At 42.8% G+C, this 288,358-nt stretch overlaps 5 protein-coding genes across 8 annotated transcripts in view; 2 read left to right on the forward strand and 3 right to left on the reverse strand.

The window, feature by feature from the left end:
* Positions 1 to 117,843: 117,843 nt before the first annotated feature.
* XYLB (xylulokinase) lies at positions 117,844 to 205,147 on the reverse strand. Of its 2 annotated transcripts, none has more exons than XM_059818842.1 (19): positions 205,103 to 205,147; positions 203,060 to 203,142; positions 202,102 to 202,171; positions 200,602 to 200,682; positions 198,778 to 198,864; positions 197,444 to 197,572; positions 196,106 to 196,171; positions 193,261 to 193,333; positions 188,444 to 188,562; positions 187,159 to 187,240; positions 186,117 to 186,157; positions 185,583 to 185,698; positions 183,072 to 183,187; positions 180,747 to 180,820; positions 179,275 to 179,371; positions 137,038 to 137,096; positions 133,088 to 133,175; positions 130,742 to 130,836; positions 117,844 to 117,897 (listed from the first exon to the last, which is right to left on the reverse strand). In XM_059818842.1, the coding sequence occupies exons 1-19, from the start codon at positions 205,145 to 205,147 to the stop codon at positions 117,844 to 117,846; spliced, it is 1,575 nt and encodes a 524-aa protein (XP_059674825.1). The 2 variants fall into 2 exon arrangements, with proteins under 2 accessions (XP_059674825.1, XP_059674824.1); XM_059818841.1 differs by lacking the exon at positions 117,844 to 117,897 and adding an exon at positions 122,778 to 122,920.
* Positions 205,148 to 213,342: 8,195 nt separating this feature from the next.
* Positions 213,343 to 218,892, forward strand: C6H9orf152 (chromosome 6 C9orf152 homolog). Its single transcript, XM_009818932.2, has 2 exons — positions 213,343 to 213,571; positions 218,321 to 218,892. Exons 1-2 carry the CDS (start codon positions 213,343 to 213,345, stop codon positions 218,890 to 218,892), a joined length of 801 nt encoding a protein of 266 aa, XP_009817234.2.
* Positions 218,893 to 224,853: 5,961 nt separating this feature from the next.
* On the forward strand, positions 224,854 to 241,276 carry NUB1 (negative regulator of ubiquitin like proteins 1). 3 transcript variants are annotated; one of them, XM_059818681.1, is made up of 16 exons: positions 224,854 to 224,896; positions 227,967 to 228,084; positions 228,172 to 228,333; positions 230,407 to 230,465; positions 231,054 to 231,124; positions 231,992 to 232,174; positions 233,713 to 233,715; positions 233,753 to 233,841; positions 235,257 to 235,363; positions 236,241 to 236,427; positions 236,793 to 236,900; positions 237,068 to 237,220; positions 238,181 to 238,327; positions 238,610 to 238,705; positions 239,464 to 239,656; positions 240,600 to 241,276. In XM_059818681.1, exons 2-16 carry the CDS (start codon positions 227,968 to 227,970, stop codon positions 240,761 to 240,763), a joined length of 1,839 nt encoding a protein of 612 aa, XP_059674664.1. In that variant the 5' UTR covers positions 224,854 to 224,896; position 227,967; the 3' UTR covers positions 240,764 to 241,276. The 3 variants fall into 3 exon arrangements, with proteins under 3 accessions (XP_059674664.1, XP_059674662.1, XP_059674663.1); XM_059818679.1 differs by lacking the exon at positions 233,713 to 233,715; XM_059818680.1 differs by lacking the exons at positions 224,854 to 224,896; positions 233,713 to 233,715 and adding an exon at positions 226,491 to 226,510.
* Positions 241,277 to 244,841: 3,565 nt separating this feature from the next.
* WDR86 (WD repeat domain 86) lies at positions 244,842 to 265,929 on the reverse strand. The gene is made up of 6 exons (XM_009821569.2): positions 265,767 to 265,929; positions 262,862 to 263,003; positions 260,880 to 261,312; positions 252,262 to 252,397; positions 247,120 to 247,223; positions 244,842 to 245,060 (listed from the first exon to the last, which is right to left on the reverse strand). Exons 1-6 carry the CDS (start codon positions 265,927 to 265,929, stop codon positions 244,842 to 244,844), a joined length of 1,197 nt encoding a protein of 398 aa, XP_009819871.1.
* A 19,046-nt stretch (positions 265,930 to 284,975) lies between these two features.
* The window catches only part of CRYGN (crystallin gamma N), an 8,415-nt gene continuing 5,032 nt past the window's right edge, over positions 284,976 to 288,358 (reverse strand). Inside the window, exon 4 of the mRNA XM_059818977.1 lies at positions 284,976 to 285,111. Coding sequence (XP_059674960.1) covers positions 284,976 to 285,111 — 136 coding nt within the window. The remainder of the gene's footprint in view (positions 285,112 to 288,358) is intronic.

The raw sequence follows: 288,358 nt of genomic DNA on the forward strand, positions 1-288,358 counted from the left end.
ATGTTGAGTCATATCTACACATCGCAGCTGACTGAGGCATATATGCAGCTTTACTCCAAATCTCTGCAAATCCATGCAAAGTCCAAACCCATGCAAAGGTCTTGCTGTTAAGAGTTATCTGAAGCCTGGATGAGCTTATAGAACTAGCAGTGCTGTTTAGAGCCCTGGATTTTGCCTGGCAGAGAGAGGACGGTTATGCTGAGGGCTGGTGCTGCTCCAGTATCCCTCCCATAGCCCCCTCCAGAGAGCAGAAAAACTTTCCTGCAGCAGAAGCACCTGCTGGAGAAAGAGTCCTAACTAATAGGGCTGCAAATTAGCAATCCTCCATGAATACATCTTTCAGGATTGAAACATTTGTTGAAAGCTGGACCCCAGCCAGAAACAAGCATTTGGTGAGTGCCTAAATTAAGTTAACGTTTGCAGCCATGATAGACTTGGTCTAAAACACCAGGACACAAGCAGTCAATTGAGTTACAGCATCTTAAACTGGCAAGGTAACTAATTGCTTCTTGTTGTGAGTTAAACACAATAGCTTATGTCTCAGTGAAAAAGGGGTAAGCTAAACTGCAGGTCTCATAACAGAAATAGGCAAAGAATATATACAAGGATAGCTGCACTATCTCAGTTGACAGGTAGGAACTAGATAAGCCCATTACTACTTTTCATGTTCCTGCGTGCTATATCCCTATATATATTATGCAAATCCATGTGAACCTTTCATTTAGAAGCAGTTACATTTCACTGGCATATGCCTTAGTGCAGATGGAGTTGCACAATTATAAAAATGTCCTGTCCCTGATGCCAACGTAGATGGGTCATGGCTCAACCACTCAATAAACTGAGTTCTAGGGTGTCTAGTCCTCCATCAGTCCTCTGGCACTGTGGCCAGAGAACACAAATGCAACCCTAACTAAAAAACCACCACCCCCCAAAAAAACCCCCACAGCCAAACCCAGATTCAAATGTATCTAAAGGTATTCAAGGAAATGATCTAGTCTAGGAAGACTTTATGCCAGATGTGGGTTGTTTCCCCATATTCTTCTACCCAGGTTAGGATCTTTGTCGTCTTGCAGTCAGCAGATGGGCAGCATGAACATCAGATTGCCCACATAGGCTATGGAAATGCAGTTGTGTGCCCAACTCACATCCAGCCACTCATACCAATATAACTGCCTGTGCCCTTCAAAAGCCACACCATTTTTTCTATACAATGAAAATAGTGTGGACATATCAGGTACAATTTAAGTGTCTAAGTATTTGTGGCCATCTGGGCTGTCTTAGCTTACCCTGTCTAGACCTGGCTGCCACTGAAGAGGCACAGGTTTCCAGTGGGTCCCATTTGCCCGACCCATGAGGACGTCTCAGCTACATGAGAGCACCTCAAGTGGCATGAAAAGTTGCCTAAACATTGTATTTAGGAAACTGAACCATGTCCATGGTGATCACTGGTGATGCTGTAAGAGCTACAGTCAGGCGTGCACGTCAGGAGCTGAAATGGGCGGGGGGGGGGTGGGGTGGGGGGGGTTGGTAGCTTTACTGCTATTAGCTATATACACCTTAGACCATCAGACCAGCTGGCATGATGGTGTTTTTTGGTAGATTTTATTTTCTTTTAAATACTTCATTTCACAAATCTGGCAAAGAATGTAGCCATACAAGGAGGTGACTATGTAGTACCACATCAGCCGTAGCCCCCCCAGGAGTGGGGAGAGAAGCTGATGGAGCCAAGGGTGAGCAGCCCTGGAAGAGACATCTGTAACTGCACCCTGAGCCCTCCCAGCCAGGTGGGCTTAACCAGAGATCAGGGCACCTCAAGGTCAGACAGGTTTATCTTACTTCACATTTTGTTTCCCTGTGGTTGTGAATGATCAAGACTCATCCTGATGGTTTTTCTGTAGTCACACTCCTCTCGTTACTTCTAATGGAAATTGAGAGTCAGATTTAATCGTGTGATTCCACGAGCTGGGAATTTAAGAGAAGTGTAAATAAGTTGACAAGGTGGCTATGCTGAACTTGATGTCTCAGCCTTGGACTAGATCTCCACTCCACAAACTTTGTATTCAGGTGTTAACACGAGAACTGAACCAAACACTACTACCAGGACAGCTCGGGCCTGTGGGCTACCGAAAATACCCTTGCCTCATGCCTGAAGGTGCTTGGAGTCCATCAGTTAAATGCAGAGTACCCCCGGTCTTGCAAGCAAAGACTGCATGACTATTTGGGCTTAACTGGAGTCAGGCAGAAGATGCCTCACAGCATCACTCCACAGGAAACATGCTCTCTTTCACCAGAGCTCCCTTTGTACACCATTCTGCTTTCTTCTATGGAGTTTTCCCCTGATTTCTGGACTATTCCTTCAAGACGACATGTCACCAACCAACCACAAAGTGGGGAGGAAACACGTGTTAAGGACAAGAGCTCTAAGATGGCTGTCTAGAGTTTGGCCACCAACTCCTTCATAAGTATCTGAGTAAGTTACCTCGTAATGCCAAGCTTCACGGCTTTCTGGGGGGTCTAAGCAACACCATCAGCCCTCTCGGGCAGGGTAATTGTGAGCCACAGCAGGTGATGAAGTTACACCAGAGATGGTTCATATTGTCTGCTTTACATACACACAAGGGTTAGAAAAGTAACAAATACTCAGGGAGGGTTGTACAGCAAAGGCTGTGGTTCACATGACAAGGTTTCACAGCTCATGGTGCCAGTTCCACTGCAAAACCTCCTGGTGCTTAAACGGTGACGTTCACACTCCCTCTCTGGAGGGGACAGAAGGTAATGGTACTCAGCTGTGACTATGACTATGCCAAATACCATTTGCTCATCCGAGATGAGCACAGATGGTCATATTTCCCTCTGTTTATTTTTGCTGAATGGCCTTTTCAGCCTGCCTAGTCTGTGACCTTCTCCTAAAAATGGGTAGATACGGTTTTGCTGGGATGCTGGGTTTCTTCTTTCTTCAGGAGGCAAAATAGAGGCTCTGCTGGTATCAGCTGCGAGGACATGGGTGGACCACATAGTCTTTGAGTTTTCCATTCATTCCCTCCAGAAATGCAACCGTAGGAGCAACAAAGGCATCCAGGTACACACGTGAAGACTGTGCAACTTGCTCAAGTACAGGTTATGCAGACTGTGAATAACAGGACCCATGAGTTATTGCACTATAATTTAATACATGGCACTTTTCATCTTCAAAGTAAAACTGCAGTCTAATATAAAAAGATATTCTAATCACTACATTTAAATACAAAGGGGAGTGAATCACTAAACAATATTTTAACATGTCAAAGGTAATAAAAAAAGGAATGAGTAATAATCGAACAGCACCTGCCATCTTGGCCACTGATGAAAAGGCAGCCCTGGTGGGGTGTGGTGGCCTCCGAGGAGCTTTCAGACTACAGGGCAGAGAGCTGGTGGAGTCCAAGCATCATGAAAGCTCAGCACTGCCAACCCCAGCAATACCACTGTGCACTGCACACTGCTTGGAGTAAAGTTCTACTCCCCCTTTAATTTTTAGTTAATTTAATAAGCTGTTGGCTTCAGCATGGCAAAGGCAGCATTGAAAAGCATGTCTGCTGTATCTGTTATTGAATAGTTTGAGGCCCTTTGTACCAGGTCATTCATATACATATAACAAGAGGCACAGGAGATCAGTATTCACGTATTGTACAAAGTAGTAAACATGAAGAATGAGAAATAACCCTCGCCTCAAAAAGCCAACAGTCTAAACAGAAAAGAGAAAAGCAGTATCACCTCCATTTTAAAGGAGCAAAGAGGCGCAGAGGGTAGATCTGTGTGATCTCCAAGGGACAAGAATTCCTTTCTTGACTCTTGTCCTTGTCCATGGAGACAGCAAACCCAAACGGATTGCCTCAGCAATCACTGAAGTTGCTTTCTGGAGCCTGCATCCGGCCTACTGGACATGACTGAATGAACTGTCCATGCATATAGCATGGAAATTCAAGGGAACCACAATTAAAAGCATGATTTTTAATCCCAATCAGCTGCTCAAGGTGATCACCAGAGGTCTATGGAAGAGCCACAGAGTGAAACTAATCTCCCAGAGCTCCAACATCCCCCAAAATTCCCCCATTTCAGTAGGATTTCAGAGAGCATAGTACCACATGGAATCTGACCCACCACATGCCAAGACACCCGGTTATACTTTGTACCACTTCAATGGTTCCAGTTCCTTCTTGATCCCTAACTCCCTGCTTGGCAGAAATGAGATGCTGGTTCCAGGCAAAACCTACCTGTTGTGTAAACAATGGCTCTCCAAAGAGATGGCAACAGAGCTATTGACTACAGTCCACATGCTTTGGATGACAACCAGCAGGATGGTCTCCAGCCACGCTGTCTCACTCATTGCATCACGTGTCTGTTTTACATCGATAGGCAGTCTCAGATGATCCCCCCTGGGGGTGTGTTGGCAACGTGAAGTTCTATTGGCTCTGAGACAGTCTGTGAACTTGGGAAGCACAACCTTTAGCACTTTGTTCTGTAGGACAAAGGTGCTCAGATAACGCCCTGACGGGAGCTGTAAAGAGTGATTAAACAGAGTCCTGCAGTGGTTCTGTCTCCACCTCTGGTGGCCACCAGCTCATTGCAAGGGCACCCTGAGGCCAAGCTCATGCCAGATTATCTTGTTTGGACAATATGGAGCCCTACTTCCCATCTCTTTCCACTCTGGAAACAGTCCTTCAGCTCTACTGGGACACCAGTAGCTCAGATAGCTACTTCCAGGGGTGCCTGCAGCTCTGGTTTCCAACTAACTCCTTAGGGTTAGACGGCAGTAAAACCAAAACACTGGTAAGCCACAGGAATTTTCTAACCCCAAACACTTTTACTCCTAAAAAAGCACAGAAAGCAATCAATTATGAAAAACAAACACCCTCTGAGAACATTTCCCCTCAATGCATTCTCACCATTTGTAGGAGGACCTGGCCTAGACCTCCAGTCTGCCAGATTTTCTCAGGAGCTCAGGGGGGAAATTGCTGCCCTTTCCCCAGAGAAGCTGAGTGCCTCAATGATCTCTCCCACCTCTTGTCAAAAGATCAAGCCAAATCACAAAGTACCCCATCTGTGGACTTCTAGAGCCTCCTTAAAAAAATTTCTGCACAAAGCCCATTCAAAGTCAGTCTTCTTCAACAACAACAGACCTAATATTTAGAAGGGGAGGATCCCTCAATGGGTTCTTCTCTCTGGTAGCTCTCCAGAAGTTCTTCCACTCAGTTAGCATAAATGCATTGTGTCCAGGATGGCTCTGACTGTGTATGGTGAGCCAAATATTTAATATTTTTCATTAATATGAAGGTTGTTGTTGATGATGAATATTTAAGCCAATACCCTACAAGGTCAAACTCCATGCTGATTATATTTAGAATCTCAGTTTGCAGTATTCTTGGCCATCTTGCTATACTTAACTTTTTTTTTTTTTTTTTAAACCAATGCATCTCAGAGTCATGCAACATCCCTTCAACCATCTGACACACGTTTGTGGATATGTTTTCTCTACAAAGCAAACTTTGGTCTATTGGGAGCGCTCTGAGCTCACTGGCCAGCTGTAGGATCTCCATGGTTAATGTCACCTGAAGAGCAGGCTGCCAGGAACTGCCATGGGGCTCAGTAACCACAATGTCATTCTGGTGGCAAACACAGCTTACGCTATTACCAACTGAAAATGAACAAATGTTCCACTGTTATACCATGGCAGTCATGGGTATTGCTAAGTGTATTCCTCTCTTGGCGCCCAGGACAAGGTGGAGAGGAGAGGCAATCAGGATGGTTTAACTATTTGAGGTGCATATCTCTTCAGTGGAAACGAGAAGGAAAAAGCGTTGCTCGGTGGCAGTGAGTGGTACAGGTAGCTTTCTCACATTTAGGTGAGTGATTTTATTTTAACAAAGGAGAAATTTTGATCTTTTTGATGAGTGACTCAAATTATTACCAAGGAAAAAGAAAGCGCTGTTCACGTCAGCCAATAGCCTCCTCTGAAAGACCCAGCTGAGATGGATGGTAGCACCAAACAGAAAGCTATCAGCCACTTTACCGATGAGCCTCACAATTATTAACCCTATATAAATAAATAAGAGCTTGACTTCACATAGACTGATCATTGGAAATAGAGATAAAATTGCTCATTCTACAAGCCCCTGCTTAAAAAATAGGTGGGTAAGAGAAGAATTTAAAAAAGATTAATGGATGTTGTCACAACCTTCTCTAATGACAAACAAGGCTGTCAGGCCAGGTCTCTGGCCCAGATCATTCACAGTGTAGCTTAGGTTTGGCTAGGAAAACAAATGCTCACCTGTCATGGCACTGCAGTACTTTCATTCAAGTCCCTGTAAGTGCCACTGATTTAGGCACGGGGAGATATTCTGAGTGGTTTTATCATCAACAGCCAAGTTAACTGTGCTTCTCCCTCTCTTTCCAGGTTGCTGCACAATCATCCCCCTTTCTATAACTGATTACCTCTGTGTCTCTTCCCTGCCAAGAGGATGAAATGCATGGAAGGGAGCATTCCCCTCTTACCCAGCCCTTTCGAAACCGAAGCAGCAGCAGGGACGGATCCAGTCTCGCACAGCTGGAACTGGGGCTGTGTCTACGCCAGAAGCCCATTAGATTAGCAAACATTCCCTTGTGCTTGCTCCATTGGCTCAGCAGGCAGGGAGTTAGCAGGCATCTACTTTCACAGCATGTTTCTAGTTTGGGGGAAAAAAATATCCGCATGTCCCAAGCTATTACATCAAATATAAATGGTGTGAGGGCTTCTGCCATCTTGTTGAGCTCCTCGCTGTTTCCCGCAGCAGACAGACAGAAGGGAGGTTAAGCAAGGATAATGAATGGCTGTAGTGGCAAAAAAATAAAAGAAGTCCATGATTTCCCAGAAGAAAAAATAAATGGTGATACTGTCCCAGTCTCTCCATGTTACTGTTGGCTATTCCAGCACAGAGTGCACATCTTCACAGAAAAATCATAGAAAGTAGGACTGGAAGGGATCTTGACCATTCCCCTGCCCAAAGATGGGGTCAGTTGTATTCTCTTTTTGTAGACAATTTGGTAGGTTACATAGTCCTTAATATCCAGACCAATACAAATGCCATGGCATTGCAGCACTGCCACCAGGTTGAGGAGTAACTTATGTTCTCTATTTCCCTGGAGCTATCTGTAGGCTGTCTACAGACTCAGGTAAGCATTGCTGTACAATTCATGTCTCGGTAAGAGCAACAATGATAAGGACTAGACTATTTTTGTTTATTTTAGGTGTAAAATCGGACTCTAGCATTTCAAAAGACAACCAAAGAAGGTCCAGGTTCACGTAAACAAATATATGCAGGGTCAAGGCACATGAACAGGTTGGCACCTTTTGGGTTGTAACACAACTGAAATCCCTTCAATCTAAAACTTCTCCTGGTAGACCTGCAGGTGTTTCAAGACAATGACCTAGAGGTCATGTCCCCATCTTTTCCCCCTCCTGTGTCCAACAGAGAGTTATTTGGGCACAGAGGAGAGCAGAGATGATGCCATGAGTGCCTTGAAGAGAAGATGTTACCCCAATCTGAGAGCAGTCTGGTAGGGACGCTGTCAGATCTACCTTACCTGTAGATGTGAATCTACAGGTACATTCAAGAAAAGGTCTGGTTTTGCCCCAATATAGATACAGGACAACACATGGTTTATAAGCCTATTGCATCCACTTCTGGGAACCAGGCCTCTAGCACAGGGAGTCACAGTTGAACTACCAGGTTCAATATTTCCTGAGTAGCCAAATACTCCAAACCCACAGGACAATTCCTATATGATTTGTTTGGTGGATACTGCCAAATTCCCCTATTGAGAGACAAGGATTTCACCGAACACACAGCAGACTTTTTACTATTCCATTTACAAAAAGGTACGTTTTTTTAATTGTTTCTTTCTGTGCCACTATTGTGCCTGAATGGATTATATTAAGGGCTTGTGATATATACAAGTACAAATGGGCTTGCTTAAACGGAGCAATACTAATTAAATAATAATGCATCAGTTTGAGTCTCATTTTGTGACATGTCTAGCTGTGTTAAGTGTTCCCCTGCATACATAATTGTCCTCCTTCATTCCAAAAACTTCAATAATTGAGTTTTATTTGCTCAGGAGTAATATACATATATCAGGACCTCTAACGCACCACCCTCCATTCATGCCTTGGAATCTGCCACACCTAAGGTATAAGATGTCTGCAGGAACCCACAAAGATGCTTGTGATCCCAAAGTGTTTTACCTCCCAAGTGGGACTGGTCTTCTTCCCAGAGATATTCATAGTCATCTCATGCTTGAAAATAGGAAATTTGCATTTAGTCTTTGCCTTTGCCACAAACAATTCCTCTCTGTCTTTCTCTTATTTCACAGAATCACAGAATCACTAAGGTTGGAAGAGACCTGTAAGATCATCAAGTCCAACCATCAACCAACACCACCATTTCTTTAGCTGTAAAACAATAATAAGACACATATCTCCCTCCCAGCTCTCTCTTGCCTTCAGCTTACCTTAAGCAGTAAGCCTTTCCAGAAAGAGACTGCTTGCAGGCTGGCTAAAACCAGGAGACTCTAATGTTCACCATGGCCTACAGGTGTGAGCTTCATATGGGTGTACATTGCAGTGTCTCTAAGTAATAAGAGTGTCTTCTGGCTCCACCATTACCTGAGATATAAAGCAAGCTCTACTAAATAGATGTGCAACTTGGTATGGAAATCTCTGGGCTCCTTCCAAGCTGGTCTAGTCTAATCACAGCCAGACTTCATATGCAGATAGGCTCATCAGGTATTTTTTAAACAACAAAAAAATACAACATATCTCATTTTACATTGCCTGATCTTGTTTATTTTCTAAGACAGAACTGATCATTTTATATATATAAACATGATTTCATCAATGCTTCTTAGTCCTGGATAATTATTCTGTGCCTGGAGGGGTTATCAGTTACCCAGTTCGGGTCTCAGTTACAGGTCAGACACCTGCAGACCACCATGCTACTAGCTCATATTTAGATGGCCTTTGAGAGTTGATGCATATTGCTGATCAGCTAATCCAGTCAGGGTAGAATTCATCTTACACCTTCAGAGAAATTGAGTTTCTAATGTCAGCAAGCAGCCTAGGTTTCTCCCCTGCGTGCCTACACACTGCCAGAGGATGGGCAACCTAAAACCAGTATCTAAGCTGGAGGTCTTGTCATTGTATCTGCCCTCACTTTTGGCTGAAGAAGGACCTGGTTAGCTGTCTAGGCTAGGTCGCTAGTTTTCATAAGGCTAAAGTTAGAGTAAGGTCCATCTCACCTACATGACGTCTCGAAGCCCAGACATGGACATGAAGCCCAGATGGCTTCTCTAGGACGGGCTTCCCAACTGCAGTACATGCAGGATGAGAGATGCGTTCATCTCAGGGGGATGTGTGGAGCCAAGAGCTGCCACTGATGGAGGAAATGAGAACACCAAGCTTGGGAACCCCAACCTCATGCTTCCCCAGATTACTCTGTCTGCATTTTGGGAGTCCTTTACTACTGGCAAAAATTATGCAAGAACAGGTTGGCCTCCTGAGACACTGAGGCTAAGGTTCACCTCTCCCACCGCACCTCCCGGGACTTGCTCCAGCTGGAACCCAGAAACACAGAGCACTTCCCAAGGGTGGAAAACAGCAGAGGAAAAGCCCTTCAGACATTTTCTCCAAAACATGGCATCACTGAGCAGCTGTCACTCACCTTCAGATACAGACAAGGTCAGCAGGATTCATCTCCAGAGGCTTGATTTTTGGAAGTGCTGAGCACCACCATCTCCCATAGGGAACATGGCTACTCAGCACCTCCAGAAAACAAGCTCCCAGATGCCAACACATAAAAGGCAAGCGAAAAAGTACCCCATCGCAGCATCAAACATACGTCCCCTGGGCCTGCCCTGATGTCTATTACCATTACAACTCAAGGCTTTGCTCCAGCATTTATCTGACAGAAAGAGCCCATTACCCTGAGGAAATAGTTTCCTCCCCTATTGACATTATCACTTTATTGAGTTTTATATTAGGTGTTTTGAAATATTTACCAGGAGGGTTAGGTATTATTGCATTTTTTAACTAAATAATGTTGAAGGTACAGAGGGAAAGGATAGATCTACAGCTACAGCACCAAATTGCAATGCTGGAGGGCTGGGGTATACCCTGCTCTGCTTCTGCCCTCCTGGGTGTCCCCTGGGCATGGTGCTTAGCCTCTCTTGGCCTGCTTCACCACTTTAATGATGGGATGGAAAGGGAGGGAGTATTTTCCTCTGGGTCTTGGTGTCCGGTGGTGATCTGCTTCATCCCACCACCACTGCCAGCATAGTGCTAAGACAGAGGAGCGGGAACAAGTGTTAGAGAAATTTCAGTTTAGCTGATAATATTTTACAATAATACAATAACAGTCTCTCATAAAACAGTCCCTGCCCCATAAAATTTACAATGTAAAGCAGACATATAAATGAAACAAAATGGGAATAATATAATGATGGAAACACATGGAGCAGGGAAGCTGTTGACCACAGCCGTCCAGCCATGCATGGGCAGAGGTGAGAACTGATCCCAGCCTGGGAATTTGCCATCTCTGTCTGGCACCCGGCAGAAAACCTGCCTCTCCAGCAGCCATTTTCCAGGAACAGTTATCTGTCTATTGACTCTGATGCTTCCATATCCAATATAAGCTTCATCTAGCAGAGAGCTGCTATCAGCCGGAAAGGACTTACTTTCTCCAGGATACCCAAGGTCTATATCCATGGCAATTTCAGTCAGCTGAGTGTAGACAATAGCCACACTTATCTGAAATGCTGCAACACTGGCAGCTAATGCACACTAAGTTAATCACTGGCATATTTGTAGACTGCCAAGTATATAATAGCGCGATAATGAATTTGTATGGCTGGGCCTATAAAAACTTTGCTTTTTATACTCAGGCATTTTAATTGACACAGAAATACATTTTAAAAGAGAAAGCAGGCTTGATGAGGTCAGCTTAAATTCCTTGGTATAATTACCAAGTCCATTGAACACAAATCTGAAATCATTTAGGTTAAGTTAATAACTTATGCCTTTAGTTTATAAGCACCACATTACATTTCAGGCAGCTCAGATCTTGGCTTTGCTAAAGTGGCCTGTCCTTTAATAAATTCCTCCCCACGTTTTTCATGTTATAGTTCTTTTACAATCATGGTTTTCAAATGGCAGCGCAGGTACAGTGTGTTTAAATCACCATAAATTAGAATTTATTTTTTTTTTCTGGCTATAGCACCTTTATTGTAAGTTGTCGACTTTTCTTTCAGCCATAAAGGTTATTACAGGCACAGATCGGAAATGAAAAATACGCCATGTGCCGTCTGCGAATGTCCCGTGCCAGACCCCTCCTGGAGCAGAATCACTTTCAGAGTTTTCCAGGGAAGTTCTATCCAAGTAAGTATTTTTATCAGCTTGATTAGAATGACCTTCACATTTACCATCTCTGTAGACAGACAGATGTATATTTTATATAGCTCTGCAGCATAGGGGTAACTCCATCTACAGGATGGTACTCAGGTAAGATCAGGCTTTCCTGCATCAGACAGGAGTCTTGTTAAAGCTTGTAGGAGGGAAAAAAAATGTCCATCACCCATAGCCCAAGCTGGCGTTAACCACTAGGTCACACATTTCTCAGGAGGTTGGTTACTATCATACGATGGGTAAGAAACTTTCCCTCTGCCTTCTGCCTGTGCTGCCTTTCAGTTACACTCGAGTGACACAGGGGGTCCAAAGTGGCCAAGAAATGGTGATAATAAATAGGAAGGAGCTTGCTGGAAACCCTGTAACAGGAGAAAAGGCTCTGCTTCCGCTAAGTAGCCTGAGGAGAGGCCGCGGGAGATGGTTTTGGAAAACTTGCCTAACCAAAGCACTTACTGTGCAGCTGGCTGTGGGTTTGTCTGGTCATCAAATGGGACATGCCTGCTTCCGACTGAGGGCAGGGGACAGGCAGGGAAAGCATCTCCACAGCCCATGCCGGGATGTGGGAACCATAAGAAGCTCCCTGGGGTGCTGAGAGGCAGCCGCCTCCTTGCACCTCAAATCCCTTCCCCCTGCTCCCTCCTCCCCAGCCTCCCTCTTCTTGTGCAAGTCCATCTTTCCCAAGGATGTCAGAGGATCCCTGAGCACGGTATTAAGATAAGCAGCAAATAATGCCGGGAGGAATTTGCTGAGCCAGCTGGTCTTTTGCACCCTGTAGGATGCACAGACCAAAGAGGCGTCTGCCACACATGTCACACAGATGAAGCCAACTTTGCATTCAACAACTGCACCAAACAAAAGATAAAAGCAGTTTCAGCATAATAGATCATTCAAAGGGGATCCAAATCCACGCTCCCTCCGCTCCCTTTGTACCCTCTCTCCAGGTTGCTTAGCAAAAGCTGATTTTTATTTCCAATTAAAGGATTTCAGAGCAGCTTTTATTTATTATTTATTATTATTATTGTGTGACCACTTTGAGTCACACTGCTTCATTCTAGTTCTTTAATCTAATCAAAAAACTGCAACACACACAATTCCTTCCTGTGAAATGTTCCTGGGTTTTATTTAATGTTTTGCATTGCTACACTCAGGTTTTTGGTGTATTTTTAACTGACTCCAGATTCACGCCTGAATCACCACCAGTCCCACCAGCAAAAAGGAGAGGGGTAGAAGAAGCAAAAAACTCCTCTCTAGCCATGTTCCTGTCATCCGCTTTTGTCAGAGATGTACTGGTATCACAGAGGAGTCTACAGAGCACTGTCATGTTTAATGTGCACAGGCTGACACTAAGACAGCAGCTTGAAATGTAAAGAAACACAAGTACAGTAATTGCAACACCTTGCGGTGGTGCTAAAAATGCCGCCGCTCTCCTGACTGCCAGCCAAGAGGAATTTCCCGGGAGAATGTACAGCGAAACCCTCTTCTCATGGGGCCAGACAAAGTGACATTTCATTACCGAGCAGCAACGGAGAAAATTCTTTTAATTCTGTGCAATGTGAGCGTTCAAATTCCAGCTCCGGGTTTGTGGTGTTTATATAAGGGATGAAATGAGCACTGGAGCACTTGTGGAGTGCTATGGAGATGCTGTTTCCAGAGAAGGGCATTTTTCAGAAGATACCGATGGCAGAGCAACGCCCAAGTCCTACCTAGTGATTCATGTGAGTTTGGTTCTCCAATCTAATCAGAGCATTTGAAATTCCAGTGGTGTTCTCGCACAGGTTATGTATGCATTCACAGGGCTTGCTGTGCTTGAGTAGCTTCTCATTCGAGACTCAAGAAAAGAGTCTGCAAAAATTAGTTAACTCAGCCCCACAGCCATCCAGGTGGATGAAGTAACCCAAAAAGCAGTGTTTTTAATGTTTTGGAGATCAAAGGACTCTGTGGCTGCTACAGACAGTACAGAAACAGCAAAGGCAAGGTGATCTCTGCCCCTGGAGCATCCCTCCGTGTCACCGACAAGAGGCAGCAGGAGGAAGGAGCACGAGGGGGACTGGTGGGCAGAGCGGGTGTCCAAAGAAATGACAGAGATCAGCAAGATGAGAGAGGACGGCTCATTGTTAATCCTGTTGCACAGGACAGACCTTCCGTCTAGCAAGAGGCATAGAGCTGCCTTACATCGAAAAGCAATGTCAGCAATAAAAAAGTGTTAAGAATTGGTCCTGTGCCCTAACCAGTGCCTCGCATGTTGCCACAGGGTATTGCGCTCATTGGAAAGTGCCCTAGTGACTTGGGAGCATCAGTCCCAGGATATTGCCCACACATCCCAAATCACATGGAAGCTTAGCAAAACCCCCACCAGGAGCCTCAGAGAGCAATTCAGCTTGCTGCGCTCCTGTGCCAGACACTAAAACAAGGCCAAAAACCAGACTTGCTCTCATTTGAGATATTTCAAAAGCAAAATCTTACTTAGCTCCCATACCTGCAGTCAGATGAGGAAAAGCATTTTGCATTCAATTGCCTGGATAGGGACTGTGTCATTAATGTTTAAGTGGTGTTCGGTAGGGAGGGGCACTGCCTTGATGGAGGCGTGTAAGGTGCAGTCCCGTGGATGGGGTTTGTAGGTACAAGTCTCAGAGGCTACGGGCACCTACATCTCATTTTAGAAGATGGGCTTAGGTAGGTGGGCTCAGGTTTCAATCGCAATTAGGCTCCAAATATTTCAGAAATATTTTCAGAAATATTTCAGGTGCCAAATTGCATGTTGGGTTTGCTAAATGCCCCTAAAACTCCATCCCTTGCAGTATAAGCTAGGGTGTAAATGAAATAGGCTAACTCACAGAATAAACTGGGATGTAGGGATCAGATACAGGAAAAGGCAGCCACATCCTGGGTGACGTCTGAGCTTGTGCCTGTGCTTTCACCCCACAGCAAACACAAGGCAATTTGGACAGGCTGAATTCTTGGCAAAAGAAAGTCTGGCACCAGCTCTATCTGGGGTGAAATTGGCCACAAGTGTCAGGAGGGAAACAAAACCTGGAACTGAGAAGTGAAAATACAATATTTTCCACAGCTGGAAATGTTCTTTAAGGAAAAAAAAAAAAAGAAATCAACATTTTCTATTTCCATACTTTTCTTCCGCAATCCCTTCGTGATCAGAAGAGAGTGGGCTGAATACGTTGCAGCAGATTATGCTGCCGTTATTTTAGGACCCATCAGAAATACTGTAATTTTCCTGAAGAATCTTGTTATCACCAAATTGCAGCCTAATTTGGCATACTCAGATATTTCTGTAGGTCAGATAAGATTTGAGTAAACATTTGAATCTTTGGCTACATATCTGAACTGTACTTGTCAAGCACAGTTAAAATTACAGTTCATTATACAACAGAGGGTCTCCCTCTGCCTTTTGAAACTCCTATTTCGTATTCTGAAGAGCCGTCCCAAGCCTACGTAACTCATTTCTTTAGAAAAAGATTTCGAGACGTGCATTTACAGACAGCTAGAGTTGTGACAAGGTACAACCACTCATGCCAAGACTACATTTAAGTTTTTGACATTCCATTTCCTTTTTTCTTTAAGGTTCTTAAAGTTCAAAGTGAAGTTTTATTACAGTTCTTATTATGAGCAAATGTTGTGCAAAATCTTCCAAGATCCCAAAAATCCACATGCTAACAGGTGTTTTTAAGGGCCAGAAGGCATCGTTACAATGATCCTTTCATTTGACCTCTTCTATAACCCAGGCCAGATGAACACCTTTGACTCCAACACCTCAAAGCAACATCCACTTTCAAAATTGTTCATTTGTTCTGAGACATATGGAGACGTTTCTCCACCAGCTGCCTGAGAACATGCTAAGGCAGGGAGCAACAACAAGATGGAGAGGCCAACCCCGGGGCAAACTGTCCAGGATCCAGCCACCAATTGAAGTTCAGTATCACAGTGCCTATGAAACTGCAGTGGTTTAAATTCTTTAAAGATAAGTATCCTGGGCTGGGCTTTTTACTGTTCATTTTACAATTCTGTTTATAATTTATATGACACAATCAAATGGAAAACTCAAGAGATAGGAGCTAACAGTGACTTCAGCAGTGGTTTTCAAGGCGAGGCTGTCAGAAAAAGAGACTTGCAAATACAAGTTTTTCCCTATTTAGTTCTTTCCTGTAGATAGGCTTTAGGCACTTAATATTATTCAGTGAAGGACAATGGGCTATATTCCCTATTGAATTTTGCTGTGGTGACTCAGAAAACTGTTGCCCCAAGTATCCACCCTGCTGCTCCACAGGTAATGATGACTCCTCCACATGCTGTCCATCCTTCCCTCTGCTGCTCTGGTTCACACACAGGCATCTTAGCACAAATCCACTTTCCCTGGACAGGAGAGACACTCAAGCATGATGACTTCTGAAATTGCAGCTACAGGGTTTGTCAGAGACCAGGTGTCAGTGATCCATGTTTCACAAAGTCCCTTTTCTGCAGCTAAATAGTATTATCTCCATTCTTTGGGGAGTAGAAGGACAGATGACCACACTGCACAACTCCTACAGTGACCATCCCCTTGCTCCATTCATCATCTCATGACTGCAAGTGTTAAAGACCTGTCCTACCCCAAAAGTGCTGCTGTGGATAGGGGTACTAAGGTGCTTAGCTCTCTTTGAAATCCGTGGGAGAACAGATTATGAGCTACATGGGGCAAGGTATATAGTCTAGCAGATCTATTCACTTAGGATAGAGTCCAAGCCAATAATTTAAATAACAGTGATTAAAAAAGAAAGCCACAAAACACCTTCGTCGCATCTGCATTAAACTCAGGAAGTTTTCTCAGATCTGCCTCAACACGTTATACTTCAGCCCTTTCTATTATCATAGTTACAGCTTGGAGTGGGAACTATTCAACAACTTAATGACCTAAGGCTTGATCCATAGTAAAATAAAGGCATGCAGATATATTCCCCAATCTGTGATAAGCCATGTAGCCAGCAAAAGGTATATCAGATTCCTATCTTAAAGGAATTACTCTTTGCTTGCTTTATAACAAATGGGGCTATGCAGAAAATTCTACAAGGAATGCAGGAAAACCCTGCTTTCTGCATGTTCTTAAAACATAAAAACATATTCATTTAATTAAGAATGAGAAACATTGCCATACTGCACTGAAGGAAAAAATTATAATTCTGAGAGCTGAAAGCCTTCCTGTCTTCTCTTAGGAGACAATCCTTTTACAAAGGTGAGGAATTCATAAAACCCACAGCCGCTTTTGATGTGTTGCATGTCAGAAATCTCAGTTCTTTTCTTGAGAGACTCCATTCACAGCCAGGAGCAGGAATGGGACATGTTTGTTCTAGACAAGAGCCATTTTAGGGAAATTTGGCTGCTTTGGATATTTTGAAGTTGCCAGAAACAGCTCAAAACAAAAACAGTAGGAAACATAGCCAGAGGACATTTTGACAAGTCCTACACACCTTTTTTTTTTTTTTAAATAATTGACCAGGAAGGTCAGATTGCAACACCATAAATCGGGAGTCAACCCACCAAAGTCAACGCAGTTTCACCAGCATTCAGACTCTGCTCGGTAAGGAGGACTCACGGTTACCCTTTTCTGTACTCCATTTACAAGGACTAACAGCCTGTGAATGATGCCAGTCAAAAACATGGTAACAATAAAAGGGTAAAGCCTGGTGACATTTTGTCAGCTAGTCGGTGTAAGCAAACAAACAAAAATACAAAGGGAGGAAAACGGTCTTGGCACAGATGGGCTCTTTTGCGTGTTGCTTTCCACACATAGAGCAATTTAATCTTGAGTCAGCACGAGTTAGCAAAGGAATGACAGGTTGTTACAATTACAAGCTGCTTTGGAAGTATTACTATCAGTGCTGCCGCTATTTATGTTTAGTATTGTTATTGATGCTATTAATACTGCTTGTACAAGCGTTTAATGTTACTGTACCGATGTAAATAACATCTGGATTAACAGTTGAGAGAACAACATGATGCGAAACAGATTGATGGCTGAAGAAGTAGCATTTATTGGGTCACATTTCTGGGTTACATTCCTGCGGATGTTGTGCATTCATACTATAAGAGTCAACGGGAGGCTGTTCTGAATAAGCACCCCAGGACCTGGCTTGCAAAAGAGGACATGATGCTGTGACTGTTTTTTTCTTCTGCCTCTGCAAGGGCAGATTTGTTACCAGATCACAGTGGCAGAACTGACCACAGAAACTCTAAGCCTCCGTCCTTCTAAATTAGCCACAAGGAAGCATTATCCAAGAATTCAAACCAGACCTCACTTGGCATCTTGTTTGTATTATTTGTGGTCTCTGGCTTAACACCACAAGCCACCCTTTGCCCCAAACTCCTTTAATCACAATCATAGCTAGGGGCTCAGCAGAGACCTGAGCCTTACAGTACTGAACACAGAGGAAAAGCTGATACATGCTCCACAGATTGTGTATAGTCTAAATAGATGACAGGAAAAAGGAGACTGCAATCTAACTTCTCTATATAGCAACCCCCCGAGGGACTTGGATAAATGTTCACTTTCACAGGGTTTTCACTGCAATAAACTTTTTGCAGGTCACTGTATGAAGAAACATCCCATTTGAATTAGATACCATTGTGGTGCACCGTTGGAAGCCCCCTCCAAATCTCTGGGGCTCTCCCCACAAGCTGCCTCCCAAGCCGCCCAGCTGCAGCAGCCTGACCTGCCTCCCATGGGATGTGACAGCACAAGCAGAAATGCAGCCTGGTCCCCTCTGAATGGCCTGGGGATGCGCTGGGACACCGGCCACAGAGGATAGGGTTCTGCTGCTTCAATGCAGGCACCTAATGTTATTTTAGGTGCTGTGGTCTGGCCTCCTGCTCCTACCCCAGGAGTGTGCAGGTCTCCCCAAAGTCCTGCATCGTAGCTATGTTTAGGCAACCAACTTCCACTCTAAGGGAAGGACCCAGTGCTCTAGGTTTAAGGATCACTGCATCCTCCATCAGGGTGCCTGGGAGCACATCGACATCAGCATTTTAGTTTGGAGTGTGCATGCATTTTGGAAGTGAACCCTCTTATGGTCCTTGCTTACCACACATTCATTCACATCGTCGTGCAGGCTGAAGGCACATGAAGGGGATTCCTTCTCAATTAAAGGGCCCTGGAAAATGCTTTTTGGGAGCACATCTAGTGAAGTCCTACCACTAATGGGTACTTAGGAGCGATTCTGGGGTAAAATCCAAAAATGCAGTGCTGATTATTGGCACTCTTCAGCAAATGCCTTCTTTCACAGCTCTGCTCCTCCAGCACTGCTCTACAGCGAGAGAGTTTATATTGCCTGTACAGGTTGCTAAAGTCATAGGTCATGTAAAGTAAAGAAAACAGCACCGATCTGAGCTGTTGCTGAGTGAGTACACCTCTAGTCCAGAGCCAAAAGGCTGTCTCTGCCCTGCTCCCCAACCTGCTGACAGGACATAGACACTTCCCTAACACGTACCCCCTGGCCCAGGGGCATCGCCCGTGGGGATGCCACTATGCCAATTTATTTAGGGTTTGTTCAAGGTCAGATGTCCCCAGGAGATCATATTCCCTGAGTTCAGTCAACATCACACCAGGGCTGCCTCTCCCTGCCCCAAGCCACCAAAGTCCCCTTCACCCCAAACAAAGCCCACAGGAGCTGATCCTACTGAACAAAAAGCAAAGGTTGCTTTTTACAGGTAAAGCTCTCCTTCCTGCCTGTGAATTGCAGACTTCAGAGAAAAGCCTTTCCACATGCTGAATCTTGCATTAATATGCTTTCTATTAGTATCTAGATGAGGTTCATCCCTGGCCCGTCACTGTGACAAGGCATGACAGCAGTCCACTGTTTTTGAGCCGTGGTGTGGTTTTGGCTGGTGGGTTCCCATGGTGTCTATGAAGGACCAATAGAGCTAGAAATGGCCTCATTTAGTCAATATTTAAATTACAATTTTAAAAGAAATGAGTAATATGCTAAAAACCCCTGCATGTTAAATACAGTATGCATTAAGAAAAATACGGCTGCTGTATCCAAGTCACTCTTCAAGCAGGTTTCCTCTGATAGCAAGAGAAAAAAATGGACTTTTGCTGCTGAGATTGTAGTAAACAGGGGCTTGTAAAAGTGCATTAAAACTGCTTTGTTCCTTTGGTTTATAAATGGGAAGCGCAGCCCCAGGTAACTGCTCTACGGTCACAGGAAGCCTGTGGGAGCTTGCAAGTGAAGCCAGCTATCTGGAGTTGAAATGCACTGCCTGAAACCGACACATCTCTTCTGATCACTTCAAGTTCCACGAAGCTTCCCCTCCTTTATGTATGGAGCATTTATCCTGGCCATGTTTCTAAGGAATGGAAAACTCCTTTGGAGAGGCTTTTTCAAGCAATTGACATTAAAAGTTAGGTGTCTTAATTTCATACAGCGGACTTGTCCCCATGATCCGAATGTACATGCTAAACCCTTTTATTCTCTGTTGTACATTGATTATATTCACTTCAGTGGCAATAGGTAAAAAAAGTAATTTCCAGCTGCAGTTGCCCAACTTTTATAATATTTTATGTCTATCACTGAAATACACAGAATGACCCACTTAATTTTACTTACAGGCATTTCAATAGCTATCATCATCAGATTGTGTGATCACCTCATCAGAACTAGCCATTAGAGAGGAAAAGTTGCTTCTTAAAATGTGGTGAAGCCTGCAGGAAACACAGAAAGCCACCTTACATATTTCAAAAAGGCCAATTTTTAACTTCTCTGGGTTTTAAACCTGTAACATCAATAGGTAGATTTTACTGACATCAAGGAATAGTACATTCTTGGCCTGAAAAGCAATGGGAGATGAACTGTAAGGTTTTAAACAGACACAAAGCAAGTACTGAGGCAGCCCAATGAAAAATCTAGTCTAGCTTATTGTCTCCCACAGCAGCTGCCATCAGGTGCTTTGGAGAAAAGCAATCAGTACGAGGTAACCGACCCATGCGTATGAGACTAATTCAGCATGTACGAGCTGTGCATTACCAGAGCCCCAGCAATGTAATTCCCTCTGCATGGAATCCCTCTCCCCATCCAGAAGCAATCTGCCTAAGTTTCTTTAAGACCAGGTATTTCATCTGTATTTAAAGGTGACCTTCTTAGTTCTCTGTGGTTTCACTGTGGTTTTCCTGCTTTCAAAGCATTTCTTCTTATTCTTTGAGTTGCTTGTTCTGGTGAAGTATTCGGAGACTGGCGAGACGTGGCTGCATGCCAACGAATTACCCCGTAGAACATCTGGCATTGGCATCAACTAGAGCAATGGGCTGATGCCAGAGCAGACCTATTACCTGGCATCTACACGAGTCTCTTAACCTTTACATGAAGCAGCCGCTACCCGTGGGATAAAGTCGTATCTCAGGCTGCTGTGAAATGTGGTGCATGTGCTCCAGAGTCTGGAGTACAAAGAAAGGACACTTCCCCTTGATAGTGCAGAAAGGAATCCTTGGAAGGAATTTGGGAAGGGCTGTTTGCTGAGACTACTGTGTTAAGAGGAGGATATTAGCCATTGCATTTCATAGGGAAGGACTCAGAGAAGAGGAACAAGTAAGAGTCAGTCCTGGATGATGGTCTTCCTGTGAAACAAAGACTTTTTAAAAATGTGATAAACCTTTTACCTCAGTCCAGTTCCCCACGTTGGTTTTGTTTTATGTCACCCAAAACAATTTCACTAATGTCATGATGTGCCACTGGAGGTATAACTGCTTCACCCATCCTAAGAAAAACCAGCATGAATCCCTCTAATATACATAACATATGTCCCACTTGTGGAATTTGGTCATAAATTAATTTTACTCATTTTTGTATCTATTAGTCCCTGAGCAAAAGAGTTTATCTTGAAAATCCTACATCTATGGCAGCAGAATACTCTGAAACCTGAGTGGAGTGGGTCACAGTTTTCTTTCTGGAATATGAATAGTTTGTGTTCCAGGTGATGCACATATGGCTACTCAAACAACTGCATCAACAGATATCAATTGTCTCCACTTCTTAACCTGTTTTTTCTTTTTTTTTTAAACACCCATGGGCAAGGACAATGAAGGAAGTGAGAAGGCTATTCCAAATCCTCTATTCCACTGATGTCTAGAAACAGATCTTCTGACATAGCATATTTCAATGTCCTTTGTTTAACCTTCCCCCTTGAAAGATCGGAACACTGAGCCTTTGTTTTCTGGTGCTTTGTAGGCTAACCTACAGTTTATGCTTTGATAAATATCCAACGAGCTAAGGAAACATCAAGGCTTTTCCTTAAGATGCATAGTTGCTATTTTGTCTGACATCTTCTATTCTTGTTAGACATTATCATAAGTAATAAGCTTCTGCCTCTGAAGCTCCTGTTTGCTGTTAGTATAGCATGCTAAATTACCCAGTGCTGGTATTTTATCTGTTTTAGCCACTTAAGACTTCATTGGGTCCTTTAGAATTCACACTTCTGACTTCGTCTCAGGAGAGGAGGCAGCAAGTTTCATCTTTACAAAGCAATCACGTCCCTGGGGCTTGACACACACTTAAAAGCAAAAACAGAAACCCAATAGGAGTGATGTTGCCGTGCTCTGGAAGCAGGAGGCTGGTAATGACTATTCTGGCATAACATGAATAAGCTCATGACAAAGTTCCTAGCACAGCCATGTCCATGCATATTATTCCTGATATACAGCAGAATGTATACATTCCTCCAGTCTTAGGCTCAGAAATTCCACCTTGGTGAGTTCATTGGCAGTTAAAGACCCCGTACTCAAGTTAGGACAGTGTTGATACAAGTTGCTACTAAGGCTACCTGCTAGGCAAGGTATGCTTTAACGTAAGTTTGAAAAGCAAAACCATTAATATCTACACTAGTGACATAAAAAAAGACTTTGGAATAGAAATTGGTAGGATAAACCTGTGTAATAACACAGGAGGAGAGGAATGGCTCCTGTAAGGGCTGCTTGCTCTGTGCTCTGTGCTTTGCTTCAGATCTTCACTTTTTGAGATATTGGGTGCACTTTCCGAGACTATAAAGTGCCCTAAGTGCTTGTCCTCTTGAGAGTCTTCCCTTGAGTAACCTTTCCTTTTTGAGGTTAGCCTCACTACTTCACAAGGTCAGCTGAGTTTGGATTATAACTCAGGACAACAGATAGTCCCCGTCAACCCCAAAGTGACCAGGACAAAGAATTCTGTAAACAGCTGTATCTACCTCCTTTCTCCATGGGTAAAGATATGCCATGCATTACCTAGTCTAGAAATCAGAAGACAGTGTCTGCACATCTTAGAGGAGAGATGACAGAACTGTCTTCCAGTAGAAATAGAGGGGCGAATGACCTGCACACCTCCAAGATAAAGCATGGTCCATTCCTGGGAGGAATTTGCATTCCTTGCTGCATATTTGATGAGCCAAACATGTCCTTAGTTGCCTATGAGAGTCTGCCTGTTTGGGTTTGCCATCCTGTCCTTGGGTTTCCATCGAAGATGGTCATCTCAGGTACCCCAGGCTGCTTGGATCACTGCCATCAGGATTCCCCATGCTTGCTAGGTCTTGTTTTGGTCATTATTTGAACATAATAAGGGCTATCGAAGGGCCACAGGACATTGCAGGTCCAAGGGGATGGTTTCATAGTCAGCACGAGCACACTAACAGCTGTGTTGTTATTAAAAGCAACACCACCCATGGTCCCTGTGCCTCCTTGCCCAGCCATCTGACTGCAACCATAGGGTTCACTTGTACATTTTCAGCCAGATCAGAAAGTGGGGCTGACCCTTCACATGGCAGTGCAATTACCAGTGCCAGGGCAAAGGAGGAGGCAAGAAAACATGGCCCAGGATGGTGAAACGGTGCAGATGATACCTCTTTCAGCTAGTAGCACAGTCTTCAACTTAAGCTGCTTGAGAAACCACACCTTTAAAGATGTTGCACTCTGACAGGGCTTTTCTTTCGTATGAGATGTAAGAACAGAAGCCCTGACCTCTTGTGGTCATTAAACACTACAAAACCAGTAAATTGCAATGTTCCTGATTTCTTAATCTTCTGTCTGAGCATTTTCTACTATAAATGGTCACACTCCAATGGTTGGGTATGTTGGATTCCTACCAGTCACATCTTCTTGGGATGGCACAAACAGTAATTATCAGCATTTTGCCAAGCCCTCTGGAAACCTTGTCTGAAAGGTAGTTCAGTCCAACCTACAGTCCAAGCAAACTTCCCTCTACAAACATTAGAGAGCTGCTGGGGGCACATCATCATTTTCCATTTCAGGATTGTTTTACAGACATTTAACAAACCACGTAAGTAATTCATGGCACGTTTGGGACAAGTTAAAGATGAACTTATGCTTAAAAGATTCATACCCGCTTGAGGTGCCTGGGATTGGAACTGAATAAAATACAGTCTCCTGGTTTATTGTACATGGTGAATGATGAATGGTTGTTTTAATGGTAAGGGACTCATTCGGACAGAACGCAAACCAGCAGTGCCAGAGTGTGAGGCTAATACGTATCGAGAAGTTGCTGTGCTCCCTGGGAACAGAAAAATGCTTAAACTGGAAGGCTGCTCCACTTGGGCAGGTGCAGAGAGCAAGGCCAGAAGGCAAAGGGAAGGCTACAAGCACCTGTACCACTCCAAGCAGACATACCCAAAGATTTTCTGATGGGTAAATGCACAAGCTCCTTCCCCCTTTCTATATGCGGATTCCCTCGGCACAAGAAGTGCACAGCTGAAATAGCACAGAGCATCATTTGGAGCATCTTGCTGTGCCTTCTGCAGCCAGAGCAGCATCCTCAGGGTGAGCTCCCATCACAGGCTATTGCTGAGATAATTATTATTTGTGACAAAGTGGAAAACTGTACTCTGTCCCTTCGGGGAGGTGGAATAAGCTGTAATGTGGAAAGCAAACACGTTCTGCATGCACAGGAGCGCTTTGTGTCAGCGCAGTGCACTCACACTGCCTCCTCTCCTCACCCCGCGGCTCTGGAGGGGCTGAAACCCCAAAGAGTAACTGAAGCGGCTCTTCTGCGGTAGGTGACTCCAACCAGGATGTAACAATTCTCACCTCTGCAAATGTGTCATCTGCAGTGACATCCCACTCACACACATTGTGTCAGCAGGTCGTATAAACCCCAAACCCTGCAGAAAACTGAGTGGGCCAAAACAGGAATCAACTAGGGGTTTTGTCAGCATTTACCCTCCTGGTTTCAAGTGCCCTTCAGCTGTTCAGGTTGGTGTTTGTGCAGTGCCACAAAGGGACCTAAGCCAGGATGAGGCTGTACTGTGCTCCAGGAGCAGCAGAAAAAATATTAAAAACACAAAACATGGTGGCACTTAATTTAATTCTGCAAACACTGGAAACAGCCCCAATGATAGTACATTTCATCATAAAGCTATTAGATAACATACGCACATTTTGGAATCATCTAATTTTATATGTTCCTCATTAAAAGTATTTCCTTCCGCATGCTTTTTCTTCCTAAAGAACACAGAGCACATTTATAACTAACTCTCATTTCAGCTGTTTTCCCCGACAATAAGCAAAACATGCTGTGATGTTTCCCCCCGCCAAGCACGCTGGGTGAAGGAGCAGGATGCAGCCACGCACTCGCAGCTCTGCATGATGGAAGTTCCCCTCCATCCCCTGAGCTGCTCATCTTTCCTCGGCACGAGTACCCTCTGCATGTGCACCATCCAGGCTCAGGCAAGGCTGTGCATGCACCCACGGAAATACGCACATGTATTGCCTCTTCCAAGCACTTGTGTTTCTCAGCTGGTTGTTTTCAAGCACGCAAAAAGCCCTCTTTCTTCACAAAAAAGAAAAGGCGTGAGAAAGAAAGAGCCTCCAGAGCCACGGCAGTGGCCTTGCCTGTGTTAACGCTTGATTCCCATCTGGCATTTTTCTGCTGTAGTTCTTGAGGAGTCCCATCTTTTCAGATATCAGGAAACTGAGGCACAGAGATGGGAAAGGATGGAGTAACAGTCACTCGCGTGGGATGGCACCGAGCTCTTCACACAACCACATGCTCTCAAACCTCCAGTGTAGGTGTGGGCAACTGTATTAAAGGTTTACCCATTGCACACGCCAGTGTTATTACAAGCCCCCATGAAGGTGGGCCCTGTCACTGGAGAAACAGGTCCCTTCCTAGGGAAATAAACACAGATCCTCTAAAATCTCTGAATGCAAAAAATACTCTCCTGTGGGGTTTGTTTTTCCTGACCCCAGATAATATTTGGCCAGCACAGATTCCCCCTTAATTTCCCAAAGACCTCTTCCACCGTGGGGGTTCATCACAGGCTTGTATTAAACGTCTATTGACATTTACAAAACCCAGGAAGAGTTTTATGCGTTTGTGAAGGCCACGTGGCTGCCAGTGAGGAACACAACAGCTGACAGGAGCCCTAATTAGTGCCAATTACTTTTCTGATTGAGCTGCCTTGACTCCAAGGGGCACATCATCACTGCAGAGTGAGGTGGGAGATACTACTGGGGCGTCCACATTGGCGTGGACCAACCCTACATCACCAGCCCTGGGACAATGCTGGGCCATGGGAGGCTGTGGGCACCCCAGGACCACATTTTGCACCCCACTGAGAGGTCTTTCAGAGCTCCCCATGTCCTCTGGCCATGCAGAAAGGTCAAAAGAAGGTATCAAACAATCAAGACATGAGTGTTGCAGCTTGCGTCCATGCTCTAAAACAGGCTGAGGTGCTGTAAAGCTTTCCCCAATATTGCAGGAAAAGGTAAATAACCTGTCTGTGAAGCACACATTCAGCTAAGAAAGAGCAGGGTGCGTGTGTGTGTGTGTGCGCGCGCACATGCACAAAGAGGGAGAAAGAACAGAGAAGCAACAAAAACCTCGCCCTGAAAATTAAAGCAAAGTCCTTTTCCTCGGGGGGTACTGTGTCCTGTACTCTGCTGCGGGGGCAGAAGTAGGAATCGAGCTCCGGACAATCAGTGTGCACAGCATGGGAGAGATGCTCCCATGCATCCAAACCTACTCGACCGTTCACTGCGACGTTTTCCTGGCGACAGAAGGGCAGAGCATCAGCATTTCAGCTTCTGCTCTGCAATGCACGGCTCTCACCGGGCTCTCTCGTTCTGAAACATATGATGCACTAATGACGCCACCCAGGGATGACAAGCAGCTTAAGAGCTGGCTCTACCCTCTGGACACCTGGCACATTAAACCATGCAGCAAGCGGCATGTGCTGGCTTGGGAAGAAGCCATTACCACTTTGGACGGCCAGCGGGCCCAACTGTTAATCCAGTGCCTTCATCTTCCGTATTGCTATTAATATCAGAAGGGAAAGGAAAAAAATCCGGGAGGAGGAATTGACTCGGCCGTTGAAGCATGTTATTAGATTACTGATTCAAACCTCAGATGATGAGCCATGATAGGATAGAGTAAAATAACAGTGAATTAAACCGGGGAAAACTCATGCGATGTCTAATCATTATAGAATAACGATATCCATCCCTAAATCAGCTCATGCTTTCTTTCCTAAGACTTAAGGATCAAAACCTGTCATAACATGTAAAAGAAGCCCATACAGCACTCAAACTTGGACACCACTGCTGAGGACCTGCTGCAGCAGGTCAGGGCTGGATCTACCAGCCAGAGCACTGCCAGGGCAGAAGGATCCGTCCATGTGAGAGTTCATCATCAAGGAAGCTCTCCTTGTAGCTCCCAGAGCTGGAAGTGTATTTCCTCCTCATGCATGAAAGTTTATGTCCTTTCCATTGCCCTTATTTTCACAGCCTTAGTTTAGTGCTCAATTATGTGTTGTTGCAAAAGGCTTCCAGAAGGGTTCAAAATCTAGACAGGGGTCAAGAGGAGCTGTTAGAAAGTCCCTCCTCAACACAGAGGAGGGTCACAAGCTTAGATTAGCTTAGACATTGACTTCTAATGTTCCTCACTGGGGGCAGCTAAATCCTTTCTTATTTGCAAAGGAGACCAACACCTCAACACTGCCTGACTTTACCTGCAGAGAGAATTGCCTCCTGCAGAACTTCAGGGCTTCAGAAAAGACGATGAGGAAAAGTCACCAGACCCAACCAGGAGGGGAAGCATGAGGGAGAACAATTCTTAAACTGTTGTCTACATGAAACAGAGCCACAGGGCCCTGGAACATCTCTGTTCCTTAAGCATACAGCTATCCCTCCTCCTCTTCAGCAAACCTCTGGGATCTGCATTCAGTGTGTTTCTGTAGAGCCACCCAGAGACACCGCGCACTGAAGTGATAAAGAGCAAAGGTTGCATATTCATCAGAGGTGGCTTTTGGACTGAGAGTGTAATTGCAAGGACCCCCAGCTTTTATATTTATGTCTTACCTGTGCACAGAGAGGACAAAGCTGCCCCATATGGATGCTCAGGTCATCCACAAAGCAAATCCTCTTATGTCACCAAAGCCATCCATGCTTGTGCAGCTGTCCACAGAAGAAATGTCAACACCTGGTCTCAAACTCTGCCCAAGTACAAGAGGAACATGTGTTGCAGCCTCCAGAACACAGATGAATCATGAGCTATTAGGAGTCCAAAATAAAATTCTACCACATACCATGCAAAAATAAATAAACCAAAGCCCTTTTCTAATTAAATAGATGATGAAAGGGAAAGCTAAGAAGCAGTGCAGCTGGGAACCCTTTGAAATAATTAGATCTACCTACTTGGCTCTAAAGTTTTTTTACTATCAGGAACATCAAGAAGAGTGTCAGCAAGAGACCTTCTCATTTCTTAGGTGAACAGCACTGAAGGATTTAAAATCTATTGAGAGAAGTCTGGGATTCTTTAAGTTCACTGAAGCCAAAGTAATTCACCCTGAATGCAGGCCCTGAAGGTGACTGTGGAGCTTAGAATAAGGATGTCAACATGGTGCTTTCATCGTTTGCTAGTGGAGCTGGTACTGCACATGGAGCTTGCCTTGACCATTTAATTAATAAAGAGACCCACGCAGCTGGAATTAACGTGAACGTTCAAAGCATCAAAAAGTCCAGCAAAGGATCAAGCTGATATTTTCATTTATATATATTAGCTTATTCTGGGCCATTGTTGTGCTCCTCATTCATATGATACAGCAGCCTCTTACTCACACACACCCCCTTACATATTTCCTTTCATTTTACCTCCACAGTGCTTCTGTGTGATGGGGGCTATCACCAATTAACACTGACAATAGGGGCTGGAAGGGAATTTTAGCAAGCACAGCAGGGGGTTTTTTTCTCCCCAAAATTTTTGAGGCAAGGGATTATTTCCCCCCTGCCCTCCTCCCTCCAAAAATGGTGAGCTCCATGCCAATGTTTTTCTCTGATCTATTTCTATTCTTGGTTTTACTCTGTCTCTTTTCCTTTTTTCTTTCATTTAATGCCAAACAAGAGCAAGGACAACCCTTCAAAAATATTTTCAGTGTAGCATATTGAGAGAACTGACTTCAACCCTGACAGGTCAAAACATTCACTCCACAACTCAGCACTCCACAGGGTCCTGTAAATTAGCCTGTGAGAATCCAGCATTTATTGCTACCTCCAGTCAATGTAAACACTGCCTTTCCTCTTCTTCCTATGCTGAGGGGCAAAGGTCTCATTTAATATGATCACAAAATAATATCTGATAATGCATTGGTCTATTTATAGACTCAACAGTTGCTGTCACACTCCTGCAATTCTCAAGCAAGACAGGATTTCTGGTTAAAACAGTCTGCAAACAGGGGTGATAGGGATTTTGAATCGGTGCAGATGGTCTAATCAAACATAAGACCTTGGGCGCAGTGCAGGCATCACTGGATGACATTTTCTACCTTGTATGTTCATGGGAACAGAACCGATAATCTAATTGTCTCTTCTAGCCTTGAATCCTACTGATCTTTGGTACCGTGAGTTCATTGACTATCTTGGCTTTCATGGTTAAGCTCTGTAGATAATCATCATCAAAGCCACAGTGGATCACTATCCCAGATGCTGAGGAAGCATGCGCTTTAATGATCCATGCATCTTTTAGTTAGGTGGTAAAGCAAGTAGAAATTGCTTCATGTGAGTCCCTTGTTCTAGGGAATGTTACTTCTTTAAAATTCATGTCTTCTCTTATTCTCAATTAAACACCCACTGAGGCCATAGCAAAGATTCTTTGTGATGGCCTCAGTGGGTATTTAATACAACTTTACAGAGCAAGAAACTGGTTCCCAACCGATGCCTTATGGAGCAGCTGCCCTTTGGATGAGAAATAAAGCTGAAACTGTAAGCAATTGTGAGCACAGCAGAAACAGACGTTTTCTCAAGAACAGGAGAGCTATCTTTAGTGTCCTCACCAATTTGCTTGAGTTGAGTTCCTCTTGGCTTTTCAGGTGGAGTTTCATTTCTACTGCTCCAAAGCCATTAGCCAAATCCCTACCTCAAGGACACCCCACGTAGGTGCTGCAGTCTGTGTATTCACCAGAGCTGCTACGTACCACCATGGAGGAGTAAAATCATAGTTGGTAACTCTTGTTCAACAGCCTCATTTTGGGAGTCATCCTAAACATTAGGATAGTGGGGGAGTTAGAGAAGAATCCGTTTATTGGGCAAGTAGTTGACAGCAAGAGCTCTAACATGAGTTCTGGGAGAGTTAGGAAAAATGTGGTATCTGTGGTATGTGAGTGCGGTAGCACCTGCCTGTGAGTGGCAGAGGGAGCAATTTAGCATCACTAAAATGGCGGGAATCAAGAAGATCACAGATCAGCTCTGATTTTCTATGAGCTTTGGGCTGCCTCTACAAAGGGATACAGTCCCTGAAGTATTGGTGCTCCCAAATCTAGCTTCCATCAAACCATTCCAGACACAAATGAGGTGCCTGAGGCTCCTGAGACCTGGAGAATAGCTGGAGGAAAAGGAGCAATTCAGAGCAGGATCCAGAGCCACCCTGCTGTGGAGCACCCAGGGACTGGTGGGAACGGACATCAGACCTCTTATCTTTCAGTGGCTTACACTCTGCTGCAGAAAGATGCCTCGCTTGATGCCATGCGCACAACCTCTCCTATGAAAACCTAGGTGGGGTCACTCATCTTTCCCAGCTCTTCCTCAGCAGGAGAGAGGAGGAATGCCAGTTCCTAGAGAGCAGTAAGGACCAATACTGCTTATTATGGGAGATATGCTGCTGTTTATGGAGATGGGGACACATTTTCTTGTCTCCCCAGAGACTGTCCTAAGAACCAAACCACAGGCTCTTTGGGAAGTTTCCATCTCACCTGCTCAACCTCTTCTACTTTACAGAACGGAGTGAGATTCACTTGCTGGTTAGCACACTCCCCTGTGGCGGAGGTGGAGGGGGTCTCTGCCTTCAGGGCTGTCTGTACTTGATATTACAAATACTCAGAAGAAATTGCATAATTCATTCCTGGAGTGAGGGCTGGACATCCACAGAAAGTGTGGCACTGGAGATGCCCTACTTTTAGGCAATCACTGGTGATGTGAAGCCAAGGAAAAGGAAGACCCATGTTTAATGACTTTTTCTGCCTCAAGGAATTCAGACCCACGTCTCCGACCACCCAGAAGAGAGTGCCAGCCATGGTCTAGGGCTAGCACTAAATCATTGGGGACCTAGAGGTGACGATACTCTGAGAGCAGTTGGGGCAACTCACAGAAATATAAATAAAAATTCTTTGAAGGACATTAGAAAAGTCAAAGAGCAAAAAGAAACCAAAAGGGTGAATGTAACATGCCTAACCTACTGACTTAAATTGATAAGCATGCACCAGATGCTTCCAAAATACAGCCAAGATTGAGATGCTTTGTGAACACCAGGTACTAGTGAGAGCAGATTTAACCCCTCACATCAGGCATTAAATTGTCCCCAGCTGCTCGTTCCTTCCACCTCTCCGTGCCTTTGAAGATCTTCCTTGCACAGGCTGTTGTCAGGTCAGAGCCACCACTCAGTTGGACAGCCGAGCCCAGAGAGTTGTGGTGAATGGAGTTCAATCCAGTTGGCGGCCGGTCACAAGTGGAGTCCCCCAGGGCTCAGTTTTGGGGCCGGTCTTGTTTAATATCTTTATTGATGATCTGGATGAGGGGATAGAGTGCTCCCTCAGCAAGTTTGCAGATGACACCAAGTTGGGAGGGAGTGTTGATCTGCTGGAGGGTCGGCAGGTTCTTGAGAGGGATCTGGACAGGCTGGATCGATGGGCCGAGGCCAATTGTATGAGGTTCAACAAGACCAAGTGCCGGGTCCTGCACTTGGGTCACAACAACCCCATGCAACGCTACAGGCTTGGGGACGAGTGGCTGGAAAGCTGCTCTGCAGAAAAGGACCTGGGGGTGTTGATTGACAGCCGTCTGAAGATGAGCCAGCAGTGTGCCCAGGTGGCCAAGAAGGCCAACGGCATCCTGGCCTGTATCAGAAACAGTGTGGCCAGCAGGAGTAGGGAGGGGATCGTGCCCCTGTACTCGGCGCTGGTGAGGCCGCACCTCGAATGCTGTGTTCAGTTTTGGGCCCCTCACTACAAGAAGGACATTGAGGTGCTGGAGCGTGTCCAGAAAAGGGCGACAAAGCTGGTGAGGGGTCTGGAGCACAAGTCTGATGAGGAGCGGCCGAGGGAACTGGGGTTGTTCAGTGTGGAGAAGAGGAGGCTGAGGGGAGACCTTATCGCTCTCTACAACTACCTGAAAGGGGGTTGCAGAGAGGTGGGTGTTGGTCTCTTCTCCCAAGTGACTAGCGACAGGACAAGGGGAAATGGCCTCAAGTTGCGCCAGGGGAGGTTTAGACTGCATATTAGGAAAAGCTTCTTTACTGAGAGAGCGGTCAGACATTGGAACAGGCTGCCCAGGGAGGTGGTGGAGTCACCCTCACTGGAGGTGTTCAAAACCGTGTAGACGTGGCACTTTGGGACATGGTTTAGTGGGCATGGTGGTCTGGCATTAATGGTTGGACTTGATGATCTTATAGGTTTGTTCCAATATTAATGATTCTGTCATTCTGTGATTCTGTGAACTGGAGCCTAATTTAGGTCTTGAGTCACTCGTCCTTCTCTAGGCGGTCAATGGAGAGCATGGAGGTAGGCTTATTCTCTCTCCATAGGGCGTTTATTTGCTCATGGGGAATACTTTCAGGGCAGAAACTGAGGTAAGCATGGAGTTTAGCACACCAGGACCAGGCAGAAGCTTGCTGGGGGGGTGTGGGTTGCAAATTGCAGGGCTGGAATTGAATGCCCCAAATCCAGCTGAAGTTGTCCTCCGGCCTCTGGATAGCACAACGCAGCTCTGCTGTGCCCTGAACATTAAATACCTTGCAACTGTTAGGATGCCTCCCAACAATATCTTTCTAAAGTGGAAAGTCAAGGAAGTTTCTGGATAAAACTCAGTGTTCGATGCCACTGCAGCACCTTTTAGTATAAACCCCATGTCTCTCTGAGACTCCCAGTTAAAACATTTTGGTAGCTCCTCTAGTTGTTCCTCTCTACAGCCTGACAAACATTTCATGCTGGTTGCACGACTTTTGATTGGAAGAAATCCCAGCTTTGTTGACACTGACTTCAGTCAACTTTAGAGGCCCTCTTAACTCTGCTTTTGGGCTTGTCAACGTGCGGCGGACTGAGACACTGCTAGCAGGCAGCTCCTTCTAAAAAACATTATTTGAATCCAAATTGTCTCCCAGGAAATTTTTTTAAAACTTCATATTGTGCAAGTTATTTGCTTGTCACAACAGAAAATCTGGGGTAGTCCTTCATTGTTCACATTTACAGAAGATCATCCCCCCCATTCCTGCCCCACCAACCCCAAATATATCACATCATGATCATTCAAATGGCTTCCACATGGCAATGTACAATCAAACCTAACTTGGTGCTGCGGAATACTAACCATATGTGAAGACAGACGAGCGCAATAGCACTTTGAGATTCTTTATACTTAGGAAAATAACTTCGTAAGGGGCTTCTTTTACCTGAATTATCAGATGCCATTATTGCTCTTTTGCATGTGGAAAGCTTACACTCCCCCTTCTGCCTGTGGTCTCCAGCAGCAAAACATCACCTCTACTTTGACATGGATACTGATATATTTAGTTCTGTTTAATCAATGCACTCCTGGGGTCCTCAACTTAGATCTCTTTAAAAATACTCCACCACTTGCAAAACAACAAAACACCACAGGAAGCAGCCCTTGTACATCCTTCAGATATTTTCCACTTTATTCAAAGGAGAAAGCAGGGAAATAGAATCAAAGAGAGAACTTTGCTCATCATTCAGTAAGTGTAAAACCAAAGACTAGTTTTATTACAACCACTGTTTTACCAGAAGATATTTATCAAGATCTAACTGAAGATGCTGTACTTTATAGAAATTAAAATTATTTACTTGTATTAAAGAAGAACCTCGAGAGCTCAAGAAGGTTAAAGCTCCATGGTACTAGGCTTTGTACTAACAGTGGAAGACATCTAGTTTTTTGAAGAGGTTGTGCTCCAAAAAGTTTAGACCCAACACAGCTGAGAAGAGAAAATAATTCGAGAAGAAAACATTTTATCCAAGAGCTTAGAAAAGTAAAGAATAGAACTGCTTTTGCTGCCACAGCGCTTGGTGCACTGACAGAGCTTGAGGTGGATAACTGGGAGGGAAATCTTTGTCTTTACTCAGTGGCTTAGATTTACCTACTGATTCAGGTAATTAATCCTGAATTTTTAGTTACCAGAATCCAAGTGCAACTGGGCTGGGGATTGGCATGTTGGTACAGAAAACCCACCAAACTCCATCACATGAAAGATCTGTCCTATCACTGAAAGCAGAGGTGGAAGGAGGAGGAGAAAGATTGTACAAAACACATTGTAACCTGGTTCATTCCTCCAGCTTCTGTCCGTCAGCAGCTCAGGGCTATCTGAGCTGGAAGTTGGGTGTGAACCACCATGTCTAATAGCCACCAGTAATGCTATCCTTCATAGCTGTTCAGACCTTTTTAAGTACACTTAAAACATTTGGTCTTTGCGGTATCCGATGGCAACAAGTTCCATAGATTTTTTAGGTGGAAAATACTGCCTTGTTTGTTTCATGTATGTCATCTGATAATTGCATTAGATCCAGTTAGGTCCTTCATTTTGAGAACAGGTGAAAAATTGTTCCCTCTTTGTTTCCTCCTTTCCTTCCCTGATTTTGGTGCCTTCTAATTTGTTCCCTCACAGTCATCTGCTTTCCAAACTGAAAAGGCCCAGGCTGACCAGTCCCACCAGCTCTTCCTTATGATGGAGAACAGGGCACGAACACAAGTTGTCTCCTTCCATGAGTCAGCACCACTTCATCAGTAGCTTCAACTAATGGCTTTAGCTCTGGGCCCACCCAGCCAGGGAGGACGGAGGTCACAGAGGTTAATGTCAACCAGGATGGGGGAGCAGGACAAGAAGAATTAGAAAGAATGCAGAGCTCTGAATAGTGTGTCTGCTTCAGATGCAAAGGCCCTTCAGGTTATTAAACAGGGAAAAAAAGTGATCAAAAAAAAATGTATTTATTGCTTTTATTGTAAGAAACCAAAACTTCAATTTTTTGACCATCATGAATAAACAGAAAATGGGATTGCAGTTTGCAGAGTGTTTTGAAATTTTCTAATTATTTTTCATTAGACAAGGTCTAGAATAAACTGCTGTGGTTTTCCCCACACTTCAATTTCCCTTATGTCAACTTCATTTTTGTCCCCCTTTTTCCCAGCCATTTCAAAAATATCTGAAGATCAAGTGGTTGAAATAGAAAATGAAAAGGAGAGGATGAAAGAGAGAAGAGGCAAAAAGAGAAGAGGGGAAAAAAAGCTTGAAAAGAATTGCTCCAGAATGCAGACAATGGGTATTTTCAGTGCTCATTGGAAAGGTCCCATCAGGTTGTCACCTCAGCTCCCACGGCTGCGCTCAGGGAGCACTTCACTTCCCTTTTTCCCTTTGTTTGCAGCATGTCAGACTCAAAGTACCGTATGGAAATGACTCACATTGCTCTGACTGCAGATTTGGGCCACAACTACTCTTCTCTAAGCCTCATCGGAGACCAGGAAGAAACATCTTTCTATGAGTGCCAGCCATGGTCCCTACCTACAAAGCAAACACCAGATGCTAGAATGATGGGCAAACGTCCAAACAGATAAGCCAATCCTAACTAAAAGAAGTTTTCTCATGAAAAGCTGGAGATTATTAAAATAGAAATGCTTAGCTGGGAAAAAGGGAAAAACCCACCACACTGCCATGCTGTACTCTATCATTATGACATTCAGAAGCACAGTTAAGTTGCCCGATGGCAAGGTTACAGCATAATCTGCGATTAACTTGCCTCACATTGTCAGAGCCCATCGGTCACTTCAGAAAATTCTCATTTCTGCCTCTTGCCCTGTGTATGGCAAAGCATCATGTTGGGAAGCTGTTCCCATCCCAAAGAGCTCTCAAATTTCCAGTTCATCTTAGCAGGACTGTGGGACCCTGGATCCAGGCTGTCCAAAGCTAGCGTCTACCTAGTTCTCCACAGTCCATGGACAACTCTGCAAGGAAAAATGTAGTTTAAAATGTGCAATTTGTTATTTTCTCACCAAAGACAGCTCCCCCGGCTCTCAGAGATCTGTGCTGAAATGGATTTTTTGCTCCAATGGACTCCATTATCTTTTTTCCATGATTTTGCACACCTCTGCCAATGGACGTGTACTTTCACGATAATTATTCAGTATGCAGGGTGTTCTGATGAGTGCTTTCTGTCTCAGGGCATTTCCTTCCTAATTTGGAGTCAGTCAGGGCCTGAAGACATCAGTAAAGGTCTGGGGACAGAAACCAAGGTGTAAGAAAATTGAGTGTAAGGAAAAACTTCTGGGCTACCGAGAACTATGGTGTAATGTTGCAAAAATCTCCATCAGCATCTTCAGATGTTCACGAAGGAACAGTGAGCAACCTAAATGTGCCCGAGTCAGCTGCCGCTCAGAAGAGCCCAGCTTAAACATTAGAACTGCACAGATATTGGGAGTGTTTTTAAAGAGCAAGTATTTTTCACAGGATAAGAACCAAAGCCCTTGAAATACTAAATACTTTTTACAAGCTTCAGGGTGGTGTTATACAGACAAAGGATGATTAAACAATTTACTCTTTAGTGTGATCCAGTGATCAGAGGAGAGGACTGGGAGTCAAGACTTCCCATTTATTCTTCTATTTACCTTTAAAAAAATCCCCGATGCGATCCCTGCTTTCCACAGGCATCAAATACCCTCCAGACTTCAAAGTGCACATGTTCAGCATCTCCACAGCGTGGACCTTCTGTCTCTCTGGACATTAAATTACCCAGTGCCAAAATAGAGTTAATGCTACCGACCTTCTTCAGTAGATTTTGCACCTTTGTTTGCAGAGCAATTTGAGATCCTAAAATTGGCTGCTCGAGAGGTGCAAAAATATTGCGGTGATCCTCCTAAACTAACCCTGTGATAGTTATTATGCAGAGAGCACTGCCAGCCCTGGAGCTGAAAGGGCAAATGTGTCCATAGCCACGACATCAGGCAGCCTGGCGGGCAAGTTCATAACACAATCAGAAATGCTTTTTTAGCATTGTTTTATCCCAAAATCAATAAAGGAACCCTTTCAAAATTACAACTGAAGAAGCACAGTCCTTTGCTCTGTCTCTGTGCACTTACTGCATTCTGTGCCAGCAGAGGCAGAGCCTGTACTCTCGTAAGCCCGTGACAGAAGAACACAGATTTGATTTGGGCCACAAAATGTCCACTCTAATGTATTCTAAAACCAACAGCAAAAGGGTTCTGGTTTCTTCTGTGGGGCACAAAAAGTGGAAAAAAATATCAGCAAGTCAAATGCAGAAATGATGCAGGGAACAGGGCTAGGAGTTGTGTGAGTCGTCTAGAGAAAAGAGATGTGGATGGAGAAGGGAGGGGGACAGACAACAAGAAGTTTTAGACGATTGCTTTTCATTGGCCTAACTAGCAATAAAAACAAATTGGGCAAGCTCCTGAGAATTGCTCTTGCATAATCAATCACAGATAACAGAATTAGGCAGAGGCACTAAGCAAGTGGCAGGATGTTAATTCAAGTTACATTTTTAACAGTCCTGGGTGCATAACTCTCAACAAAGTATTTCCTAGCTGAAGTTTATGCGCTTCTTTTTTTTTTAACCTGTCTTTGCCATGTGGCCACATGCAGAAAACATCTCCAAACTTATTCATTACTTGGGATTCTGCACTGGATTCATAGAATCATCACAGAATCATAGAATTGTTTAGGTTGGAAAAGACCTTTAAGATCATCAAGTCCAACTGTAAACCTAACACTGCTCGGTCCACCACTAAACCATGTCCCTAAGCACCTCATCCACACGTCTTTTAAAAACCACCAGGGATGGCGACTCCACCACCTCCCTGGGCAGCCCCTTCCAGTGCCTGACAGCCCTTTCAGTGAAGAAATTTTTCCTAGTATCCAGTCTAAACCTCCCCTGACGCAACTTGTGGCCATTTCCTCTTGTCCTATCACTTGTCACCTGGGAGAAGAGACCAGCACCCACCTCACCACAACCCCCTTTCAGGTAGCTGTAGAGAACAATAAGGTCTCCCCTCAGCCTCCTCTTCTCCACGCTGAACAACTCCAGATCCCTCAGCCGCTCCTCGTAAGACTTGTTCTCCAGACCCTTCACCAGCTTCGTTGCTCGTCTTTGGACACGCTACAGCACCTCAATGCCTTTTTTCTTGATAAAGTGTTGCTTATCACACACAGCAATCTCCCCAGCAAGACCTTCTGTGTAGCTGTGGGAAGAGTCTTTCTCCTGCCCCTCACTCTCAGGAGGCTTACAGCATCACTAGCTAAAATCCACAGGCATGTGCTAATCTAGTGAAAAAGGGAAAATAAGATGCCTGTAATCTGACTTTATTTAGCTGGGAACTAACACAGAGAGTGCATGGACGTGGCAGCATTAAGAAGCCTTTTGGGGCTGCCAGCACCTGGTACAGGGTTATCGGCACGTTGCGGGACGGGTCTTGGTGCAGGCTGACAAAGCCGGCAGGAGGGGGAATTCGCTTGTCATCCATTGGATTATGCCTGATTTATGGTTTCGCTCATTGACTTCAGAAGTCTCGCAGTGGCAAGCTGCATTGTCTTAACTTTGCATTTGTAGATTATCCACACTGCAGAGTTATAAATCCTTCTGAGCACAGCATGCTTCCAAGGCCTAATTATATTGTCAGCAATAGGGTCTGGAGCGGGTGTGTATGTGCTACAATACTCTGCTGGCCCTGAGTTCAGGAGGCATTCATAGACACATTTTATCAGTCAATTTCATGAGACATTAATTAATGAGATACTTCAATTAGATCATTTCTGTCACTAGGAAGGAATTATTCTTCATGGTCAAGATTACATCATCTTAATTAGTCCCTCTCCAAGTAATTTGCTTCTTTTCAAGCCCTGAAGAAGGGTACATTCATTATAGATAATTAATATTCAAGTTAATTGACTGTACCCTACAATTCATGGAGCCCCTTTGAAACAGATTTTCTAGTTAGGCATCGGGAAGTGCTGTTAAAGTTGCACTGCGCAATCCTATGTAAGGCTTCTCAATCATCCGGGAGACCAAATTATAATTATCAGCCCCAGGCCTGCCTTAGCCACTCCGGTTAACATTCACAATAGGGTGCCCATTCTGAGCAACTATTGTATAGATACAAAAGTTGAGACCAGAAGGTTAGGCTAAATCTCTTGTATTTATGTACACACTATGCAGGGAATGTATTTTTTGTTAGCACACACATTCTTCACAGCAAAATTACTTTGATTTGACTATTTCAGTTTTAAAAGGGAATTTTTATAGCCAGCCAGTCAGGAATAACAGATACCTGAAGCTCAGATGTTTCGTTTGTTTATTTTCTCCGAAGAAAGGTCATGCAATATTAATGTTGTGTCTTTTAATGTTGCAAATAATCCACAGAAACCACGGTATTCCACTCAGAGTAGTAAATTTAATGGAAATGTTCTGTATTTTATACAAATGTTGTTGCATAAATTTTCTTTCCTACTATTTGTACTGAAGTTTTTACATTTGACCTAAGTCAAAACTTGATTTTTCTCTGTTCTGTTTCAGACTATAGCCATGTTCTTATATTTGAAAATGCTGCCTGCTTAAAGTCTCAGAAGCTGGAAACTCAAATACAAGTCAGTGTTTCCAAAAGCAGCTATTTAAAAAAAAAAGTTGATAACACTTACAGGCTAGCAAAATCAGAAGCAGCCACAAGTCTGGAATAAACAGCTACAACTCCCATTGAAGCCAGGGAATTGCACTGGCTGTGCTTGCATCAGGGCTAAATCTGCCTAATTGCAAGTGCAATATTGCTGCTTTTCATTTTTATGCAGATTGCTGAATCCGTCTGATCCAAGCAGAGCTTCTGAGGAAAGGAGATGCAGTCCATACATGTGCAAGTCTTTGTTTTTAAAAACAAAACTTCCCCTTTGACTTGAACTTTAAATAGTAGAGCCAGGCAAATAATGTGGATAACGTCATTGAATATATGCTCAAATTTCGGCGTTTTATAGCTCTTCCTGTCATTGTGCCACATATTAGTTTCCTCTGAATAGCCTTTCAAACAAATTAAATGGCAGGAATGTTAGTGGAAGCAGTGAGATATAAACAAACACTGAATATTCAGAGTGACTATTTTTATTGCCAGCAGAAACCTAATTCTAAGATTAGACTCTCTCCAACTGGGGAGGAGAAATATTAGTATGAGCACAACAGCGTTTGTGCACTGTACTATTACAGGAGTACCGCTAGAAGCTTGCCAGGAGCAGGATGCTGTTGAGTGAGTACACACAAAGTGAGACTTGGGGCAAAGGGAGAGGGGTTTTGGCCAGTATGGTCAATCCGCTGCCTGCATGGCATGGACTGCACAGAGAAAGAAGTCTGCTATCACACTATTCCCACCAGAGTCTATTTGAATAGGTTAGAAGCAGGGATGAACATAGTCTAGGATCTGGATATTTGAATTGAGTAATATTGACATGGAGCTGCTTTGCTTGCATTGCCTTTGCTGCAGATCTCCCAACCTCCTGCAGCCACCCCGTGAACCTCACTGCAGGAGGTGAGCAACAGCCCCAGAGCAGCTGTGCAAGGCAAGGAATAGGGGTGCTTGCAGGGGTCACCCTCTCACCTGAAATAGCTGCCACCTTTTCTTTCCTTTTCTTCTGCAGTGGTGACTTTGCTGGCTCTCTGGGGCTCTGGACTAAACAAAGCTCTTTGCTGAGATGTTACCGATCCAGAACAAGCGACAGAACAGAGCATGACCAGAGAAGGGCGACGAAGCTGGTGAGGGGTCTGGAGCACAAGTCTGATGAGGAGCGGCTGAGGGAACTGGGGTTGTTCAGTGTGGAGAAGAGGAGGCTGAGGGGAGACCTTATCGCCCTTATTTCTTCACGAAAAGGGTTATCAATCATTGGAACAGGCTGCTGTCATGGTTTAAGCCCAACTGGCAACTAAGCACCACCCAGCCTCTCACTCACTCCCCCCCGGTGGGATGGGGGAGAGAATCGGAAGAGTAAAAGAGAGAAAACTCATGGGTTGAGATAAAGACAGTTTAATAGGTAAAGCAAAAGCTGCGCAAGGAAGCAAAGCAAAACAATGAATTCATTCACCACTTCCCATCGGTAGGTGGGTGTTCAGCCACCTCCAGGAAAGCAGGGCTCCATCATGCCTAACGGTTACTTGGGAAGACAAACGCCATTACTCCAAATGTTCCCCCCTTCCTTCTTCCCCCAGCTTTATATGCTGAGCATGAAGTCATATGGTATGGAATATCCCTTTGGTCAGTTGGGGTCAGCTGTCCCGGCTGTGTCCCCTCCCAACTTCTTGCCCACCCCCAGCCTACTCACTGGTGAGGCTGTGTGAGAAGCAGAAAAGGCCTTGACTCTGTGTAAGCACTGCTCAGCAGTAACTAAAACATCCCTGTTATCAACACTGTTTCCAGCACAAATCCAAAACATAGCCCCATACTAGCTACGAAGAAAATTAACTCTACCCCAGCCAAAACCAGCACAGCTGCCCATGGAAGTGATTGAGTCACAATCCCTGGAGGTATTTAAAAGACGTGCAGATGTGGTGCTTAGGGACACGGTTTAGTGGTGGACTTGGCAGTGTTAGGTTTACTGTTGGACTCAATGCTCTTAAAAGTCTTTTCCAATCTAATTGATTCTATGATTCTATGATTCTATGAATAAGACTTCAATGGACAGACCGACACTCAGGACCAAGCTTATGTCTTTTTGGAAATTAAACTTATCCTTGAAGAATAGGATTCCTGTTATTGAGGAGTCACAGGAGATGCTTGCATGATTCATCCATGCAAGTAGAAGATTTTTACTACTGGGACCTCATAGCAAGGAAGACTTCAGACCTGCAAGTGGCTATGGTCATGGCCAGTGCATCTTGGTGGGATGAAGGACCCCACGGTGCCCACTACAGCCGGGGTCTGGGGTTGTGACCCGCACCCACACCCCACAGCTGCCAAGAGCCATCTCACATGTTGGAGAAGACTGTGCTGAGACATTCATAACAGAAGCAGGGAGACATCTCTGCAGTGTTGTTAGCTTTCAGATGTGCAAAGCGCTGAGATACTTCATGACAAGTGCTATGTGAAAACTCAGGAAAAACAGAGAAGTTTTAAAGGAGATGTTCTGCACCTCTCCAGTGTGCCTGGACTTTTAACCTCACTTGCCTCACATTAACTTGACGTGAAGTGGAAATAATAACCAGAGCTCCAGGACAGCTTTTTTGACAACCAGTAAATATGCTAAAAATCCATTTTCATCAGCCTGGAGTTATTTGCAAATCTGGGTCTCTGATTCAGGCAGAGTAAATGGGACCTGCAGCCTCTGCAGTTCAGATTGGCATCTCTCAGCTTATGTTGTTGGAGTTGGTCTGCTTTGAGCAGGTAATCCTCCTTGTAGGCATCCAGGACACCCACTTTAGGAGGTGGTACACTCAAGCCTACCCCTGCTTCTGTGAGTGTTTGATTGCATAAAGTGGAATGGAGCCAAAGAGGAATACTGAGTACATCTCAACCAAGAACAGCTTCTCTCCTAGAAGCTAAAGTCTTCTCCTGGCAGGTGCAGGAGAGGATGCAGGTTTTCTCAGCCTGAAACAATAGCTGGATTTGGGTCTCCTCTGCAAGTCTTCTGAAACATCCACTGCTTTGGAAAGCTGCTGGCCTTTGAGCCCTTTACTTTCTGGACAAATGAACAAACAAAATGCATTCCTCCAGGTTGAAGGGAAAAATTCGAGTCATATAAAATGGTATTTGGGGTTATTTAATTTGGCCAGATAACCTGAAGGAAAACATGATTTGGTTTAATCCAAATGGTATATATTTTATTTTGATTGCCAAAGTGAAAAAAAATGCATTCTTTGAAAGCTTTGGTAATAGCATTTTTCCAATTTCTGCATTTCTGAGAGTCTTGAGCAAGGACCTCTAAAACTGACGGAGGTTCCCAGGTTCCAGTGAAATATGATAAGCAGTAATAAATGGTCTGTGGATGGTATAAAGGGAAATTTGAATCTCAGAACTAACAATGATCAATTTACTACAAGCCTGCGGGAGCTAAAAATCATATAAGGAAACCGTAGAAACACAGCAGCCAGGCAAGCAAACAAGATGAAACTAGGCCAGTCCAAGGATGCAATATTGTTATTTGTTTATGTCTTTTCTGTTAAAGTGAATTAAATGCCCAAGCTGATAAAAGGTTCATCTACCAGTGCTGGAGCTCCTGAGTATCTTATACTATTCCAGCACTAATTACATTTCATAAAGCTACCAAATATACCATAACTAACATTTATTGGCCAATGAAATGTTGCTGTAAGTTAATAATTACAGATACAGGTAGACAATAAAAAGTGGAGCATCAGCCTGGACGCAGGATGGGAGATTAAATGCTTCTGCTTATACTGAATGTTGCTGAGAGGCTAAATTTAAGACCAGAGGTAATACTGCCCCAGAAAAGCCTGCGGGGATAGAGGAGAAAAGAAACATGACTTTGGGGAGTTACACAGGAGAGGGTTATTTACTTCACCCATCTAGAATATGCCCAATGCTATCAGACTATGGATCTTTCTCTGCCTCTGAAAGAAGAGCTCAAATGGACGTCCTAGGACTTCTGCCTCCAGCTGCTTACACCCAAGTAGAACCTCCCACAACCCCAATGACAGGGGATTTCCCATTTAGCTGCAAGCACATAACCCCAAACTCTTTTCAGTGCACTCAGGTCTATACTATGCACAGCACAAACATCTCTTCCCTGCATTCCCAGTGCATCCCTGCCACCTCTGCTGGTTACTTGGGGATGGACGGTCTCCTGTTACTGGGCAGGTTGGGAGTGGGAAGGAGCCCGACCAAAGCAGAGCTGCCATTCCTCCTGTGAACACAAAGCAAGCGTTAGACCTGCTGTAAATTTTGCCATGGGCAAAACCAGCCTTCAGCAATCCCCTACAGAAAGAGAAACCAGGAGGTCACCTTCTCTCCAGTGTTTCACCAGGACAAGGACGAATCTGCTTCTCAAACCTCATTCGGGAAAAAGCCCAGGAGTCAGTGGCTGATTATTGCTATTACTTTTCTTTACCCAAATGAACTGGAAAAAGTCTGGTTAAACCAGAAGGTACGCAGAGGGAGGAATCAGCCTCCTTCTAAGTCTTTTTGTCACTTGGCTGCCAGGTCACATCTTCACTCCCATTGATTCCCATGTAGCCGGTAACCAGATACTGGGGTTTTTTCACCCTACGGTGCTTAGAGCTTTATCTGAGCTGGCCTGCTTGGGTACAGATTCTCCCTCTAAGGCTCTTACTTCCTTATGTAATTAGATTAAAGCAGACTTAAAAGAGCAGTAAGGAGATGAGGAAGGTCAAAAACACCATTAACTATAAATAAATGCTTTGTCACTCTGAGGGCAAAGCACCATCATGGTTCAGGCAAACCTTCACCTGGCTGAAGAGGTAGTGTTGAGCAGGCTGCCGCTCCTTGCAGACATGTCACCATGGTTGGGAGGGGAGGCTGGGAGAAGAGTGAGAGATCTATAGAGTACTGATAGTGTAAGATGATGTTTTCCTGCTCTAGCGCCTTTCTGCAAGCAGAGACAGGATCTCTGAGTAGCAGGCCAGGCTTGATTATCATCATGACCCCCGTGGTCTTAAGGTTTTAATAGAGTAGATGCATGTTCTTGCCAGCTACTATCACTAGAGCACTAACAAATCCCAGCAAAAGGCAACCTGGATTTTCTATGCCTGGAAAGCACAAACTGGTGTAAAGCACCATGACAATGCAGCCCCAAAATTTATGGGCATTTTGAGGCTTCAAAGATCACGCCCATGAGCCTAGTGACACAATTAATTATGTCAGGGAGAAAAAAGATCTCAGGAGAACACAAAGAAAATTAGATTCAAAAATTTTTAGGGAACAGCACTAAAGAATTACAAGGAACAACCTTATTTTCACAAATTTTGTCCACTGTTAGAATAGCAGATTGTTCAGAACTACATCTAGAGCTGTCATGATGATGTTGAAGGGGACACAAAGTGGGATCTGCCTTAAAAAATGAACCATTGCACAGTTATAATTGGACGTATGCATACGCCTGTAGGGAGACGTATTGGGTATATCTACACCATCACTCTGCCTGAAGCTGGGCCCAGGTTTGCTCTGCCATCTGCCTTGTGGGACACACTCTCTACAGAACAACGTGGAAGTCTCCACCCTGTATGTGTGTCTCCCTGGTCAACGGGACAGGTAGGATGCTCCAGACTCAAGACAAAATGAAAACCATGTGTAGGTACTCTGAGGCACAAGTAACTTCCAACTGTGGAGCCATGCAGTTATGGCTGAAGGAGTAATGTAACAGCAGATCCACCAAGTCCTCATCTTACACTGTCTTTCAAGGATTGCAGAGGGCAGTCTTCTCTGCAGTTGCATGTTGTTTTTTCACATTTGTGGTCATGAGGATTGTTCTGTTTCCAACCAACCGCCCTTCCAGAGTCAATGAAGCTACAAGAACTCAGCAATCCTGAAAAAAAGAAAGATGTTGGTCACTGATTTGTATTTCTCTTGCTTATATCATAGACATATTCATACCTGCTTTGTGGGGCAGCTCTGTTATCCACACCCCGTGTGCCCTTTGCCAAGGAGGAGGGGACACAGGGATGCCGAAGGGCTCACCCTGATAGACCATTAGGAGGGTCCCATCCTTTTCATATCCTACCCCACTACTGCTGAGCTAGGCAAAGTCCCTTCAGAGGCTTTCAGCTCTGTACATATTTGAATTCCCAAAGTGACAAGATTTCCCCTCTTAGAGACTGTTCCATGGGCTGAGAGATGTGACAGTACAAAACGTGACCTAATATTCAAACTAAACTGCCCCACCCCCTTAATTTTATCCCATTACTCCTAATTAATCCCCTTTGCAGTAACTGCTCTTCCTCCCTGGCACATGTAATTGCTGATTGTTGCCATAGGGCTAATTCCCTTTCACGTAGGGTTGGCATACATCTATTCTATAGGGGTGTCAAAGCATTTGGGAGGTTAATGTTTGTCTGATTTCAATTCCACGGGGAAAACATTGTAAAACTATCTAGAAGTTGTCCTATTAGCAGTGAGAGAATAAAGATGCCCTGGGCCAGGCACCGTCATGGTGTAAGAGAAAGGGGATCTCCAGTCTACATGTAACCATAGCACCACTCTGGTATATCGGCATTCACTCCTGACCCCTACAATTCACAGGTCATTTCAGTACGGTAAATGATGAAACAAGATGTCAGTCCTTGGGGAATAGCCTCCTGTGGATGTAAGCACATAACTCCCATTAATGTGAACAGGAGTTACGCACATGCATTGAGCTGAGGATGTACTCTCCGGTCTGCAGAGCACACTCGGCCAGTCTGAGTAATCTGTGGTTGATTTTAGTTTTCTCTCCAGAGCTCCAGATGAAGGGGGAATGCATGAGAAAGCTGGTGTACAAGGCATTAGCATCATGGCACAAGTGAAAGAGCACTCAATGGGATTATTAGTGCTTACGCAGCACAAGTAATGGATGGTGTCCTATAGGAATACTTTACATTCAGGAGTCATGAGCCCAGCCATTTTCAGTGTAAATCAGCAGTGGTGGTTAAAGCAAAGGGGAACAAAGGTAAAAGCAGAGAAAGTGCTTTTTTCCTTTCCCTTTTCTTGGTCAGGAGATGTTGTTTCTCTCTCCCTTATTCATTTAACTGTTGGTTGATTGCTGCTTGCATTGCCTGCATGCTCTGGACACTCACACACTTTTCTGTTGACAAACCTTCCCTGCTCTCTTGCTGCCAATCCAGCTCACCATCAGTGCTCCAGCAGGATCTGGTCATCACTTGCACAGAGAAACGAGAGGCCCACATTGCAAAAAGGGAGAACTGCTGGAGATGAATCCTCACCTGCGTGGGATGAGCAGTTGCAGCAGAGGATGATTGATGTATTGAGCCTACACTGGGACACTCAGGAAAATTAATTCATTTTCTGTTCACACTTTAAATTAATTTGGATTATTTAATCCACATTAGGCTCCTTTATGCACACTCTCATTCAGAATTAAAGTGCTGATAATTCAGTTTACAAAGTAAATTAAGCTCCGCCAAATTAACGCTATGTTAAACTTGAATGAGGGTCTATGAAGAGATTTAATGTGGTTTAATTATCCACTTTACATATGAAAAAATGCATAAAATATCACATTAGATGACAAAAACAATCCCTGGAGCAGGAGGGACTGGAAGCCAAAGCTCCTCCTCCCAGAAAAGGGCACTGGATGACAGTCAAATGCCTTCTCCTTGGCTTGGTGGATCTCTGGATTAAATGAGAAAAGTGGAAGCCTTTCAGCAGCTGGAATAGAGGAGGTTAATCCCTCTTCCCTGACCCTCACCATGAATGCAAGATAACTCTCCAGAGACATTGTGGATCAAAGTCTCCTGGCTGCTGAGAAGTGCTCTAGCCATTAGGTGAGACCATTCACCTCTCTATTTAGGACCCTGGTGCTGAATATCTGCTCTATGCATCTCCCAAGGATATGCACATCAGGAGATGAGGGTCTGGAGGACAGAGAAGAGACAAAGTGGCTAAGAAAGCATGGCATTTCAGAAGTGGGCTAAAAAATCTCAGAACCTTTGGCAGGGCTTGTCTTGATTTCCTGAAGGATGGTGGTGATTATAGGGAAATGGAAAACAGCCATTGTAGAGGGAAGGAAAGAAAGAGCAGAAAAGCAATTTAACTTCAATTTCTATAAAAATACGAGCACAAAGGATGAAGCTGTTTGTAAATATCCAAGAGAAACCCAGGAACACTGAGCAACACTCAAGTTTGGATTTTTTTGATCAAATAATTTCTAAACCAATCCGATGCACTTTGGAAGGGTGAATGGAAGAAGAGCGGTAGAGATCATACCTCAACCTCAGCACTTGTATTTTTTCATAACAGGTACAGAAATACAGTTTAGGTGAAACTGTTATTGCAATATGCAAAACTATCTGGGAAAAAATATGTATTAGTACAGTAGTAATCAGCAGCTCACTTGCAAGAAGGAGGTATATATCAAGAAAAATTCTTCAAGGTTCTGACTGGGATGTCACACTATGCAGTATTTTCCTTAACAATCTGGATGACAGCATAACCCTTATGTTTACATATTCACACACACCACCACAGAGGAAGGAGCTACCAGCACGCCAGAAAACACAGGGCTAGAGTTCAAAATCATCCTGGCAAATGATAGAAGTGGTCTGAAAAAATAGGATGCAAATGAGCTTTTGTCCTTAACAAATATCAAGATCAGAGAGGAACAACAACTGCATGACTACAAGCCAGGAACAACAGACCAGGTGGCAGCTCTGCAGAGAAGGACCTGACGGTTAGAGTGGATCGGCAGATAGATGTGAATCAACAGGGTTATGCTGAAAACAGCAAACACCATGCTGAGGCATGCAAAGAGCACCATCATATTTGAGATGTGTGAAGAAAGCCTTCTGCTCTGTTTGCTGCTGGTAAAGGCTTTACTGGAGAACTTTTTCATGTTTTGGCCACATTGTATGTCAGGAGAAGTTAGATTAATGGGAGAGAGAGAAGAGGAGATTTAAATTTAAAAAAAAAAAAAAAAAAAAAACAAACCAGAAAAGAAAACCCAGACCATTACCAGAAAGCCATAAAACATGATTTGTGTAGAACAAGAACAGGGAAGACCATAGAAGAAAATATGGAAAAGTGGCACCGTGGTAGTTTCAAACACATACAAATCAGTTGCAAAGACAAAGGGGATAAACTTTTTCCCATGACGACAGTGGGTAGGAGATAGAATCACAGGCCAGATTGAATTAAAGGAGTTTTAGCTGGGGCAACAGGACAACTTTCCTATTCAGCAAGCGCAGGGCTGATCTCTGACATTATCATCACTGGAGGATTTTAAAAATAAGCTAGAAAAGTTTTTGTTTTAATTGAAAGGACGTAGTGATTGAAGAACACGCTAGATCATTAGTTGGGGTCCCTCACAGTCTTTTTACACCAGATAGTTTTTTAGGTTTGCTCCTATCTTTGGTGGAACAACATGATTTTGGCCAGATCACTACATTCCTCTACTTCTCAATGTTCCTATACGTAAATATACAGAAACAAAATTCTCATCCCTTTCCAGGAAAAAAAAATAGTGTACCTAGAAAATCTGTCTGATTATGGATCCGCTGGGATGGTTCTGACTTCTGAAAACAGGAGCTGATCCACCCTACTGTAGTTGGAGATAATGTAGATCAGGGTCCTCCAACTCATTTTGCATACCTGCAGTAACCATAAAAGAAAGCCTTTCCAGCCTAAACAATTGCCCTTTTTTACCCTTAAAGCCTCATTTCCTGGGAGAAAATGATTGAACGAATGTAGTTCCTATAAAAATTCCACCCATTTGCAGCAAAGCAAGAAAAGTTTCAAGACTGCAGGAGTGTACAGAAGTAACTAAGTGTAGGCATCACTTTAACATTGAACCTGCACCCAACTGCTTCTTGCTCAAAGGACAGAAACGAAATGTGTGTAAACACAATGAAAGGAGGATAGTTTATGTGCCACCCCCATAGTAGCAACCATGAACTCTGGCTGATTTTGCTTATCATCCATTAAGGGAAACTGCTATAGGTCATCTCTGTGATTACCTAACACTCAGGAGAAGCAATAAAGCACAGCTGGAGGTGTCACACTGCAGCAAAAAGTAAAGCAAGCCCAATTCTCATTTTTGTTTTTCACTACATTACTTCAGTTAACATAGTGCGCTGTTAACATTAACTCCTGGCCATATATTGCTTTATAGATAGACAATCAATACTGCAACTGAAATATGATTTTGTTAAAATGTCTAGGGGGCTGTATGCATTTAGCTTTCACACTATTTTCAGAAAATGAGCATCAATATAAAAATAATGAGCCTCATAAAATAAAGCCTAGTTCATGTGGCTGAGCTGGCTTTTAAGAAACGGGGCAGAGATTTATACTAAAGGCATCACAAAGGAAACAGCTTAGAACAACATTCAGCATCTCTTTCAACGCCAATCGAAGGACGTTCAAGGCCAGCACTGAAACGCAGTTTGCCTTTGCTCACTAGGGCATCCACTGGGATGGCAACACTTGGCAGGAGCACTTGAAAACACCAGCAAGAGGAAACTGCAGCAGAGCCTTTGACAGGAATACAAAATCACCTCTTATTCTGAGATCATCATAATGAGTCACATGCCTCATTTTTCAGTCAAGTTGCTTCTGCTTACAAAAGAAGAACTCAAGAAGTTCAGCAGAGCCCTACCTGGTTACTGCAGGGCCAGCAAAGAGGACAAGAAAGCCCATGGGACTGTAAGGGTGCTGCTACCAGCTGCTCCCCCCAAGGTGAACCAGAGAGTTGGACACCAGTAGGCACTTTTCTCTTATTTGCTATTTTTGTTTGGTTTTCCTTGGGAAAAAAATACTGGGGGTTGGATTGAAGTTGAAACAAGAAAAAAAAGGAGCATTTCAGCTCTTTGATAGCCAAGTGATGCAACATGAACCTTCACATGCTGCACCTCAAAAAGTAAGGAGTGTGGTCACGAAAGTGAGTGCCACATGCACAAGACAGTCTATGCTAAACTGTTCTAAGACAGGAGCTATGCATCAAAGCCAAAAGGAATTAGGACACGTACATTGAAAACTACGCCCTCTCCTTCCCATCCCTATACTTCTCAGGATTTCCTACTACTAAATTTTTTAAACCTTGCTGAAACTTTTGTAGTGAATGAAGAGGTGACAGTGTTCCAGAAAGTAATGTTGAAAGGAAAGCCTGTAAAACAACTGAATGACAGTAACCTGAATCAAAGCAGATAGGGGATAGGTGTCTTTAGGATCAGCTCCCTTTTCATTCATCTAAAGCAAGTCTTCCTCTGACCCCTCCAGCTCTTTTCACAGGATGTCTTCGTTCAGAAATGAATGTACCAAAACACTTTCCTAAGCTGTGAACAATCTTCTGTTCATGGCTTTCCCTTTCCACTTAGGGAAAATCACAGTCTGGGATGTCCCCAAGGAGAAGACAATCAAATGTGGAGTTCAGCTGTGACATTTCCAAGTTACACCTTTGATACAACTAACTCTGGCCACGTAGTTGTCATGGGTGTTGGCAGAACAGCAGGAAGCACCACAAGAAGTTCTGCTTAGGATCAGATCTAAATGGGTATCAAGCCATATCAAACTGAGATTAAATACATGCATATATCAAGAATGAGCAGAAGGTACTTTAGATCAGAAGAGCTTGAAGTAAACTGATCATACCTCATATACTGTAGAAGTTCACCTGAGCCTGGCTTTTCTTTTTTGTGTGGGTGGCTGATACGAATTTACGGAAACTTTCATTTGTTTCAAACCCAATAAAACGTGCAGCGGTATTTTAAAAAACAATTAATCATTTTGAGTTTTCAATTAGGGATGTGCATAGACTGAACAACTTACCACCCCAGCCAGGCAGGAGGAGATGATTAAAAAACTTCCCTTTTTGCAGGTGTTGTACAGTACCAGCTGGTTTCTGCTTGCCTCAAGGAAAGTCCTTTCATCTGTCACATGTTGTGTTATGGGTGGATTATGTCATATCAAATCCAATTACCTCATGTCATGTCAGCTCCTGACATAATGCAACAGAACGTACTTATGAGGTGCAGCTCAATGTAGCAGGACACGTCTGAAATGTTTAAAAGCTCCAGCACTGCCTGGACCCATAGGCTGGCTTTGGGTGCTAAAGTGCCTCTTGGCAGCTATCTTGCTTGCGTCCTTTGCAGGAGCAGACTCTGACCTCACTATCCAACCTCTGCATGGACTCAAAAGCTATTCTGAATAATGAAACATCATCTCCAAATCCAGCAAAAGTCCCACTCTGACTTCAAAATTTTCAGTTCACTGTACAGCTCAGGCACAAGGAGAAGCAGCGATGGGTACAGAGATAGAGATGGAGGGAGGCTGCAGAAAGGCTAACGCAAACAGAAGTAAGCACAGAAACATGGACACGCATATCTCCTTCAAAAGACAAACCAAGCAACAGCCCGGAGCCTGACTAAATCTGGGAGGCTGGTCTGTCTGTTTAATATTTGTTTTCATGTTTCCTTTCCTTTTTTCATTTGTCCCGGAAAGGCAAGCTCCCAGGGAAGGAATTTAATCACTATCCTTTCTTATTTAAGAGCGTGTCTGAAAAGAAACTCCTGAGAGGATGACAAGACTGCTATCCTTTCCTGCTGTGAGCACAGGGAACGGGTTCCCTTTAATCCTCAGTCCTGCTACTCCACAACATGTTCTCCACCTGGTGCACAGGCGACTGTGAACGTGAAGCTCTGCCCCTCCATCCTTGCACATGTCTGCCAGCTCAAAACTTACCTTTTTTCCAGCTCTGAAATCAGGCATTCTGCATGTCCTTTCCCCCTACAAAAAGGTGTTAACTAAGCAGTGAACTGTACAGACCTCTGCCTGGTTCCAGTAAGATCTGATTCAATACATATCCTCCACTTTCCCACTTCACCTCCCAGAGCTGGGTCCAGAGTGTAAGTTGCTGCTTCCTTCCTAGCTGGGAGGAGTCACTAGATTCTGGCTAGCCCAGCTGCATTTAGATTTGCACACCACCAGAGTGTGTGGGACATCGGTGATCTTCATGCAAAGACCTAAGGGATCAGCTCATGGCTCAGGGGAGATTGCAATGGTAGGAGAGTAATACTCAATGCAGGAGTAGGCTAGAAAAAGGCATGCACCATTTTGGAGTACTCAAAGGGTACTTTATCCCTCATCCCTTTGGTATTTTCTTTCAATGGTCTTAAATATGTCTTACCTGCTAGGATACTTCTGGTTTGGTCCAAAACCAGAGCTGACCTACTGGCTCCTTCCCTTTGCCCACATCAATTCCCATAAAGTAACTTTTATTCCCATAAAAGTTACTCTGAAAATTATGAAGGTTGTTCTGCTGGTGTAGGGAGCTGAGGAGACAGCCCAGAGATGGGAAATTGTGATGGTTTGCCATCGAGGTTCTCCCTTCCAAGCCAGCAAACTTTGCCATTCCTTACATGCCTTGCACATCTTACAAATTCCCTGGGGCAGGAGATGCAACTTCACTTATTTGTGCAGTATATAACACAACATGGCCCAATAGTTCCTGATTTATTCTGCAACATAAATATTTAGTAGTAATGTTGCAACCTTTTGTTGAGAACAACAGCAGGGTGATGAGGATTTTGGCACAGGATGAGCAAAGCGTCCTGCGAGATTTTCATTATACCCCTGATATTTCAATCACTCTACAAATGGCCAGCTGAAGAAATCTGATCATGTTGAAGATTTGGACCCTTACCAAAGAGATTGAGTCTCCTTCCTATATCGCACATACCTTATATACTCATTTCCTGTTCTGGCTTTTTTACAGCCACCACTAGCACAGCTCCAGAGAGGGAACTTAAGGCCCCCAGCAAGGACTCAACTGTGTTATCAAAGCCATCCTCTAAGTCAATGCCGTTTGGGTTGTGTTGGCCGCAGCTGAGTTGGGCTGAGAACAGCAGAGACGAGAACAATAGTCCAGCCTGGTTAGTAAGTGATGCTACTGTGCAAAGGTTAATAACAAAGCTTCTCCCCACAGGTAGAACAAAGACACCTAAAGTTTCTGCCACCTATAAGTGCCTTGAGGTGTATGTCAGGCCCTATACACCATGCAAGGCAGTTTTATGCCTCTTTATTAAGAAAGAGCTCCTGAAGAGGAACAGTGTAGTCAGGTTAGCATAGACTATACCTGAATTAATTAGTTAAGACACTTTGTACAGGTAATGACCTTCTCAATAGTTCTTCAAGATACCTGTCTCCCACCATTGTCTACACAGGGGCATGAGGAAATAGTCTGAGTGCAGAGGTTCACAAGATTTACGATCCCATAAATCATATCCTCTCTGGCATACATTGGATTTTTGCAGCTTTGGTAGCTTTGGCCAACAGGCTCACAAAACAGAGGACTTTATGGGAGAAGATGAACTGGAGGTGGAGCACACAAGAGGTGGATATATGTTGCGGCAGGTCTAGGGATAATGGTGAGAATACATAAGCTTAGAAGATTTACACATTTGGCCTGATATCCCAAACTCATCTGACCTTGCTAATCTTCTGCATTTCCACTATCACTTATGATAAAGGGGACCATGAATTAGATGGAATAGTTTTACACACCTTTCAGTAGCAAAAGGTACTGTAATTTACGGAGTCTTTTCTTTCTAGTGAAACAGTGAGCAGCAAGACTATGGGGCTTTGACAGGTTCCATATAATATTAAAGCAAACAGTGAGATAATAGAAATCACATTTAACTGCCAATGAAGAAGAGAAAAGCCGAGCAGTTCTTATCTCAGCTTTATTGGTCCCCGCACAATGCTGTTAGCTTTTACTGTTGTTGATGTACCCAATGTCCATTCCCATAATTTGTGCTGTATTACTTATCACCCAAATGAGAACGTGAGAGGAATCTAGGTGCATCTGAAGCACAGAAATTAAAGCAATTGGAGAGAGAGAGCATCAGAGCACACAGGTTCTTGCTGTGGATTAGAGCTGGAGAAAAATCTACTGATACACTTGTGTGGAAGGCAGGGTCCCTTGCACTTGACTTTGGGTATAAATCTAATCTATGCATGTGCTCCCCTTTCAGTGAACAACAAAATTCTATTATAATTTTCACAAAGAGCCTTCAAATACTCACTCATACTCCAAATTCCTGGCCTATCAAGAAAATCATTGAGTTATATCCCAACACACTTTTCAGGCAAGAAGTCTCTAAGGTCCTGCCTTCAAGATGCACTAGGTCATATATCAAAAATCCTCCAGCGAGCACTAAATGAGACACCTCAGAGTCAGAAGCCTGCTGAGAAATGGGACTTGTTAGATTGGGCACAGCACCTCACTAACAGACCCCTGGATGCCAGCCGGATCCCAAAGGTGGTCCAGTTGTTGAATTGCCCTGCACATATCAGGGCATGCTGTTCTGGTCAAAGGTAAAAATAAACCAGGTAAATAGGACAGGCAGAAAAAAAGGAGCAAATATGTCTGAAACAGCAAGACAGCACAGCCCTCTGCTACTGCAGGGTCACAAGTCCCACAAGGGCAACTGGAATAAATTTTGAGCCCTCACATAACAAAACCAATCAAACCCGCCACATCAGAGTGATCAGCAGGATATTTAGAATAAAGACTATCCTGCCCATCTAAGACAGGGCTAATACCTCTCCACAAGGCTCCTTTTAACCTCTACAGCAATTGGCTTAGTTCAAACAGTAATCTTGCTGATGGTCTCCTGAGGTGTCCCAGCTGATGGACTCATTTCCATTTAGATACCAAAGCAGCAAAACAACTATGAACTTCATAATCTTGGTCATCTTCAGCCCAGGGAGCCAGAGACAATTGTGTTTCCGTTCAAGTAAGAAAAACACTTGAAACACCAACATGGATAAAAACACTTAGCTCTTTAAACTCCCAGTCAATGTCCAAAGGCAGCTGTCATGCTTCACACACAATCACTCTGTTTTTAGAAATGATGGGTTGAAAGGTACTGTTTTTATTCCAGGAACAACTGGAAGTGCTGAAGCCTTGAACCAAGCAACCTTTATTTTCATGCATACAGGACATGGAAGAGAAAACAAAGGCTGTAACAGGGTGCACTTGACAGCTCTGGTCATCCCAAGAAGCTCCAATAGCCTCCCATGGCATGGAAGCCTTCCCCCATTCCCACCTTTCCCCGAGCCATGTGCCCAACAGTGTCCTGGAGCAGGTACAGCTTTAATCCCATGGAAAAAGTCATGTGAAACTAAGCAGTGGTTGTAGTCTATGCTATGGACTACTTCTCATGGCATGTCACATCAGCCATTACTAATGAGGTGGCTGAAGACACTTGAAGATTAATTAACTCTGCACTTGGGATCCAGAGGCTCCTGACTTACTAGGGACCCTTCCACCCACAGCCTTCAGCTAAACAGTCCCACTAATATCTCTCTTTCACACACAAATGAGAATTAGAGCAACAATATGACCAGCCCTGAAAGTGGAGCCTGGGCCAGGATTTGAACCCCAGTCATGCTCCTTCAGCACGGGATCCTCCTGTCTGCCTGGATCTCCCTTACTCACAGGTGCTATAACCCAATCAGTTCTCCTACATTTTGAGACTTGATGCCCCACAACAGCTTTTGGCTCAAGGATTCAATTTTCTGGGTTAGCAAAGAGCCCAGTGTGAGTCACCATACACACCAGACAGTACAGACCTGGAGTGTCATCATGGGATATTTTTCCAGACACCGTTGTCAGGCAAACTCTTAGAAGCCTAACGAGTCAATCTGTACAACACCTACATGCATATTTTTGGTATCTAATAAAAGGTCTGACTTGGAAAGGGGCTGAGCTGTCTCAGCTCTCATTAGTGTTCAAGGCTTTGAAAAAAGCAAGTGAAAGTTGCAGGGGTGCTTGAATGGTTGATTTCTGTCTCAAAGTTTACACTCTTGGGTGCTTAGTTTTAGAACTGGCAGTAGAGTCGGATGCATCAACATAAGGCAGTTTTGCAGTATCTCGGCATCTCTTTATTCCACCCCTACAGCTGCGCCATCATGCAACTTGTCATTTAACGCTGTGCCTAGGCATTCCGAACAGTTACCTCCAGGTTAGCAGGAGTGTACCAGCTCCGTATTGATCATTTGTCAAATATCATGCACATGGATCTGCAGCTGGTTAAGAAGCATTTCCTCTAAAAGTCAATATTTATTCATTAACAACCTTTTAGCTGGTTAATTGAAAGTGACAGGATGCATTTTGCCTAACAGATTGCATTTTACTGAGTAATTTCTAATTTACAGTAAATATGATTGAAAATAAAAGTTCATTTCTGGTATCAGTTTAAAAATGGTTTGTGCTTCCAACAATTGTACCGTAGGGAACTGCTAGGCACCGATTTATCTGTGTGCGTGTGCATGTTTTTTGAATTGCAGCAACATAGCCGAGTTTGTCTCTTAATTCTGGGTATCAGAGCAAAGGGACCTTGTGGTGAAGGTGACAGCAAATTGTGTTAAAGAGTGATTATTCTGCTATTTCACCTTCTGGCTCTTTTTTAAGCAGGATTAGATTTTTTTTTTTCCCCTCTCCCTCCCTCTGGCATCTCTTATACATTTAAAAACCTAAGCACCCAGGGGTTAATATGCTCCAGATAATAGTATAACAGAGATTTAAAAAACAAGTCAGATGCAGAGAACTCTGAACAACACTACTTGCATTGTGAAAACACTTATAAATGGGCACAGAAAGGAATAATAGGTGCAAAGAGATTTTATTCCCTCAGTAACAAAGGCATGCAGCTTGTTAGCATGCTGAGCTCCTGCCTTCCCCTCGGATGCTCTCACTCTTGCAGGTGAAGAGCACGATCCCTTTTGCTTGAAGTGTGTATTAGAGAGCAGAACAGAGACTGAAGCCTCCCAGACTGTATTCCCAGCTCAGCCAGACTCTCGTGGGGTGCGGCAGCTGCTCTGAAGGCTGAGTCTGTAAAGGCAGCCCCATGAACTCCATTTTATTGTCATCCAACACAGTTATATCCAGTGTGCTCCATTTCCAAATAAATCGATAAGGGAGGGTCTCCCCTCCGCTCGCCACTCGCCTTGCAAACTCATCCTCAGTTTTAGATGTCAAGTGGCTCATGTATGGAGGAACAAGAAAGTGTCCACAGCTTGAGCTCAGGAAACAGACCCGCTGAGGAGGCAGGCACCGGCCGAGAGCCCGCTCGCTCCCCGGCTGGGAGCAGGGGAGTCCCATGACCCAACTCACATGGAGGGGCACGGCCAGGTACAGACCTTCCACCCTAATTTAAGCATCCAAAAGTCTAATTGGACATATTCACCCTTGACCTCATTTACAGCTGACGGCGAGACGGGAAGTGATCTCATCCTAAAATAAGCATCTAAGAGAGGTCAGAAGAACCACCCTCTAGAAAGGGCCGTTTTTCTCCACTGAGAAAATGTAAGAGGATCCTGAAGTGATTGTTCCAGTGAACATAAAAGAAACCTGCAATTGCCGACTTTAAACTTAAGCACCTCTAAACTTCACCATCGAAAGCGTACCTAAAGCAGATTAAATGACTCCTGCTTTTAATTGATCAGTTATCCCTCTGAAGTCCTTTGAACCTGACCATAAATTCATCAGGTAGCTCCCATACAAGGCTGAGCTGCAGAGGCAGAAGCTGCCCCCAGCTGATGGAGTGGGCAGATGTACCTCCGAGTGCAGGTAGTTAGCAGATCAGCACAACAAAAAGGTTATATTTTTTAACTGAGATATTCCTCGGAGTCAGAGCAATGCTTTTTGATCTCCGTAGGAATGAATAATGAACTATGAAGATAATCCATGCACAACATTTAAATACCAGGCAGAATTGTTATGCAATTTAATTAATAACCACTTTGTGAGGTGGGAGGGAAGGCATAACATAATTGCAAAAGCCTTACATTTCAGCAGAGATTGCTTAAGAATCTCTTTTTTACAATCTTACCCATGCTAAGACAGCAAGGATGGATGTACCAGGGAACTCCAGGGGGTTAGTCCTTTACGGGACACCTTGTCCCCTGTTTTCTGGCCAGGTTTCTAGGAGTTTCCTTTCTTCCAAGGGAGACAACCAGAGGGAGAAGGTTGTGCCACACAAAGCCTAGGAGCATTTTACCCATCCATATCCACTCCCATATCCCCATCACATGACCACTAACATCAGGAATGTACCATAATGAGTACTTTCCATATATCAGTCCTAAAAGAGGGTAACATTTATCGAGCAGAGTTTCTTCTTTCTTTATCCAGGTCCTATTAGGTTTCATTACAAATCTCTGTGATTTTATGGTGGATTTGTCAATAAGTGAAATTATAAAAGCCAAGACATTTTTTATTTTTTTTTCATTTTGGACCAATGTTTGATTTCCTCAATGATTTTTTTTTTTTTTTAAGGCAATCATATAACCCTAGAATACCTTGAGCTGGAAGGGATCCAGAAAGATTATCAAGTCCAACTCCCTGCTCCTTGCAGGACTACCTAAAACTAAACCATATGACTAAGAGTGTCATCCAGATGCTCCTTGAAATCTGACAGGCAATGTTCTCATTAGTTGTGATCTCAAAAGAAAAAACATCTCATTGTCATACAGTCCAAGGTGTCTCTTTTCCTTCTACTTCACTCACACCAAGGAGAAAAGAAAAATCAACTCTTCGTCTGTCTGTATCCTGCGTACAGCCACAGTTCACATTTCCTACAGTAGAGCTGATACGTTCACCCTCCACCTAAGAGACAAGCATCCACCAAGGTGCTGTTATAAAGGATGTAGGATGTATAAAGGATGAAGGAAAGAGCTAGATGCTCCTCCCTTGGCATTTCAGGGCCTTACAGAGGAAGAAGACAAAGTATTGACACTCCAAACCTTCAGCACAACTCTCTCAGGACCTTCAACAGTGGATAGGAACTCACCAGTGTTTTCTATCCAATTTTTTTTGTGAACATCACTAGGGCTGACTGTCCTGTTATCTGCTCTTCCACAGACACCCAAAACATACCTTCTGCCCTTTCACCAGCTCTACCCATCACAAAGCCAATACCCAGAGGTGTCCCCTCCAGGTAGGGAGGGACACATGTCAGCTTTTGGGGATGAAAATGTGTGCCTTAGGATTGTTTCCATTGTGTGAATCCTGGAGGTGGGCAAAGAAATCCTTCCCCTCTCCTGGGCATCCAACCCTCTTAATTCACCTCTTAACTTACTTACGACCCTAGCTAATATAATACTGGGACAGTAACAGGGATAAATATGTCAGTCCTATAACCAATTTATCAATAGTTTTCAATGGCTTTTGCTTCAGTAATGAGAGGTTCTATTTCAACATTTTGCTTCCTGAACAATCCCCCTGAAATCCTGGTAATGCTCACAGTATAAGTTCCCACATGGACTAATAACCTCATTCAAGGACACTGGTAGCTTGAATAGCTCATCCAGTATCTTTTACGGATCATGAGACAAGAAATGCCATCCTTCCAGCGTGACATTACAGGGAGGGGAGCAGTATGTTAAAACAGCACGTTGGGCTCAGCGAGAGTAGTATCGCTGCCAAGTATCACAGCTCAGCCTGGAGACAGATCACTTTTGTTTTAAATCTCTCTGGCTACACTTCCTTCGGGATGATGCAATCCTCAAAGCAAATTAGTGTACACAGGAATCTCCATTGCATTGGAATATGTCATTAGAAATAACTACTTTTAATGCCGTTTTACCAGGGCTATGACAGAGTTAGCGAGTCATCTGAATACAGAGATGTTGCTCCTCTGCAGTAGCTCAAGCAGTGCCAGAAATCCAGACACTGTGAACAGTCTTTGACTCTTTGTTGTTCTTTAAATGTCCTCAATATGGAAGTGGAAAAAGAAAGGGGGGAGCAGGGAAAGGCTGTTCTGATCGCACACCAACCTGGGTTGGAGGTTACTGTTATTTTTGCCCTGCTTATCTTGGTCCCATTGCACAGGAAAGATTTAGCTCCACGGCCTTTAAAGGGGTTTGAAGAAGTGAGGTTTTGTTCTTGGAAATCCATACCTCTCCTCTCTCCCATTCCTACAGAAAAGACTACCAATAATCCCATTTAGAGCACTAGTGTGGGACTTGGGAAACCAGAGTTCAGCTGTCACTGCCACAGATGTCCTGGGTGACCCTTGGCAAGTCATTTAGCTGGCTCTTTAAGGCTGATTTCAACAGGAGAATGTCTGAAGACTCGAGCTTCAGCAGATGCCTCAGTTGGTCATCGTCAAATGCCTTCTACTGGCTGCAAAAAGTATTATTGCATTATAGTGCAGAAAAAAGCCGTGTGATGGCCCTCAACAGGAATCTCGGCAGTCAGATGAGAAGCAACCCCAATGGCGATGCTAGTGGCTGACGCAGACTTTGAAAGCATCAGCATAAGGAAAACAATAGATGTGCGAGTTGTCAGCTCATGAGAGGTGGTAATTCACCATGGTTTGTGTCTAGCAAACCCCCTCTGGAGTTTCCTTAAACAGGATGAACGGCTTGCCCAGCAAGCAGCCAAAAAGGCTGCTTTTCCTCCTGATATCGATAACTGTCTCTAGAGCCAGGAGAGGAGTCATCAAATCCAGAGGAAATTAGAGGGAGGTGGGAATGTGTTGTCAACAGAACTGTAAGAAATTAGGAAAAACTGCCTGGGGAAACAAGCTGACTTGTATTTCTTCTTAGAAAGGTCATCAAGATTAGGAGTCTTGAGAAAGCTTCATTAAAGTCAGGAGAAAAAAATTATGAGTGGGGAAATTAATTTGGGCAGCAAGAAATTAAACATACACAGAAATAGACCTTGAACTCAGCCAAAAAGGCTCCAAGAGAGAGATGCTGATACCGTTCACCTCGGATGCAGGAGTACAAGAAGTCAAGGGCAGGGAAGGTCTCTGTTACGTGGAATAACAAGGTGCGCACCCTCGTTGCTGGTGCACCCCCTCTCGCCCTGCAGACATGCAGATTGCTGCAGCGCTTGGAAATGAACCTGCAGATCAGGAACCAGGGGAAGGAAAACCTGCCCCATAGTTTGGACCAGGTGTGCATTGCTTAATTAGACACCACGGGTCAAGGCCGGTTGCAAACTGATCTTGCCACAACATGCAACAGAATCTGTGAAGGATAAATCTCTCTCCCATAGTGGGGGTACACAAGATTGTTTGGAAGTAGAGCTGCAGCAAGCTGGTCAAGATACGAGTTTTATCAAGTGCAATTCACTGATGAACAGACACAGTGAAAGCCCCCTGCCTAGGGGAAGCAGGCTGGTGAAAATATAAACATTTCACTTGAGAAAGAACTGTCTACATTGAATGATGGGGCAGGGGGGTTGTTTAAAAGTCAGAAAGACCAAAGAAATGCTGACTGACTTGCTCTTCTTCATCAAACTACTGAAAAAGCCAGACATTAGGATGCCAGACTCGTGACATCTCACAACCCAGAGCAGGGTCTTGAACGTAATCCTTGCAGGTCCAAGCCAAGTGTCTTACACATATTATTGCTTCGTTGGCAGGAATCAGTATCCACATGTCCCTTTCTTCTTTTCTATCATCCTTACCTTGAGAAACTCACCCCTCAAAAGTCTCACTGAGGTATATTTGTTTCTGGGAACAACTGGCTTTTGAAAGATAGGTGTTTCCTGAGTGGAAATTTCTTTGGAAGATTCCAGTTAAGATCAAATCACAACAGAAGTGGAGAAGACATCATTGACTTTTTAAAGCATAGATCCACTGCATGCCTTCAAAGAGAACCCCTGAAGATACATCTTTCTCCAGGGTTTTCATTGCACAAAGTGAGCCAGGACTGAAAGCTTGGACCCGTGCACCACTGCGTGTGACTAAGGCCCCATTTCAGATGGGTTTCAGCTCTGCTGCCTAAGTCTATAGCAGCTTCATTGTCCTAGGTGGAGCTTAAAGCAGTGAAAAATGTAAGAATAGAAAATGACCTTAGGTTGCTCCTGATCATTTTCTCAGGGGATTATCAGTTATAAATAGAGCATCCCTACTAGGAAATACCAAAGAGGCCTCTTCTCCCCAAGAAGGGCAGGAGAAGGCCTTCCGCTCATCCCAGGGCAGGACCAGGCTGGTACAGGGTGACTGACACCAGTGGAGCTGGCTTATATCAGTTTGTGAGCCACGACCGTGTGATGCTCTAAGAAAAGGTACAGGTCAGACGACGCCTTTCTTTTCATCTTTGCGATTTCTAGCACTACCTAAAAAAGAGTTTGACACCAAAGAGGTGTGAGACAGCATGCCAGAACAGAGGCTAATTTAGGACAATTTGGGGCTGTTTTCTGCATACTCAGAAAAACAAAAATTAAAAATAAAAAAGAAGAGGTGTTGATCCTGGCCTGTTAAAGTTTATAGGTAGCTCTGTTCTCACAGGGGACTGTAAATCACCTGGCACCCAAGTGCAGTACAGGGAAAGCACTGGCATCTCAACGCCTTCTCCACCACTCAGCAGCATCAGAGCGCCATATGCTCTGTCACCTTCCATTTCTAGATTCATGTACCCAGAAATGAATGGGGCAAGCCTGGCAGAATAAACTAAAGGTCTCCACATGCAACACAGATTTGATGGCTTCTTCTGAAGAGATGCCAACTCTCTTCTTGTGCAACTCAGTTACTTTCTCAAATGTTTTTCCTACATCGTTGCCACCCATGTGCATGGAAAATGATGCCTATGAGCATGCACAGTTAGGAGCAGACACTAAAAGCCTCCAGGGCTCAGGCAATGCATCATTTCTTTGGCATGACTCCTACCTGCCTTGCACTCTCTGGCCAGCCCTTACTTCCGTGTGAGCACAGAAAAGTTGCCAGGCAGCTCCTCTATGTTCATAGCAATTTGCATCTCTGATCCAGGGGATCTACAAGGGACAGCGAGCTCTGCCCTCTGTTTTGCAGGGCATGGAGAAACCCAAGTCATACAGAGCTGGGTGACGTGGTTTCTTGCCAGTTCATCCTTGCAAGGCTGCTTCGCACTACAGAGTGATTAGGAAGACAAACGTACAGGTGCCTTTGTTTAAAAAAAGAGAACAAACAAGCAAAACCATTTGAAAAAGCTACTTTTGTCACAAAAGAGGAACATAATTAACGGCCCTTTATGTGGCACTAAATATGGAGAGTAAATGAGCACCCTCTGATCTCCAGACTTTTGTGTTTATTTCTCTATTTTGCTATTGCTGGGGGACAAGAGTGGCTTTTCCCAACATGCAGGGCCTCTCACAATAGCAGGTAATTAGTCAAGGGGCCCAAAGGGATCGAACCTTGTCAAGGGAAACTCATTTATACAGTCAGGTGATTAAGCCACATGATTGCAGCTGAACACTGCAGCGGCCTATTGAGATACAACTGCAAGCTTGTCGCATGCCCTTGGTGGCATTGGGAAATCGCTATTTTCAGACATCCCCTTTCCCATGCAAGAAACCAGAAAGTGCAGCAATAAGTTTGGGTACCCAAGCAGGAATTGCATGCTGGGGTAGAGGTGGGATGGGAAGACTGGCATTCGCCTGCTGCAGGAGAGCGATGCTGCACAGTCCCTGCCTGGGAGGGGGAAAGGGTTCGTGCAGCGACGTTCCCTGTGATGGCTCTCAGAGTAATCACCACAACACGTCTCGCTTAAAAGCCCTTTTCCTGGGAAGATCGTGGGTCTGTTTATAAATATTACCTATAAATAAGCCTCATGCTTCCCCATGTGAGCTGCCCAAGAGCTATACTTAGGGCTGTGATGAACCCACATTGTTATGGATGCGATGGACACCAAATAGCAGGCCTTAAATTTTGGCGGATGCCAAATGCGAACATGGCATAACAGACACCCTATCCTGTTTGTTGAAAATAAATGTCTTATTTGTGTTGCCCTAGTTGTAATCTCTATCCCCAAGCCACTATTATTAACTAACACGAGTTTTCTCACTGAGCTGCATCGGATAGACGAGCAGGAGACAAAGATCTTTGGGGAGGCAGGAATGTCACGGGAGAGGCAGGATTAGGAGCACGCTTTACTCAGAGAATTATTTTCAAAGTCTGCGGATGTTTAGGCCTTTATTCTCTCCCTAAGAGCAGCGCGGTTTCTCTCTGCCTTTAGACACCGAGGTGCGACCAGCTGCTTTTGCAGCATAATTCCCCGTACACAGAAAGCACAGGCAGTTTTCATGTGCTGAAACAAGGAGGATATTCTGCAGTGCCCAGCACTGATATAACTCTGTTCCCCCATGCACAGCTGGTCCAACTCCACCAGCTCTGGGCCCACCCTCCAGTCCAGGTCCACCCAGCACCGGTCTGGTTTGCATGCAGTCCTGCACGTAAGCTCTGCTCCAGAGTGCTCTGGCAGGGGAAGAGCATGGACCCAAAACCCCATCCGTGCAGGCTGGACAGAAACCTAAGCTCAGCTCTCCCTAAGCACTGTGGAGGTGTTCAACTTAAACCACCTTCTGCTGGTGATATGGAGTGAAGTTGGAAGAGTCGGGAGTATTGTCCCGTCTTGTAGCTGCCCATGGGTCTGAGCGTCACAGAATCACAGAATCACTACGGTTGGAAAAGACCTGTAAGAACAAGTCCAACCATCAACCAACACCACCATGCCCACTAAACCATGTCCCGCAATGCCACATCCACATGTTCCTTGAACACCTCCAGTGACGGTGACTCCACCACTTCCCTGGGCAGCTTATTCCAGTGTTTCACTATCATCTCACAATGCAGTCACCAGCCCTGAGCTTTGCCCTGGGGCAGAAGTGAGGGTAATTCTGAGCATTTTCTAAGAGCCACCGTGAGCTTTTACCTGCTGACATCAGGAGCCAAAGCTGCAGCATCAAATGGGGAGTGAAAATTCATGTGCAGGCACCTTCCCACTGTGTGCCGAAGAGACCTTCCTCTGGTGTAATGCAAAACTCAAGGCTGATTATTCTTTGCTTTGGGAACCATTCCAATTAAAATGGTCTGAAACGATGCGATGAGCTTAAAGCCTTTCCATCTGGGGCCACAGCATGAGCTCTTCCTCACAAACACAGGTCCCAGGGAAGGGTTCCTGGCCAGGGGACAGTACTGCTAAGTACAGCCATAAAGGCGGAGAAAGCCAGGGTTGAACTTGCCTTCGCCTTTGTGTCTGCAAAACGTCTAACTGCATGCATAAGCACCTTGTTTGCGCAGGCAAATATGGATTTAACATGCACAGCCAGGCTCCATGAAGTAATTTTACAGTCAGTATGTACGTGCCAACCCCTGAAAATTTGTCCTCAAACATCCTTTAGATTCCAGAGTTTATCCGTCCAGGAGTCAAAGCAACTTCTGTATTTGCACTTGTCATGAAGTGCCTCCTCGGCAGAAATGAGGCAGAGCGAATTTCGACCTTTCCTTTTTATTTGGCTGGACTTGGGAAGGCTTAGAGCTGGAAATGCTGGTCACCCGGGAGCTCTGTGCAGCCCTTGAGCGCTGGGATGAAATGCCACTCTAACACACACACAGACGACAGCTGAGTAGCGTTGACTTAAAACCTGCCTCACCAGCCTGGGGCTCTGTCCGCAGCTGGAGGTATGCAGGTATTCTGGTGGGACGTGCAGAAATGTAGGGTATCACAAGCTGCGCGTACTGCGGGCTCGGGGATGGCAGGTCAGGCTGAGGGCGCGGGGAAGGCTTTCTCCGTCACTCATTTTTAAAATCCCTTGTCACGCACAACCACCCTCTAGTTGTGGTAATAAGTCCCCAAAGGCCAGGAGAGGCCAGGGCAGCAGGTGGGTATTGAGGTTAAACCTATACGGCATGCTTTTGTAAAGTCTGCACTTCTGTCCTTTACGGTCTCCCCTTTCCTTTCCTTCCTGTAACCTTCCTCCCGCTCTCACCATCCTCTGTGCTACTGGGCTCACCGGAGAGGCTCGGGGGGCTGCAGGATGTATTTCTTCATCTCCTCTCCTACTTTCCCAATTGCCTCAAAGAGTCAAGGAGCAGGAAGAACAAATGCAGCTTGAGTTGCTCTTGCAGTGATACTGCTGAGCCAAAGGCAGCAGCCTCATGGTGGAGGCTGTTGGGTAACCGAAGCCCAGCCCTGGGGACCAGCAGTCCAGCTCGTGGTTGCTGTAGTGCACCCTCACTGACTTCTGTGCAAGCAGATCATGGCCTTCACCATAAAGGTCACGACCATGTCTATATTCTCCCATGCTAAAAAAGAAGAGAAGAAAGAGACAGCAGATCTTAGCATGGACATGTATTGATGACCAGTTATTGACACTGAGACACTGACATCATCAGAGCATGTTATTTAGGATATTCGAGCTCCAGATAACTAGCAAAAGGGACAGTAATAGCCCATTCTGAATTGATATAGTCTGTCCAGTCGATGCTAACATAAAGCCAAATTCAATAAAGCTGCTTTCTTCAGAATGACTAAAGCTTACATCAGGCAAGGTATTAAACACTGAAAAGTAAAAGGCCCAGGATGCAAAGGGTAGATAAATCTGACCGGCCTGAGTCCTTACATTGAGAGACTCGGTATGCTGCTCCGGACCTGGCACGGCTTCAGATCCTAGCTGGAGACCACAGTCAGCCAAGGGGACAGAGTCAGGCAGCCCAGGGAAGTCCTCACCCCACTGAAGTCTGTGGCACATCTACCATTAATGCTAGTGGAGGCAGGATTTCACCCCTCTTCTCCCAAGGGTTGCACAAATTATTCACAATCAGCCATTGGAAACCCCCTCATACAGATTTAAGTTTTCAACTGCTGGAGTCAGGGCAATCCAGCCTGAGGCATCTAGAGGCGGTTTGATCTCCAGAAAGTGCAGAACACCTCTCCTGGGACAGGGCCTCTAACAGGCCATCCTAAAATTAGTATCACCCTGAAATTACTAACCACTGTGGACCACATTTTCCATAACTCTTCTCAGATCGACTGCCCGATTTGCAGCAAATGATCCAACTCTAGAGGAAACCAGCACATTTTTCTCCTTCCCTTGAAGATCATACAGCCCGTGTTCAAACTGCGGCTGGTGGGAGTTTTCGCGTTTAAAAATACACGTCCCCATCCTCTCTCACATACATGCACGGCTTGCGCATGACGATCATTTATTAAAACGCTTCACTTGGAGGCGAGTGGCTGTTCCAGAAGAATTGTTGCAGAAGAGCTGGCAACGGAGGAGGTGAGCGGATACCCACGCCATCGTTGGAGGTGTCTGCTGAGTTGTGCATGGCGGGTGGGCTTTCTCTCCCTCCTGGGCCCCCATTTCTTGGAGCAGCGGCGGGAGGAACCTCGCTGGGGCCCCGTCGTGGTCCTTATGTTCTTCCTCCCAATTGCCATCTTGTTTGCTCGCGTTATTCTGCCTCTTAGTTAATGATGAGGTCTGATGCCGTTAAACACTGACACAGCCAGGGAAACTGACTACAGTGATATATTTTTATTATTTCTTTTGTACAGCGCTTCATTTACAGTGGTTCATATTCTAGCAGGAATCAGTTTTAAACACACTCCAGGGTCTCTTCTTCCTATTCACTGCATCCCATTAATGCATCCTGAAAGGGATTCTCACATGCACACACTTTCTGTGGTTACTATTTTCTACCCTTTCTTTCCTTTACCAATCTGCATCTCTCCATCCTGCCGGGGGATTAAGGCCATTGTTGCTATTTAAAACAGCTTCGCTTTGGTCTGTGCTCTGAAGGCTGGACGCTGGCCCGTCACTTTCCCACCTGCTTGGATAGTCTCTGCTTGGGACTGAAATCCCTCATTATGTCCTTCACTTCAATGACACAGACCTGCCCGGGAATAAGGGCCATAAATAATATGCAACCTGTGTGGCCCTGCCTCCATCAGTACCAAATCAGTGCGGCCTTTGAACCAATCCAGTTGGCCCACTGAAGCTGAGAAATGATGGCTTTGTCTCCACCATTGTATAGAGGGTGGGCTTGGTTTCTCCTCTATCTTACAGCATCAGTCCTGAACCACACAGGTACAAACAGATGCAGCTCCATTGACTGAGCCACATCTCCACTTCCAGCTGTGCTCACCCTGGTGCAAGATCTGGGATGGGAGTTTGCGGGCTGAGGGGGTAAGAAAAGAGCAATCAAGAGAAAAGTTTAAACCTTCTTATATATCATATATAAGACATGGGGAGAAAACCAGCTTCTGTGCAAATTCGGCAAGGCTAACCTCCACCAGCTGTGACTCCTTTCACATTCAGCTCCCTCCAGCCTGCGCACAGAGGAGATGTAAATAGGGGCTGCCTCATCTTTGTGCCACCTGAACATTAAGATGACAAGGCAATCTCTGATTGCAAGACTAAAGCAGCTTTCCAACCTTTTAGTGCTGCTGGAGCAGTTCAGGAGACAGATCTAGGTGCTTGGGTCCAGCCCATTATGTTCAATGGAGCTGCATCCATTTGCAGCCGCGCTACGTTTGACTCCTGTAAAACACATCGACATGGGGAATAAATGAGTTTCTATAGGTCCTGGAGTTGTACACAAATGCACAATGATCTCAGATCCATCTGCTCCCCAAGGCCTGAAAGTGAAATCTGCTTCCAATCTTATGTTTTATGCTTATTGCTGTCATGCTGTTTATACACCCGAATGCTGCACATTCTCGTTTTGTTTAACATAAACAACAACTATGCACCGTCTGCTGAAACTTTGTCAACTGCCTCTTCCTTCTGTCTGGATAATGAAAAGACACAATCTAACAAATGCATCTTATTCTAACTGTTTGCTTCCAGACATAGTACATCAAGCCTGAACATAAGAAGCAAGGGGAAAAAATTAGATGGATTTGGTTTCAGTAGATGTAATTCAGCTTAGTTTCATGGAAGTCAGTAGAACAACACCAAGAGAGCATCAGCCAACAACCTAAACCAGTGCTTTATCCTTTATAATCCCATCCCAGAGCTTGCCGACATGCCAAGCCAGAGTGGTCCGCTCCCAGGTTTATGCTTCATGCACAGGCATTGGATTCACTAGGACAACGTTTACTTTTAAGAAGCTAAAGCAAGACCTACATGTGGGACAGCCTTCCCACATCTGCAGTGTTAGACCTTCCCCTGATATATCCAGTTCTGGGCTGCATGGACCTTGTCCAATGTAGAAATATAGGATACTGTGAACCTTTTAGCTATGGGATGTCTGGAGGTCTGAATGCACGTAGCTATTCTGCCCCGTGATACATCCAGTCAACACATCTGCAGCAGCCAACACCTCTAGGGGAGCTGAAGCTATTATTCTTCACAGAGTCTCCGTTACATCCAAATGTGCCATGCGTGTGCTAGGCATTCTGTTCCTCGTAATTAGACTTAGCTGTGGTAATTCCTCTCTGAAAGTGAACTTTCTTCTAAATGAATGCTCTTATGGTCACAGCCAGGATTTGAGAAACGATGTGCAGAAAAAAAATTATCTGGCTGTCATTTTCTCCTGGACATCAGAACTGCAAGGATGTCAGTCCCATCCAAACAAAATGTCATTGCTATTCCCTCAACAAAATGACATCCAGTTCCTCAGCTGAGGCTGCAGAACTTTGGTGAAGAACAACAGAAAACACAGAGAATGAAAAAAGAGGGAAAGGAGAAGTGACACTGATAAACTGATTTTAAACTCACAATGTGCACTACTGTTATAAAACATATGTATCATCTTAGCTTCTGTCGTGCTAACTGTGCCAAAATCAGGGGGAAAAAAATCCTCTAAAAAGCTCAGCAAAGACCTATCCAAAGAAACAGTGCCTGAAAACTTTTGATTTGGCACTTTTTTTTTCTTTCTTAACTCACATAGCTGTGTAGTTGCAACAAAACCAGTCACCTAAAATTATTTCCACCCTGCATTTCCATATCTTCTAATGGCTGAAATTTGCAAAAGGACATGGATTTATGCAGGTCCCCTCCTTTACTTACCTACAACCTTCTTTCCTGCAGGATTTCCTCTGAAGCTGCCCTATGTTGTCACCGACCATCCCTTAGGTCTCAGGTTCCCCCTGCTAGTGCCTGCTAATCACGCTATGCTGTATTCAAGAGTCCTAGCATCCCTAGCCCAAATATCAGAGCATCCCTGTGACCAGAGTTACTCACCTCTTTAGGCATAAGGATCACAGAATCACAGAATCACTAAGGTTGGAAAAGACCTGTAAGATCATCAAGTCCAACCATCAACCAACACCACCATGCCCACTAAATCACGTCCCACAATGCCACGTCCACATGTTACTTGAACACCTCCAGTGAGGGTGACTCCACTACCTTCCTGGGCAGCCTGTTCCAGTGTCTCACCACTCTCTCAGTAAAGAAATTTTATCCTAATATCCAGCCTAAACCTCCCCTGGCGCAACTTGAGGCCATTTCCTCTTGTCCTGTCACTCGTCACTTGGGAGAAGAGACCAACACTCACCTCTCTGCAACCCCCTTTCAGGTAATTGTAGAGAGCGATAAGGTCTCCCCTCAGCCTCCTCTTCTCCAGACTGAACAACCCCAGTTCCCTCAGCCGCTCCTCATCAGACTTGTGCTCCAGACCCCTCACTCCAGGATGGTCCCTGGTAGCTCAGCATGAGTCAAATGCACACCTCCACTGAGGCAGGGTAAGAGTAAGCTTGGTGTTTTGCTGCTGCAGCATCTCCAGTACTGCCTCTGTGCACGGATCTGGACTCCTGCTCTGCCAGTTCACTGCACAAACCACTGTCTTTGGCTTACCACAGCCTCTAGGCAGATTGCAGCAGAATTTAAAACATCCTCAATGGGTGGAAAACAAACAGGAATGGGTTATCCAAATGTTTCGCAAATATAGAAAGACTCAGGAGTGATTGAGAAAGCAACAGCATAAAGAGTCATAGTAATAATAATTACCATTATTGATCTCTACTAAATAATCAGTAAAAAATACAGGATTACACATAGCTCTTGTCTGAGCTGTTTGATCATTTCATTTCCATTTTTGAATAAAGAAAAGCTTATTTTGCTATTTCAGCTTCTGAACCAATCCAAGACATATGCAGGGATGCCACACACACAAACTAAAACACACACACACATCCTCCACCAGAGACAACCCGACATTTTCCAAACCTAAAAAAAAAACCCCAAACCGTGAGTTTATCCTGAATGTGGGCGAGTTCTCATTTCACTGAGACAACTTTCTGGTGAAGATGGCTAAATAATCAGCTGGGAAACTGAAGCCACTAAAAATCAGTTCACTGAAGGATTTCGGAGGCCCTGGGTTTGACATCATGCACAATTTATCCATGCAGTTCACTGCTCTGGTCCGTCTCTACAAGCCACATGTTCAAGGCAGGGTTGGACATTTCAATAATAAGAACAGCAAGAGCAATAAAAGCAAGGAGTTAAAAAAGCCCTAGCAGTTCAGCAGAGATATAAACCCCCTTGCTTGGAGGGATGGGGGAAGGAGAAGAAGGCAAAACAAGGATTTTGTAAAAAAGTTTCTCTCTAAGTTATTCCATAACAGCGGGGTTTTTAGCATCTGCGCTGAATCAGAAAGGACCGGTGAGGTTGTGGGATGGGTATTAAGATGGACTGGAGGATAGACCGGACATCCAGTTTGCTGCCTTCCACAAGAAATGCATATTCATCTCAATAGAGAAAATAAATGTAGCTGGAAGCCAGGAGCCTGACCCTCAGTCTTTCTACTTCTATTTCCAGGTACGTGTAAGAGTTGACCCTTATTTTGGCTAAAACCTGTGTCTGCTGAGACCACCAAGGAAGCTCGTGGTCCCCGACGCACGGTGTTGGTTTGGGCATGCAGGGAGAGGCTGCCGGGAAGTTTCACGCAGGATGTGCTCACCAGGCTGCCGAGGTTTTACAACAACCGTTGCTGTGCACTCATGTTCCCCGTGACCCACGTTTTGAGCTCAAAATCAGGAAACGGTGAGGTCAGTTCCTGAGACAGCGGCCATGGGGCTGGAAAAGAAGTGGCAATAGCAGAGCTGACGTTATCATAAAAGCTCCTGTTAAGGGCTGTGTTTGCTGGCAGCAGCATGGTTGCGTTGCTCATGTCTGGGAGTGTTGGGAATGACAAATTTTCTGCAACGGAAACCCAGCCTGAGCCAAGGTGCAGAAGCAAAGGGGGGGCCGTAGGTCCAGCTATAGGCAGCTGACCCACATGGAGAAGACCTCCACTCAATGCGGAGTCCACAGAGCAGAGTGTGGGATGCGATAATCAGGCCCCTACGTGACAAAAAGAAGCATTTGGGGGGATCAATGCACGGAGACAAAGCAGCCATGAGAGAAAAGAGCCCAGCTCACCTTTTTCCGGGGTATTACAAGGAACAAGAGGCTGACCAAGGTGAGGAGGTGAGTGTGGAGGGGGGAAGGAAATGCATCGTGGGAGCCCCGCCAGAGCGAGCAGGCGTCAGTTTGTTATCTGGGGTGAAGCAATCGCTGAAAACTCCCCTGTGTTTGCAGCATTTTGTCACAATAAATATTTAATTACGCCAAAGCATGCCTGGCAGTTTGCAGCCATGTTCCCCGTGCCATGGGGCTCCCTGAGAACCTCCATCAAGACGGAGGAGATGCGCAAAGGAGTCTACAACCTCAGGCCACCATTGCCACCCTAGGTCTCTCCTGTAGGCAGCTAAACCCTTGACCACCCACCTAAATACTTGACTTACTGGTCAGCAATGCTACAAGCACCAAGTGAGTAGCCAAAACAGGAGCTTCCTTTTATGCCTGAGCATTGCCAAGACTCAGAAATACCTTTTCTTCTTGGCTGGAACAAGGATATATGTGCCCATTTTAGGTGTGAAAGGTCTCAGAATGTATGCCCATAAGCATGAAGTCTGGAGACTGCTTGTTCTTGAAGAAAGCCCCCAGGAAGCTTTATTACACTCAAAACCTCATTAGTCCTTCTGGTCCCACAGTAGGGAAGGTGACACCCTGTGCAGAGCCAAGGTTAACATTGTCCTGCAGAACTAGATGTGGCTCTGGGGACCAGACATTAATATTTCCAGTAGTCAGAATCCAAATCTGGTTTTGCCTCTAAAGCATTAATGCCGGCTTTTCACATCCGTCAGCAGCATCCAGCCTTTTCAAACCAGGATCTTCAGAAACATAAGCCTCTCATTGTCCTCCTGCCAGCCTGAAACGCACCCAGCCCTGCACCTCCCAGCACAGGGGAGAGCGCACAGCACGTGTCTGCAGCCAGCAGAATTGCATTTGCCAACACCAGCCGGGCTGAATCCTGTGCCAAGGGCAGCCACCATCCCGAGCACGGTGGGCTTGAGGACCCTGCTGGGACCTGAGCACTGTCTAGGCTTCCTGAGAAAGTCACTCACAGCAAATCTGGCAGGGCAGTGTGGATAACTTGAATCCAAGTGGTTGCAATCACTCTCAGGGATCAGCACCTTCAGACCAGCTCCCATAGAGGGGTAAATTTCAGGCTGCCCTTTTGCTTTCTCTCATCCTTTTTCTGGTATTAGAGATGAACAGAAGCATCTTCTTCAGTGAAAAAACTATATTAAAAAATAGACCTGATCTCTTTCTCTTGGGCTCACATCTTTCCCATGAGCACATAAACCTCAATCATTCTGACATTTTCATTGATTCCAATGAAAGGACAAATTAAAAGCTGATCATTAATTCACAGGCTTCCTCTGCCCCTCTCCCACAGAGGAAAATTGCCTTATTTATGTCAAATATTCACTTTGTTCTCCATCCCCAAATGTGCCATTATGCCCCAGAAGTTTAAGAAAACCCTCTGAAACGTGGGGGCTTATTTAGGAATTACCTGGACTGCACCAGATCCTTGCCTGCTGGAGGCCTCCCCTCAGCCACCCCACGATCACCATCGCAGTGATTTTCTACTTTTCCAAACATTTAACCCTATGATGCCCCTTCATGCCAGTTTGGCTCAGTTTTGAATTCACAGCAGGTTTCCAAAAGAGGAAATCAGCCTAAGGACCCTTTGATTCAAATTTGCCTGCCATAGCCCATTGAGACTTAATTTACTTTTCAGTGGATGAGCCATTGGCTTCCCTGCAGCATTACACCTGGCAAAGAGATGGCTTGAAAACTGCCTTTGCCCCAAACAGTCAGTGGGGGAAGAGATCTCAGCCCAGCTGGGGCTTCAGCAGGTATGTGGACATGCAACAACATTACAAACAACTCCAAAAATATGTCCAGCAAGCGTGAATCTTGACATAGGACAATGGCTTATGTTCCAAAACGCCTTGCTACCTGTAGCCTAACTGCTTCCCAAGTAGCCACGTGGCCAGCAAGGGGGAAAAAAGCTGAAGAGGGGAAAACTCCTGACTCTTTGCCTTGGAGGCTGCATCTGCTTGTGCACAGCCCCTCACACACTCCAGCACCTCAGCACAATACTGTCTGAGCTCTTCTACCAAGACTTCATCTGCCATGAGTTAGACTAATAAACAGCACCATCTCCCCCGCTGAGACCTTGCAGCCCTGAATGTGGCTTTGCTGTTGCATGGGTTTTCCAGGCAGAAAACACAGAGTGTGTTAAAGACCCCAGAGCTGTAGCAGGAGGAGGTCAAATAACTTAGACAAAGTCATAGAAGTCAGGAGAAGAGCAGCTAAGAGAAGCCATGGTCCATCTCCCAGCCCTGTGCATTAACCACGGACATCCTTCTGCTTACATCTCATTTTATCCTCTAAATGCTGGAGGCTGTTTAGTGTCTTGTCTTTTTCTTTTCCTTTCTTTTCAAATATTTTACTAGCTGCACTGAAAAGAGAGCTACAAACAGTAGGGGAGAATCTCTCAAGGCCAGAATACAATGAAGCGCGTAAGTGTGAGGGATTGCTCCTTACAATGCTTGAATCAAAGATAAACATGAAAAGAGCTACCTCCTTAGAGCATAAAACAGAGGAAGACACCATTTCCAAGGGGAGCAGTAATGCCTTTAAAAAACAAACCAGCCACCTCAGAGGTCAGAGCAATATGGGGAAGAATATTTTTTCATCCAACAACTCACCTGAATTTCAAAACCAGGCAATTTGCTAGCAAACAGTTTTGGGGAACAACATTGGGATGCAGGACACGCTGCAGGCCAAGTCCCTCTTCCAAGGACCCTAAAGCACTCTGTGGTCTTTAATTAAGGCAACTTTGCAACATCTCTAGATGCTGGCTAGAAAGCTCTTGTCCTTAAAATGATATCACACCTGTATTGGGCTGGCAGATCACTTCTGGGCAGCTGTGGGCACAGCGTGCTCCTCAGCCCCTGTTTTCCAGCCCAGAGTTGCCTTCCAGAGTTGGAGGCCACTGTGGCAGCCAGCACTGGCTGTATCCCTGGGAAGTGAGCAGACTCATTCCCCAGAGTAGGGGCTGTCTTGGGTGCCTCCTGGCAGACCCTCTGAAGGGCAGGGGGAAGGCAGCATTTGCAGTTGCTTTAGGAAACTGAGCACTCAAAATATTCAAGATCCATAAAACATGTAATCTCATGACATTAAAAGCCATGGAGACAGGGACAGGCATTCTTAAATCACTAAGGACAAATATAAAACCCCCCCGATGCCTGTCCAAAGGTGGATCTCACTGTGCCAGCCTGGGGCAACCCCAGCCAAAGCCCCCGCAGCAGCATGGTGCAGCATCCAGGAGGGGAGAGCAGTCCAACTCGCAATTCACTTCTAGAATCCCCAGCGGCTCTTCACCTCTTCTGGGATCTGCACCGGCATCCCCAGGCACCAGGGTCAGCAACACAGAAGTCACCCGTCAGCCTTTGGGTTGGGGTGAATCTATTCCCCAAGAGCACGGCTTTAGGAGGGGACTGCAGACCACTACCAGAGCTGCAAGAGGCTGAGGTTTTTACTCCGCTTGAATTTTCCAGCCAAGTTATCCAAGAGGTGAGACGCTGGCATGAGGAATGGAAAAGCAAGCAAGCTTGAGGTGTCTTCAAAATGAAGCCCCTCCTCTTCTGCCTGCATGCAGGGAAGGAGCAACACGTTTCACACGACTCTGCTGGATAAAGCCATGCAACCTCCCAAAATACGGAAGCTTTTATTTGGCCGTGGGGAAAAAGAGAAACCAGCGTCATGGCAGTTAAACCCCAGGCTGAGATGGAGTTGCACCATGTGAAAACCAGCACAGTGTACTGAAAGCATCAGGGCACTTTTGGAGCCCACCTCGTTCACTGTCAGCTACCGGAGTGAGTTGTTGCCATGTCCAGGGGAGATGGAGGGCTGCTGAATATTTATCACCCTTTGAGAAAATCTGCCCAATGCTGACTGGTCCCGTACACTGTGTCAGGGCTCTGCCACCATCGGCTGTAGATGTCAAATTATTCTACACTTACACCTAGCATATAGGTCTGCAGCTGCGCCGCAATAGGGTCTACACGCTTGGACTCTGTTCCTGCTAGTGATAATTTTATTCAGCAAATGATGCAAAGATGCAAAAATCAGCCTGGCAGGGGAGGGGCAGGGATGGGCACCTGCCCAGGACAGACACTGGGACATGCTCAGCCGCTGCAGGCACAGCCTCAGCAGCACCAGCTCTTGGTGGGGAGGAGGATGTTTCGGGAAGAAAAAAAAAAAAGAATGATCAGAAAGGAAGCAAGCATGAGAAATAAAACGAGCATGCAGAGAAGGACCAAAGCAAAGCAGAGCTCCTCTCACTGGTATTCCCCTAGCACCCGGAGGCAGCCAGAGAGTTGGGGGGAAGAGGGTGGTGGTGTCTTTCAGTGACTAATCCTTTGAGGGAGAAAATCAAATTGATGTATTGCCCAGGGAAAATAGGAGCCCACCACCAGCACCAGCGGAGTTTGATCGTAGGAGGGCTAAGTGAAGAAAATGCTTTCATTTTTTACTTGAAGACATGTCTTTTCCTGAAAAAGGGAGGGAGATCCCGTTGTTAAGTTACATCAATGCTGTCCTCAAGCCCTGTGAAAGCCTTCTGCTGACATCTGTGACCTTGGGAATGGGTCATTTGGCGTATGTCACAGCCAAGGAGAGCTCCCCTTGCCGGATATGCGCCAGACAGGGTTGGGTGCCCCACGGGACCCTTGTGCTTTACATTTCCAGTCTGAGGAGGCTCAGCCTGCACCGTTACCGTGAAGTTATTTTGGGCAGTTTGTTGTCTTTTTGTGGAAATGTCTTGCTCCCAGAACTGAAACAGCCTTCGCTCTTTGACACATCCCTGGTCGCCTTGGCACATTTTTCTCAGAGCTCCATCCTTGCGTGTGCTACAATTTACTGTTTGTATTTCCTCCAATATGTGATGGTAGAGGTGAATAACACTCGAGTTTCACCAAGGTGTATAACACAGTTACTCTAGTTAGCACAAGAAACACATTGCTTTAGACAAGAGCAAGAAAACACCTGTATATTTTCACCTGCCTCAAACTCCAGCTTTTAAAATACAAGGCAGACCGCAGAAGAAAACCTTTAGCAGTTGCTGGCCTGCCTGGAAAACAACTCCATTTCCACCTGGTGCCAGTGGAAAGCTGCTTCTGAACCTCGCTTTTGCAATACGGACAAGTAACACAACAGAAAGCTGAACCAGCACCAAGATGTGGTCTAAGGGCTGAGCTCCAATGTGTGCTGAAGAAGGGGTAAAAGAGTCGTTTGGCTCCAATGTCACTGGACTGATATGAGTCCATGGAAATGGCTGCAAAGATAATTTAAGCCAGCCCACCAGACCACTCATCTCTTTGCCTATGCTTCTTTACCCTCAAGAGATACAGAAAGAAAAAAACAGTTTAACTATATTTATGGCCAATTCATGGCTCTAGTGAGATCTTTAGCAGCCCAACAGACCAAGCACAGGCAACTCTTACCCCTGGCTAAAACATAAAGCCACCGCAGGTGAGACTTGCTCCTTGCACGCCCCAAGACTAGCTTTTCATGCAAGCGCTCTGCTGAGTGTTTGGTCCCAAGAAGGAATAAATTGCCTTTGTGCCCCTTCCATGCGGCTACACCTCACTGGAATGGAGGGAGCCACTGGGCCAGAAGTTTTCATATTCTGGCTTGAAATTCAGTTTTCCTTAAATAGGTCCATTTTAAAGGCAACCTGGGACCGAGCACATGTCACAGGCACATTTTTAGTGATGGCATCATTGCTCGCAAAGAGCACTGGGGAGACTCAGCCACAAAACATGCATTCACCCAATGTCAAGGATGCCCAATATTAAAAGCAAAGCAGCTCCCAAAAGGCAGCAAATTCAGTTGCCGGAGGCCACCCATTTGGGCTGCTCCAGGCGGCTGGGTTCCCAAGCAAACAAGCACAGGGCTGGGGGAGTAGAAAGGATTTTGCACGGTTCATGTGTCAGACACAGCCCAGAAAGGTCAATCAGTTTTGCAGCGGGAGCCAAAGGAGAGGGAAAACTGCAGCTGATTAGGAGGAAGGGGGGAAGGGGAGAAGGAATCTGTGGCTGTGCCAAAACCTTTGTAAACAAACTTCACTGCAATGTTGCAGATGAAAGAGCAACGCCCGGCAATCGGGATCCAGTTCTTAGGCATAAATCAGGAGCTGCTCCAGCGAAATCAAGGAAGCCACGCTGGCACAAGCTGGAGGAGAATCACCCCCTCCTGCTCCCAAACAATAGCCCTGAGCCCCCAAACACAATTCCCCCCTCCCACATAGGAGCAGCTCGCTTGGGTGGTAGCACGGCTGAGTGCCTCCGGTGTAGGAGGAGAGTTGAACCTCCAAATGCCAGTCCCTGCCCGGGTTTGGGAAGCAAAGGTGCATCCACCAAGCCGCAGCCGGTCGGGGAGGAGAGGACAGCAGTTTCACCTCCAGCTTTTAGAGTTCCTTTGTTCTTTCCTCGTGGCGGGTCTCTCGAATGTGTGCGCACACGTGGCCGGCCGCTCTCCCCAATAGGGACAGGGTAGTTGTCCCAAAAGGAGATGAGCAGTGACACGGACCGCAGCTTGCTGACAACACACTGAGCCACGAGCCACTTTTTACACCCTTTTACAATAAATATTAGCTGGAGGGGGCACTGCTTTTCCCACTCTCCCGCCAGCAAGGCCTCTTATTGTTTACTCTCCCCAGCAGTCCAGGCGCTCTTGTTAATGTGCTGTGATTGAGTACTTTGGAGAGGACGGGGTTTGGGGTTAGCTCCCGGCTCCCTTTGGAGAGCTGTTTACTCTTTAGTGGTGCCTATGGCCCGCTGAAGACAGTGCTCCTTCACCCCTGCTGGGTCCATCTGCTTTGTCTGCCTGTTTTCCTGCTGCCACCGGCAGGCAGCTGGCCTGCGCATTTCAGCTAGCTGTTCATAAACCCCTGGAGGAAAAAATAAAATTAACCCCGTAAAGAAGGGGGCTGGGAAGGGTGGGGACGAAGGAGAGAGCAGAGCGGCTCTGCCTACCAGCGCCACTCCCCCTCTGCAGCCGCTGGCTTTCCTCTCGCGCAGGCAAAGCCTGCAAGGACAGGCACCGGCACGGGGCCAAGCCCCGGCTGACATCAGGATGCTACTGACACCAGGTGAGGATTTGGACAGGTTTTTTTCTTGTTTTGTATTTTTTACCTGGAGCAGACAGTATGCAAGCAGAAGGGTTTAGCTCTTCTTGGGTCCTGACGTCTCTGCCCCACGGCGTGGGCAAGCCAAGAGGGCTTCAGACCCCATTTCTCCTGGTCTTGATGTTGTGCCATGGGTCTTCGCTGGTACCCTGGCTCCCAACACCCCTCAGCCACATCTGGCCCAAGCCACCAGCAGACACAGTCCCCATCCTCCCCCCCTAAAGAGCCCAAAGTAAGAACATGGCTATCAGACACCATGATCGTGGCCATGGGGCCAAGTCTGCTCCCACACACTGTCACACCGACTGTCCCTCTTCCATCACCCTGCCAAAATACTGGAGATTGCTTGCAGCCAGTGGTCCCTGGGTACCCACATTTTGTCTCAGGGCTCCAAAAAAGGTTTAAGGAGAGCTGTGGCCAGAGCCAGTGCGGGCCATGGGGTCACAGTCCGTGAGAGCAGACATACCCTGATGGCTGCCTTTTGAAAATCTGGCTCTGCAGCCACCTGTAAACCAGACTCTTTGCAGTTCAGGTGAGGCTCAAGGTGTTTCCAGGGTTTGCAGCATCACCAGATGCACCAGTGCTACCAGTCCCCCCCAGGAGCATGCGCTGCCATCAGCCTCAGAGGTCACTCGCCGACCCATGGGGACTCTCCATGGCAGAGCCAAGGATCACATGGAGTCACTGGCCACATCCTGACCCTGTGGGGACGGAAGGAGACATCTGGCATAAAGCTGGAGCCGTGCCTGGAGAGCCCAGCCTCCCACGAGGGGCCTGACCTTTGGGTACGGTGAGGGGCCGGGCTCCGGGCTCGTCACTCTGGCCGCCACAGCCTCTGCTACCAGAGTATCCAAACCCTTTGGTCTATCCCAAAACCCTCCTAGGCAGTGCTCACTTCTGTACAGACTGACCCAATTTGGGAAGTATTTAGCCATCAAAAGGTACAAATGAAAAGTGAGGTAACAGGTTAACATTCTGGGTGCATGCAGGCAGATGCAAACACATGCCTGTGGCCGCACTCCCACCATGCAAAACCAGCAAATGTGTGCATAAATGTATGTATGCCTGTGTTTCACGTGCATATGTACACCCCCACAGCGCTCACCAGCTGGGGGTTATTCACATGGAGTTTCCCCCAAAACCCCCACAGCTCCGAGTGGAAAGCAGGGCTGTTCCTGGTTTGCCTTTGTCCTCCCTCAGATCTGCAGGCGTAAATGCGATCTGCTCCTCTTCACACACAACACTGCCGGCTAATAGGAAAAGTAAGTGGAACCAGAAGTTAGCTACAGTTGTCAAGCCAATATTATATGCTGGGGAAACCAGCGAGAGTCACTAATCTCCAGGGAAAACTGTAAGCCCCCGTGCACACAGACTCCTATGGATAAATAGGTATATAGGATCTAGCATCCCCCAGAGACCTGAGCTACTAAGCCTGCTCCCTGGGGAGTCTTCAAAGCATCTTTTCTTCTCCTTCACACCACCCACTAAATCCGCTGAACGCAGCAGCTTTAGTCACTGCTCAGTGACACCTCTCCCGCGCGACGAGCCAGCCCTGGCAGGGGGAGCGGGCAGCGCTCGCTCCGGCAGCACGGCGCTTGGCACAGGTAGAGCAGATGCCAGGTGCACATCAGCAGGGAATCGCGCCTTGAGATCTCACGTGTGCACACCGCTACTCGCTGGAGCCGCCAACAAACCCCTTTGAAAAACGTGCCCTCCCTCCCCACCCATGCCATCTCTGCAACAGCAGCTGGGCAAGCAAACTGCGTTGCTTGTCTGACACATTTGCCCTTATATCCCTCTCTCCAGGTGTGCGTAGCTCTTACTGACATTAAACGGAGACGCTCCAGTGCCTTCAACAGAAAATAGAGACCCCTCATTGTTCGACACTATATTTGTAATAGTCAAAGTCTCTGTAAATTACAATTACGTGGATGTTCTGCTGTTGGTCTGGGTCCATTAGAGACACTTATTTTTCTTACCCTCATTTCCTCTCTCTTCTTCCAAGTAATAGGCTTTGCCGGTGCCGGTTCCATACTGCTGCCCATTGGAAATAGCTGCAGGCAGGAGAGGCTGAGGATATTTGCTCCCCAAGGCCTTTGACTGTACAGCAAGGAGAGAAAATGCCACCTGCTATCTGATGGGGACTAATTTCCTACTAGGAAAAGCTGGTTGCTAAACATCTGGCCAGCAAGACGATTTCCAGCAGAGCTGGAGAAGGCAGCAGAGTATGCATGCACTGGACTGGAGACCCTGGCCACCATTCAGCACTAGCAGGCTGCCCGTGGCGACAGCAACAACAACAAAAAAACTGTTTTATCCTAAACCTCTTGTTACCAGAATCCTCTGCAAACTGTGCAGGGAGCACAACAGGACCTTTGTGTAGGGGAATACACCGCCACAAATAGTATTTTGTGCAAAGAAGGACCTCAGGCTGCAGGGAACCGCAGGAGTTTAGCCTGGTCCCACCTACCAGCTGCATGTGCCGAGATTTTCCAATATTTCCCCATAGCTGATATAGTAACAGCCACTCATACCCTGACTGCAATGCAATAAACCACTGACCTCGGGAGGAGGTACGCTGAATTTTTCTTCTTCCCTCTGCAGCCCTTTGAGTGCTGACAGCTTTGCAGGATTACCGGTTCCATTCCAGTATGGGATTTGGGGTCCTACTTTCACCCCAGGCTCTGTCCAGGCTGTTTCGGGGAGGCCTGGCCAGTTGTCTCATCCCACACAGCAAAGGGCACCCAAGCAGCCAAGGATTTGTGGGCTGAGATGATGAAATAGCCTAGAAAGAAAACGCATCTTTTGTATTCTGGGGAGTCCAGCACATTTCCAAAAGCAAGTCCAAAACGTACCTGTGGGATCTTTCTCACAAGAGAGCTGGAAGCGGACCTGAATGCTGGAAATCTCCTCTCCTGGGGGAAAGGAGAGAAACTTCAGTTTTGAAATGATGGGGAAGTGTCCAGGGAACAGAAAACCCAGCAGTGATGGGACATACTGGAAAACTGCAGGGTAGGGCTGTTGTGCAGAGCCCATAGCATCGTGGTAGTTGGTATTTTGCAAAGCAGCTTCACACTGAGAAATGAATTATTTTGAATTATGAATTATTTTTTGTAAGCAGTAGGTTGTGAGGAGGCACTTTAGGAGAGAAGGAAGATAACAGAGCTCTATACAAGGCCACAGAACTGAGCCAGCGGGAGGACCTCTTGGTGTTACAGCTCAGCTTCCTGCCCCTATTTCTTCTTCTAAGGCACGGCATCGTAACAAGAGACATAACCTCTGTCCAAACTTCGGAGGCCGATCTGATTTTGCTCATTTTTTTGGTATTTGGATGAAACTGAATGAGCTTTTTTAGCAGTCTGACAACAGAGGCTTGGCATTGTCACCATGAAGCATGAGAAAAACCATGAGCCAGGTTTGGAAATCATGAGATTGGCTTGAAAAGCAGAAGATTTTTTTTTATTTTTGCATCTGTTTAGAAACAATACACATTCTTTGTGTTCAGTTCCAGTTCTCTGAAATGTCAGGGTCTGGGCTTTTAAGGAAATTTATCTTTTTCAGCCAGAAGGAATAAGAACAACTTTTTTTCTCGTTAGTGATTCTTGTGCGATTGCACGACACTAAACTCGGGGCTTTGGGGTGGGGGAAGAAAGCTCCCAGCGACTTTCGCAGGGCTCACTGTCAAATTGATCAGTGAAATTGCTGGTCATTGGCATGCATATAAATGCACGCCTGACTCATGCTCCCACCACGTGTGCGTGTCCACTCGCAGAGTTCACCTCCCATGCTGCGTGGCTACATGAGCCAAGAGCATCCACCCACTGCAAGCACACACACAGCGGGCGTGAAAATCAGCTCTGCCCTCCTATTTGTCTGCAGTGTACAGTAAGTGAGGTTATCTCCCTGCCCACTGCAAATTTCTGCTAAGGTTCGGCAGACCTGAGCCTTTGGACATGAGCACCCAACCAGGGTGTTCAACAGTTTCAAACACTTGGTGGTAAAAACCTTCTTATTGCTTTGATGCAAATCTCATGGCTGAGAGTCCTCACAATGAACTGCATTGGGTCATGCAAAAAATAAACCCGAAACATTTCTCTGCCCGAGATAAACCCCACTGTCGTTCTGGCGTTAGGCAGAGCCCGTCCCCTGATGGCAGCTCCTACACATCTGGTGCAAGCAAGACCAGAGTCAGGCCCTTTATGAAAGAAATGAGCAGTTTTCCCCAAGTCTTGCAGTAAAGAAATGGCCATCAGTTTGCATTAAAAAGAAAACGCAAACTTCGTATGAAGCATTCAGCCATGGAAACGTGCTTATGTGGCTCTCAGGATCCCTTTCTTTTCATCAGAATTCACATGAAAAGCCCTCTCGCTGCTTCCCGTGTCAGCATTAACTCTTCCAAAATGATTGGCATCAAAGGTAACAAACACTCCCTCCTGACAAACACCCCCCCACCGCCTCCCTCCGGCAGCCCCTCGCTCGCCACCGTCCCGCTCCCCACCGCTGACAGGTCCCATTGTGCCTCCCTCCTAAAGCAGCTGCACAATGAACAAAGACATCAAGGCGCAGGGGCTGGGGCTCGTTCAAGTTGTGGGAGGAAACACAAGCAAAGGAGAAAAGTGGAGCTGAAGGGAAGGGAGCAACAGTTGTTGACTTACGAGCGCGCTCGGGAGCACATGAGAGGCAGCTAAAACCTAAAGGTTTTCTGCAAATGTACCTGCACAGGCATTTCTGCCTCTGATTATCCACTGCGCTGGGCTTCCAATAGCATCGAAATTGCAAAGCTAATTGCACTGTAAAAGTAACGGCCTATGAAATTTTTAATGGAGCAGATTGCACTTACAATTTTTTTCCTCTGTGGTTCAATATACTTCAATATCTTTTCTCTCTTGCAGCATTTGATTCAGGCTGACAGTGGATTTATACAATTGCCTTTCTCCACGCCATAAAGGCTGAACCACAGGACAGCACTGCTCCATTTTCCAGCTGGATCCAGGCAGCCGAGGGCCACAGCTGGATACTCAAATATTTTGAGCAACATCTAAAAATACATCCTCACCACCAAATTACTGATACATAGATACATGGAGCGATCACTTATCACCAGTCACAGAGTTTCGGCATCCCTCTGCCATGGCATAGAACGGGGTGAGGACAAGAGGCAGTGGCCCTCGCACAGGAAGACATGGATACTGGGCTTCCCCTGCTCCTGCAGGGAAAATATAACTGGGAAAGGGAAAAGCAGAAAATATTTGAAGAGTTAGAGTCAGGGATGGAAGTAAAGCAGCATTTAAGGTAGGATGAGGGTAAGTTCTAAAGGCAACATGGACCACTGTGCTAGAATGCAGTACTAAGAGTACTGGTGGGGGCCAAACCCAAGGAAGACTGCAGGCACCGGGCACCTTTCTGCACACCGTTTAGGTCCAAAGCTGCAACATCTCACTACCACTTCCAACCCCCAAAGCTGACAAAAACCTGCCACTGGCAGGTGGTTGGTTCATGTCTTGCAGTCACACCTTTGAGCAGAAATGGATTGTCCTCTGTTGATGCTGATGTCCAAGAGAGCAAAAGGCATCCAGCTACAATCAGGTCCTACAGACCTATCTTATCCACTGCCACCTTCGTGGAATTGAAGATATAAGCATCCATCTCCCTCTGAAGTTCATCACTCATCCAGGAACCAGGCACCCCATTGCCAGAGTCCCCCGAGGGACAAACGCCCTGTTCAGTGCTTGCCTAATGCATGCAAAAGGCAACAAGTCCTGCACAAAGCACAGCACTTGGGGTCACTCGAGTACAAAAACATGGCTAATGGAGGAGAGTAGGGAAGAGAATAAGGTGATGTATGGGAGCTCTGCATATGGAACAGGGAGAGCCAAGCAGCACAGGGATCCACAGATGTTTTTCTTAAGACATCAAAATGAAACATCCTTTCAGCTGTTTCATATCAATATCATGAAATTCCTATTCCCTCAGAGATAACAAAATGGTCCATTTTCCATGCTGCCTCAGAAAATTCCTGGGTGAAAAATTCCAGCTCCAGCCAGTCCTAAATATTGGCAGACAGGCTGGTCAGTGTCTACAGACCACAGCTCCACTGGGCTGAATCCCATTAGAAGAGATGGGATCCCCCCAGTGGAATGTGTAGCATGAGATAAAGAGCACAGAGAAAGAGCAAACAGAAGAAACAGGGAAATATGCCCACACCCCAAAATTAACAAGCACCCCAAGGTGCCAAAAATAACTTGATTTCCTGAGTGAGCCCACCCACCCTAAAAATGATCAGCCACAGTCTGCGCTGAACAAATCATCATCAGGTAAAGAAACGACCAGTGCTACACTGATGCCACCCACTTTCACATCTGCAGCAATATCAATTTTAACAGCATTAGTGGGAAGCTTGTGTTGCTAACTCACACAAACACATGCACGATTTAGATATATTCTAATAGACAGCTCTGGCCCATGACATTCCTGCAGGTCAAAATTAAAATAAAAGGCAGAGACGCAGCGTGCACCTCTGGTTAGACTGTTGGCTGGCTGGGCACAGAGGCAGCCTGCAGTTAATCAGCCTTCTTTCTCCACTAACTGTCACTGCAAACAAAGGAATTAGCAGAAGGTCTGTAGGGAGCATTGAGATAATTTGGCTGGCTGAAGAAAAGAGAAAGAAAAGAAAAGCAAAACAAAATTACTGAGAAATTTACTTGCACTGACCTCTCCATAAATATTTAGATATAATCATCATTACCTTGGAGTAAATTAAGTTATAAACAGTCTCCACAATTGCGCATGATGAATGCGTATCGGCATCAGAGAGCACTTTATTGCAAGTTAATGTGGAAACAGAGCACCTCAATCAATCAGGATGCAGAAATGCTGTCTGATGATATCAGCCTATCTCAACCTATTCATACTGGACACCGTACACTCACTCACCCACCCACGCCCGCCCCCCGTTCTGATTATATTAACAAATACATATTGAGCCGCAGTAGATGGTAAGACATATGTTTGTGGAGCTGCAATAACAAGGGACATACAATACGTGTCCTCAGTCATGCTAGTGGTATTATTTATATTACGGTAACATCTACAGCGACTGAGGATATGGCCCCCCTGTGCTGAGCTCTGTATACAAACACAGCCAAAAGCCATCTGGGTAGGATTCATCCGACTAGACGCAGACATCCACAACAGGGACGATGAGCTAATCACCGTCAGCTCCTTTCACAGCCAGTGAAGAGAAATCGGCGCTTTCTGAGCACAACTTTCCAGACCTATTTTAGATGTCTAGTTTAAGAAGAGATGAATCACGCCCTGGCCTCCTTCGACTGCCTTGGCTCAATCTCCGCAGACCCTTCGGGAGCCCCGGGTGACTACTGCTGAAGTCAGCATCTACACTGCAGATGCCAATTTGATGAGACGAGTCCCATCCGCTCCGACCGAGAGACCTGAGGTTTTAGGAAAAGCAGACAACCACATGGCAAGCAAAAGGGAATCATATCTGAACTGCATTTTTTGATGTGAAACCCATGTAGCCTCCCAGGGCTCATGCCTTTTCTGCCTTTAGAGCTCGGCTGTTGAAGAGGAGAGCAGAAGGGGGAACATGTTGCAGAGACTTGTGCCGCTCGCACCTCGTCTACAACTTCACTTTCAATGTGAGAGCTGAGAGATGACAGATCATGAGCTTTGCCTTCCCTTCAAGACATAGAGGCTCATTCCTTGCCCCTGCCTGGTCCTTCACCTCAAGCTCCTGCCCACCCCAAGCTGGGGCAGTTGCAAGTGCAGGTTATCCAGTGAGCTCTGCCACGGCACTGCCGAGTAGGACAGGCTTTAGGTATCAGCTTCTTCACAACACCAACAATCACCCATACCTTACCATTGCCACCACCCAGCACATCCAAAACTTAGACACTCTGCACTCACAAGACTAATAAGGGGCTTCCATGCTGCAAAGAAGGAAGGAAGGTGGTCTAATGAGACAGCCGATGATGACAGTGTGTCTAAAAAAAGGAGCATGATCAGAGATTTTATGAAGGCTCATGACTTCAGCAAGGTAGTGAATCTTGTAAGAGAACAAAAATTTTAACTGGAGGGTACGTGTGCATAAACCTCTTAAGAAAGTCACTGAAATAGGCTCTAAAGCACTCGACTTGGGTCAATTCAAGACATCAGTGCATCAGTGCTAATGGTCTTAGGAAAAACTGTCTTCATCCCATTTTTCACTTAAGGGTTTTCTCCTATGGAGAAAACTTTAATATGCATTTTCCCACATAAACTGGGACGTCCAGTTCACGGTGATGCTCAGCTTGAATTTACCATTGCAAAACAACAACAACAATAGACGACTCAACAGATGAAAAGCGCCAGACAGAGAGAATAATTAAAATGCAAACCAAGTGGGCTGAGAAGATCCTTCTCGCGAGCAGGTATTTATAGCAAGAGGTGAAAGAGAGACAACGTAGCACTGACTGTCTCTGCCCTGTTACAAGGTGAAATAAAAATATTCCTCTTCGTACCCTCCTTGGATATAGCCTAAACAGAGTAAAATAAATCTCAGCCTGTAGCTGCCTTGTTCCCTAAGCTGTGGGACCTTTCAAAAAGAGGTATCACAGATGCCTTTGCTGCTTTTGCACCAGCCCTGCCAGTTTCTTCTGACAAGACCCTATCTTCTCTCAGTGCCGCCCCTCAGTGCTACAACAATGACCCTTAACCCGATAATTACCCAGCCCAGTAAATTATTGCAATTAAGCCCACTTCCCAGCTGCAGCCGAGGACAGCCTCCCGACGGGGCTCCTACCGCCTTGACACAGCCCAGCAGAGCAATGAAGCCCGTTTTGCCAAACGGTGTCTCATCCCTACTGAGCCTTAGTCTGAAGGGAAAGAAAGGAATCGCTAAATCTTTCAACACAAGGCAAAGATTTCTATAGATACCGAAAATCTATTGACAGGCTCAGATCAAGGGCTCTTTAATTGAGTGAAGAACGTTAATTAGTAAATCTACTGACTTCTAAACACAGCAAGACCTAGGGCTTTGGATTACTATTGTGCAAGGACAAAGCAGCTTTCAAGGTCTAGAGAGCATTTTCCCTTTGCTGCCCTACCCCCAAACACCAAAAACTATTGCAGCTAATTGTGGAGATATTTGGATGGCGCAGTGGAAATCAGACATCGCTTCTCTTTAGCTCAGGGAAGTGCTCAAAGGAGTCATCAGGGATGGTTATCTCTGAAAGGTGAAGAAGTCTGAAAAGAACACAGGGTGTTGCTAGAAAACAGAAAGATCAAAGTTAAAAGCATTTGGATGGATAAAATGGTTGCAAAGATTATTACTTCTTAACATATAAATTACTCAAATCGCTCCCATCTGTCTGCCTCCACGGCCATATGAAAGAGGAGACCAAAGGCTTAGCTCCCAATACATTAAATCCTAATAAATCCACCCATGTTTTAAGTTGTAATACATGAAGCACTTTTCCTGGAAAAACTGTCTGCAGACCAGCAGCAAAGATTTTAAAACATCTTTTTCTGATTCCATAACAAACAAGGGATCAAACTGCAGCAGCTCAGCAGTGAAGGATTGCTGGAAAAGCAGAAACTAAAAATGTAATAATGGGAAGATGAAGACAGGAGGAAGCAGCTTACCAAAGGGAATGGCCTTGCTGGGTAAAGGCAGCAGAGTTTATGGCCCCACTCTTTATTAGCTGAGGAAGTCAACGCAGGCTTCTGGGGAAAAAAAAATAGGAAAGGAAATAAAAAGGAGTTTAAGATCATTTTAATGGTTTGAGGCCAGATTCATAGCAGACCTGAGTTGTGTCTGGGGATCTCACCTCTATTTCTGAAGTTCCCTGATGTTTTCCCATGAAATGATGGCTGGGAGGCTGACAAGCACCATGTTTCTCCCGTGCGGCTCTACATCCTTTGCCGTGCATCTGCCGCCCTGCCAGCCCACGAGGTCCCTCCAGCAGCGCTCTGCAAATGTCTAAACCATCCTCCACTTTCACAGGTCCTGACCCACTTCCCAGAGATGTAGGCAGCCCTTTCCCCGGCTAGTCACCGCAGCAGTAGATGACGCACCGTGGCTACCCTTACGAGCCACGTTTCCCTGCCCAGAGACAACACTTTGGCCAAACTGTGGTGTCTTTGTGGAGCAGGGATGCTGCAGGGACACGCTTCCTCAACCCACCTTGGAAGCCAGCTGCGATTTTTGACCAGATGTGCAAAATGGGAGAAGGCTGGGAGTGTGCAAGGAGGCTGGGGAGCGAGAATAGGGACTTCAGCCATGACATCACACACCTACACCGCCCAGACAGCTTTCCTGGGAGGAACAGGGTGATATTTTGGAGAGGTTTTAGCACCCAGGGAGAGCTACAAATTACCCGACATCAATAGGCAGCTTCTGGCTAAGTGCAGCAACATCCAGCTTACACAGTTTGCCCACATCTGTTCAGGAGAGGCCAGGAGTATCTTCACACGAAACTTGTACAGGGATGTGGCTAGGTGGGGGCCATGTTTCAGCATCTAACTGTGGATGACAGCAGCCTGAGAATCTTTAATGACCTCAAATGGTGAGAAAACCTTTGCATTTCACTTCGTAGACCAGTGAAAGAGCAGGGCGCTTGGCAAGATACTTGCCCATATTTCTTTGCATGGCTACAACATATTAGGTCCCTGGTCCCCGCAAGGTCAGCATTTACAGAGCACAGCAAACAACATGACAGTCCCGCAGTGACACCTGTCCTAGATGTAGCTCTTGCAGGAATCCATTTTTGCCTTGGTAAAGTCAAGCCCGAAGCTAAGTCAAGATACCTCCTAAGTTATGGACAATTTGCAGCCTCTGGTGGCATGGTAGCACATCACCAAGACACAAAGGCATTATTTTATTTAAATTCTTCTTACAGGGATTTATTTTCTTGACCAGAAGAACAGACACTGGCACAGCAAAAGGTTCTGCTGCCCTGTTTAGCATAATCTAGAGTTAAAACACAGAGGCAGTATTTCCTACGTCGGCTCACTGCTTCAAATCTTACCTGACATCCTGCATCATGTATGAGACATCTGCGCTACACGCTGGTGGAACAAATCTGTCAGCAGAACGAACGTGCAGGGACAAATCCATCCCTGTTGCAACAGCAGTGGTGTTAACCCAGGGGACCATTTTTGGCCCGCTGGAGTCAAATGGGATTCAGAGCAAGTAGATCCCTATATGCATCTTGGAAGACGAATGACTAAAATAGCATTAGCCGAAGCAGGACTGCCTGTTCAGTATGCTGAGAAACACCGGCTCGACCGCGGCTGTGGCAGTCACACTACGTTTGGATTCAAATTACCACCAATCAGTTATGCCCTATACAAATCCATCTCTTAGTTAAAAAAAAAAAAAAAAAAAAAACAACAACAACAAAAAAACCCCAACTTCTTAAAACCTATCTTGTGTTATGCCTTCAGGGCAGATTTGCTTTTATGAGCATGAATAATTCATGCATGTTCATTTATTATTAATTAATATTCCATGAACATGCATGGTTTATTCACCCAAACAAAGCACTGCACCCTGCACACTTTCTCTGCAGCCTGGCATTAGCTACTTGCCGCAGCCTGGCTGACCAAGGCATTAGATCAGTATCATTTATCACCTCTTTCTCCCCAGAAGCTACTGAGAACATTTTGACCCTTCTTGCTGGTCACTGGCTTCCTCCATTTCCAGGGCTGGAATATGGCAATTGAACTCTACTGAGTGTAAACATTCGGGAGAAGTTGAAAATGTAGTTGCAAGAGGGAGGCAAGAAAAGGAGTTTGACTTTTTTGGTGGGCTGTGCCAGGCTACACCAGTTTCCATTTTGGAGAAGCAATGCCAGGCGCCCTGCAAAATGTTGGTGTCCCTAGGTCATCGCCTGGGTCACTGGTCAGCGGGGTTGTTGAGGGGACTCATTTCTCATTCCGTGCCGTGTCACCAGCACCCATGGAGGCATTTCCCACATGGAAGTATCTCCTATCAGAGAGACTTCGTTGCTTATGGCAGAGCTCATGCAACCACATTTCCCTGCTGTGCAGGCAGTTCACCGAGAGCGCACAGGGCTTCCCCGGCAAAGCCTAGAAACTAATGAAAATCTCTTCCATTGCAATATAGATCCTCATATGCATCAACTCTGGCATCAGTCCACACCATGGCAGGGCAGCTGGATTTTTCTTCTCAGTGTCCATCCTCTGAAGAGCCCACACTTGCTGGTTTTGCTCCCAGTCCTGGATCTGCCCCCGACACATGAGCAATGCCTGCAGAGCCAGCTCAAATCATGATCTGTCACCATTTGTAGGCAGCTCCAGAGGAACCCCAGCTGAGCCCCTTCAAGCAAGGTCAGACCTGCCGCTCATAGCTCTCTGCAACCATCACCATCTAAAGACTAGCAAAGCTCCACATTTTTATGGGACAGGCAGAGCAGGACTACCAATTGCTCTGTAAAAACATCACCCACAACACCCTCCTCATCATTGTCTCCACAAGGGCCCAGGAGGACTTGAGGTGCAAGCAGACTCCCTTGGGTCAAATCACCACCTGGATCATCTTTGCCTTCCCAGATGGTGCCCACAAAACCCTGCACAAAGGGATGTTTAGCCCTTGAATCTTCACCTGGTAGGAGCAGCCCTGTCACAAGGCACTCCTGGATGCCCCGTTTATGTCCCAGGTCTCAAAACAACCACCTCACCTGCATTCTCTGTTTTACAGTCATAAAGATGCAGGACCAAGAGCTGGATTTTCTTTATTTGGGCTAAAACATTGCAATCTCTTTATATGGTCATATGTGAGTCCTGATTTCAAGCACAGGAATGCTGAGAGGAGATAGTAGAAAACTCCCTGTGCATTAGACACTGGAACAGCTTCAAATCAGGAGTTAGCTGAAGCAAACAGAGGAGACACGATTTTGGCATTTACTAAGGGTTGAATTACAGCGCACAGAGAGCGGGGGGGAAGAGAGCATCACTTACCAGAGATGTTCGCATGGTGCTCAGCACAATGGGGTACCAACCAGAACAATGGCAGGTCCCTTGATATTCCTGAAGTGGCATATGGAGGAAGAGAGGAATGAAAAGCAGCATCAATCTAATCAGTTTTAAACAGTGCTGGGTCCAAATGACAGGTCTAAAGCCAGATAACCCCTTCTTTGAGAGTCTGGAGAGGGGAGTAGAGACCGGGCATGAAGCATGCCATTTCCCTTGTTTCTCTGTAATGGTTTGAACCAAAGGACTGGGTCCAAATTCCCCCAACTGCAGCGTGTTTCAGATCTGGACCTGAAGTGCCTGATTCCAGTAAACACCCCGGGTACCCTCCTATTGCCTCAAATTTTTTTACAAATAGAGGTAAGTTCAGAAACACTTCGAGAGTTACAGACAATTTAACACGCAGGGGCTGCTCTGGGAAAACTTAAAACTGTCATAATTCATCCTCCCCTTCCCCTGGTCCAGAAATGAAAGATTAAACCTAGGAAGATTTATTAAACTGACATTTTAATAGAATTTTTAGACTTTCCCTGTTAATAGTTTAAATATAATTGAATTCCATGAAAGGGAGGAATACGGGACGGAGCCCATGTCCCCCAACAATAAGACTGTTTTAAACACTGGGGCATATAATTAATGCATAATTTAGTCTTATTTGCATGGCCCTTAGAACTGGGAGTAACGAAAACACAAATCTAATTAACAGAGTGAAAGAAATGCCTCCACCAGCAAACTTCATCGCAAGCTCCACTACCACACACCCACCCTCCCCAAGTTACAAACATGAAACAGATGGCAAGGAGGAGAAAAAAATAAAAGACATCACACGTCAGCTCTTGGAGAGGAAGAGGGGGAAAAAAAGAGAGAGAAAGCAGAAGGGACAGGATGGATAACTATGCTACTTGACAATGCAGCAATTAACTTGCTGAGGGTGGAATAATTCTTGCAGTGCCTCTCTGGTCGGAGCACTCTCCTAACTTAGCTAAGGAGTGGATGTATTGAGTGCAGTGGAGAGTAAACCAGTTTTCATAAATCCCAGCAGGAGTCCGTTTCGCTTTATGAGATTCGTGTGAAAAATTGAAAATTCAGGTTTTTCCAAATGCATCTGTAATCAGCAGCCTGAGCTGTGTAGGTCCCCAGAGGTAACTGATCACAGCACAAAGTAGGATTTCACAATCACGCTGAGTTCTCCACTGCATTTTTAAAGGTTAGACATTAATTCCTGATCAATATAAGGAACAGCAGGCTATCCCCTACCCCCACTCCCAGCATTGTCTTACGTTATTAACTGAGCCTTGACTTTGTCCTAGAATTACTTCAAATCACAACTTGGGGCTGTAAGACACAGAGTCCCTCCAGATCCAGAGCACAGAGCGTTGAGAAAGGCCCTCCACAATACATTTTTCCTCCATGCAGAGACAAATCCACCTTGTCCTAGTTCTGACTGGCGTTTACATTTTTTTCTAGCCCCTTTTTATTTTTTTAGCCCCTGTTAGCAAAGTTGCTAAAAAGAGCTGCTGGGCTGGGTATGGTCCTCCCTCGCTGATCAGGGACGAAACCTGCTACGGCTTCACCCAGGTAACTGGTGGCTTTTGACTTCCTTACTCAGGAGGTGTTGCTCCCTCTGGACAGTTGAAGGCAAACAAGGCTTGTTGTGCTTGGCATGGTCCAGGCTGTCATCTCGTTAAACACGGACAGCAATGAAGACCTCTAGAGCTCAGCCATTCACCACAGTCCTCCTTCTAGTCAGCATTTTTCAAACATCATGAAACCGAGAGCACAATGCATCCTATCCTAAAAGAAATGGCTGAGTTGAATCAGACAGATCACCCCAAAAAAGGTCTGTATTTCTGTCCATTGCTGATACACTTGGACAAAATATTGGGAAGCCTTCTAATTCAGTCCCCAGCACACATAAATGCACAGGCATGCACATCCATAGACACATATTTCATATTTTGCATATCTCAAAAATAAACACCAGAATTTGAAGCTTCTCCATGTCTAGTTGGACTGTGTAGAAACAAGTTATTCCAAATGAGTATTCATGTTTGAGTACCCCTCCCTTAACAGTGTGCCACACTAAACTTATTTTTGCTGGGTTCCTCTGTGCCATTACCATCATGAGTTTCGTTGACATCAAGGCAACCCACTTGAGCTCTGAAAACAAACTCAGTGTGTCCCAAGCATCAAGTTTTCCAGCAGCATTAAAAAAAAAAAAAAAAAAAAAAATCCAGGCTACTCAACAGCCTTTAGAGATCGAAAATTTTCTGGTCTTCTCCGTACTTGCACATTGGGCTGTCATCTGCTTTCCATTCATGTGATAGGTGACGGCTGCTCTTATGTGAAGACCTGATGCAGTTTGACATGGTCTAGGTCAGCAGCAGGAGGGAGGCAAGCTGGTCGGTCAATCAGATTTAGGATTGATTTTTGATTGTTGGTCATGCTGGTTCCTCCCCTGCCTCTCTTTCCCTTGTGGTAACACTCCTGCAGCTTTGAAGGCTTCAGCTGTTAACTGGAAGAGATTCCTGGACTTAGGCAATATTTTGGGGAGTTTTGGGAAATCTTCATGGTTAGGCAGGCCTGGGTTTATTAGCATGCACTCATGGTCTCATATTTTTTACTGCCTCTCTTCAGGGCTCATTTATTCCTCTGGAATCAAAGACAAAATTCCCCCAAGGCATCCTTGTCAGATATGAAGTGACTGGGCCACACAACACACCCTTTCCAGGTACTGCATCAGGTACAGGAAGGCTTACAATGGTTTCCAGTGTCATATCAATTCATTATAAAAGGGAAATTGATGAATATCCACTTTTGCTGAGTTAGAGAGTCTTCTGATGGTTAACGAGCGTGAATAAAACGTTATGCAAATTAGCAGCTGAGAAGGGAATTCTAGAAGTGAACTTGAATATGAAATAGGTCATTAATACAACACGTTTTTAACATCTGTTGATTGTTTCTAGTGTTACATTTGTGGCAAAAATATCTATGTTAAGATTCAGTGAGAATAACGTAAGATGACCCCGCACTCGTGCACGCACCCCTCTGAACCCCCTGCCACACTCAGGGTGAGAAAGCAGGAGCGATTCTGGAAAACCAAACAGGTCCCTACTCCTGGTGAAGAAACACAATTTATAGTCTAGATTGCTATTTGTTCACCTGTTCAGGACACCTCAGTATGGTGTGTGCTTAGCCGGCTGTGCACACTTTCTCATAAAATATGAATACTTCTTCCAGATATGGACAGTGCTTAACTTGTGTTTACTGTATGAACAGTTGTAGGTTTCTATTATTATTTATAAGCCTACGGTGTGAGAAGCTTTCCTCCAATGCTCAAGAAGTGGCAGCTTCTCTCTTGCCAAGGACAGACAGACAAGAGGACACAGCAAGAGGAAGGCAAACAACAAACAAGAGATGTGTAGACAAGGCAAAGTAGATTTTCTGTAAGCCACACAGGCCATCGAGGTGTTTAAAAACAATTGAAATTGGAATGGATTTGGGCTTTGTGGGCTTGGCAGTGTAAGGTACAGTTCGTGTCTTACCCTGTTGGTACAATCCAGTCTGTCTAAGTTCCTGCACATAGGGTTGTTTGGGTTTTTTTTTTCCAGGTTGAAGAACGAGTGATGAAGGCCAGCAGGTAAAACAGGAAAAACCCAATTTCTTTGAAGATAATCTATGGTGCTCATAGCTGCGCCAAAGGGTCTCCGACACATCACAAGAGAGGAGTGGCAAGTTAATATTTGGAGGGAGTGTGTCAGTGGTCTTTAAAAATGAAAAATGAATACCGTGACAAAAAAAACCCCAGTGTCAGAATAACTGAAATGTTCCTTTGTGGGAAACAGGCATTTGGCTACACAGACGTACTCACACCCCTCACCTCCCCTGCGGCAGGATCGAGACCTCCCAGGAGGGCTAGGTCTGGGTCGGAAATGGTGATCATTGCAGGGCATTTTTAAATCTGGTTCTGCAAAGCAGCAACTTTACAGTCTTGCAGACATTCAAAGGAGAGAGGGAAGGAGGGACGAAAGGAAGGAAATCTCTTTCCTACCTTCTCCCTGCCCAATGGTTATTGAACTACCCATACGAAGTGGAAAAGGTCCAAGAGGAGAGAAACAACCCATCTACAACAGCCAATAAACTGTGAGCAGGGCAATACATGCAGGGTGCAGCACAGTGAGTTTCAAGCCATGGTAGTGACACGAGCTTCAGTTTCTCCCTTTTAGGGTGACCACCAAACTCATCCCATCTTCATGTACTTTAGATGAGGATATTTCTCTCTGGCCAGAAATTCTACCCGTCCACCATAAAGTTTCAGCTTCCAAGAACTATTTTCTACCATCCTGTCAGAAATTTCTACACTAGCTCTACATAGGACACCAACAGGAGCCCCCATTCAAATGAGGTCCATCCTCAGAAGAGGGGTGGGGGGGAAAAAAGGTGGTTTGGTTCCCCTGTCATTGCTTTAGATCCAGCACTTCATTCACAGTCATTGTGAGACATCTTTATCAAAATCCAGGGCAGTGATTTCAAAACCCTCATTCCAGATCAGAGCCACCTCTATAAACAAGGGGCAAGAAAAGACAGCAACAGAGTTTCTCCATCCAGTGTGCATTGCAACCCTCTGGATTGAAACTCCAAGTTGGTATAAGGAATGACAAGTCCTGGTGGGGTAGTGAAACCTGGAAGTCATGCAGCTTAACTGCAGCCCAGGGGTTGGAGGTGCCTGGACATCAGGCTACCAAGAGTCACCTAATTTCTTGAATGAGGACCCACAGCCAAGTTTAAATGATCCTTACCAGGCCCCTGTACCTCTCATTCATTGCCTGCTCATAAGTGCTGGCAGCCACCTCAGCAACTTCACCTCCATTCTGCAAACCACAGTGGTGGGCTACTATATTTATTATCCCATCACAATTAACTACCTCTGATTAGTTCAACTAATTACTGGGTGCTAGCAATTGCTCACTGACAGGCCTCCTCGGAGCCTTTAATAGCTGTTCCCACAAGATCAAACAGGTGAAGGCCAAAAGAAGAAAGCAAAACAACGAAACAAGTGGGAAATGAGGGAAAGAATTAAGAAATCCCTGAACAGACCCAGGTCCTTTGAGACCCGGAGTAGCAAACAGCCCAGCTAATTAGCATGCCTGTTGCCTTGCCAGCATGCACGGCAATTTTCCCTCCAGTCCTTTTTCTTGCAGAACTTCATGACTTGGGATTCCTCCACAATACAAGCACAAGACAAGATGCATTTGTACATTCTCGTTTCAACACTGCAGTGGCCCTCCAAAACACTAAATCACGTCTGGATAATTTTGTTTAGAGGGTGACTTTTGGATCCTAGGCCTCCAAGTGGAGGGATTTGCTTTGCTGCTGACTGAAGACCTCTGACAATGGGAGGGATTAGGGGAGAATAGAAATGCTGACAAAAGGATAGCCTTAACTGATGGGGAACAGCTTCTTTCATGGATCTCAGAGGCAAAAATCCTTAGGAGGATGCTCTACACGTTATAATAGCAACTGTATGTTTTCTATTTCAGATCCTGCCAACAGAACTGAACAGAAAATAAATTGTTAAAGACACTCATAGAAGTGATCTTGATCTTTGTTAAATTCTACAGGATGCAGAAAAAAAGTTCATAGAATTGTATCTGATGGTTAGAGAACACTCTTGCTCCTATTGCCATTGAACTTTATGGAATTTCCCTAAACAGGAGAGTGTTCAAATAGTATCTTCATTTCCAGGTGTGTCTTTTTGCAACTGTGGTGGGGTTTTCAGACGGCTGGTGAGGTCAGCTGAGGTGCCAGCACCTTCTTTACCTCCAGCTTAAATCAGTCTTGTTTGAACACACTTGCCCATGGTAGCCATGGACGTGATAGTTTCTTCCTTGTGATGCTGATGTTTGCTTTCCCCAGCTGTGTGCTCACTTGGATAAGAGCAGGTCTGGTTACGTGCAGAGCATGAAAGTTTCTGAAGAGCGTAACAGTTCATTCTCTTTTCTCTCCCTCTTCTCCCTCCTGGCTCCCTGCTTGGGTGCATGCTTCACCCCTCTGGCTATAGCACTTGGAACATGTCTGCTTCCAGACATCCTACTCCAAAGCCTTTCATCTTGAATAATACTGATCTGACAAGTTTTAAGGGAGGATTTCAGGGTGTCCATAAAGCACTTGTGTTGGCTTCCAGGTGGCTTTTTAACAAAAAGCCAGCTAGACACCGACAACATGACCACAGATCCTGAAGTATCTCAGCAGCCCAGAACCAGCCTCCAAGCACAGCTGAGACCTTACCAGGAGGACTCTAATCCTGGGGAAGCTGCTGGAGAACAGGCATTAATCAGCTTGACATACGATAAGCTTGGTTCAGTGCCTTATCCCTCCTTTGCTCCAAACATGATTTTCCAAAATAATGAATGATTGTTTTGCAAATAATGGTTTTGCATTAGAAACACACATTATTTCCTGATTTGCCCCTCCAACGTGGAAAGACTGCTGCCAACACAGGGGAACGTCTCCAACACTTTGAGCCTAGCTGTGCCACAGGTGGCGATGGGAGGACTGGAAGGCTGACATGGGACAGGTTGTCTGAAGGAGACTGGTGGAAAACACGACCCTCCTGTGGACATCAAGCTTTCCTGAGCACAGCCCTTGTCCCTGGGGATGGGCATCAGACTCGGGTATCTGTGTGGAGTGGGATGAATCCCTCTCAAAGCCAACAAAGGCAGGATTATCTGCAGACCATGGATGGAAGAAACACCCATCCCACACGTACATGACATTATTATCCAAGTGCACTCCCTGCTTGAGTGAGAAAAGACAGCGAGTGTGATCAGGAGACTTCTCACACCCTGACAAACAGCTCCACGCAGGTCCTTTCCCTTTTTGAAGGAAAACAAGAGGGGAAGAGGGGAAGGGTACAGCTAAAGCTAAATTGTCCCATAAAACATTTTACTACAACAAACCGATTAACATTTGACTCTGCTATAGAACCCGAACAACGCTAAAGGCTGCCACATGCCTGCCTGAAAAGGCGATGCAAAACAATGCAATCACACAAAGGGCCCTTGCCGAGGCGGGAAGGGCCCCCATATAGCCCCCCTGCCCAGCCGCCGGGTGCTTTCATGCTCATGCTAGCCACCCATCCTGAAAAGGTGCAGGAAAGGTGTTTTGTTTCAAAATAAAATCTTTCCCGACGAAGCGTGTGCTGCAGAAAGGCAGGGCACACACTGGCGTTCCCCTTTTACACAAATGACAAGAGCCTTTTGCTCTTGTAGATTAGAAATACTGCCCAGGACCTGCTTTCTGCCCTCAAGGCGCGCTCTACCCATGCACGAACCCCAACAAGCTCAGTCTGGGGGATCCCCCCCGTCCTGCTCACGTGGAGATCGGGAGCACATGGGGACCAGAGCAACCAGCCACGCAGCCACCGCCCGAACTCAGCCAAGCTATTGCTAACTGTAGTTCTTCTCCATTTCTGCAGGTACATTCAACTTATGCAACTCACATCCTTCTACAGTACTGGATGAGTTTTCTAGACCTAATGAGATTATCATGTGAACTGGATTAGAAAAAACTAAGTTTTAACTCATATGTTTTTGCTAATAAATTCAACGCTGGAAATCAGCTGAGGTTCAAGCAGCCACAAGCATTTCTAAGGTTTGATTTGATACTTTTAGTCAGCCATAAGCAATGCTTTCTCCTACAGACACACATGCAAATAACACACTTTTTTTCCTTAAAACTCTATTCATACCTGGTTTTTTAAATTCTTTTCTGCTTGTTTTTTATGATCAGAACTGCCCGAACATCTCCTTGCAGAAAGGCTTTGGGAGACCTCAAGAGCAATATCTAACAGGGCCAATCCCTGTATGGGTCTTGCAGGCAGCTCCGGCAGCAGAAGCAGAGCTCAAGTGGCCTCCAATATTTGGGGACCCATCAGGAAAGCGACAGGAGCTGATGCACTGCCATCTCACCCACCCTCCAAAGTACGGCAGGTTTCAGTGTCTCAGGCTCAAAGACAAGCAGGACTGACATCCAGGAGCAGCAAGCCGTGGCCTGAGGAAGGTGGGTACAGGAATCTCCAAGAGCGGCTGCTGTCAGAAAATCAACGTCGGTAAGGAGCCTCCTGGGTGGGAAAATGTCAGACTAACTTGTCAATCAGGGGGCAATAGTTGACAAAGGCAGGTTTCTTGCTACATCTTACAGGGGCTTTTTTTTTCACCCACAAGTAGAAATTCTGGCTCTCCCACATTCATGACAAGACGCCTCATGCAAAGCATCCTCCGGGTTGGTAGCCACACACCAGCAGTCAGGTCCGACCTACCACTCCAGGTCCACCGAAAAGCAACCGCCAGCCATTATGGGAAGGCCAAGCAGTGACAGATGGGGACCCATTTTCAGGGCTGTGTGCCTGCAGGAGGGGGGGTTCTGTTGTTCAGAAGGGAGATGTGCCCAAGGGAAGCCCCACTGCTGTCCTCCACCAGCCCCGAGGAACAGGTGGCCACAGTGCGAATATCCACACTGGTCTGGGATGTCTGATATCAAACGGAGAGGGAATTACGGTGCTTGGGTCTGTGACTGCTTTACACATTAACTCTGGACAGGATGAAAATATAACCCGCCGTATTTGCCTTTATAAGCAGTACTTGGCTTATTCTGTTCCCGAGCTTGTCTCCTGTGCAGTGTATTGCTTTTGCTGATAAATATTTATGCTCCATGATTTTGATTTATACAAGGGGCTTAAATACTGTAAAGCTGGATATAACCAGCATAAAACAACATAAAACAAAGCACTAGTATCCAGAATGGGGTGGACTAAAAAGGCATGGCTCCTGTAGCAGCCAGATTTTACCCCAGAAATGACCTTTTCCCCCCCCAGGACTGGCACAAATTGGCAGCTTCCCACTCTCTGCTTTACAATTGAGATTCCCAAACTGTGTGTATCAAACAGGAGAGGTGTTTGCAGTATTGCCAAGGTTACTAGAGTGAAAACATTGCAAATGACATTTGCATGATTGTACTTTCAAATCCTAACTTGTAGCAACAGTGCATTTTAAATGAAGGTGATTTATAACTCAAACCAGAACACTAATCATATTCTGGAGTAATAGGATTTATTTGTTGGTTGTTTGGTGGTTGTGGTTTTTTTCAGCTCAGAGACAACAAGCAATGTTCATGAAAAGGGAGATGGCTGGGCTTAAACCCTACTCCAACCACATTTTGAAAGGATTAGAAAATAAACACCAATGTGCTCCATTTTCAATATGCGGTTCAGAGTCTGTGTAGTCTTTAATGCTTCCCTGCTATGAGAACATCCTAAATGGCTAAGCAAGTTCAGACAATTGCCATTTTAAATGAAAAACTCAGATTAGCACAAAAAAGAGGAGTTGTCTGGGGATCAAGAATGGATGTTTAACAGCACCCAGCTGTTCTCCAGCTATGAAACTCCTTACCCAAAGCACACTGGGCACGTTATGAAGCAATGCTCAGTCCTCCACCAAGACTAGGATTTACAGCTCAATATCTTGACCAACTAAAGCTGGAAGCAGTTGCCATGTTCCCCATGACATTGGATTTCTGGGATTGACTGTTAAGGTCCTGGGGCACCTAACTTAAAGTCATGCAATATTTATGGGGAGAAAGAGCTCGTTTAGGCTGTAATTTAGGAGGCACACTAAATCTCATGACCCATATCCTTACACGGAATAAATGGATTAAGTCAATATACACCACCCAAAGAGCTTGATTTTAACTTCCACGCCCTGCGCACACCAGACTTACGGGAACAAAGGTACTCCATAAGGGATTGAAGGTTACCAGAAATAGTTCCAACAAATTCCCTTATTTTTTTAACAAAAAGAACTTTTCCAGACATTTCTGAAATATTTCTGTAAAGCACACATTAAAGCCACCTTCTAGGGCTTGTTTTAATACAACTATTCTCAGTGGTGGTCTGTTAAGCTAACCTGTCAGACATGGGAAACCAAGAGTGCTCGTGTGGTCTGTAACTGCAGCCGTATGAAGAGATGATAAACTTCATCTGACCAGGGGGAACTTCATACAACACACACTAACCTGGTCACTTAAGTTGCACGATCATATATATGTTGGCGATTGAGTTGGAGTAGTTAAAGGGCTGTGAAAAACAGCACCTAAAATCTCTAGTTGTGCTTGGAAATTCTGGCCTTAAGTATTTACATACACACACTGATTTTATACAGTGTATATATATATATGTATAATTTCACACGCACATATACATACGTCTATAAAAGAAAAAATTAATCTAAAATATGTCGCCCTGCAATCTGTCAAATAAAGCTGATAAAATAAATATGTCACTTTATTTAACAACTGATGCTGAAGAGAACTAGGCAGAATGAAAGAAATCAAGACAGGGCTTAGTAAAAACACTGAGGAAGGCAGAAATTAAAGCAATCAATCACATTCTCATGGAATGTCTACACCACTGGAAATAATATTTTATTGTCTGCTATTGATTGGATGCCACTGAACAAAATTGCAAACAATGAATCTGGTGTTATAAACAAGAATCACAATAAGAATAACTTATTTCAAAGCCTCGGCCGCACAACAGTTTGCACTCTGCAGAGTCAGGCATGGCGCATCGGACATCTACTTGCTTTACCACCGTAACCTAAGAAAACACGCCTGCTCGTTAACAACGGAAAGGTTGGCATGCAATGGTGCCCAAAATCAGGGCACACTCCCCTTTTGCCCTCCTTTGCATTTTAAGCGTGAACATTTAAAGCTTGCAACTTCGGATTAGAGGGAAGGACAAGGATGCAATAGGGAAGTGGCACTGTTTTTTTTCAGACAGTGAGATCTCCATTCAGGAAGGAGGAAAACACCTTGAATTTTAATCTCTTAGTATGATCATGAGAAAAATCAAGGAAATTATGCTAAAGCAGAGAGCAAAGCGTAGCTGTATGTTGTGGTTTAACCCCAGCTGGCAACCAGGCACCACACAGCCGTTCGCTCACTCCCCTCACATTGGGTTGGGGGAGAGTAAAAGTGAGAAAACTCATGGGTTGAGATAAAGACAGTGTAATAGGTAAAGCAAAAGCCGTGCACGCAAGCAAAGCAAAATGAGGAACCCATTCACTACTTCCCATTGGCAGGCAGGTGTTCAGCCATCTCACAGAATCACAGAAACATTAAGGCTGGAAAAGAACTTTAAGGTCCAACCATCAACCCAACACCACCATGCCCACTAAACCATGTCCTGCAATGCCACATCCACACGTTCCTTGAACACCTCCAGTGAGGGTGACTCCACCACCTCCCTGGGCAGCCTGTTCCAGTGTTTCACCACTCTCTCAGTAAAGAAATGTTTCCTAATATCCAGCCTAAACCTCCCCTGGCGCAACTTGAGGCCATTTCCTCTTGTCCTATGACTTGTCACTTGGGAGAAGAGACCAACACCCACCTCTCTTCACCCAACTTTCAGGTAGTTGTAGAGAGTGATAAGGTCTCCCCTCAGCCTCCTCTTCTCCAGGCTGAACAACCCCAGTTCCCTCAGCTGCTCCTCATCAGACTTGTGCTCCAGACCCCTCACCAGCTTCGTCGCCCTTCTCTGGACATGCTCCAGCACCTCAATGTCCTTCTTGGAGTGAGGGGCCCAAAACTGAACACAGGATTCGAGGTGCGGCCTCACCAGTGCTGAGTACAGGGGGATAATCACGTGTAAAGGTTACTTGGGAAGACAAACGCCATTATTCCTAACATCCTCCCTTCCTTCTTCTTCCCTCAGCTTTATATGCTGAGCATGACATCACATGGTGTGGAATATCCCTTTGGTCAGTTGGGGTCAGCTGTCCCAGCTGTGTTCCCTCCCAACTTCTTGTGTACCTCCAGCCTACTCACCAGTGGGGTGCTGTGAGAAGCAGAAAAGGCCTTGAGGCTGTGTAAGCACTGCTCAGCAGTAACTAAAACATCCCTGCTTTATCAACACTGTTTCCAGCACAAATCCAAAACATAGCTCCCTACTAGCTACTATGAAGAAAATTAACTCTATTCCAGTCAAAACCAGCACACTGCAGTACCCAGCAGCCAAACCCAGGCAACTTTGTGGAAAAGAAAAGAAAATTTCCATGAGCCTTCCAGCAGCCACTGCCCCCAAGTCTCTTCCCAGGTGCCTTGCCCTCGCTCGGATGGAATGCTGCCACCCTGATCTGTGCAGGGACAAGGGAGACAGGTCAGGACCCAAGCTGATCCTGATGGAGAGAACCAGGTACAGGACCATTGCTGCGTCCTCTCGCTGCTAACCAAACCACAAGTTACTCATCAAACACCTCAACTAACTCCACCAGGACAACCTGAGAAGCAAGGTGCTGCTCATGCTGAGCACTGTTCTGAAGATTCACCTCCAGAAAGGACAAATTGCCACAACACAGTGCTTTACTGCCGTGAGGAGTAGGAGCCACAGCTGGTACCCGAACCCCTCTGAGCTTGGTTTGTTGTAAGAAGCAATCAATATCTGGCAGGGCTTTTTGTGCAACTGGGGGAAAGTCCTGCTTCTTTCTTTCCCCTCTAAAGCCCAGAGGACAATGAAACAGACCGCTACTAACATCTCTAGAAAAATCAGATGGGACAGCGATTAGATGAGTCAGCCATTCCTGAAAATGTCCAGACTCTAAAAGTGGGCAACTATGAATGCAAAAGTCTGGATGAAGGAGCAAGCAGCCAGGATAGATTAGAGGATACATCTCCTCTTCCTGGGTTGTCCTATGATGCTACCAGGTTGTCACATGGCAGCCATTTACAGACACGTGCAAGTGGCATGAAAACACTGGGCCAAATCCATCCACAGTGCAAATTCATTGAGTTCCAGCAGATCTACACTGGGTGCTAATTTGGGTCATTACGTATAACTGAATGTAATTCTAATTGACAGTTTTGATTACACCTCACATAACTTCTGCTCTATTTACCCACATGGGGCAAGAAAGAGGTAATACACAGACTGAGGTCTGGCTCCAAGGGTGACAGCAACAGGAGGAAGGCGGCAAACCATCCCTGGACCTGCGCACGTTGGCCAGGCATGGAGCTGGAGGCATTTCCCCGCTGAAGACACATTTACTTTGCTGGTATTCAGGAATCAGGTTGTTTCTAATTTACCATTACACAGCTGCACATACCCAATAGTTTGCTACCCACCCCTGCAATATCCAACCTCTACTATTACTACTGATTTTGTGGAGTGGGAGTCCCTAGAGGCATTTTGGGGGTAAAAACTCTGCTTGGTATGTGAGGGAGAGTGTGTTTGTGCATGGGCAGGATTACAGTTTGGGGGATTTGGAGCTTATAATTATTTTCTCCCATCTGTCTCATATACTCCCCCTTCTCGTACAGACTCTTCATGTCTCACATATTAGAAGACAATTTCAAACCTACAGGGATCAGCGGTGCCAGCCCCACCTTTCTGGGGAGGAGAGGTACTTCCAAGGGCTTTCAGTTAATGTGGATGAGAGTCTGGTACACTGCATACACCCATCAACCAGTTCAGAAGCAAAAGCTCTTGTCCTAATGAATTATAATTACTTCAGAAAGGCCAGCCTAGACCCCTGCCAGGTTGGGAACATCCTCGCAGGGCTGGGACTGCACAATAGTGTCTATGGGCAGATCCATGGATCTTGGTGAATTCATACTATGGATACTTTGGGCCCAGAAAGCCCAGCTGATAGCCCTGGGCTGCAGGAAAAGCTCAGGAGGAAAGGGCACAACTGGTTGAAAGACAGCATGCAAAGTGGTTAGCAGCAGCTCACTCCCAAACCTGCAGAGGCTTGCCTCAGATCTGGGTCTGGCCAACGTCTCGATCAATGCCTTTGATGAAGGGTCGAGAATGTGCCTGTGAATTGTATGGTGGGACCAAGCCCAAAAGGGGAGCGAGTGCTTGAGAGGAGAGGAGCAGAATTCAGACGGACCACGACCTGAAATGCAGCTATCTGAAAGAAGCAAGAAGGAAAGCCAGAGAGGTGAGTTCAACCTCTTGCCCTCAGGAAGGACATCTCCAGAGCACAGGCACAACGAGAAGTGCTGGTTTATGGTCCAGGGGGCAGGCAAAACGGCCAGAAAAGGCCAACAATGAGAGCAGCATCCCATCAAAGCTGTGGGATGTGCTGACTGGAGGAGGTACACAGGGAGGTACATGAACCCACCATGGCATGGGGCAGGGATAACCCCTAACCAGCCACTGGGCTCCCTATTCAAGACCAGGGATGTTTCCTACTACCCGGTCAAGGCACGTCCCATGATCAGCCCAATTTACTCTTTGGTCACTGTTGAATTTCAAGAAGCAGCTCTGGCTTTGGGAGCAAACCAGCCTGCGCAGAGGAGGACACCACACATCCACGGCACGGATTTTGGGGTGGTTGATGCCATGCCGCCCAGTTAGGAGAAGGCTGTGCACGTACAATGAGCAGCTAAAGGGGTGGAAGGAGCCATCAAGATGTACAAAGCCAAATCTGTCCAAACCTGTGCGAGGGAAGGCAGCGGCGCAGAGGAAAGCAATCTGGCACCCTCTAGTGTGATGCTGTGAGAAAAGCTCGTCCCTCCCTCACCCTTCATCGTACCTCAGCAGCGTCTTTCCTCGCAACCGCACAGGCCCTCCGTGCTCGCAGGCTCAGTCTCGTCAGCCCCCTTTAATTGCCATCCACTGTAGCAAGACACGAAACTCATTAGCGTGAGCAGACGTCCCGGTGAGCCTGTCGGGCCATTTGCCTCCCAAGACTCCCAGCAGGCACAAGCCCGAGCTGCAGAAGACGCGCAGCCTGGTGAGGCTTTGAAAGAGATTTTCAAAGCTTTGGGGACCTGGTATGGCTGAGACCAAGGAAGTGCCAATGCCAGGACACTGGGGCCACCGTCACACACAGCACCCCATGCGCGGGGTTGAGCATGAAGGCAGATGTGTCCCAGGGCACGCGCTGGGAAATGAGATATGCCGCTGTTTGACAGCATTATACCAGGACAGAGCAGATTCAGGCGACTGTGTGACATCTTGGGTGGAACATTTGTATTAAGAGAGTCTGAATTACGCAAAAAAACTCCAGGTCCTGGTCAGGGTCTCCCAGCCCAGCCTGTCCCCAGTGGCACATGCACAGCTACAGCCGCCCAAGAACATTTCGCCTTTTATGACTTGGCTCTCAAACCACTGGAAGAAAACCAACTTTCTTCCCTTCCTAATCACCTTCACCATCCTCCGGCGAACTTTTGGGTAATGTATGCTGTGTCATCAGAGCACTGCTGCTCCGCGAATGGTAAACAGGCACCCGTATATTTCTCAGGATGACAGTTCACATTATCATTGAACCCAAGGAGCCAACGCAGAGCACAGGCAGAAGGAAATAAAAGACCCCCAAACAAGAGAGCACCGTCCCCTCCCAGGGACTGGGACCACTTCCACAGAGGCAACTGAACAAAACCTGCTCCTTTCCCAGGGCTTTGCAAACAAAAGGGGTTTGGGGTCAGACCGTGCAGCCATGGGACAGCTGTTGGTGGCCTGACCTTCAGCGCCTGGGATGGTGTAGGTGGGGCGGCTGTCCCAGCAGTTACTGCCGCCTCTGCCAGCTGTCAGATCAGGACAGGGCTAAGCCCCAAAAGGCCATGATAGATACTGCTACTGGTGCTGCAAACACATTAATGTGAGTGTCCCTGTCGACCCTGGACAGCTGGTATCTAACCAACCTTTGTGCCACTGAAGGTCACCCCTTCTTGTCACATTATTGCCCGCATTTTCACATGTCGGAGGTTTCTATGATCTGCATAGAAATGGGTGGTTTGTGTTTGGTTTAGGGCAAGCTTGTCACCCCAAAACAGGTCTCTATCCTCACCCCTTCTACCGTGCTCTTCCTTGTCCTGTCAGTCCAATACCAAAGGACCCTACTCAGGAAGGTCCCACGTGTCTCCTCCATCACCTCTTACAGGCCCCACTGCCCTCCTCCAGGTCCTGTGCTCCTCTGCATCAGCCAGATATTTCCCATGAAAACCAGCTGCCGGTAATGCAAGCCATGGATCTGGCTCAGCTCTGGTTAAAGCTGGATCTAATTTTACAAAACCCATCTTGCAAGCAAGTTCATCTCCTATAAATAAACACAAAACCTGGGACATTTGCCTGGCCCCTGAAACAAAAGGATTTCTGCTACACAGCTTAAATTTTTATTGCTAGTTAGTGTAAGAGAGGGGGAAACACAAAAACACAAGCTGAGCTGGGATCTACACAAGCTTTTGCAGGCAGATCAGCCTGTGATCCCCTTAATGACCTTTAAAATGCTTCTTGCCTGTCATGCTAAATTGCATGGTCATTTTGTGATGTGGACACATGTTCACAGAAGACTAAGCCGAGACCATCCATAAGACAGATTGCTCTCAATTTATATACATATTCTGAAAAGTGTGATTTTTCTGCCTTAAAGATGTAAGATTCCTTCTTAAAATCAACTTATATTTTCAAACCATAGACGCAACGAAGATGAATACGCTGAATTCAGCGAGCTAAAGTTATCAGAGGTGACTCAAGCCATGTTCAAGACATTAGGGTCATGACCAGATCACCAGCCCCCATCAGAAGCAGCAATTTTTTTGGAGGCAGGACAGGAGAATAAACATTAAAGGAACTCCCTTATACTGGCCTTTCCACTTGCAAACTGCGGCTTCCTTGACACGTGCCATGCTTCAATCTTTTTGGAAAACCACAGAAAGATACAGCCTTGCCATAAAAACATTACAGAAGCAGTGCTTCGTAGGACATCACTTTAAAACCAGGTCGTGGCAAAATGCAATGAGGATAAGTACTGTCGTCCCCGCTGCAAACCAGGCTGATGCTGCTCTGTACCCTGCCTGCCACAGCAGGTGCCTAGGGAAGAGCAAAAAAAACCTGTGAGCATATAAAATTGGGTTGCTTTTTCTAGTTATGCACTTACAGAGGACACAAAAGGAATAGAAACAGGGGCCCAAGCATAGTACTTGATCTACGTTTGTGCAACAGTGCAACATCACGCTTGTCCGTGTCTACAGCTGTTAAGTGCTACTGCAGTAGGAAAACTAATGCAATAATACCCACATTCCTTGCAACATATTTTGTGTCCCACCACACCCTCCCTAAAAGTTTTGAATAAGAACCATTAAACGAAAGCCGGAGGGCAGGTCATTGCTCAAGATGAATCGATGCATCTCCTTCATGATCAGTGAAGTGGCAACTGGCGAGCGCCCGGCCACAGGATCTCAGGAAAGTTTGGACAGGGGCTGTGTTGGTGAGAGCAGAGTGAAATCAGTGACAACGAGAGAAAAAGCCTGAGCTGTTGTAAAACTGGGGAGCTGAAACCAGCTATCAACTCACTGTCCTACTTCTCAGCTGGGAAAAGAAAGGAGCACGCAAGCAATGGCACATGTCTGTGTCTGTGCCATTAGGGGAAAAGCTTTAAAGTTAACACATTATTTCTTGGTTTCCAACGATTAGTAAAACAGAGATAGATTTTTCTCAATATCCCTATTACCTTATTTTTCTTGCTTGTTCTTTAGCCATTACTTAGTTCAACTCAAACTTACTGTTAAATGTACTCCCATCAATGCTGGTCAACAAAACATTTAGGCACTTGCTTAACTCAAAGCAGATAACTAAGGCACATTCAGCAAAACCCTCCCATACGCCTCACTTTTTTTTTTTCTCTGAATAGGGACCCTCCATTGTTTTAAGAGCTGTATTTCTTTTCAGCATAAAGTACTGCAGCCACAAAAATCAATGCACTATGCTCAATCAGTGTGCATCCGTCACTCAGCTCCCAGCACGGGAAAAGGCAGAAGCACACACAGAAAACACTCACCCAGTCCCTTTCCTTTAAGAACAGCCAAGAGTAAAAGGATGCATAATTTAGCAGAATGGTTTTATTTGTATATCGGGTTATTTTAAACGTCAGCTAAGGTTATGTTCTTGTCTTCAGTTGCTGCTGGGTGTTCCTTCAAAGTCATTCTGAGTCACTGCTCTCCATCTTCATCTGCTGATGGGCCCCCAGGTAGTGATGGAAACGTAACTTCCCTTGACATGGATAACCTCCAATAAAGGAGCGACTTCCCTTTTGACATACTGATTAGAATAAACGCGGGGAGGCGGAAGGGAAGAGAAAGGGGGTCATAGCTCTTGAAAAGCATAGAAAACGGGTCACATCCTGCTCTCTGTTTCTGTGGCATCAGATGCACTCCAAGCTATTTGCAAAGCAGCAAGAAACTCATTAGACTGCTGCTAGGGCTATCGATGGAAACGCAAATCTTTACCTACAGTACCTTGTTCCACAGCAAATGAACAGCAGGCTGGGGAAAACCAGAAAGCTGTAAGTCTCAGGTCCAGGAGTCCAGCAGACTGAAGTATCATCTCTGTTTTTCAGATCTCAGTCCAAAAAAACCCCACGGTCCGACTTCACTCAGATTTTCCATTAGTTGCATCAACACTGACTTTAAACAAATTCCTCCAGGTTTCCATGAGCCTGAATAAGGTGAGGATCAGAGCCTGAGTGTTCAGTAAATCAGCCTCAGCCCAGTGCAATATGAAAGGGCTGTGCTCAGAGGGATGCAGTCTGGCTGGCGCTTTGCAAGACCAAGGGAAGCCTCCTGCAGAATCGAGCTTTTGTTTTGGCCTGACACAAGACTTGCCAGAGCCAGTAATTCTTTCCATTATCTTCCATGGGATTTGGATTAGGTGGCTTATAGTGAACTCAGCTTTGGCTGCCCAGAGCAATACTTCAGGAGATTATCTAGCTCAGAAACCAGGTAGAAGGTTTCCAGAAAAGTCCTGCCCTGGTCTTCCAAGGGATCCTGCTGCGACAATGACTGAGTCATTGCACTGGTCCCAGTAAGGCTACCTGCAACTGGATCACACAGCCAGGGGTTTCCCCTCACTAGAAAAGAACATTAACACCCCCCATCTCAACCCCTCAGTAGGGTCTGCGCTCGCTGTCACATGCATATTTTCCAGAGCGCCAAACATTGTCATTTACACCCATAAAAAGCTGAATTCAGCACTCTTTCCATAAAACGGATCGTGAACCCTTAACACCACTTGCCTCTCCTTGGAATAATAAATTATGAGGACAAATGGCAGAATCATTATCAGTTTCAATATCCAGTCATAAATAGTCTTGTAAGAACACTCAAATGATGGTGTTTTATTGCATTAGATATCACTTGCCATTAATTACAGCACGAAACTTTTGTACTTTGATGAAAAGCATTTTAGCCAGCTCAGTTATAAATTTAAAACAGTCTTAAAACAAAAGTCACCTCAAGTTGTGAGGTTTTTTTTTCTTCTATAGATCTGAACACAAAATAGCATTTTAAGCTTGGAATGACACTAAAGCAAGGTTTTATAAAAGCTATTTTATCGCATACACATTCAGCTTTAGCACTTAGAGCAAACTAACAGTACCCACGGCTATTTTTTACAATAACATTGTTGGCAGCTGGATTTCACGGCTACAGATACTTCATAGTTCGTTTGGTTTAGTAGGGGTTTTCTTACTAATGATGAAGTGCTGTTGTGAGTCAACATGATCTAGTTTATGTTTCTGCCCTGTTTCTTTTGTTTGGATCATTTCTCCTTCCTTCTGTCACTGTAACACACTACACGGGACAGAAACGCCGCTGGCTGCAGAGCAAGCCTGGCATCAACAGGAGCTGGTTGCCCCTAGCAAATCTGGGATACCCACAGGACCTCCCATACAGAAGTCAACGTCAGCCTAACTTCAGTGGGATGACCCACAGGAGTGAAGCCAAGATCTACATTTTCAAACAATTGTGGGATCAGTCTTCAAATTTGCAGGTTGAAGGGATTCAGGCTGTAGCAATTAAAGTTGCTGCTCCTGTGGAACAGGGTATCAGCCCATGGCATTGATCACATTTTGCGTTTGTTTGCAAAAGGGATTATTCCACCATTGTTCTGGACACGGTAACCTTACAGCCACTGCAGCCAAATCCCCCAGAGACCAGGATTCAGAGCCTCTGCTCAGCTGAACAGCAGTACATCTATTATTAAATCCAGAGGGCTTGCTAACATCCATACATGAATGTGCAGCCCCAAATCCAGATGCACAGCACCAGCTGTACTGGCTCCCACAGATTTTTAAGTAGGTTTGGAGAAGACATTTTGCTTTCCTTTCCCAACCCTCCAGGAGGAATGATGGGTGGCCTAGTTTTTAAATCATTCTCATGAGACCTGGGACACCAAGGTTTGGCTTTCTTCCTGCCACAGGCTCTCGCTTTGCCCAGGGACACAGGAAAAACACCCAGCTTCTCAGAAGGATGGTGAGAAACTGCTCAGGCTTAAGACAGCTAAGTTTAGGAGTCAAATTCCCATGACAGTCAATGGAGACCTGGCCCCTGCATTCAGTGGTGACTTCTTGTCCTCATGTGCCTGGAAATGGCCCCCAGGAAGATTTGCTCTGTAACCTTCCTGGAGACAGAGGTGAAGCTGACCAGTTTGCAGTTTTCTTGGATCCTCCTTACTCTCTTTAAGGATGAACCTAACATTAGCCTCTTCCCAGCCATTGGGGACCTTCCACGATCATCACCACCTTTCAGAGATGACGTAGAGCAGTCTCACAATGACATCAACCAGCTTCCTCAGCACCCTCAAACACATCCAGCTTGGTCTCATGCACCCATCTATGCCCATTTTGCTTCAGTAGTCCCTAAATTGATCTTCTCCTACTATAGGTAGCACCTATCTCCGCTAAATTCTGCCGCTAGGCACAGAGATGAAGAGGCTTGACACCAGACCTTGCCAGTAACAACAAAGGCAAAAAGCACCTCAGCTTTTTCCATGCCCTTTGTCACTAGGTTGGCCAACCCATTCAGCAGCAAATCAGTATGTTCCCGTTTTCCTTTTTCTGGTGACTTACCTGTAGAAATCCTTATTCTTGCCCTTCACACATGGCACCAGTTTCATCTCACTTTTGCCTTTTTAAATTTCATCCATGTTGGACCATATCTGAGATCTGAGGACAAGTGACATTTCCCAGGACTCATCAGCACCCGTAAAAACAGATGTCATTGACACAACTCAACTGTTGCTTGAAATGGTGACCATTTGCTTTTTGACACAAAAGTGAGAAATTGAAGAAAAACAGTCTAATTGCTCATTTAAGGCAGCCTGTTCTTTCCCTTCTGCTTAGCCAGTTAAAACCTCATTTGACAATCTGAGAGTTTAGCTCCCAGTGCTCTTGCTTAAAATATAACAGATGGCCCCTAATAAGTAAATTGAAAAGTGCAAATAAGGTTAAAATAATTTTTCTTTATTGAATATCATTAACTTCAAGGCTGTCCGCTTTAAAATGCTAATTAAACCTCACTTCCTTTTGGAGGGTTCTAGTGAAGAAAGATTGCCGTGGAGTAAATTCCGCTTGTTTGTAGAGGACAAGCCCAGCAAAGCGATAGCAAACTGGGCTATTACATGTCCCAAGCTTAAGAAGTAGAGTTGGAAGCTTTCCATTTATTTGTCCCTTCCATACTAGTTCCTTCCCACAAACCAAACACAGTCAAGAAGGGAATTCAAAAGAGGCCAAGTGTGAAACCCTGCTCTGTCCGCGTGGCAAACAACAGTTTCTCTAAAGGTCACTACTAGTCCAAACCAAATGCAGTTTTCAGCACAGGATGTCTGACACTATGTTATAGCCCTGCAAAATGTCATGCTGCAGGTATGGGGCTCTCCAGTGCTGGCACCACACACAGAGTACAAGAGGTCCTTCAGCACCTCGCCCCCACCTCATTCCTCATTTCCAGTTCAAATTTATTCCCAATCAGTATGTGCCACTTGTTCGTGTGCCAACATTGTTCTTTGGCTTGGATAGCTTTCCTCCTGCTCTTTACCCCCAACCTGAAGGATTTATACTAAACGATGGTTATCACCTCCCAGCTTCCACTTGCTAGGTGAAGCAAGCTCAGCTTTTAGTCTCCTCTCCTAGGACAGCCTTTCCCTTCCCCTGATCAATGTATGAGCCGTCTTCCTCAACTGTTCCACTTTTAATTCGTCTTTCCTGAACACAAGAGAGAAGATTTGCAAATGCCCTCCTAGACCAGATCTCACCAGAGCCTTGCACGAGGCAATGCTCCCATCTCAACTGGAAAGGCACTCAGGTGGGCTCAGGGATGACATTCACCTTCTTCATGGTCAGGTCATACTCACAGTTTCTAGTCACTATCTAAAAAAGCACAAGCATGTTGAAACCTTTCACTTCCTTTACCCCTGGCTAAAGGTTGAGCTCCCAGTCCAATACAGGTCCAAAAGGCCCTACAACTCAGCCCCCAAAGACAGCCTCATGCTCAACTAAAAGCAACGGGTGTGAAGCAGCCAGCGTTTTGGCAATGGCCTCAGGACAACAGCACATCACTGGGAGCAGGGAGATCCCTCTGCCTGGTGGGTTTGACCCCAGTTCCCCGTTTGCAGGCCAGTGCCGGTAGGCTGGAGGAAGCTCAAGGAGGGAGCAGTTTCCATGTCTTCCGTGATCTTGGGCTGCTGTAGAGGAAAAAAGCATGACACATCAGGCCACAAGAAGGGGAGACTGACTGGGTACCTGGGTCCCTTCACCAAGCAATTCCCAAGTGCAGACGCATTCTCCCTCCCCCTCTGAACACATGATTCTCGCTCATCCGAGAAAGTTAATTTACTTTGTCATTTAAAGATTCAGAGTATAAATTACAAAACACAGAACTTGATATAAATTACTCTTCCAGTCTCTCCTCAGTGATTTCTCACCTAGACAGTCTGGCTGAACATCAGCAACCCTCACCCCAAAATACTCATGCTATGGACAATCCAACACTGCCTGTCCAGTGACTCCGACTTACAGCAACATTTCCAGGCCAAGAGAGAAGGGGAAGAGTTTCCTGACATTTACTTTGGGCTTTACAGGAAACACTTCACAGAATCACAGAACCACTAAGGTTGGAAAAGACCTGTAAGATCATCAAGTCCAACCATCAACCAACACCACCATGCCCATTAAACCATGTCCCACAATGCCACGTCCACACGTTCCTTGAACACCTCCAGTGAGGGTGACTCTACCACCTCCCTGGGCAGCCTGTTCCAGTGTTTCACCACTCTCTCAGTAAAGAAATTTTTCCTAATATCCAGCCTAAACCTCCCCTGGCACAACTTGAGGCCATTTCCTCTTGTCCTATCACTTGTCACTTGGGAGAAGAGACCAACACCCGCCTCTCTGCAACCCCCTTTCAGGTAGTTGGAGAGAGCGATAAGGTCTTCCCTCAGCCTCCTCTTCTCCAGACTGAACAAACCCAGTTCCCTCAGCTGCTCCTCGTAAGACTTGCCCCATGATGGCTCATCTCGTTTGCTATGGAAGCCCACGGACAATGAGGGTTTAGCAACAGGCAGGGGAAGTTGTTAGCAACACTTGTTTAACCGGTCCATTTATAAAGCATGCCAAAACCACACACACCACCGATCAAAATGAAAAAATCTGTATTCACTGGGCAAATAGCAAAATAAGCCTATGCTGAAAGACTTTTGGGAGAGTCTGCCATGCTGCAAACACGGTGATATGGAATCAAACAGAACACCATGGCTGTATCTTCTGAGCCAAAAGTCATCCTGAGAAAAAAAATGGTTTCACAGCAAGGGAGGTCTTGAAATGCAGCTTATTTGCTTATTCATTCAGTTGAACTGTCTGACTAAATCACATATTGGATTAGCTGCATTCAAGGTCTTCTCTTCCCTCGGCTTGAGGAGGCATTTCTTCTAAGGCACAACAATGGCAGGGACCAGAATAATTAGGCTGAGAAATGGAAATTGGGAAAACATATTGTTGCCTTTCAACAACACCTTTCTTGATCAAAAAGGTATTTGTGCTATATGCAACTGTCCTCAAGTAGGGCAGGGATCTAGCAAAGAAATGATACCAGGAGTGACAGGGGAATGTCCTGTCCTAACCTAACAAGCTATGGCAGCAGTGTGAAGAGATGCTCACAGGAGGCATAAGCTGTGATACCAAAGCTGTGTGAGAAACCTTTGCTTCTTACTTGTTTTCTGCAACATGTTTTATTTTAAGATAAAAGTCCTCAGCTAAGAAGCAGCTCCATTTCTGCTCTGTTTCTCTGTCTAAGTCCTTCTGTTATATGGCATTGCTTAGACTATTTTTTAAGGAGAATTCCATCTTCCAATACACCAGTATTTATCAGACCTGGAACAGAGTTGAGGTTTTAGGAGGGTAGTGCATACATGTCAGTCAGAGAGTAAATATTGTCTCCAAACAACAAGTTGAACAGACCTTTGTTTTCCCGTGCAATGCTTGTCTAAGTCTTAAGGGAGCTGTCTTTTACTGAACCGGGATACTGAGCTTGCAGGCATAACACAAATGCCTGCAAGAGTCCAGCTTGAAGGGATAAACACAACCAAGGGCATGCAACAAAAGGACAAAAAGCAAGAATGTACGTAATAAAGCTCCTGACCTATGTCTGCTGGATATCTCCACGCAGGTATACGGAGAGGACTGTCTGAAGGGAGTTTGGAAGGTCAATCTCATGGATTTGACAGTAAAAACAGAGCAGTCCTAAAACAAGAAAGCTTTCTAGTTGTACAATGGTAACTGGGGACAAATCTTGCCTCCAAATTTGAGACCAACTTTCAATCAAGCCTTCAGGAGTTTTGGCACAAGAAGAAAAATTGGCTTTTTCTGTCCTCCACACCACTGCCTTTCTACTCAGCAGGGAGAAGTGACTCACTCGGGAAACAAATCACCTGATCTGTTGCAGACAGCTGCCATAAGACAAGATGAACAACAGCCAGACACTCCTCTCCCTTGTGGTCTTCTCCTTTTATTATAAAAGGAGCCCATATGAGAGCAGACACAGATGTCTACATCGGTCAGATGAATCCCACACCTGAGTGACCAAAGACTTCTGTTTGGCGGATGAGATACTGAAAGAGAAATGACAACCAGATGGATGCATTAGAGAGTACTATCGCACGGTATACCAAATAAAAGCAGAGTTAATAGTAGCATCTTAACAAAGAACATATCACAAATACCTGACAACCAAAGATCTTAGAGCAAGAAACATCGTATGCAATCAATAATATCACCAGTTGTTCTAATGGGCAGACTGACACATCAACGGATGAGGCAACTTAGCAAAAGACTGAAATCAGAGATCATTGCAGTATCTATAAGCAGTGATAGCTGCTCTTCACTCTTACCCCGCAGGGTATGTGCTTCAAGAACACTGAGCGAAATCATTGAGTTCCTGCAATGGTCGAGACATTGCCGTAAGTCTGGGATCACCGCAGAAGCATCACTCTGTTTGTCAAGGCCAACTTTAAGAAGCAACAGAGGAGCAGAACAACAAGTAAAGCAAAATGATTCTTGGGACTGGATCTCAGCAGGAGACAAGTTCACTCAGGAAAGTGTCACATAAGAGAAGTTCTCAGCATCCCGGAGAAGTGGAAACAGCTAACAAGGCAAACCATGTACAAGAAAAGGTCATATCTGCTGCAGGAGAGGAAAAAATGGTTCTAGGGAAAAAAAATAAACCTAAAAATCTTACATTCTGCTAATGTAAGCTTTGATGACTGAAAGCTAAAACACTTGAACTGGCTATCCAAAGAGGCTTGACCTAGGCTGTAACCAAAGCACAGAAGGTGAGCATGGGCTGTAACCACCTGAATATCCCAGTCAAAGATGTTCTACTCACACGCTTCAGAGACATGCTCAGAAAAAAGATGGTTACCAAAAAAATTCATCCCAAGTTCTTTTGCCTGGCACATCACATTGTGATTTTGACCTGCACAAAATGAGCGTAAAGTAATAACGAGGTAAGATCCTTTGGTGCAGATATGATTTTGTACCCAATTTGCACCAGTGTAAAACACCATACTAAAATCTCAAGCCACGTGGAATCAGGACTACAGTCACCTTCAGAGAAGCTTCTTAAGGAAACACTCCTCACAGGATAGTGATCCCCTGATACCTGGGTGAACGTCCACCCACCTTCTAATCATCCTCAGCCATATTTTTAACTTGTTTGCCAATTTCAACCCAATTTTAACTGAGGGTAAAGATCACACCAAAATCAAAATCCTAGAGATCACATGAAAAAATCAGAAGCTTGGGAGAAAAAAAACCCCCAAATTAGCACCGTTCTGCTAGGGAAGTGGTTATAACTTGGCCCCGTATTCATGACAAGCACCAACAGCAGACAGTTTAGTTCTCTAAAATGTTAATCCTTTCTTCCCCCACCCCCTAACCTGCAGGCAGCAGGCTGGGGACCAAGGCAATAGAAATACGGATAAAACAAATGATTTGTTGAAAGTTCTGCTTTGGCTTTTTGTGGCTTTAGATACACATCCTTCACTGCACTGCTCTGTGATCTGTGGTGGAAGCCACAACTCCAAAGGAAAAGAAAGCTGAAAAACAAAAAGGTCCCACTGGGATTACACGCAGCAGTATTCAGCTCAATTACTTATTAACGTACTGACAGAGCATAGACTTTTTTCAGTACATTACTTATTCAATCAGAGCTCCAGCTCTCTCCGACTGATCCCTTAAGAAAAAGCAAACATCTTTTCCTGTTTGTTTCCAGTAGCATCACAAAAGACTTTAAAGACTTCAGGCTGCAAAGAAAACTGTTTGTCTTTGGGTCATGGTACACTAGGAGCTTGAGGGTGAATTTAGTGCAGCTCTGATTGACTGGTGAGGGCACAGGGCCATCGAGCTAAGGAAGCTGCTTGGATTTTTTCCATGTAACTCCATGACCCACCTCCAACCTAGAGTGGCTTTGCTTGTGCAGGACAGGAGCTGCAGTTCAGACAGCGATGAACAAGCTCCTTGCAGCAATCAAGGGGATTTTTCCCGGACATGAGATCAATTTTCCAGCAGATTAGTCTAGACTGGGAATAGCTCAGTAGGTCTTTAAACACAGAAGCTAACCTTTTGTCTAGACAAGATGGGGATGCCATGTTGCTCACCTTGAAGAACAGTAAGGTCACTTATGGGGGAGGGAGGGAGGGAATCAACCTCCATCACATATGTCGAGGTAGAAGACACTGGCTTGCCTTTAGATTTCTGTTAGCTAAGATGTTAATTAAATCAGTAACCTCTCCACTCCAGACAACCAGAATAACGTAAGGTAGACAAGCTGGCAAAAAGCCATGTGATTTTTGGAAACCAAAGGGCACCACATCCTTCCATCATTGTGCCTGTGAGAGCTAGAAGCCTGTGGTTGCTTGGCAGGCTAATGTGCATTCCTGGAAAGACAAAAAGAGAAGAGTGGTGGAAATCTTACAGTAGCATTTCTTCAAAGGACCTTTCTAGGGGGAGATTTATTGAGTCTTATTCTGTCTGACACTAGTCAGTGAACATGTGCAACTTTGGTGAGCTGGGAAAAAAAAAAAAAAAAGAGCTTGTCTACAAATTCTTATACTCCAGACACCATTCCTCAGAGGCCAGCCCTAATAAACCCATCACCACAGCAATACTATAATTCAGTGGTGCTCAACTCCTGGCCCTTCAGAGCCTTGCATCTGAGTCCTTTCTCAGGGACTCCTGCAGCAAGCACGCAGTGCATCAGCTACCCTGAGGAAACTGTTTGAATGCTAACATTGGACATACCAGAGAGCCCCAACCCAGCCCAACAGAGAACGAAGTGTTTCCTTCTTCCTACCCAGAGAAGAGCTCAGGCCCAGAAAGGAGTTAAACCATCTAGACGATATCCTACTAGCACCCCAGAATGCTTTGTTAGGAGCCAATATATTATCTAGAAATGTTCTAACATGTGCTATGGGCTGGCAAGTGTAAGCTTTAACCTTCTTCAGCTGAGTAAGAAATTCACCCCGAGTCTCCTGTTTCACAGGCAAACAAAGCCAAAAAGCTGAAAGAGGAATCAGTCTTCTCACTCTGATAAGCCAAATTAGCTACTCAAGAAATTGTCCCCAAAACTGCACAAAGCTAAAACACCTCTCTGAATCCCTTCCCTGTGTGGTTAACCTTGGTGTCAAACCAGCAACCAGGCAGAACTAAAGACTAATGATGATCGTAATGCTGCTTAAACTAGTAGGCATTGTTTAACTTGCATTAATGAATCATTCTATACCTCTCTACAGCCTTGCTCAATGACAAAGCAACTGCTGACGGTGGAGGCCTGTGAGAAGTATTACACATTTTAGCACTGTACCTTGGGACCCAGAATAATAAGCACATAAAAGAGATAGATGTGTATTTGTAATGCCATCTTTTAAAGCAATTGCTTAAAAGAAGCTGCTTTAGAAACTCGGAAATGTAATTCTTGACCTTCCTGAGTAATCATGCTAATATCAAGAGAAGTTATAATTATTCAGTTGTGAACAAAAAAAAAAAAAAGGCACTGTTCGTACTCACAAATGAAGCACTTAAATATAAAAGGGAGAGCGAAGGAGGAAGGTGCCCACTCCCCTGCCACTCCAGAGGTGAGTCACAGCAAGGGGGTCCCACCCTCACCACAGAGATGCAGCAGGGACAGGGAGAGTGCTCCTAGGCCACTGTAATGTGGAGACTACAAATTTGAGTCACCCACCTCCAGCAGAGATATAAACCAGATCGCAAGTACTCAGTAAAGAGATCCTCTACTACCTACAATTCCCTGGCTTGCTCCCAAGGCACACTGCAACTTCTACAAGAAGGGAAGAAAGGCTTCAGTCACTTCCATTGAACAAGTCTACTCTATTCCCCAAAGAAATTTTATCCTAAGGGAAACATTACTGCACCATTCTGCAGTGCTGGTAAGTGTTCCCACTTGCACAGGGCGATTCAAATTCTGTGCCTTCTTCCACACATCTCTGTAGAAAGACCTGCTGGCTTGTACTTTCCTCTAAGATTTTCTCAGCCAGAGTCTACTTAATCTGGACTAAAACATCTGAAGTGGAAGAGTAGCAACAGAACAAGAACAGTTCTGCTCAGGATATCCAAGAAAGAAATGGGATATGGGTGGTATAAAAAAAAAAAAAAAAAAAAAAAAACCAAACCAAAAACCAGTGACCTTCATGCCTTGTTGGGAGCAGAGCCCTACTTCTGCAGTCACACTCAGCATGACACAAAGAATTTCATAGCCATGACACCTGAAGGAGGAAAGGAAAACAGTATAACCCCAAAACGGTGTGCAGATAAACTGACTCTGCTTTTTGAAACAGAAAGGAAACATGTAAAACTTCCCAAGGTTTGTTACCTTTTTTTTTTTTTTACAAAACTGATGTCAAGTAAAACATTGTGCAATGGCGTCTGTACCACATAAGGCCTCTGTGCTTTCCACAATTAACAAAATCCGACCACATCATGTTTATTTGCACAACAGACTTTCCATAGTGTCATGTAACAAGAATTCCCCTTCTCTGAGGATCCCAGGGAGTCTTTAAAGACTTTAATCAGCCTTCACACCACAAATCTTCACATATTAAAGAAAGATGGGATTAAGTCAGTGTGCTTATGCTTTCTGTTGGTTTCATGTAGGCAAAGATACAAACATCGACAAGTTACAGATGTACAGAAAGATAGTTTCAAAAGATTTAAGCAGGAGAAGTTGTGGAATTAAGATACTGTGCTAGATAGGTATGCAGAGAGGCCAGCACGCTAAACACATGGAATCAAAGCTGATAGAGATGGGCAGAGTGATTCATATATACACTAGACTTGACCTTGTCATCCAGCTATTTCAAAACAGCAAGCACGATCTGAAAGGTACCCAAGAAAAATTAAAGTCACAAACACACAGAGCAACATGATGCTTTTTTAATCAGATTTTCAATCACAATGTAATTTTTTCCACCAACACACTCAAACATAGACATTTAAAAAATTATTTTTCTACAAAGAGGAACAAAAGGATTTAAACAACTCCAGTAAATTCTGAGCAAATCTTCTCTGATCTTCTCCTTGGGAGTCCACTCTTCAGCCGACTTATAAATTTTGTTTGCTTCTATTTCGCAAGACAAGAAGAGGTTGGGTTGTAGATAACCTTCTGTTCAAGCTCAGCATATCTTTTCAGAAGTGGACGATAGAGCTAAAAAGGAAAAAGAAATAAATATGTCTAGGTTGAAAAATTAGATATTTAAATCACGCTGCAGTTAAAAAACATCTTCAGACCTGAAAAATGCAACATCTCCCGAGGTAGCTGAAGGTTTAGGGATTTTTCTTCCCCCCCGTTTGCTCAAGAAAATGCTGCAGAGCCTTCCTTCTTCAAATGTCACAGTCCTTTTTACCATCTCCTTTACAGCTTAATTTTATGACACGTACAGGTTGTTCTTATTGTGGCCGCGTTCTTGCTATAAGCAGAAGTCATTACTTCCAGAGGAAGCAGCTCTGCTAAAGTCACCTCTCCCAGTCTGACATGCCCCCTCGGTAATAGCTGTCCTAATCACCCAGGCAGAACTCCTGTCCTTGCCTCCCTCCGCTACCTCAGGACGGATCACTGCCTCTGTCCCCTCCTCCTCTGCCTTGCTAATAAGCGCACTGCCACCCCCTAGCACAGTCAAACACCACTGTCAGAAAGGTCCTCCTTGGCCAATATGCTGACCAGGGCCTTCTAAAATACACTTCACACTCCCTCTCCCGCCCCTCTCATACTCCCGTATCTATGTGAGCTTCTTCTCTCCTTCACATCTTTCACAGCCACAACTTTTCTCATCTACAATCTGCTCCTGATCCCAGGCCCAGGGGCACAAATGGAGACCCAACTTCTTTCCACAACTACACCAAGTATCTGAGTAGCTTTTTTGTATTTCCCTAGCTAGAATTCTCCAGGAATTTTTAGATCCAGAATTGTTACAAGCATAAAAAGAAGAATCAAGACTCCAATGTATTCAAAACCCCAGATTCAAACACACCCTATGCTTTTGGATCTGGGCGAGATCCATGTTGGGATTTGTTTCGTTACTTTTTTTTTTTTTTCACCCTTTGCTTCAAATTCATCACAGGACATGTTGCAGAAGATGAGCTCCTTGTATGTGACCAGGTTACATAGCAGAAACCCTGAATAGAGCCTAGCCATACCGCTGGCTCCAACCCAAAACTGTACTTCATCTAGAGCTTGGAGGTACACCTTCTTCCTTATCTCCTCTTTCTGGTTTTAACTGTCCCTCTAATAAAATCAGTAGTTTGACAAGCCATACCAGGATAGCTTCACTCCTTTGCTGCCTCAAGCACAAAGAAGGGACTGCCAGGAGCCAGTATGGGGTCCGGTACAGGCTCAAGCAGTCCTTAGGAGGATGCCATAAGGTCATATCCCTGCCGCAATGAATCCTAGGGGCCGCCAGTCTAGTCTACAAGCCCTCTGCACTGATGTTATTCATAATCAGGGCAGTCTCGCTCCTGGCTCCAGGTTCAGAGAGGTTATAGAGCCATAATGAATCATACCCAGTAAACTGAATTATTGCTCTCATCAATAAGTGAGATCCCAGCATTTAAATGCATTTTATCCTTTTCCAGATAAGAGCCACAGCCAACAACTGTATATGCATGAAAAATTCAGGAGGAAGATGTTTCAAGTGTAAACTATGAGGCCGTAGGAAGAGACACAGTTGTGCAGTTTTATGTACAGTCCTGCAGTAGCCTCAGTGCCTCTAACAGTCATGCTTTTCCAGATGAAACAAACAAAAATATCAAGAGTTTGCAGTTTTCTCATCTAGGAAATAAAGAATTAGTGTGTTTTGTTCTTGTGTTTCAATTGTTAGCAAAATACCCAGTTTCCATGTTTCCTTCTTCCTGAACAATAGTTTCAGTCTGAACAGTGAAACCTGCATTTATCTCTTCATTCCTGCTTCCACCTTCCACAATGGCAGGTGAGAGCAACTTAATGGACAAACTCTGCAGAAGAAGCCTGCTATGATCAACTCCTCCGTTTTACCAACCAGATGTTACAGAATTTTAAGTACATTTCTTCAACAGGTTAAGTATATCAAGGGGAAGAAGAGAAGGAGCACCTACAGCAAATGGAAAGAGAAACTGTTCAGTAGCCAAAGCCTCATCGGAACAGTTTTTAAACCTACCTCATGGTGATTAACTGAGGCTTACAGCATCTTAAACTTACACTTATTAAAACAGAGAAACCTACTCACTCCTACCTCTGCAACGGACTCATTCAGTGAGTCCGGGTAAGTCATTTAACATGTATGTGCTCCAACTCCTCTTCTCCACAGGACAGCGATACTGAGATCCATGGAAATTTATGCAGATTTATGGGGTTAGAAAATAAAATGCACCACTATTACGAAATACCACATGACTCAGCATGGTATTTTTAACTGACTACATGAGGGCCTTGTGGTTTCAGTGAAGTATGTGTATATATTCTTTTCATGTTCCCAAAGAATATTATTGCTCCCATTTCTGCTAAATATGCACATCAGAATAAACAAAATATTGAGCAGGCAACTGTGGCTATACTGGGAGTATCAGTATGCCAAACAAAACCAGCTCCTTTATTCGCTCAAGCATCTATAATCAACCCTTGCTATTTCTTACTTTGCTATTCTGTAAATTTGATAAACCCTAGGCGCTTCTCAGCAAAGATTCAGCACAACAGAGCTGCATTGGTAAGTGAGCTCAGCCACTGAGAAAGCAGGCTCCATATTACTTACCCAGCAGTATTTTTACAAAATACACAACAGTGCATTTACCAGAAGGCTGGGAAGTATTATTGTTAATACATCACTCTAAATTAAAATGTGTCAAAATAAAGGAACAACCACATTTACTGATACGGTTTCTTCTTTTCTGAAATGAATGCTACATTATGGACCATCTGAAAAAAATGCAAACAAAAAATTAAGAATATTCCTTGTACTCTATTCCTGTTCATTTGGGGTAAAAAGCAGCACAGTTCAGAGGGCTAAGCCAAAGTTTTAACTTCCTCTTCCTCAGGGAATTTGGTTGTAATACCACCAGCACATCATGGCTGATAAGCGCAGCAGTACTACAAGTTTTTCACAAGCAGTATTTTACATGCCATCTTGACAGCAGCTGAAGTTTGGGGCCAAAGCAGTGCAGCTCCCATGAAGTACGGAGAAGAAAAGCTAAACTGCACCGAGCAAGAACATGGCCTGAGCGCGCACACAGCTGTGTCTCTGAAAGATGCTCCTCCATGTCTGCTGTGACTGAACTGCCTCTGCAGAACTTCAGGCAACTCCTCCTAAGTGATTCCAGGAGCCTTTTTCCTGAGGCAATTATATAGATTTATTTTTATAATTGAGGTCCAAAGGGAATAAAGAACTCTCAATGATGCATAAAAACTCAAGAACATAAATTCCCTCTCTGTCATAGCCTCAAACCTAATATATCAGACCATGATATTTAACAAAGGTAATTACATGTATCACAACATGAACCTTATTATTGTCCATAATTTAATTGTCCTTGCTATATTACAGCCTTTTCTCCCGCTTATCTCTATAGGCTACTCCACAATATTAGCTGTACTCTGATGGCTTCATTTAAAAACCCTAAACTTCTCTCCTGGGACAATTTGGCCACACTCAAACAGTCCCACGAATAACTAAGAAAATGCTAATGATAAATTCTCTGCATTATAACAGAGAATAACTTAATGTGCCGTCCCTGGAAAATGCATTCAAATAAATGTTACCTTGCTCTCAAGCCCGAATCAAATATGTCATCCTCAGACTATATCTCACCATAGTACCAGCCTGTGAACTCAACAGGGCTTTTATTGTTTCTTTGTACAATGTGTGGAACAATGGGACATCATCCCTGCCGCCCTCGAAAAGCAAAAACAGCTACAAATTATTACTTCAAGTGACAATCCACATGGATCCTTCTATCTTCTGCAATGCTATGTTAGCCAATGACTGGAGCAATTCAAAATTTTCAAATTACAAAGATTATGCTGATGGTCATCCAATTTTAATCTACCCAAGTACATTTAATCTACCCTGCATAGATGAAAATTAATCAGTCTCTCACAAACACTTGCTACTTTTGATAGGTTCCTTTTTTTTTTTAAACCAAACTCCAATTACTCAAAGAGATTTGCTTAAGAAATCCAGAGATACAGATGTTTTATTTATTTTTACATCATAGCAGTTGTTCACCTTTCTTAACACAGAAAGAATACTCTTAAAGCAGAGAGAATAGGACAGTGTCCTGAAATACTCTGAAGACTCCTCCAAGGAACCACACCTCTAACTGTCACTTTATTTACTTCGGATATTCATTCTGCAAGCCTATCTTAATCAGTTTAATAGGTTAAAAAAATTATTGGCTACACAAATCACCTTAATCAAACTTCCATCAATACCCATTATATTTTTGTGGTTGTATTATTATTACCTACTTTGCACTAAATTACCAACCCAAATCAATTCTAGAAAACAACCTCCCCCCTCCAAAATCTAACTCAATGAAAATATCATTACTTTAGATCATAGGTCATTATAACCTTCCTGGGTAATAGGGTCACTTCTATAAATCCACCTACTTACAAGGCAATTCACCAAAGTCAAGAAAACCTGTTAGGTCTACATTCTCCCTTCTTGAATTTTTGCAGGATTAATACATCTCAGTAGAGTCAATAATGCAACCAAAAATTACGCATCCAGAGGTAGTGAACTGCGCTACACCTTCTCCCTACAAAACCCTACATAACAATATTACAATAAATCTGACAATACATCATAGGCACACGGCTTGTATAAACACAAGTGATCAACTCCAGATAATCATGTTCTCTCTCATGTTTTTTTGCTTAATTAACCAACTAGCCAACCGTCTCCGTTTTAATACATTACTAAAATAGAGCTGAATTCTAATGCCGGAATAATAGATTCTTTCTGTCTGTTAACATATATTTATTGCTCTAGAATCTCCTGGTTATTTCTGTCATGCTTAGTGGTTCTGATTCATCTTTTTCCTTGAGGGAGAGAGGAGGCTCCAAAGAGGTGAGATGACTCTTAAGTTTTGCTATTCTGAAAATAGGGGAGAAGGATTCATCAGGTTAACCCACAGATGACTGACTTCAGCTAGCCTGGTTGAGTAAGTGACCAAAGACTACCACCATGATGGTTGCCACCAGAATACCTTATGACCCATTTGGGTCTTGACAGAATTAGAAACAAGCTCAAGTTGGGTGAGCCCCCACACCCTAGAAATATACTGTGAAATCAGGTTGAACTAAGAGACTTAGGGTCATAGCCACAGAGAGGGATTCATCCTCTTTGAAATAGTCTCTTCCAGGCAGGATCGTCTGCTACAGGATAAAGTCACATTTTTGCCAGAGAAGTTTGAACTTACGGGACCTCAGTTTCCACTAACTACTAACTCATCACCCATCACAAGCTCTATGTCTCCCACCTTGTGACTTTATTTTACCTGCCCATCAACTTAATTGAACCAGAAGAGCTGTTTTCTGTGCCCTGCTTTTCCTTTTTGAAATCACACTGATTCTTCAGCAACCAAAGAAACACTTTTTGCATTTTTGGTTCCTGGAAAGCCCTACTGCGTGCATAAGCCTTGGCAATGAAGCTACATCAAACTGTTGCTTGACCTCTGTCTGTAAGAGGTCTTCCTCCCTCCAATGATCTAACACGTTGTCTCCAACCTATACCAGGAAGAAAGGACGAAACCAGAGCAGATTGCTGTGTTATGACCTGTTTTTCCTCCATCCTGCCAGGATTTAGCGGTAGCCGTCAAAAAAAGTCGGGAGGTGGTCCGGGGAATTTCACATTGGTTAGCCAGACTCTTTCAGAAGAGCTCCTCAGTGAGACAGAACTTAACCTCAGGATGACTTTGAAGTTTATAAAAAGAACCATCATTTAAGTGAAAGCCTCTAACCTCAACAGAATGAAATTGGATGGACAGGGAGATGCAGCTCTGTAAAAAACAGAATAAAACTGACTCATCACATTATGAAGTTTTACTGCACTGTTCATGCTAACACACTGTATTACTGACAGGCCCTGTGGCTTTCTGCAGTTTCACAGCCATGAAACTAGCCAGGGAATCCACCATCAACTGCAAAATTATAAGACAGGAAAAAAAAAAATGGTGTGGAATACATAATTGCAAGAAGCTGCTTTTAATGGAATGAAGCTGGCAAACTAAGCTGAAGTGCAGGAACGGTTATTCCTTCACATGTTGTTTGGCTACTGCCTTTTCCATCATTCACTCCTATCTACTGGAGCAATAATTCACTGCTGTACATCATTTAAAACCAATAAAAAGATGTGCTATGAGAGCCAGGTCTAACCAAGTGGAAAAGGAGAAGAAAAGTATCGAGAGGGAGATAATTAACTCTTTTAGCTTCCAGGCCATTTTATGCAGGCAGTAAAATAGAAAGAGGTAAATGAATTCCCCACTGATCCTTCCGGTTAGGTTAGCTTGGCCCCTGCAGGGGTACAAGGTGCTTGCTGCTCTTGCAAGGCCCCTGTGAGTGACAGCTGTATTCCCTGCCCTTGAGTTTTATAGCTGAAGCAGCAGCGGGGGGTCAGAAGCAGGTCTCTGAGCACTCTCCACCTCCACACAAGCCAGCCTGGCAGCTTTTCAGCAGACAGCATTTTTGGGGGGAACAGGGCAACAATGTGAGGTTGAATCAGACACCAGGGAGCTGCTCCTGAAGTGTATTCCCTTCAGAAGGCTTCAGCTGCAATACACGTGACACAGGCCATTGCTGTTAATTATTTTATCTTTTAAAATGAGGGGGAAGGTTGAGTAAATGAGATCAGATCAATCAAGTTTAAATTATTCAATGTCTTAATATTTCTGAAGGGGACTTCTATTCGATTACTGAGCTCCTCCATCTCAGTTAATAATTAAATAATACGCTGGCAGGCACAATGCAGCATGATCATTTCTATTATTACTCATGATGATATCTGGTGCTCCACTACACATGTAGCTGGGAGTTAGTAGTTTTGGCAGATCATTAATTTCCCAGTTTAAATAAAAGCTTTAAGACTTTGTTGCCTGTAGTTAGGGCACATCCAAATCTCATAAACGGAGAATATAAGGCTGTGTTGATGTAAAGGAAGTTTCTGCACAGCTGAAGAAAGAGTTAGTCACCTTTGGTTATTTAAACTTTTGTTCTCTAGGAATCTTGCTATATTGTATTGTTTATTTATTACTGGACATTATATTTCAGAAGCTGTTGTAAACTGAGGCCTTTGGCACCTGATAGCAAGAGGTGCAGGGTTGCACTGGAGAGCCTGAGACAATGTTTCCTTCCTTGGTTTTACAGGGGCTGGAACCACATAGTTAGTAACAATGACTTTTTTTTTTTTTTTTGGCTTTATCTATGTGGCCCCATAAAGCACAAGCTTCACCTTCAGATGCACCGAAATTGCCAGGATGGGCACGGTACCGAAGACCTGTGCCTACTGAATCGCCCCAGCTGGCACGCTTTCAATTGCTACAGCTACAATTGCTGACCACTGTTTAACATCAGACAGAAAGGATTTTTGGGGATGTTTTCCAAAAGGCCAGAAAGCACCATCACCACACCTTCTTCCATGCTGCTTACTGCAAACAAGTCAAGACTATTTTGTCAATATTATCAGTTACAACCTGACTGACCTGTATCCAAATTCAACCTATTTTATAGCTTTTTCTGTCTCTTAAGAAACAGATTTTGCTCTCTGATCACACCCAGTTAGGAAAAAATCACTCTCACAGACCTGGATGGAGTGATTGGATTATTGCATCATTACAACACTAAGGATCTCCCAAAATCAAATCTATCTTTACAACAAGGAGCAAGAACTGTGTAACCAAATGTTTCTTAAATTAAGCTACTTTACTAGAAGAATTAGTAAACCAGTACATTTTGAAGCAGACAGGAAATGAAAAGAAAAATGGTATTCCCAAGCTTGCTCACCTCCTCGGTCCCAGCGGTTGGTGTAACAGCCAATCTAGGCTCTGGTGCTAATTTCACGACATCAGCCAAGGACACATTCGTCTCAGCTACAAGCCCTGCAACGAGAATCACAATCCTGATCAATGCAAAACGCACGATGAGGGATGTGCCTTGACTCCCTGGCAAATTAATACATTATATTGATCTTCCCTGGTCAGGTCAGCATTCAGGATTGAAGGATAAATGGCAGAAGATCTTACATTCCAACACGCTAGCCCAGGAAGTGGGGACTCTGTGATTGAGTTTTTGCCAATCACTCAACTCATACCCTGGAGAATAGGTAAGCAGCGAAAATGCTACTCAACAACATCAGTAATTATTTATGGTTACAACAAAACAGCAGCAAAAATATGTGGAAGCAAGGAATTCAAGGATAAAATGTAACTAAACAAAAAAGGAAGAGAAATGAAAACACTTGCAGAAAATATGCTACAAATTATTAAATATATTTATATATAAGGATGCAGAATAATAGGAGAGTTCTGCTACTGCAGCATTTTGCTTTGCAAGTGAATCGCAGCATTTCAGGAGTTCCTTGTACACCTGCTAAGAACCCCAGGCTAACTGCAGAACACCCTACTTGTAGATGTACACTGTAATATTATTAAGGAGCCCTTGACATCAATATTTCATTTATATTAGCAAGTCTTCACTTTTACTCACTTCCTTTGCCTGGCCAAGAGTGAGTCAGCTGAAGGCATCAATCAAAAATGCCATTTAGAAACACACATAGCAAGCCCCTGGGGCTTGGCTGGCAGAGTACCTGAGCTAAGGAGTCCCTCCATCAGCATGGCATCTGAAATCTTCGCTCAAATGCTCCGTCAACCAAGCCTCAAGATTTCATATGCCAAACTGGCAAAGGGAATGCACATCTCCCGTACATACAAAATAGCTGCACAAACTTTAATGATGGCTCCACATTTCACATGCATTCACGGACAAGGAATTTGCCTGCAGCATTAGGTGCTCGGAAGCTTCTGGTGGCTTCTGAAGCAGTAGGCAAAGTTTGAGTACAGAGAAAAACAGTTTGGAAACTTCACCCCCAAGGTGGAAAAATGGTCCCATTGTGGCTTCAAACATACTGATAATCTAACAGTACTATTTCCACTGTCCTGCAAAAGCGTACTTTGCCTGACAGAACCCTTGTGTCTTTTCTGGAAATAAAGAGGAGAGCATGCTGTATGCATTAAACACATCGAGTCAGGTTTTGGCTGTGCAATTTTCTGTGCTGTTTTCAAATGCAAGAGAGCATGTAGTCTTCAGATGCTATAATGTGACAGGAGAATTTGCTTCTAAAATTAAAACTTGGCTGATTTCTTCTGATGGCTGATGTTATCTTTTCCATGCTTGTTGCAATCCCATGATCTTACATTAACTTGTACAGAAGCTATCCATATCTTAAGGCCCAAAGCCTAAAACTTCTAATCAGAAAAACTGAGGCTAACAAAAGTGGGCCTAAATAAGGACTTCAGAATTTGATACACATTCCTTGATTTGTTTAGCTGTAAGATATTAGCAACCATTTTAAAGTACGTGAATAAAACTTTCTGCCTGGGATTCAACTCTTAAATGGCTGATGGCCCACTCTTAACATACACCTGCATGCATTAATAGATACAAGTTAATTATCACTCTAAATCTGGGACTTGGACTGTTGCATTACTGTGAGTGATGTAGTACAGCAAGCAAAATGACTGGTCAACCTAAGAGTATCCCAAGATTTATGCTTTTACAAAAGAAACTGCATACTCGACCACAGAGCCGCGGACACCTTGCATATCCTTCATCTTGACGTTTAAAAGCTGCAAGATATATACAGGTTTAATAACATTTACTTGACCAGCAGTACTACTGGTCCTGTCGTCCCTGTCCTCTCTGGTCTTCTTTGCTAGGATTGATCTTTTGCTTGGTTTGATCATTTCAGCAATCCAGTTTACAGCCTGCTCCACAAACTGGGGCAGCAGGCTAGACCAACACCTTCAGTTGGCTGTATTCTTCCAAGAGTGGCACACGGAGGCAGCAACTCAACACATTAAGGTCCTAGACCTTCCCCTGTCAGCATCAACAGTTTCCAGGCCCTATCCCTTGGTTGAGAAGCAGCCACCAGACTTGAATTATAATGTAAATGTTATTCTTAGGCCTGATCCATGTGTACTAAGAGCAAAAAACCCTCTTTGATCTGAGTGACCTTCCAGTCAGATGCACACATCTTTATTCTCCCCCCATTTTCAGTAATGTTAATGCCAAGTATTAATCAACTGAAATCAAATGCCCAGACCGCTCAGAAGTATCTCCTTACACTCTTACCGTGAATTGCTCTGTAAGCACTTCCTAAACAAGCAGAGTTGGCAGTATCGATAGTGTACACCGGTGCGTTGAACACATCAGACAGGACCTGAGAAGTATCAAAGCATCGGTTACACATGTCCATGAAAGACAAGGGATAAGCAATCCTGTATCACTGCTTAGGAAACCAAATAACTAACATACACCCCAGCCAAGCATTTGGGTACCCATGGAAAGAAGCACCACAGGCAACAGTGAGTCCTGAACTTGTCACTCAATAGGGTATTGGTAAATCTGAGCTAGAGATGTAACTGCAGCCAGGAAACTAAGTCCCATTTCTCTCCAGATCTCTTTATTACAAGTTCAGAGGAGTCTGGGTTCAAGCATTGTCCCCCTCATAAGTCCACACAATCAGCCCATGCCAAAGGCTTACATCAGGGTAAGCAGATCTGCTCAGGAACTCAGAACTGGAACCTGTTTTCTTCCATCGTGTTTATGGCCGAGCCAAGTGGGAAGGAAGGAGAGAGAAACCAGTCATGGCTCCTCAGATCTCAACTTTGATAAAATAAAAGCTCCAGCAATATGAAGGCCTGCTCAGCCTGTCTTCTTCACCTCCACCATTCCCATCATATTAGGGTTAGCAGGAAGAATGACACAGGAGCTGGTTACACAGTCCCTACGTTTACCAGGAATTTTCCTGTATTCAAGGGATCCTTAGCTATGAAGATATACCAAGACACATCTCAACTTGGCTTGAGAAATACAAAGAAAGTTTTACAGGCAAAGAATTTGTTACAGCATCCACCAAAGTTTTTCAACCACACGTCGTTCTGCGTTGAAATCGACACCAGGTACCTCGCGTTCACTGAGTACATGTGCTCTTCCCTACAGCACAGGTGTAGGGAAACAGATACAGAAGGGGAAAAATGAAGACATATTTTGATAGGGACACAGGAGGTTCAATAACTCTCTTGCAAAAACATTGTCAACAAACTCTTTCCATTTTGGTTTCATCCCCTCTAGGATTGCAGGTGCCCCTCAGGCTAAGCAATGCAAGAGCAGGTAACAATTCAGATTTAACTTGTGCTGGTTTTATTACTTTTGCCAAAGGGAACAGCGTATCACCCAATTTACATCCATACAATTGAGTCTAAAATAAGGCCAGAGTGTCCAGGAATCCAAACCATTTGGATTAGTGATCTGCAACCCCAACACAGGAATTTACAGCCCAACTCATCATGGGCCCCAGGGCTTCATAAAAGATGACTAAGAAATTCAATACATATATGGTATAGAAAAAAAAATAGTTTGTGACATTTCTTTTGCCTCTTTCTCTGAAAGTTTGTGGAGAATCTGCAGATCAAAACCTTTGAAAATCACCAATTTTCATAATTTCAAACAAAAGTGGCTGGTTGCTAACTAGAATCCAATGAAAGTCTGAGCTAATACACTTAAAACACTCTCTTCTGGTAAGACAGCCAAGTCAGTATTGCCTAACTTCACTTGCAAGCAAGCATTGAGCAATAATGATCTTCAATGCTAGAGGACAAATGGAAAATTAATCATGGTATCTATTAAAAAGCCCTCTGGAAATGATAAGGTCACAGAGTGCTGGTTCCACTGCCCATCCTGCCAGCCAATACTACCGTATTGTTTCAGTACATTCCCAACCTGCTGCTTCATCTCATCTCTAATAGGTATTTCTTGTCTTAAGCTTGAATTGTAGATTCCTTCGGATAACAGAGGGCTTTTTTTTTTTTTTTTCATCTCTGCAGAGCCTTATACAATGCAGCTCTACTGTATACTGAATGCTAATAAGTGCTGTAATACTACAAATAATAACTACCTTTTGTGCCACATGATTATAGAATTAAAATTATTCAAAGTTCATATATTTAGTAATTTGAAACTGTGATCTCTCTCATGAATAATTTTAAAAGAAACTGTTAGAGGTTTTACTGTTAGAAATATTTCACTGTGTTTCATGTGGTCATTAATCAAGCACCATGTATGTTATAACAAGCTTCACAGAAACATGGAGAAAGCTGCCCTACTATATTTTTTTAAACATATTTTCCTAAATTGCTTCCTTTGCGGTGTAAAATGTAGGAGTTACTGAATGTTGATTAATTAAATGATAGTCTTTTGTAGCCCTGGAACAAATTATCCAAAATTGACCATGATAAGGGTGGAAGCTGTTATTCTTCATGCAACTGATACGGTTTCTGAGGTTTTGATTAAATTAAAAAGGAGGATCCAATTAACCAGTGATTGAATTAAGTGGATGACACTGTATTGATCATATTATTTTAAGACACTTCTAATGAGTTTTAAAAGCAGCTGTATTGTTACACATGAAGAGCAAGCACCACAGCCACCACCCTCCCATCCCCTCAATTTTTCAGCCATGCATATTGCAGAATTAAATGTTATAAGAACAATCGTTTCTCTGCCTTCATTCTACAGCAAGGAAATCCTCCTGGAACGTAAACTGGAAATACAGCTTTAAAAACAAACTCATCTATTAATCCAACCTCTTTCCTGACGTATTCTTAGTAGAATTACTCCAGCAGGGACCAATGTTTTAAGCAATTAACCTATCAGTTAATTTTCTAATGTCAAGTTCCTAAGCAAAATAACCAAAGCAGATGAAGAGAAGTGACATCTACAGGCAAAACATGCCAAATTTGTTGCGTCCCAATCAGCTGTACAACCAAAGGTTATACAAACATGGTTTAGATGCCTTAGGAGAGAGAGAGAGCGCTTTTTGCTCTTTGCTCTTCAACCTCCATTTATTCCAGCTCAGGTTTTGCAGAGCAGACAAGCTTCTGACTGCAATTGTCAAAGAGTATGGTTCGTAGTTGAGGCTGGCCTCTAGACTCTCTCCTGCTGATGGAAAGGGATTGGCATCTCCAGAAAACAATTCACCCTGTGTTGACTAACTTCAGTGCCAGGACTTAGCCCAAGATTAAGACAGGTGCCTTTTGGTGTAAACATCTACCTCCAGGCTCAGTGCCTGCACCTCTAGTCAAAGGGGAGCTTGTCAAGGCAGTCAGTGGAGTACAGAAAGCTCTTTGGCTCACCCGGAGGGAGACATCACCATTTGATAAGTTAAAACACCATCCGGTTTCCTTTGCACTGTAACTGACTGGATCTCCCCTGACTATTACAGAATTGACAGATCGTATACAGACATCACATCGCAGATGACTGGATTCAGGCAAGATGAATCCCAACCCAGATGTCTAGTTCTGAGATAGCAAAAGCCAGGTGAGAGGCCTCTCACCACTCGTGAGCAAGGCTTTGCCATATCTCAGTGGGCAGAAACAGAGAGCATGCAGCACTCTGTCCTCAAGAAGACAGATCTTAACCAGGGCTGGATGTGCAGCAACAGCAGCAGAAGAGGAAGGTGGGAAGAGGGAGGACAAACTATACAGAAGCATAGCCTCCCTCCGATATGTGACACAATGCTAACAATGTTACACAAGTAACAGATACGCAGAACAACAAGGGCAGGGTTTGGGAGTTTGTTTGGGGGTTTTTGTTTGTTTGGGATGGGTTTTTTTGAGTGTTCAGCACCAGCAAAATGCCCCTCTAGTTTAAATCCATGGTCCAACTTTGATCTGAATTACAAAAACCACAAAAATCTCAGGTATCGCATCAAGTCTCTTCTTGATTTCTTTGCTGATTGATTTGATATAAGAGATGAGACCTGGAATTCACCAGTGCTTCAGATACACATGCATAAAACTAGTTGAGTGTAAAAAAACCTTTAAAGTTCAATACAAAATCAGCATTGGGCTAACAGTTTCCACACTAAACCTGAAGAAAAGCCCCAAACACCTGCAGCAGATTCACAATCCAATATCCACACCCTCCTCTGTAGCTGCAGTGATTTGGATTCAGTACATCAAAATAAAAATGCAGATGTAACTGCAAGTTCAGTTCAAAGGATTTAAGTTTCTACTTACCTGTAAGATCCTTTTATTGTGGGATGCACCACCAGTAGCCAAAATCCTTGTTCTGGGCACTGCAATGCAATACAACATATAGATCAGACTGAAAGTGCATATTGTCAAGATTTGCACTACTGAACCAAGCAATGAGAACAAGGAGGTGGGAGTCAGATGGTCTGGGCTCTCTCTCTCTGTACCTCTAATTTACCTTCTGTAAAAAAGGAGATAAGACTAATTATCCACCTTTCCAAGGCACAGTAGAACACTTCCTTAGAACAGGCAACATAAATATTGCAGATCTATTATTATTATTATTATAGTGCTATCAAAGTCAGGGAGATTTGCAAGAGAGATATACAATAAGAAAGGCAGAGTGTTATTATACTACAGCTCTGGTTTGAGGTCAGATTGATTTGGCTCATAGCTGTATATATACAAACTGACAGATAACCTTTAAAATCAGCAGTATTTTCCAGACTTATCTCCTCGTGACGTTCACAGTCAGAATTCACTGAAACCTGGGCAATCCCTATATGCTTGAATGACAAGGACTTGTGTCAAAAGGTAATTAGAGATGGTCTAAGTCACTTCAATAAAATAAAAAAAAAAAAAATCAGAAGTCTTCTTCATCCAACGCAAACCCACAGCTTTGGGGGTGTTAACAAAATTACCCTGCATTCTTTAGTCCTTAAAGAAACCCACCCTTCCTTTTCACATCCCTAAATGTCTGTCCTGTGCCTCATCATTTATTTGTGTGCATGCTCCTCTGGAGCACGGCATGCAACAAGCCATACATCTATCCATAACCACAATTCAGCAAGGCATTATGAATGAGTAGTCCAAATGATCTCACTGAAATGCTTCAAAGGCTTAAAACAAAACAAATGCATAAATACTTCGATATCGTATATTTTAAAAATCTAAACACTTAATTACCCTGATTTATGACAATAATAAGTGATACCATCATGTATACCCTCCCAAAAGGGGAATTTTACTGTGGTTATTGTTTGTTATCTTAACCTCCTTTTTAAAAAGAGCTAAAGATAATTTATTTCTCACAAGGCAAAGTTGGTCAACTTATACTGATGCCCTAAATAACTTATTGTCATTTATCCTTTCAAGTATCTTAATGACAAAAGCCCTGAAGACAGAATTAGAAATAAAGAGAAGATGCAGCTCAGCGTGCCATTTCTAGACCCACAGCTTGGTGCTCAGGTGGAGTCTAAGACCCAGACAAAGCGTTGCATGGGGGACCCTATTTTACTGATAAATTTAATTTTGCTTTCCTCTTTGGAGGATATTCAGTGATGCACAAATTGGGTTTTAAAAGCCATTAGGATCTCTGTCAATGTCAGTAAACAAATAAAACAAACAGCAGAGTGATTCCTCAGGGAAAACAAGTTTCAATTATACCAACACAGAGTGACAGATCCCTGCCAAGATTATCACAACAACATAATAGCACAGAAACCAATGAAAAATAACTAGTAAGCCTCTGTTCCTAGAAACCAAACTGAACTCTAAATGATTCGCCTAGTAGTTGCAATTCTGTCTTGCTAAACCTTGTTGTGAATATAAATTCTTTCAGAACTGCCATATCCAACATGAAAACAGCACACTTCAGAGACAGCCAGCAAGACAGAATGAGAAACAAACACGTTTGCTACACTTCACAGCAGCTAAAACCAAAGAATAAGGCATGCTTGCTCTCCATTGCCTCTGCAAAGGGGCTTAATGAACTGCTGGGCTATCACCATCAGGAAAGAATGGTGGACAATGTAAAAGTGGTAAAGCCAAACAGCAACCACCCTCGTGAGAACTGCAAACATATCTTAGCTCAACTGCTTCTTCCAGTACCATCTGTACGCCAGCTCTCTGTCTTAGGGCTTCTGCTCCACAACTTTCCAAATGTTTTGGAGCTCTGTCAGTATATATGGCTGTCTGCTTTCACTGGCACTGTAACTGATAGGCCAGGTAGGGCTGAACTGTGCCTTCTGGCTGACTCCAATGCCCCTGTAACAGGTAACATTTTTGCACTAGGAATCGAGGACTGGACAGGAGACTTACTCCTTGCTACGTCAGAAGATTCACGTTTTGGCTCCTTTATCAATTTATGCCATAACTGTAACTCGGGATACTTCTATATAAGTAAGTTACCATAAAAAAAGTAGGGGTGAATTTACAGTGCATTAGCTATTTGTTACAAACCACTCATGAGTATGCATTTACCCTACTATTAGTTGAGTTAGATATCTACCAAGAGGGCAAACACATCTCAAGTCTAGAAGTGTTTAACACCCTGATTATCTGCACACCCATCTTAATCCAGACTAATTCTTTCATAGCAAAATACTAAGAATTAGTTCAGTATATAGCTAACATACTTGATAAAAGAAACTAACTTAATTTACACTGTGAAGTTTCAATGTTGGTTGGACATCTGAAGTTCTAAATTGGATCAGCTCATGAGTATGAACACACACAGATACACAGCAAAAAACAAAACAAAACCCTAGGCTGAAGCTACACGAAGGCCAAAACCATTCATTCTCCTCCACTTCGAATAATTAGGATGGCTCGCTTCACCAAAACATATCCCAGTAGGTAACAGCCTAGTGAACCTTAGCCATCATCATCTGACAACAGAATCTGACCCACTGTACTGATGGGACTGATCCACCCAGGCCACGTGGAAGAGCGATCTTAGGTGAACCCGGTGTGCTGCACTTCCAGAGGCAGCTCTGCGTACGGCCAGAGCAGAGACAACAGTTTCCCTGGTTGAGTTTCAGTCACTTCTTACAGATGAAGAGTAGGTCCCAAAAGAACCTACTTGAATTTGCTGAATTTCAGGTTTACCTCTTACTTCAGTCTCTCTCCGGAGAGTGAGGAAAATGCACTGATTTCAGGGATTGTCTTTTTAATGCCGATATTGTGTGCTTTACTGAACGGTGGACATTTGCTCTGAGATGTGTAATTGGATACATCTTATAAATAAAGAAAGAAAGCCCATCATTTATGTATACAGGGGCATTAACAAAGACATCGTTCATCCATCACTAGCAGTGCTCTCAGCCAGCTGTGTTTGAATCTGTCAGGAACTACCATCTATCCCCTACAGCAGTGCACAGAAAGAAGTTAAATACAGGGTTACTAAAAAAAAAAAAAAAACAAACCACACAACTGTAGCAAACATAATTCATGAATTCAATTCTTTGACAGTCAAGAGAATCAGATTTAAACATCTTTTAATTAAAAGCTCCCTGAATAGTACCTAACCAAGCAGTTTATTTCCTTCCTATTTAAAAATTAATGATTTTTTTAGAGAGCTGACAGAGAATTTTAACCCTATCTAGAAAGCGTTTGCAGCAACACATGGCATGGTGTCATCCTGCAATAGGCACATCTTCTACAGATCTATTATCCGCTGTGGAACGTGGTGACTGACCTAATGAAATTCAGTTTAAAATAGTAATTCCCACTGGACAGGGGGAAGGGGGAAGACCCAAGTAAAGAAGTTCACTTATGCAGGAAGACTGAGCATAAGGCACTTTCCTGCACAAGGCTGAAAAGTCAGCCCACTCTATTACTACTCACACAACAACCCCCATTCTGCCTTTCACAGAGATCCAGCAAGAATTGAGTGACATGAAGTTCATCTCCTGGCTCTTCTTTTCAGACAAAATATTGCTTTCATTGAAAGGCACACAGGGAAAAAAACCAATCTGTCACTGAAATTACTGTTATTTGTGTTCAGCCATCGTCAGTGGCCCCAAAAAGACTGAAGTCCTGCATCATTGTATATTTACAGAGAAAGGATGCCTTCCCAGAAAAGCAAGCAGTTTAAGCAGATTAAGACAAAAAGTGGAGGGAAAACCAAAGATTTTAGGAAGTGCAGACTCAAAGAGCATTGCCCAAATGGATTCAGCAAGTGAGACAGCAGAACCAGTAACACAGGGCGAGTCTCTCCTGAGCAGTCCGACATCCCCTCTAATGGTCTTGGCACGTAACCGTAGCTATTAAGAAAAATAATCACACAAGCAAACCCGCATCAATCAGAAGTTTAGTGCTGATAATTAGCACCAAAAGTCTGCTGCCGCATCATTTGTGCAGCGAGAACTGGAGGTAGAGATTCAGCCTCCTGTTCCACCAGAAGTGGGGTCAGATCAGACTGCTAACAGGTCCGGACGCTGAAATCAATGGGATGATTCCTGACCTCAGGGCTTTTGGATCTGGCTATATTTCAAGTGGACAGTAACAATGTGCCTGTGTCAGTCCAGAATTTTGCTGGTTCATGCACTGCAAAGTCCAAAAGCAGAATTAGACCTTCCATTTTGAGGCTGAAAACTCTTCAACTTTTTCGTCTAAATTTCCAGTGCTACACACAGCTTTGGTTTGTACCCCAAACTCCAGGCACTCACTGACTTTCAAAACTCCTAAAAGACATTTCCAAGGCTTCATCCAAACAACTTCATAACATCTTTCTCATCACAACTGAATCCATAAATAAAACAGAACAATAGAACATGCATTCAAAAAGCAGCTGATTATGCACATGAACCCACACCAGCTATAAGCATGATTGCGAATAACTGCAATTTACAATTTGCAAGCAACGAGAAAACTATCAGCCCCTCCTTTATTTCTCTGATTAACTCCAAACACTATAATTTCAAAAAAAGTATTTTCTAGCTTTTCTTTCAAGAAAAGCAAAACAAAAATATATGATTATTTTGTCCCATTTATAAAACAAATGTTCCAAAATCATCCTCCTTGCATATTAACTCTTCCAAAATTCATGCTGATCTTTCTTACTCATATAAAGACTGTGAAATTAAACTCCCACTATGGCAGAAGTTTTATCTTGTCTATACCCTTTTAAACATGAAAATGTACAAGGTACTGAGTGCCCTTTACGACCCTGTGAGTTCTAGGACTGGGTCCAAAGGCACTTGCTTCTCTACCTCGTTGTGCTGCATCGCTTCTGACATCTCAAAGTATTTCATAACAGAGAAAAAAAGGCTGCCACAAACCAGCCTTCAGCGTATTACACAACATCTACCTGACTGAGGCAAAAGTAATGTAAACTGGAACAGATTTTTTTTTTTTTTTAATTTAGACCAATACAACTACCCAAGTGAATAAATTACAAGCTTGAAGCCAAATATTCAAACAAATTCAGCCACCTTTACAATTCTAAAAATACAGTAATTCATAAAAGCTATTAAAAACCTATTTTTTAGAAGTGTTTGTGACTTTCACTTTTAAGCATCAGCTAATTTATTACAGAGAAAAACAAGCCATATTTGCCATGTAAGTTGGCTGTTTTCTTACTTAGAAGCAAAGAAGTTTTCATATTTCATAACGTGCTTTAATTTCACTGAGGGTTTCAGTTGCTCAAATGTATGTCAGAAATTTTCCAGACATAGAATTTATTCTTATTTTTTAAATGCAGTGCCTGGGGAAGAAAAACAACTTTTAAGGACAGAATTGATCATCAGCCTCTAAGGCTACAGCTACTATCATACCAGCTGTAATTCAACAGGGGAAAAAAGCCTCAATTTTCTCAGCACCAATGACAAATATGGCTAATATTCTCGACGTTTATGCTACTTACATAGATAAAGTCTCTACAGTGATGGACGGGAGAACAGGCATGATTCTTCTTGCTCACACTGCTGCAAGGCAAGAATAATACCACTAAAATGAGTAGATGCACACACACCTAAGTAAAACAGAGTAGGAATGGTATCCGTAGTCAAGACTGGTATGCTACTGATAGTCTAGGTCACCTTATGCTCTTAAGCAAGTTCTAATAGCAGAAATCGTTCTTCATGAGGATGCCAAATTTGGCTTTCCTAAGACCTTGCTTCAATAAAGACAAAACTTTGTACTTCACAACCTGAAGCTTAAAGACCAAATCACCTGACTCTGTAAATCCTCTTAGTCTAGCTCACTTCAGATATGAATTTAAAATTCAACATTGACTCAAAGCCTTCCCCTTTTTGATGGATTTCAGAAAAAATAAACATAGAAAAACATGTACAGAAATTCTCTTTTAACAGCACCTTAAATTATTGCCGATCACCCAAAAAATACGTACAGCCTAAGATGTACTATAGGAAACAAAACCCCACTGACAATTCAACTTCATTGACTTCAGCAGAGTTATACAGCAAGAAAAACTTTGGTACATGAATGGTAAAGACTTATTTGGGAACAAGCAGATCAATAGTCATAACACTGTTATATACATTGACACACTCACAACAAGACCTCTGAAATATTTACACTCTTGTAGAAATACGGCAGAGCTGCAATTGCTTATCAGTTCACTGTAATTTCATTTTTTTTTGAGACGCAGATCTCTATTTGAAAGAGTATTTTGATGAAGCCTGGGATAAATTCCAATGGTAGTGTATTAAAAAAAAAAAAATCTACAACTCAGCACTAGAGTTTACAGCAAGGAGGAAAAAAAAAAAACCAGCGGATTCAGACCAGAAGTTTTTGTAGGTATAGGCTGAATACTTAGGAAAAATATTTCTGTGAAAGAGATAAGGAAAGAGATGGAAGACAAATTAGAAGGACCACTTAAAATCTGTTTTGTCAAGACTGAAAATGTATTTGGAGAAAAGTCCTCTCCTGAAGACATTATTACTAGAAGTAATTTAATAAACCCTTGCTGTCTCTAACTTGTGTAAATTCTTGGTTCTGCATTAATTCCTTAAAGCGAAAATAAGTAATCTATTATGAATTAGTAAGGTTCATGTACCAATGGAACTGGCTTACATCAGGTTTAATTTTTTATTTTTTCACCAATCAGTGTTTTCCTCTTTTGTTACCCAAAGTTCGGATATGGCAAGAACTGTGAAACTTAAAAATAGTGTGTGTTGGGGAAAAATAATGATCACCACAAAAACTATTCAGCAGTTGTCTAAACATCCATAAAGTAGCCAAGGCTCCAATTAAAGGCTTAACATAACAAAGCACAACCTGCTTTGATTTACCCCATGCTTCCACAATTATTCATAGACTCTTGGCAACACCTCTACCTTCACCTTCCACTTCAGAATTCCTGTCGTTCAGCAAATAAACGTGAAATCTGGAACCAATGTGACAAATTAACTGGTTCTCAAAAAATCTTCTGAAGCAGGTGGTACCAGTCTGAAAACAAAACCTAGGAGATACAAACTGGGCATTTGAAATCTAGCCATCACATCCAGCTGTTTAATAACCTACCTACAGAGAGCTCCAGAAAGGTAAAAGGTCAGAGTGGACCATCTGCTTAAACGAGATCACACACCTTTCACAGTGATTCCACCATCCAGCCCAGCTCTGTATGCACTGAACTACAGTAATCTGAAGAAGACACAGAACGTCAGCTGAAGGACTCAAAGTGACAGAAAATTTACTCTGTCTACTGGCTGTTTTCATGTTTGATACCTTTGAAGTTATATATTTGCACTTTTCCCATAATTTAGATTTTTATTTTTTAAACTTCTAGTCACTTGATCTTAATGGCTTTACCCTTCCAGTTAAAACTTTACTATAGAATTGGGCTTCCCCTTCACGTGTTGGCACTTGCAGACCACAGTTAAATTGCATCTTGATATTCTTAGCTTATCAAAAAGAAAGACAAGTTCTGGTACTCATTAGAAGGCATAATTTCAAGACCACAAACCACTGATGCTTAGTGCTGCTGGTATACTACCAGTGCCTCACACAAACATCTTCACCACTGAAACCACTATCAAAAAAGAGCAGAGTTGGTAAGAGCATTAAAAATACCTGGAAGTATCTGACACTGCATGTTGTCAGTCTGCCTATCCAAATATTTTGTAGGAAAGTGCCAGTTTATAAAAATTCCTGAAAAATCACAGAGAACTTTGCAGTAGAAAACTGCCCAGCTTCTTGGGAGAATGTTCCAGCTTTGAATGCCTGTAGCCCCAACCGATACATGCTCTGCGGAGTCCTGTGGTGGGAGGTCAGGTGTCCTATGGTCCTTGTTGCAGGAAGCCCCGGAGTTCAGGAGGGCTCTGCACTGAGCCTACGCATCAGTGCCTCTGGGAACCCTGGAAATGCAAACTTACAATTCCTGCTGCTCAGTTCCCAGGACTGGAAGTGAGACATTCACCCAAAGTCAGGAGCATGCAAAATGTTCCAGAAATTGGTTTAAAAAAAAAAAGTCAGTGCCATCTTTGGCATTTTCTACTGACTAAAACCGACAATTTCTTTTTAACGTGCTCTGTTGCTAGCATTGCAGCACAGTTCAGTATTTCTTCAAAATATTCTGACACATAAGAAATTTGTGCTTGAAACCCAGCAAAACATACACCCTCCCGTGCCTATCACAACTGTGATGTAATTACCACATGTGGCTTTACAGCTCACGCATCAGTAAATGACGCTTGCTACTGAGTTATTTAGAAATATAAAAAATATCATAGTTTCATTTTTAAAAACTATTTGTCCTCATATACAGCAATATTCAGCTTTGCAAACCTTCTACGGGAAACAGAAAATTGCATTGGCAAATCAACATATGACACCATCCATCGAAGGTTAAAATGAGAAAAGCAAGGAAGGAGATAAATGAGCCGCCCAAGGTCGCACAAAATCAGTAGACCAACCAAGAATAGAACAAAGGCCTCTTCATTACTTAGATCACAAATGCATTCGATTCTGCATTAGTTAATCTGCAGAGTCTGTGCATCAGTAGCAAGACATGTCCACAGGAGAAAATATAATAATAATCAGCTGCAAGTTCAGCATTACCTAAAGCCACAGGATATAATTAAAAAGTACAGGGTGCGATGACGTGACCTTGAATGCCACTTGAGTGAAGAGAGGAAGGAACATCCTACCAGGTATTTTGATTTTAGAGAAACCCAAACCACCACAAACTTGGGGAAAAATCAGCCTGGGATCTAGATTTGCAAACCAGATCTCTACCAGAATTCAGGACTACTCTGCTTTCCTCAGCAGGGTCTTTGCATCTTATTAACAAAGGCATCTAGAAATGTGAAAGAAACGAGTCAAGGCCCAAGTATCATTTTATTTTTGCAAAGGATAAGCCAGCTGAAAAACAGAAAAAAACTTGCAAAACAAGGCAATTTGGGTGTTTAGAAGGTTTTTCAAAAGAATTATTACAAATATTTTGGCACCCACAAATATTGCCCGTAGCTCCTCTTCTCCTAGTCCTGTAAGACCTTTTTGTGTTTGGTGCTGGTGAAAAATTTTTCTTCTGGATTTTTCTTTTTAATACCTCCTACTCCTCTCAACAGAAATAACCTACAGGTTGTAAAGTACTTTGCAAGAATAAAATTAATTGACAGGAGGGTGTACCTGCTCGCAAAACACTAGGCTGAGGTAGGAGAAAATCTGTTTATTTTGTTTGTTCAACGAAGTTCCGTAAGCCAAGAAGGGAAGCAAATATATTGAGCAGGAAACGTTTGCTCCTTTTTCTCCCTAAAAACTATACCAAACTTACTAGCAGAAAAAAAACCACACTGAACTTCTGTATCTGTCTGTGGTGGGTTACTTCTCTCCTCTGAACCTCTTTCTTTCTTTACGTACAGAATACAGCACCGGGGACCGCTTGTACCAGTTGAGGCTCTGAGCACTGCTAAAGTCTTCTGTTATTAATAAACCTCCTGCTTTCCAGGTGGATTATTTATAAATGAATTTTGCGACCTCTGGCAGGCGAGAACTAAACAGGGAATACAGTTTTTTCCCCTTTAACTGAAAAATAAAGGCTACAGAAAGATGAATAGAGAGAAGCAATTAATACTTTCTAATAATTGTCATACTGAATGGGAGAACTTCTACATTTCTCGGGGTTTCTGCACAGAAAGGTTCCAGGTAACTATTCATTCACAGGGCTGGGTTCATGTAAATCAGGTGCTGTTGCCAAGCAACTATAGGTGCTAAAGAATGAAATACAGTCTGCAGAAACCTAATAGCCTGGAAAGAAAAAGAACTACAATCTGAGATTTATAGCATATATAAAAGGAAAAGAGTCATTCTCCCACACACAAAGAACACAGATACTTTATTATAAGTGTCCTTATGTGTTTTTCTAAGGCATAATTAAGCAATAAAATCCCCACTCCACCCCAAATCAAACAGGTAAATTCTTTCTTTTTTTTAATGTTTTGTTCATTAAGCTTTCTAGAAATAGATCTTGAGAAATTAGCTACCAAGACAAAAGCTGAAATTTAACCCAAAGATCTTTCTTTTGCACAAGAAAAATGTTAGCTGTACAGACAGCACTACAACTGCCAATCAGCTATCTACTTTACCTTCTTATGTTTTTATACCGTGCTCGTTAACGTTGCATCTGATCATCAGAAATTCTCTTTAAGCTTATTAAGATTTTAAAATATTTTTAGCAAGTTAATTAGAATACATTAACAGAGCTCATCTGTGTTCACCCATCATGCATATTTTATTTTATTCAGGCAAATTGCTTTTAAATGAAATATTAGACCTAGGAGGGGTACACTGTTGGGTACTGAACAATACAACCCCTCAGTACAAACATCCACTCCCAAACACCCTAATAACTTCAGGGCACTGGGAAGTGGGGAGATACTCTCATGGCAAAGGGGGTTTTTTAGTGCCTGCCCTTATGACAATGCCCTCCAGCTGGGGTGTGGGTACATGGAGCTGGTGGATCATCCTAGTACCTGAACCATCCTTAGATGCTATCATGTTCCTGTACAATCAGTAGAAGTGAAAGCCACCAAGAGACCACTGTAATGCATACCAAAGGTCCAGCTAAGGAGAAGGAAAGAACGTCTTCAAACCCCTCACACTGTAGTTCAAAGGCTTTTACAAATTCATGTTTGGTGGGTTATTTTTCCTCCTGCTGACACTCACCAAAGATATCATTTGATCTTAAGGCAGGAGCCCAATTAGAAGCTCTGGCATGGTGTGGCACAGGTTTCTAACACGCAGAGGTGCACATGGATTTGGCAGAACAGCAAGAACAGCTCGCAAAGAACAAACCTGAAATACCCTTTGCTTTAGCGAGCATTATAAATTCCTTCCTTTAATGTGCACTAAATGTCACCAAATTCAATCACATAAAATTAAATAAGAGTTTATGAGGAAAAGGGAGACAGTAAAAACTACCTTGGGGTAATTCTGCCACTTGCAGAATTTCACTCAAGTGAGATGAAGTCCATCCCTGGACACTGAAAAGTAACTACAATACTACTATAATAAGATGTTCCTCAAGCTCCTGCTATACATTCACTCAATCCAGTCAAATACGACATCTTTAAAATTGTTCCTTTAGAATCCATACAGCCCAAATCCTTCCTATCTAAGAAAGGATGGAAAATCATACTAATTTCATCAACAGTTCTCAAGTTAAGCGGTTACTTTTAGAGATCTCCATGAATAAAATGATGAACAAAGTTTGCCAACCTCATGCTTGATTCAGATTTTGCACTCTCGCTGCATTTCAATTAACCTGCCACAGATTGCAGAGCTGACATATTTGATACAGATAGTAAAGAAAACACTCTTTAAAAAACAACAGGTCTGAAGCTTTTGATGAGCGATCATACAATCCATATCAAAACACACATTTAAATCTCAGTCACCACACGTTTCACGATCTGCATCATTAACACTGTCTGGTTTGAGGGATTTTGATAATCTCTTTTACAATCTATAACAGTTCTTTATCTCCAAGGCACTGATGCCTTTTAACCAATGATCATTCTTTAGGTATGCTTTGTGCCTGTAGCCTTGCCCAAGATGTTAATCTCTTCAATTCTAGAGGCTGCTCTTTTATAAACTGCTGTCATACTCCCCATGTTCTCTCTCACTGACGAACCCCAAAACTGGACAAATCTCATTTAGCATTTGGCTGAACACATCAGCCACGCTGGCACAGGGAAATTTTAATCACAGCTGGGCAACTCTATGGTAAGCTTTTCCAAAGGCCAAGAGAAGAGAACCACATCGATGGATTAAGTCCCTTTTCTCTAATAAATCACTATCGATTGCACTGAATCCAAAACCACCCTGTCATAACCTTTTCCTTCTATTTCAGCATTTAGTAATCAACTCAAACATCAGAAGCATAAGCTGCAGTCTGTACTTTCTCCTCAAGCTTGACCGAGCAGAAGTTTTGCTTTTTAAAGGAATTCTCTGCCTTCCACAGCTGGAGCAGAGATTTCACCTCCCTGCCATGGAGCTGGAGTCAGGCAGCTGCCCTGGCCACAGGGATCAGCCGGGAACTATCTCCGGCACTTGCTGCATGCTTAGTAATGAGTCAAACAATCCCAACAACTATTTGTTGGCATTACAGAACACAAACTGCCTTGGTTTATTTTGTAACATTTAAGCAGAGATATGTCCTATCCTAAGGAAAACATCCACCTAGAAATCAATATAAATTTCTAGTAGCATCCTAATTGCAAAGAGTAGGGCTTGAATGAGCAATGAAGACAAAACAACATTTTAATGTCATTTAGAGTGACCAAAGACACTAAAATATGTTTACAATTAAGAGTATTCACTAGCAAAAGGGGGGGGGGGGGGGGGGAGTAAAGTATGATTACCAGACAATAGTAAAATAAACCGCAGTTTAGCAAAGCACGTTTTGTCATTGGCCTGCCCTGCTGCGCACTCGTTGTTCCTACAATGGAAACAGTGACTCAGTTATCCAAGCCAGCACAATTTTAACAAATCCCTGTAATATCGCCACTGGAGCTGCATCTGTAGTACAGCTATCCTCAAGCTCACCTGGCTTGGATTTTAATGAGAACCTGGAGCTCTCCACTGCTTACAAAAACTTCCCTGTTAACACAGCCATCCCCAGAGCAGCTCGGAGCACGTTACCCACCCCAATCCCCTGTCTAACTCTGCCCCCCTCCAGAGAAGTCTCAGCTACCTTTATTAAAAAGCTGCAAAACTCCTCCTGCCCATTGTCTCTCTCTTCCCCTTCTCCCAAACCCACAGCATGGAGGACTCGTGACCTTTTCTTTAAATTTCCTTCTGCAGAGGCCAAAATCTTCCGCTACCTAAAACCCAGCCCTGTCTAAGTATGGGACATTACCGAATAGCCACTGACTCTATCAATCAATTTAAAAAAAAAAAAATATTATTATTAGTATTATTTTAAAGTAAGAGGCTGCTCACATCTTCCTTTGAAATGGCAAAAGGACACGGTTTTCCCGTCTGGGTACATCCTCTGGGTACCTGAGATATGGTTCACCACATACACCAAAATACAGCATATTCTCTGAGTCCCATTCACTACATTACATCCAATCCTTGCATAAAACAGCAGTCAACAGAAACGCACAACATCCTTTCCCAATTCCTCACAGTTAACACATTAAGTGGCAATAAAGGGTGCAATGACTTTCCAAGGACATGTACCTGTTTAATTATTCAAAAGAAAATTGACTCAGGCACCATGGTATGAAACACTAAAATATGCAAACGAAGTAAATTATGGGGGAAAGCAACAAAAGAGAAAAAAAAGGATCATGGTGAGAGAAACATATGGGGGCAGATTCTAATCTCCTTGTGTACCTGAGTTTCTCTATATACTTGTGTATAAGAAGAAAAGGTTGTGAAGTGACAGAGAAATTATTATTTAGTCATTTCAGTACTCTGACTAGGGTCTTGAAACAATCTAGCCATGCCTAGAATTTCCTAAGAGAGTGTTATTTTCACCTATATACATGAAGCAATTTCAGAAAAAGGAATGTTTACACCTTTCTAGACAATCAAATCTTACTGCTGGGAAACACTTACTTGGTTCAACAGAGGCTGTATAGAATAGCAGAAAAGATGCAGGACCTGATCCATGAGTAAATCTTGTTTATTCTAAATTAAGGGCCTGAAATAACTCACTAAAATAATAACAGGTTAACAGAAAGCTATCATAACACCAATTCTAGTTATCTGTCCATAAACCATGAATATCCCATTAAAACAAAGAGCATTTGATTTTAGCTTGGACCAAAGCAAATGTCTTTCCAATCAAGACATCTAGTGAATTGAATGTCTCTTGTAAGCAGGTGCTACTGTGTTACATTTTCATCCAAAATGCTGAGAATAAGCTAGAAGAAAATGACAAAGTAAATTGAACAAGAAAGTGTCTGATCTTGATGAATAATTCAATGATGCAATGCAACAAATACTGATTTTTTCCTGGTAAAGGCAGTTTACAACTGTCCTTTGCTTAGAAAAATGACCTTCTCATGGTAATTACGCTTTTGTCTTTAGGCACTGGATGACAGTCTCAGTAATACTCGCGATTCCAGTTCACAGCTCTGTTGCTGATCTCAAAGCACTCCATTCCTGCTATATCATTTCATCTTTTTTTAATAAGATATTCCAACTACTGAAGAACTTCAACTACAATATTAGGCACCCTGGTCACTGACTGTTCTTTAACTATTTTGGTCACTTTTCTCGGGTCTTAAAAAGCATGACTGTATCTTTTAATAGAGCTCACAGAGTCACAACCTGCACACGGGCATCAGCCATAGTAACTGCAGTGTGATGTACTAATCAAGGCAGGAATAATGCCATCAGCCAGCTCAGTGGACACCTAACAACTTCTTACAGCAACAGGGAGAACCTGGAAGCTAAGGATTTTACGATCCACATTCAGAACTCTAACAAAAGTACATTATACCTACTTTCGTCTTATATCTGTTGAAAGGCATTAGACTAGAACTACAGCTGGAAAGCAGAATTCGGATCTGTTGGATTGTATTTCTGCCTTACACCATCAATGATTTCTTGCATTACTTTGGGAACTTTCCTTCACCCTAAAGGGCAGAGCTTCTACTTTTATAAGCAGGCAGTATTAACATTAAACCTAGTGGAAACATGATAAAAAAGCATCCACAAGGAGAAAGGGAATAAACTCTCTTCTCCATAGCCAGGACAGACAGAACAAAGCCTGACAGTATTAAGCTGTGACATGCCAAAATTAGATTTGTTGCAAGAAAAGCTTTTTAATAGTCAAGATAGCAAGACATAGGAATAGGTTAACCACCACTCCCATTCCCTGAGGAACTGCTTGACTGCATGGATAACAACAGTGCAAACATAGACAACCATCACTCTTCCATTACAGAAAAGTTACCGTGCAGCCAGGACTGCCAGAGCCACAGGTCCAGAACGACCATATAGTCTAATGAAAAGAGAATTTACTTGGGAAAGGGCTGAGCTGGATGCCAGTCCCTGTTCCCAGAAGGATGTCTTTTATTCCCAACAATTAAAAAATGGAAATAAAAATTCACCTGTCAACCCTGATGTATGCACAGTAAAGACTGCGTCGGAGGAACCCCATCACTGGGGAGGTGGGCTCAGGCTGATGATCTAATAAGCAGAGAGCCAGAGAAATCTTCCTTAAGAGCTGTAGTACAACACAGTGTGTTCAGGTCTTTCTGTAAGTCATACCTCGCGTATCAGTATTAAAAAGGGACATACTTCACTAGAAGATCATGACTGAGAAAGGCTCATTTTGACTTTTTTCATTTATTCTTCGCTAGTTGTGCTCTACGTCTCTTTCTTGATGCATAGTCTTATTATAACAAAAATATACAGCAAAGAATCCAGTCTACAGTAGATTACCAATTCACCCAGAACAATAACAGAAAAAAACAATTCAGAAAAAATTAACCCTGCTAAAATCTGTGATACTAGACATAACCAGTAGGACTGGCTTAAGTGCAAGTAAGGACACAGGCACTTCGGTATGTATTTTCTGTTCCCCGCAATGTATCAGTATCTCTTGCTCATGAATACTCAGATTACATTTGGCTAGTTGGCAGCACTTCTTAACACCTAACAATCTAATAAAAATATATTTTTTCTCTGTGCTAGACAAATCTGCCCACCTTCAACCTCTGCTACCCATAAAACACACAATTTATTCAAGTACCTTTACTCTGAGTATAATTAACCTTTTCAATGTACAAAAGCTTCTGTGCCTCTTAAATGAACAAAGAGCTATTAATGAACAAAAAAATACTTTCCTGATCAAATGTTTAATGCTATTTCTGGGAATACAGAGTATAATATTACTACCCATATAATGTATATAATAGAGTATATCAGTCATGCATCTTCTTCCAAAAGGTTTGTTTTCAAAGTATCATTGTATATAAGATTGATTTTTGTACACCAGGAGGATACTTTAGTCACGTTACTGCAGATTTACACTGACAGTCAGAAACAGAATGACATGATCATGAAAAAGAAAAAGCCCATTTGCCCTGGTTTCAAAGCCAAGGGATGAATGTAAGAGGAAAACAAGATTAATTTTATTAGTTTCAAGGTTAAACCGCAAGGAACCTTAACATAACACACATGGACATAAGTTTTCAATGCATGGTCCGTGAACTCTTGGCAGCCCATGTGGTAAGAGAAGCAGGTTTGCTGTCAAGGAGACTGAATTTACCATGGAACAGGTCCAGTCCCATACTGAAAAATTTATGGAAGCTACAAATTTTAAGTTTGAAAATCAGTGACCAAGAGGAAAGAAGGTGGCATATGAGTGGTTTTCACCCTCCTTTTCCTAATTTCTTATAGGAATGAAAGATCAGAATTGGACTGGAAGGCTTGAATTCAACAGTGCCACCAGTGCTGCACATCATCTCTTCTGTACAGACAATTTACATCAAAGCAAATGCTGGCTTTAGTTCTGTATTTTTAGCTGTATTTTAAATGAAAAGATGCCCTGAATTCTGCAGTAACACAACTGTTGATCACACTCTGTTTTGTAACAGAAGTCCTGTCAGATATTTAGCCTTAGTTACCAAAAACTATCTTCAGGGAGTACAAACATTTCCCCTCTGGCATCCTGTCAGTCACAGCAAATCTGTAAATAAACTGTCGAACTCCATTCCAATCATTCCTGAATCTGCAAGGGAAAAAAGTAGTAAAGTTGGTGCAGCTGGTTGTAGTCCCTGTAGAGAAGGACTGATTTCACAGCTTTAATATGGTTCACTACTTCACAGCAAGTCCGATCTGATATACAGCATGCAGAAATGAGTGACACCTTTGCTAATCATTTTCTTAAACTTATCACATGTGGAGGTAATAACAGATGCAATGACTTTTCAAGGGCGCAGACTGCTTAATTTTTCAAAAGCAAATCGACTCAAGTTCTGCAAAATTAAAAATCCACTAAGACACACTGTCAAGCTATCTAAATTACAGAGAATCACGCGAAAAGGAAAAAACAAAGCTCTGGTCATGAGAAAGACAATGTTAGACCCTCTTCTTATATCATCATATGCAAAGTAGGGACACAGAATGCTGACTTTAGCAAAGACTAATTGAATAAAATGGGAAACCCTATGTACTATTACCTAGAACATACTGGCACCCTTGTTCTATAATTCATACTTACTAAGTAATTCTGAGAGAGCTGGTCAAGAATTTTTATGCAAGATATTTTTTGCTGGGCCACGACAACTAATCAAAGAGTTTTTCAGGGCCACAACAGAAAATGTGCAACAGAAGAAAGATCAGAAAGAGGACACATAAACACTATCAACTCGCTGCCTGTGCACTCACTTAGGATGTAAATCACATGATTTAGAGCAGGGACAGAACCTGAACCGGGGTCTGCTTTATCCTACAAATTTTCCTTCACCATCAAGTTATACAAAGTCACACTGTCTCTCTGGACCGGTGAATATTTCATAAGAAGCAGAATAGCCCCAAGCAGAAGACAGACAGACTGTAAGCTAAATAGCAAAGACACTGGCTTGATTTATGTCAAATCTAGGTTCAAGACTCATTTCCGTTATCAGTCAGAAAAGGGATCTCAGTCTCAGTCTCCAAAAGGAGACGCATCCTTCATGTTTCTTCACAAAAGCCCCCTGAAATGCGACTTTGATTATGAGACAGTTTGAAAAGAAAGCATATAAATTCTTATGAAACAAAAATACAGGTATTTGATTGCATGTGCTTACTCAGTCTCCCTGCTCAGGAAAGCAAACTTTTCCTGGGAATAGCTGAATGCACCATAGGAAAGGAAAGAGCCCTAAGGTCAGCATGACTGCAATGAGTTTGAAGGTGAAAAAAAAACAACATCACCCCCTTAATTAGGGTTGCCATATGTTCAGATTTCTGCTTTCATGTTTTCTTTTTTGTGCTCTAATTTTGACTGGCTGAAAAGGAGAGGAATATAAAATGCATCAAGATTTACCATATGTGCCCTGGCCTCCTGTGCACTACATGTGTCAGAGATCTGACATACCAAAAACACCATGCTCACCATGCAAAGGCTACATGGCCTATCAGCTACTATTTCCTTCCACGAATTCCCAGAAGAAACAACAGGAGCCCTACCCCACATCTTCCGTTTTTCTACGACACAAAAATCCAAACCATATGCTACAAAACTTTTCAGCAGAAGCAACAATTGCTGGTCTCCAGAATTGAGCGGCACACTGGTTTATTCTGCTCTACTTATATACAAGCATCTCATCCAGGGTGCAAATAAACCATTGTGAACCTGAAAACTTCAGTGACCCTAGTCTAGACCCCTGTACATGTTGATGTACAGGGTCCTTAGCAGATCTTTCATCTGAGAATTAACCACAAAAAAGAAATCTCTGGGCCTGAATCTCATTTCCTATATAACGACTGAGGGAGTTTATAATCCCAGCCTAATAAAAGTCAATTCATCCTCAGAACACCCTTAACAGATAGGGATCATCATCATCCTGATTTGGGATGTGAGAAAAAGATACAGTGAAGATACTCATCTAGATGAACTAGGACTGCAGGCCAAGTCTCCTGAGTGTCAAAGCAGCACCTAAAACGCACCAATTTTTCCTTGTGAACTACAGCCAAGGCTTTGCTTTAAAATCAATGAGACATCAAAATCCAGCCTGTACACTTCTTGCCATCCAAAAAAAAAAAGCAACATAATTTCAATTTCCAATAAGAAATAAAATGGTTTATTGGATTGTCCTTCCAGTATTAAAAAAAAAAAAAACAAGATTACTTTGCATACGAAAGTTTCAGCCCTATGAAAGTCTGCAGTGAAATACAACTCTCTCTGGCAGACAGTACAGCAACAACTTACGACACGAAACGAACCCTAAGATAACAGCTGACAAAAAGGGGACTTTAAGTAAAAAGAATGCAATTATCCCAATGGAAGTTGCTCCAGGGCACCTGTGTTAACTCCCCTGCCAAAAGTATTTTGAACTCTCTAATGGCTACAAATGATAAGAAAAGCTATGATGAGAGAAAGTCCATGAGGCTACACCTGCAAAGTGAAGTATTTTTAAGAAAAATGCTTCAGATACAGAGACGGAAGCAATTAAAAATGAAAAGAAAAATGTGTAGTGCTGTCTTTGTTTTAACCCAAGCTGAACTTCCCCTGCAATTGAATCGCTGGCTCACTGGGGCAGCTGGCTGACATCCTGAGCCACGAACAGGAAAAGCTTGTCTGGGAAATCAGCACAAACCTCAGGCTTGTTTGTTTGGAAATGAGCCCACATGTAAACACATTTACACACACATACAGACCAAGGTCTGTAGCGTATGACTGCAAACTAACAGGACCTGGTGATAAAGGACCAAAGTTCTCGATGCCGTCTTTGCCGCAGTCTTTACAGCTAAGATTCACTTTCAGGAATGCCAGGAGGAAAGTCCAGAGCAGGGAAGACTTACCCTCAATGGAACAGACCAGGTTAGGGAACATTTATATAAACTGGACGTACAGAAGTCCATGGGATCTCACGGGATGCACCCATGAATGCTGAGGCACTTAGCTGATACCATTGTGAGACCACTCTTGATTATCTTTGAAAGGTCATGGCAATTCGGGGAGGCTCCTGAGGACTGGAAGAAAGCAAACATCGTTCCTATCTTCAGCAATGGCAAGGAGGAGGATACTGGAAACTACAGGCCAGTCAGGCTCACCTTGATCCTTGGGAAGATGGAGCAAAACCTCCTGAAAACCATTTCCAAACATATGAAGGATAAAAAGGTGATTAGCATTAGTCAGCACGGCCTTCTAAGATGAGATGATTGGTTTGCTGGATAAGGAGAAAGCAGTAGATGTTGTTTATCTCAATTTTAGCAAGCCTTTTGACACTGTCTCCCACAATATCTTCACTAACTGTTGAAGTACAGATTAGATACATGGACAGTGAGGTGGACTGAAAATTGGCCAAACTGCTGGACTTACAGGTTGTGCTCGGTGTTACAAAGTCCAGCTGGAGGCAACTCACTAGTGGTGTACCCTAAGGGACAATACTGGTCTGTACATTAATGTCCTAGATGATGGGACAGAGTGTGTCCTCAGCAAGTTTGCAGATGATACAAAACTGAGAGGAGTGCTGATACACAAGAGGGTTGTGCTGCCATCAGCAGGACCTCAACAGGCTGGAGGAATGGACTGACAGGAACCTCATTAAGTCCAATAAATGGAAATGCAAAGTCCTTCACCTGGGGAAGAAACACTCCCTGCACCCGTACAGGCTGAGAGTTGACTGGCTGGAGGCCATCAGCTGGAAAGCAGCTTAGCAGAAAAAGACCTGAGGATCCTGGTGTACAGCAAGGTAAACATGATCCAGCTATGTGTCCTTGCAGCAAAGGTGGCCAACAGCATCCTGGGTTGCATTAAAAAGAACATTACCAGCAGGCTGGGGGAGCTCCGCTCAGCACATGTGATACACATCGGTAGTACTGGGTCCAGCTCTGGGCAAGAGAGTACAAGAGAGACATGGACATACTGGAGTGAGTCCAGTGAAGGGCCATGAAGATGATTAAGGGACTGGAACAGCTGGCATACAGGGAAAGGCTGTTCAGCCTGGAGAAGAGAAGGCTCACGAGGGATCTTATCAATGTGCATAAATACTTGATGAGGGAAAGTAAGACAACAAAGCCAGATTCTTCTCAGTGCCATCCAGTGACAGAACAAGAGGCAAAGGGCACAAATTGAAATACAAAATTCCTTGTAAATATAAGCTTTTTTTGTGTTGGTTTTTTTTGTTGTTTGTTTTAAACTGTACAAGTGATCAAACGCTGCAGCAGGTTTCCCAGAGAGGTTGTGGAACCTCCATCCTTGAAGATATTCAAAATCCAACTGAACATAGTCCTGGGCCACCTCCTCCAGCTGGCCTGATCTGACTAGATGATCTTCAGAAGTCCTTTCCATCCTCATTCATACTGTGATTTTAACTACTCTTAGTATAACTTACTACCTGTAACTGTAAACAGTGTAAAATACCCTGAAAGACTACTTTGCAAAATCAACCTAAACTGTGCGAGATATTAATTTACAAAGATCCATTTTTCATCATCATATGTTTCAGTCTGTACAGACAAAAATGCTAAACTGCATGTAAGAATCTACTTTGAAATACAGACACTAAATACCTAGGGAGCAAGGACAGAAAACTGGTCATAAGCCTGCAATTTAAAGTGCATCTTCAGTAGACTTAATGAAGTCAGAACAAGCTCAAGATGACAAAATTACTCAAGAAAGCACCATTATAAAGGTAATTTGTTGTTTAGTAAGTAATGACACTCTTGAGGACAAGACAGTTATTTTGTAGAGCAAAAGTCTGAACGTAGCCATCTCTGCTTTGCAGGAGCCTTTGACCCCAAGTAAGCCAAATGATTTCAATGGGAATTGGATGGGACCATAGCAATACAGTGCAACTTTGCAACTTGTGATGATCTAGTCCTAAAGACTTCAGCAAGAAACAAACATATTTAAAGCTGAAGACCCCAAACATAACTAATTTACAACTATATAATTGAGATAATTTTCTATATCCCACTATAAAGGCAGGGGATTCTTCATCCTTATAAAGTTCCTCATACAACATTTCATCAGAAAAAAATCGTCCATCCTAGCATGCATAATAGTATGGGGTTTCAGTGAGGAAAAGGAGGACAGAATATGTATAAAGGATATGACTAAATTAATTTTGAGAACCTCCTGATTTTAAAGCGTCTGGTATTTAACATTGTAATAACTCCAGGGAGGAGAGTTGCCCGTAACTTTATAAGGATGAAACAAAAGGAAGCACTTGGATACTGCAGAGAAACAGACAGATGGACAGATTTACTTGACATGCTCTCTAGAAGCCCTGCAGGCTTCATCAGCGGTACTTGTAAGGCCTTTGAAGTGTAGCTGTTGCACAGCTTGTAAGTCCCTTCCTCCGGAGCTAGCGTGCTTGTGGTGTTATAAGCTACTTAAGCTCCTTAGTCTAGATCTAAGCAAACAGCTTGACGCACTTACAAGCTTCACTCCCTCTTATTCTGAAGATGTTAAGCTGCTTAGCTTACCGTCTTCAACTTTCAAATTTCTACAACCAAATCCTAGCCGTACACCATGCATCCTCCTTTATTAGCCTGATTCTCCCCTCTGCTGAGGATTCTGAATGTCTTGTGCTAAGTCAACAGCAGAACAAAATGATCTTTTATAGCTTAGTCCTTCCAAAGTCATAGCGAATACCTGAATGCCTATTGCTTTGGCAACTACCACTCTGCATTTTCAGTATCCACAGATTTACTGTAAATCAAATATTTTATCTATTCTAACAAATCTCTTTCCATCAATAAAGTCTATTAAATATTTCAGTTATGATTTTCAAAAATACTCCCCACTGGCATTAACTCTCTTCTCACAAATATGAGCTTTTACTATTAAATTTTGGTTCAGTAGGAACTGCAGAAGTTTTTGGAAGAAAGACTGCTTATACAGGAAAGATGGTTTTCATCTAAATCAAACTGGTACCAGACTACTGGCATTTACAATTAATAATGTTACAGGAGAATCTTTAAACTAAGATGTGCAGTAAGGCTGGCACAAATGGACATGACACATTTTCTAGGGCTGAAATCATTAAAACTTTGCATCTATAAATAAAAGATGGGCAGACATTAATAAATCTGAACAAGAAACCACAAAGAAGAAATAATTCCATCTTAACCACAGCACAAAAAATAAGCTACTGAGCCAAGCATGGAAGTGCTGCTATACTGATACCAGAAATCTAAAAAATAAGATAGAAAACCTTAAAATGCCTAGTTTTCAATGAGGATATTCACAGAAGCAGCATACTGGTGAAAGGCAGATAATCATTACATGCTGTAAAATAAAAGAACAAATTATATTGCAAAGATATAGGAAAACCACAGCAGAGAGTGTTGCTATACATTAATGAAAACCTGAAGTCGGAGCAGACAAACAAGTTAATTGTACCAACTTGTAACATAATCCACATGGTTTAGATAGCACATCAATATTGGGACCATAAAAGAGACCACTTGCCCAGAATGATGACAATGACTAAAACACACACAAGGAGATGAGAGAGACTGCCTGGACAGACAGTACAGTAACAATGAGATACTACAGTTATCCCTGTATGAGTTAGGGTAAACATCACACTCGCATATGCTTTATGCTACAACTTTTCAAGAACCCTAGAAAAAAAGCAGCAACTCCTGATCTCTCTTATCTTAAGCAGAAAACACATGACTTCAGAAAGTTACTACTGAAGAACCACTCTGTAACAGTTGCCATGAAGTACTGAGTTGGGGTTGTTCAGCCTGGAGAAGAGAAGGCTCTGGGGAGACCTTACTGCAGCCTTTCAATACTTAAAGGGGGCTTATAAGACAGAAGGGGACAGACTTTTTCGTAGGGCCTGTTGCGATAGGACAAGGGGTAATGGTTTGAAACTAAAAGAGCGGAGATTCAGACTGGATATAAGGAAGACATTTTTTATAATGAGGGTGGTGAAACACTGGCACAGGTTGCCCAGAGAGGTGGTAGATGCCCCATCCCTGGAAACATTCAAGGTCAGGTTGGACGGGGCTCTGAGCAACCTGATCTAGTTGGAGATGTCCCTGCTCATTGCAGGGGGGCTGGACTAGATGACCTTTAAAGGTCCCTTCCAACACAAACTATTCTATGATTCTATTAAGATAAATCAGTCTATGAAGGGCCAATCAATCAAAATAACTAATCAATCCACAGCAGAAATACACAATTTCAGTGAAGTGGAATAACGTAAAAAGGAGAAAACACATTAAAAAATAATTGAAGGCCGCAGCCAAAAGCCTAGAATACTCTTAACTAACACTGAGACTGTTAAAGGACAATGTATGAAGAAGGTCTTAATTTGGGATGTGTTGGAGAGCTTGTCCCAGACTGAGGTGTCAACAAGGGATGTTTTAGAACAAATCATACGTTACCTGTGCAAAAGCTGTGTATAAATGAAGTGCCAGATTGTTGTAACGTTACCTGTGGAATATATAACCTCTTGCTTAAAATTGCCTTAGTACCAGAGGCATGTTGGTGATAAACATGATGCCAGTTATCAAAATGGGCTCCTGGGAGCTTTCAATAACTGACATCCCTACTCAGCTAATTGACAGGAAGCACTGGAAAAACAGAATCAGTGGATGCTTTGACAAATGTGATTTAATGGGAAAGACTTGGTGCCTTTTGTAAGGGAAAGTCCTGCCAGACAGATCTGAAAAGGAGTCTCTGACTCGATTGTTTTACACATGCGTAAACACGGGTTTCCATAAGGTTTTTTGACAAGGTCCTTTGCCAAAGTTTCTACAAGAAAGAAGGCTGCCACAGGACAAGAATGGAAGTGGTCTTACAAACTAATGACCATTTTTAAGAAAGACATGAAACAAACAGTAGGAGGAATAAGTGACCGATTTTCACAGTCGCTAGTGAAAGGTGATCACAAGTAATGCGTGAAAGGGCAGAAAATGAGACAACAAAGCCAATCCCAAGAAGTTACAGAACCTTCTCATTATAGAGACGGGATAAGGAACAAAATGGCAGGCGAAATTCAATGTTGATTAGTACAAAGTAATGCACATGGAAAGAACAGACCTAGATTTGCACTCAACAGGCTCTGAAGTGTTACCTTTGAGTAAAGCATGGTAAATTTTAATAATTTCATAGAAGTATCACATCAATACTCAAAAATTGAAAAAGTACATTAGAATTTTCACAAAAGGAATAAAACCAGAAACAGTATTATGCCACCTTTTAAATAAAAAGTTAGTGTCTGTTTGAATATTCAGTGCATCTCAAAAAGAACATAATAAAAATGGAAAAAATAGAGAGAGGCACAAAAAGACTGATCAAAGGTGTGGGAGAGCTTCCAAAGAGACATGAGTAAGTCTTGATTACAATTCTTCAGCCAAGAAAAGACACGGATAAGTGGATACTAGGGGGAGGCCAGCAGAGCACAGGCAGTCAAGGAGATGATAAATACAGAATAACTATTCACTGTTTCTCACAGTACAAAACCTACTGAAGAGCAAATGAAATTACCAGGTGACACACTCAACACAAACAAAAAATAGGGACTTCTCACACAATGCACAGCTCAGCTGAAGTACTCCGTGCTACAGGATACCATGGGTGCCAAAAACCTACAGGCTTGTAAACCTTGATTAGAGAAGTTCACGGTAAAAAGCCTGTCAACAACTGTTAAATAAAAAAACCTCAGGCTCAGGAAGTTGCTAAACTGCAGACTGGTAGAAGCTTGGAGGATATAATAGCTGTTCAAGCCGTGTTTGTTTATTAGAGACTGACCACTGCCAAAGGAAGACTCTAGCCTAGTAAGCCCTTTGGCCTGACTCAGGGTAGCCATTCTTACCCTTCCCCATCACAAAATACATGAAAGTATTTTACACTGAGAGTTTAAAAAATTTACCATCAACAAATAAAGCACCTTCAAATCTTGCAAACAGACATTTGATTGTACCAGCTCTAAATTTCCAAGTATAGCCATTTCCCCCTGAAACATGTTTGTTTTAAAAGTTATGAGAAGAGAAAAGTCTTACAACCTTAATTATATTTATCATAATTCTGGAGACTGCAACAATCTTGACCTTTTCTTCCAGATCCTAATGCAATTTCAAATTAATCTTCTCTGTTTAACAAGAGTTATCAAATGCCACATAGCATGTAAACTACATCGACTGCTGAGAAAACATCTCTTTGCAGAACATCATTTAGGCATGCGTTTAAGTTTCACTGACCTCACAGGTACCTAAGCACTTTCTTGCATCAGGCATTTCTGATCCTGACAGCACCAAGAGTCAATGGAAGCCGAAAGCCTGTACTTCAACCCTGAGAGTTTCAGTCCATAATATCCTGCTCAAAGGGTGTGTGGTCAAGATGCTGCTTTGCCTTTTTCCACTGTCATGAAGGGCATAACACAATACAGCTAAAAGAGAAAGCATTCTCTATTTGTCAGAAGTAATTAAACATGTCACTGACTTTCTGTAGAACTCAAGAGCCATCTGGGAAAAGAGCAGTATGTCTCCACATCCATCTGAGTGACAAGGTCAGAGCATCCCTCACTTCCTTGGTTGCATCTCCATCACTGACTCTGTTCATCATGCTGTAAATTAATCCGTAAAAATTTGGATAGACTACCTACCGTAATTAGCTTAATCTGTCCAAACAAGGCAAAATGAGATGGGGTGGCAGCTGAGGGATCCAATCGGCTCGTGGCTGTGGACTGACAGAACTAGGTCAACACACCAACTTTATTCAGATGGAGAATAACATAAAATTAGCCTTGTCTTGTTACATTTCTAAGACAAGGTTTCAAGACCTTCAGCTACCAAGAGCCCACTAATAAAATGCTTTGTATTTATACTCCTCCCTGTGAAAATTTTCTTTTGTATATCCTATTAGAAACTTGCATCTATCAATTCAGGGACATTGTCTCACATTATTCTGCCATGCACCTCAGCAAAGAGCACCTCAACAGGCTGCCATTAGGTCCCCCTGAAGCCTCCTCTTCTCCAGGCTGAACAAGCCCAGTTCCCCCAGCCTCTCTGCTCAGGGCAGGTCCTCCAACCGCCAAGCATCTTGGTGGCTCTCCACTGCACCTGGTCCAGTTTAATCAATGCATTTCTTACCTTAAGGGACCCCAAACTGGGCACACTACTCCACATGTGATCTAATGGAGTGCTGAATAAAGGACCATAATTCACTTCCCTCAATTGCCTGGCTGTGCTCTTGTTGGTACAGCCTGGATGCCGTCAGCCTTCCTTGCTGCACGGATACGCTGCTGGCTCATTTTTAGCTAGACCTCCCACGTCCCAGCAGAGTCTCCCCCCAGATTCTTATCAATGCAGGGAGTTTAACTGCCCCAGGTGCAAGACTTGACATTTTTCCTTGTTGAATTTGATGAGGCTCCCATCAGACCATTCCTCTGTTTAACATGCAACTTACACAATTTATTCAAGTCACAAGCATGAGCTTCTCATCATCATATCAGAGGATAAGCCTGGAGATAGAGTTGAATGTGTAACACAGGATTAGGTGTACACTGGATGAAGTAGTGTGATGCACAGCTCACCTCTTTGGCCTTGTCTCATTATATCATAAGACCTTTCTCAATGTTTATATTCACAGCAACTAACACACTGGAGGTCTCTCCACTAATAGTTCTCTCTTGTGAGAAACTTGGCCCAAGCCACATGTCCCTGTTTAAGGGATTTCTGCCAGGAATTGCTAAACACACGCTAGGTCACAAATGACATGAGTCAGTTTTCTTGCTGGCTCTCAGCAGGAGGTGAAAAATTAAAGCTAGGAACTTAGCAAACCACTTCAGAGCATGCTTAAACACAAGCAGCATCACTAGCATCAACAAGTCAATGTGATGACAATGTCTGTATTTAAATCTAGGCAAAAAAAATTTGGCCGGACTAGAGATAAAGCCCATTTATATAAAAATACATACATTTTCTTCTAAAGGTGCTTTCTTAAGTCAGAGCTGGGATTGAAGGGTAGGGGAGCTTTCACTGCTGCTATCTGCACAGAACCTGTTCTGCAACTAAAGAAGCAATTGCAATTTTCACTGTCGATCCTGCAGAAAGTGTGTTCTCTCTTGATTTTTGTTTGCCTTCTAAATTTCCTGTGAACTTTTAAAGCAGACAGAAAGCATTTCAGGACTGGTTGTCTGAACTGGTAATGCCAAGTGAAAGAATACAGGAAAGTTTTTCTTTTTTTTTTTTTTTTTTAGAGTCTTGAAGACTTACAGAAATAAGTGTGAGGGAGGAGGTGCCACTAAACTGACAAGTCAAGAAAATGCATGTATTTGTATTTATGTAAACCCATGGCTACTTATGGATATGAACCAAGTGTGTCTCAAGGCAAAATAATTTCTGCCACTAAGATCAGAATAGCAGGACACCTATGTAATTTAAACACCAGTTTCTAAAGCTTTAAAGACAGCCTTTTCACTAAAATAAGCATTCCAAAATAACTTCCCCAGGATTATTTACTAAAATTATTAATAACATTCATAAACTTGTGTATTTCCTTTGAATCTTTGTCAAGACTAACATATTAGACAACTGCTATGCTTGCAACCTAGAAGCACTTGGGCTTTTCATGCATGAGTGGCACTAGGTCAGGAAAAGGTTAATGTGTGGAAACACAAAATGGATTTGGCAAGAAGGAAGAGGAGGAAACACTGCACTTCAGCTGAAAAATATGACATTTCAGCACATAAGGATATTAAAACATCAGCTATTTTCTTTCTAGGCAACAAGGGAAGTGCACTACTATATGCTCCGTATCTTGGCAAACTGAATGAGCATTACAATGTTCAAAAAACATGAAAGGGAATAAGGGAATCATTTCTCAATACAGTGTGGGATTTGGATGAGCTTCGTATCCACTAAAGATCTGGAAATGTCCTTTTTATCTCTCAGTTACAAAACAATTTCAAACATGGTGTGAAGGAAACAGTTATTCCCATCCTGTTCCGTAGCTGAACCATGAATCAAGACCTGAGGTGTCAATTTACCCCCAAGAATCTTTTGTTGCAGTTTAATTTACTTTTCCTCTAATGTAATCCTGGTGTCACCTTACTGTTTAATATTGAAAGTTATTGACAAAGGAAATGCTGATTCATGAAAGTGAGATTTTGCTCTAATGTATTCATGTGAAAACAAATGAGACTGTACCATTACATGGTTCTTCCTCTTGCTCACATTTCATTTCAGCCCTGGTGAATCCTGCACAAATCCTGCAGCCAGTTTTTGTCAGTCATGGGCCAACAAACAAATCTGATTTCAAAGAAAAGCTTCATCCTCAGTGCAATAAGAATTGTTCTTGGAGTGTAAAAGGGCATGACCACTTACAGACTGAAGCAGAGGTGTCTCTGAAATTATGGAATCTGTTTATCTAGCTTATTTCCTATTCATACAGCATGTTCTGCTCCATAGGCACATATTTGTTGTGGCTTAATCGTGATTAAGATTTATATTCTAATCCAGCACTACTTATCTTTACTATTCATAACACCTGTACTTTCATTGATACTGGGCTCGATTGCCTGGGTTGGGTCACGGCCTGCAAACCACTTTAGCCACCTGAAGCCAGTCTGTTTTGCAGGAGGAAGCAATAAAAGCTGCTACTGTGCAGCATGGTCAAACCTTGAAGTTCAATACCAGCCCACCTTTCCTGTATGCCAGCGCTTCCAGGACTTCTCCATAATTGATTCCCATTTAACCAGCATGCACTGAAAACAACCCACTGTTTGCTCTTCCTGGATGCAGAGATCCTCATTCTTTGCAGATTGCTGCAGTGCCACACCATTCAATTCAGTTAAGCAAGTACAAGATGATGCCACTGCAACATGATGTTAGATGGCCAGACGATCATTTTGGAAGTCTAGTTATCCTCCAATCACAACATGGCAAAAAGACCTCTAAGTTTGGAAGAAGGACCTGAAAACATCTATGTAATAGCGTTTTCAAAAATCTTCCAGAAGAGAAGCCCATGCCATGTCAGCCCCAAAACCACAAGATGTCTCCTGCACAGTAAAGATCTCTGTTTGCAACCCAGAAACTCCTCATCTATATGCCACCACTGCAAGTAGGCACTCAATAGCTGGCATCGCCCTCGCCAACAAATCCAGCATAACATACGGGAAGTTTTTTAATGGTCTCATTTTTAGTCCAGGCACAGAATAGGGATTCTGATGACCATAGAATCATAAAATCGTTTAGGTTGGAAAAGACCTGTAAGATCATCAAGTGCAACCGTAAACCTAACCCTGCTGAGTGCACCACTAAACCATGTCCCTAAGCGCCTCATCCACACATCTTTTAAATACCTCCAGGGATGGTGACTCAACCACCTCCCTGGGCAGTCTATTCATGGGACCATGGGAATGGAGTAGCATGAATAGACTACACTGACAGACAAAAGTGTTTCAGGAGGACATTCTGGAGCCATGCTCCAAGGATTTGTGCAACGATGGGCATGGGAGGAAAGCATCAAGAAAGGGAAGAAGCATTCTGCTAACTGTATGATAGCAGTTATTGAGCAGTCAAATGCATGAAAAAAAGCAACGTGGCAAATACCATGAGGTCCTCATCATGGTGCAGAAAAGAGGGTTTTTTTCATTCATTCCAGTAACAAAACTGTCTCTTTCGGTGCCTTCACAGAACCATTTTGAATGACTCTGGATGCAGGTTGATCCAGAACTCAGAGAAACTGAAAGAGAAGGAGGCGGAGAGAGAGAGAGTAGGGGAAAAGGACTGGTTTCCAATATTTGAAGTAGAATGGGCAGAAGTTTCTCTGAGCACAGGGTGAGAAGGCTGACACCCATGCTCAGTGTTCAATGTCCTGTCCTACCTCTGCCACATGCTCCCCGCGTAGACAGAGACATCGCAAATGACTTAACCCCAGCATTGGAATCCCATCTCCCAAAGCCAACTAGCATTTTGGATACACTAGCTATGCCCACCACATTAGGGTAAAACAGAACAGTAACTACCTCACAAGCCTCCATCACATCAACTCCAACAGTTATCCTGCCAGGAGAAGGCTAATCATTGACTAAAGCCGGATCAGTTTTACTCACATGGATGATTATGAAGCTACTAGTGCTGCTTACCACATAAACTGGGAGAAAAAAAAAAAAATTGTACATACAGTGAAACCAGAGCAACTGCTGTAAATATCAGCTGTCGCCACTGCTCTGTCAGCCTCCCACTTGCATGGATTCCTCACTCAAGTCCAACAGTGCCTTCCAGAAGGTTGTAAAACAGTGATGAGGTCTCACGTTTTCTCTCTACACCCTGCTGTAAATGTAAGGCAGCCAGAAGCAGAGGGCAGCTCATCCACTTGTGCGGGACACATGCCTTGACACTGTTAGAATAAATTGAAGTGAGGAGCATGCTGAGCTGAAAGTATTTCATACTACTGTACTGGCAAGCCAAGAACACTTCTGCATGGGGGCTCAACAGGACAGGCAAGTTCTTCCACGCTATATGATAATACAATTCCTCTAGCAGCAAAACCAGCAGCTCTGGAGGACACCAGAGAAACCCTACCATCTTATCCAGAGCCATGCACCACCCAGGATGATGTAACGACACAGGCACGAACCAGCCACAGCTCAGGAACATGCTACCACCACATGTGCCTGGCTTGCTCACAGCTGTGCCAGGCCAGTCACGCGGCAAGGTGTACCCTTGGTTACGGTGTCCTCTCTCCACCTGGGACTGTCACAGGGTAGCTACGGGCAGCTTTGGTGGATAGTTTGCTCGATTTCACCTTCCTGAATGGCTTCCGAGGAAAACAAGAGCTTAAAAATGGAAAAGGAGTTTTTACACAGACAAGTACCTTGGCTGCGCACAAAGCAGACAAGCCCAAAATGGCACATACATTTTCCTCTTTTCTACCTAGATTTCTACTGATTTCAGTCAGTTTAGGATACAGCACTTTATAAAAATATAAACCAAAGTATAAAGAAAAACTTGAAATAATCTAGTTCTGATACTTGAAGGCATGCTTCATTTATTTTGGATGTTTTAATCATATAGGGAGATACATCATGTGAAACTAGCATTTTCCTCGCTAGCTACTATTATTTAAAGCTAGCATAGCAGAGGCCACTGAACATTTATTCAGGTGAACTCATGTATGTAATGGAGTTGCCTTTAGCAACTCTCCCTCGCTCCTGGGCCTCCTGCGACTACGCTACCTAAAGTTTACATTTATCTTTCTCTTGGTGATCACAGCTGGGCAGGATTTCAAAACTTTAAACTAGAAAGCCTTGAAGCCTGCATTATACAGTGCCAACAGCCCAAACACAGAGGCAAAAGCAGCACGAGGTTTATTGTAATACTGGTATTTTCCGAGCTCTTATCGAGCAAAGCATTTAATCTAATGTATTACACTTAATGAAGAGTCAGGAACTTGTACTGCAAATAACAGATCAGATATAATTGGAATTTGTTCCACACCACTAGCCTACATATATCAATAAAAACAATAACCACATTGGATTTTGGGCTCACTTCATTTGCATTTCTTAATTTAGTGTTTAACTAATTTAACAATAGTAATGATTTAATTCAAATTAAAATCTAAGGAAAATAAAACAATTTTAAAAAGCCATTAAAGATTTCATTAAGTTCCATCTAAATTAATATTAGCTTTCTTAATATTTTCAGTAGATGATTTTTTCTCTCACCACTGAAACAAACATGAAGTTTCCTCTGTGCAGTCAAGCTTTAGACAAACCTTGTTAGATTTATTGGTATTATTTCAAGCAATTAATTAAAATACATTAGAGTTATTTAGAGGAAAAGCACAAAAAATGGCAGGAAAATGGATGAAGCTGTTTTTAAAACACTGCATTCAACTTAGATAATTGTTCTTTGAGCCTTTTATTTGGAGCTCTTAAGTATACGCTATCCATTAGATCACATTTCCCATACATTTGTGGTATTGCTCCTAAGCATCAGATGCACAGGAGTTACCCAAGCCACAATAATTTTACAAGACATTTTCTGCATCTCCACATGTAGCAGTCACTTGCACATGAGTGACTACTCAGACAAAATAATTCATTTCAGAAATATGTCAGCTATAATAACCAAAAGGTTTCTGTAAATCTCCAGTCTTGCCTCCCATCCTCTAGATGATACAGAGAAATTATTTGTATGATATAGGCATTACTCTCTATATATATATATAGTTTGAGTGTGCATATATATAAACAAAAGCTTTTATTTATAAACCGTTCTTGTTTTAACCAGTAGAATACAACACATCCTACCTCAGTCCTCAACATATTTTTGCTTTTGCAGTCTCCTGGAATATGCAGCTGATTTTGGGATATTGGACATGCCATCAGGCCAGCCAGGAACGATGTAAAGAGGAGGTAGATGCAGGAAGTCAAACTGAGGCCTCTCTAAACTCAAACTGCTCACTCTATCAGTTTAGTCCCCTGGTTAAAGTGAAAAACAGTTAAATGGTCAGGCCTCTGAGGAGCTATCTAGCTCATTTTCAAGCACATAACAAGGGCTGGAAATTAGGGTTATAGTCCTGCACTCTCCTGGTTCTCATGATTAACCCTTGTTCATGCAAATGGCAACACTGAAATTAACAGGAATGCCTTGCAGTGATTACACTTGTAACAGCCTAGATAACATTTAAAATTTGCACTGACCTGTATCATAGCTCATAGCAGCTCCTGTGGTTGAAAGAATTTATTAATACCTTTAAGTAATGAATAAAAAAAGGGAATTTAAAACACAAAAATAAATAAGAAGCCACTAGGTCCTGAGTACTTGCAATTTACCTAAAAACACAATTCCACCTTTTCAAATAGATACTCCAGCAATTTTTTATTCTAATGTGTCATACTTAAGAACAGTGGCTTCCAACATTCACCTGCATTTCAGTGGGTACCAGGCTTTTATGTTCACAGACAAAATCAGGTATGAAATATGAAGCTTTGTACCACTTTCTCTGCAGCACAAGTGTTCACTTGCAGGTAAACTTAAGTCATTTAACTAGAAGGGCACTTAATTTGAAGAGATTACTCAAGCAGCTCTCCACTTGAACATCTTTATTACCATTATAATTAGAACTACTTCAAAACAACAAAAAGTTCATTTTTGACCAGCATAAACACAGAGGAAAAAGATCAAGAGCACCTTGAGTGAAGAGCATGAATGCTTTTGAAAATATCCTTTAAAATCCCTCCAGCTCTATGATCAGTGACCACCTTCATTCCCATGCTACTCACAGGGCTGCTGCTACACAGGCTAATACATGACATTATCTTCTGCTGTTTTGTATGTTTTAAGATGGCCACTGAGAGAACTGAAACACTTTGCTGATTTGTAACAATGCTGAGTGCCCTCCAGCTTTCCATAATTACTTCTTGAGATGCATACATGGAAACTGCTACGTACAGATAAATATTGACATTTACCTGTTCAGTAATAGACACCAGCAATGGAGAGAGAAGGAACTGAGTGACCCAACCCTGGAAACACAGAGGAGGCAGCCAAGGAGGTGCTGGAATAGAGCCCCCAGAAGCCTTCATTCAGCACATGGATACCTCCAGGATCCAAAGCCCTCTACCAACAAAGCCCATATTTGAAATGTAACAAAAGTGATCTTAACCTGTTGAAAACAAGTCATGAGAACGCCCTGAAGAAAGCTGCTATCAATGACAGAATACATTGACTAGACAGGTAAGTACACTGAAGCTTTGGCTACCAACATTAGGCTAAGGAAATCAAACGTATTTCCAAGTCAGTTCATTTGTTGTCCAAAATAATACTGGCATTTGATACTACTTCTATAATGAATATACATTGTTTAATGTCCTGTCACTGATCCCAAATTCCAGCCTCCAAATGCAAAGCTAAAAAACTTCTGTTCTTACTCACGTCAGAGAGAGAAATACTGCACTTGAAGCTTATTTTTCATGAACTTCCTATCCTTTGCCGCTTGGACTAAACTGACATTGTGAAAGCCTTGGGGCTGAGACCTGTCATTTTATATGCACCATGCACACCTTTGCTAACGCGTAAGTTAGACACACCGTATACAGCCTAATAACATTACAGTTTAAAGGTGGAAAAAAGAATACCGTTCATGTGCATTCCTGAAAACCACGGGCCAGAAATTAAAAAAAAAAGCTGCCCAAATTAATTCTTTCATGCCTGAAGAGAATTAAAGTTATACCAGTAGAATGCACAATTCCCCTTGTTCACAGACATGTGAACTTTTACTTGGTTTTTACTTAAACAAGAAATGTGGGGGTGGTTGGTTATTTTTTTCTTGAGGTAATCTGAGTAAGCACTGAGTAGCTGTCCTCTGGAAATCAAAGTCGGGACAGAACCAAAGCTTTAGATATTTAAAATTGTTTTAAAAACTTAAGCAATATTCTCTTTTAAAGTAAAGCAAAACTGTCTTGCTTAATTGCACGCAACAAACACAATCACAGAAAAAAAAAATCACTGTATGTGCAGGCAAACAGAGCAGATAGAGAAAGAATGACTTATCTAGTAGAACCCCTGTTAACACTGAAAAACCTCAAGTGTGGGTTGATGCAGCTGAAAGCATTGAGACAGTGCTCAGAACTGAAGCATAGAGTGAGATGTGTGAGAGAAGCTGAATCACCTTAAACCAGAAAAAAGGAAAGACAGCTGGAGGGACTAGGGAATCTTGGGAGACCTGATGAGAGTTCACTAACAGGCCTGTCACATTTGAGCAATAAAAATTAAAATACAGAAAGACACAGGAAGAAAGATTTAAAATAATAAATATGCAACATTTCACTAAGTGTCAACTAAGGTAAATGTAGTATTTTACTAGCAGAATGATCATCAAAACAGGGCATCATTTACAGCGATACCAGCAGCTACTATTGGTATAAATGATTAATACAAAGCAATGTATAAATAGCTGTGAATCAGATGAGCTTCCTAGCAATGGCATCTCTAACAGATTCCCATGTGTCTGAGACAGAATGGACCACTCTGATCCTTCGAACTCACCATTCTATAACATAAATGATCTCTTTGGACCAGAGTACCTGTTTTTAGGGAAAAAAAAAAAATCTTGTTCTTAAAACTGCCAGTGCTAAAGAACTCACCACACCGCTGTCAATTGCTGCACTGTTCGATTTCAGTTTCTGTTAAAAATCTGCAACCTGCTTGTCATTTGAGGTTTGCCCACTTTCAACTTCCAATTATTGAACCATAATGTTTCTGTCTGTAAGGCTCAAGAGTCCTATAGTATCACGTTTCCTTTCCCCAAGAAGGTACTCATAGATTAGCAAAGGCATGACATGACTGCAGTCTAATTGAATCTAAAGCTGTAGATCAGTCTCAGCGATAAAAGCGATAAAAAAAGATTTGTCAGATAACCCAAGTGATCTCCAAGACCCCAGCTTCTAGAGATCCACGAAGCTCTAACAAAACCAGCCAACTGACAGCCTGACTATTTTTCTGAATACTGCTTGAACAGTACATCCACTGAAACAGTCATAAACAATCTCTCCTAACATCAGGGAACAGGAATTGAATCATTTACATACTTGGTCTTTTGCTGACCAAACATTAAAAGCAATTGTTCAAACAATGACAACATTTTATCATTGTGTCAGGAAAGAAAGACAGATAGTACCCCTTCCAATCTTTTTATTAACTCTTCAGATTTTCTGTCTTCATTGTGTTTCCTGTATATGTATAACAACAATAAAACAAAATAAAAGCAAGACAATAGCCACTGCATGAAAATTCTAGAGCACGTAAGCAGCTTCCTTACAGCACATTAGGTCATTTCCTTCAGAGACACTTTAACTAACCCTTTTAAAAATTAGTTAAACTAATACTGTACTCTCCTGAGCCAAGTAATAATAAAAAGCCCTTTTTTGTAAAATACTTGGTCAGGGAATTGGTAATGAGCTAACCAACCTTTCACTCCAGATCACTGGCTTAAAACCAAGCCTCACTTGATCATGCCTAGAAGGCCCTGCTACGTGATAAAAGCCTGATGCTCTCTGCAAAATAAGATACAGCCAAGTTCTTGGCAAGGTATTGCCCATCTCACACTGGCACTCTTATCAGCCAGAAGTTTCATCAGAAAACACAAATATCCTCTGCAGCAGAATCACTGGCTTATCTGGGAGGAAGATCCTGCTTTTGATGAATTTGAAAGTACTTCTTGAGCCAACACTCCTCCCTCAAAACTATAGGCTTAAGATGTAATGGCAAGGTGTGTTTATAGTCTGTACCGCATACTGAGCAGTACGCTCTGCCCCATCACTATTCATATATGTTGTAATCTGACCGTTACCACTATTCACTATTATTTTAAACAGAGGACTTCAGCCCCCCACCAAGGGCACTGTCCTCTAATTATTTTTAAATTGCCTTCACTCACTTGCTGAAGCAAAAGGCCCCTAACAAAGCCGTCACCCTCATGCTGCTGAAACACCATCAGCACTCTTAGCAGCAAACAGCAAGAGACAAGCACGAAGCCAACGCAACATTTTAGTATTGATTTCTCTAAGAAATTTAAATCCCGCAGGGTATAAACATCAATTTAATCTGTATGCAACTACAAAATGGCTTCACTTACAGTGTTCCTCATTTCAGCCAAAACACTGCTACAACTGGAGTAGAAACATACAGTGGTAAAGGCAAGGGCAACTGACAGAACAAGTACCCCAATGATCCTGATAATTCTTAAGAGTTTTGGAGACTACAGTCACAGAAGCCAGTCGGTCAAAGACAACCACCAGCAGAAAAACCTGTCCCATAGCCTGACACAAAGCCATCCCTGGAGTGTCCCAAGGACCAGTGGCATCTAGCCTTGCCAAACCGGAGAGCCACTTCATCCTCCAAAGGACCAGCACTGTGCTGTGAAGCAACAGCCTCACACCTTGCCTTCAGGTTTCTGTGCCTCCGCATGACAACATGAACAATGAAACACAATCACTCCACGTTATACTAATTGATATTTCCTGAGCTTCCCTCACCCCATCAGACTGCCTTCCCTGCGGACGAAGAGCCACACGTCATTACTACCTTCAACCAGCTGAAAAGAGCATCAGAAGAAAACACCACCTGAAGAAAAAGGAAATTTGGCACCTTGGAGTTTGCCCTCATGTAAGCTTAGACTGAGTTCTTCAAAAATGTAAGTTCCCCCCCTAACCACTGAGAAGCCAGGCCCAGCATGCTCTGACATTTCCCTTTTTTCCTAGCACCGCAGAACTGCTGTTTTGTTTAAGAATACATCCCATTGTATATCAGAAAGATGTACTTTCACACATTTGAAACACCGGTAACATGTAGCACTTAAGGAAAAAAAAATTGGCTCATTCTTACCCCAGTGCAAAGCCACCAGCATGTCTGTGTCACCCCAGCCAGTACTTGAGCACCAAGTACAGCCAGCAGAATTCAGGGCACCATCATTATTTGCAAGTGATGGATTTATGTACATAAGAAACTGTAAATTATACAACAGACACAGACACAGGCTTTTATGGACAAAGCTTGCGCTTATAAAACGTGGCACCTTCTATCCATCTCCCCCTGCTGATGACAGCTAGGTGGCAAAATCAGGTTCCTCGAGGTGTAAGTATGGCATGAACAGCACATCAGGCAACTGAAGTACTATGAACTCACTGATAGGCACAACAATGTGAAGGCAGAAAGCTCTGTCCAAAGCCGACAGCTTCGACACAGGCCCCACCCCAGACAACCAGCCTACCTACAAGGCAGGATTTAATAACTGCTGCTGCAGTCCCACAAAAGCTTATTTAACACAACTCTAGCACACACCTGACCCAGTATGTATAGACTTAGTGCTCAGATTACCATCGTCATGAAGGTTTTTACACTGTACACCAGCACATCATTTAAATATCTATTGATTACGTGTGTGATCAACACCAGAACCCCTAACTGTGTGCTGTTTTTCTTCAGCAAACATAACATACATAATGGCTATATTTACTTCACCCATCAGTAGGCAGGGGGGTAGATTTTGCTCCCAAGAATAATCAGTTTTGTGGGTCTTCACCAGGACAGCTTCACTAGATCCAAGCGAGAACCATTGCAACATTCTCCAGCCAATGTCAATTTTAGGGTGAACTTTATGATTGCTTGGTCAGGAATAGAAGCAACTCTGAAGTGATCATCAAGATTATTAAAGTATATACTGGCAGATCAGTCTGAACCGCTGACAGCTTTATAGCTGCTGTGATCACCTGTGTCACTGAGCTGCAAACACTGCCATTTCTCTATAAAGTTACCATGGTTTTGACTTCAGAGTCCCCAAACCATGCAGCAATCATGTCTGTATGACCAACCTCTGACCTCCAGTTGTGAGTTTGGCTTTCAAAAGGGCATGGCTGCAAGCAGAAAAAGGAAATTTCAAAACAGAAGGTGTTTGTGATACAATCAACACTCAGGAAAATAAAGGCAGAACTGCAAACCTTCACCTTATCTGCATGCATCTCTGAATCGGAGGATGTAAACAACAAGGACAGACCAAACTTCACTTACTTGTTTCTAAATCACAACGCTCTATCCACCCCTCAAGCACATAAGCAAAACAGGATACAGGGTGTTACTGAATGATTTCCCCTGAAATCTGATAGAGAAAGATTAGAGCAATTAGAACAGAGTGACACACACTTTTAAAACCCTTAAATCACGATTAATGTTAAGGTTTAACTTTTCTCCTAAGGATCATCTGGTGACTCTGTGCCATTTTCAAAACAAGGCTGACACACACATCCCAGCCTCAAAGAAAAAAATCATGAGACAGAATCCCCTGCCCTCTACTGGCACAAGCGCGAGCGGCACTGAAACCTGTGCACATGCCTGCAGGCAAGCACGAACACCACCTGAAGAGCTGTTTTAAGGGTTTTTTGTTTAACTATTATCTGTAATTTATATAAGATCTATAATGTACTGGACATATCAAACCGGGAACAAAACCTCACATGTAAAACACTTTCAGCATCATTGCACTTCTTCCTGCAGCGCTAGCTAGATCGAGGATTCAAAATACTGCTCCTAGCAGGATAATATATTCATTAACTGAAAGTAAATTCTAAGGGATTATCTAATGTTTGTCATGTTCACAGTGCATAACCAGGAACTCTGTATGACAGATTTTTATTTATTTATTTTTACAAAATTCTCTTCCACGTATATTGCTGCTTTTCAGATTACAGTCATCCAAACTGCATTTTGCCCAAGAACAGAGAGGCAGGTTCATGACTTTGCCAAAACGATTTTCCAGCACTTTGGTGCCAGAGCCAGGGAAATTCTTAGCCAGGTTTCTGACTCATTTGCACCACTGAGATGGTACCACACAAACCTCAGGACACCATAGCAAAGCATTTGTTGTGACTGACCATGTCACTTCCATTTCTGTTACAAATCAGTTTAATAGGTGTCATTATATAACTTTGCGGATCTTGTGAGCAGTTATTACTGTGTTCTCCCATCGGTGTAAACAACAGTAACAAAAAAAGCCAAGATTTACACTGCTGTGATTACACTTCTGAATGTAAATCAGCTGGATTCCTGGAAAAAACAAAGTAAATTCCCTATGTAGACAAGGCCTAAAAGGAACTGAATAAACACAAGGGTCCTGACTGTGTATTTGATCCAAAAGATAAATAAGCTTTTAAATCACATTAAAAACAAAAAAACACCCTGAAAAACAGCAGCTATTAAACAAGAGAAAGTCTGGCAATACCAGAGTGATTCCCACAATGCTCTTCCATACCCTGAAACACATTCAGAACACACCCTGTTTTCAGAGCTGTCACACAACAAATACAGATGTAAGCCTGCCATCACTACACAAATAACAGACTATGACATTTAAATAATACCACTAAGGAAAAGTGGGAGATGCATACAGCCTACACTACATACAGCAGTTCTTTTTTAAAGCAACTCATCTGTTAGTTACCAAATAGCTAAAAGACCCTTGGGATGCAACAAAACAAAAGCATATAAGGTTCCAAGGAATCTACAGGAACACAATGCAATCACACCCATCTCCTCGTTACTGTAGACATCTACAGCACTAAAAAAAACAGTTTTTAAAGCTTATTAAGGCACATCATAAAACTAGTTAGGTTTTTGACTGTCCTACTTAGTCTAAATGTATTTACAGATAATTTCTACGTGTTTGTTTCTGTGTCAGCGTAGTCTGATATGTTAAACAGTGCTTCTCGCACTCTGTTGTTTGTCTAACCCCTAACATTTACAGAGTGCAAAAGTATCCTCTTCAGCCATGAGCTTTCTAGGCTATTTAAGCAAAGCTTTTGGTGCAGCAGAATCTAAGAATGAAGGATAAACAGGTATTTTAAACACGACCTACGTGGATCTCTGCCTGTCTCCATAAATAACCCCCCCAAATAAATACGGTTTCAAGTATATAAGAAAATATATAACAGGAAAACCTTTATAGCATAAATTTATGAGGTGGTGTTGCCAAGTCTTGTGATTTGTTCCAGTATCTCTATATTTTCTCAACTTTCAGACTCATGGAGTTTTCTCTTAAAAAAAATAAATAAATTCTATCCTTCATGATTATGGGTAAAAGCCTGGAAGCAGGAGTCAAGCAATGGCTTGTAAAGGAGGAGGTCAGCATTGGCTTGGAAAGAAGGAGGTCAGTATGCAGATAAAAATAATATTATTTTAAAAAATATTACATTGGTTAAAAACCCTCAAGATGAGTTAATTCAGTATTTTTAAAGATGCCACTGGCTAATACACTGACAGAAAACTCCAATAAAACATCTTACCAACTTGCCTGTATTCTGTTTGTAGAATTACACAGCTAGTAATGATCTGATCCCACTTCTGTAGGTAAAACCCTGGGTGATTTTGTTGTTCCAATGTGCTAAAAATTATTCACATAATAAATTCTAGGGAGCAGGATATCTTGCTTTCTAAATCAGAAGATAGGGAAAGGGCTTCAGCTTTATTAACAGAAAATTGAGGTAAAGAGGTAAGTGAACAGCTTATGGCAGATCCAGGAACTGAACATAGACTTCAGATTTTATGTGCTTTAGGCAGAAGGCTGGTCTTCTTTTCACTGAACAAGCTATTGAAGCCCAAACTCTTATTTAAAAACTGACAATGCAGCTCAGTAACAGTGAAACAGCAAGAATACTTGAAAAAGAAGTCATCTTAAACCATTAAGGTTAAGTTAAACCATTGGTCCTTCTAAAGTTAATACCTGCAAAAACTTGCTCCCAACACACTGTCAAAAAATTTTCCAGAAGGCTAATTCAGAATTCTTACCAGTTTCTGTATATGTCAGGAAGGACAAGAATCACAAAGCTGACATTACTGTCGGCCTTCTGTCTTTGTGTTTGATCTCTAGTGCCGTTAGTTCTGCAGCTTTTTCGTCATACTTACTGACTTTATATCCCAGCTTTTCAGCATGAATCCTCTTGGCCATGAACTGCCCTTCAATCAATGCTCGTATTTCCACCTCCTTTGGAAAGTCCGAAACCTGTATCAAATAGGGAATGCATTAAGTTAACAAGCACCTTACGCAATGCCAAGCTGGAGACTGGTTAAAAACACAAGACAGATTTATAGTTGATTATCCTTGTGTTCACCCTGAAGTCTGCTTTCAGCTAGGCCCAGTTCTTCACTCATACACACAAGATGAACCTAAAGACTCATGGCAGAGAACGCAACCCATAACCTCGGTGCCGTTGGCAAATCCATCAAACCTGAAATCAATGCACAATGGGAGGAGGTTCTAGTGCAAGTTGTAAACTCTTCTCTATGCATTTCTCAGCACCAAAGACTGCTTGAGAATCAGTATCTCAAAAATATAAAATTAAAGCAAGTAGATAAAATACAGATGCATTAAACAATGTCACAAAAGGTTAAATCTATTTCTGTCTGCACAGAAGTGAAATCATGCAATCTTTTCATTAATTTAGTTGCTATAAATTTTTTCTGTCCTTTCATCAACCAGAATATGAGAAAGACAACAGAAGTAGGAAAATATTGAACTACAAACAAATACAAAGAATCTTCCAGAAAAAGCTGAGTTTTTCCATGCACTACAATAAGTGCCTACAACTTGTATTAACAGCTAGAAGTGATTAAGCATTCATTTAAACAGCAAGCATTTAAGAGACTAGTGCTACACTGCAAACACAAGATAGTATCAATCTCTGTTCACCTAGGTGAGGTCTAATCGACTGGGAGTCATGATTGATCAAAGACATCTGTTGAGTTTCAGTACCACCCAGAAAGCCAGACATTTAAACAGCATCCATTCCTCAAAAGAAAAAAAGAAAAAAGCTACAAAGAACTTTTCTTTCCATAACAATTTCTATTTAATTCCAATTGGACTTGAGCCTGCGTTTACTTACATACCGCTATGTAGCTTACAGGTTACTCCAAGACATACAGAACTGCAAAATGAGGTCTTGACTTTACATACACATTTAAAGCAAAATAAAAGACAAAATATCATAGCCCCAAGTTTCAACACATCCTTATCTGTGTGTCTGAAACTTAGAAGATGGGGACTAAGTCATGTAAGTGCACTAAGCTCTCAAAAAACTTAAAGTTAATCCTGTTTCAAAAACAGTGTTGGCTTCAGAAAATCCCCATTTTCCAGTAAAGGAAATATTTCCTAAAAAAAAAAAACCACCATATAAGTTCTAGTTCAGACTTTGCACTGTAGATACTCTCAAGCTACAGACCAAATACTTCCTTATGAAAATCATCCCAGGGACTTGCATCAATAAATGAAACTTGAAAGCAAGTATCTCAGACAAAAAAGAAAAAAAAGTTAATCACACAGATTTCAAGCCTTGACAGTACTCCTTCAAGGTTTGAGACATTAACTACATTAGTACTACCTTTTGGTTGTCTCTGTTGAATCTGTGAATCCCAACTGCTTCAGGAGTAATTTCCATCACATCAAAGTAGAAACCTGCATCAAGGAACATTAAAGAGTGTCATCTTTGCTCCTAGCCCAAAGTGGGAATCTTATTTCAGCACACAGCTAAAATGTTAATGACTGTTTATCACGTATTTGGAAAGACATTTGAGTCACCACACAGCCTGTTTCTTAACTAATTTTGGTCCAGACATTTATGGAATTTAACTACTTTCGGTTTACAAAAATGTGGATCTTAAGCATGTCTGGCTCTAGGCATCCAAACAATATAATAAACAAGCCTGCAAAAGAGCACACATGGACCAGAACACACCCACATGCAAGTAACGTTGATAGTATGTAGCACATCTTAGAAATAGTTTCAGTAGGTCATATGCAAAAGTGGAGGAAAAAAAAAAAACACCAGAGAAAATGGTAAGTTAGTAAGAAGAGTACAGGAACACTGGAACATTTCATGCACTGGATTAGATTTAGATATCATGAGCTTATTAGGGATCATCAGATATTTTAAGTCATGAAGCAGAGCTGGTCTCTGAATAGTTTTAAATGAGATCTGAAGAAATGCAGTAACACTTTGTAGGCAGCTAGACAAAAAGCGTGAAAAAGATTTCTTTTGTGTTGATGGCAAGAAGGGTTGGTCATAAAAGATATTCAAGAAAGCAGACAAAAAAGAAGATGAGGACAGAAAAACTGAACAGAATAGCTAAGAAACTAAGGAGGTTTCTAAGGTTCAGACCTCGGAACAAGAGTATGCTGCCCTAGCAGCCCTATGATTATTAGCCAAAAAAAAATCCCCAAACAGTTTTAGCACACACAACCTTTTTAGTTAAACATTCTGAAAAGCTGCCAGTAAGCAACACTGTGGGTTAGAGATCTTGCAGGCCCTGCCAGGGGATGTATATCCCAAAATTTCCTTTCTGACCCTACTGCCACCTTGAGTCTGGCAGATGTAAAGGTAAACTTGCTGGTTTTATTAGCCTTCTCAGGTACCTCCCAGACACAACAGGACCCTCATCTGTTCACCGCCCCTCCTTCCCTATTTGCTGCCCCTGTTACTCTCATTATCCCAGCCTCACCCTAGCAGCTGCCTCTCCCCGTCTCCAAACCTCTGCAGGGGCATCTTGTCACACAACAGGAAGAGCAGGGAACAAGTGATAAAAGGGAGGGTGCCTAACCAGTTACTTCTTTGCTCTGCTTCCCTCAGGAACTCAGATTATGGAAATTACTGTATTTTTATGTGCATACCCAGAGGTTATCCAAGCATACACGTTATTGAGGATGACTTTCACGAAACACCCATTTTATAGGGGACTGAGATATCCAAGTTAATATACTATAATACAAATTTTACAACTTTAAGGGCAGTATCCTGCTATCCCTGAAATTAGTAACAACATTTTCATCAACTTCCGATTCTTTTAATACTGTCTAAAGTAGCTGACTTTTGGGTTTTGAAATAAGTACTTCCCATTTTCTGAAACACCTGAATTGATTTGTGTTCTAGTGAAAAGAGATTCCTGGTCATTTTAATACCACACAGAGGCTGGACTTGACAGACAACATAACAGAGCTCCTAAAAATGAAATCAGCACTAACCTCACAGTCTCAAGATATTGTATCTTAAATTAACTTTCCTAAGGAATGAAGTCTTCTTCCTATAGCTTAAATACCTACATTAAAGAACTTTGCTACCTGAAGTTTTTTACATTAATTTTACTCGTATCAATTCAGATTAATTTTGATTTCATTCACTTAGCATAATGTGAGGAAAAACAGGGATGAAATGACTGTGTGACATACATTGGGGAAAATGCAGGAAATCTAGGCACCATTTGATATTACTGCTTTGTTCACATGCACTGGACAAGATTCTAGAGTAATGTTTAGAGATCAAAACCATTGAAGATTGAGAAAGAAATAGTATGGAGCTACTTAATCCACTTCATTTGAATCTTCAGCAAAAAAGAAACAAACTTCAACAAAAGCCTCCTTCAGAAATTACTAGTTTTAAACATTATACAGCTAAGATGCTACTAACACCCTTTAAATGATCAGAAGAGCTCCATAAATACAATTTTCTTATTTAGTGAATATCCAAGAAAAATACTATCATGACACTTAGCCTGTCAACAGAGCATTTCTAAGTACACATTAGGAATTCCCCTTGCTGTAGTTAACTTAATTCTTAGCCTTTATCATGACCCAGGTAAAAAGCAGATACAACTCCCACAAAATTATGTATCTAAGCAAACCCTGGAACTCCCAGCCCTGATAAGGCTCATACCCAAGTTTCCATTGTTTCCAGCAACAGTAGAGGATAAAGCTTTGGAGAATTCATCCCAGGAGCCTGAAGCACAGTTATCTCTGATCCTTTCTCGCATAAGAGAGCCATTCTTAAAACTGAAACACACAAACATACCAAATGCATTTTCCAAAACATTTGGCTCTAGATTTTTAAAGCAATTTGTTGTTTTAATATTGGAGTTTATTGTATCAGCTGAATACAGCTAGGCAAGCTAAAACACACAATCGTTTCTTCATTATGGAAAGAGATGGAGGGGGAGAAAACTAGATAAGAGAGAAAACAAATATTACAGGACGTGTTGAGAAACGCAGTGCAGTGATGCTGGTATACATCTCTCCAAAGAGTCAGCTTATACCCAGTCTGGCAGGCCATGCTAAACCCAGGCTATCTCTGAATAGCTAAGACATCTCCTCGGAGCTCCATGCACAGGAGTTGCAGCCCACTCCCTGACTTACTATGGTCTCCTGGAGCTCAAAGCACTGGAGAACATGGTACGCACTGACAGAGCAGCAGGAGCTCCAATCATGCCAGCCCTGGGGCGGGTCCCGTGGAGCTGCATTTCTGCACTGTGCCAGCACTCCCATAAAGGGCTTGCAAAGTCTGGTTGCACCCAGGAGCTGAGATGAGTATCTACTTTCGAACTATCTGAGATGACCCTAGTAGCTACTTTAGAAAGAAACGTTCTGTGCTGTGGGGGCAGAGGTAGGTCTATGTGTTGTCAGAAGTACTCCAATACAGCACTAAAAAGCTCGCTCTGAGATGACTCCACAAGGAGGAGCAAGAGTGTCCCCACACTGCATTTATGATTTCAGGAGCGTGGTACCAGTATAGAGCCAGCTTGTGGCCAATAACTTATGAGGTATAGCTCCATGCCAGGATCTGGCAAAGGAGAGCACCACAGCTGCATCTGCACGGTTCTGGTCCAGAGCCAGTAAACCATGCTGTAAAATACGCATGTGTTCTGTGTTTATGGTCTTCGCACCCTTTATGCAGTCACCTCCTTTGCCTCCTCTGTGAATATAACACCCCTGCAAAATACTGAAGCATTGGACTTGGACCCAAAGGAAAGCAGTTTGAATACTCTCCAGCACAGAGTTACCAGAGTAACTCATCGGGAAGGGCACAGAAATATCCAGAAAGAGGGCAAGGAAATTATTGAACTTGCTTAGTAGCAGCAGCTGAAATTACTCAAGTTTTCTGTACAGGTACTCTGCCTAGTAGCTCAGGCACTCTTTTTCTATTAACCCGATTAAGTCCCCTATTAACCCCATTATTTTATTAAAAAAGGGGCATTGGTGCAAAAGGGGCAGTGTCAGGACAGAAATGGATAGGCAGGGGGAACAGGATCTCTCTATATCTGCAGGGCTACAGAAATACCTTGTGTTCTGAAAATGCAGGTTTGGCCTTCTACACATGTTAAGCTGCAGTAAAAGAATGGCAGTATAACAGTTATTCAGAAAAATGCCTCAGCATCTCCTTTTCTATTACAAACTGTTTATACAGCCCTCTCACGCAGCAACAGTGGGAAAAATATTGGGGAAAATGAGAAACTTGAACGCAAAACAAAAAAAAACCCAAAAAATCTTACGGGAAATCATACTGTGAAACTCAGTAACTTGCAATTGACAATTGGCTGTTGAACTCAGCTTCACAAACACTGTTCCCACTGTCATCTACAGCATCCTACTCGTGTACAGGTAAGACTCAACATTACAGTTAAAGGGCAGATTTGAGCTTTGCTGAAGTTTTGAGTTACAAGCACCTACAATCCAGGGGACTTAAACACAAAAATTATCTGCAAATTTATTACTTGAAAATATTTGCCTAAATACTATGACCCAATTTTAAAATTTTTCCCCTGAATACAGTGACTCAGTGAGGGAAAGCGTAGCTTCAGGCCATCTTCCTACCTACTCGGCTGGTGAGGGGTCAAACAATCCCTTAATCACACCAGCCAAAAGCTGCCATGAGGACCATTCTCTCAGCTGGGCTTCTTGAGATCTCAGTATTTTCCATGTGCACAGCCTAATACGTCCCGGAGCAGCACTGATTATAGTCCTCTATGAAAAGGGATTCTTCACCTGCCCCATTATGTCCTCTCTGGACCACTAGAAGAGCACAGAAGTTATACAGCCTGGTCAAGCTTCTGACATTTCACATTATTATATTTCAGAAGATTGTTATTCCTGTACGTTAAATGGATTACCTTAGATTCACAGTGAACTAGCTCTATGTATACGTAAAAATAATTTCAGCTTTTTATTGCCATGAGAATTTATCCTCCACAACTCTGCAGTTTCAGTTACCCAAATTAAACAATAAGAATGCTATAATGTTGATGCAAATGTTTCAGCAATAGATTGCCATACATTATACAGACTGCTGAATGTTCTATTCATTATCATTTCACAAAAGAAATAAAAAAACACTAACACAGAGAAAGAAATACACGTTATTGATCCCAGATGTACAAAAAACAAATGATATTACCATAAAAGTGCCATATATGTTTGAGAATCAACAGGATTGCAGAGGATATGACCTTCTAAGGCAGGAGTTGGTTCTTGGATCCACAGAAACAACGTGTCACTTGTGCCAAGGCTAATCTGGAAGGGGGGAAAAAAAAAAAATAATTGAAGTGTTATCACAATGTGCATGGAAAGCAATACAGAAATTAAATTAAAACCATTTGTTATTACCACTAATTGTTTTTAAATTACACATTAAGTCAATTGGATTCGTGTTGAAGCTAGCTCTGACTTAGATTGTCACGCCAGTGAAATACATACTAGATGGAGACTTAGGTTTTAATGTCTGGAGCATTAGTTAAAAATAGTCACAAGAGTTTACTTAAAATCTTTCAGGCAGCTTACAAATTGATAGAAATAAAACAAGCGTGAATCCAATATACAGAAAATCAACACTAGCAGATAAATTTAACTGACAACCTACAGCTATTTTACATTTCATGTATTTCATTTATTCAGGGATACGGACAGTTTCCGGGAGTATGTTTTGACTTACTGCAATATCTCCTTCTTGAAGTCTCATCCCTGCCAATGATGCTGAAAGCAAAGAGTCAGAATACCAGATAAAAAGTTACTCATTTTACTCAACTATAGCATGTTGCATGAGACATCATAATACATCCCATTCACCATCTCAAAGTACAATATAAATGGCAAATACACTCATGATGACCTTGACCTATACACTGTAAAAGATGGACAAAGCATTTGGGTGAGGGAGTGATTTTTAATAAAATCAAAATGCTGAAGAACAAAAAGCTACGGAACTGCATGATTCTCTAATGTTTTACATATTCAGGTTTTAAATACAGTTGACCCTTACTTAACAACACTCTTTAAAGGAGGAACACTCCTGCTTACATCAGACTACTCATATATTTATCGGACTAAGCTGGATTTGAACCTCTAGAAGAAAAATTGGACTTTAGGGAAATGCAAAGCTTAACCATCTCCCAGAATACGAATGTAAAATACACCATGATGAAGCCTCCATCTTGATTCAAGCCTGCATATGCTACTGTGGTACGGACAAGCATTTTATTTTCACAGCCTTGAGAAACAGACAACTTTGCTCTACACTGAAACAGTCTCCAGGATTCCAAAAACTGAGCCTGAATTAACACCTTCCCTTATACTGATAAAAGGACAGCTCTATTTCTTAGAGAAAGCCTATGAGGTCCATCTCCACCTTTCTGCTTGAAAAGATACAACAGCAATTTTTTAATTCATATTTTATAAGTTAAAATCTTAGCAGTTCATAGTAAGAATAGTTTCTTAGGGGCACGCAAACCAAAACTGAAGTTATCAAGAGGCAAATGAAGTCACCCCTAATTGCTAGGCAAAAGAGAATTCATTTGTCATACCCAGGTTATCCAAGATGTCTATATCTCAGAAGAACCAGTGATGGAAGGCTGTTGGAAAAAGGTATTAAAGCTGATAAACACAATATTCTTTCATTGAGAAGCAATGAGATTGATTTAGAATTTTAGTACGTACATAATCATATTCACTGAATCTTATACATTTAATCATCTCACCTGGATTGTCTCCTGTAAATGCTACTATTTTACAGTCTGGGCTAAACCCATAACGCTGACTATAATATCGAGAAATGGGCCCCTAAGGAAAGAAAGAAAGAGAGAGGAAAAAAAGCTCAAAAAAAGGAAAGTAATCTTGCAATGCATGACACATTGTGTTGTAACATAGAACTGAAAAATCCAAAAGCAGCTGTAATAATAATTTTTGTGTATTTAAGGTATAAATGAATATTTTAAAGATTTTGAACCCAATTTTTTTGTTGTTGAGAACCTCACAGAAATGCCCTCAGATTAGATTTTGAAATAGGTTAAGTAAATAGTAGCATTTTAGCTTTGGGTCTCTCTCCAGTTATTCACATCAAGTAACATAAACATATCCATCTATTTTGCACACATGCATGAATATTAATACATAGAAATTAGAAATTCAATGCAAACATAAGAGGAAACACAACATTAATATACATCACAACATCAAATGCTGGAATATGACCCCTATTATTTTAAGGGTCAAGAACTGTATTCTTTTAAGCCACGTTTGATAGCCATGGAGAAAAAAAACAGGAGAAGAAAACTATCCTTAAAAAATACAAGGACATCTATAAGGATTTTTTGTATGTTCCTCTCCATTACAGAAGATCAACACTTAATTCAGAGGGATCAGGTGATGGGTATCTACACTCTCTTACATGTGGACCAGCTAAAGCAATAGCTCTTTTTGTGCTGGGTAGTGAGACTAAATTCATTTACTCTAAGAGATGTGCGGCTTGATTTGATTTCACCATTACGCGACATGAACTCAGGAGCTTTAAATACCCCAAATTATTCACAAAGATTACCTCATTAACTCTAAAAACAGTTTAAAACAAGGTCCCTGTTAAGAAATGCAAATGTTGGGTTCTGTTTCTGCAGAAATAAATACTGTCCATGGTTCTGCAGTGACCAGGTGCTTGCTGGGCACAGGAGGGGACCCCAAAGATTCTTATCACTGGAGCATCTACCAAAACTTTTCTCATCATAGCCCAGGGCATGCAAGAATCCACAGGGATCAATAATGAAAGCTATGACAGATGCCAGCTAGCAGTTTTCAAAGATGTCTGTTTCTGCTCTGGCATACACATTCACAACACACCTGGAAATATTAAATCAAGAAGCATAGCTCTGAGGATAACTGTGCACGCATGGTTGTGCGCACACACAAATATACTCCAAGAAAGTACTATTAGCAGAACTCTCAGCACAAAGCTCTATTTGTTGGTTACAACTCTTCTAGACAGGCACATACCAGGACTGAATGGGATGGTACGGGGCATCCCAGTTTCTCCTCTAATCCAGGTGCACAAGCATCAAGGCAGGACACCGACCATACCTTTTCCCAAATCTGCAGCAAGTTCATACCTGAACCTACAAGACAGATTGAAACAAGAGGCATATATCATTAAACACAAGGCAGCACCGTATCAGAAAATTCCACCTCATTACAGGCAACAGAAAATTTACAGATGCATATTTTACATTCAAAGAGAATGGTTTCAGCTCTTTTAAGCATAAAAGATACTGATGATTCAGCCTCTGGATAGCTTTCACCTGTAAAGGTAGCAGAAAAGGCTTCTCTGATGCACAATGCACTAGACAATTCAGTTATTCCCAAATTAAGAGCAAAAAAAAGAACAGGGATGCCTCCCCAACAACTCCTTCCACCTTAGACAAGGACTTCACTGATGCAGCAATGTCCCTTGAAGGTATGTTGTTCTCACCTGAGACCTATATAATGAAGAAATACCACCCTGGGTGGTATGGCTCTACACTACTCCTACCTTTGAGTATCAAATCAGCATCTAAGTCTATGCTGACTAATATTCCTCCATATCAATGTTTCCTTCTTCAGAGACAACAAAATAAAGGCTTAGAAGTCCAAAAAAAAAGGAAGAGGTCAATTTTTCAAATGTAGCCTTTAATTTTGAGAGTCCAGCTTTGAATACCAAAGTCATGATTTTTCAGAAATGCTGAACAGCCCAACTGAAATCTGCAACACCTGCAAGTGTGCAACACCTCTAAAGTCTAGATTCCGTGAATTGCAAAACCCTAGATAACTGACTTGGCCACCTATTTCCCAGTTCCACCAGAACTATCAGTAGATAGATCTGAGGAAGAGCTGTGGATTTTTGGTTTGGTTTCGCATTGCTTTTTCCTCACTATTATATTTGCATTGCTCTGGCTTATGAAGTTAATTGAAGTTGGTTAGTGGTTGAATCTACGTAACATACTGAGCACTCCACATCCCTTGTTTATGTTTCTAAGATGCCTGTAATTGCACTTTTCATTAGACTTGAAAATCTGTATGTGTTTCTGGTTAGTACTGTTCAGGGACATATTAGTCTTATTCTAGATTAACAACGTTTTCATTTCAAAGACCGTTTAGCCCACAACTTACTTATGTCTGAAACACAGCCACATTCTCAGCTGAGCACAGTGGAAAACCTGAAATTTACTTCAATGCAATACATCTTTAAACTTTTTAAAACACAAAGACGGTGAAGTTGTCCCCACATGCACTGGCTGTGGAATGACTGCTTGTAATGCTGGGACACAGAGGAAGAGAAGGGATGCAACCCACAACTCAGCCAGCGTATGATAAGGCTCTAGCAGCACTCTTATTCTGAAGAAGGGCACACGCCTGCAACACACTCCACATGCACACACTACTGCGGGTTACCCATGCACAAATGAGCCCACCCTATCAATTCCCAGCAGCCTTTTTCACATAGGCTTAATAATTAGTTTAATAACATTTATAAATAAAGTATCTATTCGCACAGTCCATTCCCAAGGAACATCAACAAGATCTGGACCTAGTGCTTCACAGAGTGTTGTAAACAGAAAGCACTGCAAACTCCAGCTGAGACACTGGAATAACCCAAGCCAAACAGTAGGATATTTGGATTACACTTAATAACATACGAAATAGAATTAAATATATTAAATTTAATCAATACCATTTCAAGCAAATTAAACACACTGAACAAATTATGCACTGGTTTATTTGGCCTATGATGCAACAGCAGGAATGTGACAGAGCAGAAAGTGCAACATGCCTCCCACAGGCAAAAGGTTAATCTCCCTTTTCTGCTGTCAAAATCGCTACCACCTGCAGAAAAGGAAAGATGGCAAGATTTACTCCAGCTTCTCTCAGTTCTCTAGCTGAGACAACTCTTAAATCTAGCCATCCCCTCCTTCCTTGGCAATGAAGGTCAATAGCCAAGGCATGGTCTAGTACGGACTGAGGAAAGGGTCAATAAGTGGATGAATAGGATTCAGTATTTCACTGCAAGCATCACTGACTTTTAACATAAAATGACCAGAAGCACAATCAGGACTTGCTAATATTTACTACGTAGACAAAATTATAAGTGCTTCAACACTTGGCGGGGAAAAAAAACAACAAAACAATTTCATTACAAAGACCAAATGATCCAGACTAACTGGTTTTATTAATCAACAAACTAAAGATCAATATTTGCATACATTTATAAACAGTTAAGTGCATCTGTATTACAGCACTCTGGATTGCCTTTTCAGTGAGCTAAAATCATAAGCAGTCTAAGTCTGCTGACACCACACAAGCTACATTAGGAGTAAATTCAGTCCACCACGCTTCCCTTTGAAAAGGCTTCAGTTCAAAGCATCCTTGTTTGATAGAACAACAGAAACAAGTATGCTAAGCTATGATTTGCCTACAGCTCTTAGAAAAGCATTTCGAAAGATAAAGCTTCTCTAGGTCAAGAGCTGAATAGCTGTTCTTTAAGGTGTCTTCTAAAAGAAACAATGCCTCAAGTGTTCAAGTTGTTTAGGTCCCAAATGTATCTTACTTTTAACATCTACACAACATAAATGAAAATCATTCTTCATTCCACCAGAATGTAATTTGATTTTTTTTAAAATCAATCACCCAGGGTGCTCAGCCATTCACAAGGAGTGATCTGAACCTTACGAAATTGAACCTTTAAAAAGAGAAAAAAAAAAAAAATCCTGAAACTGAATAGCACATTTCCTACAATAACCTGCAAATTTAAAGAGATAAGTTATTGTGCAGAGCTAAACAATTTGACAGGGTCTTTTAAAGATGATATGACCTGAAGTTAAACCTACAGAAATGAAGAATAGGTCTATTATCTGAACATTATTTTGAGAGATGCATTTTAAACTACAATATACAGGTGCAATGTAAAAGATCAAGTGAATTGCAAGAAATCGTAAATGACAAGAAAACAAGTTTTTCAGCTGGATCCAAATAACTACTGCATACATTATAATTATATTTTATTACTGGAATTAGAATTCTCTCTCATTATGTTAACAGAAGAAAGGAACGAACAAGACAAAATATAGCTCACAACGCTGAAAAATATTTGTCTTGTAAAGAGAACTATAACATCCTGCTTAGTTCCCTTATCTTTTTTCACACAAAGATTTAATAATCTTACATGCTCCAAACAGTAGATAACGTTTATTCAAGTTCCATAAATATCCAGAGGTGTAACAGAACAGGATCTCCTAAAGCTGTTTGAAAAATGCAATACATTTTCTAAGAAAATTTTCCAGTGAAGCAAATTTTCATTTTCTTTAGTTTAAAATGTTTTGGTTTTCAACCAAACACAGAAATTTTCATGTTCCGAAATTGAAGCAGCATGGATTTCCCCCACTTGCTTCCAAGTAGAAAAGGCAAAGGTAACATTACCAAAAAGAAAACCCTCAGCCCCAAAATCAGTATTTTTTTAATGCTTATATTTTTAAACATTTGACTCAAAATCAACACTTAACTCTCATTTAAAAATAAAAAATCAACATATTTCTTTATCAGAAAAAGATCTCACCATCTCTCTTTGAAATGCAGTACATGGAGCTAGTTCTGTGGCTTCTTGAGTGGCTGAAGTGCTCAGTATTTGGGCATACTGAGGAGCAAAGTGCAAACCTCCAAAGAGTTATTGTTGCCAATAATACACACACAAAAAAAAATTAGCTGTGAAAATATACGGCCTACAGAACAGGACTAGAAGATAGATGTAACAACCTCACAACTGCTGCGAAATAAGCATGGATTGCCTTGCAATTTTTAAGGTCTCAAGTGTAACTGGGAGATCTGATATTGAGTAAGTTGTCCATTAGCTAAAATTGAGGTGTCTTGCCTTTTCCTATGAGCTTTGATGGAACAATGAAGGAGAAAAAATGAGTTGGTCTTAACACATGGGCTCTATATGGCTAGACATGGGTCAACTATGGCTCTATAATGCAAAATTTCCTTAGAGAGCCTTGTTATCTAACCTTTCAGCTCTGAAATATATCTTCTCTTAGTTTCAGAGCAGGAATCAAAAATGCTATTTAGAAATAACAGCACAGCTCCCAGGAAAATGGTTTCTTTTGTAATTGCCATTTAAAATTGCCATTTAAAAGCTGGATAACTGAGATAACACACAACAGCAAAGAGAGACACTAGCCTTGTCCCTTTTTTGTCTTTGTTATGATGAATAGAGATATGGAAGGTTAATTTTTTTTTAACTGCGTTTAGGATTTTTTTTGCTTGGTTTATGCTTTTTTCTCTGGTTCAATTTGAAAAGATATTTCTGTTGCAGGTCCATACTCCAGTTAGGTAGGGGAAAAAATAATCACGATATACATCTTGTTCACATCTTGTGCAACTCAGAGCTAAACCAGCAAAACTAAAGAACAAATATAAGCTTGACTTCATAGTTCTGAAAAATCCACAACTTTTTCATGCTTTTAAATAGATTTTTCAACATTCCTTTATACATCATAAAGTAATGAAAAAAGGCACAATTTCATTTAAGAGTACTTTCTGTGGATCCATTTTGTAGAAATGGGAATCATAGTATGATGGGGATAAATAAGCACAGCTGACAGCACTATCAAGAGTAGCAACAAATTGAAATTAGTAACTTAGCTTAAAACCAAAAATACTTGTCGTTGAAGTTTTAAAGACTGAAAATAAATAGCAGAGACCGTGTCCCTGTTTTATGTAAGGTGGGGATGGAAAGGAAAGTTTCCTTGTTGAATTGTTACTATGAGAAAAGCCCACACACTTACCATCACTGTAATCGATGGGTGCATAAGCTCCAAGGAAAAGGGAAGCTGCAAAACTACTAACCAAAGAGATTCTCTGAAAGAAAAAGTGTGAGATAGTAAATCCCATCAGCATTCACTTCAAAGGAAGTAAATAACTAAGTAATTTGAAGCAGCAAATGTTAATAGATGCTTAATGTTAGGCACAGAAAGCATACACCTAGAAGGATTATTCAGTTCTATCTTACTGCCTAAGTAATACTGCAGATATCAATCTAAAAGTAACCCCATGATAAAAGCTGTTAATAGCTTTGCATTCTGAAACATGCAAAATACACATAGTATATTAGCATACTCTATGTTATCATGAATTAATTCACAACTTCAGTGTATCACAGAACCTCATTTCAAGGAAAAACACTAAGAAAAAAAACCAAAAACCACCCGTACGTTGACAACAGGGGAAATGCCCCAAAACCATGCACTGGGCAACCCAGAGCACAGGTCTGTAAGCTTTTTGGCAGCTCTGGCAAGGCTTGGCTAGCACCTTTACGTGAACTCTTACCTTTCTCCCAGCTGAGACCCTAGACCTCCCAGGATTTAATCCCAGGAGCTGGTAATAATCAGCTTTGAACTGAACCACTACCTGCAGCTCTGCCTCAGGGTATGTTCCAACAATCCATTAAATCCAGCTGTAGGGCTTCTAATACTGGCCCAAAAATGCCCCAGCCACATGACACAACAAACTGATCCAACATGAACTTGCTTCCACTTCAAATATGCTATACAAACTACCAAATTAACTGGCTACCACCAAGCTTTCTGCAGGATCAAGTATTATCTGTTCCCAAGAAGGTGGCATAAAAGCTGACAACTTGCTTATTGTGTGCTCTGACTAATTAATAAGAAATATGATTGTCACCCAATAACTAATCAGAATCAAATTTCTACTGGTGGAGTGAGCCAACAGTGACAGGTTTTTTATTAATGATCGCAAAACCTCTGCTTCACACAGCATTCAAAGACGGACTATAGCCAGAGCTCTAAGAGGTGGTTATAATGGCCAGGAAACTTAATGATGCACTTGCTCTTCATGCGTGTCTCCCCAAGAATATATCACATTGTGCTTAGATAACGAAGGCCTACCTTCTTTTGTGCCCCAACGGGCACTAGCTGCCTGAAATGGAAGGAAAAGGATGAAGTTAAACTGTGAATCAGCCAGTTTAGCAAGCTGACCTAGAGAAAGAAAAATATCCACCTTCCACGTCACTGAGACTGCCGAACTGCTAAGTGAGGGGTCTGGAGAACAAGCCTTATGAGGAGCAGCTGAGGGAACTGGGGTTGTTCAGCCTGGAGAAGAGGAGGCTGAGGGGAGACCTCATTGCTCCCTACAACTACCTGAAAGGGAGTTGCAGAGGGGTGGGTGTTGGCCTCTTCTCCCAAGTGACTAGTGATAGGACAAGAGGAAATGGCCTCAAGTTGTGCCAGGGGAGGTTTAGGCTGGATATTAGGAAAAATTTCTTTACTGAGAGAGTGGTGACACACTGGAATAAACTGCCCAGGGAAGTGGTGGAGTCACCGTCACTGGAGGTTTTCAAGGAACGTGTGGACGTGGCACTGTGGGACATGGTTTAGTGGGCATGGTGGTGTTGGGTTGACGGTTGGACTTGATAATCTTACAGGTCTTTTCCAACCTTAGTGATTCTGTGATACTTCCTGAGGGTTCCCAAGAGCAATTCCAACGTAGAGATATTTTGTGCTTGAACGTATCTTGCATATCCTTTATTGCTAAAAGGTGCCATCAATACAACCAGCACTCAAAGTCTGAGCTTGGTGGGACTAGTTCTCAATTCCACGGACCCATTTCCTCTCCACTAATGCATTTTTCTCCAAATGTAGTTTTAAGCTTATTATCAGACTATATTAGTGTTCTGTTTCACTCCATTGCTTACTAGCATGAAGGTTATAGAACATCTGCTTAGAAAGAAAAAAATGGAAAAAAAAAGTATTGTCCCACAAAATACAGAGTCAACTTTGCATCTCACTTCCCCATGAACTCCCCAAGCGGTCCGATTTTAAAAGCCACAAAAAAATTATGATCAATACTATCAATAACTAGTAATAGAAAAACACAATCAGCCTGACTTCGTTTGTCTGGATGCTTGACATATTCTAATGACAGGACAGGAGCCCTTCCCTCATTTACATCATATTTGCATAGAGTTTTCACCTTGCTTTAAACCACAGCATTTCAGTCACAGCTAGATGCAGACTCAACAAACTGAAACAATAATGGAATTGCAAGCTGATTTCTGAAAATTAAAAATCAGAAGGAAACCAACTACACAATGCAATTCATTTGTAATAATAGAATCAAAGTAGCTCCTCAAGGGAAAAGCTATGAAAAAAGCCTAGAATCAATTGCAGGCTTTTTCCTACACACATCCGCATGGATGCCAGCTTTGTATGGCAGAGCAACCACATTTCTGCATGCAAATGGCCAGTTCTAAGTATGCACATTTCAACTGTGTGCTTAATTACCCACTTGTGTTCAAACTGCTGTACATACCATTTATTACCACCCAAATGAAAGTCCGCTTTTTAAAACTTATTCCACAGAGGCGAGATCCAATGGAGCCCGCTGTGTTAAATGTAAAATTCAAGACAGAACTGATGCCCAATTTTTATCTGTCCAATGACTAATAATTTAACAAAACCTAAAATAAAAAATCAAATTTACAATTCTAATCTTAAAACCAAACACAAGAATCAAAATGCTCTTTAACAAAAAAGTCTGACATCCCCACAAAATTAATTTTAGAAGATTTTCAACTATATTTTCCAATAGGTGTATTGAAGTTGAGCCAACCTCAGTTTGCATGTAGACCTCAGGATTCTGGCTGTAAATCTTTGCTATCTGGTTTCCTGTAAAACGCTGAGAAAGAAATGCAAATGCTTAGAAACACAAACCCTAAATGGAGTCAATAATCATTAACTCTGTGTAATGAGTTCAGTACATTGTACTTTGGATATTTAATTTGCCTGATGCATGATGAAAGTCAGTGCACAGCAGGCAACCTGCACTAAACAGGCTGTAACGCACAGTCTCATTATGACAATTTTGCTCACCTTTTGAAAAAAAGCACGTGAAAAAGCACTACTATCCATAACTTACATTTCAGAAATGACAGTTCAATGGAGTAAATCACACTTAATCTGTGCATGGGAACCAGAACAATTCAAATGCTGCTTTCGAATTCTTGAAAAGGTTTAGGCTGCCCAACCCATGTACCTCTCTGAGGCAGCTGAATTGGGAGCGAAGCAGTAAGTTTCATACTCAAAGAAGCAACTCCAGCACAGGCTAACAATAGTTGTAAGAATAATTATTCTCCATCTGTGTATTATATCAAATAACAAAAAACTTCTAACACTGAAACCTTAATCTTTAGCAAGTTAAAAATAAACTGTTAGTGGTATGCAAAGTCTGATTTCAACACTGGCCATAAACCTTGCATGATGATTCAAAAACAGAATGAGCAATTTGGGCGGTTAGAGCCTTATTCTACTGAACCAACAGTAAGAGTAGCCAGGTGCTGAGATGCCTGGAGGGCAGCCCCACTCCCACTCCATAACTCATCGTCACAGTTACAAGAGCGGGAAGTGCCAGGAAGAGGACTGACAGAGTACTCTCTGATAGCATCCTGAACATTTAAAACACACTTCTCTTAGGTCAACAGCTGCTTGTTAGCCTTCACGGAACATTAAAAGGCCAATCTTTTAATTGCAGAAGTAACCTAGAGCAGTGATCCACAAACAGGGGGATCATAACCCCAAGTAAACTTGTAACACAAACCGGATTGCCATCCCAATGGAAATGTCGCTGCACAGGAGCTCCCAGGGGAGAACCAGGCCCTGAGACTGTAAGCAGAGCCACCAAACACTGTATTTCGGAACCACTGCCCAAATGCAAGAGCTCACCCCAGCTGCTTCCTGCAGCAAAATTTCCAGTGTTTGCCTAATTTCACTTTAAAATTTCCACATCTTCCTTTGTGAGGCTACTGCAAAACACATTATCGTTGGAGGTTCTTCAAAAACTCTCTCTTTCATAGTTAATGGCTGATCATTATCTGCTGTGGTACCACTGTAGTGGCAGAATTGTTTCTATCACAAGACTCTGCTGAGGATTTTCTTCCCATCCGTTCCTTACCTCATAGGCTCGAGAACCAGTGATACTCGCTAGGTGCTGTGCTCCCCCCACGGCTTTCTCCAGAGCGCTGCACTGGGAAGCTGTGCTAGAATCCATCCAGATGGGGCTGCTGCTGACAGAAAAACAAGCCTGCAACGAACAACAGCCTTTACTAGTAAGTCTGATCTCTAAGAAGTCCCTGCTAGAGTAATAGCGATACAGCAGACCTACGCAGCAGCTTATGGTTCAGTTCTCTGATGTGCCTTCTGGTCTCCTCTCGATAATTACAGGAAAGCGGATATTGGGCAGCATGTTGGTCAGTGGTGAAAAGTTGAACCCAAACCTCACGCCAGAGGGAAGCAACAGGCTTTTTCTTGACATAAACTGCAGCATGATGTGTACTTCACGTACCCTGCAGCATGATGTATCAGTGCACTCCTTTGATAGCCAAAGCCCCAGGCCCTTTTTATGCAAGTTTAGCCCCACTTTTTAGAATTCCTCTCTAAACAATCAGATTATCTTTCCACAGCTCTACTAACAGATTTCTCTTTAATGACTGGCATAACCATTTGGAAATGCAACTGAGGCTTAGTACATCGCAAGAGAGCTTTTTAATTCCATGTCCATGAGTTTTGCACAGATGAGGTATTTCCAAAATTAATCATTTAACAGATCAGTTACACAAATGGCTCCCTTTCAACATACAACTGTCCTTTCTGATCTTGAAGTAAGGAAGGTAAGGGTCTTCAAGAGGAAAGCTGATTCCTCCCTACTTTTCTTTTTAAATAAAAGTTTGTCAAGTCTGTGTTCAAAACTTACCAACCACACACACACAACGTTGAGGTTCAACAATGTACTTGTTAGGAATTTGTGTCCACATAGCATTACACTTCCATCCTTTCAGAGGTAAGTGTAAACTGGTCTTTTTTTTTTTTTTTTTAATATTTTCTAATGAAATTGCAAGCACTGCAAGAAAACTTAGTTACGATAGCATTTTTCACCACAATTTTTTGTTAATACAAAATACATTGAAAAAAATGTAAAATATTTACAGGTTGTTTACAAAAATATTACATTTTGTAAAAGAACAAACAGGCTGTTACTCTGACACAGAAAGATTCTGGGACACCCACTGGCACCTGTAAGCTTTTAAAGCAGAATATACTGTCACTCAGGAGAAAAGGAAATGACAAAAGCCCTGGAGTTGAAGGAATAACCAGCATATTTCACTTTATGCTGCAGGGGCACACAACTCAGCCAAACAAAAGGAAAGGTTTGCAAGGAAAAAAGCAATGTGCAAGGATCAGAAAAAGGACAGTGTAGCTCTCCCTTCAGAGCTCTTTTATGCACGTTACCTTTAGTGACTGATGTAAAGGCAGTTCAGATGATGCATTCTTTAAAATTTGGATGCTTCCTTTTTTCCAGTACACACTCCCATGTTGCTGTAGAAAGTACAGAAACAGAAGTTGGAGATGCCCTCCCAAATCGCACAGTTCATACACTGATCTGAATTTAAAACTCTAAAGTACAGAGAACTCTCTCCAAACTAGGAAAGAGTTGCACCTTTTCAAATCAAGTGCCTGACTAAAGGACTCTAAGATTGAGCAAAGCATATACTAAACCAGAAAATGTAGGAGTCCAGAGACAATGGTGATTTTGAACTATAGCAACTTCTAGTGGGAACTATTATTATACTGCTAATCCATGGCATTAGATACTTCTTTGAGGGCTCTTTGAGCTGTAGCCAGGGCTCTACAGTCAAAACTGTTAGTTCTGTGCTATTTCAGCACAGCCCCCAGATTCTTCATTACATGCCTGCCCCAGTCACCACTAATAGACTGCGTAATACTGAGAAGGTTATTTAAGTTCCATCTCTCAGGAGGCTTCCTCAAGCCAGGCATGTCTAGTTACGCGCCTGTAGGACACCCCAGGCAAACTGCAAAGCACCATCCAGTGATGACACCAAGTGCACACAGAGCCCACTGGGCACAGAGTACTTGACCACAGTGTCATCCAGATTGTATTTCACATCTCTCTGCCAGTTCTGCAGACAATCAAAACCAAGTTTGTGTCTTCTTTGGGACAAACACTGGCACATCAGTGCACCTCTGCAGTGATGTGCAGCATAAAGACAAGGTTCTTCAAAGAGAAAAGGGAGACAATGTGGGTTGGAAGGGAGTAACTAAACTAAATCTGTTCTACCTGAAAAAATCTGAATATAACACCAAGTTGGTATCCCCAACCTGTTGGAGGATGCGTAAAAAAAAAGGGAATACGGGCAATTTGGAAACGCACTTCCTTTTTTCACTTGAGTAAGCTGGGGTTACTTGGCAGTCCCTAACTTCTGTTCCACCAAAGAATTCATCACAGTCTTGATACCAGCTATGATTTTCAGACACTTTGCTCAGAGTTTCAACTGAAGTCAATGAAACATGGAGATCAAAGCAGGAGTTTTGATTAATTAGTCCCAGATATATCAAGATGAACAACCTAAACCTCACGCATCAGAATTAGCTATTACTTTGGTGCTCTCCTCACGCTAAATACCATCTGTGAAAGTTATAAAAGACTTCCTTGTTTCACCAGAGTACTAGGAGACTGGCTAACTGACTAAATGTCAGGATGGGTTTTATAAATCTTGGAAAAAAGGCATTATGCACTACAGACTAAATCATGGCAGCATCTTTGTCCTTTCTGCAGCAAAGACTATCATAACTTTGTTTTTTGTTGTTCTTAGGCAGATCTCTATCCTAGCCAACAAAAACTGTATTCAACAGGATTACTATGCCTTTAGCAAACTGTGCTCCTCACTACTTTTTCTACCCCATTTCCACATGCACCTGGATATGCTGAAATTCAAGATGACTGCAGTCATTTCAAAATCTGTATGTACAAAGAACTTAACAGGAACCAACTAGTTATGCACTACACTGATCTAAACAACTGCACTGTAAACCTCACCCTCCACTCCCACTACCTTCTAGTGATTGCTCTGTGTGCTTCAGGTTTTAAGTTCCTAGTAGAATGTGTCTTTTAATGGACGCTTATACAGAAGCTTTCGTCTTACTTGAGGTCATTATGGTCTTCTGCAATTCTATTATTTAAATGAAATTTATCACTATACTTTATACTCCATTGAAGAAACATAGTAAGACTGATTTTTTTCTTTATAAACTAACCTGGCCAGCACCAGACAAAGCTCTGACTTGAGAGAAGTTAAAGCCCGAAGACTTCATCTTTTCCAAAATCATATCCAGAGCCTACAAGAAGAAACAGAATCAAGAATGACTGTAACGAGCTATCAAATTATGCATACTCACAATCTCTAGAATTAAACAGTAAATTCATGTCATCACTGATAGGAGTTCATTGGCAGATAATGAAAAATTAGCTCATGACTATGGACTTCTCAAGAAGCTGCATAAATTAATCTACTAAGTAAGAGTCCATAAAAGAAAAGTTGAATCACACAGGGGAAAAAAACGATCTTTAAACAAGCTGAATCACAAAGATCCATTCTTTGAAACCTAAATAAGAGGCAAGAGTTAGAGAATTCCAACTCATTAAAAAGCCATTTTTAAGACTGCCAGACCTAAAGCAGGATTATCTTTTCCTGTTCTTACTTTCAGAAATCTATGAAATCTTAATGGGATCCACCCTGCACTCCATCCTACAAGATGTTAGGTATCCTCAATACCACTGACCCCAGCGTCGGCTGAAAACTCAGGGTCTCTTTAATATAAGGCTAATCCAAGTGAATTTTAGCACTTCAAGCATCTAGGTTAATTTTGTTCTTGCCACATTTAATGAAGTTTAAAACCAAAAATAAAGCTATCTTTACATAGTCTGGGAAATGCTGATCTGAATGAGACTATCTTGACAAATGGACCACTGCAAGACTTCAAATTTTCCCAAGAAACATCATATACCTATATCATCATATTATTAATTCAATAATTACAACTGTTTCCTGTTCATTATGGTTCAAAAGACCAACTGCAACCAAATTTACCAAAACTTCGTCAGCTACTGTGGATCACCAGCTGGGGGTTCTGTGACCTTTCAAATATCTTAACTACTCAAATCACACTAGTAAGACAAATTTCCATAGTACCATGTGAGAGCAAGTGTTGCAGAATCTGCACAGCAGCAAGGAAGTCCTTCTTTTAAAATAGACAAGAATGTTGTGTTTCAAAATAAACAGCAGTCAAAGTGACTGAGAATCACTGAATAAATTGCTCTTTAACCACTTTCCAGTTGAGACATCAATTAGTTAACAAAGCTTATTCTAAAAAAATAGTGCAAGTAACATGGATGCTACAAAAACACAGATTTAAGCTAGGCAAAGTGACAGCTGCCCCTTTTGCGTATGAAACAAGAGGATGAGGAAAAAAAGAATAGTCTTTTTTCAAAGGAGGGAAAGTCAGGAAAGGATTAATCACACATACAGTAGAGTGAAGAAACAAACAAAAAAACCCTCAAAACGTTAGCAACTTCCACTATGTTTGTTGATAACATTAATATTTGCATACCAAAGACACAGAATAACACTTAAAAGAAGCAGAATACAAGCAAAAGGACTACGCTGATTTGAATGATGAGTTTCACTATTGCTTGGAATACATTTCCATTTCAATAAGAGCAAGGAAGAAGTCGAACTATATAAAGCTTGTTCATACCTTGACCCACATTAGCACGGGAGAAGTGACTGTCAGTCTGTCACTGTGAATATAGACTCCACCTTGAGTCCTACAGAAAAGCGGTATTTTCTCTTGGTAAATTCAGCAATTTTTTCCACACCAAGCAAAGTTCAAGTTTATTAATAACCAAAGACAGTCTGCAATGCTTTGATGTTAAGAGCAAGGATACAATTAGTGTTTGAAACCTGAAAAAGTAAAAGCCAGCTCCTAGAAGGTAACATCAGAGATGTTTGACCCAATTGCAAAGTAAATAACTTGCAAGGAAAGGCTCTGATCCTGAAGTAAGACCTGTGATAGACTCCTAATACTCATTGGCTCCATGTAATTCATAGTTATTTCTAAGTTTCCTAACTGTCACCATTAGTGGCTTGAATCTAGAAGACGAAATTCATTTTTTGCTGTTAAACCATCAAGTAAACAAATGTACTTCATTGAAACTTGTGACCACGGAGGATGACATTTGTAAATTCTAGTCTATTAACTGATGTAAACAAATACTGTCATCCTACATCCTATTGTGAGATTTGGAACCACTGAATTTGTCTCCAAACACCTTTTAGAAGTTCCCCTCATGCAATTTACTTGCTGTTATTGTAGCATCCCACCCTGACACAAAGGCGGTGTTTACTTCTGTGTCCCAAAAAGAAACAGTCATGTCCACAAGTCTGAAGCCCCAAAAGAAGAAAAAAATTGGTTTATTTACACACAATAATTTGGGGTAGATTTTTTTTGTTTCCTGTTTGGAGTTCTTGCCAGATTTACATACCAAGGGAGGCAAAAGCATATACTACCCTTGCCAAGTATGAAACATGAACATGGCATGAACTTTTTCCATGCCTCCACACATATCAGTGAGACCAAATAAGGCAACAGCCCCCCTGCCCTGACCCCCAAAGTTCTAAATTATATTATCCAAGTAAAATATAAAAACCCTTACTTAAATTCCGGAAGGTCTTTATCAAAATGAACATTATCTTCATAAATGACTCTCAGCTGTTCATCAACAGCAATGACTTTCAGCTAGAAGATATAAAACAGGTTAACAAAAACTAACAGCAATTAAATAGGACTGATAACTCATTTATAATAATTCAATTCAATTCTCACAGACAAAATGGGAAAGATCACCCCAATCCATACAGCTTGCTGAAAGCATGGGCACAATCTTACATAAAACAAGTTATTATGTGAATTTCCAGCACGCCACCTATTCAGCAAAATGTATATTTGTCTGCTTGCATTTCCCCCCCCCCATTTTCTCTCTCCTTAATTGCACAAGATCGAGATGCGGGCATATGCTAAAGAACAGCAAACAAACTATCAGGCTCGTAGCTTGCATCACAGTAAACAGTTTTTCCAATTTCTCCAAAGAATATAGTATCTTAGATTAAAGATGCCATATGCTTTTTTTTGCCCCATCTTACCAAGGAAGCTAACAGACCCTTAAGATACCTTGAGGACCTTCCCTGCTCCCCAAATGGCGAGTAAATCAAATTCTACCACCCTGGCAAAGCTCAGCGGGCATTACACAAGTGTATTCTGAGCTTCTGCAACATATGGAAAGCAACATCCCAAACGGTTAACTCCATAAAGCTGAGCTTTCTCGTAAGCAGAAACTAGAAGAGTAACACAAACTTTCCTCCTCTATCTTCACTCAAGTTCACCTAGTACAGAAGGAAAACATTAATAGCCTAGAAGAAAAGTGAGAAGGGAGCTCACATCCTGCACATATTTCAACAAGGGAGAGAGTGCGAACTGCTGCTACAGGAACAGACAAAAAAACCCAGTAAGACCAAGTAATCTCAAAAAGTTGTATGCAAATAACAAGGCCATCCCCATTTAGGAGTGATTTACTTCCATTTTAGCCATACTGATGTAGGGCCATTGTTTACGCACTGGCACAACTCATTACCAAGCTGGTGCCCTGCACTAGTTTAAAATTGGCTCTGACCCACTGCAGCTTAATGGGTTTTCTGCTTGCAGTACAGCCCCTTAGAAAAACACTTGATCAACCTCATATGGATAACCTGGATGTGTCTTTCCAAGCTCCCAAACTTCAGAACAGCCATAATGAAGTTATTTATGTTTATATGACTATTGGTTAAACATATTCAGGCCTTTGCACAACTTGGGCAGCGTTTCTACCTGCAGTGTGGTAATACCCAATTACGCCAACAAATCAAAATTTCAAGCAGCAACCTGGGCATCCAGGTTCACAATCCTACTAATCTTGATTCACACGAGGACACTAGATAAGCTGGATTCAGGCGCAACTCCCAGCCTGCCTGATGCTGCAGGCAGAGGGGTCTCCATGCAGTCTGTGTGTAGAGAAGGGCCACAGCACTCCGTTCCAGGATTAAATGCATCTGTAGCAGGCTTGGGAAGCAGGACATGTTAGCACACGCAGCCTACAGCTTCAGACAAGAGATGGGACAAACAAAAGGGACGAAGGATGCGCTTATGCAGGTGAAGCGACAGAGGCATGCGAACAGCTGGGCACACGCAGTGCCTGTGGCCCACAGAAGCCTTAAAACACATGAAGCGCTGGGAACTATTTTGCATCAGTTGTGGTAAGCTGCTGGCATGCATGGACCCTCAGCACCGAGCACAGCATTCTGCAGCGCCCAGCCTGGCCCTGCTGTAGATGAGGAAACCCAGCAAAACAAAACCGTCGCTGGGTGGAGGAGAAGAGGCGACGAAAGCTGCTCGAGGAGGAAGGCCTGTTCCCCTTCTGCGCTGCGGGGCAACACAGCGGCAAGTCAGCGGGCCACAAGGGCGGGCGGGCCAGCCCGGGCCTTGCCCCCCGGCAGCTCCCCGAGGCCCGGCTGGCTGTAGCCGCCCGCGCCTCAGACCCCCGCCGGCGGCGGCAGACGAGCCCCGCGCAAGGCAGGAGCCCAGGAGGCGCCCGGGCTGCCCCGCCGCCGGCCGAGGGAGGGGAGAGGAGAGGCGGGGCGGGGGGGGGGGGGAGCGGCCCCGGTACCTGCTGCGTGCTGAAATCCCAGCCCAGGTAGCAGGGAGCGGCCATGGCGCGGCGGGGCCCGCCCGGCCCTCAGCCTTGCCCGCAGCCGGGGCGCGGGGGGGGGGGGGGGGTGGTGGCTTTGCAGGCCCGGCCCCCCCGGGAAGGAGCCGCCAGCCCGGCCCTGGGGAGCGGGAGTCGCGGAGTTAATGAGCGCCCAGCGCACACGGGATTAACCCCTCATCCCTCCCTCACCCGGAGGGGCTGGTGCGAGAGCGGCAGAGCAGGGAAGGGCTCTGGGGAGGCGATCGGGCGGTGGCCTGCTGCATGGCGGGACTGCCGGCGGCAGCTGCTGAACACCAGTCACTGAGTGCCAATGCATGGGAGCCCCCGGTGCTGCAGCTGCCCAAGTCGGTGAGAAAACACCACAGCAGCTGTACAGTGACCGCCCGATAAACGGAAGCAAAACAAAAAAGGGGCAACTTCAAACCACAGTCCAAAGGAATTAACAAAATTTTAATATTCCATTAATAGGTACCAGTCCTGTTGTGGTATCGTGCTTTGGTTTGCACAAAACGCACTTCCACAGTATTCCATAAAAAAATGCAGAATTGTTACTTTGGCTGAAGTTTTGTTCTGTGGTTTGCTTTTTTTTTTTTTTAAGCTGGGAGGGTTTGCGGAGGTTTTCAGGTTTTGCATTACCTGCCATAGCATGTGACAAGCAAAGTGGAATTGCTTAATCAAAAGAAGGTTCATCTAAAATACACTTTCATTCTGCAATCAAGGCAGTATCTCAGCAGAGCCTTAATGAAGTCAAATAGGTTTTGCATGCCCAGGATCTTAAAACTGTTCTAACAGTAAAAATAGTTAATTTGAAATGCCCTTTAAACTACAAAATATTACTAAATTTTGTCATATACTGAACATCTTAAATACATTTTTAAATATTCCCAGTGCTTTCTCAAAGCCCTAATTCCCATAGGTTTATACTTTTAAGATTTCTAGCTATTATTGCAAAGAAAAACCTTTACAACATTAATCCTGAAGACTCTCAACCTAGAATGCAAACAAACATTCTAATAAACTGACTTTTAAACCAATCTTACTCTATCATATCACCTTTGAATATTCTGTATTGACAGTACCTGTGCTAGAAATGTGATCACAAAATCTTTAAGACAGAGTTTCAATTAAAGTTGTCCGAAAAATATTTACAGTGTGGGAATCCCTTCAAATGCATAGTGTTGTTGGCCTGCATTTTAGAGTCTAATCCTGCAAATTTATCTGAATAGTTTGCAATCAGGAAACATCCCAACGAAGTAAGCAGAAGTAAAATAAAGGTATGTAAAAAATAATGTTATGTTAAAAATAAAGGTATGTAGAACTGTCACCCAGTTTGTAGTTTGTCTTCTTTGAATCAGATGGCCACCAGGTAGCGGTGGAATTTCCCTGCCCCTAAGGAGCTCATGCTGGATGGACCTGTCCTGAGCAAAGGTCTTACTTAACCAAGAAGAAGCTGTGAAGGAAATAAAAGTTTTTAAAATGTTACCAAGAACTGTTTCCTTAGTGTAACTCTTACCAGAGAACAAAGGATCAAATAACACATAGAGGTTGCTTTTCTATTAATGCAGAATGTGACTGGTGAGCCAGGGAGGAGACGCTTGCTCTGCCCTTTCACTTGCTGCATATTCCCTATAAACAAGTAACAGATGAGGCTTGAACAAGTAACAAGGAGGCTGAGGCTTGAAATGCTGCGATTTTCAAAATATAACTACTCGCAAAAAAGAAGAGAAACTGAAGTCAGTTCTGAAGGAAGCCAGAAGAATGATAAATTACTTCAGAAAAAGAGACATTAGTGGATTTTAAATCTTTTTTAAAGGAGGTACTGCTTAGTAGAAAGGAAACAACAGTTTATAAATAAATACAGAAGTCTTATGAGGATGTAAGAATCAATTATATTCTTCAGCAATCAGCTCGGAAGAATAGTCCTGAATAGCAAGAAATACTTTGCTTTAAATAGCACAGAAAAATTGGGGCTCGAATAACTACCCTTGTCTTATCAGGTCTCCTTAAATTAGGAACAAGGGTGCAAGAAAATAGGGTAGGAGAATCCACTCAAGGACAGAATGGGAATGTTTATGTTGCTACTTTCACTCTTCATGTTTTTCTAGAGGAAATAGGGAAGTTTGGAGAATCATTGCCTTACCCAGTCACTCTGTTGCCCATCCTTCCATCAAGGCAGTGTTCTCTCAAATTCAGTTGCTTGTGCACGGAAAATGTGCATTGCTGCTGTTCTTTCTGCATTAAAGTTCATACTGGCAGATACCACCATAACCTCCAAAATTGTTTCTTGAAAGCAAACAAGGTTTAGCTGTGCAGTTATCAGTGAAGTTGCAGTCATGTACTAGTGATGCTTTAGCACTGACAAATCCAGAATTTCCAGAGGGGATGGACAAAATGCCATTTATAATTGAAATGTCACCACTGCAGATTAACAGCTTGAGGCAGAGCACAAATTAATCACTCAAGACACATCGAGCAGGGTAAAGGGAAAAGTAAGTTTATTCCCCTTTTCCTATTAACTAGTTTCTGACCTGATGGAAAAGCAATACTTCCATGCTCTCCTAGGCCCTTGGCTATTTTGATAAATTATAACTAGTATGCCAGTTAATGCGTTTTTTTCTTCCCCCCACTGTCAAGTCAACTTCAACTGCACATTCATTTCAATTCATTGCAAAACATAAATTATTTTACCTGTATTCCATATTCGTACATATGGAGATTTTTCACTTTTTATTCCCACTTCAAGTATCAAAATCTGCCTCTGATCTCAGTTGCACCCTGATATAAACTTAGATTTAACTGCATTCTTCAGCTTTACACAGGTGAACTCCTTCAGAAACAGTGACAGCCTAACTACCATGCTTCATTATCATCAAATCATTTTAGACATGCCAACAAGCTAGAGAACAGACAGACCAGACCTTTGATATAAACTAGGATTACTATATTGACAGCAGTCCAGCTATCCTGATTTATACTAGCTACATAATTTCATGGGATGTGAAAATACTCACACCTTCACAGGAAGTAATAGAAGCCCAAGTGCAACTACAAAACTACCAATCCTTTTGCTTCCAGCAGTAGATTTTGGGCTTCTAACTAGTTATTTTAAGTAGCAGGGCAGCCAAATATCTCTAAGCCCAAAACAGGTATTTCCCATTCATACATGAGCATAGGTTGGCATAGCAGAAACAATGGGACAGCTGAGTCACTGCACATACAGACATCAGTTATGCACACGCAATACAACCGCCGCAGCCCATATTAGACCTCGCGCTGTGAGACCTGCTGGCACAATTATCCTTTTCCCAATAAGAAATCTTGTGGGTCTTTAATTAGCCTCAGAAACATTAAACATAGTAGAGCTGGATCAGATAAATGCCAACCTATTTGCCAAGTAACCTGACAGTCACGTGCAATGCTGCTAATTAGGTGGGAGATGTTTACAACGTTAAGCTCCAAGTAACACAACAATAACACATTAACACATCACCTAAAGAAAAAAAAAATCTCAGCTTGAGCACTAGACCTACCTACTGGAAAGATATCTGAACAATGACAATGCTGTAAAGGTCATTCCCTTTCTACTTAGCATTGCAGGTACTTTGTTATCACAAAATCTCCAGCAATGTTTAACCAAGTACTGGTAATACAAAATACCACAGTACCATAAATTAAAAGATGAAGTTGCTGTTCTTTTCATTGAGATGGCATTGTAACACCAAAAATGTTTTCCTTTCCCTAAATATGCACTTATCTGTTGAAGTTACTTTTGCACCTGATTTTGTGGTAACCATTGTGTTTGTCTGTACCTCCAAATGCTGTGGAGAGTCTCATTATTCACTCTGTAAGAACAAGTTCTTCATGTTTAAAAGCAATGGATCAAGGTGGCTGTTATCCACTGTAATTTTACTGACTGTACTGTGAACGGATGAAAGTATGTCTAAAGATCCAGCAAAAGCTCTATGCAGGAGTTTCACAAGAGGAAGCCCAGACCATGGTTGTTACATGGAGACTGAAGACATAGCTTATTTAGGTATAGTAATTATTCCACAAACTTATTGGTTGATTTAATTCTTGCCATGTGCATATTCAAAATCCAATTCAATGCAGTACCAGGTGTGGTATTGCATTAACCAATTAAGGCCCTTTACAGAGACCTCATGAAGAACTGGCGCAGGATGCCATATAAAAGCATATACGTGCATATGAACAATGGGTACAAGGAACACATTTCAATGATGGCTCAACTACACAATCTCAGTTATACTGTCAGTTTCATAGGTATTGGTCAATTTACAGCTTTTATTTAATCATGTACATAAAATTCTTCAATTTCACTTCTATCGAATTCATCAGAACATGTGTTGACTTCAGCGGGTACTGAATCAGGCACTGTAGAATTGTATCTGTTTTTACATACTGTAGTTTTACAGATGTAATTTCATTGACTCAGTTAGGCTACTAGTGATTATGAAGTGCAGTACAAATTCCTCATGAGATCTCTGCATGGAAGTGAACTGAAGGATGTTCCTAAATAGCAAATTATTTTTAGGATACTTTCCTCCCCTGCACAGATTTCAAGTCCATATTCATTCTCACAATAGTAATAGTACTTAACCATCCTCTTTGGAGGACTATCTTAACTAGATAGTTAGAGAGTCATTTGCAAGGCTTGTTAAAGTTAACTTATACACCCGGCAGATTTCCTTGAAGATGAATACTGAAGTGGTTTGTATCCTAATGCTCAAAAGCAAGTATCTCAGAAGCAAGATGTTGTCATCCAGATAAAACTTTTCATTAACAACAGATTAACCAGTTCTTTCATGCTGTACTTGATTTTATCAAACTCCACTTACAGATAAGTACATTTTATTGATTAAAAACAATCAAAGATAAACTCATTCCTACTCAAACAATGCCTGAAGTGGAAACTAATAAGGGCCAAGCCTTGCACTTTGCAGCACCATCCTGCAAGGATCAAAAATCATTTTGCAAACAAAAGCGAATCAAAATCAGGTAATTTACAAGTGGAAAAATCGAGGCAGAAAATTTATATAGCTTATCCAATGTTTTAGATCCTCCTTGAAATTCTCCCAGGGCTCCTATATGCATATTGTCTGTTGGAAGAACAAATAAACACAGGCTGCTGCCACCTCCCAGAGCTGTAGCCATCATAATTCTATGGATAGGAAACAGAGAAGTAGCTGGTATAGAAAAGATACTCCACAGGAAGGTTACTTAATCCTCAGCACCAACAGAGTCAAGACAGAACAGAGCTTTTTAAACAGCGCTTATGCCAGGCACGAAAAACACATACAGAACATCTGCTGCATTTAACTCCTCATAACCTGCACAATTCAATTTGACTTAGATGAATCCAGTGATTTCAGTGTGACTGCATTTACCATCCCCAAAATAAAAAACAGAATATGGTTCTGCAAAGGGAACTGGATAGCACCAAGTTTTCAACACATGCAAAGCCAGATACATGAGTATTAAAGGTGAAGGATGATTGGTATGAAATCCTCAGTGCTAACTTGGTGTTCTTGATTTAAGCCTTTCCAGCCACACCGGCAGAGCACAGGATCAGAGATGCCAGAGCTCACTACCAGACTGGAGCAATTTGGAGCTTCCTACAGCTTCTACCTCATTCTGGGTACAGCGGTGTTTTGCAAAACCCCTCCCAATCACTATGGCTGGATCAGTGGTACTGGATTCTGTCACTTGGGAACCTCAGGGATCTAAGGAATAGAAATTTGGCAAGCCATTTTACAGCCTGTACTAACCAGGCAACCTTCTCAGACCATCTAACAAAAGAACATTCCTGATTTGTTTTTTATATACAGATATATACCTACATACACACACGCTATCTAATTATATTTACATAAAGACCCCAAGGGATAAAAGGGGAAAACAGAATACTATCAAGGAAATGTGAAGGTGGACTACATATGACCCAAGCCCATCAAACCTTCAGAGGGACCTGAAGGACAGCTGGGCCACCCTCCCTTTGACACACTTGAACCCTTTATGTCTGAAAGCACATGAAAGGTCAGATCAGAAGAAACATCTTGAGATCATCATGAAAACTTGCATCATAGGCTCCTTCATCCCATTAGCATGGACATGCAGAGAGCACCAAAAAATAATCTTGCATCAGCAGAAAGTCCTGCGCTCTAACTACTTACACCAATCCCTAACCATGGCATGTTTTAAGGCTGTGCTTTCAAATAATAGAAATATACATCCTCTTATCAAAAATCTCATTAAATAGTAAACAATTACTACTGATTCTAATAATACTGTCTGGAACCCAAATAATAGCAGCCACCCTGTTTCTACCTTTCTTTTTGTTATTACATTTTCTAACAATAAAATATTCACTTTCTAACACTTCAGGACCGCATTTAAACTTAAAAAAAAAAACCACTATAGAAAGCTAGAGAAAGGGGATTATCACAGTAACTTTGATTTTCCTTCTCAGTTCCAGTTAAAATCTACAGATATTTGTATTCTATTTTTGTAACCTGCATGAACAGTGTTGGACATGTCTATAATTCTGCACATAAACAACATGAATAATCATAATGATCTCTGGTCCCAGGTGTGAAGTAAAAATCCAGTATTACAGAAAGTACATTCAGACAGTTAACCAGTATAAGCATTTTTAATTATCTTTAAATCAACAATTATTCCTATAAGGTCCTCCAAACAATTTTTTAATAAAAAACTAATTTACTACTCACAAATTAATTAGTATGAGATAAAATTAGTTGCATCTTTTTAAATGAGATTTTGCAACCAAGGTCAAGGGCAATAAACATCTACTTCAAGTTCTAAAAGCCATTGCTGTGGATTATGAAGTATTCTCAAAATTTTTTGCCTCAAGGAAATGAAGAACTGCTTCCACTGTGTGATGGAAGAACAGACTTAAGGGAAATACGGCACTTCAGACTTCAGGGTAATCAAACGAAAAATCACTCACAGATGATGTTTTTGACAGGAGTTCGTTCAATTACAGAAAGACAAGTTTTTACACAAACCTAATCATGGCAATAAATTTTCAGAACCTATAGTACTGTTAGGAAATATGTGTACCAGTGCAAGGAAATGGTACATTTCCTGCTTATACTCCTCAGCAACCTACAATCCAAATGGGGGCCGCTAACATTTTAGGACTAAGGCAAAGATAGTCATACCACTCCAATAGTGCCACCTGGTGCGTATTTTAAAAGTATACAGTAATCTGGAGATCCAAGTAACTCAATTTAAAGATTTAAACAGAAGGCATAATTTTGTGTGTAAGTATGACAATACAAATATTATTTTTGTTTTTATTTATTTTGTGGTATCATATAGATTAGACCTGCAACTCATTTTATGAATCGTATCCTGGTTGCAAATTATTCACAAAATACACACACGGGGAGGGGCGTGCATATATATTACACATACCATGCATTTCAAGAGTTTGTTCAGCTCTCAGTAAGGAAATGATTACTTCTACAGTTTATTTCATTTCATAGAAAGGCAGAAAAACTGAGTGAGTCAGAATAAGGCATTCCTATCTCCAGCCTCCCAATTCCAAGTGCCATTGGCACATACTGTTTTGACTCTGCACTGAGGCCCAAATATTTCTAACACATTCTTAAAAGGGAGCAATAAGCACAAAATTATTAAGGTATAACAAATCCTCCCCTCCCACCCCACTGCCTCAAGAAGCGGCAGCAAGAATGAAACTGGATGAAAGGTAAGGAAGGGAGAGTGGAGGGGAAAAGACACAAAATAGATGGAAAGAAACCTGAAGGAAGATTTCCCTGGTGGAACTACTGTCTTGGGGAGGTCACCATGACAGCATCCCTTTAAGAATTAACATTACTACATAAACCAGTATTACCCAGCCCTTTCTGCACCTGACTGTGTTCAATGAGGTTTTGTGTTTCACTGTTTTTTTTGGCAAAGTTTCATATGCTTACAACCTTAAGTCAACATTAAATCCAGCTATCCAGTTATAATCATGAACTCTGTATGCAGTAGCTCCAGATGCACTGCATGAAAACAAGCTGACTGAAATCCACAACTTCAGAGTAGACCACACAACCTCTGAAAGAAGTCACCATAGTTAGAAGAAAGCTATTTCTCCATTTAGGAAGATTTCAGATGCTTCATACTTGATTTGCTTTTGTGCCAACACAATGAAGGAAATGTCCTGCTTCTGCATGACTTTTTCTTCCTTGTTGGAACAGATGGTGAAGGCTTACAAATACATGACTGGTATTTTTTCAGTGACTCATACCTCAGAGCAACAGGCTTCAGATCATGATAAGCAGCCAACCAAGATGGATGTAAGCTTACTTGAGGAGCAGTATGACCATATAAAACAGAAGCAAAAACTGCAATCACACATTATTGTATTTAAAACAGGTATGCTTATATTTATAGGAAACAATGTAAATGTAGATGTAAAGACTATTGCTTTAAATCTTGAATAACTCCTAGCTTTGTTCTTTTTATGCTCAGGTTCAAGAAAGGTACAAAGTGAATTGCTTTTCTGTCATTTTGGGTTTTTATTCGTTTCACTGAAAGGTGTCTTATGTTTCTAGCAATTAGCTTCATGGCAGTGAAACACTAACGTGAATTTGAAACAAGTGAACGTATTTGAGATAAAATTTTACAGGTTTTATGTCAGTAAAGTGAAATTCTAAACATAAATGGTAACTGTTACAGGAGCCACATACTTCATGTCTATCATCAGTGTATTTGTGCAATGTATTCTGTAGTATTTCTGCTCTCCTGAATGCTTCCATCAGAACAAGCAATTCTGGGTCTTCTCTCTCTTTTTCCCTTCTTCTTTATCTGTGTACAAGACTACACGAAGCAATAGCAAATCTCAAGTGACTAGCACAAGTTGGGGTTTTGTTAAAAAATAACTTATACTAAGTCATAGTGGGTAACTAAGATACAAGCTTTGAACAAGAGGTCCCGTTTTGAAAGTGTTTTCACTGCATACTGCTTGGAAAGTACATAAATAGAAAAAGAAATAACGATATGTATCACTCATCTACCTACTATGTCAGACAGATTTTATATAAGAAACTTCCAAATATTTTAAAGTTTTTAGTTAGACTACTGCTTACAATATTACACTGATAATATGTTCATTTACTTTCTAAGTTAAAGCGATACTGAGAACACTAAGTCAATTAATGAAGTTGTCTTCTGAATTTAATTGCAATATGAAAAACATGCTTCATTCACCTCTCATAATAGTATTTAGCTCAACAAATGCAGGTTATTTCATTCCTTACATTTTCCTCTACATTTTTCAGCAGTTCTAGATTTTGGCTCTGTCAGACTGTATCATCAAAACAATTGAAAAAACACATAATTATGAACTATACAACAGATTCACTTTTCAATATTCTTTCATCCAAATGTCTAGAAATTCTTCTGTTAAAAGAATTTAAATCTCTGTGAGGAAGAGAGAGATAGAGAGAGAGAGAGAGGGAGAGAGAGATGTTCAAGCTTATTTTATCAGGTATGAAAAGGCAACTAACTTGAAGACAAACCAGCCCATCTAATCAGCTATAGCAAAAATGTAAGTCAGTTAAAGAAAGGAAGCAGAAGTCTGTATTTAGATTAAATTCAAATGAAGCTTCAGACATAATGAATGTAATCAGAGCAGATTTTTTGCAAGGACACCATTTGAAGATTAAAGAAAAGACGTAAGAAAGTAGGACTGCACAATTTCTGTGGAGTTTAAAATTTAGTAGGGCTGAAAGTTCACATACAAGTATTTTCATATACATACACATAACCCAGAACATTCACAAAACCACATAACCTACTGCAATGAGCTTTGATCTTTAAACAACCTGTGTGGAAAGGATTAATGTTACTGTTAGAAGCAGTTGAAGTTTGCGGGTTTTTTGTTATGCTGAGATCTCAATGTCCTGAAAGTTGATCTTATACATTCCTATGGTTTGGAAGCTGGGAAAACCTATTACATAGATCAGGACTTTGAACCTGTTACATGCATCAGTTTCCAAGAGCGTGTCAAGCAGAAATGAACACTGCCATACCAGGATTGCCTACTGCCCTACACTCCTTAAGTTACAAGCTTAAACCATCCAGAAATTTCAGCTAGTACTAAAAGGTAGTTCGTGTATGTGTCAGTATTTTGTACTGGCAGCAAATTGCTTCCCTACCTAGAGGGTAAGATTATGGCTGGGCTGGGAAGGGGATGACAACGACAGCACCACCGCAACCCCGCACATACACACAAACCTCAGAGGCCAGACACAAAAACCTCATGAGATTCAAACATCATGGAAGGAGGGCACCTTCAGTCCTTCATGGTCTTAAAAATCCCTGCCAAAGGTCTTTATTCTAACTAGTAAACCCCTAAATGATTTCTGTCAGACAGACCAGCTGTCCTTCCATGATACCACAGGATTTTGAGCATTTCAGGTCTATTGCGCCACAGCCGGAATGGTAACTCTAAGTTTCCTTCAGGACTTTTAGCTTTGTATGTCACTACCTGTTTGCCAGAGTCATGAAATTGTGGACCTTTAAACAGAACTTAAGATTCTCTAACTTCTCTAGGCTTTTGACTAGTGGGTTATTAACTGAGAAGCCACCTGAAAACAACTTTCTTCTGTTCCTTCCCCAATACACACAGCCACGTTCATGCTTCTGCCTGTTCCTGACTATTTGAGAACAGAGCATGATAAGATTTGAAAGTCATCAGCTAGGGGATAATACAGCAGTGCATTCATTATTTATTGGCTAAGAAGCTGAAAAACCGTATTTACTTTAGGAATTAAATGGGAGCATTCAGCGCATGCAGTCACAACAGAATAAACACTGGGACTCTGACTGCAGAAATCTCTTCCAAGAATTTACCAAACTAACTTGAAATAAGATTAACTTTTGTCACTCCAGAACCTTTTAAGTATCTATCTATGATGACAGCATATGAAAAAGGCCAAATGGTAAACGACCCTTCAACAAGGCTATTATGCACCATTTAAAAAAAAAAAAAAAAAGAAACAGACCAAAGATCTGTTTAATTAAAGCTTTGTTTAGAAGTGTAGAGAGTGCTGAATGTGTGTTAATTCAACACATAGTGGTTCAGGACTCTCACACTTCTATCAGAGGTCATTGCTCAATTTTGTGTGCTGCACCTGTAGCCAAAGAATCAAATCAAACCCGAACTCAAAACCAGTCCACACTATTAAAATTGGACTAGATACATTACTTCGAACTCTCTAATCAACTCCTAATCAACTCAAGCCAGATCACAATTCTTTTGATGACCAGTTCATAAGGTTCAAGATAAAACCTGATGTTGCCTATCAACGTCACTTCAGCCAGGAGTGCAATTACATCCACAAGAACGTGCAAAGCTGCATCACCTCAGAGTCTCTCAGTTCCTTCTCTCTTGCTTTTTCTCTTGCATATGCAGAAGGTGGACTAATTTTCATAGCTTAGTGCTACACTGTGCTGTTCTGCAGAACACAGAGGGATCTATTTTGCAAGCGGACTTTTTGCAGCCACCCAAGCTCAGCTTTATTTCCTGGATAAAGTTCCGTCACAACTTTGATTCTCACTGTTCCGTGATAAAGAACTGCGTGTTCTTATCTCTATGAATGGTTTCACCCTAGGAAATTCTGTTAGCATACTCCACTGTACAGACATATACACAAACACATCTATATCTCTAAGCTCTGCATGTGCTTTAGTCTCCTTTCTCCTGGTAACACTGCAGGACAGCGGAAGATGTGAGCTGACACAGTTCTCACTCCCAGAGCCATGCTGCAAAGCAGCTCTTATCAGATCAACTCTACGTGGCCAGCCCAGGGAGCAGAAAAAAAAACAACTGTGCCGGTGTTGCTTCAGCAGTGGGAGCCAAAGACACTAATGAAAGCCCCTCCTTAGCCAAAGCCATGTTGTACAGGTTCATTTACTGCCAGTAAATCAGCTGGGTCTGACATCTTCAAATATTTCCTTGTAAAGATGGTATGAAAGACAGTGCAGTTTTTTTTTTTTTAAAGGCAGCATCCTATTCGAACTAGCTTCCTTTCAAATTCAGGGTTACAATGCTTTTAAAATGGCTATTCAGACATTTTGTTTCAGAATATAATCAGCACTCTTCTATGTCTACTTTTTTACTTTAATGTGCTTCATAACTCATACTGCACAGGAACTACACAGTTCCTATAACTCAACCCTGTAAATAAGGTCAGCATTCTGCACAACTCCTACTTTAAACTATACGTATACTAACTGAAGTATATTTCATTAATACTTGCAATGTCAACAGCACTGTTTATCTTTAGTGTAATGGCTCAGTTTCTATTCATTTTCAAGGCACAGAAAGCCAGTCATGTTCAGTAATTTGATGGCTGCTACATGTAATTAAAGTAGCATTAGCATTTCTATCCCTAATGCCTTATACATTTCTAACAGTAACTTTCATACTGACCAGATTCTTTCCCACTATTACAGTTACTCTATACCATTCATGGAGCAAGCAGATTTTTCCTCTAAGTGATCAGTCAGGCACCATTAGTGTGATAAGATACTTACTTTACACCATTTATACTGACTACAATAGTAAAATTGCAGTAAAATATTAAAATACAAGCCTATATGTTAATGATCCCTCATTAAGAAAAAGAAGAAAGAAATTCACAACTTGTTTCATCTAGAAGCAGTCACAGTATTTTTAAGTCGTGAATACAAACTTCAAATAGCATCAAATAGAACATTTTTGTTTTTCAAATCACAGCACCTACCAAAACATGGAGAAAGTCCCTGCTCACCTTAAGAATTCTTGCTTACAAGCAAATAATTACTGAAAGTCAATTCTCAATCTCTGTTGTTAATGGGTCTTAGAGTACCGGTTAGATCAGTATTGACTTGATAAATCTCCATTTTCATTTGAGTAACCCTAGGGTACCATTTATGTCCTCAGAACTGCAAAATCAAGCATGCAATATCTCTACTCCGTAACCTGGCATCAGAAGAACTTGCACTACTCTCAGCCACAGATGGAAAGAGTACAGATAAACTCATGTGTTAAAGCTCTTCAGTTGAGTTTATGCCACAGAAATTACACCCTTAATTTTTGCCACCATAGTAATGTGCATGTATGCATTTCTCTTGTAGGTGAACATGAATCTCTTCTCCCAGAACCAATGGTCAATGCTGTTTTAATTAACAAAAAAGTTAGAAGATCGAAGTCATTTACAGAACATGTTCCAGTCAGAAAGGTCAGCCTGGAGATGACCAGCAATGGCAACGTACAAGACACCTCACCATGGCACACCCACCTGGGAATTCACCGCCTGGCACAAGCCCCTTATCAAGGAGTTAACTGGGATCTTTCCCACTGCAAGAATGGACCATGCAGTTTTGACAATCAGAGACTGATTTCAAAGGGAAACGGCACACTGCAACCCAAGGTATTAGAAGGAGCAAGTGAATTATCTGCACTCAGTCAACTGGGAAGTTCAAGCATGTCGAACAGTTTCAGCAAAGAGAATGGCAGCAACATTTCCAGCACCTGCCAAAAGCCTCCTCTGAAATCAGCCACTTCAGCAGTTTGGACACATCAAGATATTTCTTCTACAAAATGCATGCCAGCCTGCAATAAACCGAACTTTTACCCTTTCCCTAACAAAAAAGGGCCCAGAATTTCTGAAGCAGCAAGGAGGCTTGGATTATATGTCTCACAATGAAGACATTCAGTAATACATAAAACTTAGTCAAAAACTTGACTAAAATTTAAAATAGCAAAATAGTCTTCCCAGTTACACTGATCGACCTGCTGAGGGTCTACTACTTTTATTAGCCAAGGAAGATCCTTACTATAGAATCTGTTGTTTTACAGTACGGTGTAAAATGAGATGTTCTCATGAAGATGGTGGGCTGCAATGACAGATACTCAGTTCTGTTATTTGAGATGTAAGAGCAATTTTATCTTTTTTTTTCCCCCTATTTTCAGGTTACTGATTTTAGAAACTAAGATTTTATCACAGCAACATTTGAAGTATCTGAAAGAGCTATAGCAAAGACTAGTACAACTACTGATGAAGCAACTAGGCTAAATTTCAATATGGTACTATTTAATTAGACAATAAACAAGTAACAAATGAAACAGTATTGAAGGTGATTGGTACACTTAACGCATGATTTCATCACTCACTTTCCTCAAAAAAAGATATTCAAGATACTTTCTGATGTATTTTTAAAATCAATGAATAAAACCTCTCCTCATTTCTATTGTTGTTTTAATGGGACTTAGTAAATGTCACCTTTTTCTTACATACAAATTTTATAATAACATATTGTTGGTTCCCATCTATCCCCAGTATTTCATTAGAAAACAAAAGTCTGCAATAATTACTTAGCTCCCCAATACTGTATATCAACATACCTTCCTTACCAGAAGTATAATGCATCTTTCTGCTGTTACAACTGCATGCACACAAAGGGGATATAACCATTTCAACTACACAAATAAAACTATAGTAGTACAACTATTTTTTATAGATAGGGTTTAACATTTTCTCTTGTGGCACAACTGCACCACAAACCTGTGCAAGTTTTTATAAGTGAGTAGTTATTGCTGGTCTCCCCTCCTGCAAAATCTTTAGAGGAAGGAGACCCTCTTTTGCAGGTGCTTTTCAATGACAAAAACACGAGCTACGTATCACCCACTTCTGACTACAAGTATTCAGACAGGTCTTTTTCTCAAATGTAGGCTTCAGAAAATTGAAGACTTGAAATGTCTCCCCATTTCATGGTGACACTAATTTCGAGCTATGCCACTGGCTGTTCTGAACCATTCCATATCTACCTGAGCCCTGACAGAAAAGCAAAATGAGGATCAGGTGGACGGCCCACGAAGCTCTTCATGATCTCTGCAAACAGTCTGCAAGCACACATCCCCAGTTACCACCACCGTCTCAAAATCACACCATCCACACACAAACAAAAGTGAAGGAAAAAAAAAAAAAGATGCCAAAGATGCCTAGCTGTGGTTTATATCCTTCTAGACACAAACTCTTCTCAGCAAGATAAACCATCCCCTCATAAGATATCTTGAAAACAGAGCTAACACCAACGTGCAAATAAAATCCTATTGTCAAAGAGAAAGCAGTGTTATCCATTTCTAAGAGAAAGTACCATTTTCTTTGCACCCAATACAACTTCAAACCATTAATCCTTCATACAGTTCCACTGACTTCTGTTGTGCTTGATAGAGGATACTACACCTGGAGATGTTTGCACAGATCTATCAGAGCCTACGTTTCCATTGCAGGAGATTCAGAGCTATAAGTGTACCACAGTACTTTGTTAGGTCCACAACAATAGAAAAAATATCATGGAATATAATGCTATTTTACTCCCTCCAGCCAAACGTCATTTCCTCTATGCCGCTCAACAGTTTCAGACCCAAACTCTGTAGTGTCCCACACCAATCCAGCCACCACCAGTAGGTAAGCAGGCACCTTGTCTCCTGGAAGTGACAGTCCTTAAGATAGTGCTGAAAAGCACTAGCTATTACCAATAGCAATGAGTCCACCAGAGTAACTCCTGAAGAATTTTCCACTCATCCTCACTAAAAGCAGCAGAATCATAGAATCATTTAGGTTGGAAAAGACCTTTAAGATAGAGTCCAACCATTAACCTAACACCGCCAAGTCCACCACTAAACCATGTCCCTAAGTGCCACATCCACATGTCTTTTAAATACTTCCAGGGATGGTAACTCAACCACTTCCCTGGGCAGCCTGTTCCAATGCCTGACAACCCTTTCAGTGAAGAAATTTTTCATAATATCCAGCCTAAACCTCCCCTGGCGCAACCTGTGGCCATTTCCTCTTATCCTATCACTTGTCACTTAGGAGAAGAGACCAACACCCACCTCTCTGCAACCCCCTCTCAGATAGTTGTAGAGAGCGATGAGGTCTCCCCTCAGCCTCCTCTTCTCCAGACTGAACAACCTCAGTTCCCTCAGCCGCTCCTCATCAGACTTGTGCTCCAGACCCCTCACCAGCCTCATCGCCCTTCTCTGGACACGCTCCAGCACCTCAATGTCCTTCTTGTAGTGAGGGGCCCAAAACTGAACACAGTATTCGAGGTGGGGCCTCACCAGGGCCAAGTACAGGGGCACGATCACCTCCCTACTCCTGCTGTCCACACCATTTCTGATACAGGCCAGGATGCCGTTGGCCTTCTTGGCCACCTGGGCACACTGCTGGCTCATCTTCAGCCGGCTGTCAATCAACACCCCCAGGTCCTTTTCTGCAGGGCAGCTTTCCAGCCACTCGTCCCCAAGCCTGTAGCATTGCATGGCGTTGTTGTGGTCAAAGTGCAGGACCCGGCACTTGGCCTTGTTGAACCTCATCCAGTTGGCCTCGGCCCATCGATCCAGCCCGTCCAGTTCCCTCTGCAGAGCCTTCCCACCCTCCAGCAGATCAACACTCCTGCCCAACTCGGAGTCATCTGCAAACTTACTAAGGGCGCACTCGATCCCCTCATCCAGATCATTGATAAAGATACTAAACAAGACCGGTCCCAGTACTGAGCCCTGGGGAACACCACTTGTGACCAGCCACCAACTGGATTTAACTCCATTCACCAGAACTCTTTGAGCCCAGCCATTCAGCCAGTTTTTTACCCAGTGAAGCATATGCCCATCCAAGCCATGAGCCGTCAACTTCTCCAGAAGAATGCTGACATAGGTTTGGGAAAAGGTGTTCATTGTGATTTTTCAGGTTTTCTGGCATTTTCAATTAACTAGCCTGCCCAGATTAGTTTCCAGCTCAGATGCCGATATCCATTTCTAGATAAGCATGAGACACTAATAAAGAATCATAGCTACATTTTTTTTTCTTCACAGTGGTTACAGTTTTTAAAGAAAGATTAGAAAGAAAAAAAAGATAAAACACAGATATGCATAATAGGTAGAGGGAGAAAATATTAGATAACAACTAGCCTGTAAGAAACAAGAAACTACCTACAGGGAAATACTTAAAAAAAAATCATTGTCTTTTGATATGTGATACACATTAGCTTTCTATTTACTTGTCTTGCTGAATTGTACTCCTGCCTATCATTATACTGCAGCATTATTTTTTTTATATCTCCAAGTCTGTAGACTACAAGAGAACCAAATAAAGCTAACGGAATACCTGAAAGTAAAATCCCACGTTAGCACGAGGCCCCTCTTAAAACTACTAAAACATTAATTTCCTGATTTGCCTAGACACTTGCAATGACACACTTGAGAACATTTCAGCGAATGCAACTTCAACTTTTAAATTCTTTTAAATCACAGAAAGTTTATAACCTTATCTAGCCACTTACCTGCTCTATAAACCCATTTGAACTAAATTAGTGATATTATTTTCTGCAAACACTTTTAAATTGATTTTAAAGTGCTTTGAATTAGTTATCTTAATTAAACATGGACCTTGAATACCATGATTTAAAACTCAGTGCAGGTTTACGCATGGACTAAGTAACTAACTCCTTTGTAAGCACTTTCATATAAACACTTTGTCCTTTCCTAAGGCTTCTCTAGCATATTACTGTGCTTTGTACTGACTGGAACTTCTTTAGAAAAGGCATTTTGCCTTTGAAGAATTCTTTCAATTTAATTCCCAAGGACCTCTCTGGAGGTATTCAAGGAGCGTGTGGATGTGGCATTGTGGGATGTGGCTTGATGGGCATGGTGCTGTGTGGTGTGGGTGGGTTGTTTTGGTGTGGGTTGTGGCGTATTTTGTGGTTTGTGGGGGGTTTTTTTGTGGTTTTTTTTTTTTTTTTTTTTTTTTTTTTATGGTTGGACTTGATCTTACAGGTCTTTTCCAACCTTAGTGATTCTGTGACCTTATGGAAGAACGATTTCAGTAAATTTTGATTTGTTAGTAGAGTAGCTTTAGTTATGAGAAAAGTTGCTATACCTACATTTCAAGAGACTGAAATATTACACAGGCACATTGTCTAATGAGAAAATTATTTTCTTCCTAAAGAAGCTGCAGTAAAAATGAAACAAGATGAGAAAAAATGGAAAAATTCAAATACTATAAAGTCCCAGTTCTCAAGCGCACCTGATTTTCAAAACTCTTTACTGTTCACTTTTTCATGTTCGGAGATCATGGGACAGTAACTTTCATCACTCTGTTACCATAGCTTTAGCTAAGTTTCAAGCATTGAACTCAAGACCGTCATAAAAACAAGTTTACTCTCATTTTATCAGTAGGCAAACTTGACTGATTTATGCACACAGGGGAACCTCGAATCCTGAAATTCTAGTTCAGTGTCTTGTTCACAAGCTCATGACACCTGTGAGGTTCCCATTTCCAAAGCTGCAGTGTGCAGCACCCCTCCTTAGTCTGCATCACTGTCTAAGGAAAATGTTTTACATCAGGACAGTCCTGCAGGCCCATCCATTCTGGAATAAATAATACTCCAGTGCAATGAGTTCAGTCACACATCAGAGCAGTTAGAAAATCCCCTTCCTGCTGGGACAGCTGGTCAGATTTATTAATTAACCCACACAAGTTAATAATTTCTGGTGTAACCCATTAAAAGAACACTTATGTCTTTTACAGGCACCAGAAAGATTCCAGGAACAAGCCCCAACCCCTTGAGGGCCTCAAATACAACATTGAGCAGCCTACATTGTACAGCCAAATGTCTGTGTAGCCGCATACCATACTCCCACTCTAGGACATTATACAGACAAGAAGTGACAATCCAGCACCACCTCAGCTTGAGGTGGTGTTTAGTACCCGATTTTCCACACACATGCCACATATTCTTCCAGCCCAGTCTCTGAACACAGGTTAAGTTTTAACAGGCCACCAACCAGGAAAGAACCTGCCCGCCACCCCTGAAGGGGAAATATAAGCCCCCACACAAAAGCTCACAGCACCTCTGCCTTTTGGGAAATACTCTCTCTCAGCACTGACAGGAATTTCAGCCCCTTTTGCCTCACAAACGGAGAAGCTGAAGCTGAGGGGTGGCTGCACCACACACAGCCTCCTCCAGGCCCCAACCCCTCCTGGAAGGGAAACTCGCTCAGGTAGCCAAGCGCCTTGGGGACCACCACCACCACCACCACCACCACCACCACCACCATCACCATCACCATCACCATCACCATCACCATCACCACGTCCCAGGGGAGAGGCAAACCGGGCTGGGCTATAAGACAGTACGGGGACAGCAGCAGCCGCCACTGAGCGACAACCAACCACCAAACACCTCGCCTCCGAGTGAGGGCAGGACGCTAAGATGGCGGGAGGAGCGTGGCGTCAACCACGTGACGAGCACCCGCCTCGCTCCCGTTCCCGTGGGCCTTCCGGGCTTCCGTAGGAACCTGCCTATCCCCGACAATAAACGTCTGGTGTGACGTGCGCGTAGGCCCCACCCCTCGTGCCCCTCCCACCTCCCGGAAGGCGAGTGGCGACTGCGCAGGTAAGCGCGCGACACGGCCGCGGGGCGGGGCTTGCACTTCGCCCCGCCCCACGCCACCCCCGGCCGTTGCTCGGGACCGAGGTGCCGCCCCGGCCGCTCCCGGCTCCTTCGCTTCAGGGAGGGCGGCCCCCGCCAGCCCCGGCACCGGCCCCGTGAAGGGGCTCGGGGCAGGGGGGAGGAGCTGCGTGAGGGCCCGAGCTCCCCTCAGAGGCTGCCCGGGCCCCGAGGCCCGGCCTCCGCCGCGGGGCGCAGGTGGGTGCCCGAGGGCCGAGGCGGTGGGAGCCCCGTCCCGGCGGTGTGCTGGGGAGCGCCCCTCCGCCCGCCCCGTCCCCGCGGTGCCGGCTCGGCCTGGCCGCCTCCCGCCTTGCGGTTGCCCGCTCAGAAGGGGGGCTGGTTGCATCAGCTCCGCTGCCGCCGTGGGAGGCTCCTGCGGTGGTTGCTTGGGTGCTCCCCGGCCGCGGTGGCTTGGAGGTGCCGAGAAGGGACGGCGGCTTCGTGGCCGCGCTTAAAATCCGCTGGTGACACCGGTGACTTGTGGTCTCGGTGCTGTCGTGGTAGGGGAGAGGCTGGGTGTGCACTCGCGGAGGGCTAAGGATGCCCCAGGGCCCAGGCTGGGACTGGCAGCGTTTGGGTTTCCACCCTTCCCTTGAGCTGCTCGCTCCTCTTTCGTTTTTTGCACCTGATGCTGCTTCAGGCTCTTACCCCTCCTTTAGCCATGGAGGCGTGAGTCATAGTTGCGCCAGGTAGCCTTCCTCCTTGGTTTTAGGAAAAAATGATGTGCTTGTTAGTAAACCGCTCTTGGAATCCTCTGTTCCTTCCCTCAAAAATTTGGCTTTTGAACCTTATTTCTGTAATTGTTTTGTGTGATACAGAAGACTAACTGGCTTTAGAGGATGACGTTTTAGTTACAGAAACTCAGTCTTGCGTTCAAAATGGCCTTTGGGAAATACCCCTGATTATTTACCGAAATCAGTTTTGAGGAAGTCCCTTTAAACTCTTACCGAAAGTGAAATCACGTCAGGAGCACTTGTGGTGTTGGCTGATGGAAAAATAAGTCATAAATGTTTTTGCTAAGGATTCTCTTGCAATTTAGTTATGGTGAAATAGGAATTTATAATAGATGCTGGAAGCGTTACATGTGAAATGATAGCTGTTGGGTTTGTGAAAGCAAAATTTCTTTTTTTTTTTTTAATAGAGGGTTGGAAAGAATCAGTTTAATTGGAGACTCCAGTGGTGTTTTCTGTTTTAATAGCTTAGTAAGAAATTACAAACTTGTAAAACTATAAAATAGTATTGATAAAAATATGAATGACTAGTTTATAAATGCCACTTGTATTTACAATTCATAGTCTTCAGCGTAGGTTGCAATTTCAGACTCTCTCTGGGTGCCCCAAAGCTATGGATACCTTTTTTTGTTTTTAAGTTCATGTTAAGTAGAATTATAGCTATAAAATGGTTCTTCAGCATAACCTAAAAGTGGGGAAAATGATGGTTACAGGTTGTTCATGAGAACTGCCTGGCATGTTTTGGAAAAGGGGGAAAGCTGCATTGATAACTTCAGTGCAATCTTTTGAAAATAGAGCATGTTTGTTGCTTTCTGCTTTGTAAATGCCATGTTTTGCCTTGGCCCTAAAATAATAGTAATATTATCATCATCATCATCATCATCCCAGGAAGAAAAAGAATGCATGGTTGTCTTTCCCAGTTTGGACAGGCACTATGGAAATTATAGCAATCAATCAGGAAGGATTGTTAAACCATCCACTTGCTCAGTTAATCCTTCTGACTCCTCTTTAGAAGATACTATTGTCTTTGCAGCGTTCAAAGAGCCTTTGTAGCTTGTAGCTCACTAAAGCTGGGGTTGAGGTAAGGTTAACCAGTAAACTTACCACACATTAGATGTTTGCCTGCAATGTTTTTTTGCTCTCAAACAGTGTTTTTCTGAGCAAGGAACGGTCTTTGAAACTGGAAAAATGGATAGAAATGTTTGATTATTCTTTTTTTGTTCCCTTTTCTCCTGAGATCAATGTGCTGATAAACAAGAATGAGAAAATGAAACCACTCTGAAAGAAAAGTGAAACTGATTAATCAAATTTCAATGCCAACATTTTAAATGCTTTTCTATATAAATTAAAGGACATCTTCCATATGATTCCGTGTCCAAGAGCCAAAAGTCTCCCATGCTTTAACTTGCACATAGATTTTCTTTGGGTTTTTTTCTGTTGATGTCACTGCACCCACCTTTCCTTGCCCTCTCTGCCCTCCCTGTTTCTTGGGGCTTTTTTCTCAGCGACATGCTGATTTGCTCACAGAGTTTACGGCTTTCTCTGAACTGAATAAGAATAACCTGTGGGGATGAATTCTGCCTAAACTCTTACCTGCGAGCCAGGGAGCTGCTCTGTTCAGCTCACTGTCAGCTTCTCCCCAGTGACGGGTACTTTAATGCCTGGTGCAGATTTACAGTACGTTTCATCTCTGATCTCAGCCTCTGCACTTCATGTTGCTTGTGCCCCGTGTGCCTGTTCTAGCTTTGCAGTGGGAAGAGGGTCTCTTGGACTATGAAAAGTGGCACCCTGATATTCATTCTTTGTGAAACCAGAATTTTACAGTACCATTTTATGATGTTATTAAACTTGTTTGCTTGACAAATGATTGAGATCGGGGAGGGGAGGCGTAGGTCATTGTTCGCTCTTAGCTCTCTGCACTCTAGCAGATCTCACTGTGCTGGAGGGCTGTGAACTTTACCTTATGGTTTTCTCATGGTGGAGCTTGTGTTTCTGAGATGTTCCCTCCTGACGCTTATTTTCTGTCCTCCAAAGAGAGCAATAATTCATGCTCAACAGTCCACTGGTGTAGAAAGGCTGTAAAAGTAGGGAAATGGGAGAAACAGGAAGGCAGAGCTACAGCCAGGATGTGTTTTGGGGGCGGGGGGGGGGGGAAGTGGATTGAAAAGCCCTGTCCAGGGCAGGGCGGAAGAATTGAATAATGGATTTTGATGAATCAGCACCTTCTGCAATTCTGGCTCACATGAGGGGTCAGGAAGAGGTTTAATTTGTCTTGAACTGGCAAGGTCCAACACAGGGGGCTTCTAAATTATCCCTACTCCAATCCAGGTTTCACCCCGTTTCCAATTTTTTGTAGTAGTTTGGACACAGTTTTCCGTCCCCACCAAAATGCACGGAATGCATTTTATACTCAACTTTTTTTTGCGGAATTCCAAAATGTCACTTAGACTTCTTGAAGAACTAAAGTATATTGGATAGCTGTATTAAAAGATTATTTTTCTTTCTTTTTCCTTCCAACTGTGCTTTTGTTTTAAAAGAATGGCACAAAAGAAATATTTAATAGCAAAACTGACAAGTTGCTTAAGAGAGGACAAAATTCAGCTATGGAAACCACCATATACGAATGAAAAAAAAGAAGCCGGTAAAGAGATGAAGGTAAATATTATCTCTGAGTTGATGTCGTGTGTCTTAAGTGTCATACTGCTGGTGCATTTTTCCCAGTTTTTCTTGCTGTTTTCTTAGGAGCTTGTACAAAAATATTCATCCAAGCTGAATATCAATGACAATGATACAGAGAATATGCTTGAAGAAATACGGTGTAAAGCAATTGAGCGTGGAACAGGAAATGAAAATTTTAAAGTGACTGGGATTGCGAGACTTGATATATATCTGCCTCGTAGAAAAGTAAGTAACATTGCAGGCAAGTCAGGATAAGTAGCTTTACTTTGATGGCCTTTTGAGTTCTAGATAGGTATCTAATGCAAATATTTTCACTTCAGCTTTTTCAGGTGTTTTCATAGGAGAGATCTGTGTTAGGTATATAAAATACAGGGGAAGGGGGAGTTATGTAGGTATATTTCAGTTTCCCAAGTATGTGGGAATATCATGGCAAAGCAATACAATATTGGGAGATCACTAATTGTCTTCCCTTTAGGATTTAATGAATAGTTATCTTTCAATTAAGAAAAGTAAATTAGATTTAGTCTATCTATTTCAGTTTGATTCCTTCTGACGTAACTGTTCATATTAGCAGTAAAGAGAAGATGTATTTTTTCAGCTGTAGAATACTTGAAGTTGAGTTAGCATATGAATATCACTGTATTACTACAGCTTTTATTTAACTGACAGCTTTAATTTAAAATAAAAATTTCTTTAAGTGCAATAAGCAACTTGAACTTGGTATCATCTTAGGCCATGTATGGCTGATGACATTGAAAAGGACTCCTTTAGCTTTTAACTGTGGCATGTGGCAGTGTTCTTACAGTGATGATATTATTCTCATGTAACTATTCCATCTCAAGCAGCTAACTAAACTTACTTTAAAATAGGTATGTCCAGTGCTTGAACTTGGAAATGAGAAGCAGGATTTTCTGTTGTGATGGTACTCATCTGTTCTGTTTTAAGTCAGGCTCCTAAAAGTTTAATAAAGATAGAACTGAATTAAGTCTTCCCCTTTTAAAGCCAGGCTTCAACCTCTAGTTTCACTATAAAATGTGCCAGAATAATGATGTGAATCTAATTAAATCAGTGTCAGACTGGTCACCGTACCAGATTCTGTGGCTACATCTACCCTAGTCAGCTAAACACAGGTGGGAGACAGGCTGGCCACTGTTTGATGGACATCCACGCTGTCAAGCTGTTTGCGTTGGCTCTGATGCAGTTTAGCCCAGGCCCCCTGGTATCCTGCCAAGCAATGCCCAGGCACAGTGTGAGGGCTGACATGGGCCAGGGACCGATCTCAGATGGCATTTTGGATACAGCTGCTCTGCTTTGAAGGTTGAGAGGATTCAACCATATGGATGTGAAGTGTGCTGTGCAGGTTGGTCACAGGACAGAAAGCAGACCGTTGGTTAAGTTTTTACTAATACAAAGCCTCTTAACTGGGAATATTTCCACCTTTAAAACAGTCTCTAGCAAGCACAACAGCTATCTCCAATCACTTCCTAGTTTTGACCATGTGCAGGAGCAGCATATTCCCCAATGCTGTATGTCTTCGTCCACTCTGACAGTGAAAGAGAAGTTCTTTATTTAGGTGCACTTAAAGGTTGTAGTCTTCTTATCACCAACAGAAGTGAATGTTCACTCTGGAAAAGGGCAATGTTTTTTGTTTTTTTTTCTTCTGAAGAAGATCTTAGATGGTAACCCATGCTTCAGAAGGAATTTTTTTTTTACTGAATACATGCAAAAATACAACACACAATCATAATTGTTCTCTCTCCTGTAGTGAAAAATAATTACCAGAGAATGTGATGGGCTAAAGGGTAGAGTGTGTTAAGTGATTGCCATGCAGGTAAAACAAACAAAGGATTTCATAATTCCTCTTTACAATGCTACTGGGCATAGGGGAATCAATTAATTTAAAATTCCAGTTTATCTAATCTGGGACCAGACACACTAAAAGGAATTAATCATAACTTAGCCAGTCACAGGTGAGTGGCATAATTACAAAGCAGAGTTAAGATTGGAAGTGCATAATTAAATTAGTCAGTTTAAATTGTTTGGTTCTGAATTTAGATTTACCTGATTCTAAATCTTCTGTTATAATGCTTATTTTTAGCACTGTATAGTAAGTACAAGACTCCCTACCCGGAAATTACTAATATGTATGCCCAACCATAACCCTGTTAACATCACTATTATTTGAAAAAGAAATTGTAGTTGTTGTAAAACAATTAATTAAGAAAATGTACAAAGTATCTTGATATCATGCTTTTTTCCTTCCCTCCTTCTTTCCCCCACCCAATATAATTACTACAGAGCAGAAAAATCCCACTGGAAACTAACCTGTTCATCACAGGCAAGGAGCTCAGATCCCAGTAAGTGTAATCACCCTTGGTTCTTCTCTAGTGAGATAGCATACTATCATACAGTATTAAAAAAAGGCAAACAGAGCACTATTTGTTCCATTAAGCTTTTTCTTAGTATACATGTTTGTTCAGTATGTCTTGAGTAGGATGTCCAGTGTCCCTGTAGGGCAGTTCTTCATGTAAAAAGCTGTGGTTTAACCGATAGAAAACAGGAAAGTTGCAACTGTGGAAGAAGATAGTTCTCTGTAAATCCCCAGCAAGTACCTCAGAAGGCACTAGTGATCGGTATTCCAAATCTGTAACTAGGCAGGTCTTCTGAACAGTGAACGTTAGCTTCTCTTCCTCTTGTGTTTTTAAGCCTAATAAAAGCAGATTCTTTCCTGTCTGTTTTGCTTCTTTCCTTTCTATATACCATATAGGGAGAATTTGGGATACAAAGCTTGCTGCTGATGATATTTTACTTCTAGCAGCCTTTTATAGCAAAAGTTTTAAGCCCGTTACGAGCATACTAATTTTCTAAATTTTACTGCTATTCTAACTGAAATATTGTATAGCCTTACAAATTTATATTCATGGATGAAATGATTTATTTCACAGGATAGCACAGGAACATGCATTAAAAGAAAATGCTATCAAAATAATCATAAATAAGAAGCAACTTGACCTGGGTATGTATCTCTAGTTGAGTATACTTTTATGATAATTTTCTGGTTTACTGATTCTCAGAAGAAAAATTTCTTGCAACTCTGTTAATTTCAAAAATTCCTAAGGAGTAGCAGTTATATTTGTCAGGTTCTGCTCTACAGGAAATGTAATAAATTATAATGATCAAAATTCTTAGATGGAATTAGAGCAATTTTAGGAATCCTATAATAAATGTTGAAAATCCATTTTTCAAGTGTTGGAACACGGAAAATGTATGTTTAAGAGAAATCCTAAATTTCCTTTAAAACCATATTGTATAACAGCACATTCAAAAACTTCTTGTAATGTTTTACACATGTTGAACTTTTCATCACTTCCCACAACACATCTGACAACAGCTTTCTCTTTATTGATGGCCTAAGTATCTGACATGTTTATTTCCCTTAGAATATGTCAGAATTAGAGCCATGGCACTTGACAATAGGAACTTGGATTCAATTCCCAGTTCTTCTGTACTGTTACTGTTGTAGTGTATGATCCCGGACGTGTTGTTATTCCAGTTTTTACCTGAAGATCAATTAATTGAAATAGAAACAATCATATTTTTTGAATGTTTTGAAAAAAGCAAGCAAAGAAACATACCAGTCATTTAAAAAGTACTTTTAAGATGCAAGTCTGATTCTAATCTCTGAGTTTCTGCTGAATATGTTAGTAATTGGCAGGGGTTTTGATTGAGTTCTTGAGTCTAGTAATTGCTGTAGTTCTTCAGTACAGTACAAGTAAGGCAAGGAGCTGTTCAGGTTGTTTTGTTTCTGGGTGTTGGGGTTCCCCCCCGCCAGTGGCAGTACAATGTAAAATTTGGATTGTATTCATCATACTCTATTTTGCAGGCAAAACCCTTGAAGACCAGGGTGTAACACACAATGCGAAAGTGATGGTACTTCAACTGGAACAGAGTGATGAGGAAACTAAAAGAAAAGTTCAGGAAGAAGAACTTCAGTGCAAGAAAGAAAAAGAAATAAATGACAAGATGCAAAGAACTAAGAAGGGTTTGGAAATTCTAGCAGAGAGAGGTAAGGGGGGGTTGTTGGGGTTTTTTTGTGGGGTGAGGAGGGGGAGATGGGTGTTCATTAATTCCTGTGCATCAAATTATCTTCTCAGTGGGCTTTCAACTTAAGAGTGCCTGTACCGTGGCTGTATTTCAGTTTATACTTTTCTAGGTTTTTACCTACTCAAAAACTGGATTTTAAGTTGACTAAACCTTCCTATTCTACTCCAACTCTTCTTATACAACTAGAATGCTAGAAAACGTTTGGCACTTTGAGAAGAATATAATACAAATCAATTATTATTTAATTGGTGCTTGACAGTTAAGGGACTGACGACTCTTGAGAACAGGCTTTAAATTTATTGTAGACATGAGCACAGTGAAATAATATATTATAAGTCATTAAACACTTTTTCTGTAGTTTGCCTCAGATATGGCTGTGCGTAACCATGGTTTCATTGTGCAGAACAGTTCACTTGTCATTCTCATCTTGTAATGTGGCTGTTCTGTTCTCATTGCATTTGATGTTGATTGCTGGCAACTGTGGATTAAGTTAAAGGGATATAGTCAATTTAACAGTAATATAATTTTTCAAAATGAGGTTGTGTTTGTGCATTGCATTGCTAGATGGTGAGTTTAAATCACTTCTCTATTGTTTCAAAAATCACAAACAAAAAATGTGAAACCGCGTATGTAATGAATCCCTGCTAAATGCAAAAATACTTGAACAAAGCTTCTTTTAACGGTCAGTGACAACCTGTTTCTTACTATAATATCAGATTTTGAACAAATGAAAGAAGTGATTCCTTTTTTATGGACTTAAGGGGTGATTTAGACCCTAGCCCTTGAATCCTGTACAGGGCCTCATTAAGGGATTTACCACGAACTGTCAGTTATAGCACAATGCCAGAGTACAGAGTGGAGTCCATAATGGGCTCACAGGCTGAAGGTTCTGTGTGACGCGGTGTGAAGTGTAGAAAGGATTTAACAACCCTTTTGTTTCACCTGAGAAAAATTGCAGGGCAGAAGCTTTTAGTCTCAGCAAACTCCTGCTTAACTGTCTTTTGTTTGTAAGAAAAGCATCTTTTCATTTTTAAATCAGATGGAAGTGAAAACAAAATTGATAACTTGGTTATAAGCATTAAAGATGTGGGGAAAGGAAAACACTGAGCTGGGTTTTCTTTTTTTCCAGTTTTAACAACTGTGCTCAGTTGTGTTTTTCTCCATATTCTATGCTTTATTTGAGAAAGCATTTCAAATGTTATTTTAAATGTTATATCATGTAAAATGTAGGTGTTTTGTCTTCTGCAAAAAATTCTTTACTATTCATGTACCTTCTAATGTTGTGTCTAAATTTCAGGATGAACAGGGCCTTTCCCTTAGTGACCTTCCTAAAAGCTCCTCACGTTTGTCTGATCAAGGACATTTTTAGTAGGTCTGTCCAAAACACAGATGCAGCCTTCACATGTAATTCTGATTATCTTTGTTGTTGTATGTTTGCTTTTTTGTTTAACCATGTACTTATTGACATAATCTTATAACAGCAGAGTTACTCTGTTGAAGCTGGTACTTAAAATTTTAACTGCTTTTTCTTATCTTTCAGAGGAGTATTTGGATCCAGATTCTGTTCCGTACCTAGATATAGCTAATCAGACTGGAAGGTCAATTGAGATTCCTCCTCAAGCTAAAAAAGTAGGTAAAAGTATCTTACAGAGCTACTAAAAACAGCTTTTTAAAGCTTGATTCGTGAAGTATTTCAAATACGGATTTGAAATACAGTCAGACTTCTTTTGGGATGTAACCCTGGGTCCAGTAGATGTTTGCTTAATAGAAATAATTTTGAAATAAAATGATAGTAGAACTTTACAATTGGGAATACTTCAGTCATCTGGGGACAGACCTCTGATTGCTGATCTAATTGCAGGTCTAAATTTGCACTGACCCCAGTGTGGTCCATATCTTACTTTTGTGTTTTAAGATGAACTTTAACTTTGTTATATCCTAGCACCTATTTTAAATTTTGGGTGCCCTAGAACAACATGAAAATAACTTGTTCATTAGGCCTCAGTTCCACTTGAAAACTCGATGAGTCTCTCAAAATCAGATTATTTTAAAATAGTTTTGAGATCTTCTGCACTGTGACCCCTCTCAAATTTAAATCTGTTCACCATTCAAGAAAGGTCCACATTATCAACTGAAAATATCTTTGGTTGGGTGCATGGATTGAATTACAGAAGGAGTGACATACCTGATGTTGGCTTGCTGAAGCAGAAGAATAGTTATAGATGCTATCTTTTAAGATTGCTGGATTTTCTGAAGATAAATAAAAACCTTTACAAATACTTGGAATTACACCGAGTAACAAAGAAAAAATACCTCGGGAAGAAATGAGCAGGCCCCAATGTGCTAACTGCTGCCCTAGGCTCTTCTGAGGCATACTGTGTTTTCTGCATCATCTGGAGTTTCTGGATGATTGGAGTAACAACTATCCATTCTCACAGTGCATGCTGTTCTGATGAAGTGCTGAAAGTACTAATTCGCCCAAAGAGTTAAAGCACTGAATGTTCAAGTGCACAAGATTTCATCAGTATTGAACGTGGGTGAGAAGAAATATTGCAGGTTGTTTCTATCTAGAAATACTATTTACATTTCCATTTGTCATACTGCAGGAACTGGAGTGTTTTCCTGCCACATTCAAAATTGAATTTTCAGTTCTGAGGTTTTGCAGGAGGTGAATCATTAGGTTTTACAAGGTAGTTGTAATAGCAAAGCAAAACAAATTTGATGCTGTTAGGCAGTGTAGCACCCAGAAAAATGCTTAGCTTTTTATCACTCATCATTGAAAAATCTATCTAGGGTTGCATTCGTAGAATAAACTTGGTACAATGCTTCATGTGTCAGTAACGTTCATTGCTTTTAATTAGACAACATCTAACATTAGCAGATGGGAGAAAAGTACAGAGCAATGTGAAGTAGTACTGCTCTTACAAAACTGATATAATGGTGTTTTTCTAGGAAGAACAAGGGCTCTAATGGATTACCTAGATACTTCTTTTTAGTTGTATGAGTTGGGGAGGTGCAAAAAAAGTCTCAATCTGTTTTTCTAGGCGCTTGTGCTGGCAATGGGTTATCATGAGAAGGGCAGAGCTTTAATGAAGAAGAAAGAATATGAAATAGCACTGCCATATTTGTTGGATGCTGATAAACACTTCTGGTAAGAACCTTTTTTGAGTCCTTGTATCTCTTTCCTTTACTGTCAGCCAAATACAGGAACAGTATTAGCTCTACCTGTGCATATAAATCAGGGCCTGTTTTGCCTGGGATTACTTCACACCCCCTCTGGAGATGGGAAACAGCAGACAAAGGCTCTGACTTGCAGTGACAGGAGGCTTTATGCAGAACAGCTGAAACAGATACTGCCCCTGGGCAATTTAACCTTTCATAGCGACGTAAACAGAAACTGTCAATATTCATGTACTAAGCTATAAATTGCACTAGCTTGAGAGACAGTTACAGATACTCTTGCAACTGCTCCTGTAAAGTAATAATTTCTTGTAAAAGGTGGAGCAGATAGCTGAGGTCAGTAACAATACCAGGGTTTCTGCAGGTAAACTACTTTCCTGTCAGCAGTCAGAGCCCTAAATTGCATTTCTGAGATCCCCAAAAGTAATATTGTCCCCATCTGTTTCTCATCTGTATGCACATGCAAGGAGACTGGCACAGGACTCGGCATGTTCATGTGTGCTAAGGAAGACAGTTTCTCTGTCCTCTCAAAGATTATACAGGGTTTAATTCCGTTCTGCTTTTAAAGAGGTGCTGTCTTAAATAGTACAGAATGAGTTGTGACTACTGTAATCCTTTGAGACGTAGTGTTAACATTAGCGCTCCGTGTGTTAGTGAACGTGATGGGAGATCAGTGCTTTATTAAAGTTCGACGGACATCAGTTTGCTACCTCAAATATGAAGTGTGTGCTTTCTCAGATATGTGAGTGTGCATATTTCTAGCATGTTGTTTCATTAGTGTTAAAAAGTGCGTGGAAAAAAATAAACAACCTCTCCCAAAAAAACAAAGTAATTGTTTTATTTTCCAGTGAGTGTAGCACAGAACTGCTGAGTACCGTTGACAATTACGCAGTACTGCAGCTGGATATAGTGTGGTGCTACTTCCGCCTGGAGCAGCTGGACTGCCTGGATGATGCAGAGAAAAAGCTGTCCACAGCACACAGATGCTTCCAGAGGTGCTATGGGGAGAACCATGAAAGACTTATTGATATCAAAGTATGCTGGTTTTGATTTAATTAGGGTGGCTTTTTTCTACATGTATTCAGTTATTGTTTGAGTATTACAAGACTGACTTTTAGAAGTTTAAAGTTTTCTTGTGCCTCCTCAGCCTGTAATCTAGTTGTGTAATTGTCAGCATAGTGAAAGCATTGGACCTGACACAAAGGTCACGGCAAACGTGCATTTATAAGCACAGACATCATCAGTGGTTTAGATGTGATACTTCGTCTGCATACTAAGTGTCACGTATTAGTGACTAAGTCTTCTTTAAATGTGTAGTGTTCTACTGATAATGAATCGATGTTCTACTGTCTGCTTCTACCCATGTGTCCCTCCCCTCCCTTGTTTAAACAATTCTTTAGGGAAGCTATGGTCGTGAGAAGGTTTTGTTTCTACGGCTTTACCTCCTTCAAGGGATAGGACACTATCACAGTGGCAGAGAAAAGGAGGCTGCTGAGTATATTCAGAAGGTAAGACACCGCTAGGTAAAACTTGTGAGTCATTCACACTAGCCCTTGTTATTGGGCTCTGTCTTGCACCTTCTCCGTGCCCTTTGCTTACTCAGGAAAACGGGGAGACATTTTTTTGTTTGTTAGCAACAGTGTAAGTAGTGTCATTTTGTTCTTTCTATATACAGGCATCTCGTTTATATGAAGAGCTGTCCATAGACCCTGATAAAGTTTATCGCCTGTCGCTCCTGGGATTCTCTGAACAGGAAGCTCGCCTTGCCCTGCGAGCATGCCATGGGAATGTGGAGCATGCTGCCAATCTTATCACCAACAGGAGAGAGGTATGGTGCAGTGAAAGTATTAAATCAAGGATCGTATTAGTTGGGGTATCCATAAGATTGTGTTTTGTGTGACTAGTGTGACATGGTACTAAATTAAGGACTTTGATTATCCTGCTTTGGCACTGTTAGTGTAGCTAACAGTTTGACATCTGTTACCACAAGTTTGGAACCAAAACTTAATACAACAAGGGAGCTCTGTCCCAAAACAGATGGGATGAGAGAGCCAAAGACCTGTGGTTGTACCACAGAAGCGCAAAGGAAGGCTTTGCACCAGTGTTTGCTAGTCAGCAATGCTCCATATGGGAACAAAAACACCATAATCAAGCTGCTACTCCTGGGCTTGTCTGAAAGACAAGAGGCCGCACAATAAAGCGTCATGAGGGCAGCCATCAAGCTACACTGTATTGTGGCTTTGAACTTGGCAGATCCAGGAGGAGAAGAATTTATTTTTCGGCGGGGGGCTGAAGTGAAGGAAGCTAAAGTGAAGTGAAGACAGTATTGTCCAGATCTGGAGTTATGTTTGGTAAGCTGTGGTGGCACTTCTAGACTTCAGACAGTGAAATGTGGATGGAAAAGTCAAATGGCTGAGAGAAGGGCTGAACAGACCTCCTTGGCTACGTGCCCGATTCTGACTGTATGTCCTTGGCAAGTCTTGCCTACAGGCCCATCTGCCAAACAGGTTTATCACTTACCACACAGGGCCTATAATAGCTGTGATAGCATAAGATCCGATCTGCAGGGACTGCAGAGCGGAAGTATGGCAACAATGCTAGCTCATGGAAATGCGACTTTATATAGTAACGACTGTCTAGCAGCACAGTCTGTATTTAAAAAAAAAAAAAAAAATCCCTTTTCCTCAAGAGATTCAAACTTGAAGTAAATCCAAAAACCCTATATGCACAGGGGAAGGCCGAAGCATTCCCATGCACGGTGAGCTTTGTAATGGCTGTGTTCTTGCAGGAAAAAGCACAGATAAGGAGGGAGGAAAGAGCTAAAAGAAGGCAGCGAATGGAAGACATAAACACCTTGAAAAGTATGGGCTATTCAGAGAGAGCTGCTCAAGTAGCTCTTCATAATACAAAAGGAAACCTGGACCAAGCCTTTAAGGTAAGTGATTTTCAGGAGTAATACTTTTTGTACAAAAAAAGCTTGTTTGCTCTTTTATTCATTGTGTACCAGATTCTTATTTTCTGTAGTCTGTATTCATTAATTCATAGCTACCTTTTCTGAACTGTAATGACTGAACTTCCACTTCCTGACCCAGTGACTCAGATACCATTTAAGTTGGCTGAGGTTTGCTTATATCAACTATTGGGCTAAATACGTATCCATACTGAGGGCTGTTATATTTCTGTTGCTTTATTCTCATTCCTCTCTGTTTTATTGTAGTTTATTCTTGACAATCCAGAGTTATTGTTGGAAGATGATGATGATGATCCTGTGGCCATGGACCAGTTTCAGGTTTCCCAGGAAAGTATTGATCAAGTAAGTTAGACCTTTTGTTTTCTTAGGAGTTGGTTGTCTTGTTTCTGAATTATGCCTTCAAACACACCACATCATCCTTAAGCAAAGCTGTACAAATTTTCTTTGACCCATGTCACTCTAGCTGTCACACTTCCACTGTCTGGCATCTGCTCTTCACGGTGAAGTGACACTCGGGCTAAAATGTAATCCGTGTGTACTTCTTGCCCATTACACCCACCTGTCATGCATGGATGTGGAATGAAGTCTGTGCACTCTAATGCTCTATCCCAAAAAAGACAGCAAACGAGAAATTCATTCAAGTATCTCAGCATTGCAGTGCATAAGGGAAAGAGTTGGAATATGTCTTTCTCATCATAGGCCATCTGAAAAGCTCTTCAGTAGTTAATGTGGCTATGTAATCAATGTCAATAGGCCAAAAAACTATATTGCCTAGAAAAAGTAAATAGCACATGCGCCCTCCTGATATGCTGGAGTGCTTTGAAGTTTTCTTTTGAAAAACAGAAAAATAATTGGTCTGATACTAAACAAGAGGCTCTTGATTTCTGCTCAACATCCCCACTCCTTTAATAGGTCACTGCCCTGTTGTTAACTGTTCCAGTAATTTGGAGTCAGTGTCCTGGAATTCCTGGCATGCAGCGCTTTCCTCTGTGCAAGAGGAATGACTGTCAGATGCAGAGTCAGATTGCTGTTAGACCCTGGTGCTGGATAAGCTTGGATTTCTCCAGATTTTTTTATATTTATTTTTCCCCCTCCTGTAGCTGATGTATATGGGTTTCAGCCGTGAGTCAGCGGAGCAAGCTTTAAAGGTCTTTAAAGGCAATGTCCACTTGGCTTCCCAAACCTTGGCTCATTATGGGGGAGTTCTTCCTGCTTCACTGCAGCTGTCTCCAGAAGGGTCCAGTCCATCCGAAGAATCAGCTTCATCAAAAGACTCGCCTACAGAGTCGGCAGGTAAGAAATGTTGCATACAGCAGGCAGAGGAGAGGGAAGGGGGGGAAGGCTGTTCTTCTGGCTCTTGTACAAAACAATCAAGTGATTTCTGCTGAATACTGGTCGAGGGCCTTGAATAATGCCCCAGACTACTTTTAGTAGTAACATAGTTACAGGCAAGGCATCCATTACCCCAGATAAGCTATGGCACCTGCAGTCCATGATGGCCACGTACAGAACCACGAGGGATATCTATCAGCTGTAGGCAGTGCATAAGATGGATGCAGCCCAGAAGAAAGGAGTAACCTTCAGAGGCGTCCTGGGAAGGGCTAAGAGGAAATGGCTGCTGAGTGGGCTGTGGCTTTGGCATGCAAGTCTGGAGGCCTTGGGTGTCTGCATCTTCACTTCCCCAGTGAGGAACACATAGCCCTCTCTAGCCCATGAGCAATGTAGCTTCTCCCATCTAATTGTACTTGCTCACACCAGTTCTCTTTAAAAACAAACCAACCTCTCCCTGCCTGTGCTCTCTCAGAGCAGGTACTAAGTTGCTGGAGCATGTTTCCTGGACCTACCACTGATAACTATTTTTTGGCATGCTAGTATCTGGGTTCTGACTGCTAGCAGTTTATTCCATATAGTCAGCTGATCTGACCACATACTTTTTCCTCGTGTCCCTTTTGTGGTAGAACTGGAATTGATATCATTTAGCGAAGAGGGAACTTGCACATATTCTCTCTCTCTCTCTTCTGTTATTTGTCAGAGCTGTAGTGATCCCTGTTGTACAACTAAGGGCTTTCGTACAGCTTTAAATAAGAAAAAATGGCCATCCTGCAAGAGCTGTTTTAATTTTACAGTAACAGACTCGAAGAGCAGTCATGCTGGTGAAAGAGGGAAATCACAGAATCACTAAGGTTGGAAAAGTACCAACTTCTTTGAATTCACTGCTGCTTTTCTTTGTTGGAAGGTTCTTCTAGTTCACCAACAGATGAAGACATGGAGACTGATGCAGTCAATGAAATCCTAGAGGATATTCCTGAACATGAAGAGGATTATCTGGATTTAACACTGGAGGAAGAGGAACAGATCATTCACGAATACTTATCCTATATACAAGTACCACAGCATTAAATCCTATTACATCTACTTCAGTTATATGTATTTACCTTGACAAATTGAGTTTGGATTATAAACGCACCTTTGGCTTATCTCTTACTAAATGCCTTGAATTCAGTTAAACTATAGGTGGAACATTTAATTCCTGCTTATTTATAAATCTGCTTAAAGCCTACATTTGTGATACATTGTAATTTATTGTCATAGCAGAAAAATAGAAACATTTATTTTCAGAAGAAAATTTAATAGAACTAAACTATATTTTTATTGTGAAATAAGTTAATTCACTTACTATTCAAGTAAAGAAGCATTTCTATACCATTTTAAGATACCAGCTTTAAAAAAAGTGAGTTTGTAAATGAGAAACCTAGCTGATGAGGTATCAACTTACAAACTGTTCTCCTTTTCTTCTGAAAGATTTCTAAGAGTCATTTATGTATCTGTGCATGGATTTATACTGTTCTGCTTGTTACTTCATGCGGGTGTTACACAGGCAATAAAGGTAACTATGAGCTGCTTCTGCTTTTAGTTAAGAGTCTCCTATGCTTTGGTTTTAAAAAACAGTAGGAACTACCTGGCAGGGCCCTGTCCTGTCAGACTCCAGGGACCTGTGTAGTGGTATTTCCTTTATAACTAAATAACCACTTTCCTTAAGCAGCTTGACCTCTTGCAGGTGTGTGGCTTGAGACTGATGGATTTCATGGAGACTACAAGATTTTCTTTAATCAGCTGTTGAACAAACCTTGGCTTAGGCACTGTTTCTGTAGTTGTAGCCAGCCTTCAGCATTCTGCAGAAATCGTTGGGGTTTTTTTTTAGTGTGTTTTATAACATCCCCTTTTCTGCTATGTAAGCACTCCTCTCCACTGGGAATGGAAGTTCCCCTGCTTGTCAGCTTTTTTTAAAAATGGTTTATTTGCTTTCCGTAACTTCAGTCTCACGGCAGAGGGAGCTCATGCCCTGTCTGCTGCAGGCGCAGTGCTGGAGCTGGTGGGAACAGGGGCACTGGCAGTGATCTCTGCTTAGAGCCAGACCTAATAGCAGCTGCTAGAAAATAAACTATCACCACAGGGAAGGTTCATTCTTACCCAGCATTTATCAGTGGGGAAACAAAGGCTTGAACTTGTGTTAGGGTGAGCATGATAACTGGAGGAAGCAGAGCTTTGGCCTGCAAAATGACTGCTCCGTTCCAGTGGATGGACTTAGTAGGCTTCATAGGGGATTTTCTTTTTCTTCCTTGCTAAGGACAGCAAAAAGCAGGCAGTGATTACACTGTTAAGGAATTACTTGTATTTCGTATTTCTGCATCAAGCCAAGTGCTGTAAAAATTTAGTTTTGTACCTCTTCCCTTGAAGCATTTCTAAAGCCACTAATATGAGCTTCTGAGAAGAAAAAGCAGCCCCAGCAAGCATTATATCCTGTTTCTCTATAGGAGAGCACTGAGGAACCACTGGACAAAATGCAGTGCAAAACCAGAACATATAAAAGAATTGAAAATTAAAAAAAAAATGGATAGATGTAGTTTTAACAAAAAGTAGGTGGGAAAGCACAAATGTATTCCTTCCCTCCTTCAGCCAGAGGGGTTCCCAAACCCATAGGCATTCTGGCATTACCTTATGCTAGCTGGTAGGCATGCACCGAAGGCAGCGTTGGGCTGTACAGGCAGTATTTCTCCTCTTTGAAGTGGCTTGCATAGCAAAGTGGCAACTTAAGAAGTGAACGTTTGTCCTTGGGGAATTTAAAATTAGCATCATAACAGCCAGTGCTTCTTGCAGAAGCCATTCTTCAATGATGTAATTCTGCTAGCACTGCCCCCGAGTAACTGTGGGTGCAGTTTTAAGTGATCAGGAGGTATTGGCTAAAAGTTTTAAGTTAGTTTTGACCATGTATTTGAAGACACTGTGATATGTTTAGCAAGACAGAAGTGGTAATGACTCATTAATTCCACTCTTTGAGATCTAGGTCTATTAAATCCATTTGCTAATTCTATGTGCAGCTGCTGTATGGCCAGATAAACTCTGAAGTCTAACATACTGTGTGCGAAGTTTTAAACAAAAAGTATAGCCCAGACCATCTGTGCAACTCCATCCATCTCTGCTAAAGGCCTCCTACTTAGCATTGACCTAAAATACAAATAAAATTAGCTACATAGCAAACCATCACCCCAGCAACCAAGAGCCACCATCTCGTAAACATTTCCCACAGGGCCAGTATTGAGCTACAACGATGGGACTGAGAGTTTTACGGTGGAATAAGTCTATGCTATGCAGATGACCTCCCAAATTAGTCTTTCTTGGTAAGCATTTAACATAATTAAAATGCTGTTTCCTACTAGGTGTGGAAACCTGCTAGGGAAGGGCTAACAAAGCTGCTCATCGGGAGAGGCAAGCACGGTACATCGCAGCAATGACAGACCTGACCCAATGATGCAGTGTTATGGTTTCAGATGGCTCACCATTGTCCACGCTTTCCCTTAAGACTGGGCTTTGGTTTGTGGCTGGTCACTCCTTCCCCTGAGCAGGGAAACTGAGCTCTGGCAGTCTGGTGACTAGCAGGAGGCAGGACAGCACCATGGCTTGCCTGACTCCAGCCCCAGCACTGAGGGAAAGGCAAGAAATGTTTCAAAAGTGTATGTTTGGGGTTGGTTTTTTTTTTCATATTCCATCCATTCTTAACTGCTGTGCATCTGCAGCCAGCAAAATCCCCTCTAAATGAAAAGAAACTGAAAACTAGACAGTTAGTTGTCTGTAGATGCCACATGTTTATTAGTCCATTCTAGAAAAAGGATTACAGCATTTTTATCTTGCTGTAGGACAGAATAAATAAAGCCATAAAAATAAAAACATGTGGTTAGATATTTTTGTACTGGTTCTACAAAGAGTTATATCTGCAAATAGAAAAATATACGAACCCTTGCTTGTTCATGGCTCAGTGGTTATCAGAGAGGGATGAACCTGGAAAAAGACTAGGCGATCTTTTCTTGAGTCTGATTGCCTATCCGATGCTACTAATAACCCAGCAAACCAAGGCCAGACATAGCCTCATAAGGAGGAAAGATAACAAGTCTAGAGCACCCAATAAATCCTCCCATTTCGCTCTCCTCTCCCCTGGAAAAAAAACCAACACAATTCGACATTCCCAGTGGATATAAGCAAGACCTTTCCTCCCATGAGGGCAGTCAAGCAGTGGGCCAGGCTGCCCAGAGGTGGTGCAGTTACCACCGCAGACCTGGTGCCTCATAAACAGTTTCCAACTCCGGCAGTGCCGAGGAGGCCCTTCAGAGGAGCCCATCAGGGGGCAAGCAGGCGGCAGAAGTGTACCCCCCTTGCAGCACACAGAAGACACCTGTGAGGCCATTGATGCTTCCTTTGCTAAGCGTGAGATTGTAAAAGGGAAAAAAAGAACCCGCTAGGTTGTTGGGAGGAGGACAACTGCTGTGCCTCGGCAAAAGGTCTGAGGTTTAGCTTGTTCTCTAGCTTATGTTTTGTTAAAAAAAAAATATAATTAAATTAATTTCTGTCCAACTACTCCCAGCTTCCCAGAGGTGTCCAGTCTGCTTGAAACTCCTGCTATGCCATACCATCCTGCGTTAGTTGGTCTAATCAGCAAAAAAAAACTGACCCAAAGGTCAGCTGTGAAAATTGAATTTGTAGTTGTACTGCAGGACACCTTTCATTTCTGCATTTGGCCAACCAGAGGGTATGTGAGCAGGCAAGAGGAGCAGGAGAAAACGTTTCTCCTTAGCTACTAGACAGGCAAAGGTGTGCAACGCCTCTGTGCCAGGGGGGATTGAAAACAAGCAGCCGTAAGTGAAGTTCTTAATTACACACACGCACACACACACACACACAGGGGTACATCACCTGAACCACACTGCAGTTCCTCCTGACCCCAGTATTGCTCAGCTGAAAGTCATGTGCAGCGACAATATCTGACTTGAGTCCATGTGAGAGCCACAGAGAATCCTGGCTCCTGAAAAAGAGGTTCAAGCAAACCATTTCCCACCTCTTGCCAAATTCTGGTTTACATGGACACAGTGGTGCAGAAAATGAAAGGTTCAGCTTTGGTCACTGATGGAAAGTCTGTTCCGGACAGTCACATTAGTTCAACAGCCTCATGTTCCCCATTTTCTTGCTGTACCATACAGCCAACTTTATTGTTGAAGAGACGAGAGAGACTTCCCTTCTGAGAGCTCCTGCCTTGGGCAGACCTCTCCTTCTTCAAACGCCGCTTATTTCTCTTGCATATTCCCCGGATGTCCCAAATCCTTAGTGTGCCATCATGGGAAGCTGTGTAGAGCAACTCGTTGTGGATCTGGAACAACAGGGCCACATTTAATACCAAACCATACAGCTCGGAATCAGGACAATCAAACTGTCAAAAATCAGAGCAAACACAGCTTGATCCTAACACTTAAGGCCTGATAGCTCATTACAAGAGCCAGTATAAATTATCACAAAAGCTGCTGAAGTGGGATAAGACATTACCAAGTCAGGACTCCTTTCTCAGCCACTTCACAGAGCCATAAAATATAAACAGCAAGAGTTATTTATAACCTAAACCCACTAGAGAAAAGCAATGGAGAACTAAACTCAATGTCAGAGTAGGCTGCAGCTGGGAATTTCTGTGCTGGTTTCAGACTGCTGGTTTTGAAGATGAAGCTTAAGAAGGCCCCAAACTCAGCAGCAGTAGACAGTGGGGGGGTTCAGGAATGCTTTCCTTCTCACTTCCCTTCTTCCTTTGCAGTAAGTTATAGGTACAATTTCCTCTTCAAAATCTGTTGTTCTTCCAAACCTGCAGTAATTTAACCTTGATTCCCCCCCTGTACTTTCATTTCCTTAATGAAACATTTGCTGCTGTTGGTAATGTTTCCGATGTCCTCACCCTGCCCTAGAAGTAAGCCATCAGTCTTGATCATCTTCCCCTTCCTGCGTCAGTCTGTCTGCCATGGGCGCTCACAGTCTCCAGAGGCGGGCCGTGATAGCAAGCATCCCACCGGCAGTCTGGCTTACATCAGCATGAAGCACCAGACAAGCACTGCACAGCCGCAGCCCCCCATCCCTCCCTCATTAATACACTTAAGATCATAGTAAGGTCGCCACTTCTCAGTCCTCTCTCTTCCCAGGATTTTTTGCCCTGTACACTTGGAAATGAAGTTACAAGAAAAATACAAAAAGCCAAGCTTTGGTCTTAAGAGCTGCACAGAGTGATTGTATCAGATTGTATCACCCAAATAATACGTTCAGGTGACCATCTGATGCACAACCAATTGGTCAATACCCAATAGTTTGCAGTTTAAGACCAACTAGCCACTTGCTAATTTAGAAAAATATACAAAAGACAACCATATTTGCAACTCTGTATGCTTGTGATTAACTCGAAAAGGAATTTTATCATCTTCTTTTTTTCTTTCAAGTGTCAGCCTGCCAGAAATACTTACAGTGTCTCACGTTCTTTTAATCAAAATCCTCATCCTGCACACAGCTTTTACTGAGATCCTGATGCAGGGAGATGTGGATTCTTAAATGCACAAAGCATCCAAGGATTTAAACTTTCCCCCCAAGGATTCCTTGCACAATACTGGTCTTTGCATTGCCACCAAAGATTACTAATTCCTCCCCCTTTAACTTTTAAACGCCAGTATCACTCCAGCCTAGACAATATGCAAGCAACTTTTCAGGGACTTAATTAACTTTTAGAAAAATTTTAAGGCAGTGGCAGAGACTCTTCCATTTGTCTGGTATGACATGGGTCAGACATCAATACAGAGCTTCTTTGCCATCTTTATACCTTCAGAAAAATAGATCCTGATGGCAATATTTTACATAGACGTTTATATACAGGGCAGCACATGGAAATCACCACTAGCTCTTCCCTAAGATCAGAAAGGATGGTAAGCAGTTGCTAGACTGTTGAGAGATGCCATGCCCAGGGGGGTTAGAAGTATAATGGTATATATTATTCTGCTTGGGTAAGGCAGAAACTTTTTTTCTGCCTAGAGCACTGCAAACACTTATCATCAGTGTCTTGTAATGGAAGGGGTCTCATGAGGTCGGAGTCCATTCCCTGCCAGGGAATGGATCGGTTACATCCGTCTCCTTTCTTATGGTTGCTTGTCTAACCTGACCTGAAAAACCTCCAATCACAGACATAGGACTGTCTCTGGGGACTCATTCTGTGGTTTCACTTATCCTTATTATTATCGAGTTTGTCTAAAATTACAAAAGGAATATTGAAGTCCGTTACTTTTCATCTTACCCTAGAACAACATCCAACCCAAGACACACAGAACAGCTAGCCACACCAATTCCCACAAAACAAATGAGCGAGCAATCAGAAGTGAGAAATCCCAGCAAAGAAACCCCTTCCTGACCTGGATGCAGTTGATGATGAATTTATGCCCTCGAAAGATCTTCTGCAGGACACCACTCTTGGAATTGAAAGCTCTTGCACAGGCATCACCACTTCCTGTGAACACTGCAATGCAACCACACAACACAGCACATGGCCAGATGTCAGCAGCCATGTAAGGTCAGTTCATGTGAGTTCAAAATGTACCTAAAACTAGTTCACAAAGGAGCATGACGTATCATTTTTAGGCTTGGTTCTCTTCTCAGTTATAGCAAGTTCAGATCATTTTCATTTCACTGACCCCAGCATGCTTGCTTTCATTCCTATTTTTCAAAACACTGAACTGCCTAAGCCTGAAGTTCCTACATACATCAGCGTTTCACTTCACACACTTCAAATACCTATTTCTGCTCTTCTTTTCCACGTAAATTTCCCTGCCTGAGCATGCCTCAATAATTCTAAGCAGGCAATTTATCTCAAGTCTGGTTTTAAGGATTTCTGCTAAGCCTTCCATTTGTTTTATGATAGTTATTTCCAGGTTTCCATTGAGTACTACTGTATCTTCATCAGTTCTGCTGCTGCATCAAGCAGCAGAAGCATCTGTACAGTGGAGCTGCAAACCACAGTAACAACATTACCTCCTCATACTACTAATATGAATTTGGCCTTAGCTTCATTAAAACATACCCATTTTTTCCTCCCATTTTCAACCATACACTTACTATCAATAGGTATGGCTGTCTCTGTTGAAATACCACAGTTAAACCTTCTGTCCTCAGAGGTGAGTAGCACGTGCAAGCAGCTTTACAAAGCTTTATAAATTCTTTCACTGTGGTAGATTTCTTCAGCTAAATCCTGTAGCTTAGGATCTTTGCAAGCAGTAGAGCTGTTAAGTGATTCAAGGCCCAGGCTATAATCTCTATTTCAGTATGGCACAGAATTATTTGAGAGTTTTGGCTACAACTCTTGTATTCTATGTGCTATATTGTACATGTGCTACAAGGGGGCAGGGGTTAAGTAAATTAAGCATGACCAGGGATGCTGGCTGTTCATCAGGTTTCCTCAGGGTGTCTTAACATGTTTGAAGAACAATTTCTCAACACTTCAGGATCTTCACATCACATCCCCAGAATTGCTGCGTCCGGAAACTGTAAGGCAGTGTTGAATATTTAGATTTTATACTTAGCAATATGCCCGAAAAGGAGCACATTTGTGTGCTTTAAGGGTTACAAATTGTCTTCCTAAACACTTGCTTTCCTTCAGTTACATTTGTGTGCTTTAAGGGTTACAAATTGTCTTCCTAAACACTCACTTTCCTTCAGTTAATCCAAACTCCTCAAGTTTATCTAGAGATAAATATTTCAGAACTGCAAAAAGCAATACATTCACTACGCCCTGTATTTCAGGTCTTTGCAAAAGCCCCTACCAAGGAAAGCTTTTTACAAAATTGAAGTGCCTGAAGGTAACAGATACCTTATCCTTTGGGAGAAGTCAGGCACTGGATTCCTAAAGAGAGGTGAAGAAATTATCATGGCAGTAAATTCAGGACTACAACAAGAGACGAGAGAACAGGCTACCTGCTGCCATCAGCTTTTTAACTTCATATTAAACAGCAGGAGGCTGGGTACTTCCTGGGTACACTTTCAAGAAACATCTGGATGTGGAAAATCGATGTCATTTTATACGGGCCAACATAAATTCAACTGCCAACACAATCCCAAAAAAGCATTGCATCCCATTCTGCCAATGAGTAACAACGATGTAAAGCAGGGAACAAGGTACAGTTTCTTGTGGTTTGGTTTTTGGTTTTTGTTTGTTTGTTTGGGTTTGTGGTGGTTTGTTTGTTTGGGGTTTTTTTTGTTTTTTGTTTTTTTTTTGTTTTTTTTTTTTACAGTGAATGGAAATCACTCAATACTATTACATATGTGCACAGAGTAGGAACCAATTAAGAGCTCTTCTCATTACGCAGCTGTCAGTTTACTTCAGCTATTGCTATCAGGATTTTGCTTTTGACAGACATCCCTTATGTCTTTTGAACTGTCACTCTAGACTTAGGAAGTTTCTTTGCACCTCTGAGTTTCAAAGGAGAGCTGTTGATCTAACCCAGATTTAGCATTTAAATATATGCTCATATATACTACCTGTGAAACAAACAAACAACAAAAAACCATAAACAATTCTTTTTTTTTTTTTTACTTAAATTTCATAGACTCTTGGGAGGGAGAACACGTTTTAAATGTTCCCTTGGAGTTTTTGCAACATGAAAAAATATAAACAGCAATAAATTTTAAAGGACAGTGCACATACTGTAGGAGAGAAATAACCAATATAATATCATTAAGTAAATTAGATTGAGAACCAGCTTTAATATTCCCCATGCTATTAATTATACAAGCAGACTGAGGAAAGCCACTAGAAACACATTCTGATGATTTAAAGCATAGTTCTCAGATCTGTCAGGACTCCCTGTACAATATAAAGCCATTTTGGAAACACGCATATATTTTTCCTCTCATTCTTCTACTGTATTTTCTTATTTAGACTGTAAACTCTTTGGGGCAATGAGCCTTTGGGTACTGATCCGATATAGAACTTAATTCTGTTGCTTGCTAACAGAAAGTTACCACTTCTCAGCTGAGATTCTTTCCATGTTCTTGGGCTGGTACAAATGTGACATAAACCATAACAAACATCATTTGTATTGAAGTATTTTCTCCACATTTTTGAAAGACAGAAAATGGACACACAGTGCTGATCTGTCCCAGGTGAACAGCTAGAATTTTAAGCTACACTAGCTCCAACATTTGGTATCCAGTGAACATGTCTTTGATGACTTATTCAAACAGTATGTGATAGTTTTGTTTCAATTAGAATTACAATGTATTACAATAATGCAAGCAATCATAATATATAAATTCATTTTTAAGGGGAAATTTCCTCTTTCAAGAACTAAAACATGTCTAAATTAAATTCAAACAAGTCCCTAATATTTTTCTATAACATTTTGTCTACCCTTCAAGTGGAACAATTCAATTCTCCCTGTTTGACACTTTTAGTATTTTTGCATTCAATTTAAAGAGAGATCTTAAATAACTCTGTGAACACTTCTATCACACTATCAGGATGTTCTTCACAGGTCTGACTAAATGCAGCAATATTGCCTGCATTTTAAGAATGTTATGGAAAAATAACATATGCGTATGGCAGGGACAGGGTGGTAGGATGAGGGGGAAGAGAGGGAAAGCTGCAGAGCTGATGGGGGTGGCATCAGATAATGAAACTTTTGTTTGAGCCTCAGCTTTCTTTATAATGGTTTTAGAAAGTCTGGTCAAGTCTATACTAGTTGCATGAAAAGCAGGATCATCTCTGAGAAAATGCAGCTCTGGAGGTCTCATTAATGAAGGAGACAGCCTCTCCATCTCCCAACCAGACAAGATTCCTCACTAGATCAGGCCACCATCAGCTTAGCACAGTTATCTTGCCTTTGGGTAGTCCTGATGAATTCAATGTTTTGTTTTGTATCATCTTTGTAATTAAAAGGGAGAAAAGCACGTGCGCACACAATCACACACACAAAAACCCAGTATTTTGTTTGCCAGTGCTCATCCTGGATTAAAATTTCTGGTTCATTTCCTGTGCCCTACCTGCCTGCATCTTTGAGCAATAACAACTTCAGGGTACAGCGTAAGCTCATACCCTTTCCCTTTCCATTTCAGCCTTCTAGACAACTGCAAAAGCTGAAATCAGCAGAAATTATAACCTGCAGGTAGAGGATAGTGGGGTAGTTCTGCAATATAGATGAGGAGAGCTGAAATTAACCATAAATTACAATTAACTATTCTAATGGAGAGAAGTAGTGCTGTGGGTCTAATGCTGAAAGGAAGACCAAATAAAGGCTTCCTGATTAAAATCAATATCTACCTACGGGCTTGGTTACATGTTAAGTTTCCAAACATAATTAAGAAATCAGTTTCTGGGTTATAAATGCAGTCAGTCAGCCATATCAAGCATGGTGCTAGAGAACTGCCATTAAACTGTAATCCACCTGTACAGGTACAACCCTCTTCTAACGTGCACCATCTTGCATTTGTCAGCCATTCATCACCATCATACTGATGATCTGCCAAAAGAGGTATCATGGCCCAAATAGCAACCATTCATTTGTTGTTACACGTTGGTTTCATAGCTGAAGTACAGAAATCAAAATCAGAAAAGCACTGCAAATTTCTAGATTAGCTTAAGAAAGACATTGCCATCCCGGTTACCCTGGAGGAGAGAAGTACTTGTTTGGGAAGCAAATGAAGGCCCAGGTCTAACGTCAGTGGGAGAGTAAGACCAGGACGACACATAGGTTCAGGCTCATAAAAACAGAGGCACTGTCTTGCAACCCAAGCCCAGAAATGCATAGATAACATGCAGAAGGAAAGCCAACCAAGAGAGGGGTTTAAAGAGGGAGGGAGGTTTCATGGTTAGAATATACTGTTACATTAACAACGGATAGTTACGCAAAGATACAACTACTAACAGGAGCATTTAAAGTAGCAGAACCGAGTCCCAAGCATTAGTAAGGCAAGCAATACTTGGCTACTGCAGAAAGGTGGTTTGGGGAACAAATACATGAAAGAGGACAGATAAAGGGAAAGAACTTGCAGAAAATGAGTCTAGGAGATGGTCAGAGTCTGAACAGGAAGCCTAACTGTTAGAAAGAAGCAGTGAGCATCTGAGATGTTCTTCTGGTTTAGGACAATCCATTACACAGTACCTACAAGGTAGCAGAGGCAGGCACAGGGCTGCATATCCAGCAGCAGCACTTGCTGTCCCCGAGCATGCAGCAGAAGCAGGCTTAACTAGCGAGGTTAAACCACAGCTACACAAACAGCCCACAGACAGCTCAGGATTTGAGCCACCTCCCTTGGAAACAGAAATAAAGCAACTGCCTCTTCATTTGCCAGAAGAGGGAGGTAGAAAATGGAGGGAAGATCCAAGCTTCCCACATGGAATAGTGCAGCGAAGTTTGATACTGAACATGAACATGCTGGAGTTGAAAAAAAGTGACAATTTTGCAAGCCTTCAAAATTATAGTATTCTCTAATAACAATCTTTGATCAAAGACAAACATCGAAAAGGAGACAAGGGACTGCTGAACATAGGAAAGGCAACTTACAGATCCCAGCGTGGTATTTCAAAGTGCTAACGCTGTGTTTGTGAGCCTTGTATGTTTGGATTCGCTCCCCAGTGTCTACTAACCAGCACTTCACTGTCCTGTCCGCACTTCCTGAATACAAGTGCCGATTCACTAGCTGAAGAGAAGAGAAAAAAACATCAGCAATAGTCTCTCAGGCACGTTCGTGAGAGAACTGCACTGAAGTGACTCATACAAAGTCACGGTTTCCAACTCAACAGACTGTTACAAAGAGCAAGAACTACACCTTGAAACAGAGGTATGGTGAGCAAAACCAACCTTGCATTCTTCACGATCGCGTCTCCCATTGACTTCTGGGCCTTAAAAAGAGCTCCCACATTTCAGAAGGTGAAAAACTTAGCCCGTCTGCTGGTGCAAGCAGGCAGGATTTCAGTGAGCTTAACAACGCTAACCTTACTTCCATAATTAGTTACATTAATACAGCCTCAAAAAAAACCCTGCAGTGTAGTTTCTGCAAAGCGTATTTGACAAGAACTCTTATCAGATTGTAAGTTTTAATTACAACAAAAATTTCAGAACAATTTTGAGTAACAAAAAAAAGTAAATAAAAAATAAAATCCTACACAACATAAACCAGGGTTTTACATGATCACTCTGCACAAGGTCAGTATTTGGAAACACTAGCTCTTCCTTGAAACCATTTTGTATCTGCGTTTCCACAAGTCTTTTTGGAATTTGTTATGAAATGATTAAATAATTAACTATCCTTACACAGGTTTCTAAACATCTTCAGTCAGATTGTCTTCTGCTGTGTGTTCAGAGCAACATTATCCCAAAAGAACAGTGCCTCATTACACTAGTCATCCTGCACACCGCATGAACTCACTAGTGGCGGAGGTGGCTTTTTATTCCACACAGACATGACCGAGAATGACAAAAGGAAGGGCTGCAGCTGGGAAACCGAGACAGAGAGAAAATAACTGACCTGTGCAAGACTGTAAAACTAGCCTCACTCTGGCTGGGCACAAGCCAGCTTTGCTGTGGAAGCAGTGGAGGTCCCAGGGTGAGCCAGCAGCACAGGTCTTTGGCTCCTCTAATGATTTTTCTTAAGTCATGACTATATTGAAAATGACCTAAAAAGCCCAAGAAAGAGGGACTATAACACTAAGTTATAATCTCCTGCAGGTAAATGCCACTCTGCCTTAACGGTACATTACGTTACACTGCTTCATTTCTACATTTAGGTGGGTGTATAAATGCTGAAGTGAAACAGAAAAACTGCAACTTGCCTAGATTTACTAATTTGCTAGATATAAAAATGTGTTAAATGATGTGGGTTTACTGAGGTAATTTATAGCACCAGGATCGTAAAAGCCATAAAAGCTTCCGATGCCCAGTCAGAGATCTGGAGAGCTGGCTGACACACCAACCACCTTAATTGAATTCAAAGCCTCTGTGCTAACTAGGCTGCTGCATGATATACTTCTACGCACCTTCCTCTCCCTCACCAGTTTAAGCAGGTGAGCACATCAGCAAAGGATTCTCAGCCATGCATGGAAACAGCAATACTAACAGGTTAAACAATCTACCAGATGCCACAGATTAAGCCTGCAGCACAGCCAACAGCAAAACCCAGTACAGGCTCTGACTGTCACACAGCCTCTCACTTCCATAGTATTTTTAAAACACAGAGCACGAAATAGCTATTAGTGGAGAAAGCCATCAAGAGCTATCAGCTCAGGTTGAAGTTGCAAATCAGATCTACCTTTAGCAATGTAATGCAGGCATTATCTCATCTAAATTGATGCAGATATCTACAGCTAAGGTAAGTCTCCTTATAGTCACTGCAGTCTAGGGCACGATTCATTTCATCCTGAAGCAGATGTCTGAAACAAATCACGCCTGAAAACTCACTATTTCTCCCCCCTGACAAGGACAGTCTTCTCAGTTGTAGCCATCTATATCAATTTAGGTGAGATGACTCCTCCTTCACTTGACTAAAGATAGATCTGGTTTACAACTCCAGCCTAAGCTACAACACTTCAGATATCTGTATTTAATCAAAATAATAATAATAATCATCACATAGTGTTCCCCTAGCCAAAGCACCTTACAAGCAGGCCCCACGCTCTGTGTAATATAAAATAAATACCTTCCCTACTTTATAGATGAGGAACCATGATATAATGCAACTGAAGTCCATCCAAAAAAGGACTTGAAACTTATAGCATCCTAATTTTTGACTGCCCAAATCCCAAAGTGCAGCCCTGATTTGGGAGGCTGATCCAGGCTCCAACTGTCCCTTTCTACAACGCACAGGAAGCATTATGGGCTTCAGGGCAGTTGTGACAAGCAACAGTGCACAGTATCCCTGAAACTGGTCAAGCGAGTATATGAAAACCAGATGGGATTCTGTCTGAGAAGTGCCAGACAGAGGCACCAATCCAATCCGACCCATGTCAAATCAGTATTTTTACTGCAGAGCCTTCTTTCAGAGTTTGCATCCAAAGGGTGTGGCTATGCCCCAACAACACAGTCACAGCAGCCTTGGCTCTAACTGTCCAAGGTTGAACATGCTGTGCAAACGCCTCACTCTGGCTGGGCACAAGCCAGCTTTGCTATGGAAGCAGTGGAGGTCCCAGGGTCAGCCAGCAGCACAGGTCTTTGGCTCCTCTAACGATTTTTCTTAAGTCATGACTATATTGAAAATGACCTAAAAAGCCCAAGAAAGAGGGACTATAACACAGCTCCCCGGCCCACTTCCAGACAGGTCCCCAAAGCACTGATTTCTCGTTAGGTCACCTTCTGCTGGCTCTCCCTCTAGGATTCTTGCTAACCTCCTTATACCAGCTTGGCTTCTCCTATCCAGCGGTTATGGGACTCTCCAAATATGTTCAAATCTCCTCAGCCTGCAGAGGCCATTTAATCCAGATCCATCAGTTCTGTTAGACTACTGGGCAAAACAGTATGTTGCTGTTCCTTGGGTTAAACATCGCCGCTGACACGTTAGGCTCAGCAGATCTGTCCCCTCTCAGGAACTGGACAAAGATACTGGCTTCTTCACCAAAATTTGAGATCATGCAGCAGCTTCAGTGGGAGCTAAGCCTCCCTGCTGCCAAGACTGGCACCCATGTTTGTGTATAGGCATCCAACATTAGTCATTTTCAGCAAATACTTGTGGGCTAGGTCCCCAGGTCCATAACTACTGGGCTGTTCTAGCCCAAAGTCTCCAAACCTTTACCCAATTCCCTAGGTCCCAGTCCTATCCTTATTAAAGAATTTAGTTTTCTTATGATTTAGAAGGAAAAATGCAAAATTTCATTCAATAGATGTTTCCAGATATACCCAAGTCTGTCAGCTCCTGGTTTAAAAATGATCAGTAGAAAGAGTTACCTATTCTAATCTGCAACTGCCTGGAGAAGTGGTGATATTTTCAAAGCTGTATTTTCCTTGGCTGGCTTTTGAGCACTTTGTTCACTTTGGCTAACTGCCCAACAAAGCTCCTGACAAGGAAAAGCATGGCAAGGCAAGGACACCTGTAGCAGAGCAGACAACACAGAACACATCTGCAGCTCAGATACTAACAAGCTGAGTGGACATTTCAAACCCAAGTAGCTTCAAAAGAATTAAAAACCTGATGACAGTCAGATGCCCAGTTCTAAAGCCTCAGCCAGACAGAAGAAAAAAATCACTGCACTGAAATCTGTAATTCTGGACTGTTAATTTTTCTCATTACTCTGAGGGACCTTACTTTGAACAAGATGAAACACTGATACACATGAATGGAGCAAATTTGTCTTATTCCTCAGGCCAAAGTACCAGAGATATACTATTCCATGAAAAAGTTCAGTCAGTGAGTAGCAAAGTAACAGCAGTGGCAAAATACAGGTTGTAAATGCTGAAGGAGTTACAGGTTTCACCATTAAAAATGCCAGTTTTATGCAACCCTGACCTTGGTTGTAGCCCCTAGACACACCACAGTTCAAATAAACAAAAAAATGATCACGTGTAGGGTTGGTGTCTCAAGACAATCGCAACCCTACTGCTCCACAAGCTTGGCTGAATTGAATATATGCAGCAGCTTAAGACAATTTCTACCTGTATGAATGCCAAAAATATCTGCAAAAGAGCTGTTTAGCAAGTATTTCAACCTTATAGGAATGGACTTTGCTCTCCCAATTATTCTGTGCTATAAGACACAATTTAAACCTCATCCAAGGAGAGGCAACTGGCTCTCCAATCAGATTTGGACACATCCTCTTTCTGAAGGTCAGTACACTCAGACTGGCTCCCAGAAACTTCATGATGAGTTCACATCAGCAACCACATGTCCCATTGCCAGCTTATTCTTCACGTGGGGGTCAGTATTCCTACAATCTGCCAGCTGGGTCTTCTGTTCACAGCCACTTCTAAGTTAAAAATCACCAACTTGGACCAATCTCAAGTTACAACTATGTAAGCCTTTGGCCAAGTTAGACTTTCAGGATCCCATTCAAACCACATTCATTTTAACAAGCTAACGAACTCCCTGTGGGCAAGAAATCGGGTTTTTTTTCCTGAGAATCCATCTAGAATGAGCTCTCTGGTCTGGCTGTTAAGAGAACGTTTTTCAACTTCTTTACTGCAGTGCAAAGTAATGGTCCTAGAAACATGTTTCTTTTCTACAGGTGTTGTACACATTCATATTCCTCTAATTCACATCTTCATGCTCTGATGAATTATGCAACAAATACAAATATGAATTACAAAAAAAATATATGCACTTAATTTAACTGATGTGATAAGAAAAAAAAAAATCTGCCCCCGTGATCACAACAGTTAAGTGTATAAATGGAGTTGAAGCAATGGCTTTGTTCAAAGCATTCTTTTCTTCTAGTCAGATTTAAAAGGCAACTAAAGGGAATAGTCCAAACAAAGGCTCTTTTGCAGGAAAATTAGATGCAAGACCTTGCCCACTCATGTTCATTTAAAAGTCCTTTTGCAAGAAAGGAGTTTTCTTGCAAGAATGTTTGCTATAGGATCCAAGCTACATTCCAAGCTGGATCATTTCTCTCTGCCAGCTTTTGGCAGCACAATTTTGATAGATACTCAGAACAACCAGCAAAGAACAAAGCAATCCTTGTGAATGGTTTGCAAAGCTACTTTGGAGACATTTAGAAAAACATACACAAGTAAATATTTAAGTCAGGGTTATTCAGCCTATTGCAGGCAGTCACGTTACTGAAAATGCATGTTTGATTATTAATTGCAAATACTGGTCTTCAGCCAGGCTTGAAATCTTTAAGTGGAAGAACTAGCATGAGCTGTGTGACTACACTCAGTCCACTCTTGCTCTTTCCCATTGTTTCCTATAAAATCTCATCATTGGCTCTAATATGAAGAGGGAGCACTCAAAACAGCTGCTGTCCCTTGCCTGCCAAGCTATCAATGCACCGCAGGAGAAATAGAGTGAAGGGTTCTAGCTACTTCACTGCTAGTTACCTTGCCTGATTATGAGAGTGAAGTAGTCAAGGCCGCCAAAGCACCCAGCATGCACACGATCCCCACTCCACATAGAAAGTCTCCTGGCAAAACTTTTGTCAGTCTAATTTAGATAGTGGAAGGAGAATAGTGGCGTTGGAATAAGCTGGTACCTGCAGTAGAACTACTTTGACAGTAGACCACACGCAGTCAGTTCAGCTGGTAAATCACCTTCAACAGACTGACCCCAGGACAGCAGGACAAGCCCTGGGCAGTATCTGAGCAGCTCACCCTCTTCACTCCACTGTCCAGGACCACCAAGGACAGGGGAAAGGGGAAAGCTAAAAGCTCACCAACACTTTCCGTTCCGCCATGCTAGATCAGAGTTGGTTTCAGGCTCCTCTAATCTACACTAGCTGGCAGCAACACCTAAAGGACCTTAGAGCAATGGAGGAACATTCCAAATCCGAACATACCTGTGGCATCACCCCTCTGCTTTTCATACACCAGCACTGCAGGAAGCAAGGTGGAAAACATGGGTATGCTTTATGCATATCTATCCAGAAAGGCTCCTTCAAGAAGCTCCAGGAATTTCCATTCACTGCTACAGCGACACTATTGGTATTTACTGGAAAGTAATGGGAGATGACTAGAACAGTCCAGACCTAATTTGCAGCAGTTTAGAACATCCTGGGGCATTCCTGTTAATAACAGTACTTTTTAAAGTTGGGGAAAATATGGTCTCAATATCCAAATTTTTCCTGATCTGTGTCCAGGATGAGAGACCACACTGAGCATTTCTCAAACTTTTTGAAAGGTCACCCTCCCTTAGGGATCTTTATTTGAATAAATAAAATGAAAATAATTCTTTATTTTTTCCCTTTATACTCTACACAAAAGCATTATACTACCCAGAGAACAGGTAACTACCTTTTAATTGCTGGTACCAACTCAGTTTCTCCAGGACAGGGGAGTGAAAATCTGGTGTAATTAGCAGCGCACTTCTGCCCTGAAGAAAATGAACTATTGTCAACAATTAAAACTGTCTGCTGGCTACCATGAGCAACTCACAACTACCTCCAAGTCCTTCCTGACCCACAGTTTGAAAAATACTATCCCAACTCACTGCCACAGATTGCAACACTGTCACTAAGAAGCCCTAGGCAAAAAAAGGGCTCCAAGAGCTTTTTGAGAAGAAAACAAAAATTAAAAAAAAATAAACACCTCTCTGTTCAGGAAGTTTCCCTTCTGTTGTAACATCTTTGTATGGATTCTGGTGATTGACCCCTCTCTAAAAGAATGAAAATACCATGTGGGCTGTGCTGAGAGGCAGCCAAGTGGAACAGAAGGGCTAGTGTTGAACCCAGTAAGGAAGAGGGAGGAATTAGGAAAGACAGACAGCCTAAAGCTATTCAACAGCAGTACAGCGACTGCTTAAGCTGGGATAAGTTTTAGAAACCAAGAAACGAAATGCTCTCTGTGGGGGCAGTATGTACCTCAGCTGGACTCTCCTAGCCTCAAACATCAACCGGTGATGAGAGAAGTGATGGGCTACCAGTTACTCACAGCTAGAAGAAGATTTGGCCAGGACTGTTGCCAACGCAGTCTTGGCAGCAGTAGTCTTGTGTACTTTGAATTGTTCAGGTTTTCCAAATAGATGTGTTGGTTTTGCTTTTCTTCTCCCCTACAAGAAGTTCTGTTTGTTTAAAACCATTGTTTAACTCTCTGCTCACAAGCAGAGAAGCATTGCTAATTCTTGAGCATTCAAAGAGTGTAATTGAATTTCCCAGGCTTCTGGGAGAGAGTCAAGCCAGTTTTGTGTAACAAATTTCAGCAAGAACCCAATTAAATTAAAGCAAGCTCTGTTGTTGCCAATCTGTGTCTTGGAGAAGGGTTACATTTAAACAGCAAAACATAGTGTGACACTAAGAACAGCAACAGATTTACTTGAGCATCCTCAAAATACATTACCACAATATCATAAAAACAAGCTTTAACACTGAGAATTTACTCGAGCAAGACAAACATTACACCAGAGCAACATGATTTTGTGTGGGTTTTTTCCTTTCTAAAACTGAAGGAAAATAGAATTCCTTCAGTACTACCGGGTTTTTAGTCTGCTAGTGTCAGCTGTGACTACGTTCTTTAAAAACAAAGGCAACATTTAGTAAACATCTATTAAAAATACATACTGTAGCCTCTGTAAAGGAAAAGCAGTTATGGATGACAAACAAGGAGAATAGTGAGAAAAAACTATTGTCATTAACTTCCATCAGACACATACATTTAAAAACATTTAAGGTTTGCTGACCTGAAACTAAGTTACAGACCATAATACACCTTCTTTAAATATACCATTAGCATTTTCTGGTGGATAATGGAGTGTCCAGGACAAGTGCCTGTGTGATAGTTCCCCTTTTCCATCTGCCTAACCTCCTCTCCTCTGCAGCCCTAACAAACCTGGCTGCATTCACCAGAATACTGCAAACACAAAAACAGGGTATAGTTTTTCAGGTCACATTAAATTTTTCCCCTTCTCTCCTTCACCATTTCCTGATTTCTCTCCCCCATGCTCTACTTCTCTTTTCCATTTTCCTTGCCCATTCTCTTGTCTTGGCCATCTCTTTCTCCCTTTCTTTTCTTGAATTATGTCTGTGTGGTTTTTAAAGCAGGATTTCTTTCAGCTTTATGCTTTCCTATTATCTTTTGCCCACAATTCTGGGTTAGGTTTTGGGGTTTTTTGAAGGTATTTGGTTTACTCTGAATATTCTTTTAAGTTATCTGACCCTGTGTCTGTTTCCTTGCACTACCAACAGCTGAGGTTATTTTTCTTCCAAGTCTGGCGATCCTGTGTACACAATCCTACCCAGATGAACAGTCCTCCCAGCAAACCCACTTACGAGTTTCAAGACCTAGGAGGATTTAAATAGATACTGAGCTAGAAGTTAGACCAGGATAGCCACCAGAAGCCAAGAGGATACCAGAAAGTGTTTTATGGAAAGGGGATTTGTCTCAAGACCCCAGAGCATTTTTATGTTGCTGTTACATGAATGTTTAAGCTTACCATTTATAACCTGTCTCAGAAGAGCTTCTTTATGAATGAAAAGACAACGGAGACCCAGATGAGTTAGGATATGGATGCCCCTTCAAATGGCTCTTGAAGAAGCCTCTGTTCTTACCTCTAGGCAAATTACGGATCCTTGATGCTCTTTGAACACTTTCAACTGTTCACCAGTGACAATATTCCATGTTCGAATGGTATAATCCGTGCTGCCAGAAAACAGCTCCCTGTTTGGTGCGTCAAGTATAAGGCATAAAACAGCCCCAGTGTGTCCCAGCAGAGTCTGGTAACAGCGCCCACTGGACACCCACCAGACCTTAACAGTGCAGTCTGTGCTACCTGTCACCAGGAGATCTCTGCTCACTTTCTCCTCCTCTTCCTCTTCCTCCTCCTCTTCTTCAAGAACATCCCTGGAGGAATAGTGAGCTAGAGTCAGGACACAGTTCCGATGGCCCCGGAATTCCTGGATTTGTTTCTCCTTGTCCACACTCCAACAGCGGGCCGTCCTGTCATAGGAGCCGCTAAAGAGATAGTCTTTGGCAACCAGGATCCTGCAAAAAATAAAGTTTGCGTGTATGAACAGTATCGTTCTTTTTACATAACCATTTTTGGTCACAATTTCAGTGCCAAGCACACTGAAGTTAGAAACGGTAGCATGAACACAACATATATAACGCCAACTCAGCATCCCTGTTTAATACACATTGTTTATGAACTTTTTTGTTGTTCTAAAAAAAAAAAAAAAACAAACCCACCAGACACTTCCCTGTTTCTACTTTTAAAATTGAGACCTCTTATTCAGGTACATCGTTGAAGACATTTTAGCACTATAGCATTGTAACTTTGGGCATTTGTGGTTTTCTAAAATCTTTTCCGGGAGCACTATTATATACTTTTCATAAGTTACATATGCTAACTAAGAGTTTGTTGTGGAATTTTGTGTTTGTTTCTTTTTTTTTTTAAAAAACAACTCATTCTTGATAATTATTTATTAGTGTTTCTTTACAAATATTTATTTATAAACTGACCTGTGAAAATAGCTTGGAATTAAAGTAACAAAAAAAAATACATGCCAGGAACCTGAACTGTAACTGATAGTGTGCAAAGATAATCATCTTTCCATTTTCAAATAGAGAGATTGCAGGAAAAAACTATACACCTAATTTCACTTAGCCCAGGATCTCAGAAAAAGTAGAGCAAGAGCACCCCAATTATTACATAATTGAAGAACGAATCAGAGATTACAGCTCAAGAATTCAACCTATAGGGCCTCCAAAATAATGAGTAGTAGCTGCACAAACATGTAACAACAGAAAAATCTCTGCAATTCGTACTTCCAAACCAGTGATAGGGAACATCATAACCTGCTGTCTCTGTCAGCTGAGTTTGGTCCTCTGGAACCTTTCACACTGGCAACAAAGTCATATGAATAGGGAACACATTTCCCATTTGCTGATTCAAGCAAAAATCAGGCCAGTGCCAAAATACAGACAGAGCCAGCCTTCCTAACTATTTACAGAATCTAGCTACACATCGTATGTGTTTTTAGTTTAGTAAGGAACAAAAAAACCCACCCACCCACCAAAAAAAAAGAAAGAAAAGAATACCAATCTTTGACTGCTCTATTTGTCATTAATTAAATCCAGTCCAACTATTAAAGAGGCACTTTAAATTGACAGGCCAATCAGTCACGCACAATCAGTTTAATATTAAACTTCATTTGCACAAACAGGAATAGTAATTCCAGAAAAAGCCCTGACTTTATCCCTCTTACTGACACAAAGGCTTGACGTGATGTTTTTAAATCTATTTATCAGAAGCATCTGTTATCAATTGAATAATTTCTTCTGGAATTTCTTTCCTAGCCCTGGATTCAATTCCCCTGCTGTGTGCCTTTCATTTCTTTCCTATCTGCCGTCTATGGATGTGTCAGCACCGTTGCTAGGAAAACGAATCATTACAGCACAGAACACGTGTAGCTTGAACTCAAAGGTTTACACAACCCATTTTATTAGTGTAGTAATGGAGAATTGCAGTCAAATGACAATATACACAATAATAGATTACAGGAACACAAGGGAAGAACTTCACGGAACCAACCTGTTAACAATTGATGTGTGTCCTCGGTAAATGGCCAGGCACTGACCTGTCATCACATCCCACTTTCGAATGGTATGATCCGCGCTACACGTGAAGGCAGCCTCATTTTCTAAGTGGCAAAAGGTGATGTAACTTTCATGTCCTAGGAATAACAAAGGAAATAAATTCAATCACTGTGCATGCAAGCAGGACAGATTAGTCGAGCTCTTCACCTTAACTAAAAGAAAAATACAACAAACAAACAGACTGAAACTCTAGTTTCAAATGCAACACCGTATTCTTCACATTTAAGGATATGTATAAAACACAACATTTCTAATTAACAGCAGAAAACTCTGCTTCATTGATACAAGGATTAAGTGAAAGAGTAAAACAGTACAGTTCTACCAATCAGGCAGATCAAACAGTACATGAGCTAAATTAGTATCAGTATAGTAAAACTCAGACTACTGAAGTTTAAAACCAGTAAAAATTGGCTTATTTTTTTTAATAAAGAAATGCTTTTGCTTGCTTCTTCTGAAGTCAGGAAAAAAAGGCTGCGTTTCAACCCAGACCATTGATTGTCAGGACACAAACAGCCCTAAATTAAAGCATGAAACTATGAAAAAAGGAAGCAACATGAGACTTACCAGCAAGTTTAGTTTCATTGTCCAAGCAGAATGAAACAAACAAAAAAACGTAACTGGTGAAAAGTCAGCCAATACTTCCCCCATTATGACTAATAACATGAATAAACCCCACAATTTTGAAAATATCAGTATACCTTTAACGAAATGACACAGAAAGAATGAATAAGAGCACAATTATTTATACAGTATTCACAGTATGTTGGGATTCTACAGTTACAGAAAAATAGACACAACTGCTACTCTAAAAATTTCATGCTGAAAAACAGGGTAATGATAGCAAAGAGGAATCAATATTACAACCTTAAGCTTTTGTTGTTGCTTAGCAAGATGTGTAATTTCTCTATTGTATCATTAAATGCACCCTATTTAAAAATCACCTTAGGATTCAAGTCCCAGCTTTGTCCAAGATCTCTTGTGTGAAATCGCTGTCACCTATCTAATCGTTGGGATAGTATTATCTTGCACTCTTTTGTTTTAATTATTTAGACTGTAAGCTTTCAAGATCAGAACTGTTAAGCAGCTATCACAAAAGAGCCCCAGATTTTGGTTAAAGCTGGTGGGCCCTAATGTGATTTAAATAACCCTGTTCTTTGAGGAGAAAAGAAAAAATATAAGAAGGACAAATGTGATTAAAGAGAGACAGATGGACAGACAAAGATATTAGAAAAACAGAATCATGTCGTAGAATAAAGAGATGGTAAAAAAACTGAGGGAAAGCAGACTGCCCAGTAAAACACTTCGTTTCACTGACAGCAAAAAGCAGATTTTATTACAACTCCTGTAGTTCAAAAGCCTTGCTGTAGTTCAAAAGTGAACCAGAATCCATATTACAAACACACATCTTGTTTCCTCTTAAGCAAATACACCAGATGTCAAAAATTAAACAGATCACCAGGGCTATAAGCAAAACTATACCCATCCTCACATTTTTATGAAAACTTTTTGCAAAGCAACTTAAATGGGACCAGTTTCAACCACCAGCATTTTTCTCACAGCATCATGTAATCCTGTTCTCAGAAGATCAAAAAAGCGTCTTGGTTACTGCACCAAAGTCTGTCAGTCAGATTTTAACCAGCAAGAATACTTGAGCCACGCAAAGGATGCCAAAACTCCCTGTGGCAGACAAGGTCTGGTGCTGGTCTGGTCAAAAGCAGCCACGACAGAAGTCTGTTGGTTGTGCTGTGGTGGAAGCTTGAACCTGTGTTATAGATACAGGTTTATCAGTAATTATAGCTCGTATGATACAAATTTACACAACTGTGTGCGTGTGTAAACATAAAATACATACAATTATCTGACTGACAGTTCACAAACCATCTAGCCAATCTTCTTTAGAGTTTACCCCAAATGCTAGCAGTACATAGGCCAGATTCTGAATATTAGCCAATGTATTTCTCTTTCTAGTTAAAAGGTAATTGGTGGTTTAAAGGGATTTCTAAGCCTAAAGCAAATGCAGTGAGTTTTCCAGAAGCTAGAACCATGGCAGGATGTGGGGAAAAAAGACAATACTCCATAGTTAAAAACAAGCAAGAAAACAAACAACAGCAAAAAAAAAAATCACAGCAACGTGATTTCTTCTTTGGAAGAAAAAAGGATCAGAAATTCCAAATTTAAGAGCTTTTTTTTCCCCGTGTTAAGAGAAAAGAACATGAGTAAGTGAGAATACAAACATCTTTAGTCCACATCTGACTGCTGCATAACTGTACTTTCTACAGACGTTTTTATTTTCTTTTTAATTATTGAGATGCTAGTCTAAGGATAATAAATTTTGTTTAAAATGCAAAATCAATTTAAAATTAAAAAGCCCAGCGATTAACATTTCTGCGTGTCAAATGTGGGGGGAAAAACAGCCTATTTAGTAAGGTTTCTTTCCAGACTTCTGGGTCAAGAGGTTCTAAATAAAGATTGTCTGGAAAATGAGATGATTAAAAGGACACCAAAAAAAAAAAAAAAAAAAAAGAGCGAGAATAACAAAAAGTCCAGATTTCATCAGAGTGTAAAACAGAGGGCTTCCAGAAAGAGACATAAGTTAAACAACTGCTATGTTCCACACCCTGAGATAAAAGGATCCATGCATTCAGTAGCACTGGTAACCTGTTTTGGGTTGAAACAGCTTCTGCTTAACATTACTGTAACCAATACTCAAAAAACACAAAACAAAACAAGCATGATTTTGGCTGCCCAGCAGGCTGCAGTGACTGAAAGAGACCAGAACATGCTGTATGGCCCGTGCCAGGCTTTAGACTCAAAAACTAGACAAAAAGAAGCTATTGTACCTTGGAAGTGGCCATGGCACTGGCTGTCGGCAGTGCTCCAGAGCCGCGCAGTGCCATCCTCACTACCCGTGAGCAGGCGCTGCCCATCTGGGCTCAGGCTTAGCCAGTTGATGCCTCCTTGGTGATCTGTGCAGACCTTCACCGCTGAGCCACTGTTGCCCATCCTGCCGGTCGGTCCCAGCGAAGGCAAAGGCTGCGGGTCAGATCATAGGCGCTGTGCAACCCCCAGACCGTGCTCTGGGCCTCCAGCCGTCTCCCACCAACCAACTTCAGCCATTACCTCAGCTCCAAAAAATCAGCAGGGTAGTCCAGACTCCTGCATAGGGACACAAAGGAGGAAGAGGAAGACACGTTAAATCATTTCATCTCCCTCGTGGATACATCACTTTCTCAGTCAGGGTGTGCTGAAGCCATTGACCGCCTTTTTCTCCGCAGGAACTGAAACCCTACCGTGCAAGACGACCCTTCAGCCACACGCTCACTAGTGTGCCTTCTCCATGGGCACAGAGGTACGTCCAGCCCCTTGGAGAGGACCCAGCCTGGACGGCGGCGGTACCGCTACCTGGTGCCCCGCTCCTGAGGCTCCCGGCACGCTGCTGCTTCTTGAAGCAGTTTCAAGGCTAACTTGGGGCACGCTGAAGAAGCGACGCCTCCGAGGCAGGGAAGCCCAGCCTCAGGCGGCCCCCAACGCCCCGAGGGGCCGCCTGCCCCCTCCCCCGGCCGCTGCGGGATCACCTCAGCGGCCCCCAGCCCTCCCCGCCCCGGGCTGCCGCCATCCCTCCCACACGGCCCCCCGGCATCTCCGCCCTCGGCACTTACTCACCGCCCCGGACGCGGCCCCGGGTGGAGGCGCGGGGCTCGTCTCCGGCGGGGAGATCCCGCACTCACCCTCCGGGGAGAAGGAACCTCCTCCCGCCGGGGCCGGGGGCGGGGGGGCCGGAGCCAGCGCCGGGCCGAGCGCGGGATCCCCCCCGCCGCCGCCTCCGCCCTGCGGGGAGGCGGGAAGGGCTCCCCTCCGCCCCCGCCGCCGGGCCGAGGCGGGCGCCCCGCCGCCGCCGCCGTGCCCCCCTCAGGCCACCTCGGGGCGGTTCCCTACCCCCAGCGCCGGCCCTCTCTCCATTACCTCCCCCTCCATGTTAGAGCTGCTTCCAACCGCGGCAGCCCCCCTCCCCGGGGCGGGAAGCCGCGGCCTCCCCCCGCCCACGCCGCTGCCTCGGTGCTACCGCTCCCCTCCTTGTCCTCCCGGGAGGTGCGCGGCCGCTCTGCCCCTCCGGGACGGCCTCCCCCCGCAGCAGCCCCCCTTTTCAGGGGAAAGAGGCATTCCCCGACCCCTCTCGCCGCCCGCCTCCCCGGGGCTCGAAGCCGCCCCTTACCTCATTTCGGTCACCCGGCGGTGAGGGAGGAAGCGTTGAGGGGCAGGAGGGTCTCTCCCGGCCGGGGACCCTTTAATAACGGCATTACAACCAAAACAACCCGACAACACTCCCACACGCCCAGCGGGGTCCCCAGGCTTGTCCTCGGGGGGAGGCACCGCTTCCTGCCGCACGTTTCTCCCCCTCAGGCTGCCTGCCGGCCCCGCGGCGCGGCTGCACCCCCCGGGGGCACCGGCCTCTTGGCGGGCTCCCCGGCAGGCAGCGGCGGTTCCTCCCCGGCTTCTCAGGCCGGTGACTCCCGAGGAGCCACCGACGCTTGTGCTGCCGAGCTGGGGACTGGCTTTGAGGGAAGCCAGCGCCTTTTGTTCCTCCTCTTGCCCCCATCCCTGGGCGAGCTGCCGCCAAACTTCTCCTCAGGAGCCCCCCCACGGGAGCCCCAAACCCCCTCTCTTGCTCTGCACCTACCCGAAGCTTTTTGGGCTGTTTCTTGTCAATGCGGCCCCTCGCCTCATCCACCACCGGTACCCCATGGGCTGCGCTGGTGGTGGGGCCCTCAGCCTTGTGCTGCCCCAAACCGCCTGGCCAAGGGCTCCGACATGGTGGGGTGGCGGGGTGGAGCTGCTCCAAAGCGGGGCTCCGCTGCCTTGGGAGCGGTGCGAAACATGGGCTGAAAGGATCCCGTCCCACCGTGGTGTAATTAAACATACAAAGGATAAATCCACGGGGCCAAGAAAAGTGACATAGGGAAGCCAAGAGGTCCCAGCAAGGCAGCAGCAGGGTCCAATGTGGATCCCCCCCCATAAGAAATGGCGAATTGCGGCTAATTTACTGCTAAAAACATGCTGGCAGCAGTAGGATAAATCACAATACCCACTTCTCCCGGCTTCCACCCCATTTGATCAGAAAAGCACCTTTTTGTGTCAAATCACCAGCCTCGAAACGAGCCCATCGGCTCCATTTCACACCGTTGTGTCAGTATGGGGGTTCACCAGGTGCTCGCAGACACTTAACAAGGCATCAGCCCTGCTCCGGCATGATGTGTTTCTGTGCGTGGGCTGTCCAGAAATGCGTGTGTTAAATGGATACTTCACGGGATATGTTATTTTGCACAGCATATTCTGGCAGGGGCGAAACAGGCCTAGTATGTCACACCCAACACAAACACGAGGTGATCCCGATTCGGCTGCCGGTTGTAGCCATGCGACCATGGAGAAGCTTGCAAGACAGAGCTGTCGGGCTGCGAATTCGGGTTTTGTGAGGGTCAGGTCGAGTCCTGTGGCATATCGTCACCAGCCAGCTCTTTTCTGAAGACAAGTGTTTCAGCACAACCCCCGCGTGTTCAAGAAATGACCAAGAACTTTTGGTGTGAGATGTGAGCACTGGATTTCTTCCCTCTGAAAATCACATTATCTGTAGAAAGATATGTTTTTTGGACATGGAGGCCTGGGAATCGGCTGCTCTCAGGGAGTGTCCCTCGCCATCTGCTCGTACATCTGTCAAATCCACTCACAAACCCCTGCCCGGAGTCCTTGTTCGAGAAACTGTAGGATAGATTAGCACTCCTTTTTATTTTCCTACGCTGCTGTGATGTGAACGCAAGGGAAAATTCAGACGGAAGGGGTATTTTGTTAGGTTTGAGGCAGGTATGCGCATTTTAAACACATGCAGTTTAAATCTCCAGGGGAGGCTGAGCTAGAGGGGAAGCCCTTGGCCACAGCTCAGCTGTGCATCGGCTGTGAGAGAGCCCCTGGGAGCAGAGGGTGTGCTGTTCCTTTCCCCTTTTTTTAAAGCCCTTTCAAGGTTTTTTATCGTTATTTCAAATTAATATTTCCCTCCTGTGGTGACTGATGAAAGCATCTGAGCTTTTGGATATGTTCATGAATATTTATTCATTTTCTTTAGGTTTTTTTAAATATTCTTTTTCTGTTGGTTTTATCTGCCTGCATTTTAGATAATTTTTTCTTATTACATTTTTGTTCTCCTTTTTTTTTAATTGTGGTACAATGAGGAAAACAAAAGAAAGTTATCTGCTCTTTGATTTTGCTCCTCGGGGCCCAAATCCTGCAATGAACCCTCCTTCATCCAGACACCCGAGGATGTGCAAGTACAAAACTCAGGATTGCTGGTATGCATTTCACTTGTCATTCTCCAACAATTTTCTATTAGCTATGTACATAAAAACAGATACGTACACACAGAGATGCATGAGCTGCTCCCGTAACATCCAGATAAATATAAAACCTTGAGAAGGCATTTAGATGTTTAGGGCTAGATTCATAGTACATCATTTGTGGGATCTAGTGGCTATTACTAGGTTTGGAGCCAAGTTTAAACTCTTGGCAGTCACCAGGAGTAAACGAAGGATGTGAAGTTTAGATCAGCTACATTGTCTTTTGGAAAGGGAGAGGTGTGCCTCTATCCTTCACCATGGACTATGCCAGGGGTCCAAAATCAGCAGGTTCTTAATTCTCTTCCATTAAGTAGGATAAATTGGGACCTTTGTCTTTAAAACATACCTTCATTCCACCGGAGGTTCAAGCCGTTCTCACATCACTGATTCAGAGACAAAACAGTGCAGGGAGACTCCTTAAATCCCCGCCAAGACAGTAATGGTTGGGTGCAAAATCTTCATCCCAAATTATTTGTGTTTAGACTCACCTGACAGACCTTCAGACATAAGGCTCAGGCTCCCAGCCCTGCTGTAAGACTTATTTAAGTCAGCATTTACATCAGTAGCTGCACTGATGTAAATGCTGAAGAACGTTTCGATTGCAATAATGATGCAAATTACATCAATAATTTTATGGATGCTGTTTGTGGGGGAAGGAACACAGGCATCCTCTCCAGATTCACCTCCCCCTTCTGGGGCCTTGGGTATCTGGATGGATTGCTATGGTCTTTGATGGACAACAAAGGCTCTTTTGTTCTGTCAAAGAAGCAGAGCCAACAACGCCCCAAAGAAGTCAGCACCAAGAGCTCCACTCACCCGACAAAAAACAAAAGAATAAAGTGTGCAGCAATGCAAATTATCTTTCTCAGATAATTAACCCCTTCCATCAGCCCAACCCCTCCGCATTCCTGCAGAAGGACCTTTCTGGCTGCCAGCACCTTTTCACTTTTATCCTATTGCTCTGCTTCAGGCTGTCAACCCCAATAACTGTCAGAATTGCTGATAATTAAGTATTGCCTCCTTTCTTCACCTCAGAAAATTGCAAAAGCCAACTAATTCTCCTAAAACTACTGTCAGGGGCCTGGAAGATCGATAGTGGCATATCCTGCACTGACATCCAGCCTTGGTTTTTTTTGAATCAAACACATCATTATAGTCAATGAGAACTGTTAGCCTCAAAAGCATGTTACATAGTGTCTCCAGAGGCAAGGTTCCTCACTGAGCAAATCTAGTCTACACTAAGAAAATTGCCTTGGTAGGGTTAAATGTAATTTAAAAATCAATCAGTTACACTAGTACAATGTAAATAAAATTTAACATTAAATAGATTTAAATGTAGCTTCTACTGGTTTGATTTAATTCAAAACATTATCATCGTCTAAGTAGCTTCACTTGCATTAAGAGTTGGCATTGGTGAAGGCAGATTGATTTTACATGGATTTAATTATCAAAACTCCAGCAGATGTAGCCTTACTCTGAAGTGAGGATGGGGGAGCAGAAGTCAGCACCGTTTCTTGAATAGTATGTGACCACGTCCTGCTGCACAGACCCAGCTAAGGCTCAAAGGGAGGGGAGAAGCTGCCCTCTCCTTCTCTTCCCTCCATCCTTTATCCAAAGTCCAGTAACAGCAACATTCAACTTTTCCTGGCAGAGACATACTTCAGCTAAAAGATGGGCACAGAGCTTTGTGTTAAAATGCCACAGCATAGCTTTGTAGGATAAAATGTCTTGATTTCCCAGCCCAATGCCACAAGTCAATGGAAGCCAGAAAACTTGCAATTCTGAAAGGAAATACCTTCTAGGCAATGTGTAATCAGCCTGGGGAACTCATTGCCACAGGATGCTATTGCGGCCAAGCATTTAACAAAGAAATTCCCTAATAATTCATACCAGTGGGACCTCACCAGCCCTCAAAATTTGTCATAGACCACCGTGTAGCTTTAGATCCATATGGGGCTTTGCACCCTGGTCACAGTGCAGGGGCAGGCTGTGACCATGCATTACATCTAGGCTGTGTGTAATATTGCTTGGGGGCCTCTTTAAAACAAGGGTTGGTTTGATCCACAGACCAGCTGCAATCTTCCTGTCATAGTAGTGTCTATGTGTGGGACCACACGTTCTTTAGAGCAGTCCTCTTGCCACCCAGATTAGAAGACCTGTTCGAGTACACCATGGTTCCCTTCCAGCCTGCGTGCTGAGCCTCTCTTCCCATGTAGGCAGTGCAGGAGGGACGTTGTGTGCCTGCACCGCTCAAACAGTGTCAATTCGTAGCTGGAGTGCAGAACCAGGCTTCACAAAACCCTAACACACAGAGCACCAGTGCATGAGGCACCACTGGGAATAGGACTGGAGAAGCACATGTGGAGGTACACAGACAACTGTAGTACTGGCAATTGGATTAGGAAACACCAAAAAATGTTTTGGAAGATGTATAGACCCTCAACATCTGCCTACTCTGGAATTTCATGCATGCTCCTGGGTCATCCAAAAGCCTTCAGAGGCTCTGGGCAGAGTTGCCCCTATGTGCAGTTCTGCACACCATCTGAAGTTACCCTTTCAGACTTCAGACCCAAGCTTCATGACTTAAGTCAGCATTGCAGTTCCTTCTGAGCCCTCTGCAACTGGCCTCTTTTACAGGCAACACAGTTCTTCCTTTTCTCATATAAGTATGGATCCTTTGCAGCTTAAAATCTCCTGGAGTGCTCAGAAGTCTAGCTTGGGTATAAACATTTAGCAAATTTCCCCTACAGGACAAAAGATGGTTGGAAACACCTACCCTAGGATTTCCTGTAAACATCTACAAAGTTCTTTGGTTTTTAATCAGATCTGAAGCAGTGTTTCCAAACAAGTTCTTTCTGAAAATACTTGGTTTTCTACTTTTCCTATACTGCTGTAACAAGCATACCTGTCTGCAAAACTCATGTATGTCTCTGCTGTCCACAGCTGCTTTACCTAGGTGGATGGACTACTCCTCATCAGTGTCAGGAGTCTGAAAGCCTGGGATCTGGAAAAATCAAGCGGTATTCACTGACCGAGCAAGTGGTTAGGTGATGGTAATACTGCTGGTTGATACAAATGGGGTCTTAGTACCTAATCCCAATGTCAGTCCCTGGTGGCAATGGGAGTTTACCCAAGAACTTGGAGTGGAGGGAGGCTATTGCATTAACTTTTTGCTGTGATGAACCGATGGCTTAAAAACTGCTGCTGTGAAGGCATCTTATCTCTCTGGTTAAGAAAGCAGCTGCAATTTCCTAGAAATTTTTAAGATGCTACATGCCAGGAAGTGTAAGATCTCACGGCAGCTGTTTCAAAGATTACTGTAAACAGCTTCCTCCTCACATAGTCTATAGATGGCAAGGCCCTTCCATCATGTCACTGCATAGTGGGAGCTTTACTGCATAATTCAAAATTACAAATATTTACAAAATTACAAAATAATAGTCAAAAGCTCATTTTACCCTGTTCTCTACTTCGATGGGGAGCCCTGCTGTTTCTTCCAGACGGTAAGTTGGCCTCTTGCCCAGACCATGTATCTCTTATGACAGGCTCCTTAAGGACCAAGTCTAAATGGAAGCCAAAAGAAATATGTCTTACTAAGTGACACAAGGGTAACTTTCTGAGTCTGATTCTGAGCCCATTTTAACTGATTTTGCACTGATACAACTCTGCTGGCTTTAACTGCATTAATCCAGGTTTGTACTGATGCAAGCAGAGAGCCCCAGTGCCTTTGACATTGGTACAAAAACAAATTTCTGAAAACGCTGAAGTTGCAACCAGTGACCTAGGCAGTATTTTAACAATTGCATTCACATCTGGCCTCTGGAAGATTTCTCGGTTGTTTGTCTGCCTCGTTGTTAGCAGAGCCCAATCGCTATGCTACCTTAGGTAAGGGGGGGAACGTTCATGATCTTTTACGGCTCATCGCTGCTAAGAGAATTACATGAACAACTGATAAAAACCCCACTGACCGAAACAGAATAATCTTCTACAGTCTTGACTGAGCTTTGTACCAGGCTTTCAGGGCCAGACTGCCCCTGCTCCTGAGACAGGTACCGCAAGAATTGCAAAGCTGTTCCAGGAGGTCTGAGAAGGGCGGGGAAGAGCTTAGACAAGTGTTGCTGTTGATGGGAGCAAATAGTAACATCCCAGGGGATGTCAAAGCTTCTGCTCTCTTCCACGTCTCTGCCAGAGCTTGTTTAGAGCCAATGCTGTTCATTGTTTCTCTCTACCAAATACCCCAGTGATACTTGGCGAAGAGGACACCAGGGTAAGCATTCAGCCTACCGTGAGTATTACTAGCACTTCTGAAGTTTGAGCTGCTCCAATGCAGCATCCCAGGTTGGATTCGTAGTGAAAATATTCACATGATGCAACTATTCTTTTCTTTTTTTGGCTCTTCTTTATGCTATTTATAAGGTGCCTTTTTCTTGGACCTCACAAGAAATGTGGCTCTGCCTTCTCAAATACTCTCACCCTTAGGACTGGATTTTACTTCTATCTGATCTAATGTAGGTTTGCTCAGGGAAACTGTGGGCTGCAACAGCATCCACCTCTAGCCACCAGAAATAATGTGATCCATGATTTGTGTGAGTTTGGGCTCAACCAGTGGGCACAGTCTGTTTCTCTTACTTGTTGATGTTGGGCTGAACAGGGCTGGAACACGCTGCAGCAGCCTTGTCAGGCCCACAGTGCCATTGCCAAGCAAAATCCCACTGAAATCGGTGTCGCAATGAAAGTGCAAAAGTCTTGATGGTCACTGATGATCTGTTGGGTAGGCACAAAATGGCAGCTGTGGAGTAACACAAGGAAGCCTGATGCTGTGCACTGATACCAGTGTGACAGATAAGGTAACGGGATGTCAGTCTGCTTTCACTTCCCGAGCATACCCCACGGCTTGTTTGGTGAATAAATTTTTCCTCATCTCTGTTCTCCTTTTTCCCTCCCCCATCGAGTTTGTAGTAGTGTTCGTCCCATTCTTGTTTTAGGAAGGCACCCCGACTGGAGTCCTTTTCTGTCAAGAGGAGAGAGTGCAATTTAGCTGATCTGTAACCGTCTGTTTCCATTCATTCCTGAGGTTTTCCAGCTGCCCACAAAAACAATGCACTGATACACTCTGTGCGGACTTGAACCACGTCCAGAGCAAAGGGTTAGGTGGGGCCGGGACACTCGGGGAGTGTTCTTTGTCCTGGAAAATAGAGCGGATACCAGCACGACACAGTCAGAAAGACAATGGCGGAGGAGCAGTCTGCTGATTCCCCAGCCTACACATGGTCCATACGCCAGACTTTGGGGTCAAGCATCCAGCTCCTTGCCGGGCAAATGTCAGGAGTACCAAACTCGAGCATCTAAGCACCGGGAGGAAAAACAAACTGAATTCCAAGGGGGGCTGATGCTGCACTTTCATGGACGTAAAGTAGACAGATTTCATCAGAAAGGGTGCAATACATAGTTAATTTTTCTGTTACACTCTGTCTCGTTTCTTTTATCTTCCTTCTTTTTCATGGAGAGGCATAAAGTGAGTAATAAAAAATGCTAACAGCACAACTTCTTGATTTATACTGCCAGCAGATCTCAGGCAGAACTCCCTGTTGAGTTTGAGGGAACAGCCTGATTAAAAATTGATGCCACAATATGGTCTGTCTTAGCAACAACACTCGCAAGTGAAATTCATCTAGGATATAAACTGTGACATTTAAAATGCCTGTTGGGTGAAACTTGACCAAAACAAAAATAATAATTGGTGTGCACAGCTCTGGGGAATAAAGGCAATTGCCATGCCACTTTATGGAATATCATGTGTGAATCACTGAAGCTATTAAGTCTTCTGCTGCCTTTTTCCTGGCCTCAAGAGGTTAACTTCTTCCCAGAGCCATTCACTGGGGTGGGAAATAAGAACCGCGTGCATGTGCCACAGAGCTGTGTCTGGTCTGGGTACGCGGGTGATCTGGATTTTGTGTTGTTTGCCTGAGAGACCCGCTGGAGAGAATAATGAGGGGGGTCAAAAGCAGAATATTCTTTCTGCCAGAAGTGGTCTTTTAACCAGGCCTTTGCTTATTTGTTGGGGGAGATTACTCACAGGGTCACCTGGCAAAAATGACTGGAAGTTATGAAAGAAAGGGACTCCTGCCAACTATTTAAGAGAAAGAGGGAGAGAAATGGAGAAGAAACAGGAGAAAGAGCAGTGAGCTGGCTGCAGGGAAAGGGACGTTTTGTGATTCAGAGGAGAAGCCAAGAACCAAGGCTGTAAAGGGAGGGAGAGGACCCTGGGCTCCTTAGAAGTCTCGGTGCTATATTCTGGTGGCGTTCAAGCATAAATTGAAAGCTGAGGCAAAGAAAAAAGGCACAGGCACTTCTTGGAGCACAGGCACCTTGTGGACCCGTCATGGCAGAGGTGGAGCTCTAGGATGGTGTGAGCATAAAGCACCGAAGTGACCTGGAGCTCGGCACTGCTTCTGGAAGTGTAGGGCAGCTGGTCTTCCCCATCCCACTTCCAAAGAGGTGCAAAGTGAGCCTGTGCTACGAAACCAAGACCAGGAGGCTTAGCCGAGTCACTCACTGGTTGTTACTTGTTCACTGCACCCAAAGAGGTGCTTTGAGACTGACGAAAGTGAGGGTGCTTCTGAGATACCCCCATGAATCTCAGCCTGGGCTGTTGTCACGCCAGCAGGGACCTTCTGTGGCCAAAGCAGGGCGGGCTCCCAGAGAATTTGGCCTTGAGCATGCCAACAAGGAAAGCTGTCGCAAGGCAGCAGTGATGCGCCCACTGAGATCCAAGGACAATGAAAATATACAGACCCAGCACAGTTCCCTGCAGCTTACACCACTTTGACAAAACATCTGCTCACCCAGAATAAAATCCCTCCCCTATTCTAAGCAGATACAGTTCCCCCTGAAATAGCAATAGGAGCTGCTGCATCTGCTCACACCATGGCCAGGCTTCAGCCCCAGGAGGATGAGGCCTTAGCTAAATCACGCTGAGCTGCCTGCTTTATCTTACACTCTCCTGTGAATAACTCTTCTTATTACACCTCTTTACACAAGCGCCAAACCCCAAGCAGGCAGGAAAGCCGTCCAAAATGCAGAAGAATTATGGCAGAGGCTCAAACATCACGGGGTTTTGGAAAGGTTATTCATTTAGTAACAAAGTAAATGTGCAAATCAAACTCTCTGGCAGCATTTGTGTGATGATAATCATGCTGATTAAGTGTTCGAGCCTCAGGATATGCTGGGAACGGCACTAGGACCTAGAAAATAACCACCCCATGGTTTTGGAAGACAGCTGCAGGCTCTTCCTGTTCTGCTCTGTAAGTGATCCATCTCCTCTCACAGATCTGTTCATTTTGGATGCAATTGCTCAAAATATGCATTACTTATGGTCATACAGATAAATACAAAGGGGACTAGCAGTTGTGCTGTTAACCCTTCAGATCCCTGTTAGGCCTAGCCATGCGATGAGGAAGCAAAAGATTCAGAGCCCAGTTTTACCTACGACTGACTTCTTTGATAAAGCCAAATCAATCACATTAGCTAAGGGTATTAACCTTAGGAAATACACTTTTCCTCTCTCCTCTCTAAATTTGGCTATTGTCTCCATTACCATTTGCTAATGAGAATGGTACTTGTTCTCCTGATTTCTGTGCTGATGAAGGAGAAGCTGATCACTTCAGTGGCCTTGATTCACTTCCAGCCTTAAATTTGATACACCATTTTCATCTCATCAGTGCTCTGCAAGCATGTTGGTGAATGTCTGATGTTTAAGGCATGGAGATGAATTCCCAGGGAGTTACAATGGCACAGAAGGGGCAGGAGGGAAGAACCAGGACAGAGGAGATGCTATTTACCTCAGTCGGATGCTTTGGGACTTTTCTCCCCTCCTCCTCAAGCACGAATTTCACAACTAAACCACTGAAATGATAAAAACAATAGCTACTTCACCGTGGCGCTACTGAAATATGCAGTGTTGGAGCTCTTGAACAGGAACAGAAATGTGAAGAATTACTTTTAACCATATAGGAACATAGACGCGCTGTGGGCCAGCTATTTGGCTGCAGTAAATTGGTGCAGTCAGGCTAAACAAACTTGATTGAACTACCTGGCTTGCTTGATGAGCCAGTTCTGCACCAGGCTCCTAAGCCAGCCCATGTCCCTCTGGGACAGGCTGCAGTAGCCACCATACAGCTCTGGGCCTGCCCTAAGTCACGCTAATTGGCACTGCCTGCCTTCGGCGCTGGGTAATCACACTTTGCAGCTGGGAAATCAGAGCTTCACTGTCATTGCTGCACCCAGCAGAAGTCAAGAACAGCAAAGTACTGAGAGTGACATCTCCTGACACAGTTTGGGGTCTTTTCCATACAAGCTAAAGCGCTCGGCTGCTTCTTTCAAGGGGTGATTTGGACCCAAATGGAAAAATCACTGATCTGAATGTTTTTATTATTCTTGTTATTACTATTATTTTTACTATTGTCATTCTGTCCTGCTAGGGAGGGGCTGGGAAAGGAAGACTTTCTGCAAGAAATCAGTGGAAGCTTTGAGAACCTGGTAACCTATGCTCTCCCCTGGAGCTTCCATCATCCTGACAGCAAGTTTGTGTGAAAGAGTCAAATGCCAATTTAAAAGAAAAAGAAAAAGGAAAAAAAAAAAAAATACCCCAAGAACTGGAACAAGGGAAACTCTGTCTGGTACTTCTTTCCAGCCAAAGAACTCTTTAATAGGAAACTATTAGACAAATCCCAGGCCTGGGGGGTTGTTACAGAGGTTTTGGATTCCTACCAGATTTTTTTTTGTGTCTCCAAACCTGTATTGTCTGAATGCAGCTGAAAAGAAGAATCATTCAGTGTAATCAGAAGTTTTTCCAATAGCATGGAAGTCCCTATTTGTGATGGGATGTGTGATCCTTAATCGTCAAGGGAGCTGACTATTAAATATCATTCATTAATAAATTGTAAGAAGAGAAGTCTGAAAGCTTTGAAATGCAGATTGAACTGAAATGATAAATTCCAGAAGTCAAAATGGTGTTTGCCTGCTTTTGTTCCTCTCACTCTTTTTTTTAAAAGGTAGATGACAAATTAATCCGTCCCCAACCCCCAGTGAAAAAACAAGCTCTATTATTTTCAGAAAAATAATTTCAAAGGGCAAGTCAATAATAGCAGGATACACACAAAATAAAACCTTTGGAATCCTGTTATTATTATTATTATTATTGTAGGTTCAGATGACTCAAATGTTATTATTTTCTTCTTGCATTACCAGCCAAGAAAACCAACGACAACCGCATAAAGCTCTGCAAATCTCAGCAGTTTTGATTCCCACTTACATTACTGAAGCAGCTGTTGCACTCGCATAGTTTAGCAGGTCAGCTCTGCGTGTGGACTGGCCCACACTTCGCTTTGTCTTCTCGAAAACTTTAGCTTGATTTAAGAGCAGGATTCATGCCTGCTCTGCAGAACTAAACTAAGCTTACAGTATTAGGCATGTTACTGTGTCAAAAGGGACTCAGTTATGTGCTAGTACCTTATGGCATATATAGCACATAGCACTGGTTCATATACAGGGAAGAGACTTGTTTTGGTGGTGGTTATCTTCAGTAAGGTATGCAAGGAAGAGGTCTATTCCATGGACACTCTTCTGCTATTGCTTGCTCTAAGCTGTTGGTTTCCAACAGCACAAAAAAATGCAAGGGGAAAGTCAACTGAAACCACAGATGCTTGCCCATCTGTGAGTCAGGATCATTCACCTACCTTCCCACCACCATAATCATGGGGCAGCAACGTCAAAGCTTAAAAGCGCCTCTCCCAAAACATGAATAAACCTGTGCTGACCATGAGTGAGTTGTCTTGCCCGATGTGGTGTCTTGCGGGGAAGGAGTTGCACTGCTCTCTGACCCCATCACACATGATGAACAACGCTGGTGACCACCAAGAACTAGTCACAAGAGAAAACAGCTATCTTAGTTTATATCAGGCTAAACAAAGTGGTGGCATCCCAAAACTGCTGCAATGAGCTAAAAAAAATTTTAAAAATGCATTTTTTCTGTGGAATAGTGGGGACTGATCCTTCACCATCCCAGATCTTGGAGTATCCTAGCAGGAGCACATGAAATCATTCTGACTTAGAGGAAGCATTCAGTGTGTTTTGGACTGTGTGAGTGCAGGTGTGAATGACTACACAAAGTGTAGATTTACTGCAATCCACTAGAGACCGTCATATTTAAAGAAGGAATTTACATTAACAATTTCAATATGATTTCATGTTCACTTCACGGACAATTTGACTGAATATACTGGTACATTCCTCCATATGTTAACATGCTTAAACCGGCACAGCTTGACTTGATTACAAACTGACTTATGCCGAACCACATAAGGATGGTCAGCTGTCCATGGAAAACATGGTGCATCCATTTGCTCTTTCTTCAGTGTTTCTGTTGCTCCATGGAAAATTAATACACATTTTACTTCTGTCCTTTTCCACTTTCTTCTCTGTGTGTTTGGTTTCCTTCATAGCCACGAGTAAATACGGGAACAGCTCAAATTGTGTGAGATGTTATTGCACCTCCTCTACTGACTGAATGGTTACTCTTGGAACAAAAGGACACCAAGCTACGTGAGTGCCAACCACTGGACATTCATTTAACTGAATTTAACCTCTCCAATAAATCAGATGATTTAAAATTGAAAACCAAAACAAATCACCATTGCAATGCTGAAGATGCTGACCACATCAGGCAGATATCATCTGATTCAAGGACTTGTTAGCTATATCAGATTTACTCCTGGGCAAGAGTTTGAGCCCATGGATAGTAAAAATTTCAAACCCAAACCTGTTTTCACACGAATTAATCTTCCCGTGACTTGAATACAACAGGGAAAAGAAAGCTAAAAATAAACCAGACGAAGCATGGGAGCCAGGATATCTGTCAATGCTCCCAGAGTACTAAGACATGTTCTCTCTACGTTTTCACCCTGTCATTGCTTAGGCTTTAACAAGGACCATGGCTCTCCTCCTGGTGCCAGAGGTCGGAGATGTCCTTTGAAGCTGTTCAGTTCCTTTCTGCAGTCAGTCAAAGAGGTCACTGTTGACCAAGACTTTCTACTTAAAAAATTAATAAAACAGTTCTAGCAGACACCAAGGAGTGAATTCATTTTTACCAAGTCCAGATAGGTGTCTCTGGAGGAGGAGAGAAGAAAGCACAGGAAGGTGTGAGCTTTAGGGGGCCTCAATAGCAGGATAACACCTCTTGAATTCCCCGGGGAAGGGAGGTGGCTGTGCAGCCCTTTTGCCTGTATAAGCAGTTGGTAGAGATCCATTTGAGCTATGACAACATCAAACATGCCAACAGTGGATCAGTAGGCAGTTTCCTCCTTACCTTCACTATATATACATTTACTGGGTAATATAGCAATGCAAAAGTACTGCAGTTGCTCAGATATCTTCCAAGGATTCATTTGAAAGAGATATTCCATCAAATTCCCACATTATCCAGCTACAGAGAAAGGACATTTGTGTATGCAGGCATTCTGGCAGGAGCTACTTGCTTTGGGGCCAGATGTAATTCAAAGTTATTCTGAATATTACACTGCAGCAGCCTGGCCAAGCCCAGTAATGCTGATTATTAGGGCTTTCCTGGTTTTCCAGATGGAGCTGATTTCATTTAGTTCTCTCTCTTGTAATTAATAACTTGTTCCTTTTGTTCATTTTTGAATCTTTGTTTTAGCTCTAGCATTTTGTAGAATAGTTTCTAATTTACTTAATCCATTGCTTGCCTCCTCGGTGCACGTAGCAGAACTCATTCAGCCATACAGTTTAATGACGTACAGCTCACACCTCTGCTGCACAATCTCACATCCACTTCACATCAAGCTGGCATTTTTGTTATTTATATTTTATATGCTATAAACTCACAAATCATACCATTTCATACGAGAGCAATGTCAGTAATCTTTAAAAAAAAAACCCTAACCACTAGCAAACATATGGGATCTGTACATTCTGTCCTTTAAACAAGTGCAGATTTAGCAAGGAGGGGGAGGGAAAAGGAAGAGAAGGAGAGCCGCATCCCCCCGCTGCCAACGCAATGCATGTTCCTGCAGCATCAGTGTTTGGATTAGGCCCGTGGCCACCCTACTTAGGTTTCAAATCAAGAAAAAAAGAGATGGAATTCAATTAGCCCCTGCCAGTTTTTAGCCATATTAGACTTATGCATACAGAGGATTTTTTTAAATAGCGTTCGCACGAGGCTAGCTGTTTGCATTGAGAGTGTGTTCATAAATGGGCTATCAGATGTTAATAAATGATGAGTATTTGGTCGGCAAGCATATTACAGACATGCATAAAACAAGCTATAGGTGACTGAATGCTAGCTGGTTACAAACAGGGCTCCGCACAACAGCACGGATTAACCAGACTGCCTTTTTGGTGCTTTTAACTCCTAGCACACAGCAGCGTTCAGGCCAGGACTGAGGCTCCTAAGTGCTTCCACAATTTGGGCCCCTCACTACAAGAAGGACATTGAGGTGCTGGAGTGCGTCCAGAGAAGGGCGACGAAGCTGGTGAGGGGTCTGGAGCACAAGTCTTGTGAGGAGCGGCTGAGGGACCTGGGGTTGTTCAGTGTGGAGAAGAGGAGGCTGAGGGGAGACCTTATCGCTCTCTACAGCTACCTGAAAGGGGGTTGCAGAGAGGTGGGTGTTGGCCACTTCTCCCAAGTCACAAGCGACAGGACAAGAGGAAATGGCCTCAAGTTGCGCCAGGGGAGATTCAGACTGGATATTAGGAAAAAGTTCTTTACTGAGAGAGTGGTGAAACAGTGGAACAGGCTGCCCAGGGAGGTAGTGGAGTCACCCTCCCTGGAGGTATTCAAGGAGCGTGTAGATATGGCATTGTGGGATGTGGCTTGATGGGCATGGTGCTGTGTGGTGTGGGTGGGTTGTTTTGGTGTGTGGGTTTTGGTGTGTTTTGTGGTTTGTTTTTTTGTTTTTGGGGTTTTTTGGGTTTTTTTTTGTTGGACTTGATGATCTTACAGGTCTTTTCCAACCTTAGTGATTCTGTGATTCTGTAATTCAAAAAATAAATACTAATCTACTAGAACATATAAACAAAAAATGACTTTGAAGCATATAGATGAAGTGGGCTTGCACACAGTAGCTGTATGTTGGAGTCAGCCTGTACATCTGCATGTACGTGCGCAGTCCAGTGTATCCCGTTGAGGATGGGGAGGGATGTCAGTGGATCCCTCTCAGGGCTGGTCTGCACAGAGGGAAGTTGAACCACTGAACACTGGAAGCCATACAACAGAATATCTGCAATATCGCCGGTCTGACCCCAACATCAGTGGGACAGTCGCCTCCCCTGGTTGTGTGCACCAAGTGTCACGAAACCCAGGTGTGTGGATTTCTGGGCTTACACTGTTGTTCTCAGGGGAATGTGGGTGGATGTTTGTTCTTTATTTTCTTTTCTTTTGTCCTCCAACTACCTAGACCATCTGGGATTCCAGTTAGTGTATATTTTAAAGCCTTTGTTTCTTTATCCTTCATGCTGCACCATGACATTGAGTGTGCTTCAAATGAATGAAAAGCCTCCTTTAAAGCTAGTCACAATTCAATGCCTGTCTTTCTTTGGGACCACATTTGGTTTTTTTAACAGATTAATGGCCAGAAGGTCACAGCAGAGAGCAATGCATATGACTGAATATTAACTTTTAATAGAGTGCATTGAGCTCAGGAGCTGATTAGAGCCTTCATGAAGCAAGAGCAACACTAATCCTGGAAAGACTCATAAAATCTTTCGTAAGCTGCATTTAATTAAAAGAAGATGAAATACGCAAGAGTTGATGCACGAGTTGTACATTTGTGCATCCCACTCAGTGAATGAATCATTTCCCTGCCTTCTTCTCTGACACAGAAATACCTTGCAATCCATTAAAGATGCTTAAATATTTTTACGGCTCCAATGGACCACATGTCATCACAAGCCACCCAGGACATGGCCATTGCAGGCCAGAGCTGCTCTGGGGTAACTATAGCACTTCTGCAATGATTTGGGTAGAGGATGACATGCAGACCCTAGGCTGTCTACAAGAGGACATAATTGCTTGTATCACTACTAAGGCAAACATCACCAAAACTTTCTAAATTCACAAAGTAGAATTTTTTTGTATTTCTATGCCCCCCATAACATATATATGGCATATGCGTATCTGGGGCAAATCTCAATTGATGCAAGTCTACCAACGGTACCACTTCATCACGGGAACAGCATGTGTCCTTCTCACACAGGCACAGGTCCCGCTGTTACCAATTGCCCCAGTCCTGTTACTGGTAAAAAGCCACAGGGAGCCAAGAAGCTCTAACTGGAAGGATGAACTACAAGGTGGATGAGTGCGAGCTGATCAAACGGCAGCCAGATCCGGTGTCAGACCGGGATGCAGTACGGGACAAATCAGCCCCCTGCCCTGGCACAGAGCATGGACCCCTGCTCCTCCTGACTGCTCTGCAAAGGGCAGGATCCCATTGCAGACCCACAAAGCAGAGCAGCCCTTAAGGCACACGTGCCTTGTGCTCCAGTGTTCTGGGGACCTGTCAGCCTCACTCATGTCCCTTCGAAGGGCTGGGGACAGTGGTTAGATCAGCAGCTTTCACAATGGATTAACACAGAGCTTTGCAGCTCTGCCGGCACTGTGCCTGTGCCTGTCAGGATCCATCAGACAGCCAAGCCTTAGCAGCTAATAGAGTAATGGAGTGAAACGAATAAAATTACCCAGCCAGAAACACTCTTAGCTAAGACTGAACACAGCTTACTATTTTAAAGAAAGGAGGCTACCTGACTTTCAGGCGCTGAATGCAAGGGGAAGTGTCCAGGCTGTAGTAGATGGTCCATAGCTGAATGGGCAGAGCTGCCAAGCACCAAATGGGGTTCAGGGGCACCGAAACAACTGGGATGGACTGGAAGCACCAAAGGGGCAGAAGGACGTGAAGAGGGTTGGGCAGAAAGTGACAGTGCTGTGGCTGTTTTCTTTGCTGCCGCCCCCTCAAAATGACATTGTCAGCTGAAGGGCTTATGAATCAGGGAGCAAAGAGAAGATTGCTCAGGTTTTGCGCCTTCAGGGAATTTTTTTTAATATATTTTTTAATAACTCAGGATGAATGATTTTTATCACCTTCGCATCAGGACCAGCATGTTGTGCTCAGACAGACCCCGCGAGTCGGTCAGCTCCTGACATGATCCTCACGTGTGTCCTCACATGCATGAGCAGACCTTCCGACGGCTGTGCGCCCACGCTCGCCAATGCATGTGTGCAGCAACGTGACCCCCTCCAGGCATCAGGAGTCAGCTGGGTCCATCACGTGGTGGCCCTGGATGGGGCAGAGTGGACACGTGTCAGACCACAACCGCACCGGGAAGCACATTCCTGGGTCTGCTTGTCACCACCAGTTCTGGCCCATCACCCCCATGTCCTTATAAATCACTGCAGAATAAAAAAACAAATTCATAGCACGTAAATCAAGCTTAGAAAGGTTGCAAGTCCATTCCCTCTTGAACTCATGCAAGTGATGGAAAAAAAGTACTTAGAGCCAAAAGCTGGTGTTTAGCAATTTATTCTACGGGTCAGTGAGTGGGAAGGAGGGTGATGCCTGGTCTCAGCAGGCCATCACTGGTAGGATGAAAGCTCAGCTAGAAGTAGTTGATGACTCTTCTGATGGACTGGACGCTCGCGCTGCGTGCCTGCCACGCGTTGAAGCTGCTGAAATCGCCCCGCTCCACCACGTACATACGGCCTCGGTAGTTGGGCTCCTCATACAGCACCCACCTGAGCAGAAAGGGAGGGTTACTTGGGTCCCAACAATGTGGTCATGCGAGGTGGCATCATGCCCACATTGAGTGGCTGCACGTAGGCACTGCAGTACTGCAAACTACTGGGGCCTGATGGTTCCTCTGCAGTCCCGGTCCCATCCTGCACACCGAAATTCCCCTGGTGGAGTTTACTGCTGGCGCTTCCCCCTGTTCCCAGCATAGCCTGGCAATTATCCACAGCCAGATTGGACCTTGCCTTTAGAAGAAGTTGTTTTGGGTTGCACCAGCAATGAAGCCTGGGACCAGGGCCTCGCTTCTTCACATTGCTGTAGGAATGGATCTCTCTGAGCTTCACCATGTGCAAGAGAAACAATTTAATAACATTTGATAGTGCTAAAGAAGGACATGAGTCCCCTCAGCTCCTGGATAAACCCATTTTGGACTGTAAGGAGAAATGTGCAATGCTTGAAAGATGTTTTACCTCTTTGAATTGACTCATCAGCTATGATGGGAACAATATTTAATGATTTCTCTCTTTGCTAGTAATTCTCAATGGCCTCTCTTTGATGCTTTCCAACAGAGAGCAGGGCTTGGCTTGGTTATTTTCACTTTATCTCTACGTCCAGAGTTAACTACAACTTTCCCTTGGAATACAGTCAAATGGATACAACACTCAACAGCCTTGGTGACTTTGGCATGCCTGACTTCTTCACCTAGCTTGGCCTCATTTCTTTAGCATGTCTTTCGCCATTTGAAGGTCTTCAAGTCAGGAACCATTCTGACGGTCAAGAGCGGAAAATTTTGCTGCTCTTCTCTTCCTTCATCCCTTTAGTACACACTTTGCCATGATCTTAATGTGGCCGCAAGTGTCACCTCTTTCCTCTATTTAAATCTCCCATGCTTTTTAACCAAGTTTTGCCATTGCTTTGATAGTTTTACATGCAGGTTTCCACCCCATCATTGCTGAACTGCTCATCTCTGCCTCATTCTTCTCTTCCCAACATTTTTAAGGATTTTATAAGGATCTCTGCTGCTTGTTCCATCTATTGACTCAGCAATGACAACAGAGCACAAATGCAATCTTCTAAATGATTTGGTTTCTGTGGTCTATCTCTTGCCAGGAATTCAGCTGTGACATCTGGGTTGGGACCTACTGTATGTGGGATTTCCAGGGAGAAACTCCTTTAAGTACGGGATGGGTGAAAGACTGCTGGGCCTCCAGGGTCAGACAACAGCTGGTGAACTCAGATCAGTCTGACCCAGAGCAAAAAGCTGGAGTTCTAGGAAAAAAGTTGTTTATAAAGCCAGCCACCCACGGGCATTATTAAAAAAAAAAAAGCAAAAGGTCAGAGTATTTAGTCGAGCCACCTTACAGATTCCTTGACGTATTTGGATTTATTTTGTGTTTCTGAGAGGACACCAGGTGGGACTGTGGCGAGTTCCTTCTCCCATCTGCCTGTGCACTGATACGACCGGCACGTTGAGCACACACCTGCCTGGTGCCCCTCTCCACCCTGCTGCCCGCACTTGAACAACCCTTTTCTGCAGCGTCACTGCAATGTGCTCAGCCAACACATTTGGATCCCAAGCGTTTCCTGCAAACACAAAAGTTCATTCTTTGGCACTTTTTGCAGCCAGTTTATATCTGAACCACAATTACAAAGTCATCCTCAGACTTTTCCTTTGAAGCTCACTTTGCAGCACATGGAGAAGGTTGCCCGCTGCTCATGTAAGCGTAACGGCGGGGTGCCCCAAAGCCATGTCATGCTCAGCTCTTCAGCTTAATTAAGAACAATTTATAAAATTATTCTCCTCTAGATAAACCCCAGCCTTGTTCATAAGGCATGCATGACTTTCTTCCTTTTTTACCCCATCCCTTCAGCTTATATGCACCTCTCCACATTTCTGGGCCTCATTCTCCATCAGTTCACCATCCTTCCCTCAAGCACACCTGAAAAGACCTCCCGATCCCATTTTCTGCACCTTCCAATCACTCCCTCCTGCTGAGAATACCTAACGTTTTTGTAAATACTGCATGGTGGTAGGACAAGGATGTTCACAGGGCTATTGCTGGCCCACCAGGACATGGTGGTTCTTCCAGCTTTGCTCTGGGGCATCTTTCAACAACCGCTGGACCCTGGGGAATAACGCAGGGGGTAGAACAGCCCCTCATAGTCACTCTCTTTCCCAAGACCTCTGGATTTCTCTCCAGACACATGGTTGATATGTCTGCTCAGTTGCATGAAGGGAGGGAAGAGGACAGGCCTTGGGGTAGATGGAAACAGACTGCGTGACCTGGTGTGGTGATAAGAACCCACCAGCTTGTGCCTCTGCTTAGGGAAAGGCTGCAAAAAAGAGAAGTAAAAGGAATAGCAGAAAGACGGGGGTGAAGTGTATTGGCAGTGCAAGGTGATGAGTGAAGACTTGTATGGCTTACTTAGCTGTTCCTTTATTGCCTAAAATTTACGTTCTCTGAGACCATCAGCGAGAGAGGAAATCAAGTCAGGAGCCCAGGAAAAAAAAAAACCAAACACGATCCTGTCCTCAAGCCCAGCATGGGAGAGCTGATCCAGGCACATAGCACGCAGCCCTCAAACATCTCGGTGCTGTGTTTCATTAGCACATAAACCCAGAGGACATGGGAATAAAACTTACATGGAACCAGCTCAAGCCCTATAAGCCAAAACTGGCTGCTTGTGCTGAAAAAACTAGCAGGGGAGTGCTGCAGCTTCAGCTTGAACCAAGCGGGATGCTTTCAGTAGGGCTCAAGGTCACTCATCCTCCATGTAGGACTCAAGCAGTGCCATGAGCAGCTATTACCTCTGTCGAGAAATATGTAACGTTTATTGAGTGGCAAAGTTTGGGTACCTGTTCTGGTTGATATTTCACAGCCTGACTGCAGAACATCTACCAAACGCTCATATATGCTTCAGCAGAATAAATGGTTGGTCTGGTTCCTTCAAGTTATATCATTGTAGCATAGAAAAGCCCTTTTTGGGGTATTCTCTCCCAGACTGCAAAACAAATTCAGCTTTTTAAAGCTGTTATTTCTAAGCAATCCTCTTTGGAGCGGCTGAGGCACAAAGGAAGACAAGAAGCGCACGTCTGCGTCTAACACCAGGTGATACCATGTGTGATACTGGAGCTGGCTCTGCCTGTGGGACGGGCAAAGCCACTCGCCACGCAAACTGCAACAGCTTCCGAGGAGGCGGTAACATCTCAAAACGGTTCCAAAATAGCAATCTCATTTCCAGCATGGTTTT

The sequence above is a fragment of the Gavia stellata genome, chromosome 6 (genome assembly GCF_030936135.1).
Source record: "Gavia stellata isolate bGavSte3 chromosome 6, bGavSte3.hap2, whole genome shotgun sequence".
NCBI lineage: Eukaryota > Metazoa > Chordata > Aves > Gaviiformes > Gaviidae > Gavia > Gavia stellata.

What these genes read in the sequence shown, in the direction of transcription:
- XYLB (XM_059818841.1), bottom strand. Translation starts at nt 205,147, where the DNA reads ATGGCCGCTCCCTGCTACCTGGGCTGGGATTTCAGCACGCAGCAG. An exon ending in TACCATCCCATTCAGTCCTG is followed by an intron (nt 187,241 to 188,443) that starts GTATGTGCCTGT and finishes TTCTTTCCTTAG; the next exon opens with GGGCCCATTTCTCGATATTA. An exon ending in TTCAAGAAGGAGATATTGCA is followed by an intron (nt 185,699 to 186,116) that starts GTAAGTCAAAAC and finishes CCCCCCTTCCAG; the next exon opens with ATTAGCCTTGGCACAAGTGA.
- C6H9orf152 (XM_009818932.2), top strand. Translation starts at nt 213,343, where the DNA reads ATGAAGGAAATGTCCTGCTTCTGCATGACTTTTTCTTCCTTGTTGGAA. An exon ending in CATTATTGTATTTAAAACAG is followed by an intron (nt 213,572 to 218,320) that starts GTATGCTTATAT and finishes TTTCTCTTGTAG; the next exon opens with GTGAACATGAATCTCTTCTC.
- NUB1 (XM_059818681.1), top strand. Translation starts at nt 227,968, where the DNA reads ATGGCACAAAAGAAATATTTAATAGCAAAACTGACAAGTTGCTTAAGA. An exon ending in AAGCCGGTAAAGAGATGAAG is followed by an intron (nt 228,085 to 228,171) that starts GTAAATATTATC and finishes CTGTTTTCTTAG; the next exon opens with GAGCTTGTACAAAAATATTC. An exon ending in TAAGAAGCAACTTGACCTGG is followed by an intron (nt 231,125 to 231,991) that starts GTATGTATCTCT and finishes TCTATTTTGCAG; the next exon opens with GCAAAACCCTTGAAGACCAG.
- WDR86 (XM_009821569.2), bottom strand. Translation starts at nt 265,929, where the DNA reads ATGGGCAACAGTGGCTCAGCGGTGAAGGTCTGCACAGATCACCAAGGA. An exon ending in GTGCCATGGCCACTTCCAAG is followed by an intron (nt 263,004 to 265,766) that starts GTACAATAGCTT and finishes TGTTATTCCTAG; the next exon opens with GACATGAAAGTTACATCACC. An exon ending in TCATCATCAACTGCATCCAG is followed by an intron (nt 245,061 to 247,119) that starts GTCAGGAAGGGG and finishes CTGTTGTTCCAG; the next exon opens with ATCCACAACGAGTTGCTCTA.